Raw genomic sequence first — 242005 nt, 5'->3', positions numbered from 1 at the left:
GTCTTGCTGTGGCATCTTGGGCTAGGAATAAAAAGTGAAATAGCTGAATGTCGCATGGTGCTGCTGTCAGGAACAGCCAGTGACAGAAGAAAAGATGAACAAGAAGGATGTGGTTTTATGAAATCCTTGTGCTCCCATTGGTGGTAGAAAGTGCTGTCAAGTCCAGCCGACATATGGTGACCCCATAGGGTCTTCAAGGCATGAGACGGACCAAGGTGGTTTGCCATTGCCTGCCTTGGCATAGCAACCCTGGACTTCCCTGGTGATCTCCCATCCAAATACTAACCAGGGCTGACCCTGCTTAGCGCCTGAGATCTGATGAGATCAGGCTAGCCTGGGCCATCCATGTCAGGGCATGCTCCCCATACACACACTTTTACAGAGCCAACAAAAATATGGATCTCTTCCTGTCAATAAGTGCTACCGGGAGTCCACCAGATAGCAACCAGAAATCTACCACAGAAATTTGGACAATGTGCTGTCCACCTCTAGTCTGCTTTGTTCCTTAAAACCATGACCATGGTAGACATAAAGGTTGTATCCTACCACAGGAGAGTGGAAGAGAAACGGTTCTTAATGTCGTTCCATTTGCAGAACATACTGCACGTCAGCTAGTAAGTAAAAGTCTTGATTTTTTCCCTTTCTGATCAGTGTTAAACTGTTCACAAAAATCAAAATGCAGTTAGTGTGGTCCAGGAGAGGTGCAGTATGATTCGACTGAAGGTTATTACCGGGTGGAGGATAATAATTAACTTCTGCACGAGGGGGAATGTTCTAGCGATCCAACCAGAGTGGTATAGGGAGAAACCAGTGACCTTCTCCCTTATCTACTATTGTTTAAGCAGGCTCCCTCGAACAGCATCCCGCCACACTGCTGAAAAATATGCAGTGACATAGCGCACCTTTCTAACGCGATCGCTGCTTTCCCCCTCCCTTAAACTGAAGAGTCGGCAGCAAGAACAGGAGTGTAACTCAATTCATCCAACCGGGGAAAGGGAAATTTTATTTTATTTTGTGAACACATTTGTTCGTTACACAAGAGCTCCCACTGAAAGGAAACAATGGAGTTTTTACGTCTGAAATGATTGCCTCCACGAAACCAGAGCAACCCCACCCAAAAGCTTGCTATTCACACAAATTTAATATTAAGTGTGTGTGGACCAGATAAGGCACTTCTGCTTCTGTTTACCACAGAAGAGGAAGGTGGACGTCAGACGGATTAGCACTTAGGATCAGAGACGGCAGATAAAGAAGAGAAGAAAAACAGCAACATTTGCCAATAGGACAGCTCTGGGCAGTGCGAATCCCTCATGGACGACTTCCAAGGCAGCAACGGCTTGAACAGGTTGGGGCAATGGGAAGGAAATTCCTCCCGACCTTCCCGTTTTGAGGAATCCATATAGTGGTAGCGGGTACATGGAGGTATTGGAGGGAAGCAGCTCTAGTACAAACACAGAGATCGTCCGGCCTGTTTGGGTTTTCTATGGCCTGTGGCTTCCCTTCAGCATGGAACCTTCTGACATACAGAGTTTTTTTTGGACTTTCAATCAAGCAGTCTTCTCACATGTGTTGTGACCTGGTACGCTGCCATCAGAGAATGGGACCGTGTAAACAGATATAGCCACTGGATGAGATTTATGTATTGACTTGGCAGTGACGACCCACCACCTTACCTTCTTTTTGTGATAATACCCACCTTTTTTATATATAGGCTAAGGCAGGAAGTTATCAAACGTTTTGACTTATTCTTAAAAGAACAAGCCAACTCAGTGAAGGAAAACCAATGCTTGAAAACAGTTATATAAATAACCTTCTTGGAAGGGCTTATAAAGAAACACTTCTGGCATCTCCAGCCAGCTGCCGAGCTTTTTTCCTATAAAATGCATCACTCAGAGCTCAAGAGGCATGAGCAGAAGCTTCCTGGATGTCTCTAGTGCTGGACTGCAGCATTTCAGATTACAGGCAAGGGACTAAATGTTTTTTTTTTTTTTTTTGCTCTCCGCATCTCCCTTACAACCTCCTTTATACTGCCAGCATGTTCAGAAAAAAACTCATCTTGAACCCATATGCTAATTTTGCAGCTGTGGATTTTTTTTTCTATGTCAGGGAGGAAATTCAAATACTCAGAAACTTCGCCCTCATCCCCAGCAATCTGAAAGAGGGAAGTCCAGCGGCATTATGTCACAGGAGATCACGGTTTGTAGGTTTCGGCTCTTAGTCAGGGCTGGTGGCAGCTTCCACAGGCCCTGCAAAAGATCCCCTCCACACAAACATTTCAAGGTGGCAGACAGAGAAAGGGGGAACTCAACACTCCTTAATGGAACAGAAGAAGTCTCTTCAAGAATGCCTAATCACTCATTTCAACCTGCTGCTGAACCGGAAAACACAAAAAGACACACCGGCAATAAAATAGGATGTGCCAAGATTTCAAGTCAAGCAAAGAGTTAAAATGAGCAATTATACATTTCTAGAGAGGCTTCCTGCTGATGGTGATGTCCCAAGATTACAGGCATCGTTGTGCCATCTATTCCCTTGTGCTTGCCCGTAAGCAAAAACAGGCTGGTAGCTCACCTGGCTTCTCGGGCCTGCGGAGCAACTCAGCACCTCCCCCTAGTAAGCTTTGCAGCATCAGAGCAGTTTGGGGCTGTCGTTTCTCCTGAGGCTAGAAAACATCCCCACGTGCCGGACCAGATTGGGCTCCACCACAAATGCCCGTTCGCCCTTCATGCGCAAGAGCGCGTAAAGGGCAGTATCTTTGGCAAAGCCCGGTCGGCAGCGGAGTTCCTTCAGGTAACCCAAGGCACGGCGGGCAGAAGAGGCAGAGAACAGCATAGCGGGGGTACAGCATTCCGTGACGGGCACTATGCTGTAGAGCGAAGGGGCCAGGCGGCGAAATTCCAGAAAGTAGTGGCGCCCCACCAGTTCCACCAGCAGCATGCTATACAGGGCGAAAAAGAGCACAATAGGCCAACTGAGGCCGGAGCGGCTGGAGGCCCAGGCATAGATGCAGCCCAACAGGGAACCCAGAAACATGCCTATTCCACACCACTCGAGGATCCTCATGGGTTCTGGGTTGATATAACGCTGCAGCCTCTCTGGATGGTAGAGCTTCACATAAAGTGCGTCTTGCAAGTGTGCCTTTGAGAATCGCATCTGCAAGAGGTGATGCAAGACTGGAAAGATCTCTTCCTCGGGGACAGTGTCATCTTCCACCATCAGCACATACTCCGGGTTGTAGGCCTGCAGCGACTTCTTGAGGCAGTAGGTATAATCCTGCTTTTCCTTTTCGAACTGGTTCAGAGCTAGCTCCACCTTCTCGTGACCTCCATAGCGGTTCACCGTAGCCATGAAACTGGACAGCAGCCTGGCGTCCCAATGGCTGCCAGGATTCATTTCCACATTGCAGAGCAAGATCTGGTGGTGGCGGCAAGGGGGGCCGCATTCCTGGAGGAGGCGATGGAAGCGGGATGCCACCTGAAGGACGTAGTGGAATTCGGGGTGCCTCTGCACCGTAATGATGGTGATCAGCAACCACGGGTGGAAGGCGTCGCCGCCCAACCGTTCGGATGTATTTGGGGTCCGCAGCCTCTCAAAGTAACGGAGGGCGCTCAGGCCGTCCTCTCGGCTCTGCTTGAGGAACTCCTGGCTCATCGGGCTCAGGTACCAGCTTCGCACATAGAAATAGGAGTAGAGGAGCTGCTGGCAAGCCAAGGGTGCGAGCACCACAAAGGTCACCACCGTCAAGACGAGCAGCTGCACAAACGGGTTGGACCAACGGCACAGCCTCCCCCATGGCTGCGCGAGTCCTCGTAGGAGCATGGCGGCTGTGTGCAAGGGCCGGCAGTTGTGGGCTCATGCCTCAGGTCTTTCACTTAGCCCATTGTTTCTTCTGGGAAAGGCGGAGGAAGGATATGAGTGGTCTCGTATTTAATTGAGCTAATCGCAGGGTTCAAACCTGCAAAGAAAGGAAGACAAACCATTATGCATCTCTGTCAGCTTACCATGTGCCCATAAGTAGTAAGGAGCCACTTGAACAGCCCTCACGGTAGAAAAGAAGAGCTGTTTTTTATATGCCTACTTTCTCTACCACTTAAGGAAGACTCAAACCAGCTGACAATCACCTTCCTTTTCCCTCCCCACAACAGACACCCGGTGAGGTAGGTGGGGCTGAAAGGTCACCCTGCTGGCTTCATGTGTAGGAGTGGGGAAACAAATCCAGTTCTCCAGATCAGAGTCCACTGCTCCAAACCCCCACTCTTAACCACTATACCACGCAGCATATAAATTTACATATGAACATTTCAAGGTGGCAGTCTTATACCAAGGGTCAAACCTAGCACAATGGCAGCTACGGGATGACCTTGTTGCGACTGATGCAATTTTAGAGAATTTAGCCATTTAAAAATTGTTGCAAGGGCCTGATCCTAACTGGGCCCACGGCATTGCAACAGGCAGTCTTTCCCCCATCCAGGCCTTTTAAAGTGCTGAAATGAGCCCATTTTATTTGCCAGGGCTTTTAATGGAGTACAGACTGACAGCATCTTTGGAAGGGGAGTTATGTGCAGTTTTAAATTTATTATGAATGATTTAAATTGTCATTCATAAACTGCCTTGAGCCAGGAGGAAAGGTGGCATATAAATATCTTAATACATACATAACGTAACATAAAATGTGTGGAAAAGGTTGACGCAGTTGCTTGGAGACATGGGTACAAATACTTCTATGTATGGTTAACCCAGATATGGTAAAACAGAATAAAGTCACAATGCTGGTTTTAGCTTCAAAACCCAGTCCGACTCCGACATATTGAATTATTCTATCGTCTAGTTGTGCTGACAGCCACTGGTGAATGCGTCAAGAAGGCTACAATTCAATGTGTGTATTCTCAGGACTTACCTATACAATACAGAGCGGTGGCCTTAGCCAATGGACAAATGGGGCAACTGCCCCAGGCTCCATACTGGGAGAGGCCTAATATAATGGCCCTGCCTTTTATATTAGGTGCTGAGGAACACAGGCAGGATGGTGCTGCTGCAGTTGCCTTGTTTGTGGGCTTCCTAGAGGCCCCTGGTTGGCCACTGTGTGAACAAACTCTAGGACTTGATGGGCCTTGGCCTGATCCAGCAAGGCCTTTCTTATGTTCTTATGCCTGTCCATGTGTGTGTAAAGTGCTGTCAAGTCGCAGCCGACTTATGGCGACCCCTTTTGGGGTTTTCTAGCAGGGTTTAAGACTGCAAACACTCACTATTAACCGACCGGGGGAATGATGATGCAAATGGACCCAAATGAGTTTTGATGCCATGCAAGCCTCTGGCCCCAAAAGCCCCTTTTTGGTCTATTCTCTTTCTGACCTCTTTATCCACCTTCTCTTTCTTCCTCCCTGATCCCTCATCAACTGCTGCTTCTTCAACTGCCACCAACTGATTTTTTACTCTGTCCTCCTCTTTCCAATATTCTATGCCCTCCCTTTACTTGTCACAGTGGGCCTGATATAGGGTTGCCAGCTCTGGGTTGGGAAATACCTGGAGATTTCTGGGGTGGAGCCTGAGGAGGACAGGGCTTGGAGAGAGGCGGAACTTCAATGCCATAGAGTCCAATTGCCAAAGCCGCCATTTTCTCCAGGGGAACTGATCTCTATGGGCTGAAGATCAGTTGTAATCTCAGGAGATCTCCAGCTATTACCTGGAAGTTGGCAGGGACTTCAATGCCATAGAGTCCAATTGCCAAAGCCACCATTTTCTCCAGGGGAACTGATCTTTATCGGCTGAAGATCAGTTGGCAACCCTAGCCTGACAGAATGTGGGGCGAGGTTACGTATGTCCCTTAGAGCGAGAAGCCCTCTACAAGAGCGTTTCCCCCACCCTCGTGTTAAAGCTGCCAAAGGTGGGCACAATCCCACAAACATCACTACAACCCAGCCAGTGTGCTGTAGCAGTTAAAGTGTTGTACTAGGATCTGGGAGACCCAGGTTCGAATCCTTACTCTACCATGGCAGCTTGCTGGGTGACCTGGGGCCAGTCACTCTCTGTCAGCCTAACCTACTTTGTGGGGCAGTTGTGAGGATAAAATGGGGGAGAGGAGAACAGTGTAAGCCGCTGTGGGGAGCCCCATTGGGGAGAAAGGCTGGAAACAAACAATCAAATAAAAAAAATGGGTCAAAGCAGAAGGCAGGAAACCAGACAATATTCACTGGGCTATCCTGCATTGGCAAGTAAAGTTGCCAGCTCAATGGGGGGAGGATTAATGAATAAAAAATTAATTTATTTCATTTATACCCCCCTTTCTCCTTAATGGGGAGCCAAAGCAGCTTACAATATTATCCCCTTCCAGGAGTGGACTGAGAAGCAAAACCCCTGGCCCTAGCGCTGCCAACCTCCAGGTAGTAGCTGGAGATCTCCTGCTATTGCTGAAAATGCTAGCTAGGGATGGAAAGTGAGTCCAAGTGATGTTAGTGACCCTGATCTTTTTTTTTTTTTTTAACAAATGGGCCCATGTAAGGCAGGGCTCTCCTACTGCAGAGCAACAATACCTTCTCTGCATCCTGTGTGGAATGCATGGGTGGTCTGGACAGATAAAATAATGGTAGGTGAGGCTGGACTCAGGTAGCATGTTTGTGTCTTCTAGGAAGAGGCAATTAATGCTCAGGCACCCAGTCTCACCCTGCAGGGCTGCCAAGAAAATATATTATTATTATTATTATTATTATGTCAAACTTATAACCCGCACTACTCTAGCAAGCCAGTCTCAGAGCAGTTCACATAATCAACGAAATATGCAGTACAATAAATAATAAAATCAGATAAAACAATACATTAATACAGCCCTAAACAGGTTAAAACCACAGATTCTAATTCCTAATGGCGCATAGAATTGCAATATACGGCCACAGTATGGCCTGCTGGTAGTTTTTGGGCAGCGGCAGGAAGGATAGTGAGGGCAGCATTTATAGTACAACTGTAGCCGTATGCCTAGTTTGGCCCCAGTAAACAGGGCGCTGATTCAATGCACTCCTCCCATGCTACATCCTATGATTTCTACCACCTTAGGCTCCTGCAAAGATCTTGCGCAGGTGTTCTGTGCTCATGCAATATATATACATATATCCATACCTTTCTCCCAGATCCAAAAGAAAATACAACCCAACAGTAAAAGAAAATACAATCCAACCATATAAAAACCTCATCATTTAAAATTTTTTAAACAAATAAAATATGAGAAATAAAGATTAAAAAACACCCCACTCCCCGTGGCCCAGACTCTGAACACTCTACTCAACAGCTCTGTTTAACAGCCTCACCAGAAATCCAGGACCTCTTTCAGAAGGCTGTTCTACAGGTATGGGGCAGCCACTAAAAAGCTGGAACCCTGGCTGTCGCAGGGTGCACCCCAGCAGGGAGAAGCAGTTGTAACACACGAAGCTGCCTTATACTAAATCAGACCATCAAAGTTAGTATTGTCTACTCTACTCAGACCACCAGCAGCTCTCCAGGGTGTCAGGCAGGGGTCTTTCACATCACCTACCTGCCTAGTCCCTTTAACTGCAGGTGCCGGGGATTGAACCTGGGACCTTCTGCATGCCAAGCAGATGCTCTATCACTTAGCCACAGCCCCTCCCATGAACACATGAAGCTGCCGTCTATTGAATCAGACCCCCCCTTGGTCCATCAAAGTCCATATTGTCTACTCAGACCAGCAGCGGCTCTCCAGGGTCTCAGGCAGGGGTCTTTCATGTCACCTACCTGCCTAGTCCCTTTAACTGCAGGTGCCGGGGACTGAACCTGGAACCTTCTGCATACCAAGCAGATACTCTACCACTGAGCCACAGCCTCTACAGCATAGGTTCCTTGTGTCCTGGTGTTGCTAGGCTGCACCAATACAAGGCGTACTTTTCTTGTCATCAAGTCATAGCCGACTCACGGCGACCCTGTGGGGTTTTCAAGGCAAGAGACAAACAGAGGTGGTTTCCTGCTGCCCGCCTCGGCATAGCGACCTTGGACTTCTTTGTTGGTCTCCCATCCAAATACTAACCAGGGCTGACCCTGCTTGGCTTCTGAGATCTGATGAGATTGGGCCAGCCTGGGCTATCCAGGTTAGAGCCAGTGAATGTGAACCTTATCACGCTCAACTACTCTCTGACATTAGGTATCTGAAGAAGTGAGCTGTCACTCACGAAAGCTCCTACCCTGCCAGAAACTTTGTTAGTCTTTAAGGTGCTACTGGACTCTTGCTCTTTTCTACTGTCTCTGGCATTAGCCAGGATCAAGCCTTTACAGCCCTATCCTAGCCATGTTTACTCTGAAGTAAGCCCCCCAATCTAATGGGGGACTTATGTTGTAGTAAGTTATTTAGGACGGCAACCTAGATCATCTGGTCTGCAATGAAGCCCCCTTTACCGTGATTTTTAAGGGGGAAAATTATTATAATTGTGTTTTTAAAAAATGCTAATTCTCCCTCCTTCTGGAGGAATCACAGCAAGTGAAGGATTCGGTAACCTCATTCAGCAGAGATTTTATGGGATTAGAGGTACTTTCTGAGGTGAAGTGTGTTCATGTATGGGGGGGGGGAGTTAAATACCAGATGATCCCTCTGCAAGGAACAGCCACGCACGCATGCACCCCACAGGCATCGTGACTGCGAAAGGCATCTTACTCAGAAGAAAGGCCCCCAATTTCATGGTAGCATCCAAGAAAAAGGAGGACGACTCCCTTAGGGCAAGAGTGACGCCCAGAAGCCTGCTCCCTCAAACCAAACGGAGCAGAACCACTCCCGTTGATATCCCCACTTGCAAACTGGTGCAGGCATTTCCAGCGTTTCAAGAGAGGCGTAGGGATGGAGAAAGAGCATTCTCTTCTGCACAGCGGGGCGGATGCAAAGAGCAGCTTGAAGCAGGTCTACTTGGGTCTCTTCTATGGGGCTTACTCCCAAGGAAGCGTCCGGAGGATTGTCCAGGCAGAGCAGCTCTGCTTCTTTCCGGACATGCCTCGTTATTCGCCGTGGAGAGAATCATACAATCATAGAGTTGGAAGGGTGCACCAGGGTCATCTAGTCCAACCCCCTGCACAATGCAGGAAATTCACAACTGCCTCCCCCCCAACCCCCAGGGACCCCTACTCCATGCCCAGAGGATGACCATGGTGCCCTCCCTCTCATGATCTGCTTAAGGTCATAGAATCAGCATTGCTGACAGATGGCCATCTAGCCTCTGCTTCAAAACCTCCAGGAAAGGAAAGCTCACCACCTCCCGAGGAAGGAAACTCTTTTGATTTAATTTTGATGTGATGGGCTCCAAAATTCTGGTCCGACCTTCTGTCACGAGTCAGCCTGCAGAGAGTCGGCCTGCAAAGTCAGCCTGCAGAGACCTCTGACGAAGAGGAGGTAGAGGCCAGAATAGAGGATCAGCCAAAGTCAGCAGATGACTCACCATGCCTGCAGCCTGCCAGCTCAAGGGCTCCAGTTGGACCTGACACCTTGCAACATGCAGCGTCTCCAGAGGCCTCGCCAAGGCCACTGGAGCAGAGAAGAAAACAGGTCCGTCTGGCAATGCAGCAGAGACGGCAGAGTGCTAGACTGGAGGCTTTACACAGGAACCTCCCCAGTAGCAGTGATGAGGAAGAGCAGGGCTGAAGCCCCACCTGTGAACTCAGCCTCATCAGCATCAGCTGGCTCTGCTACAGCAGCCGGGGAAGGGATTGAAGCCATCAGTTAGGCTTGGCTGTTGTGCAAGCAACTTGTCACCAACCTCCTGATGTACCGGCCTTGCTTCCCTGCTATCCTTTGGATTCTAGGTATCCTGACTTCTCGGACTGGCTCTAACGCCTTGGACCTCCCTTGCCTGTATTGCTATCTCGGACTCTGCCTTCACCGTGAATGACCTTGGACTGTTCCCCAGACTACGCTTCCAGCCCTCGCTCCTCGCCTGCACCACGACGCCTCCCGGGGCAACAAGAAACAACTCGGCACCCTCCTCTACGGGACCGCCCTTGCGGGACTTGAAGATGGTGACCACCTTGCAAAGGAGGAGAGCCGGCGGGAAGCGCGGCCTCCCTCCCGGGCCCCTTTCGCGATTTCACAACGCCTCGCTGCAATTCCGGCCACAAACCTCGGCCCGTCCCCTCCCTCCCTCCCCCTCGCCCCACCCGCGTCCGCAGCGCCACGCCCAGCCCTTTCCAAACGGCCGCTTGCCGTCGCGGAATCGCTCCCCGAATGCACACCTGTCCCAGCCAAATGCTCAAACCTCAACAATAAACCCCCGTGCAGAGTCGTGAGAATTCAGAGGGGGGTGGGGTGGGGAAACGTGCATTTGGAAGGCAGCAAATCCAAGGCGAATCCTCCCGTGCACAAACGGCTTCTTTGCATTGCGCCCCGCCAGCCAACCCTCCAAAGACTTTTTTTTGGGGGGGGGGGAGCCTCAGGGCCAGTAACCACCCCCCTTATGCCCCCCCCCCGTGAAGCGCATTGCTTTGCCAAATGGCAAGATCCAGAAAGAGGCCGCCTTCGCGTCCCTGCAAAAGCCGCCTCGGCCTAGGGAGGAAAAGGAAGAGCGGCCGGCGAAAGGCGAACCGCCGACCTGGCAAATCGATCCGGCGTTGCGATCCAGCCCTGCTCCCGCCGCTGTCCGTGCAGGGGTTTCGCCCTGGCCGGCTCCTTCCCCTCCGCTTGTCGCTCTCTCCTGCCTTCCCTCGCCGGCGGGCTCTGCCCTCCCCCTTCCAGCTCTCGCAGGCAGCCCGGGCGAGAGGGAAGCTACGCCAGGGCTGGGCACGTGGGCGGCGGTGGAGGCGCCGGGAAAGGGAAGGCGCAGCAGAGCTCCCCCGGGTCTCAAAAGGGATCTGGTTGTGACGTGGCCAGAAGGGCTATAGCGCCGGGTCGGGAGGGCGCGCTGGGCGTCTTTGGGCTAGCAGAGCGGTCCAGCCTGGATTGATCTCATAATCCGACTGTCCTGGGATAAAAAAAGCCCTTCCCGGTTCGGACCACCTGCTGCGACATTACAGTTCCACTTGAAAGGAACTGTTTAAAACACTGGTTCCCAACCAGGGGTCTGCGAGAACTAAATTAAGGTCCGGGAAACAAAGTTATAAACCCATAATAAATTAATATTTTCAATTAAAAGTTCTCTATTATAAAAATATATATTCAAATGTTATTCTAAGTTTAATGTTTAACTAACAGTTATGATTAAAGTTTATTCTCAAATTCTCGGAATTTTTATTTTGAACCTTGGGGTCCCTGCACCGAACAAAGAAGTCCTAGTGGTCCCTGGTCAAAAAAATGTTGGGAACCACTGGTTTAAAACAACAACAACAACAACAAAGAAACTATCCAGCCAAATAGGGAGTTCAGAACCAGTGAAAAGCCGTGCTGGATCAGACCAAGGCCCATCGAGTCCGGCAGTCAAGTTTATTGTCTTCAGCCGTAGGCCGTTGCAATCTGAAACAGTATAACGACAGGTTAAAATGCACAGAATCAGAATCATTTTTTAAAAATGCAACAATTAAGAAATTAAAATATGCCCATTAGGCTCTATCCGGCTTTACCACCTTTCGTGGTTTGCTTTGCTTGATTTTCTTGTCGTCAGGCCATACAGTGCCATTTTTTGGGAAATATAAAGGTCCGTATCTGATATCCTGTGTTCCACAGTACCTAATATAATAGACAGGGTCCTCTGATCCTGGACAGAATAGGTATGCATCATGACTAGTATCCATTTTTACTAGTAGCCATGAATAGCCCTCTCGTCCACGAACATGCCCGCTCCCCTCTTAAAGCCTTCCAAGTTGGCAGCCTTCACCACATCCTTGGGCAGGGATTTCCACAATTTTAACTATGCATTATGTGAAGAAATACTTCATTTGTGTAGCTCCTCAAGGACTACATAGGGTTGACAACTGGGCAGAAGAAAAAGTGTCTGGCCCCTTTAATTAATGTTTTAATTAGTGGAAATGGACAGTTGAAGCTTTTGTTGCATGAAGTTATAACAACATCACATGATAATGGCTTGGCAGCCATCACCACATCCTGGGGCAGGGAGTTCCACCATTTAACGATGCGTTGTGTGAAGAAATACTTCCCTTTTATCAGTTTTGAATCTCTCATCCTCCAGCTTCAGCAGCTGATCCCATGTGCTAGCATTATGAGAGAGGGAGAAAAGCTTCTCCCTGTCTACTCTCTCTAAACCATGCATAATTTTATAGATCTCTATCATGTCTGGAGAACCTGAAAGCTTCAACTCTTTTGTGCCATCATAAATTTGACTTGCAAGCAGATCCCCTTACTCCAGTTATACAGGGCCTGGCCAACATGGGGAGAGACAATGCTCTGTATCTTAATAGTTATATTTTTGATATTATTTGTGGGGGGCTTACAGTTGTCGTGTGGCTGCCTTTTGGGGGATGGTAATTGCAAATTTAGGAGCCCCGTGGCGCAGAGTGTTAAGCTGCAGTACTGCAGTCAAAAGCTCTGTTCACGACCCGAGTTGGTTTCAGGTAGCCGGCTCAAGGTCAAGGTTGACTCAGCCTTCCATCCTTCCGAGGTCGGTCAAATGAGGACCCAGCTTGCTGGGGGTAAAGGGAAGATGACTGGGGAAGGCACTGGCAAACCACCCCGCAAACAAAATCTGCCTTGGAAACGTCAGGATGTGACATCACCCCATGGGTCAGGAATGACCCGGTGCTTGCACAGGGGACCTTTACCTAATTGCAAATGTGGCACTAGAAAGCATTAAAAGCCAAGGTCTTGGATGCTTACAAACTGACCTTCAGGGATTTCAGGGAAATTCAAGAGGGATGGCACATATATACAGCACAACTATACAACACAGAGATCGATACATTACTTGAATTATTGCAGTCTATCAGGCTGCCCAGGTTAGCCCAATCATGTCAGATCATGGAAGCTAAGCAGGGTTGGTCCTGGTTAGTATTTGGACGGGAGACCACAAAGAAAGTTCAGGGTTGCTGTGCAGAGACAGGCAATAGCAAACCACCTCTGAATGTTTCTTGCCTTGAAAACCCTACGGAGTCACCACAAGTTGGCTGGGGCTTGACAGCACTTTCCACCACCAAGCAAACTTCACATGTAGAATCATAGAGCTGGAAGGGACCTCCAGGGTCATCTAGTCCAACCCCCTGCCCAATACAAGAAATTCACAACTACCCCTTCTCACACCCCCAGTGACCCCTGCTCCATGCCCAGACGATGGCAAAAACCCTTCGAGGATTCCTGGCCATCCGGCCTGGAGGAAAATTGCTTCCTTACCCCAAAGTGGCGATCAGCATTTCCCTGGGCATGTTAGGAAGGGCCACGAGAGCCAAACATTGATGCAGCCCTTCCGACCCTCTCTCTCATGATCTGCCTGTCACAGAATCAGCATTGCTGACAGATGGCCACCTAGCCTGTTCTTACAAACCTCCAAAGGAGAGCCCACCACCTCCAGAGGAAGCTTGTTCCACTGAGGAACTGCTCTGTCAGGAAGTTATGTATGGTAAGGTAAGGAAGGCTTTAAGGCACTGGTTCCCAACCAGAGGTCCGTGGACCCCCAGAGGTCCGCGAGAACTAAATTAAGGTCCGCGAAACAAAGTTATAAACCCATAATAAATTAATATTTTCAATTAAAAGTTCTCTATAATAAATATATATATTCAAATATTATTCTAAGCTTAATGTTTAACTAACAGTTATGATTAAAGTTTATTTTCCAATTCTCAGAATTTTTATTTTGAACCTTGGGGTCCCTGCACTGAACAAAAAAGTCCTAGTGGTCCCTGGTCAAAAAAAGGTTGGGAACCACTGCTTTAAGGGGAAGTGAATTTGATGGTGCTTGTGATCTGCAAAGCTGTTCATAATACATTGCAGTAAATAACGCATTGGCGATTAGAGCTCACGAAGGAGTCGGGATGGGGAGGGAGTGGGAAATCTACCTAGTATAATATATTCAGAGTAAGAGGCGACTAAGGGAAGGTGGCTGATCTATTTTTTTGTGGCTGACGTTCGCTTCCGGCTCCCAGGCCTCAACGGGATCTGGAAGCCCTGTTAGATAAGGGCAGAGCGGCCGCGACGCTTCGCCGGCGGCTCGCGCAACTCGGCGGCCATGTTTGATGAAGGAAAAGGCCCTTCGCCTGCCCGAGGAGAACGCGCGGCCGGCCGCCATGCTTACTACGGGCAGGGAGGGCGCAACGCGGATTGGTTCGAGCCGCGCCTCGTCATATGACTGCATTCTTCGGGGACGGCCGTGGGCTGCCTCAGGCCCGGCTGGGTCGCAGGTGAGTATGGAGGGAGTCTCTGGGTCGTAGGAAGAGGGCAAGAGGCTCGAGGGAGCTCGGCCGTGGTGATGCGGGAGAAGGGGAAAGAAAGGGGGAAACGGCTGGGATTGGCAGAGCGTGGAGTGACACAGTGGGCCTGCGCTGGGGGTCGGCGGTTCTGTCTGTGGAGGGAGTCGTCGTCGTCCCCCACCCCCATTTAACGACAACAAGTACCTCGGAAAGCCTGGCGCGGTTTTCATTTGAGAAAGTATCGCAGTTAGTTCCGTGGCGCCTTAAAGACTAACGAAGAGCATAAGCATAAGTCAGAGCTCACTTGGTAAGAAGTGTGCAGCCATAAAATGTAACATAAGGTACTTCCTGAAATTTGCTTCCTAACGTAAGTCGAAAATAACGGTGTTAGATCAGATCGCACTCTCTTTACAGCGCTGGAAAAAATTCCCAATTCATTTCTCCCCCAGAAAGCCCACATCACTGCTTGCAACAACCCTATGCGGTAGGTTGTGTGTGTGTAAAATGCTGTCAAGTCGCAGCCGACTGATGGCGACCCTTTTTGGGGTTTTCACGGCAAGAGACTAACAGAGGTGGTTTGCCAGTGCCTTCCTCTGCACAGCAACCCTGGAGTTCCTTGATGGTCTCCCATCCAGGGCTGACCCTGCTTAGCTTCTGAGATCTGTCGAGATCAGGCTAGCCTAGGCCATTCAGGTCAGGGCAGAACAGTTAAATACATACACAATTCAAGCTGTAGTCAACTTATGGCGACCCCAGTAAGGGGCTTTCAAGGCAAGTGATGAAGCAGTGGTGGTTTGCCATTGCCTACCTCTGCAGAGTCTCCCTTGGAGGTCTCACCTTCCAAGTACTGACCCTGCTTAGCTTCCGAGATCTGACGAGATCGGGCTGTACCATGCTGCCTTCCCTCCTATGCGGTAAGTTAGGATGAGAGAATGTAGCTGAACCAAGGTCATCCAGCTTAATGGCTTTGGGGGGGGGTAGAGCCTGGGTTCCTCAGACGTAGCCTGACACTTACTCCTCCCTTTGAAAAATGCCATTCCCACAGAAGAGAAAGAGAAGAAAAAACTGAGGGGAGGGGCAGAGAGGGCAGAACGTCTTCAAAACTAAAGAGCCCACCATCTGCTGAATTTCTGTATATGTCCAGGAATTCTTGGGAACAATCCATGTTTTCCTTCTCGTTAAACACTCTGTACACTTTTGAGCCTGGTTTAGCAAGTTCTTCAGCCAGTGTTCAGTTTTAAGATTGTCAGTATATGGTGTCGTTGCTTTAGAATAAAGTAGGATCTCTCAAATGTTTTGTGATGTTTCTGGAAATCGGGGGTTAAAACCTTCACCCTGGAAAAAGTTGAAAAGTCATGTGTTCACTCTTTTCTGAAAGAAATTTGGACCTAAAAGTAAAGTGTGCCGCCGAGTCACAACCGACTCGTGGTGACGCCATGAAGTCGCACTTCAGGGGGGTTTGAAGGCAAGGGATGAGCAGAGGTGGCCATACAGATAGGGTCTGTGTTTAAGAGAGGGACCATTTCCCTTACCTGCCCTGTCCAAGGTGTCTGGCTAAAGAGCTCTTTTCTTGTTTGTTTGATTTCTGTTTAGTAGCTTCATATGCTGCCCCTCTAGTCACCATGTTTGCTGAAGGAGGCTCACAAACGTTTTTTGAAATGTTGGCCCAGAAATTGTGAGCTTGAGATCCACTGAGAAACAGTTGCCAAAGAATCATATAAATGAAATAGATATGTATACACACACAGAGAGAGAATGTTTTCTGTCTGAAAACGACGTGTCTCATTCACATATAGTAGATGTCACCCATCTGAAATTTGTTTCAAACATGTTTTCATTGAACGAAATCTTGGAACAAAAACAGTGCAAGCCAAGACAGAGTAACACCATACTGAGTTGGTTGGGATAGTAACTCTGCTTAGGGTGGCACTGAAAATAGAGAAGGAGCAACAATAAAGATTCTGTCTCTTTTAGGCAACATTTGAAGGAGTGGAAGTCTAACCAGTCAAGTCACCATGTCTGGGATTGGGAACAAACGAGCAGTGGCAGAGGCCAGCCCCTCAGGGCCTCCGGAGAAGAAGGCTGGGGTTGAAGACTCGGGGACCACTGTGGAGACCATTAAGCTTGGTGGTGTCTCCTCAACGGTTTGTATTTCTCTTCTGCCCTCTTTCACTACCCCCTGGGGAATTAACTGAAAAGATTAATGCCATACCTCTAAAGTGATGTGATATTGTATTTTGTCTTGCCTTAACTCCCGTAGTTGCTAGGTTAAGCACCATTGGCCATTTGGGTGATTTGAAGGCTAGTTTTTTCTGTGTCTTAGATGCAGATATTGACTAACCTATGTACATATCCTTGCACATAAAAAAACTTGTAGCCGATCCCAATTCATTGACCCGCAGTTTATAAACAGGGAATGGCTTTCTGATGAAATCAGGACATCCTATCTTATGACCACATAAAAGGTAAAAATAATAGAATCAGTTACAAGGTTTAGCAGTTAGCAATCAGATATCATGAATGGTATGTAGTATTCCTTAATGGCTGATTTGGGATTGTTTTATCCAATTATATTTATTTGTACTCGGATTTATATGCCAATAAAGGCATGTGTGTTTGTGCTGTAACTATATATATATATATATATATATATATATATATATATATATATATATATATATATATATATATATATATATATATATATATATATATATATATATATTTTACCCAGGAGATGATCTTTGTTTTTCATGATCACATTTTCAAATTCAGTCATTTCTCTCATTTTGCCTGTTATTAGGCAGTCTTTTCTTAATCTTTTCTTAATCTTGATACCAACTGACAATATGTAAGCCATTTTATATTTTTATTCTCCTCTTTAATTGTCTGTCATGATTTTTTCTCCATTTATATTAATCATATCCTGATAGGTTAAAATTCTTTCCCCTGACTGATTGGGTTTTTATGTGGAGTGTGTTTGTTTACTTGGAGGGAAATTTGGCCATGTGAGCCTGCAGTTGCTGTCCCCAGAGGTACAGCCCTGACTCAGATTTGTCATCTCAGCGAGAGAAGTGCCTTTATTGTGATAATCTTCTTGATGTGATTGCAGGAGGAGCTGGACATTCGCACCCTACAGACCAAGAACCGCAAGCTGGCGGAGATGCTGGACCAACGACAGGCCATTGAGGACGAGCTGCGGGAGCACATTGAGAAGCTTGAGCGGCGGCAGGCCACAGATGATGCCTCCCTGCTGATCGTCAATCGCTACTGGAGCCAGGTCCGCTCCCACCTGGTCTCTTTTGCTGTCCCATTTCCTTAATGTCTTTTTTGCTCATAAAATTAACTGGAGGGCATTTCTCGCCTTTCAGTTTGACGAAAACATCCGCATCATTTTGAAACGCTACGACTTGGACCAAGGCCTCGCAGACCTTCTGTCGGAACGGAAAGCCCTGGTAGTGCCGGAGCCAGAGCCAGATTCTGACAGCAACCAGGAGCGTAAAGATGAGAGGGAGCGAGGTAAGGCTTGCCACCACCCCTGCTTTTAAAAAAATATTATTAACATGCAAAATACAGTCAGCTATGATACATAGGAAAATACCATCCCATACAGTCCTGTCAACTTATGTTGAGTTTCCTAATCTCAATTTGTACACCCAGTTCAATATTTTCTTTTTTACAGTTTCCATTGGGTAATTCCTATATGAAAAGTCAATGAAAAGGACCCAGTGCTGAGCAAAAAGTCCTTGTGCATTTTCCTTCATACTGCAGTCTTTTTTCAGCATTGCTTTCTTGTCCATGATCGTTCCAAACTATAATTTCTGCATTCCTATTTCAGCCTTGGTAAAGTACGCAGTTTCTAATTCTTAGCAATTAACGTTCTAGCTGCTACCATTAAATGTGATACTAGATACCATTGGTTTGTGGGTAGCTGTTCTGCCCAAAAGATACATCTATGGTGTAAAAGGTATATTTTTACTACAGTATCTAATCCATCCTATTCCAGTCAACTTTTATAATATATCATGCCCATCATGTGTGGAAATAAGAGCCATTATGTTTTTCTCTTCTCCATCACATACCTACCGTGTTTGCAGACATTTTTGCTAATTTGCTTTGTATATATTATCACCTTTAGGCAATTTTCTTTGGCCTCTTCCTTTTTAGATAGTAAAAACACTTTTTAATAAGTACTTGTCCATACTTTAGCTGACGCTTAACATAAGAACATAAGAAAAGCCATGCTGGATCAGACCAAGGCCCATCAAGTCCAGCGGTCTGTTCACACAGTGGCCAACTAGGTGCCTCTATGAAGCCCACAAGCAAGATGACTGCAGCAGCGTTAAAACTTCCTGTTTTAAGTCTATCACCCAATTTTACAATTGGTTTATGCTTTTTCCTGTAAGGCCGTTTTACAGGTATGCCCTTGGGGAGGTAGGGAATAATGTTCTTTTTGGGTTGACGGGTGCATTGATATCATTTAGTGGCTATTTCCTTGTGATGTTGTTTCCTAGGGGAAAGATTCGAGCCAGCGTTCTCCTTTCTGGCTACCCTGGCTAGCAGCACCAGTGAGGAAATGGAGTCTCAGCTGCAGGAACGTGTGGAATCTTCCCGCCGTTCTGTCACTCAGATCGTGACCATGTACGATAAGCTACAGGAGAGAGTGGATATGCTGTCCCACAAGCTCAACAGTGGAGGTATGGCATATATTCATGACTCCTCCACCTAGGGTAAACATACAGCACTGTTGACAAAGGGTGTTCATCTGCTATATGGCAGAACCAATATTTACAGTGAGGGGAAAAAAGTATTTTGATCCCCTGCTAAATTTGCCCGTTTGCCCTCTGACGAAGAAATGACCAGTCCATAATTTTAATGGTAGGTTTATTGTAGCTGTGAGAGACAGAATAACAACAGGAAGAAACCCAGAAGACAAATGTTAGAGATTGATGTGCATTATAATGAGTGAAATAAGTATTTGATCCTCTATCAACCAGCCAGATTAGGGTTAGGGTTAGGGTTCTGCTGTCGACAGAAGCAATCAATCGATCAGATTGCAAACTAGCCACCATGACCAAGACCAAAGAGCGGTCCAAGGATGTCAGGGACAAGATTGTAGACCTGCACAAGGCTGGACTGGGCTACAAGACTATTGCCAAGCAGCTTGGTGAGAAGGTGACAACCCTAACCCTAACCGTCAACCTCCCTCGGTCTGGGGCTCCATGCAAGATCTCATCTCGTGGAGTTGCAATGATCATGAGAACGGTGATGAAGCAGCCCAGAACTACACGGGGGGGGGGGGGACTTGTCAATGATCTCAGGGCAGCTGGGACCATAGTCACCATGAAAACAGTTGGTAACACACTACGCCGTGAAGGACTGAGATCTTGCAGAGCCCGCAAGGTCCCCTTGCTCAAGACAGCACATATACAGGCCCGTCTGCAGTTTGCCAATGCACATCTGAATGACCCAGAGGAGAACTGGGTGAAAGTGTTGTGGTCAGATGAGACCAAAATCGAGCTCTTTGGCATCAACTCAACTCGCCGTGTTTGGAGGAGGAAGAATGCTGCCTACGACCCCAAGAATGTTTGGAGGAGGAGGAATGCTGCCTACGACCATCCCCACCGTCAAACATGGAGGGGGACATATTATGCTTTGGGGGTGTTTTTCTGCTAAGGGGACAGGACACCTTCACCGCATCGAAGGGACGATGGACGGGACCATGTATCGTCAAATCTTGGGTGAGCACCTCCTTCCCTCAGCCAGGGCATTGAAAATGGGTCGAGGATGGGTATTCCAGCATGACAATGACCCAAAACACACGGCCAAGGCAACAAAGGAGTGGCTCAAGAAGCTCATTAAGGTCCTGGAGTGGCCTAGCCAGTCTCCAGACCTTAATCCCATCGAAAATCTGTGGGGGAGCTGAAGGTTTGAGTAGCTACACATCAGCCTCGAAATCTTACTGACTTGGAGAGGATCTGCAAAGAGGAGTGGGACAAAATACCTCCTGAGATGTGTGCAAACCTGGTGGCCACCTACAAGAAACGTCTGACCTCTGTAATTGCCAACAAGGGTTTTGCCACCAAGTACTAAGTCATCTTTTGCAAAGGGATCAAATACTTATTTCACTCATTATAATGCACATCAATCTCTGACTTTTGTCTTCTGGGTTTCTGGGGTTTTTCCTGTTGTTATTCTGTCTCTCACCGCTACAATAGACCTACCATTAAAATTATGGACTGGTCATTTCTTCGTCAGAGGGCAAACGGGCAAATTCAGCAGGGGATCAAATACTTTTTTCCCTCACTGTAATATTGCAATGTAAGTCATTTGCATTCAGAAATCAATATTTCTGACTTTGTATATTTGTGCTATCCACACCAGTGATACTCCGGGGCTTGGGGTCCACCTGTGGCTCTTCGAGATGCCACCTGTGGCTCTTTCGAGCACTGTTCACCTGATATGGCACCTGTCCCATGTTTCGAGGAAGCGGGCAAGACCCTTGCCCAGTGAAACGTGGTTGGCTGCTGGTTCCCACCTTGAAGCGAGTGCCGCCAGAGGAACAGGTGAGCTGTGAGCCTCCCTGAGGTGGCGGCCTTGTGCCAGGGATGGAAGTAAATGTGGCCCTTTTGGTTGACGGTGATTGTGAATGTGGCTTTATGGGAGCCATGGAGTAAATACTAGTGTCTTAGACTCTCAAATCAGGTAGTACCTGGAGAGGATATTATTATAATAAAGGTTTTCCTTCGTGCTCTTTTAAGTCTACCTTTAAGTCTACCTTAAGCCTTGAGGCTCAGAGCGATTTCGAGGATGCTGAATTGCCTATAGGCACTTTAATTGCCTATGCACAGTCCTGGTGTCTGTCCAGTGGGTCCCTGCAAAGCAAGCAGAACAAGACTTTCCTCCTTCTCACCAAACCCCTGCATTTCCTGAGGGTCAAGGGAACTCATGAGCAGGGTGAGGGTTGGCCGTGAGTGCGTGGGGACTGGAGAAAATTTATTTCCACTCCCCCTACCGCCCGGAGTGTATCAATGGAAAATGGCGGCAGAATCCAAGCCAATACATTTTACAGTAGCTTGCCCAATGCCCTTCTTCCTCCAGATGTTTCTCTGATGGAGGAGGCCGTCCAAGAGCTGAATACCTGCCTCACAAACGAGAACAGACGGCTGCAGGAACTGGCAGATTTGCTGCAGGAAAAGCACCGCGCCATGTCTCAAGAGGTACAAAGGGAAGGGACGTGTGCTGAAACAGCAGAGCGATAATGGAGCTGCCGACAAAACAAATTAATTGGAACGTTTGCAGTAGGGCTCTTCTGCTGCTTGAGATGCTGGCGAAAGGGAGGAGATGTGGATGACTGGAGGTGTGCATACCAGCAGCAGAGATGATGGGACTGAGTCGCCACATTGGTTGATCGCTTTTCTGTCCCATCCTTCTCCAAGGAGGCCTGGGTGGTGCACATATCCATTCAACCCAGGGTTATAGTTGGGCAAGGCATTGTCTCAGCACTAGTCTATTTAACTAGCAGCTCTCCCCAATACAGGTCCAATGCTCTTTCCATTGTACCACATTGATTTACTGGGTGTGTCTTGGTAGCAACAAAGAAAGAGCCAAGGCTTCTGGGAGGGAAAGTATGGGCCATTGTGGTTTGAGGGTGATTAGAGGTGACTGTGGAGTATCACTTGTAGAACTCAGCTGGTAAGCCATGGTTGGCTGCTACGTGAACAAGTGTGGGTTGAACCTTGGACTTGAATGTTCCCCTTCTCATCCATGGTGACAAGGCTGGATATTTTCATGGCAAATCGTAGTTCGCCATTATGTCAGAACTGGCAAACCGAAGTTTGGGCTTTCAAAAGCAAGACCAAACCAATGTTTGGAATCCTGGGTTGTAGGACAAAAGGAGCATGAAATGTAGGAAATATGTGGTGAGCTGTCATTTTGTAAAATCTGTATGTAAATGAAAAGTAGAGAGACCATTCCTAATAGCAGTACTTGGTGATAACACAATTTCCCTAGTTTTTCTAAGCTAGTTTGACACTTTGTAATGGCTGAGGAATCCCAAGATCTCATTAAGTCCGGGGGCGGGGGGATATCTTGACTTTTAATTTGGTGATGTCACACTGGAGATTGACATGTTGTTCCAAAGATGGCCATTTCCAGTTTCAGAATAGTTTGAATTTCACCTGACTGGATATGGATACAGAATTGCCACTATTGTCCCAATATCCACTCAGGGTCTGACCCTGATGTTTGTGTCTTTGTTTGGTGGCCCATTGTGTTGATAAGAAGCTGATTCAGGTTGGGAAAGCTGTCGGTGAGCAAGGAAAGGTCTCTCCCCTGAGGCACATTGAAAGAGAAATATTGTTTAGGATGGTTATAGACTGTTGTGGTGCGTTGTAATCTTCAGCTGCAGATTGAGAAGGCTGGATTGGTACCCAGAAGTAGCCTACTACAAGACAGGCACCAGAGAGATAACAATTGTTGTCACCTACAATTGCCAGCTCAAACTATTCCAAGCTGAAATTTGGTTATATACGCAAAGTTTGAAATTATAACATTTTTATTTTTAATGATCAAAATTCAGGAGATGAAGTGAGCCTTTATGGTGAAGTCATCATTGTATGACATGGGATGGCAAGTTGGGCTGTAGAACTCTCTTTCCACTTGAGTTAGCTTGGACTTGGGGAAGGGAAGATTTATAATGGAAGCCAGAGGGATAATTTGAAAATGGCATATTAGGGTGTGGGTATTTTCACTGATAGCCTGGAAAAATATCTACAAGGTAGAATTTGTAGTGTATTTAATTAGGGTGTACAAGTAAAGGATTTTTTAAATAATCCACAGGGGTAAGCATGCACAAAGTTAAGTGTAAGCAGTCGCTCTGCAAATGAACACGAAGAGCACTTTTTGCATTTGACCCTCTTTCTTGTTTCTTTTGCTCCAGTTTTCCAAACTGCAAGGGAAGGTGGAGACGGCGGAGTCTCGCGTGTCCGTGTTGGAGACCATGATCGATGACCTCCAGTGGGACATCGACAAAATCCGCAAACGGGAACAGCGGCTCAACAGGCATCTGGCGGATGTCCTGGAACGCGTAAGCACTAAGCCAGGCTGGCAGCGAAGATGAAAAACATTTCTATTCCACCCTTCCTCTGAAGTACTTGGGTGGGGGGGTTTACATGGATTCAGCTTATTCTGGGTTTTATTCCTCATAACAACCTTGCTAGGTAGGCTAGGCTAAAAGAGGTTGACTGCCCCAAGGTCACCCAGAGAGCTTCATGGCCAAAGCAGGGTTGAGAGCCAGCGTGGTGTAGTGGTTAAGAGCGGTGGTTTGGAGTGGTGGACTCTGATCTGGAGAACTGGGTTTGATTCCCTACTCTTCCACATGAGTGGCGGAGGCTGGTCTGGTGAGCTGGATTTGTTTCCCCACTCCTACACATGAAGCCAGCTGCGTGACCTTGGGCTAGTCACACTCTCTCAGCCTCACCTACCTCACAGGGTGTCTGTTGTGGGGAGGGGAAGGGAAGGTGATTGTAAGCCAGTTTGATTCTTCCTTAAGTGGTGGAATTTGGCATATAAAAACCAATTCTTCTTCTTCTTCCAAACTCCGGTCAAATCTCTAACATCTTTGTAGGAGGAAAGACCCCCCCCCCCAGATAAACTTGGCTCTTATTTTATTTTGTATCCATCTATCTTGCCACAGTCATCCAAGCGGTATTCATGAAACAAAGCAATTGCATCATAAAAGCTTATTTCAGAGTCAAAACCATAATGCAAATAAACCCACAAGTAGAGAATTGGTTTTGGAGTGGGGAGAAAAGAACAGATGGAAAAATAAAATTCGGAAGTACTGGGCATAATGATACATGATTTTACAGTACTGAACTTGATAAACAAAATGGCTGCTCTGTGAAGGAGAAGTTTTACTATAGATTCCAGCTGATTCAGAACCAGGCTGTAGTCTGTAACCTTTTCCACTGTTAGAAGGTTGATGATGGTGATCATAGGTATTTTGCAGGTAGAATACATTCTTGAAGAGAGCTTTTGCTCTTCCTTCTCTTACAGGACAGATTTGGCTTGTCTGTGAGTTATGTTTATGGAGATTGTAGAAGCCAGAGGGTGCTTCAGTAAGTTTCCAGTAGCTTAGCACTGAGACTTCTTAGCTTTTCTGCTCCTTCACATCATGCGCAAAACTGGAAGAAATGATGCATAGCATTAAGAATTGTAGACTGTGATGTATATGAAAAGAAATGTTGCACCACCATGTGCCCAGTATGTGTGTAAATTTCAGAGTTTGGCTTGGCCCAGTACAGAATTTAAGTGTAAAGGAACATACCTAACAAAGAGAGCAGCAATTCATTGGCTGCATGGTAATTACCCAGGGCAGCCGGATTTAATAAGATCTGCTGACACCCTTAGCTTGTTTTTCTTCTGAATGCAGAAGCCATGTTTCTAGCTCTCAGAGTACTAGAGAGTGTTTTGAAAGATGGTGGACAGGCAAGGCCACTCCCTTTTCACAAATTAACATTTAGTATTGACGGGGCTGATCAGATGCCTACTGCTAAACCTGCGTATGCAAAACCTGGATGAGCTGCCACAGAGAAGAATGGTGGTCAAAGGGCTGCCCTCCTTATCCACAAGTCCTTGGAAGTAAGCTCCATTAGACTTGGTGGGTCTTATTTGTGTGTCGTTTTGTATAGGTTTCAGGTAGCCGGCTCAAGGTTGACTCGGCCTTCCATCCTTCCCAAGTCGGTAAAATGAGTAGCTGGATACCCGAGGTTGGGTAAAAGGAAAATATATATCTGTATATAAATACTGTAAATATAATTTATTGGAAGCGCTATGTAAAGGTTAAAAATATTTTAAAAACATTAAAATAGCACAATAGCATTTCCTAAGGTTGAGTACCCAGCTTGCTGGGGGTAAAGTGTAGACGACTGGGAAAGGCATTGACAAACCACCCCATAAGCACAGTCTGCCTAGTCAAAGTTGTAATCTGACATCACCCCCATGAACATAAGAAGATAAGAAAGGCCCTGCTGGATCAGACTAAGGCCCATCAAGTCCAGCAGTCTGTTCACATAGTGGCCAACCAGGTGCCTCTAGGAAGCCACAAACAAGACGACTGAAGCAGAACCATCCTGCCTGTGTTCCACAGCACCTAATATAATAGGCATGCTCCTCTGATACTAGAGAGAATAGGTATGCAGCATGACTAGTATCCATTTTAACTAATAGCCATGAATACCCCTTTCTCCATGAATATGTCCACTCCCCTCTTAAAGCCTTCCAAGTTGGCAGCCATCACCACATCCTGGGGCAGGGAGTTCCACAATTTAACTATGTGTTGTGTGAAAAAATACTTCCTTTTATTTGTTTTGAATCTCTCACCCTCCAGCTTCAGCAGATGACCCTGCGTTCTAGTATTATGGGAGAGGGAGAAAAACATCTCCCTGTCCACTCTCTTCAAACCATGCATAATTTTATAGACCTCTATCATGTCTCCCCTTAACCGCCTTCTTTCCAAGCTAAACAGCCCTAAGCGTGTTAACCGCTCCCCGTAGGACAGTTGCTCTAGTCCCCTAATCATTTTGGTTGCTCTTTTCTCCATGGATCAGTAATGACCCAGTGCTTGCACAGGAGACTACCTTTACTTTTTTATAGGGTTGGACTGACACAGCTGTCTTGTATGTTTGAAGGTGAAAATTCTTAATTTTTGTTGGAAAAAAACACCCCTGTGCCTCATTTTTGCAGGTGAATTCGAAAGGATACAAGGTGTACGGAGCAGGGAGCAGCCTGTATGGGGGCACCATCACCATCAACTCTCGTAAGGTGACTTGCGCAATTATCTGGGAGGCTGCGGCAGACAAAGAGAAATGCGGGGATAGCCGGGCAAGAGGCACAGAGCGAGGTCTTAACTTGGGGGCTCTCTCTTGTCTTCTCCGGGACAGTTTGAGGAGATGAACTCGGAGCTGGAGGAGAACAAGGAGCTTGCTGAGAACCGCCTGAGTGAAGTGGAGAAGCTGCGTCAAGAATTCGAGGAGGTGACGGGTCAAAATGAGAAGCTAAAGGTAGCGGAGACACACTTCTTTTTCTGAATTAATCCCAGAGACGTATGTCACTCTTGGATCCGCATCCAGTTTGTATTTACCTGTGTTTATTTAGTACATTTATATGCCACTTTTATATTAAAATAATAGTACTCAAAGCACATAACTGTACAAAATGACAAAACCAAAGTAAAGGTCAAACGTTCTGTAACAACACAAGAAGTGCTGTCAAACTGCAGCTGACTTAACAGCAAACCTCGTAGGGTTTTCAAGGCAAGAGACTATCAGAGGTGGTTTGCCAGTGCCTTCCTCTGCACAGCAACCCTGGTATTCCTTGGTGGTCTCCCATCCAAGTACTAACCGGGGCCGACCCTGCTTAGCTTCTGAGAACTGACGAGATTGGGCTAGCCTGGGCCATCCAGATTAGAGTGATGATAAATTATCCAGTGTAAAATCTTTGTTGAAGTTGGTCAGAATCATAATCAGTAAAACTATAGAAGCAGTTTATAAAAGCAGTTTAAAAAATTAAAAGCTTTGTGGAGGAAGAAAGAGTTAACCTGCTTTCTCAAAGGCTAGCAAGAAGTGACCAGCTGGGCCCCTGCAGGGACAGCAAATGCACTTTTCTACTCTTTGCTGCTGGGCTTCTGTTTTATTTTGCTACAGTTTAAGAGTCTGCTGAAAATGCCCTGCTCTGTTTTGGTGACAAATATGCATGGGGCATTTTCAGAAGAACTCTTGGTGTCAAGCACTATTCTGGATTAAAAGAAAGGAAGCTCAGAGCAGAAAGTCATGTAGAGATGCAAACAGTAGTTTTCTTTTATAGGTCAGGTAACTCTTATGCTTCCTCATTGTGAATGGTGGACTGCTCTGGTTGTACCAAAGAGGCCAGAATTTAACCTACCTTCTAGTGAAGGTTGGTTGAAAGATGGGAGGTCCAGAGCAGTAACTCATGCAGGGGTGCAGTAGGCATCTACTACTGAAGTCAGGTCCACTGGATCTCAAAGACGTTTAATTATTCAATTCTGTTTCTTGCAGCATTCCAGTGTGGTCTGTACAAACTTGCCTCTTTTATTTTGTTTTGTTAACTTTTTAGAAAGCTTTTAATAGGTTTTAAAAAAGACATCTGGGACTGAATTTTTAATTTTGTTCTGAACATTGTTTTGGCTTTGTTGCAGCAATTACTTTTAGCTTTCTAGCCAAGATTGTAAGTAGAAGTATTAGTCCATTTAAAAAAATCCAAACACAACAGCTAGATCATACCTTCTCATTTGGAGCAATCAAAATACCACTGAACAGCAAGCTTTTGGGTCCAACAGCAAGCTTTTGGGTCCAACAGAACTCTTCATCAGGCTGGATGAATGAGGAGGAGATGGGGAAGATGTTGCAGGGTATGATAGAGAAGCTCCCAGTCTGCAGGTTGCAGGGTCTTAAAATTGAGTTCAAGATGCAGTGCAGCCTTAATTTGTTTAGGTTGTATGGGGTTCAAAACAGCTGTCAAGGCGGGTGCCGAAGGCCTACTGGAAGAGGGAAGCCAATAAATGGCCACATTCCCTTTGAGAATGTACAAGCCAACAGTTAATCAGACATCTGCAGAGCACTGAGTGGTGCACACACATCTCTAGTAAGGCAGAGAGCAAAAGAAAAAGACATGGTATTTATGTTAGTGGTGCTGGATATTGATTTTCACTGAAGAGTCGATGTAAGCCAAATTAGGCAACATTATCTAGTGCTTGAAGGGCAAGCAATTCCGATGAGCAAAGTTCCACATGAAGGTAATCTTTTTCCTTAATCATTTATATGTGGTATTTCCAAAAACGAAGACTTGCAGGTTGCTTTGTTGGCCCGCTGAAAATTTTTAAAAATTTGGTAAGGAGTTCCAAAAATACCTTTTTATTAGGACTAATAAAAATCTCTCAAAATAGCCAGCAAGCTTTTTTTAGTTTCCCCAAAACAGTCTGGAAAATCTGATGCAATGCTGTCACCATGTGGCCAGTTAAGGAAGCTGCTGAGAGAATTCCTCAATTTCTCTTAGCCGTGTGGTAAATAGATCAACTTTTGTTTTGCACATGGGGACCAGTTTCAGAGTATTAAGATAAATGCTGTTGTTGTCTTGCTTCCATTACCCTGTGGCTCAGATTAAATCTTAACCCTCACGGCCTGTCGCCTTTGATCTTGCAGGACAACTTCCAGTCCTTATGACTTAAGGCAGTTTACAACAAAATAGAAAGGCTGGGCTTCTCTCCATGTGCCTGGTTGGCGCAGTGTAAAGATCAGGCAATATGCCTTCTGAAGCAAAGGGTGAATGACATAGAACATCAGGCAGATCTCGGGAGATCACCGCTTTTCCTATCACCTGAAAAATCTAGGTACATAGTCTCCCCCCACAACATATCTTTCCCAATTAGAACTTATCAATCATAGGAAAGCTTTCACCCTCGCTAGGTGCCAGGTCTTACCTTCGGCGGTATTGGAGGGAAGATATAAGAAGGTCCCTATAGCAGAAAGGCTTTGCCCTTGTGGGTCAGGGGATATAGAAACTTCAGAACATGTCTTGATCCGCTGCTCATTCTACCAAGAAGTCCGCTCAAGGTTTCTTTCCCCTTTGCTTAATACTTGCCCTGACCAACCAGATGAGTTTCTGGCTAAGAAGCTCTTAAAAAAGGTAAAGGTCCCCTGTGCAAGCACGGGGTCATTCCTGACCCATGGGGTGACGTCACATCCCGACGTTTCCTAGGCAGACTTTGTTTACGGGGTGGTTTGCCAGTGCCTTCCCCAGTCATCTTCCCTTTACCCCCAGCAAGCTGGGTACTCATTTGACCGACCTCGGAAGGATGGAAGGCTGAGTCAACCTTGAGCCGGCTACCTGAAACCAACTTCTGTTGGGATCAAACTCATGTCGTGAGCAGAGCTTGGACTGCAGTACTGCAGCTTACCACTCTGCGCCATGGGGCTCTTAACTGATGAAAAATCACAGTTGACACTCTTGACTGCTAAATTCTGTGCTGCAGCTATTAAAATACATCGTACCCTGACAGGATAAGTAACAGAAATACTTTATTACTCAAAATATTAAGGGGGTCACATCAAGTTATACGATGTTTATATAAATTTTATTCGTACACGTAATATATAATTTTTAGGCTTAGATTATTTGTAGTAACGGTAGTAGCTGTTGTGGTTTTCTTATTATCTATTGTGGCTGTTGTTTGCTTGTTTGGTTGTTTCTTTGCTGGTCAGTGACCGTATTAATAAATTATTATTACTGTTGTTGTCATTTTGTGAAATGTGCCCATGATTTACATATTTTGTCTATTTAAAAAAATAGGGGGAGTGGAACTGGTAATTTCCCCATTTCCATGTTTTTTGGGAGTTTTGTTTTTATTTTATTTTGAGATATTGGTAAATCCCATGATAGGTTCCATGGTGTAGTGGTCAGTGGGTGTGCCTATGACCTGGGAGACCCCAGTCCAAATCCTTGCTTAACCATGAAGCTCATCCTTTCTCAAGCTAATTACCTCACAGGGATGTTATGAGGATCAAGGGGAAGAGAAATCTCTCTCTCAAGGGTGTTGTGATCGATAATGAGGAAGGGACACTATGTATGCCGCCTTGATTTCTTTGAAGGAAGGACACGATAGAAATATTTACATGGATAAGTCCAGGCAGACTTCTAAATGATTTTCCATGTACGAATCACATCCTGAATACAAAAAGTAACACCTTAAAGATTTCCGAGCTGTCTTCCTTTGACACCAACACGTTTTTCAATAACTGTTCTCAAAACTACCGGGTTATCTTGCCCAAGTATGGCTAGAATGATCTCGTGGTTTGTTCTCTTGAGAGGTGGAGTTGTGAAAGAAATTAGAACAACAGATCAGCTATCTATCTGAACATAAACTACTTCAGCTTGGCACTCTTGGAATGCCTTTTTTGGATTTTCCTCGCAGAGCAGATGTGACATATTTGAATCTTGAGAGGTCCAGTCTTGGAATGAACTGTGAGCCCTTTCCCCAAAGCACAGGATCTTTTGGTGTGAGCTAAGGCCCACAGATGTACAGCTAGTTTTCAGCAGGTCTTATTCACATCCAGCAGTACTGTTGTAGTCTTTAATTTACCTCTCATTCTGTGTGTGGTAAGGAAGGGGAGCGTGGAACTTAAGACTCATCACATTGGGAGTAAAACAGACTAGAGCCATATGTGGACCTTTCCTGTAATGTCCAGTCATCATCCAAAGGCATGCTTATTCTGCTCCTAAAAAGGTAAAGGTCCCCTGTGCAAGCACCGGGTCATTCCTGACCCATGGGGTGACGTCACATCCTGACGTTTCCAAGGCAGACTTTGTTTACGGGGTGGTTTGCCAGTGCCTTCCCCAGTCATCTTCCCTTTACCCCCAGCAAGCTGGGTACTCATTTGACCGACCTCGGAAGGATGGAAGGCTGAGTCAACCTTGAGCCGGCTACCTGAAACCGACTTCCGTCCGAATCAAACTCGGGTTGTGAGCAGAGCTTTTGACTGCAGTACTGCAGCTTACCACTTTGCGCCACGGGGCTCTTATTCTGCTCCTAGCCGCCAATAAATTTGCTTGTTTAGATTATAGATCCTCCTCCTCATTCATAATACGAATATTAATAATATCAATAACATCAAAAACATCAATCGCATTATTAATATCAGTATTGCTATTATTATCAGCATCAATAATATCAATATTATTATTGATAACAACAAAATATTATTATTAATTTTAATAACAATTTATATCCTGCCCTTCCCAGTAAAGCAAGGTTCAGGAAGAGGAGTTGGTTTTTATACCCTGCTTTTTTTCTACTTTTAAGGCAGGGATGGGGAACCTCAGGCCCGGGGGCCATATGCGGACATTTTTTGTGGCCCTTGGGAGCTCCAGGGCCCTACCGTGGAGGCGGGGCGTAGGGCGGCCCTCCCCGAGGGTGTTCCTGGGGTGCTGCAGCGCCCTTTGGACCTCCTCTTGCCGACTGTCGGCTGTTGGTCAGTGAGAGGGGAGGGGAGGAGGAGGGACGTGTCCCCCAAGGCTGCTCCCTACAGCGGCGGCATGCAGGAACGCCGCGGCACATTGTAAGCCCCTCTCACTGCCTGTCGGCTGTTGAGCAACGAGAGGGAGGTGGGGGGGGGGAAGAGGCCGGCGGCTCCCGGCGGCAGAGCATGCATGCGGAAGCCGATTGGGCTTCGGGGGTGGGCTTTTGTGGACTCTGGGGGGGAGGGCATGGAAACTGGGGCCTGGTCGCGGGGCTCCATGCGCTGTTGGGTGTGTGTGTGTGTGTGGGGAGGCTGGGGCCCGGTTGCACGGGGCCAGCGTGCGCGGGTGTGTGTGTGTGTGTGGGGAAGGCTTTTCTCTCTTTTCTCCCTCTTTTTCTGTCTCTTTCTTTGTCTCCCTCCACCTTTTCTTTATTTCCCTCCGTCCTTTTCTTTCTTTCTCCCTCTTTCTCCCTCCCTCCCTCCCTCCCTTTTCCTCTTTCTCTGTTTTCCTTCCTCCCTTCCTCCCTTGCCAATTGACTGTGGGCTGCGCCCCCTGGCACCTCGTTTGCTCAGGCCCACCGCTGGCTGCCCTCCCACCTGGGGGGGGGGAGTGGGGGCGCCCTGCAGGCCTTCTCTGTGTGACCTCCCATGGGGTTGCCAACCTCCAGGTGGTGGCTGGAGACCTGGCAACCCCAGCCTCTCCCCCACCCTCCGGGAGATCTACACCTGGTATGGCCCCTGAATGATGTTATAAATGTGCAAATGGCCCTTGGCAGGAAAAAGGTTCCCCACCCCTGTTTTAAGGAGTCTCAAACTACTTTCCCTTCCCCTCCCCACAGCAGACACCTTGTGAGGTAGGTGGGGCTGAGAGAGTTCTGAGAGAACTGTGACTAGCCCAAGATCGCCCAGCAGGCTTCACGTGGAGGAGTGGAGAAACAAAATCCTGTTCACCAGATTAGAGCCCGCCACTCATAATTACTCGGCCACGCTGGTAGGGTGAGGAGAAATCATCTAGCCAGCAAATCCATACTTCTGACCCTTAATCCTCCCAACCTGCACCCCTCCCCCAGTGAGCGAGTAAGAAAATGAGAATGTTTTCTCAGCGATTTGGCATTCCTTTGTAGCCACGATCTGCAAACTGAGATCGAGTGTGGTGCAGTGGTTAGAGACTAGGACTGGAGAGACATATGCTCCACTTAACCCTGAAGTTCTCTGTGGGGACCCTGGCCCAGTCTTTTGGCCTAATGTAGCTCACAGAGTTGTTGTCAGGATAAAATGGAGGAAGAAAGAACCACGTACACCACAATGACCGCCCTCTCAAGGAAGGCGGGAAAATGTAAGGACATAGACAGAGCATGAGCTTTGGTTTTGAGGGCGGTTGATGTTGTGAAAGATGGCATCTAAGCCTAACCTTCAAACGGTGGGAGAGTTTGATCTCTGGCTTGCTTTACTTTGTTGGGTAGTATTGTTGCTTTAGCTCTTGTGATATGTATGATGCGACACACTTTTCCTTACGGCTTTCCTCCTCTTCTGTGGATCTGGCTAGGTGGATCTGAGGCGGGCCGTGGAGGAGGTGGTAAAGGAGACCCCAGAATACCGCTGCATGCAGTCCCAATTTTCTGTCCTGTATAACGAGAGCCTCCAATTGAAAGCACAGCTGGACGAGGCCCGCACTCTGCTCCACGGTACCCGAAGCACCCACCAGCGCCAAGTGGAACTCATTGAGGTAACCACTTCCTCTCTTGGTTCTCTCCCGACTCGGGAGGATGACTGTACATTGTGATAACTGTCGGCTTGCTGCCCTCAAGGCATTGAGCGCTGCACATAGCACAGAAGGGATCGAGATCTCCCCAGAAGAGGGGAAAGCTAATAAAGAAACACAGAAGGAGGATGAAGGAAGGGCTAGTAATGCAGTAACAAGCACCGGGCTAGGAAAGGCCTCTGCCTAAGTCTTGGAGAGTCACTGCCAAGCAGAGCAGACAGTACATGGCTATAGGGACCCACAGTGTGGCTCAGAGTGAGGAAGCTTCCTGTGTAAGTCCAGCAAGACAGACGGTGTTCATCCGACTGGGCAATCAGTAGAATTTATATTCCTGTGCTATCGGTCTGGGACCCTCGTATCTTCGGGACCACCTCTTCTGGTACACCCCCCAAAGAACATTACATTCGTTGGATAACAACTTACTGGTGGTCCCCGGCCCTAAGAGTGTGCAGCTGTCCTCGACAAGAGCCAGGGCCTTTTCAGCCCTGGCTGAGGCCTGGTGGAACATCCTCCCGAGCAACATCAGAGCCCTGCAGGGACCTCAAAGAGTTCCACAGGGCTTGTAAAATGCAGCTGTTCCACTAGGCCTACAACTGAGGATAGAAGAAGAAGAAAAGTTGGTTTTTATATGTCGACTTTCTCTGTCACTTAAGGAAGAATCAAACCAGCTTATGGTCACCTTCCCTTCCCCTCCCCACAACAGACACCCTGTGAGATAGGTGGGGCTGAGAAAGCTCTAAAAGCTGTGACTAGCCCAAGGTCACCCAGCTGGCTTCGTGTGGAGGAGCGGGGAAACCAACCCAGTTCACCAGATTAGCAACTGCCGCTCATGTGGAGGAGTGGGGAATCAAACCTTGTTATCCAGAGTCTACCTCTCCAAACCACCTCTCTTAACCACTATACCATGCTGGCTCCCTCTGGACAGCTGCAGGTGTCATCCCTGCTGGCCTCCCTACCTTCTCCCTGTGTTATTTAATTAGGTTCAGGAGATATGGGGGACTGTTTGGTTGCAGTTAGTTTTAGCAGTAACCATCTGTTTAGAGTCGTCTGCTGTTTTAAATTGATTATCTGTGAATATTTTAATGATGGGTTTCAGATAATGAATGTTTATTGGGTCTTTAGGCTGATTTAAATGTTGTTACCCACCCTGAGCCTGGCTTCGGTCAGGGAGGATGGGATAGAAATTAAAAATAATTAAAAAATAACTAAATGATCAGCCTCCATAGGTTCATTATGATCCAGGGCTTTTAAAAAGATTTGAAACTCCACAGTGGTATGTGGGCGTAGTACATGGAAATAGTGGGCACCACTGCAACTCGCCTGTGCATCTTTCTTGGCATGTGCATCGCCGCTCTTGTCATAGCAATTGACTACTTCTAACTGGTCAGGAAAGGGGGGTCAGTGCTCTAGCACGATTTCCTTCATCATAGAAACACTGCCGAATGCTCTGTGGCAGTGGCTCCTGTGAGGGAGAGAATTAGGTACCCTTGGCCCAGAGTTGGGATTCTAGAGGAGCCCAGGCCAGTCCCTTTATTTTTCACATTGTTCACTTTTTACCTCGACTAACATAATTCAGCGTTTGCATGCCTTGAACCCTCCTTCTGGGGACAGAGCACCCCATCTTTTCCAGTGCTCTCAGATTGTCTTTAATCCTTAACAATTCCAACTTTTCGAAGACTTTTCTTCTTGGCCAGACATAGTGCCTTACCCCTCAGTGAATTAACTGGCAGATTTTTGAAAACCCCAGTCGAACAGAGAGTCTGCCCGTGTGGAAAGGCAAAGACAGAAACACTTACCCATTTTTATTCACATGTGATTTATATTCTATAAGATTTTCTTTGATAACGGCATTGATTTTACACTTTCCTGTATGTTCCCATGACTACCACTTAATCTATCTGCTGTCTGGTAATGATAAGGCGGTTTCTCTATCGGTTGTTTACTACTTAACAGCCGCTTTGAAGATACGCTGAAGGCTATAATCAAGTTACGTGTAGATGATAATTTGCATACAGACACTCTTTTTGCACTGGAACCGGCATGCCTTGAATTCTGGAATGGCGCAAACATTCTTCTGGAGCAGAACATTTTTTCCTCCCTGTAGTGCACGTTTTGTGTCTGGTTCTTAAAAAAAAAAAAAATAGCCAAGGCAAAATCAGCACTATTGAATGGTGTGGCTGTTGTTGGATTTGCACCACTTTGGTTTGTAGGTGACTTTGTTATTAGCGTGACTCAGATTCTCAGAGTCTATGCTGGGAAGCTGGGAGGCACCAAAGATAGACTTTGGCACCAGTGCTGTACCTTGGAAACATGGTGACAGCTGCCAGTCCCAGTGCAGTGGGCATCCTGTGGAGGTTAAGAAAAGGCTTTGCAAAGAGTGGCAGAGCAGAAGATATGCCTCACGAGCAACTTCCATGTAGACTGCAGGAAATTGCCTTCTGTATTAGTTTGATGTCTCCAGTGGAGAGACCTCTTTCTTTGTTCAGCTTCTTGTCTCCCCATAAAAGTAAGAATAATCTATGTGAAAACTACATTCCCTGGTTTCCCACCCCCCCTCCAGCGGGATGAAGTCAGCCTGCACAAGAAATTGCGCACTGAGGTCATTCAGCTGGAGGATACCCTCGCCCAGGTCCGCAAGGAGTACGAGATGCTGCGGATTGAATTTGAACAGACGCTTGCGGCCAACGAACAAGCAGGTATGTTATCTGTCTGTTTTGGCATACCTTGTGACCCAAGGTGGCCCCTTGGAGGCTTTACTGATATTCAGTACGGTTATACAATAAAAGTTGAGGGCAGCAGGAAAAGAGGAAAACCCAACAAGAGATAGACTGACTCAATAAAGGAAGCCACAGCCCTCAATTTGCAAGATCTGAGCAAGGCTGTCAAAGATAGGACATTTTGGAGGACTTTCATTCATAGGGTCGCCATGAGTTGGAAGCGACTTGACGGCACTTAACACACATACAATAAATCCTTCCATGTCATGTCTCATAGTATGAGACCCTTTCTTGGATATGCAGTTTAACCAGCAGCCTTAGCTGCACCCATAAGCTGGTTAGTGCTGAACCGCTTTCAGCAGCCTTGATCAGCCTTTTTGCGTTAAATCCACTTGTTTTGTAAAAACTGGCTATCGGGCCTTCCCCGAACACCGGGGATTCTGCTTATTTCAGCAATGCCCGTTTGACAGTTTTCTTATTCTTGTTAAATACTTGCTTGCAGTGCACTCTCCTACTGGCTCTCAAGTCTGGCCGTACTTTGCCCATCCATGCTTCTCTAATGGACCACCATGGTCACATGGTGTAAAAACGTTCCCATGATTACCGATAGTTGCTGTAGAGCCTTGAGTGAGTGGGCTTCTAGCCTGCATGGTCTGAAGAAATACTGAAATGGTGTGCACAGTTTTGTGTTTAGAAGAAAAAAAAAAGGAGTTGGTTTTTATATGCTGACTTTCTCTACCACTTAAGGAAGAAACAAACTGGCTTACAATCACCTTTCCTTCCCCTCCCAACAACAGACACCCTGTGAGGTAGGTGGAGCTGAGAGAGCTCTAAGAGAGCTGTGACCAGCCCAAGGTCACCCAGCTGGCTTCATGTGGAGGAGTGGGGAATCAAGCCCAGTTCTCCAGATCAGAGTCCACTGCTCCAATCACTGAAGGTGTGAGATGAGCTTCCAGCAGCCAAAAAGGGAGGGGTTTTTTTTTGTGTGTGTGTGTCTTCTGTGTCCCTACATTTTTCCCCCCTCTGGAGACGTATTTAACCCCACAGTAAACGCCAAAAGAGGACACAGGTGAGAGAGCCAAAGTGGTGTAGCGGTTAAGAGCGGTGGACTGTAATCTGGTGAACTTGGTTGGTTTCCCCACTCCTCCACATGAAGCCAGCTGGGTGACCTTGGGCTAGTCATAGTTCTCTGAACTCTCTCGGCCCCACCTACCTCACAAGGTGTCTGTTGTGGGGAGAGGAAGGGAAGGAGATTGTAAGTCAGTTTGATTCTCTTTATAAGGCAGAGAAAATGGGTATATAAAAACAAACTCTTCTTCTTCTACAATGCAAGACTTGGGTGTCCCCTTTTAGCTCCTCAAGTCAGTTGTTACGCCAGAATTGTGGAGATCTCTCTGTAACTCTCTTGTGTGGTGGCTTATGTGTAGGTCCCATCAATCGGGAGATGCGTCACCTCATCAGTAGCCTCCAGAATCACAACCACCAGCTGAAAGGGGAGGTGTTGAGGTACAAGCGGAAGCTGAGGGAGGCTCAGTCTGACTTGTGCAAGGTAAGGGCAATGGCAGAGCGAGGAGCTGTTGGGGAGCTGTGCTTGGGGAGGTCCAAATCTGCTTTGTGGGGTGGAAAAGGGGCTGTAGGGACATGTGGAATTCTTTTTTTTCCTGTAAACTCTTGCGTTCCCGAGCAGCCTCTAGAACTCTGGCCATGGCCCCAAACCCATTAAAAAACCATATATATAAATATATATATGATTTTTCATTTCAGCAAATATATAAACAGAAATTAAAAATAGAAAAATACAGAAAAATAGAAAATAATACTGAAAAGTTCTGGGTAGAAATACAAAATTTTGACAAAACTACCTCATACACGCTATTATTCTATCCTACTTAGAGTATATTCTATCGTATCTCTACCCTCTTAATATATGGTCCTCCTTGTTTCCTACTTGCTAGCTTATTCTCTATATTGCTAATTTTTTAACATTAACAAACATATTTTTAATTTAATATCTAATGCTTTCTTCCTTTGCATAAGCATACATTTACCCAAACTCAATTTTGCTTTTACAACATTTTAACAAACATACGAGGCAATAAAGCTTCCAGTTGTTTTGAAATTCTTCCTTTGGTCTTTTATTCACTTGGTTTGTCAGCCTCGCCATCACTCCATATTCTGCTAGTTTACTCTTCCATTCCTATACATCTGGACATTCTTCTGTCTTCCAAAACAGACATAAACTTGTTCAGCTTTTTGCTAGGGCAGTTGAAAATGCGTGTCAGTTCTCCTGTAAAAGAGCCACAGAATTATAGGAGTGTGACGTGGGAGATGGGTGTGTCAAGATCGATGGGAATATCCTTAGTGGGCTGCACAAGGAGGAGGAAATGGGAAAATCCCGTGCTGCAAAGTCTGTGGATGGTAAGGAATCCCTATGCGAAAGCATTGCTTATACATTTTCACGTGACTATGTGTGTCTCTTCCCTGCCGTTCTCCCAGACCCGTTCCCGTAGTGGCAGCGCCCTCCTGCACTCCCAGTCCAGCACCGAGGACACCAAGGAGGAGCCGCCCGATATCAAACAGGAGCCCGACGACGTCTCGGCCCTGTCCACGGCCTCCAAGGCCCCTCCCGAGGATGCCCTTGAAACCAGGGCGAAACGCGATGAGGAGGAGAGGGAGCGGGAGAGGCGGGAGAAGGAGCGGGAGAAAGAGAAGGAGAAAGAGAAGGAGCGGGAGCGGGAGAAGGAGAAAGAGAGGGAGCGGGAGAAGCAGAAGCAGAAGGAATCTGAGAAGGAGAGGGAATCGGCCAAAGAGAAGGACAAAGGGAAGCACGACGACGGGAGGAAAAAGGAAGTGGAGCTGATCAAGCAGCTGAAGGCTGATCTCAAGTAAGGCGGGTCCTGCAGTTTTTGTTCCTTAATGGCGAGCTGAGGTGGCGTTTATTGGGGCTGAAGGGATGTGCTGTTTCAGAACTGATAGCTTCTCTGGCGGGCTTGTTACCCTGCCTTGGGAAATCTTGTCACCCTGCTCTTCAGGGCTCCCAAGCAGCTTGCAAATCACCATAATACCAAGCCTTTATGAGACGTTACACATCTTAACGTGGCGGTGGCTGGAAGAATTTGAGCTAAGCTTCCTGGAAGGGAGTGCAGAGGCTTCTTGGCAGTCCCCGGGATGCCTGTTCGTGTCTTTTCAGGCACACTTCCTGTATGGTTCTCCACATGGGGTAGGCAGCAGTAGTGAAACACTGGGTTTAGGAGTCACTTTGAGGCCTTCCTAATCCATTCCGCTCTTGTGCATTCACTTTGCACTGTGTCTGAATTTGCCAATGAGTCATCTTGTGTTCTTTCCTTTCCTCCCTCTTCTTTCTTTCTTTCTTTCTTTCTTTCTTTCTTTCTTTCTTTCTTTCTTTCTTTCTTTCTTTCTTTCTTTCTTTCTTTCTTTCTTTCTTTCTTTCTTTCTTTCTTTCTTTCTTTCTTTCTTTCTTTCCTTCCTTCCTTCCTTCCTTCCTTCCTTCCTTCCTTCCTTCCTTCCTTCCTTCTTTCCTTCTTTCCTTCTTTCCTTCTTTCCTTCTTTCCTTCTTTCCTTCTTTCCTTCCTTCCTTCCTTCCTTCCTTCCTTCCTTCCTTCCTTCCAATTAATTAAAAGAAAACATCATAAGTTAAATACATAATCCAATTTCCTTGAAAAAAGAAAAGATAACAAGGAATATATGTATAGTATAATAATGTTAAAATATTGTGAAGTATTAAAATATATAAGGTGATGAAATAATAAGCAGTGATAGCTATTATAATAAATCTGAACATAAAATTAATTTCCAGGTATTAAAAATAAGTTCATATATAATTGTCATCTACCCACTATTCAGTTGATTTTCTCTTAAATACCTGTTGATGCAACATAACATAAAATCATAACATAAAAATCAGTTCAGTTACATTCTCCTCTACTCCCTGTTTTATAAGAATATTATGTAATATGCTTTCCATTTGTCTTGAAATTCTTTGATTGTTAATCACATGATGCACTAATTTCGCCATTTTGGCTTACTCTGCTAGTTTGTTTTCCAAGTCTTCTCGCCATGGGCAGTCTTCTGCTTTCCATTTTGTTGCAAATTTAACTCTGACTGCCGTTATCATATATCTAAATAATTCTTCCAAGACTTTGAGAATACTGTTGGGCAAGACACCCAGTAGCATACTCTTAGCATTCATAGCCAGTTTGATTTTTAAATTTTTCTGGATTTCACCATATATTTCTTTCCAATGTGTTTTTTTCTGTTTGCAAGTCCACCACATATGATTGGGTTATTTCTTTACTGCCAGTATAGGCCTTTGGAAAGCGCATAAGTCAACAGGGCCACGTGGGATTTTTTTTCCCAGTTCAGCAATTAGAAATATCAGATGGGGAAGAGATTTATCAGTATTTAACAGAGTTTGCAGCTTCTTTCCTCTGGAATGCCAGTCCCCTAGTTTCTTGAATGAAGACTAGTTGTTGTTTACTTCCTCTGCGACACCCAGTTATGACCACATCCTAAGCCAAAACTGACTTAGCAGTCTGTTCTTTTTTGGCTATACCAAATGTGTTTGGTTGGAAGCCTTCCCATTTTTCCCCAAGTGACTTCTGAGAGTCCCAAGTTAAGATGGCTGTTGTCCTGACATGGGGGAGAGAGGGTGGTGGTGGAAGGTGCTCATGATTCTTGATTTGAAGTAGACAGTGTTGCCATCTTGCGGCCCTTGCCCACTGCCTGTTGTGTACCTGTTATCTTTCCATTTGTTTAGGAAGGCCCAAGAAAGCCAGAAGGAGATGAAGTTGTTGTTAGATATGTACCGCTCTGCCCCAAAAGAGCAAAGAGACAAAGTTCAACTGATGGCTGCGGAGAAGAAGGCCAAAGCTGAGGTAACCCTGTCTGCCATTATCACCCCCCTCTCTCTCTCTCATGCAATGGAGAGTAGATTTACATGGCTTCTGTTGAATCTGCAAAGACCTCAGTTTTACCTTGTGAAACAAGGTTTCCATCTAGGATGGCACTCCCTCTAGTGCTTTATTCTGGACCCAGGCAATCACAGCTAATTCCTTGGAAAGATACACTTTTCTAGAAAAATTTCCTCAAGATGATTTTTAGTTAACTTGGGTACCTTAGAGTTGCTCTGACCTGGATGGACTAGGCTAGCCTGATCTCGGAAGATCTCAGAAGCTAAGCAGGGTTGGCCCTGGTTAGTATTTGGTTTGGAGACCACCAAGGAATACCAGGGTTGATATTCAGAGGCAGGCAATGGCAAACCATCACTGTTAGTCTCTTGCCTGGAAAACCTCCGGGGTTGCCGCAAATTGGCTGCAACTTGACAGCATTTTCTCCTTAAAAAAAAAAGAGAGAGAAATCCTTTCTCGTTTTAAAGTCTCATTCCCTTTCTTTTCGCATCCCTCTTTCTGTTTGCCGCAGTTGGAAGAACTGAGGCAAAGACTGAAGGACCTGGAGGACAAGGAGAAGAAAGAGAGCAAAAAGATGGCTGATGAGGATGCCCTCCGGAAGATCCGGGCAGTGGAGGAACAGATTGAATACTTGCAGAAGAAACTGGCTATGGCGAAGCAGGTGACAAGTGTTTGCTTATCAGGAAGTGCAGAGGTCACAGTCTCTGAGATGTTGGACTTCTGGTTTCTTGCAATAAATAAACGGTGATAGAATGGTATGATGGCGATGTACTCCGACCCTATATTTTAGCTACACCAAGTGGTGTTTTTGGGCTTTCCTTGGCCATCGGGTATCATTGGTGAACCAGCTGGCTAGGAGGTTCCTGCATTGTCTGCATTATGTCTTATATCTCATTGCAAACCTGGCCCCCATGAATGCATGTCAAAAAATCTGCACAGTGAGTTAAAGAAGGAATGGGTGGGGGTCTCCCCAAGTGCTCTCAGGTTTGTAGAAAAAAAGGTGCTAGGAGGCTGGGCAGAGAAAATAAACATAAAATATGTGTGTTGAGATCTTGGGAGGCTCTAGGCAATCCCAGAATGGCTGCTTATCTTGTGAGATTTCTGTGGGAGTCAGAGGGGCAAGCGTGAAGATGGGGAGCGGGGCAGAGCCAGTGCAAAAGAAAAACTGAACAAAAGGCTGAGAAGAGATACTGGAAGGGGGGAGGAATTCCCCCACACACACGCACACATGTCTTGTGGGCCCTCCTGGTTTGTGTGTGTGTGTGTGTGTGAATTTATACACATACATATGCTAACAAGCAACAGAATCCAAAGGTGCACTAGAGCAGAGTGGGCTATATGGTGGGGAATCAGTTTTGTAAATCATACTGAGAAGGCCATTGCAGGAGGAACTAGAGGCACCCACTGCTATGATGTGGAAAAAATGCCTCCTCTCCCCCATCTACCACTCTCAGTTCTTGAGTGTGAAAAATCAGACTGAACAACATCTTTCATGCGATCAGTGTGACCATTACTTCAACAGATTTCACTCTTTCTGGTCGCTCTTCTAGTTGCAACCTTGATTAAATTTGCCTTTTAAAAGCAGGCTGTGGGAAACCAAGAGCTCTGGGTAACCACAGAAGGGCCAGACTGAGCTCCCGGCCTGACTTCCCAACCCCGTTTATAGGAGGAAGAGGCACTGCTCTCTGAAATGGACGTGACCGGCCAAGCCTTTGAGGACATGCAGGAGCAGAACATTCGCCTGATGCAGCAGCTGAGGGAGAAGGACGATGCGAACTTCAAGCTCATGTCAGAGCGCATCAAATCCAACCAGATCCATAAGCTGCTAAAGGAAGAGAAGGAGGAGCTGGCGGACCAGGTGCTGACCCTGAAGACACAGGTAAGTCATAGAAACATAGAGGTAGAAGGGACCTCTGGGGCCATCTAGTCCAACCCCCTGCACAATGCAGGAAATTCACAACTACCTCCCCCATACCCCCAGTGACCCCTACTCCATGCCCAGAAAATGGCCATAAACAACAACAACAAAAACCTCCAGGATCCCTGGCGAAACTGGCCTGGAGGAAAATTGCTCCGTGACCCCAAAGTGGCGATTGGGACTATCCTGGGCATGTAAGAAAGGGCCCCGAGAGCCAAACACTGACGCAGCCCTTCCTGTCCTCCCTCTCATGATCTGTTTAAGTTCACAAAATCAGCATTGCCGTCAGATGGCCATCTAGCCTCTGCTTAAAAACCTCCAAGGAAGGAGAGCCCACCACCTACTGAGGAAACCTGTTCCACTGAGGAACCACTCTGTCAGAAAGTTCTTCCTAATGTTTAGCCAGAAACTCTTTTGATTTAATTTCAACCTGTTGAATTATGTCATTGGACAGAGCAGCAGAAAACAAGCCCACCACCTTCCTGAGCCAAGGCAGGGGTTAAGAATGGGGCTCTTTCAACATGTGAGAATTGTATCTTGCTATATTGTACTTGGGCTTATGCGTATGCCATGTTTTCTGTAGGATCGGAGAAAACACACATGGTGAAGAAGTGAGTGAGATTGCCTGATCATCTGAGTAAATGATAGTCTGTTGTGGTGTAGTGACTTGGAGAGAATTGGGAAATCCCTGGTTTAAATAGGACAGGGGGGCATAGTTCAGTGGTGGATGCATCCTTGGCATGCAGAACATCCTAGGTTCAGAGCCTAGCATTTTTGGTCAAAATGAGCTCTGGTAGCAATGTTAAAAAAACATCCCTGGAAAGCTGCTGTGGACTCGTGAACCTCTACAGTTGCCTTGACTCATTATAAGGCAGTGTCCTCACATCACCTTTACAGATGAACTCACTTTTGTGATTTTGAGCACGCTGCACTTTCTTTCAGCTTCCAGTGTATAGAAATACTGACCCACCATACGTGGTAGTTGTAAGAAATACAGACAGTACTTTGTAAGTTACTGAACGGAACACGAGTTGGAGAATTACCCTTTGTTGCTGGGGATTCTTATGGAATGTTGTCTTCATATGTTTTACTTACCTGTTGCCATGTCCAAGAAAAAAATGGGCTAAATTGGGGTTCTTTGTGTGCCTGCCATTCTACAAGTGCACAGGCAATGCTCCTGAGAGTCAGCTTGGGGGGTTGGGGGGTTCATGCAAGTTTCCAGTTCTTCGGACTGGAAGCTAGGCTTACGAGTATATTGGCAATTTCAGAAACCGAAGAAGTTGCAATAGATGGGGGCAGGGCTTCAGTGCCCTGGATACTTTCTTGCTCTTCCCTCTGGCTAAATGAACTGGCTAAATGATCTACACTGTTTATTTATTTTTTATAGTCCACTTTTTTCACTGAAACTCAGGGCAGATGACGTGGTTTGAGACAAAAGTAATCAACCAGCTCAAGAGATCGAATAAGCAATGCAATAGGACTGTGCAATGTTGTGTCTCAATGGCTTGCGTTTTAACGCAGAGATGAGCACGTTGGGCTCCTTAGCCCAGCGCTTTGATTTCGGTGGCAGCCAGCTAGCAGGATTCTGAAGAAGTGGCACAGAAATGTTCTAAATAACAAGATAAATAAAGAAAACAGGACTAGGATTACAAAGAGTCCCATGGCGCAGAGTAGTAAGCTGTAGTACTGCAGTCAAAAAAGCTCTGCTCACGACTTGAGTTCGATCCCGATGGAAGTCGGTTTCAGGTAGCCAGCTCGAAGTTGACTCAGCCTTCCATCCTTCCAAGGTCGGTAAAATGAGTACCCAGCTTGCTGGGGGTAAAGGGAAGGCGCTGGCAAATCACCCCATAAACAAAGTCTGCTTAGTAAACGTCGGGATGTGACGTCACCCCATGGGTCAGTAATGACCCGGTGCTTGAACGGGATTACCTTTACCTTTGGGATTACCTTTACCTTTAGGATTACAAAATTAGAAACTCTGCAAAAAAGTACGAGACATGGTATGTCAAACAGCCGAATAGAAGCTGTTGAGAGTCAGAGCCCCTTTCATCAGATACAAGGGACGAAGGGAGCTTTGACTCTCAAAGGGTTCTACCCTGGAAATGTTGGTCTCTAAGGTACTACCGGACTGGAATCTAGCTCTTCTACTGCAGACCAACACGGCTGCCCATCTGAAACAAAGCAGAAGATGGGATTTCGAGTCAAATTGCAGACTAAAATTAAGCAAATAAGGGGGTGAGCGTAGTTTAGACAGGATGCATAATTACAGTTACCTTAGGGCAGATTTTTCAAAAATGTCGCGCACCCATAGCCCTAGCGGCTCAATCCTGCTTTTCTCTGCGTTTGCCTTTTGAAGGTGGATGCCCAGTTGCAGGTTGTGCGGAAGCTAGAGGAGAAAGAGCACCTGCTCCAGAGCAACATCGGGACAGGAGAGAAGGAGCTGGGCTTGCGGACCCAGGCCCTGGAGATGAACAAGCGGAAGGTAACGGCCCCTCTCCCCAAAACTTATGCTCTCTGCCTTCTGCAGGTGGTTGTGCGAGCCCTTGAAAGGCAGTAGGCGGGCAATTATTCTGTTTGATCTGCTTGTGGAGAGAACATTGCAAAGTCTCAAATGAGGCCATAATTAGGACACGGAAACAGAAATTGCCGGCTCTCCGGAGTTTTGAAAAAAAGAAATGGCCACAAAGCCATTGTGTATGACAAATTGACGTATGACAAAGATGAGAAAGGGCAGTGGATGAAAGGAACAGCCGAGTGCCGGAGGAATAAAGGCCAGCCAGATGAAGATAATGAGGTTGGCTGAGGTTTGCAGGAGAGAGAAGTGATGAGAGTCTCAGGGAAGGAGAACGAACCGATGGGCTGGAGGTCGGGAGCAGAAGATATGTTAACGACAATGCGGCAAAAGTGTTCTCCTCCTCCAGAGGTTGCACGGGTGCCAGCAGCGTGGGTGGCATCACAGAGTCGGCAAAAGCTACCCTTGTGAAGTGTATAAATCCCTGGGGCAGAGATGAGCACGTTGGGCTCCTTAGCCCAGCGCTTTGATTTCGGTGGCAGCCAGCCAGCATCCTCTAGCTGTTCCCGATCCAGGTGTGGAGGAGGTGGCTGTGAGGCCTGCAGAGGAAGAAGGATGCTTCCAGGAAGTGGTGCGGGGCCCACAACCTGGGAGGATCCCAATCGTGTGCGAACTGTGTTTTCTGGGGGAGGGGCCGTGGCTCAGTTTCTAGAGCGCCTGCTTGGCATGCGAAAGGTCTCAGGTTCAATCCCCTGCATCTCCAGTTAAAGGGATTAGGCAGGTAGGTGATGTGAAAGACCTCTGCCTGAGACCCTGGAGTACCACTGCCGGTCTGAGTAGACAGTACTGACTGATGGACCAAGGGTCTGATTCAGTGTAAGGCAGCTTCATATGTTGTAGCCTTGGGATGTGATAGTTGGTGGGGCTTTGGGCTTATTTAATTTTTGGATCAGTTTGTGTGTTCTTTGCTGAGAACATAACTTTTAAGGCTTACCTAAAAACAACAACAAAAAAACGAGAGCTCAGAGTGACATGCGTGGGCTTGAGATCAGAATACAAATTCTGTACAAGGCGGGAATCCTGTAGGGAGCTGCAATGGCTGTCCAGTGGAGTTTGTTTCTTCACGACGTGGCCAGCAGCTATGCTAAGGATACATCTGCTTGTTATTTCCCCTAAAATGTCTAACTTTTTCCCATTTAAAAAAAGATTCTCCCCCCCCTCCTTACTTATGCTTGCTTTGAGATTTAAGAATAAAATTATCAGCATCTTAATGCCTTAGTGGTGTGCTTCTGTTGGCACTATTGTGTATTGTTTAAATCAGCCACTTCCAAAAAAGAATTTTCTGGAGTTAGGAAAGGGGCAGAAAGAGGTAACCAGTGTGATCAAGGGGTTGGAGCGCTTTCCTTTATGAGGAAAGGCAAAAAAAGAGTCCTGGCGTTTTTAGTTTAGAAAAACAGCATGCAAGAATGGACATGACAGATATAGAAAGCGATATATAGTGCAGAGAAAGTAGTGAAGATAATTTTTTTTAACCTATAAAACTCAGAGTGGGAGGAAAGGCGGCATGGTATAGCCCGAACTTGTCAGATCTCGGAAGCTAAGCAGGGTCAGTACTTGGAAGGGAGACCACCAAGGAAGACTCTGCAGAGGAAGGCAATGACAAACCAATACTGCTTCTCACGTGCCTTGAAAACCCCTTGCTGGGGTCACCATAAGTCAGCTGCAGCTTGATGGCACATGCACAAAACACTCAGAGTCATCCAATGAACCTGATTAGCAATAGATCCCTGACCGCACACCCCAAACCCACTGCGCATCAATACATGGAATTCTGTTCCTAAAGATGTGGCAATATCCCCTGTTTTTAAAAAGGTGTTGATAGATTAATGGAGGATAGGTCTATCAGTGGCTGTTAACCATGATTTATAAGCTGTGAGTACCAGCTGCTGGAGGCAGGCAGCAGTCAAGGAGGGCCCATTACCTTCATGCTCTGCTTGTGAGCTTCCACCTCCTTTGGGAAGGTGGAACTCTGGACTGGGTGGGCCCTGTGGTCTGCTCCAGCAGGGCTCTCCTTAGTTGCAGCTCTGTGAAGGGAGCCAGTGCGGCGTAGTGGTTGGTTCAAGTGGACTAGGCTCTAGGAGATCCAGGTTTGAATCCCCTGCTCTGTTTTCCAGGCTGCCAGCTTAACGTACCTCAGGATGGTTGTGAAGGTAAAATGAGGACGAGAGAATAGCATATGCCGCTCTGAGCCCTTTGGAGGGCGGGTGGGATAAAAACATCCCAGACAGACAGATAGGTAGATGTCCAAAGTCAGCTTGTCAGCTCAACCACATAGAAAGGAACAATTGGCTGAAAGCCCTGCTGATATCTTTTCAGGAGTGTGATGATGAGGCATCAGATGATGAAATTCTCATTCCCCACAATATCTGCAAAGAAACATCTTTCTTTGCTTATTTATTTGCAGGCCATGGATGCCGCCCAGCTTGCTGATGACCTTCGGGCGCAGCTAGAGCTGGCCCAGAAAAAGCTGCACGACTTCCAGGACGAGATTGTGGAGAACAGCGTGACCAAGGAGAAGGACATGTTCAACTTCAAGCGGGCTCAGGTACCTGGCGGCCCTAATCTAGCAGATCTTCCTTTGCCTCCTGTGGCATTGCCTGGAGCAGAGCAGGGCTGCTTCTCGCGCTCTGTGTAACTTTTGCCCATGCGCTCGGCTCTGCGAACTCCCCAGCTCACCTTCAGCCGAGTTCCTGCATTGTTTTTCTCATTGGAAGGAAAAGGCTACACATGCCTATGCAAGAATTGCACTTCTGGATCAGAGCAGTGATCTGCCTTAGGCCTGCATTGCATTTCCAAAAGGGGCCAGGGTGCTGCTTCTGGGAAGGTCACAAACAGGGCATCAGAGGAAGAGCTGCCCTCTCTACCCACAATGTGGTTCTGAGCTCTGTGCTGCTGCTGGAAGTCTATGTAGCTGTGTGTGTGTGCCAGCAAGTCACAGCTGACTTATGGCAACCCCGTAGGGTTTTCAAGGCACGAGACGTTCGGAGGAGAACTGTGACTGGCCCAAGGTCACCCAGCAGGCTTCTTGAGGAGGAGTGGGGAATCAACCTGGTTCTCCAGATTAGAGTCCACTGCTCTTAACCACTAAACCTTGTGTCACAGCTCAACACACACAAGGACTTCGGAAGGTGAAGACTGACCCTGAGGGAAAACAACAAAGGCCTCAGACTAGGCCAAGCAGGCTTCATGTGGAGGAGTGGGGAATCGAACCCAGTTCTCCAGATTAGAGTCTGCCGCTCTTAATCACTACACCATGCTGGCTCTGTAGCTAATAAGCTAATGCTTATAGACTGATCTGCCATGATTTTGTCTTGACCCTTTTTAAAGCAGCTGTGCTTCTGATCTGACAGCACGCAAACGCGGCTGGTGGTTTCATGTTTTGAGGAGAAGCTGCCCTTCAGGTTAAAACCCGAGAAAGTGGTGCTCGAAAACCCTTGCAGGAATGGACTCGTTCACACCCTGGAGTTCTTTCCCATGCCTCTTAAGGGAGCAGCTCTCAGGAGAGACGGTTCTGGCCCCACTGATGCATCTGCTTACTTTTTATTTCCCATGCAGGAGGATATCTCGAGGCTACGGAGGAAGCTGGAGACCACGAAGAAACCTGACATGGTGCCCAACTGCGATGAGATCCTTATAGAGGAGATCAAAGATTACAAGGTAGGCGGCTTGATCCGAAAGGCCCTCTTGAGTGGTGGGTCGGGGCTAGGGGTGCTTGGGGTTGTACCTGGCTACAGTCTCAATGAGGTTCTGCCGAAGGTAGTCAAGCGAGGCCAGGGGTAGTCTGAAATTTTCCCAGTTGGATAATCATAGAATCTTAGAGTTGGAAGCGACCATTCAGGCCACCTAGTCCAACCCCCTGCTTCATGCAGGATCAGTCTAGAGCATCCCTGACAAGTGCTTGTCCAGCTTCTGCTTAAAGACTGCCAGTGAAGAGAAGATCACCACCTCCCTAGGTAGCTGATTCCCCTGTCAAACAACTCTTACTGTAATTTCCCCCCCCTAATATCCAGCCTTTTTGCACGCAATTTAAAGGCCTTGAGCAATTTAAACCCATTACTGTGAGTCCTATCCTCTGCTGCCAACAGGAACAGCTTCCTGCTCTTGTGTAAGTGACAGCCCTTCAAATACTTAAAGAGAGCAATCATGTCCCCTCTCAGTCTCCTCTTCTCTAAATTAAACATTCCCAACTCCCTCAGATAAATTGGAGTCCTTTATATTTCTTTATTAAGACACTTATACCCAGCCTTTTGCCTCCATTGGGGAATAATAATATGGCCAAGGCCAGTGGCGCAAAATTGGTAAAAGATTTTTTATTACTCAGAGTAAAAATTCCCTATGAGTTTCGCCCAAGGGGGCTTCTTCAGATGAATCTGTAGTTATTGCCGTAGTCCTTATGAGCATAAATTCTGTAGCCAGAGTAATAAAAAAATCTTTTACCTATTTTGCACCCTAGGCCTTGGCCTTATTTTTATTTCCTGCTACTGGTGTGGCCCTTTTGTTTCTTTTTGCCCCTGTTGGGGACCCAAAGCAGCTGTAACAATCCTCCTCCATTTTATGCTCACAACAGGCACCTTAGGCTAGGCTGTGTGTGTGACTGGCCCGAGGCCATCCAGGGAGCTTCTGTGGCGGAGTGGCAATACTGATCTCTCAGATCCTAGTCCAGTTGTCTAAGCTCATGTTGACTCTCCTTCCTTTTCTTTTTCAAACTCCCATGACTCAAAGGTCTTGAGCAGTAAATGGGGAGCCTTTATTTCTTTAAGGAAAATATGATGGCGAGATAACTTGATCACCACCAGTGTTCTTGGATCTCTATCCCCCAGCAAAAAGGGGACTATTTTATCTTTTGTTATGGTGGTTAACTCTCCATAAAGGATAACAATAGGATATAATGCTTGATAATGGTTGACTCTCCATAAAGGATAATCATAGGATATAATGCTTGTAGGGTAACAGTCCCGAGAGCCCCCTCTGAACAGTCCCTAAGTAGTTCTATCTCCTGGCCTGGGATGGTAGCTAACAAGGGCAAGCTCCCGCCGATCTGGTCTCCCAGCTCCATCTCGCAACCGCGTGTCTTCCGTTCCGCAGGCTCGCTTGACCTGCCCCTGCTGCAACATGCGCAAGAAGGACGCCGTTCTCACCAAATGCTTCCATGTTTTCTGCTTCGAGTGTGTGAAAACCCGCTACGATACCCGGCAGCGCAAGTGTCCCAAGTGCAACGCCGCTTTTGGGGCCAACGACTTTCATCGTATCTACATTGGCTGAGTCTCCGACTTGGCAGGGCAGAGAGGCGTCTCTGAAGCCAGCCGCCCAGGCCCCTGTTTTACTTTCAGGCTGGAAACTTTCTCTTTTTGTTGGCAACATCCCCCTGTCTATTTTTTTAATGCAATTCTCCACTGGTTAGAGAGAAAAATGGGATTATCTTCTGATTCCCTGTGGTGTTTTTCTTTCTTGGGGGGACTGCCACCCCCAGCACAATCCTCCCTTGTTGCCGGTGCTTCTTGGGGTTGACTGTGTGTTTACATGGGCTCTAACTCAACAGCCTGTGTGACTCAGCCTTACACTGGAAAATACTTTGAGTAGTTTAACAAGCCGTCTGTCTGTGTGTCTCGTTTAAATTTAATTTTCGACTTTGTTTTCTGAAAAAGAAGAAAAGTTTTTCTTTTCTGGGCAAGGTTGTTTCCCCGCATTGTGTCTGCCTTCGCTAGCAGGCACTTTTGTTTTGAGAGGCTCGTGACAGTTCGACAGTGTGCGCGGTTTCTTCCCGATTGAAATGGTTCAGAGCGACCCTCATAACCTGTTAAAGAGCTTGACGCTCTGGGAAGGAGGAACTCCACGCAGGTAAAGAACAAAGAGTGACACGGAGCCAACTCTGCTTCAAGCTGCACCTCCGCTGCCCTTCCGAAAGGAAACAAGGACGGCCAGTGAAATACGTGGTGGAGGGACTGGCAAAGAAGGTGCCTTCTCTTTGGGGCTGCGTGCCTGGACGGGCTGAAGGAGGAAGAGGAACTGGATCTGATTCGCCGTTCAGTTCCTTGCGTGGGTCCTGTGCATGGCGTAGTGCAGGAGCAAACCTCAGAGATCGTGCGCGGTGCTGTTCTCTGTGTGTTGAGTTGTCTGCATAAACAGAAGCCTACAGTCATCGACAGCTATGAAAATAGAACCTCTTTCCGCTATCTGTCTGCCTTGTTTTTTTTATTTTACAGCAGATGCATGGCCTACTCACGGAGGTGTTCACGTTAGGCCTGTACAGGCTATGTGCACAGTGTGGAGACTGTCTCCTGTGCCCTGTTCTGTACGCAATCTGCATGCAGGACTGAAGTGTGATCCCCAGGCACTTGAGACCAGCTTCCAGTTCAGAGGCCCCTTTGGACTGCCGGACTGACACATCCTTCAGAGGCTGTCTCTCCTTACTCTTCTAGAAGGAAAAAAAAAAGGCTTTTTTTGTTCTGCTTTTGCTATGAGAGTGATTGATTGGAAGTGCATCTGTTTCAATAAAATCCGTGTCATTCTATAAACTTTTTGGAGACTCTATATTGCTTGTGATTTGTGCTGTACCTGTATTTTGTACATACAAAGACTTAAAGCTCACACTTAAAAGGGGTAGAAAAGGACAAGAGTCCAGTAGCACCTTAAAGACTAACAAAAATATTTTCTGATAGGGTATGAGCTTTCGTGAGCCACAGCTTAAAAGGGGATGAGACCAGTGTGGTGTAGTGGTTAAGAGTGGCGGACTCTGGTGAGCTGGGTTGGTTTCCTCATTCCTACATATAAAGCCAGCTTGGTGACCTTGGGCTAGACACAGTTTTCTTAGAGCTTTCAGCCTCACCTACCTCAAAAGGAGTCTGTTGTGGGGAGAGGAATAGAAGGAGATTGTAAGCCAGTTTGATTCTCCTTAAAAGGTAGAGAAAGTCGGCATATAAAAACCAACTCTTAAAGTATCTTGATGAAAGTCAGATCAGTGCAAGAAGTCTGCAGCAGGGTGCCTTTAAAGGCTTCAGTCCTTGTTACCCACCTCAGTTTGAAAATTCCCACCAGGGGCCACTTACCTTGCAGAAGGTAAGGCTGACAGTAGGAGAAACCTTTATGCAGCAACTGGGATCAGAAGATGACTGAAGAAGGAACTTTTTAACATTGCTCTCCTTAGAGCCTTCAATTACTGCTCTTGGGTAAGACCCAACATCTTGGCTGCTGGACGTTGATCCAGCAACCTGTTCCCAAGAGAGAACAGTATGCCTCAGGAGAGCATCTAGCAGGGGCAGCAATCATGTTTCAGGGCGAGAGGGAGGACTGGGTCTCCTTCTATCCTTGTTGTGGGTATTCTGTGCGTACCGTTTCAGGAGCAAATTGCCTAAAGGTGGAGTAGAAGGGTTTTAAAGGAAGCAAAGCACAGCTTTGGGGCCCCAGAAGTCTCTAGAGAATGCCATTTTTAGACACGATTCTGCGGTTCCCATCTCAGCTCTGCTAGTCACAGTTCAGCCGAAGGTGGCGGCTACTGCCCAGCACTGTGCCCAGTGGCATTTGGCTGCTAAGCTGTTCCAACAGAAAGCGTCAGGAGGCAAAACAACTTCTGGGGATGACGCAGCGGTTATCCCTTCCCTGCGTGCCTCGTCAACTTTTGCACAGGCTATCAATTCAATTTCAGGCTTTATTGCCCAACTCTACCTTTCCATAAGCTCTCTGGGCATTTTTTTCACACTGAAAGGCAAATGAGTCATTACCTCTTTGTGGCATACTGGAACAAACTGGTTACATAAAGGACTCAGACCTGCTACAAGAGTTGATGACTCCTTTCTTGAGCCAGTGTGTGAGGCTTAGAATAAAATTAGGAATCTGTCTCCAACTGGGCAGCGTGTTCCTCTGCAGATTGACTGTTTAAATGCAAGGTGTACGGTGCCAGTGAGAGATCATGGGGGAAAAATAGCTTTTAAAATGGAACAGTGTTGACTTGTAGCTGCTTAGTAACTACGCTCACACTGCTCTCAATCCTATTGAGGCTGTCGACTTCTCGGGGAAGAAGAGTTGGTTTTATATGCCAACTTTCTCTGCCTTTTAAGGAGAATCAAACCAGCTTACAATCTCCTTCCCTTCCTCTCCCCACAACAGACACTTTGGGAGGTAGCTGTGGCTGAGAGAGTTCAAAGAGAACTGACCAGCCTTAGGTCACCCAGCTGGCTTCATGTGGAGGAGTGGGGAAACCAACCCAGTTCACCAGATTAGAGTCCGCTGCTCATGTGGAGCAGAATCAAACCCGGTTCTCCAGATTAGAGTCCCCCGTTCCAACTCACATCATGCTGGCCTGTGTTGGAGAAGGGAATATATTACTTTGTACAGTACTTTTGCATATAGATGGGGCTGTATAATTATAATTCTTGCCCTGAATTAATATTGTTAAGGAAAGAATGAGGATGGTGGGGGAATTCATAGTATTGAGACTGAGTTTTGTGTATGATCCAGCTTTGTGGCAATAATAGTCCAAGATACAGTACGCAATTACAATATTCATATTGACTTTCAGAATTCAGCATGTGCTTAGAAGTGGAATCTTAAACGCCTACTTACCTTTCTTAGACTTGAACTTAGAAGGGTATAACTTTGCTTAAGACTGCACCGTAAATCTCTCCTGTTGAAAACAGTGGGACATAAGTGCTTCACGTCGATTGGATTTTGTCCTTAGCACTTGCAGAGTGCTTTCCTCAATAGTTCAGTGAAACGGGCATGCACGTTATAGTTATCCATTCAACAGCTCTGTGAGGTAGGCAATTATCCCAGTAGTGCAGATGGTCCAGCTAAGGCCACAGTTTTGGTACCAAAAGCTACATTTAAACCAGGGGCATTCCTAACTCAACAGTGCCCCTTTAAAGAGTCATGCGCCTTCTGTACTGAAGGTTGGGTTTGTAGAGAAGTGGTAGATGTATACATAATTACTCCCCCTCAATAGATGTTTAACCAGTGGAAATTGCCTTGCTAGATCAAACCATTTAGTCCTGCATTCTGTTTCCAACCTAGGAAGCTCATACGTTTTAATTATACCTTTTAATTAAATTTTAGTTAATATATTTTAATGTTTTCATTTTATTTTGTAAGCTGCCTTGGGAAGGTTCCAGGAAAGATGGCATAAAAATCAAAATAAATAAATGGGGCATGAAGAGTAGTGGTCATCTTCACCTTCCCAATAATCTAGTGGTTCCGATATGGGGGGAATGGGGTGGCAGAATAGACTGCAGAGGATGAAGGGTCATCGTATGGAATGTTCTCTTAACTTACAGATAGAAAAGCAGGTTAGCAGACAGAGGGGCCCAAAGATTTTCCCCTGCAGGGCTAATTTTCTGTTTGCGTGGAGCTCTTTATGCAATGGAACATTTACAACTGGACTTGGCCTGCATTTTGAAGCTCTACAGCCTATTCTACCACTCAGTTCCCAAATCATTCTCTTGCATGTTTGAACCAGGCCTTAGGAAGATATTGCTTGTCATGGACCCTCTGTCTGGTTTAGCTGTTGTGACCAATTCATGGAGGCATAACCTCCATGAATTTTCTTAATCCCCAGAACCAATACCCAAGGGCTGGTCTCTGTGCAGATAGGTAAGACTCACACATAGGGAACAGCTACAACTATGATTCAGGGGTTTGTAAACTCCAGGAGACTGCTCAGGTTTACAGAAAAAGTGCCTTTAAGTAATCTTTGTTTTGGGGTGCCCCTTCCCCAAGCTGATGATTTGTGTGCATGTGCAGACATCGTTTTTTTGTTTTAAAACCAGAGTTCAGGGGTATTTTGGGTACCACAGTAACTCAGAGCGCCAGCGTGAGCAGCAGACTAATCTGGAGAACCAGGTTCGATTCCCTACTCCACATGAAGCCTGCTGGGTGACCTTGGGCCAGTCACAGTTCTCTCAGTATTTCTTTCCCCTGGCAAGTGCTCATGAATCTCTTGTTGCCTTTTAAAACCCTAAACTGATGCCTATCTGTGTACGTTGTGGTAATGAATTTCACATTGGAGTCTTTTGACAGTCCTGCACCTACTGTCTATCAAGGCTATACTTTACAGTAAATATTTAACTCTTAAGGATTCCAGCACTTCAACTTCCTTTGGATCGAGTCCTCTGTATGACAATATCGTACGTTATCACAGGGCTTTTGTGTAGGAAGCTTGCAAGTCAAATTGTCCTTTATGCCTGATAAAAGCTTACACTTGCCAATAACAATCCCATAGAACACAAAGAAGGTCATGATATCAGAGTTGGATAGTCCTTTTTTTGGGGGGGGGGGATAATTTTACCTCAGGAGAATGAGTTTTCTCTCATAATTGTGACACCAATACAGGTCAACAAACCAAAACCATTGTGCAAATCAACCACCTTAAAAATAGTATTAAAATTTATTTAAAACCAAAGACATACAACTATGACCCCTCCCGCCAAACCAGAGTTTTCATCCAAAAAAAAGAAGATGGCCAGGTGAACTGGAAGTCAAGGAAAGACTTCATAATTAATTTTACACCAAAGATGTTAAATGTATTTTAGTGCTGGCTTTTGGTTGGATATTTGAAAGATGCTACTTATATTTGAGAGAGGGAAAGAGAGAGGTGGTTTTGAGTGGGGTCAGACAGCATGGTAGAAGGGGACATTTTCCGGGCACAATCTGTCATATACATTTGTGTTCTTAAGATGTCTGGTTATATGGTGGGAAGGGAGATGTACACCAACGTTTGGTGGTAGGTTCCATCTCCTCTGTATAGCCATGTTCAGGTTGTTGCTCAGGTATAAGGATGCTCCTTGAAAGATACTCCCACACTCACAAGCTACTTTTCTCTCTTATCGATCCCCAGTTAGCAGAAGATCTTGAACCTGTTGTCAGGTCATACAAGTTGAGGTTCAATGTACATATGACTTTCAATGGCGCAAGAGCTAGCTCCTTCATAGCCATGTCCATGCCACTCTTCATAAGGTGTTTAAACAATGGATGGTTGGTTTATATACCATGCTGGTAACAACCGAGTGGATATCTCAAGCTTGGTACATAATCCACTTTGAGATGAACAATGTGCAAGTTGACTAGACTGTGGGGGGCAACCACAGACTGGGGGGCTCCACAGCTCCAAGAAAACTGGGCGCTACCAGCAATGCACTGGGCTGTGCATGTATGGGTGGGGTGGGGTGGGGTGGGGAATGATTTGCCAGGTGGTTGTGTACCACATATTAACCCACTGCTTGCATGGCACCCGCATGAAGAACAGACATTTACAATAGGATAGCAAGCCACCGCTGGCAACTTATACAACACGTTTCACTGAAAGATACCACTGTGCTTCAAAAACATTAAGCCGTAGGGGTGGCTCGGGGCCTGCAACTCCCCACCACCAGTCTGAAAATGACAAGTCCCTCGAGTGTGTTAGGGAAATGTAGGCCAAAAAGATGAGAGAGAGACTGGGAACTGGCAACACCATCAACAGAGAAAACCATCTGTAGTTTCCCAAAAGAACAGAACACTTTGTTGTTTATTTCTGTGGGGAGTACAGGGCCTACTAGGCTTGCCAGGTCCCTATTTGCAACCAACGGGAGGTTTTTTGAGGCGGAGCCTGAGGAGGGCAGGGTTTGGGGCAGGGAGGGACTTCAATGCCATAGAATCCAATTGCCAAAGCGGCCATTTTCTCCAGGTGAACTGATCTCTGTCAGCTGGAGATAAGTTGTAATAGCAGGAGATCACCAGCTACTACCTGGAGGTTGGAACCCTAGGGCCTACTAAAAGTAGCCGGGATATTCTTTGCACGTGGGAAGAACTGAAGAGGGTCCGGCCCTTGCCTTAGCAGTGAATTCCAACTAGGGAAATGATGGAGAGCTTCATGTTCTGAGGAAAATGTACCGTAGCTCATTTGGTCATTTGGTTTGCATATTATGCCAAATGAGGGGCTGCTGAAGTCTGGATTTCAACTTCCAAATGAAAGGGGGCTATATTTTTGAATGCTCCCTCTTGCATATATTCAACTACATTCCCTGCATGTAGTAAATGACACCAGAGGGAGAAGTTGAGCATCACCCTCTCCCTGAAGGGCTGGCTGTCTACCTCTAGGAGGATTTTGTAGAGCAGCACTGGAAAATATTGAAGAGTCCAGAATTCTATGCCCTCTTTTCTCCCCTGTCCTGCTGTGCAGTGAGCGGACCATCGCTTTCCATCATGGAAACATTTATCCTTCGATCTGGCTCTTTGAGGGCGCTATCTCTTTCCCAGTGACCAGATCGGTGAAGAGAAATAACTGAAAATGAGCACAAACAGGGCCTTGGGAATCTGCTGTCTGGGCGGTCACCCCAGCCAGGCCGTAACAGTTTCAACTAGCAAAAGCCACACAAAGCATCACCAGGACACACAATTTGAAATCATCATTTTAAAGTCTCTCTCACACTCTTTTTTTTTTTTTTTTAAATCAATGCACAGAAAGGGCTAAAAAGTGGAAATCCAGTTTGAGTGTGGCAAGGAGCAAAACAGGAGGTTGTGTGGTGCAGTGGCTCTCCGTTTCCCATAGTCGGGGGGGGGGTCACCTTTCTGAGAAGCTGCCTCCCCATGGAGACGGAGGGAGCCGGGAGCTCAAGTATTGCTTGGTGATATCCGCGGCTGCTTTCTGGCATTATCCCCAAAAAGTATGTATTTGAATCGTTACGGGAAAGGGGTCGGGGTGGGGAAGGTAGCCCCTTAGGACTCAGCGGTCCTGTTTGTCCTCTGAAACTCTTCCAGCTCCAACTTCCTGCTCATGGCAAGCTGCAGTTCCTGCTTGATCACCTGAATCTGCTTCTCCAGCTCAGAGAGTTCTTGCATCACCGAGGTCCTCGCAGTGTTAAGGGACTCTGCTTTCCCGTTGGTGGTCAGGGAGGCCAGGGCTTCTCTCTTTAGTGTGGGGAGAGAGATGTCTTGCTGCTGCTGCTGCTTCAGGATCACTTCGGTCTGACACTCCTCACTGCAGATGTATTTCTTCCGATGGCAGTTGCCCTGGTTGGCCGTGTTCCACACCGAGTGTTGGCTGTTTCCTGTGTTGGACCTACACAAGGGATTCACATGGAGGGTTAGGAGATGGCCATCTGTTTGCACTCACTCTTTGCCAGAAATGCAGAAGCAGAAGCAAGAACCTCTCCTTGGTTGTTTAGCTAAGGCTGCCCCAAAGAGGGGAAACGAAGGATACAAAATGTCATCTATCTGAGTTAGCCGGAGGACCCAGGAAGCCTAATCAACTCCCATGCAGCAAAGGGAGAAGGGCTCAGAGGCAGAGCATCAGCTTCACATGCACAAGATTCCAAGTTCAATCCCTGGCATCTCCAGTCATTAGGGGATGTGAAAGATCCTGGAGAGCCACTGACAGCCAAAGACAGACCAAAGGTCAATATAAAGCAGCTTTAGGTGTGCATATGTCAACCAGGTGATCTTGATATTTTAATAGGCTAAATTATGGGGTGAGGGGAGCAACAACCTGCTCATTAACCTGGAGGGGGCATGGTACACTCTATGGTACACACGATTGCTAGACCTAGCTGGCACCCCAGCAGGAGAATTCAGGGGGTGGGGACAAGCGATTTGGTGTTGCCCCAATGTGCGAGGTCACTTGCAGTGCAAAAATGGAAGTGATGGCATTGCGTCAGGGTGAACTGTAGGATCACCCAAAACTCTATAGTTAAACTGGGAAAATGTCACAGTTCTGTGAATACCTTAAGCCTCTCTATTCTAAGATCTTATGGCAGACTGATTGTGGCAGACGTTTCGGTGGACTGTTCCATGCCCAGGCATGCTGCAAGATGTAAAAACAATATATCCTGAGCATGGCAAAACAAAAGCTGGCTTGTTCATGAAGAATGTCACCTTACCTTGGAAAAGAGGTTTAGAGACCAACATCTTTACTTTTGTAACCCCTGGTCTTGACTACTGAACTGCACTCTGTGTAGGGCTAACCTTGAAGAACATTTGGAACCTTCAGGTGGTCCACAGTGGCCCAGCCCATTTCGTGATGGGTTGCGTTCATTTAAGACCCAGTCTTGGGCAACCTGCAATCAGTTAGTGTCTAACCCCCACCCCTCACCCCTTGGCCAAAAAGAATGTGCAGTGGGCAAACAATAGAAAAAGATGAATCCGATACTCTTCAGCAGTGGTTCCCAAATGTTTTGAGTCAGGGAGCACTTTTCAGGAGAGAAATTCATCACAGAGCACTAATTTTCACCTAGCACCTATAAACTAAACCAAATGACAGTAGTATTTTTCTTTCCAATCTCTTCATGGCGCACTAGGAGATGTTTTGCGGAGCACCAAGTGCTCTGTGGAGCACAGTTTGGGAACCACTGCTCTACAGAATCCATCTGTTTCTATACAGAACATTGCTTTGTATTTACATAGTCTTTGACCCAGCTTTGCTTGGTATAGCTGCTGATCAAATAAACCAGAACCACTTTCACTCAAGGCGTGGTTTCACAGAATCTGGAAAACCACGTTAATAACAAAATTATCTTCTTATGTGAGATCTAAAATATATATGTTGTAATGAAGTCAACTGGTTTGTAGGGCTCTGCTTATTGTGTTATGGAATTTCAAGTAAATTCTGAGATCGAACTCAGACTTCTGTGTCGTTTGATTCAATATAATCTTATGGGAAGTATGATAGCTCTTCTTCTGTGTTGTTACATGTAAAGCTTTAAAAAAAGAAACAAAATCCTGATACACTTCAAACTGTCAGAAGGCAAAGTGCTGGTACATTATTAAAAAGAGACTTCAGGGAAATGTATAACTGAAGGATCAGTCTATTGTTCTCCAGGGAAATACTAATAATACAGAATAAGTTATTTTCATCATTTCTCAATTTCTTACCGTTTTCTATACAGCAACCATCTAAAGGAATAAACGAGTGTTATCGTGTAATAGATGGGGAGGACGGGAGATGTCTTTCTCTGTTAATTCCTCGTATGCTTGGGGCCTGCTACTACTACATGGCCCCGCAGACATTATAGAGAACTCCACAATGGAAGCACAACTGGTTTGAACAGGCTTGTTGCTGGAAGGGTTCCAATTAGAAATGGCAAACGTTAAAGAGATATTTTTATGACGATTTTCTACCCCCTCCGTAGGGTCCTTGGCCACTGTGTTTCAAGTAGCATATTTCTTTGCACCACAAAAGCAACTGGAAAGTTATGCTTGCCTCGGGATCTAGTTCTGTCAGATTTCTAAAACTTGCCTTTTCAGGCCAGCTGGGTTTGTTATGGGAACACGAAAGAAGCAGAACCATTGAAAAACACAAGCAAACACAATTATCATTAATCACACAGGGAGTGATGTCAAAGAACTAAAAACACCTGTCAGATTTGATGGGATGTTGCAATGCCAGTCTGTATACTTCAGCTTCTTGGAGCTCAGCACCAGAATGTTGTAAATAGCACCATTATTTTAAAAAATACAATGGAACGAGGTTGAAGCTACTGCGTTGTCTTTGGTCAGGAAAAAAAAGAAGCCAAAGAAAAGGAGGTATAGAACACATTGGCGTTGCAGACCTGGAAGAGACCCCTCTTCTAGGTATGGGGCTGGAGAATGGGCATAGCCCCATACCTAGAAGAGGGGTCTCTTCGCCTTTGTAGCAAAGAGGACAAGACTTGTTAAGCAACAGCAGCAGCCTTGCGTGAACTTTCCTGCTGGGGTCAAGAACTTTGTTAAAGGGTCTTATCCTATTAAGAGAGAGAGGGAGACAGATAATTATTTTTATTGTTTTATTTTTGTGTTTGTTTGTTTGGCTATAGGAGGGTGTCATCCTGCTAGGTGCCCAGGTGCAACCTCTTGTGCTGGAGCCCGTCTGTCTACCACCACTCAGTAGAGCAGCTGGGGAGGGTAATGGGTGTGGGGAATAGGCATCACTTCACACTATAGAGTTTTGGTGCAATCCTAGGGCGTCGTACCGACATGTTGACCACTTCCAGTTTATTCTGGAAGTGATGTCATGGCACTGTCAGAGGGCAAAATTCTAACCAAGCTGCATAGGAGGCTGCATGATGGTATACCAGCAATTCCATGTTGACTGTTCTTCAGATACCTGTGATTCCTTTCAAAATGCCATATTTACCTATGAAGTACAGAGCAGTGACTCAAGTGCAAATTAGAATTGTCTTTTGGTATGCGAAAAAGCTTTGGCCTTCTGAATGTTTGGGATGTTGCATTTGAATCATTTTTCAATTATTTATTCATCTTGGGATGCTTCTTTGATGTGCCTTAAACTATTTAAAGCACTGTTATAACACTGTTAATTTCGATTGTATATATCATTGGGATATATTTATCACTTTCAAGCTGTGGGTTCAAGGTGGTTTTACTGTACATCTTTTTAACCTTCCACGCTACACCCTTTTGTAATTTTGTACTTTTGTTTTGTCTTAATAAAAAGTATTACATAGCTTTTGCTTTTGAGGTTGCTTTGGACCAATATGGCTACCTGCAACTTCTATCTCTCTATGAGACTGTAAGGTAGCTTCTTGGCTATGCTGAGCATATGCACACATATAAAAACTGAGATTGCCTGTTGGTCTGTCATGTCAGTGGTGGGATCAGACAGGAGAATAATGTGTAAAAAGCGGATGCGCCTGACATTGCTGTTACACTGCAGAAAGGCATGGCGTCAAAAGAGTTCTTTATGATTTATGATTTGGCCAGCACAATAATAAATACTGTTTTTTGGTTTGTCTTTAACCCCTGACTACCTTGTATAATGCTATTGTTGCAATTGTTTGCATCTTCCTTTTAATTAAAAAAAAGTGTTTTGTGTCTGGGGAACTAATATCAGAGATTCATCTATAAACAGATTTTGATAAAGTGATTGTTCTGACCTCTTTTCCACTCGCTTTGCTTTAGGCTGGTGTTTGTCTTCAGTGAACGAACTATTTAGCGCTCGATGCAATCTCTAGAGAAAAGGAAGGGAAAGTACATTCATCAGTGTAAAAACTCACCTTGAATTTTGTGTGATTCTACAATTCGGATTTTCTACATATTTTCTGTGCACATTTTGCATTCAGGTGTTACTGGGTTTAATGTAATGATGAGTGTCCAGCAGTGCTCACCTGTATTATGTGGGGAGTGCTGATAGCTCAGTGGTATTGTGTGCAGAAGGCCTCAGATTCAGTTCCTGGCATTTCCAGTTAAAAATGGATCTAGCCGTGAAGCTAAGGAAGTCTTCTGACCGAGGTCTCAAAGAGCTGCTGCCTGTCCCAACATTAATAGGGTTGCCAGGCCACCCCTGGGCACCGGTGGGGGAAGGGGGGTGAGTAAGGTTGCCTGATTCAGGTTGGGAAGCTCTGGAGATTTGGGGATGGAACCTATGGAAGCAGGGACACAGTGGGGTCCACCCCCCAAAGCATCCATTTTATCCAGGGGAACTGGATGAGCGGTAATTCTAGGGGATCCCCAGGTTACACCTGGAGGCTGACGTCCCTATATACCAGGGGTGGGGAACCTCCAGCCCGTGGGCCGTTTACGGCCCGCAACATCATTGCCTGCAGCCCGCGGGTCTCTCCCACAGAAGCTGTCGCCATTGCTGCAGCAGGGCCGCCCCTGTGTGTTGGGGGAAAAGCTGCGGAGGCTCCTTCCCGCTAGTGCCCGGCTGCTCCTGCAGCTGTGTGCACCCTTGTGTATGGGGGGAGTGTGGAAGAAGCTGCGGAGGCTTCTTCCTGCTCGTGCCCGGCTGCTCGTGTATGGGGGTGTGTGTGGAAGAAGCTTCGGAGGCTCCTTCCCGCTTGCTGCCGGCTGCTCCTGCAGCCTGGTGCATCCTTGGGTATGGGGGGTGGGGGTTGGAAGAAGCCGCGGAGGCATAAGCCTGTTTTTGCATAAGCCCATTGTGCTTGCACGCATGCGCGTGTGTGTGGGGAGAAGCCAGGGAGGTTTGCATGGGGGGGGGGGGAGCCAGGAACCTCTTTCTTTCTTTCTTTCTTTCTTTCTTTCTTTCTTTCTTTCTTTCTTTCTTTCTTTCTTTCTTTCTTCCTTCCTTCTCTGCATAGTTTCTACTAGGGTTGCCAACCTCCAGGTGGTGGCTGGAGACCTGGCAACCTTAGCCTTTCTCCCCGGGATATCTACTCCTGGTATGGCCCCCAAATGATGTTACAAATATTCAAATGGCCCTTGGCAGGAAAAAGGTTCCCCACCCCTGCTCTATGGCATGACATTCCTGCTGACATCCCTCCCCTTGCACAACCTCAGAACCTCCAGGAATTTTCCAAGCTGTAGTTGGCAACCTTAGGCGAGTTTTGTTAGCCACAGGTGCATGTCAGTTGGACTTGCTGCCAGAATCAGGGAATCTCTGTGCAGAGTGTGTCTGACAACAGTAAGTAGGAGATTCAGGGGATGCCAATGTTGGTGGTGACCAACTCCATCTCTGAAGGGTAAAGTTGAAGGTGCACATTGTTCATCAACATATTCAGGGTCAGATATAAATTTATGAAAGCAAAAACAATATAGAGAATGCTACTGGTTTTGGAAGGTCAAAGTTGCTGAATCCTCTTTCCAAGCAATATAAGCCCAGTTGTGCAAATCAAATAGATGTAGGAAGGATGAACTCTTTAGTGAATGGACACCAGGAACCGTGCACATTCTGTGAACATAAGAGCAAGTGGGGAGGTGAGGCTGTTTATATGCTGGGCAGGTGGGCTACAGAGAAAACCATGGGCCTGTGGTCCACCTGCTAAGCCCCACCCCTGAACAGGCTACCCATAGGCTCGTTTGAACTCAAGGAACGAGCCTTGATAGGCTGAGGCTGTCTGGCCTGGGAAAGACCTGGAAGGGGAAAGACACAGCCACGGGGCATTCAAGGCCAGCACCATTAGCCTCGCCACATACTTCCCTCTGCCTCCTTCCCCTGCCTGAGCCAGTAAACCGGGGCTCCAGGTAAGCCCCAAGGGTTGCCAACCTCCAGGTAGTAGCTGGAGATCTCCTGCTATTACAACTGATCTCCAGACAATAGAGATCAGTTCACCCGGAGAAAATGGCTGCTTTGGCAATTGGACTCTATGGCATTGAAGTCCCTCCCCTCCCCAAACCCTCCCCTCCTCTGCCCCGGAACCTGCACATACTGAGGTACTGAAGGACTAAGGTACTTATCCTCAGTTTTTTACTCAGGAGCCTCGTGCTCAGGACAGTGGAGCCTAGGGTTGCTAGATCCAAGTTGGGAAATACCTGGAGATTCTGTGGATGGAGCCTAAGGAGGGCAGGGTTTGGGGAGGGGAGGGACTTCCATGGGCTATAATGCCATGTAGTCCATTTTTCAAAGCAGCCATTTTCTCCAGGTGAAGATCAGTTATGATAGTGGGATATCTCCAGCCACCACCTGGCAATCCTAGTGGAGCCCAACAAACAGCCTCCTACTACCTCGAAAGAGATGCTGGAGTAATTCTTTGAAGAAAGTTGAGCAAGGTCTATTTTTGCATAAGATCAAGGGTTTAATCAAGGGTTTAATTAACACAGTTACTGTTGTGTATGTATTTAGTAGGGTAGTAAGCAAGGGGAGACTTAGGAGCTTGAGTTCCGCACGAAGGCCTGCTCACCCTATTGGCTAAGCAAACGGATCCTATTGGCCCTAAGCCAGCATGTTCCATTGGTCACCGAGAGGGTATTCCCCCTCTATCACAGATCAGGGGGGGAGTGGCCGCAGGCAGCCAGGGGGGCATATAAGCAGGGCATGTTCAGTGTGTAAGTTAGTTCTGAGCTGAAATCAAATAAAGCTGTGTTGTTGAACTCCGTCTCAGATCTCGTGAATCCTTCCCACGCGGACTTACCACAATTGCAAGCTTCCAGATCTTAGGCTTTGGATAAATAAGAACCAGGTTTCCTTTGTTCTCTTTTTCTGAATGCTTAATAATGTCAAGGACTTATTTTCTAATGGATCTTGTGAGGCTAAAAACCACTAGCACGAATGGAAAGTCTTTCTGTTCATTAGTGTGCATCATCATTATTAATCCCCTGAGCCACCCAGCCACCTCTAGAGGGTTCCTTTGTCTGATAGCTGCTCAGGCCCCAGCTCATTCTTCACATGACTAAAAGCATTGCACAATAAACAACAAACAGGGCCACCAATTATGGTTGATCCACATTGTTTGGTACTGGTCAAAGAGCAACATGGATTACTCTCCCTTCAAAGGCCATTCCTTAATATCCCAGTAATAAAGTCTGGGATAAGTACTCTTTGGTCGTTTATGCATGGGAGCTTTACATGAGGTTTGTTGCTTGCTGGACTCACACTTTCCTGTTGGGAATCTATGCACCAGCAGTCTCCAAGCTCAAATAAAGTCCCTGTCCCTTGAAATACTGCTTTGTAATTGGCTTACTTTGTAGAGCTTACTGTGAGAGAAAATCCCTCCCCGAAACCCAATTGCAGCATAAAAAAGCATTTCAAGGAAAAAGAAGAAGCAAAAAAACCAGAGCAATCTGAAAGGAAGTGGGGGGGGGGGAGAAATCCAAGCCTTATTTTTAAAAAGCCTTTCTTCTGCTCAGAAAGAACTCCTAGGAAGCAGGAAATATTTGAATCCCTGCCTCTTTACACGCTGCTTTGTAATTAGCTGTGAGAGAAACCAAGCTTGTATGTCCCGCGCTTTGCCTTATGCATGAAGATTTCACCCGGGCTGAGCTCTGGGGAGATAGAAGAATTGGGTTAAGAGAGGAATGGGAAGTCCCAGGATTTGTGAGGTCTGGCAGCGAGGTCATCTCTAATGGACGGAAAACTCATGCACAACTCCAAGGAACAACCAAGACTCATACATAACTCCAAGGAACAACCAAGACTGGGGGCGAATGTGAGTGAAAGTACCCATGCATAAATTACCTTTGAAATCTATTTTATCAGTACTTAGAAAAATGCACATGGTGATGACGATGATGCTTTATATCTACAGAGGGATTGTTTATTGCAGGGATTCTTAGATGATACAGTGTCGCCATTGATGGATGCTAGGTCACCTGCATCTGGAAAGACAAGTAACCTGGCTCTGCTTCTGACTTATTCCAAAGTGTAATACTTAATTTTTTCCATGTAAAGTGAACTACAGCTACTTACTCATATTAGAGAAAGGAAAAGGGTGAATTCGGGGCAATCCTGCCATGTGAGCTAAACCCACTTCTTGGCCCCGATGACTGAAGTATACCCTACTAACTGTGATCCAGACTGTAGTCCATTTACTCTGTCTTGTAAAAATTATCAGGGCTATGGAACATATGGTGAATCCCTGTCTAACTCCACCCCTTCATCTGCATAGCCCCACCCTTGGTTCCATTTCTTGGTCACTCTAGGACCGTGGTTGCAACCTTTTTTCACTTGTGTTCCCCTTGACAGCCCATTTCCTCATATTACCAAAATGTTTGTAGTTAATATAGTTGCTGTTATTTCAAATGCCTTTCCCTGCCATTATTCTCCCCCCCCCCCGGGTACCCGTAAATGTCCTGGTTCATACCCTTGGGGGTACGTGTACCTCAGGTTGGGAACCACTGCTCTAGGAGACTGGCTTTTGAAGTCCTGTATATTCAGACCATCCCTTTCAATTTTGGGAGGGGGAGGCAGTTCAATCCATATAGAAAAAAGACCATCCATTGCGAGGATGTTCTGTTGCACCGGTATACATACCTGACTGGTATGGAGCCAATATTTCATTCTGGATTTCTTTTTAACTCGTGGGATCACCAGCCTGTACACTATGTGCTCTCCAATGGTAGTGAGAATCGACAAACCCAATCCAACGCATAACATCACAAACAGTCCTGAAAAGTGCTTAATGCCCATCTGCAGGGTCTGTTAGGAAAGCAGAGAACATCAAGGTGTTAATGATATTAGCAAACCTGGAGTATGTAGACAGTTTGATTGATTTTTATTCTCCCCACCATTTCATTTAATGCCATTTTGGTCTGCTAACCAGACAGACCTCATTCTTTCAATACCCAAGATCCACTTGCAACACCAACCATTTAAAACGTTTTTTAAATCATGTAGTTAATTTTATTTATAAATAGCCTTTCAAGTAAAACTTCTCAAAGGGTTATTTAATACAATATAGGTGGAAAAAAGCCAATAAAAAGCTAATAAGATACAGTGACATCTGTTAAAAATAGTAAAGGACAATAAAAGTCAATACAATGCTACAAAATCACTAAAACAGAAATCAATGAAATACAAAATTCCAGTGAGGCCATGCCACGTCTTATTGCGCCAACTCAAGTGACCTCTGGTCTATTAATTAGAGCAGTGTAAGCCCAACGTCTCGTTCTCTCTTTCCTCTGAGTCTGTTTTTCCTCTGTTCCATTTTTCTTCTCTGTTTTACTCTCTCTTTTAAAAAACACACCATGTTTGGGCATAAGTCAGCATTGGACCACAGCCCATCCCCTGAAGGCAAATGTCATAGACCACGCTGAAAAATATCTCTTTTCTCTTGTCTTTTTTTAAAAACCCAAAATGTGATACCTCTACTTCTGGTGCAACCCTCCTCTCCCTAAACTCCCTCTCTCCAGGCTCTGCCCCAAACTTCCAGGAATTTCTCAATGTGGGTGACCCTAGCAGGAGGATTGAGTAGGGTTGGCAGGTCCTCCCTCTCCACCGGGGGGGGGGGATTTTTGAAGGCAGGGGCGGGCGGTCGTGCGCACGGCCGCACATGACATGCTTATGTTGCTGCTGGGTTTACCATTCAAACCATGGGTGATATGGTGCTTCCGGGAGTAAACCCGGCAATGACATAAGCATGTCACATGCGGCTGCTGCTCCAAGCAGGCTGCTGGATTGGAGGGCAATTGTCTGCCAGTTCCAGCAACCTGGCAACCCTAGGGTTGGATGCTAGGTAGATATTTCAGTTGATTCATGCCAAGTATTGTTCACTGTTGACAGAGGAGATGCCGAAACATGGGGCGAAAACCCATGGTTGCTTTAGCCTCCTTTATTTCGTTTCAGCCAGGATTCACCCAGGATAGAACACACGTTCGGCGAATAAAGGAGGCTAAAGCAACCATGCGTTTTCGCCCATAGTATGAGCAAATGAGAACAGAACCATGTTGCAGCCATCCCTCATTAAAGCCTATGTTTGGGACCAATTTCAGGAATGCATGTAAAGTGGGGGGAGGAGAAACTAATTGCAGCAACAGGGCTCAGGGAATATGAAATGGTTAACTGCAATAACAGCAGGTTTATACACTGGCAATGTCTTTAATGGTTGATACAGTACAATGTAAACAGACATTCTCTTCGATCATAAAAGAAAAGAAAACAATACCAATGTACACATCTCCTTATTAGTGGACACTACAGTCCGACTTTTCACTGATTATTTGGTAGACTCCATTGGGCCAGGACCCCCCACTTTCATGTTGGCCCACAATCTCAGCTTGCATGGGGTTTATTCAGCAGTAGGGTTTCACTTTGCCAGTTAATAGTGGGCAATTGCCTGCCAATTAATGGGCCTGCCCGCTGGCCCTCAGGGGGAAGCAGGTCAGCTGAAGGGGATGATCCACCCATGCACGCAGCAGCACGTGGTGAAATAATGTCCCTTCTGGTGACCCGGAAAACGTGGGAAAACTCAGAGGGAGAGCAAGGCGACCTCTGACTGTCAGAAAGGGCATGCATAATCCAAAGTCATCAGAGAGGTGACTGAAAGTGAAATATCCATACATTAAAGACCAAACTGTTCCTCTGAGGTTACAGATAAGCTGCACTGCACTAACATTGCTACACTGATTTAGCCCCAAGGCATTGTGGCTTCAGTAACACTCCCCTTTTCCTTTGTATGAGTTGCATTTGTAATCTAATCTCTTTCCCTGGCTGAAGTAAAGCTTGTTAATGAATGCACTGTTGGAGAAAGGGTTCCTATTCAAGATTATTAATTCTTTCATATTAAGAATTGATTCATTAAGTATGGCAGCTACGCTTGATTAATTAAGTGATGAGTATAATGATTCCATTTACTTAACAGAGAAGAAAAGGGCATTTTTTAATTTGTACAAGCTGGTGCCAAATCAAAGAGTGAGCGGACAATGTTTTAACAGGCTTTACCCCTGGGGCTTCCCACTAGGGTTGCCTGCCCTAGGTCGGGAAATAATTGGAGATTTTGGGATTAAAACCTGAGGAGGGCAGGGGCTGGGGAGGGGAGGGACTTCAATGGGGTATATTGCCATAAACTCTCCTCAGCGAGAGCGGGGAGACAGGGCGGGGGAGCCAGTCCCAGTTTCCCCTCAGGAGTCGGCTGCCTCTACCCCCCGATCCTTGGCAGTCCCGGAGGACCTCCCAGAGGCCATCAAACAAAGGTGGGCGGAGGCTCTTCAGCGGGAGCGGGGGGGATAAGTCTCTCCCATGGACGGGAATGGTGCCCACAAGGATAAACACTATGTCCCCCTGGAGCTGCGGCGGGAGGTGTTGGAATGGAGCCACAGTTCCAAAACGGGGGGCATTTCGGGTTTGTAGAAACCTTGCACCTAGCAAGAAGGCAGTTCTGGTGGCCGGGAATGCACCAGGACATCGATGTGTTCATTAAATCTTGTCCCATGTGTGCGATGAGCAAGCGCTTAATGGGGAAATCTCCTGGATTGTTAAAGCCCCTAGAGACTCCAGAGGTACCCTGGCGGGTAATCGGGATGGATTTCATAAACGACCTCCCCTCTAGCCAGGGGAAGACGGTTCTGTGGGTGATCACAGATCTCTTCTTGAAACAAGTTCATCTCGTTCCATGCGAGGGGATGCCCTCTGCACACAAACTGGCTCGCTTGTTTGTGCACCAGGTCTTCAGATTACACGGCTTTCCATGGAAGGTCATGAGTGACAGGGGGTCCGTTTTCATGTCAAAGTTTTGGAAAGCATTTTTAGGACTTGTGGGTGTGCAACAGGGTTTGTCTTCGGCCTATCACCCGCAGACAGATGGGCAGACCGAAAGGGTTAACGCTGTAGTAGAATGTTACATGTGCTGTTTTGTAAATTATCACCAGGACAATTGGGTCGACCTGCTGCCTTTGGTGGAATACGCCTATAATAACTCGGTACACTCTGCTACTGGTATAAGCCCTTTCAAATCAGTCTACGGAATGGAATTCGGGCCCTTGGGGGCCGTACCCCTTCTGCCGGGTGGCGACCCCCCCCCCCGAGGTGTCAGTGTGGGCCAACACAGTGAGGTACACTTGGCCCTGGCTTATAAAAAATTTGGAGCAGGCAAAGGAGAGATACAAGGCACAGGCAGACAAGCACAGGGCGCCCCAATGGGAATTAAAGGTCAGAGGGAAGGTTTGCCTCTCCACCAAGAATCTCAGGTCTTTATGTTCATGCAAGAAACTGAGTCAAAAATTTGTGGGTCCGTTCCCAATCTCCCGGGTCATCAATGAGGTTACTGTGGAGTTGGAACTGCCGAAAACCTTACAGGGGGTGCACCCGGTATTCCATGTGAGTCTGTTAAAACCCTTTGTACCGGCACCTGAATGGCACCCTGAACCCACAGCTGCGACACTGATTATGGTGCAAGGGGAACAGCACTTTGAGATCTCCAAGGTGTTAGATTCTCGGGTGTGGAGGGGCCAGCTGGAGTATCTCGTGCATTGGAGACACCTGAACTCCAGCCACGATGAGTGGGTGTCTGCTGTGCACCTAAAGGCCCCCACCCTGGTAGCGGAATTCCATCAGCACTACCCCGCCAAACCGAGAAAACCTGGGGAGGGGTCTTTGGGGAGGCGGAGTGTCAGCGAGGACATCCAGTCGAGCCCTGGATAGGGAGGCTCCATGTTGCTTCTTCCCCCGCCCCATGCCCTTTATTTCACCCACTCGGCATCTGCGTTTCAATAGAGTTCCGCTGTGGAGCCTCTGGGGCCACGGAACAATGCCTGAGAGCCGAGAGATCGCCCGGTCGTTTACTAGTCAAGTTCACAAGTATGTGTCTAATGGGTAATCGCTGGCAAACACCTCCTTATTGTAAACGTGTATCCTTCCCATCCAAGACAGTTCCGCTGCACCTCAGCCTTTTGTGTTCTGACATTACTGTAATCAATCCTATTGTATGTCCCCTATAAAGACAACCAGTATTTCCCCCATCTGTATTCTGACCTTAAGTTTGTATAGACCTACTGAATCCATTTGCTTTCTTAATAAAACTTTAAGCTCTCTGCAACGTCTGGAGTGAAGTTTACTATTGCTGAAATGCAACGAGGTACTGAAGTCTGACAGCAGGCTATAAATACGAAAGATAAATAAAATAAATAAGGCTGCTTCATATATGCAGATCTCTGTCCTATGTGTCTGAAGGCATCCAAGTAAAGAGAATCATGGGACTGGCACATGGTTAGATGAAGCTGGCAAACTGTTCAGCAGAGAAGAGAGCATATTGACTCCTCCAAGTTTCTGTATAAAAAACTGGAAATGTGTCTCAAAATAGATTTGAGAGGTATTTCATCCGGAAGGGGGGGAGTGCAAATGTGTTTGTTGTGTGTCTAAAATTGGTCAGAAGGCTGCAAAGCTAGTGACAAAACCAAGAAGATGGATATTTCATCGTTTCAAGGGGTCACCCCAATCGATATTTCACGTACAGATATGGCCGGGGTTGTATCATTACTCTTTGCTGACATGTCTTTGTCTGCCAGCTGAAAGTTGTATCAAAAAAGGAATTCCAGGGGAAAACTCTATGAAACCCTGCACTGGTTTATACAGTGGTTTATACTGCAGAATATTCACAAGGAAGAATCCCCTCTTCTTCACTCTTCCAACACAGAGAAATGGTAGTGGGGCAAGCAGAAATGCACTGGGATTGCTGTGGGTTTTAGAATGCATTCAAATCACAAGGTTATAGATAGACGCTGTCCTAATGACAGTCATGGGGCCACCGGGTATGCTATTAGGAGTGGTGCTGCGCATTCATAATGTCACAGGCTCAGTCACCCGCACCTCCAGCTGCAGGATCCAAAATAACAGAGTTGGCAAAGATCTTTGTCTGAAGCCTGGGAAAGCTGCTGTCACACAATAGCATGTATGCAACCACTCAGTTCCTCTGGTAGGGTTGTCAACCTCCAGGTAGTAGCTGGAGATCTCCCACTATTCGAACTGATCTCCAGCTGATAGAGATCAGTTCACCCCCCAAATCTCCAGGTATTTCCCAATCCAGAACTTGCAACCCTTAAGCACACAGAACTTTGGAACATGCAAACAGAACCCCAGACCTTTGAGGGAACGCCTTTGCACGTACCAAAGTTGTGCGCAAATGAATAATAGGTGCATTACCAAATTTCCCTAACCTGGCAAACATGTACTTTGGAAAGAAAGCTTGTAGTTTGCACTTATATTGAAGGCAGTTGGAGAGTCAAAATGAAATGTCTAAAAAGGACTAGTAAGGAGAGCCCAATTTCCCACCAGGGCTCTCTCTGCAAAGAAAGGTTAAATTTTGTGCTGTGGATAAATGATTCCAGTTAAGCAAATTTGCATGTTCTTATGTATTTTGCATAACTGATTATCTTCCTGCTGGCCATGGGGAGGACAAGAAATCCTGCAGAGGACACCCTGCTATATTGGCTCGAGATTTCATCAGCCACAGATGACACGCCTTCATATTTATGTTAGCAGCCAAAAGGGAAAGAAATTTATCTTTCGAAAGCACAAAGGCTGAGATTTCCAGGATGCTGAATTCTGAATCAGATACCAAAGGCATGTGTCATGCATACATGAAGTACAGAAAGACCTATGTGACTTACGGAGCAAATCCTAAGGGCACTTTCCCAGGCGTAAGCCCCATTTAGTAGAGTTCAGTAGAATCTTGAGTTGACCTGTTTAGGATTGAGCTGATAGTCCTTTAAAAATGTAAATCCCTATGTAAAAATTGTTGTTGTTGCTGCTGTTGTTATTCCCTGCTTTTCTCCACAGTGGAGATCTAAAGCAGCTTATAACGGCATTCTCCCCTCCTCCATTATATCCTCACAACAACAACTTTGTGAGGTAGGTTAGGCTGAGAGGAATTGATTGGCACAAGGTCATCTAGCAAACTTCCCTGACAGAGTAGGAATTTGAACCTGAATCTCCCAGATCCTAGCTTGACACTCCAACCACTACATGATGCCTCCTGAAATTTAAGAACGTATGAAATGGATCAGATTGGATCAGATTGAGGATTCATCTAGAGCACCATGTTTACAACTATGGCCTGCCAGATGCCTCTCAGGGGTGGGTCAACGGAGTGATGGCCCCCTCTCTTTTTAGCTCCATCATCTGTTTTTCAAAGGAAGACTGTCTTTGAATTTAGGCTCCAGTAGTACATAAGGGTTACTATCACTGGGAAGATGAGGGTTCCTTCATACCCAGGGATGTCGTAAAGGCCAAATTACACATAACACTGAGGCAAAATAAAACGGGAGTCCCACAGTACCTTAAAATACTAAGGTCATTTATGCAGGGGAAGTCTGCTGCACAATTTTCTGTTCCGAATTCTCAAACATCATATTCATGAGGGCTTTCACCCCCAAAGAAATTCCAGGAGTACCTTGTTATTAATTATGCATCCCCAGTGAACCACAGAGCTTCTGAGTCCCTCCTTCTGAAAATGCAGCCTTGTTGCAGTTTACCTGGAGGGGGCGGGTCAGCTCTTAAAGGGACTGCTCCCTGCCTGTGTGTGGGCTTTTGCAAAGCTGGGTATTCCTCCCACCTTCTTCAACAGCTCCCTGCCAGGAGCTGCCTTTGCAGCCTCTCTCCAGATGGTGTCATGCTGCACATTTCATGAAGGTTTCACTCCCTCTTTTGTGAAGGGGATGGATGGGAGGGACAGACACATGGGAGGGAGAAGCCAGAATGGGTGTGGCGAGAGAAACCCGAAGTTACGACTATGCATGGAAATGGTGGGGATTTGCCTCGCCCTTGCCTCGAAGCAGAATTTAAGTTTGTTATAAAACAGCATCATAGAACTGCAAGGAAAGATGGAGGCGGGAGCTTCTGAATCATGAATAATGCCAAGGAAGCCTCAATGCAGTCCCGCAGGGAACACGAGCTAAATACCCCTGCATAAATGGCCTAACCAGATATATTCCAGCATAACCTTTTGTGAGTCAGAGATCAGTTCATCAGGGACATTGGACTGTACATTCGGTAGGTGGATGATTTTATATCCACAACTCTTCTTCACTCTCCCTTTCTATTGTGAATAGAAAAGCGCTGACCGAATGACTGCATCTCATGTTGTGAGCTCCACCTGATGAAAGCTTATGCTGGAATGTATTTTGATTGTCTTTCAGGTGCCAGGGAACTCCTGTTTTATTTTCCTGCTGCAGAAAAATGTGGCTATCCATCTGGTATTGTAACACTGAGGTCTAGGGAATGCATCTCCACATGTGTGATTTATAGTGCAGTCCTAAGCAGAGCTACACCCTTCTAAACCCATGCATTTCAATGAACTTTGAAGGCTGTGCCTCCGCTTAGGATTGCACGGTAGCTGCAAAAAAGAGCCACGGGGAAGGCCTTGATTTGGACTAAGGATGCCAGCTGCCAAGTGGGACTTGGGGATCCTCCGAATTTACAACTCCGCTTCAGACTACAGAGATCTGTTCCCCTGGAGAAAATGGATGCTTTGGAGGGTGGACTCTGTAGCATTGTACCCTGCTGAGGTCCCTGTCTACCCCGGGCTCCATCCCAAAATCTCCAGAATTTTCCCAACCTGGAGCAGGCAACCCTACCCCCCCATCCCTTACTGGTGGCCGGGGTGGGGGGACCTGGCAACCTTAATATGGTCTAGGGCTGTGGTGCTGGCCAAAAGGTCTGTTATTTATGCCCCCTGTGTTGTTTGCCCAATTGGTTGGCTCCCTTCAATAGTTTACACCCCAGGAGGGGAAAAACAGTATAGAGGGTTGCCAGTTCTGGGCAGGGACAATCCTGGAGATTTGGGGGTGGAACCTGAGGAGGGTTGGATTTAGGGAGGGAAGGGACCTCAGCGGAGTATAATGCCATAGAGTCTTGCTTCCAGAATTGCCATCCCTCCCCCCAGGAGAACTGTAGTCTGTAGATCAAATTTCCGTAGTCTGGAGATCAGTTGTACTTCTGACAGGTTTCCAGCCTCCACCTGGAGGCTGACAACACTATACGGGAACAATGTGGGTATTTATTGGATCTTGGGGTTGGAAGCAGTGGGGGAGACATTTCCAATCAGGGAATTGGTACAGGAAGGCAGAGGTAACCCTCCCCCACAAATTATGGCCTTAATCCATTTGCCCACCAATCAATCTGGGGATCTAATCATGGCTGTGCATACAGTTCGTCTTAAGGGAGGCAGCAAGAAGGATCAAATGGTCATAAAATAACTGCAAGGAGCACCTGTGCCAGAAAAGGCTACGCTCTTTATTGCTGAAGCCTTTCGAAACAAACTCTCGGAGGACGTGACAACCAGGCAGCCGTGTCCTCGCTCCCTTAATATCAACGAGCGTTTCAGTCGTAATTGGGAAGTCGGTCTCCTGCTCTGATTGAAACATATAAACGAGAGGGTTGTCCAGCCATCGATGCTGAGAAGACGAGCAGGTCAGACAGCCTCATTTTAATTTAATTTAAAAGACCAAATCTCTTTGGAATGAGCGGCTTTCAAAATGGGACTCAGAGCCTTTCTCTTTTTCTACAGCGCTGCTGTCACTGTTTTCTACGCAAAAGCCACATCCATGTTTTGAAGAGGAGTGAATGTTACCACCTGCCTTCCGGCTGCTGCATGCAACTGCTTAAGGGGCCTCTAAAAAGCTAGAGCCTTAATGGACTGACCTTTAGTGGACTGACCTTAGGGGAGGGGCTGTGGCTCAGTGGTAGAGCCTCTGCTTGGCATGCAGAAGGTCCCAGGTTCAATCCCCGGCATCTCCAGTTAAAGGGACTGGGCAAGTAGGTGATGTGAAAGACCTCTGCCTGAGACCCTGGGGAGCTGCTGCCGGTCTGAGTAGACAATACTGACTTTGATGGACCTTGATGGTCTGATTCAGTACAAGGCAGCTTCATGTGTTCATGTGTGACCCTTTTTGCACATAAGAAGGAGTTGAGCATCTTACTCATTTACTACAACCAATGCCTTTGGGGCGTAACCCAGTCAAACATAAGTGTGTTGAATCTATATTGGTTTCAACAAGAAGGCTAAAATACATGACCAGATTCCCACCATTTGAAACAAATGGGTCCTTTGACATTGGCTAGGTTGTGCCCTTGACTGGGTGCCTTATCCATGAAATTCCAGCTTCTTGGTGAGACCATGTGGTGTAGGAGTTGGACTAGGAGTGTTGGACTAGGATCTGGGAGGCTGCAGTGTCAAATCCTCACTCTGCCATGGAAGCTCGCTTCCTTGGGCCTCATACACACTCTCATCCTCACCTACCTCACTGGATTGCTGTGAGGCTCAAATGGAGGAGAGCAGCGCAATGTAAGCCACTTTTGGTCCCTAATGGGGAGAAAGGTGGTGTACCAATGAAGGAAATACCTATTCATTGATACACTCCCAATGAATCAGTTTTTTAAAGCTCATGAATGAACCAGGTCTCTCAGTTAATGTTAACCCCGGTGTTTTGATCAGCTGTCCAAGAGGATTTAGAGCCCCAGGTGGCTAAAGTTGCAGCATCTTTTCCAGAATGGACTGAACACAATCCCCCCACCCCAGGGGGTGTTTGACACGATCCCCCCACCTCAGGGGGGTGAAAAAAGCATTGGGATGCCTCAGTCATTATAGCTGTTTACTAACTTAATAAAACAAGGGAATCTCCAGCCATTACAGGGTGTTAACTAGCTTATCAAACCTAGAGGCCATTTCCTGCTGTCGAGAATTTCCTCTTGGTTGCATTTGAATTGTAGATAGGTGGCATCTCCATCCCATGGGATATTGCTGTAGCTGTCACTTGCCACTGGATTTTCCTATGTAGGGGACAGTCCGATCCAAGTGTGTATGATTGCTATGCAGGGCAATTGCCAACAATGTGTGAAGACCGCCACAAATACTTCTCACCCTGTCGTTGGTGCCTGCCACTGCGTGCATCTGACAAAGCGGGCTCTAGTCCCTAAAGTGTATGCTGGGATAAACATTATGTTAGTCTTGCTTTATTCGTGCAATCTTTCAGAGGCTCCACTGGGTGTCTCTCTTTTCATACCAATGAACTGCTAGCTCCCAAGTTTCCTCGACAAAGGTTCCTTCCCTGTGATTGAGCGTTTTAACACAATTCAGTACCAGTGTTCTCAACAATCACCATTTATACATTGTCATTGCACAGTTGCCAAGAAATGCTTAGGGGAAAAAAAACCCTTTCCGGGCTGTCTCTTTCTGACCTTTTAAAGCCACTCATTAAAAAAGAACAGTGACATCCATCCTGTGTTTCCCAGCCCAGCTTATTTCCTGGCAAATGTGAGTCTTGCCTGTGACCATGCTTGTGGTAATTGACTACAATTGCCCGCTGGACCTTTTAACAGGATTTCATCCGAGAGGACCACGTTCCAAAATGTAAAGTACCAAAAGGTCACAGACGATACAGTCTGCCTGTTGGTTGCATGTTCTATTCAAAGGTGGCCGTCCTCCAAGCACATTTTACTCGGCTTGACACTGTTTCTGGATAGCTTGGAGCACAGTTAGATTGGGATTAGCCGCTTGGAATGCAAGCACGCTCTACCTGGGGGTGCTTTAAACACCATTGCTTTCAAAGGGATTTCAGGCACACCGGGACAGATGCGCTGCAATTTTTCTAGTCCAGTCATCTGTGAACTTTGCAGAGCAGGGCTTTCCCATTTTCCCTCCCACTGCAGTCCATAGACCCCCAAATTTTGTTCCTGGGGGGTAAACAGACCCTCAAGAAGTAGCACCAGGGCAAAGTTGGTATTTGCAATAAGAGAGAGAAATCAGCAGACATTGGTGCCCCCCTCACCCAAGGAATTAAGTGCTCTTACACCTTCGGAACTGTGTAGCAATTGTATGGTAGGGTTTTTTTTGCGGGGGGGGGGGGCTGGGCAGACAATGGCTGGCAGTTCCAGCCAGAGAGTGCTTATGCCCCCTCCCCTGCCCACACTGTGCCTTGGGACTTTTCTGCATTCTCATTTTCCTTGCTTGAAAGTTCCTGTTTCTTCAGGGTCCCCCCCACTCCCGGTTCGGCATGTGTTTTGCTCCCTCTAATGGTTGATTAGATATCACACAGGTTTATGTCTGGCATATCTCCCTGCAGATTTAAATGGCAGGGATATATGCCGGACATATACCTGTGTGATATCAAATCGTCCACTAGAGGGAGCAAATCACACATGGAACAGAACCCCCCTGCTCCAAGAAACAGGAACTTACAAGTGAGGAAAAAGAGAGTGTGGGGAAGCCCTTTGTCTGTATTATTCAGGTGCCTACATGCAACTACATGCAACTACATGCAACCTCATGCACTACTCCCCATCCAACCTTGTTCTGCTGCCCTTGGTGCCTTGACTGTCTCTGGCAATTGCTGCTCCATCAAAACTGTAGAAACACGCCACGGGATCCCAGCATTGCTGCTCTTCTCTGCACTGTTTTACAAGCCATGGCTGTCTTTATGATAGAGCCAAAAATCTGATTTTTCCACCTTTGTCTCCTGCCATCATCTTCTAGGGAGGTTAGTAAACATCAGCGCCCAAAGACACAGTCCAATAGGTGACCACAGAATATCTCTTACCTCAGTCACAGCAAAGCTTCTTTTCCCACACGGCACTACCTTGTACCACTTGTCATGCAAGACGTCCATGAAGCCATGGGACTTATATTGGCTTATAAATTCAGAGATATTTGAAGTTAGTGGAGAGTTTGGAGGAAGGCCAATACCGTATCCTAAGGAAAGAAAAGTCAGTAGCTGAAAGAAGTTCTCGATAAATCCTTTTGACTGTCTTTAAAAGGATTTAGTTGGAATTAGTTGCCTGATTATGGGGCATCCTTCTCACAGATATCTGGGGGTGCCAAGTGTGCCATGTTTAAGACAGCAGCTAAAGGTATATTTATTTAACCAGGCTTTCTATTGATTGTGTTTCATTTACATTGTATATATGTTTATTTATTTATAGTACACTTGCAAATTTTTAATATTTTCAGATCTTTATGCTACAACATTTCATGTTTGGCCTCTCTTTTAAATTGTTTTAAATCGTTGATTATTTCACTAAAATTGGACAATGGGCCAGTGGCACCTTAAAGACTAAGGGCTGTCTGGCATAGTGGTATAGAGATTACAAAAGGACATTTTAAATGTCATCAGTGTCTTGCTTGTAATTTTGCCTTGGAAGTCAAAGAATTCACCAGGACTGATTCTACCTTTACTTTTAAGTTACAGTCCTTTACAAATTGTAATACCAAATTCTGTGTATATTGCCTTCTTTGCCCCTGTGGCAAGATTTACGTAGGATCCAGTATTAGAGCAATAAAAACTCAAATATTAGAACACAGGTCCAGAATTAGGGCGGGTTTGATCTCTGCGCCTGTTGTGGAACATTTTCTCCAGCTTAAACACAATGAAAACGACTTGCGTTTTTTTGTACTCTGGCGACTTAATCCTAGAAAATTCAATCGATGCAACAATGAGAGACTTTTGAGGCAAAAAGAATCTTATTTTATACATATCCTGAATACTGTTACGCCTCATGGATTAAACTTAGAGAATGACTACTCATGTTTTTTTGTAAGAGGACTCTGTATCTTTAAGAGCCGTCCTTCGGCTGCAGCTGTGGCGGGACAGGTGTACCGACTCAATCCTTGGTCACTTACACTAGTGAATTATTTAATGTGGAACCTTTTAGACTATCAACATAGCTAAACTTTAATTCTTACCCTGCTTGGGAAGCAACGTATACTTTACCCTTCGTGGGAAATTATAAGCTATTGGCATTTTCAAATCTTACCCGATATAGGAGAATATGTGAAGGAATATATATTCAAGAGGATATTGTAAGTAAAAAACTTTTTTGCTTTTGCAATATTGACTGTTGTAATATTGTTATTTATATAGAGTTGTATACATTTTGTATGAATTTTAGGAAGGACTGATGAAGATCCATTCATTGTGAACTCGAAATGATCGTCTCCTCGTTGTGAACCTCGTTGTGAAAAGATTTTGGGCACCATTTCCTCTACAATTGAGAGAAACTCTATTTCACTTGTATAGTCACTGTATATGTTTTAGCTTGGCAATCCACTTGCATTGTTATCATGTACATCTTAGCTTAGTAGTGTATATAGCCATGTTGGTGAACCTATGGCATGCGTGCCATAAGCAGCAGGCCAAGCCCTCTCTGTGGGCACGCACGGAGCCGTCGCATCTGCCCCCTCCTCCGCCCCTCCTCACAGCCTCGACGCAAGTTTTCGCCACGCCGCAGCCAACTTTGTCGGTGGGCGGGGGCGGAGGCAGGGGCGAGGCCCCTTGGAGGCCAGGGGAAGAGGGGTTTCTCTCCCCCCCGGTAGGCTGCGCTGTGATCAGCGGCGGCGAGTTGGGAATCGCTCCCCCCTTTCCCTCCCCTCCCCTCGGAGCCCCCCTGAGTTGGGAGCTGCTACCGAGTGCACTTCTCCGCTCGGCACCAGTCCCGATCCGCACGCCGCGCCGTGAAGGGGAGAGCAGCGGCAGCAGCAGCCGGCTTCTCCCCCAGGCTGATGGATACCGTATGCAGGAGGGCGACAGCGGAGCTCCGGAGCTGATTTCCACCTCCTCGCCCCCTGGCGCCAGCTTGGAAGGGTGCGTGGCTTGGTTATGTTTTTTTGCAAAGCGCGTCTCGCCCGGGGTTTGCCACTCAAATGCACATTTCCCCCATCCAGATTCTCAAAACTCTGCATGGGGGGTTATTGGCCATTTGTGAATGGGAGGTTTTGCTTTGGATTTGCCACTCAGAATTCCTTAAAAGTGTGGAATTCTCTGCCAAATAATTTTAAGTCAATGAAAGCACTTGGGATTGCTTTCCTCACTTTGTTTGGATCATCTTATGCTTGTGAGCAGCTGTTTTCAGCTTTGAATTATATCAAATCTGACACCAGAAACAGACTAACAGATGACCTGAGTGCTGCATGTGTTGCTCTCAAACTTACAAAGTATGAGCCAAGGGTAGACAAATTATCAGCATGCACACAACAGCAAAAATCACATTAATTGTTCAAAAGCATGCCTTTCGATAAAAAGTTGTTTGTATCATTGAAAGCTCTGTTATAGTGTTTTTCTTTTAAGGCAAAAGATGTTAACGTATGAGTTGTTTTTTCTAAACTAAAACCTCAGTATTCAGGTTAAATTGCCGCATTGGCACTCGGCAATAAATAAGTGGGTTTTGGGTTTCAGTTTGGGCACTCGGTCTCTAAAAGGTTCGCCATCACTGGTATATAGTGTGTTTAGATACATTGTATGTCAAGTTTTGTAGCTTTATAAATTTGTGCACTTTGTATACACTTCGCTTCTGTGCTGGTTTCCTCATCCGCCCGATATTAGTACAGTGGTGCCTATTTTCTCCCCAGTACCAGGAGGTTGGCAACCCTAATTTTGGCCCCTGGAGTGGCATTGTTGCTTCACCCCTCAATGTCAGCTAAGCAGAGAGGGAAGAGGGCGAGGAAGTTGCATCTCCTGTTTTATCCACTTTCAAGCCAGTTTTGAAGAGAAGCATCGGGCCCTTTGGGGGAAAAAAAAAACAGTGGGGGGAGTGTCTCCCTTATCTGAAGGTACACACACCTGCTCTTTCCTTGTTTTTGAACACACACACACACACACACACACACACACATGAAACAGAGAGAGATGGAGACTTCATTAGTATTTTCCATTCCAAGTTTGGTGAAGTATTGCAACATCTTTTGGGAATTGCTTCACATGATAAAAGAAAGACAACATCAGGTTTGCACTAGTTCCCCCCCCCCCCAAAGCTTTTGTGCCCATTAAGTGGGTGAATTCACAAACAACTCTGCAGTCTGCCAGCGGGAAATTGCTAATTGCTTGTATAATCGCCCGTTTAGCACATGCAGATTCATGACTATTTGTGGAACAGTAGCCCACTAAGCCATGAGCTGAACTCCTCTGTTTTGCAAGCACTATGCTGGAAAGCGGCAGGAGGTCGGCAGCCCTGGTGCCATGTTACACAACTCAGAAATGAGGCAAAGTTGTGGTGTTTAGATGTACATACATAGGAAGCTATATTTAGCAAGCTGAGCTGGCCCGCTCTAGGGCCTTGCCCGTTGTAATCAGCTAAGGACGCACATTGAGAGGAAATGGCTAACTAAGATACAGAAAGTTAAAAGTCCAGCTCTGTCGGGAAGAGACAGGAAATCTGACCTACTAAAAGTAGGGCAGGGTGAAGAATCACTGTGAGTTTGGATCTGGTAACCATCGAAAGAACATATGAACAGAGATGAACACATGAAGCTGCCTTATACTGAATCAGACCCTCGGTCCTTCAAAGTCAGTATTGTCTACTCAGACGGGCAGCGGCTCTCCAGGGTCTCAGGCAGAGGTCTTTCTCGTCATCTACTTGCCTAGTTCCTTTAACTGGAGATGCCAGGGATTGAACCTGGGACCTTCTGCATGCCAAGCAGATGCTGAGCCACAGCCCCTCCCCAGAATGTATCCCCCTTCCATCTTCCCATAACTGTATCTAGGGTTGCCAGGTCGACAGTGAAGTCTGAGTTGATATTTAGAGCTGTCAACCAAACAAAGACATAGAACCTGCAATATGAAAGGATGTGGCAATCTGAGAAAGCCACCTTTGGGCCATCGTTCATCTCCAGGAAAGGAGTTTTATACGACATCTCCTCCTGTCAGCTTGGGTCGCAATGCTTTGGGAGTCTCTAAAATAGAGTGCTTAAATCAAACATATGTCCACTTGACTCTTCGCAGCCTCATTTGTCAGATCTGACATGTGCACGGTCCGCCACGGAGGTCAGTGGGTGTGGAACATTGATAGATTGTTCCGGAAAGAGGGGGTAGTAAGCAAAAGAGGGACATCAGTCATTTGCAGCCCTGATCATCCTTCACTGTTGTGGGAGGAGGAAGAGAAGTCAGCCAACATATTCATCAAAAAAGGTAGGAGCTCTTTGGGGACGCAATCCTCCTGCTATTGCTACTATTTGGAGAGAGAAGCCCAAAGGCGAATGGTTGCTAATGTATTCCATAGTGTAAGATGCTGCTGGCAAGCTGTGCTCTGAGTTACCTTGAGGTCATCCTCAATATAGCATGGTTTGGGAGCTACTGTAGCTGCAGACAGGAAATCAGATCTCTCGCTGAAGGTGCTGATTGGATGGAGAAGTCAAGATGGCTGTTTGGAAAAAATCTCAGGGGGACTCAACCGAGAAGGCAAATCTGCCCTGACAGCATGAAACATACCAAGCGAAACATACCTGTATCTTTGCACAGCAACGAGGAAGGAATCACAGGGTTCTAAGCTCCATGAGTGATCACAGATGCATATTTTAAAGTGTAGTGAAAATGTGGTTATTTTTGAACATTCATTCATTCATTCAAATCATTTCAGCAGGTACAGGATTATCAGTCAGGAAACCAGAAACCCCCCATTGCACCAGCAGAGTCAAAAGGGGCAGGAGGTGTGGAGGTGTGTGTGTGTTTTCACACATGTGAGTGAGACACTCACTAACACACCCATCTGGAAGGGCCATGGAGGGCCATTGGATGTCATCTTGCCAGGGTTCCCCCAAACCCTGGTTTTCAGGGTGTTCAAACCAGTTTCACCCCCACCCCATGCATCTGTGTTATTCCATACTGAAAAGCAGAACGGAGAGAGATGTCATTACCAATTTACCAACATTCTAAAGAAATAAATTATTTCCAAGTATAATACACCATTTGATTTCTTGAGCAACACCTGATTACACAGGCAAATGAAATAAATGCTTGCTGAGATGAGGAACTGAATGCAGGAGCTTATCCATACCTTCAATAGCGAATGGTTTCCCAACAGTCAAAAGTTTGCAGTCCGCATCTATTGATACTTCATAATCCAGGAGTGCTTTATCCATGATGAAGGCGTCTAGTTTCTCTGGATCATGCCTGGAATCAAAGTACAAAATCAAACAACTCCCCTTGGATAATGAACCAGATGCGATGCGGCTGAACTCCTTCGAACAGAATGTATTGTTTCTGGATGGGAACGCTGAATCTATTTGACCTAGTCCTCAGGAAGCCTTTGCTACCAAACAGAGCACAAAATCAAACAGAAATCTAATTTATATTAGTAAACATGAGCGTGTCATGCAAATAAAGGATTGACGCAGTGTGGGATATAAGAATTGCTTTGTGGGATCAGACCAAATAGCTATTTAATCCAGCATTTGGTTTCCAACCCAGTCCAGTTAAATGCTTCTGGGAACTATACAGTCTTTGAGGGAAGGGCCATGTTTACTCAAAATTAAGTCCTATTTAGCTCAGTGGGGCTTTCTCCCTAGTAGATGTGCTTGCTATAGCTGCCATGGTAACAGAGGTCGATGCTTTCTGTTGAGAGCATCCACGTTCCAATCTGGGTATTTGTCTGCCTTCCATTTTGCTGCATGTGTTACTCTTGTCGCCATCACCATGTACTCGAATAGTTCGGTATATATTTTGGGGATATTACTTGGAAAGATATTTAGTAGTATATTTTTTGATCCATCGCAAACTTAAGTTTTTGTATCTTTTGCATTTCATCATGTATCACTATCCAGTATTTCCTTGCTTTCTTACATGTCCACCACGTATGATAAAATGTTGCATCTGTTTGATTTGAATGAATGGATGAATAACAGTGCGTTCCTGAAAGGAATGCCTGCCCCAGGCTTAGGAGGCAACCCAGCGGCACTGCCGAAACCTCTGCCCAGTGCCAAAATACGGAGATACACCAGTAAAAGTCTGGCGTATCTTCTAAAAAATGAAAAGGGGCATTCCAGAACCGAAACGGCTCGGGAGGCTGACTAATGTCGGACCCACCCCCCGGCCGGCACTGGAACACCCTGGGGACGCCTCTCGGGGCACCGTCATTGCCTGTGGTGGCAGCTGGAGGCCAGCGGGAGGGTCAGGTGGCGTCCGGGCTCAGTGCTGCTGCCATGGCGGCTGGAGATTGGCATCCGGGCCTGCACGCTGGCGCTGGGGCCACTCACGCTGCCGTGCGCATTCTGGGCGCCGGCGGTGTGGGCCCTTATGCTGGCATGCACTGTTGCCAGTCTCCTAAGGGCTTTCAGCAAGGCCGCCAGCGCATTTCAGGAATGCGCTGTAAGTTAACTGAATATGCAGCTATGGCAAAATTAACATCTTTTATACATAGTAGACAAATTTCAGAATTTCAGGAAAAATGGAATGTTTTTTTTCTATTATATAGTTGGAAATTAAGAATAAAAAAATTAAAATTGAAGAAGAAAGATTTAGGTAATACATGTTTTACAATAAATGTGATATCAGATATGAAGATATATTGAGAATATAGAATAATGTAACTCAAAAGAAGTGAACTACTAAAATATAAATTTAAAAAGTATGCTCCACAGTAATAATATGATTATTTGTTTAATGTTTATATGTTTGTGATTTGAAATAAAACTTTTAATTTATTTTTAAAAAGAGAACATTCACATTCAATCTCTGGTTTCATCAGTTACACATGATATTGGGGAGCAAACCTAGGAAAGATTTCTGCTTCATACCCTGGAGAACAGCTGCCAGTCAAAGCAAGCTGGATAGCATTATACATTTGTTATAAGCAGGGAACTAAGGCAGTAGTTTTCTCTATTGTTTGCATATTTGCCGGGAGCGGTTCCTTCGAGGGAACTATAGTACTGTAAGGAGCAGTTTTGGACATGACTTGGCAGATGGAAGAGTCAAACACCATGGTATATATCTACATTACCTAATTAAGCTGATTTTCCCATTATTCTCTATCCCTGGGAAATGCTAGGAAACATAGTATGAGCATGTGTGGGGGGAGGAAGAAAGATCTCTAAGTGAATTTTCAGCAAACCAAACTACACCAAATGCCAGGCATTTTACTAACATACAACCTGGGGATTTTCATCTATTGGGATATGTATTGGCTCTCAAGAGTTCTGTGGCTCCAGTCCTACCCAGTGGAGGTCACATGGAATGTGCACGGGGCACATAATACACACTTACTTCAGGAATGCCACTCCATCTGGAGTTGCAGGCACATTGTACCTCTTCATGTATTCATGCATATCTGGAAAACTTTGCTTGAAATAATCTTCAGCACTGCTTTCTCGCACAGTCCCAAAACGAAACCTTTGTGAAGGGTGATGCAGCTGAAGAAAGAGAGAAAGATAAAGAATGTTTATCGTTAATTTCCTCTAGTGTTTCCTGTTCTGGACACATCAAACTGATGAGAATCACAATGTTTGTGCTTAGAGAATTGCATGATCATAGCCCTCTGATAAGTAATACTGAGACCCTGCAGGATGTAACCCTAATGGAGCATTCATCTTATAATCAAATAAGACAGCAACATGGTATAGAGACTTTGTGATGGTGGATGTATGATTGTGAGTTCCCATATCACATAGGATTGCCTGGTTATGCATTGTGCATGGTTCTTATTTATTTATTTAACAACAGTATCAACAGGGACAGCAGTCTGGTGGTCGTCCATACAGGTTCTCTCCTTGTTTTATCGTCACAATAATCCTGCAAGGTAGGTGAAGTTACTGTTGCCAACTAACAGAGCAATCTTGGGGGGGGGGGGCGGCAAAAGGGGTTTGAAGCTGGAGTAACCCCTGTGCTGGTGTTAGTGCCACTCGTACTGGCTAAATTGGCACTAACGTCGGCGCAGGACCACTTACGCTGGCGTTGAGGAGCCGTGCGGCAAGGCCACGCATGGATGCTCGTGCAGCCATGGTGGCATAATTTCCCCGGCACAAGGGCTCACGTCAGTGCCAAAAGGGGCATTTCCAGGGGGTGGGGCTGACGTTAGTCAGCTCCCTGAGGCCTTTAGCCCTGGGAATGCCCCCTTTTGCCAGCTCGAACTTGTGCCTGCAAATAGGGAGGCATAGCCCTGTGAAACTCAATGGATTAGTTTGATGGGGTTTTGAGCCAAATACATTTTCGGCGTGCTGCACAGAGCCGGAAAGCCACTCAGGTGGTGGCATGGCTGAGCTGTCCTCAGACACCCTGCAATCCCCGAATTAACGAATTATAGGTCAATGTGATTTTTAATCAATGAATATAACAACAGGTTTTTTCTATTTACTGTCATAACACTTCTCCGGAAGTCCAATGGTGAAGGGCACACAGGTGGGTGGTTGGGTATAGGGCACTATAGGCCTTTAAAAAAAAAAAAAAAGAAGAATAGATAGCAAACACCAATGTATTAGTTTAGGTCGTAATAGTGAGCTCTATATGTTGTTGTTTTTTATACATATATTTTTGTTTTCTTTTTTTGTATGTTTTATTATATGTTTTATTATATAAAATCAATAAAAAAAATTAAAAAAGGGATTGCACTGTAAGACATGCAAAGTACCCACTTTGTGTCAACTATCAAATTCCATCAAACATCATGCATGGAAATAAAAGATCAAAGCTGACTATCAAATGCCTTTGTTATCTGGCTCCAATCTTTGAAACCAAATAAAATATCAAACCGTGAAATTAACCTGACTGTCAGATGTCTACTATAAATATTAAATCATCAGTGAGTGTATTACCCATGGTTCGGTAAAGAAATGGTTCCAACAGGCAAGTGTTGGGGAAAACAAAGTACGCAGTTTTATTAAACAAAAAATACACCCTTTTACGCAAGCTAAGTAATCTTTCAACAAAAATAACCTTTTATCCAGGCTGAGTCTGAAATAAGGATGGGAAGTTGTCTCCTGGGAGGCAAGCAAGCCGCTTCTTCTCTGGCAGCCGTCCTGGTTCTCCAGACACCCTCCTCCTGGCTGGCTCCTTATCTGAAGCCCTCCCCTTCTTTTAACAGAGAGTGAAAACTAACCTTTTCCCCCATCACCAGGTGCTCATCATTTACAGTGCTGTGTGAAAGTTAACTCCCTAATGACTTGAGATTGCTCTCACATAGGGAAGGGCTGCATTGATCACCATCTACCTCCTCGTAATACAATGGTCTTCCGCAGTTTCCACTACAGTGAGTGTTCAGCAAAGATTCCAATAGTCCAAATAATATGAAAATATCCAACATCAAAATTTCATAGTGGACAGTTTAGGGAGGGGGGAGCAAATTAATTTCCACCCTTGCAAGAACTCTGCTCTGTGGCAAAACTGTCTTGGAGGAAACGGGACTGAGTTTGGAGGCCTGAGAAGAGCACTACACTGTAGATTACCAAGGTGACCTTGCTAAAACTTAGCGTATGTCAGTCTTTTCTCAGCCTTTCTGATGGGCATGGCCGAGAGAACAGCTCTTAAGGTGAAAAGTGCTGCTTATAGCTTGAATTTCCTTAACATTTGGTATCACTTATTCATTGTAGTGCTTGAGAAGAGGAATAGTTCCATTATCAGGCTAGTTGTAGGCCTACTTAAGCTCCTTGTGACAATGCCCACCATTATAGCATTATTGCACATCTGCTGTTCCTTGACTGAGATGATTCCCCCCAAAACCCCATCACATTTCAGGGTCAGAGAGGCCTTTTCTGCATGGCTGCTCCCCTTGCAGTCACCCTTCCGATGACTTCGCGTCTTTGTTTTGATTATGCGTCCCGTTTCGGACCGTCAGAGGTCACCTTGCTCTCCCCCTGCGCTTCTCTGCGTTTTGCCCATGTTTTCAGAGACCTGTTTTATTTCAAATTTGAACACGCGGGCAAAATGCGGGGAAACGTAGGGGGAGAGTGAGGTGAGCTCTGATGGTTGGAAATGGTCTGCATAATCAAAACAACGACCTGAAGTAGTCGGAGGAGTGACAGCAAGTGAAACAGCCACACATAAAAGACCTTTGAACAATACTGTGGAAGACCCTCCCCCTCTAGTCACCTCAAACGCTCAAAGGGTACAATTTGTAACCCACAATTGTATAGAGAATAATGGTTTTGAGAACTGAAGAGATATGCAAAATCTATTCCTTGGCAGAATTAATTTGCCTTTTTATTAATGGTCTAGTATGTCAAATGAAGAGAATGGTTTTGCCAGACGATACTAAAGACACTTAGGAATATTTCATCCAAAGACATGATTTTCATGTCCACCCTCACTTTTCAAGTCAACAAAGAGCTTCATGTGACTTAACATTCTTATCTGTGTAACAAATGATTGGCTTGGCTGACCGATAAGGTGCCTGAGTACTACCACTGTAGAGGCAGAGGGAGTCTGGTGGTTCTGTATGATAAAACCATAGAGTTTCCAGTGATTCCTAGAGTGGAGTGACATCTCTTCTGGGATTTTCCTAGTGCTGTTGCACAGCTGGTAATTAATTCCCCCCTTTTTTTCCTGATGGAGTGGCAGCGGGAAGCAGGGGTTGCTGGAAGAGCTGCAGGTAATCCCTACTTTGCAGCCTCTAGCTGGGTAGAACCTGGCCTGGAGGTTGTTGCCTTACTCCATTGAACCAAATTCCCTATGAAAAGGGCACTTGGAATTCTCTCTTCCATGGATCTAAATGCTTCCAATTTGCCATTGTCAACCATTAAAGAAAGAGAGCAATCCTAAACCGGTCTACTCAGAATCCTACTCAGATCTATTCAATATGAGTTATTCCCAGATAAGTATTCTTAGGATTGCACTGTTAATTAATTGCATGAGGTTTTGTTGATTGTGTAAATTGCATATGAGGAAAAAAGTTCCAAAGACAAAAAAGGCGCACTAGCTCTGTTTTAGATCCTGGGGCTGAAGGTACTATCTCTGGGGCAGCAGGATCCTCTTTCCCAGATGTGTAGGGTTCCCAACTGCCCGGTTGTGGCGGGCAATTGCTTGCCAATCAACCAGGCTGCCCGCTGACCAGCTGAGGGTCAGCAGGTGGAAGGAGAAAGGGGAGAGTGAACCCCCCTGAGAGCTCCCAGGAACGCTCCATCCGTCCTTTACAAACTGCATGCCAGATTGGTCCCGATCTGGCTTGCAGCTTGGCAAAGGAGGCGAGAGCGTTACTCTTAGCCCCCCTGTCTGCATGCTCTTACTCCACAGAGCTTGCACACTGCAGGGCTTTGAAGGTTCCTGCCTCCCTTTCCAAGCTGCATACCAGATAGGGTTGCCAACTGCCAGGTAGTAGCAGATCTTCTGCTAATTCAACTGATCTCCAGCTGATAGAGATCAGATCACCTGGAGAAAAATGGCCACTTTGGCCATTGAACTCTATGGCATTGAAGTCCCTCCCCTCCCCAAACCCCGCCCTCTTCAGGCTCTGCCCCCCAAATCTCCTGTTGGTTGCGAAGAGGGACCTGGTAACCCTAATGCCAGCTTGGTCCCAGTCTGGCTTGTGGCTTGGAGAAGGAGGCGAGAGCCTTCCTCGTAGCCCTGCTGTGTGTGCGCTCTGACTCTACAAAGCACGCACAGTGGGGCTAGGAAACCAGAAGTAGAATTGGGAGTGTGCAGGAATCCCTCCACCCAGCCCCATCCAAAAGAAGCTCCTGCTGAAGGTAAGTGGGGACCTGGGGATGCTACAGATGTGCCCCTTTTAAGTTGGTTGTTGCCATCCAGAATTAATAATAATTACAACATTTAAAATGTGCTTCCCTGGAAATTGTGAACATCATTTTAGCTGATCGGAATCCTTCTACTTCATTAACCTCACTGGAAGCATTGTTCATTAGGCATCAGATTGTCCATGTAGCAAGACCCACAATTTGGGTTACGAATTCACATCAGATTAAAAATATTAGATTAAAATATTTCATAAGGTTTATTTCTGGATGTGTTTTTTTATAACTTTATGTATTTATGACCACAGAGGAACGTCTACTCAGGCCAAAATGCATCTGGTCAAGCATTAGACATTTAAAATCTTGTCGAAGGCTTTCACGGTCAGAGTTCATTGGTTCTTGTAGGTTGTCCGGACTGTGTAACCGTGGTCTTGGTATTTTCTTTCCTGACGTTTCGCCCACAGCTGTGGCAGGCATCTTCAGGGGAGTAACACTGAAGGACAGAGAGACACTGTCCTTCAGTGTTACTCCTCTGAAGATGCCTGCCACAGCTGTGGGCGAAACGTCAGGAAAAAAAATACCAAGACCACGGTTACACAGCCTGGAAAACCTACAAGAACCATTAGTCATTTACATTGTTTGTATATCAACCGTGCATAAGAATCGTATAACTGATTTTTATATGTAGCCTGTATCCCAGGTCCTGTGTTTTTAACAATTTTACTATGTACACCTTGCAACAAATGCAGTTATTTTGTTCTATTGCATAGTTTGTAGCTCAGCCTTTGAAGCTCTGTCTACATACTTGGTTGAGTTTTTCCCCCTTTTCTGTTGTCCTATCACATTGTCTTCCTGACTGCATGCACTAACAGCCTGCAATGGTATTTTCCCATATGTGAGTAAGCTAGGCTTACCAGGTCTCTCTTCTTCTTCGGCGGGAGGTTTTTGGAGTGAAGGTGTAGGGGAGGGGGTTTGCGCGCTCCTGGAAGTGCTGCATTGCAAAGGGCAGGTTTCCACTCAAACTCCCAGTTGAGTGGTAAAGGCCTGTTGCGATGCGGCACTTCCAGTTGTAAAACGCACCACAGGGGGCCATTTTCCACTCAAATGGCCCCTTGTGATGTGTTTTACACGTGGAAGTGCCACATCGCAACAGGCCTTTACCACTCAACTGGGAGTTTGAGTGGAAACTGGCCCTTTGCAATGCAGCACTTCCGGGTGTGAACCGGAAGTGACCTGTCCCTGCCTGCACAGATTGCCCGCCGACCCTCAGCTGGTCAGCTGGTAGCCAGGTGGATTGGTGGGGGTTTGCCCGCCACCACCTGGCACTTGGCAACCCTAGAGTCAGCAGTCATTACAGTGAATGAATGATAAACATGTGTTTGAGAGCCAGTCCTAGGTGGAATCTTTCAGTTAAGATTTGCCAGAGTGGATGAACTTTAATTCAGGACATTTCTCCATCCCTAATAACGCACAGCAATGGAGTCATCTAAAGATCTCTCTGCAGCTTTAGATAACTGAAATGCATCCTTGGAATTAGCCATTTCCCATTTAATTTGAAGACTAGCCAAACAGAAAGGCGAATAATTGCCCCATAACACAGCAGAAGCAATCGCTACTATCAGTGTTTTATTGGGGAGGTACAACACGCTATCTCAGGAGCTTGGAACGGAATGCTTTTATTGCAGTCCTGGGCTCACTGATTCACATTGATTAAATCTAAATGAACTGAAATGCTGCAGATTCATCTCTGGCTCTGTGACATGGGCCTTCTTGCAAAAATGCAGATCTGGAAGCCCAAGGTTCCTATAAAAATCAGAGGTATTAGCACGCGTTGCAGAAAGAAATCAGAAGGGATGAAGGACGGTGCTGGACCAGAGATGATTTTTCATAGGATTTATAGCAGAAACTGGTACACCAGTCAGACAGCAATCTAAATATGGATGCTATTAACTCAACCAGCCTCCGCTTCAGAATTTCTATCTTGTTGTCTCAAACAAACAAATGGACCTTGTTCTTGTTTGGAGGCTCTAGCAGGGGAGCGCAGCTATCGTATACCCTTGACCGAAGCATGGTACACTCCGTCTATCTGGGATGGTCGTCCTCTTCCACCGAGCGCACAGCTTCAGGAGGGACGCACATGGAGCGGTGAGGGAGGTAGGGGACACCGCCTAACCAGCCAGATCAGCTGAATCAACCCTGGCGATCAATGGGGTGACAGATGTCGCAGCCAGATCGCCCTCACATTTTGTTGTCTCAGAGTCTTCTGGAGTCTAGAGCTTCATATCCACTAGCATTTCACAGCTGAAAGCACCCCTCCCACATAGGATTGCCAGGTCCCTCTTCGCCACTGGTGGGAGGTTTTTGGGGTGGAGCCTAAGGAGGGTGGGGTTTGGGAAGGGGAGGGACTTCAATGCCATAGAGTCCAATTGCGAAAGTGGCCATTTTTTCCAGGTGAACTGATCTCGATCGGCTGGAGATAGGGTTACCAGGTCCCCACTCACCTTTGGCAGGAGGTTTCTTTTCCGATCTTGTGTGCGCGTGTGTTTGAGTGGTCTAAGGCTCCTAAGAGTTTGAGTGGTCTAAGGCTCCTCGCAAGGCGGCACTTCCGGTTGTAAACCGGAAATGCCACATCAACGCATGAGTGCACAATTGCTCTCCGGCCCTCAGCTGGTCGGCTGGCAGAGGGGCACATTACCGGGGGTTTGCCTGCCACCAACGGGCACCTGGCAACCCTAGCTGGAGATAAGTTGTAATAGCAGGAGATCTCCAGCCACCACCTGGAGGTTGGCAATCTCATGCCCACAGCAAGGATGAATGCCCATCCCTAGTGCTAGAGGCTCGATTTGTGTGGCTTTTGGTGGCATCCAATTAGATTAACTAGATACTTTCTCTACTATTCAGCTCTTGGTTCTCATTTCATGTAAATAATAAAATAACTTTTTTTAAAAAAATGATTTTTTTAAAACCAATTGTCGTTAAGCATGCTGTTAGTCGCCTTGGATACTTGTCAGCATTAGAAAGGTGGACTATAAATATTTTCAATAAAACAAATAATGATACTAAGGAAGAAGAGAGATTTTAAAGCTTCTTTAAACCTTGGAAGGCTTTAAGAGGGGAGTGGACATGTTTGTGGAGGACAGGGCTATCCATGGCTACTAGTCAAAATGAACACTAGTCATGATGCATACCTATTCTCTCCAGTAACAGAGGAGCATGCCTATTATATTAGGAGCTGTGGAACACAGGCAGGACAATGCTGCAGTTGTCTTGTTTGTGGGGTTCCTAGAGGCACCTGCTTGGCCCCTGTGTGAACAGGCTGCTGGACTTGATGGAACTTGGTCTGATCCATAGGGTTGCCAGGTCCCCCTTAACCACTAGCGGGATATTTTTGGGGTGGAGCCTGAGGAGGGCAGGTTTGGGATGGGGAGGGACTTCAATGCCATAGAGTCCAATTGCCAAAGGGACCATTTTATATCGGCTGTAGATCAGTTGTAATAGCAGGAGATCTCCAGCTAATACCTGGAGGTTGGCAACCCTACTAATCCAGCATGGCTTTTCTTATGTTCTTATTTTCTAATCCAGAAAGCTGCACACCTGCATCACAACCCTGTGCTTCCTGGGTGGTCTCCCATCCAAGTACTAACCAGAGCCAACGCTGCTTAGCTTCCAAGATCTGACAAGATTGGGGTAGCCTAGGCCATTCAAGTCAGGGTTAAAAGGGGGAAAAAACATAGAGATGCAAATTTGTAATGTGAGCGCAGTTGCCTTCTTTCCGTGATGCCTGCTTTCCCCCAGCCCCTCTCCTGCTGATGGGCTAACTACAGACCTGCTGCTGCTGAGCATTCTCAAAGCTATTTTGCACTGGAAGCTGTTTTCTAAAGGAAATAGAACAGCTCAAACAAACCAGTGTCAGCTAAGTGATTTCACAGTAGGGGCTTCTGGCTCTTTAAATGGAAAATCTGGTGTTACGGCCATTCAGTCCAGATGGCCTCCTGAATTTGGAACAAAAAGAAGAAGAAGAAGAAAAAGGAGATGTCAGTTACACAGCCACCATCTTTGACTGAGATGGTTTATTCCAGGGAAACCTGAGCTTCCTTGGAAGCATATCAGGGGCTCCCTGATGAGTAAGCTAGTAATGGAGGAAAGCTTCCCAAACAGAAAGCATGCCTGCAATGCTCTGCTGTAAGGAAGCGCTTTGTGTTAGGTTGCCAACTTTTGAACAGGCCCCTGCTGCTGTTGCTTCAACAGCAGTCTCACTCGTTTGGAAACAGCTGCTCCCATCCCAGGAGGATGCTTGGCTTGGGACCTCCCAACCGTCTTGCAATTTCCCTCAGGGCAGCCATTTTGTGATTCATAGAATCATAGGGTTGGAAGGGACCACCAGGGTCATTTAGTCGAACCCCCTGCACAGGGCAGAAAATTCACAACTACCTCCCCCCCCCACTTCTCATGGCAGTCATTTTATGGTGGTACCCATTATATTTTCTCAAAATTCTGAAAATGCCAACAGACTCAACAACATTGAGGACCCCTCATCTGCTAGCTCATGTCTCTACTCAACACAACAGGCCCCAGGAACATTTTAGGGCATGCCATTAAAGAACTGTTTCTTTACTAGAAACGATGACATCTATCTTAGGGTTGCCAGGTCCCTCTTCGCCACTGGTGGGAGATTTTTGGGATGGAGCCTGAGGAGGGCGGGGTTTGAGGAGGGGAGGGACTTCAGTGCCATAGAGTCCAGTTGCCAAAGTGGCCATTTTCTCCAGGTGAACTGATCTCTATCAGCTGGAGATCAGTTGTAATAGCAGGAGATCTCCAGCTACTACCTGGAGGTTGACAACCCTAATCTATCTCTTCAAAATGCATTTTCCCCAAAGGGCTCTACATCTTTTTGATGCCATCCAGAAATTTATCATTGTCAGTAGCCAATTTATACATTTGACTGGACAATGACAAGGGAATGTTGGCCAATGCTTTTTCTTCAGTAATGGCATTTTAGAAAATACTGTTTCTGGACTATGTGTTATCATACCAACAGCAAGAGGACTAGTATGAGTAATGGATCAGTGATCTCTTGACTGAAAATTAAATGATCTGCCTGTAGTCATCAATGACCTTAGACTTCAACGCCACTGCAAAGTCAGTATGCTCCATTTACTAGTATTGCAATGGTAGAAGTTGCAGCTGACTCCTTGGCTGTACACAAATCAATCGGATTACAACAGAACTCTTAGAATACTGTTTTGCTGGTGAGCTGCAGTCAGTCTAATAAGTAAACTGAGTCACATACAAAATCTCCCTTTCAAAACACCAGTGGGTTTTGGGGCTTATTTGGTGTTTCCATTCACTTTCCTTCCTCAAAATGCTAATGTTTGACACATTTGCCTTGCTTTGTTGCTTTAGATCTTTATCTGAATTTAGATGGCTTTTTGCTGTTGATGATGTTCTAGTTCACTTACAGTTTAATTGCCAGAAGGGAATACCACCCTCTCAGAAGCCCAAAGAAGACAGTAGAAGGACACCATGTCAGAACCAGGATGAAGGCCATACTTAAAACGATACTTGGAGGACACCAGCTAGGGTTGCCAGCTCCGGGTTGGGAAATACCTGGAGATTTTGGGGGTAGAGTCTGAGGAGGGCAGGGTTTGGAGAGGGGAGGGACTTCAATGCCATAGTCCAATTGCTAAAGTAGCCATTTACTCCAGATAAACTGATCTCTATTGCCTGGAGATTAGTTTTAATAGCGGGAGATCTCCAGCTACCAACTTAGGGTTACCAGGTTCCTCTTTGCCACCGGCGGGAGGTTTTTGGGGCAGACCCTGAGGAAGGCGGGGTTTGGGGAGGGGAGGGATTTCAATGCCATAGTCCAATTGCCAAAGTGGCCATTTTTCCAGGTGAATTGATCTCTATCAGCTGGACATCAGTCGTAATAGAGGATCTCCAGCTAGTACTGGGAGGTTGGCAACCCTATACCACCTGGAGGTTGGCAACCCTAACAGCAGCTCACATAACAACCTAAGACAACTCTGCTGGATCAGAGCATGATCCATCTAGTCCAGCATCCTTTCCAGTATGGGAGAACTTGATGCCTCAGAAGGCCTACAAAGAGACCACAGCAACTGGTATTCAGAGATTCCTTATGCTGTAGAGGCAACCGCATTTGGACAACTTGATTCATGTATTTTCCAAAGGTGGGCAATCTTCTTAGCTCGAGTGCCAAAAAAATTTCAGTGGCTATCTGTGAAGATATCAGTATACCAGGAAACAAACTGTGGGGAGGGAGACAAGGGCCAGCATTTCAGGGACTCACCTTGGACTCCGCTGGTGGCTGTACAAGTCTGGGAAGTGCTGATGTGCATAAGCCATGTCAGCTGCCTTCTCCTGTGACTGCTGGCCCCAGAAGTCCTCCCAGTACCTTAGTTGCTTGAGCAGAGATCTGACCCTGGTTGCCAAGTAAAATGTTATGCTGTGCTGCTGCGTGTTGGCCTGCATGCTGGGTAGGGTTGCTAGACCTCTGCCTTCAACCCCTGGGAGCTCTGGGGGCAGGCAATGGGAAAGGGAAGTATTGATCGACATCATTATGCTCAATGAATTTCCAGAACATCATGACTAGGGTTGCCAGGTCCCTGTTCACCACCGGCAGGAGGTTATTGGGGCAGAGCCTGAAGAGGGCGAGGTTTGGGGAGTGGAGGGACTTCAATACCATAGAATCCAGTTGCCAAAGTGGCCATTTTCTCCAGGTGAACTGATCTATCTCGGCTGGAGATCAGCTGTAATAGCAGGAGATCTCCAGCTATTACCTGGAGGTTAGCAACCCTAATAATGAAATTGATTGGCATCCCCTTTCTCCCATTCCCCCACTGTTCTTTTGAGCACCAGTGGGTGTGGTGTTTTGATAACTCTGTTCCTTTAGTAGGGCTGCCAACCTCCAGGTACTCCAAAGAATATTCACCAGTGCTATATGTAGGCTATGCAAGAAAAATAAACCAGCACTAGTCTAGTGCTGGTTTATTTTTGTTGCATAACCTCCAGGTACTAGCTGGAGATCTCCTGCTATTACAACTGATCTCCAGCCAATAGAAATCACTTAACCTGGAGTAAGTGGCTGCTTTGGCAATTGGACTCTATGGCATAAGTTCCTCTCATCCCCAAACCCCACCCTCCTCAGGCTCCACCCCCGATACTAGGGGGAGGGAAGGTTGCATAAGCAGGGTCGGTATGTGGGAGACCTCTGAGAAAGAGTCTGCAGAGGAAGGCAATGGCAAACCACCTCTGTTTCCCACTTGCCTTGAAAGCCCCTTGCTGGGGTTGCCATAAATCGGCTGCACCTTGACAGCACTTTACACACACACAGTCCACTCCAGGACTTGGTGTGGGCATGAACAGGGAGAAAGGAAGCTGTCGTCACTGCAGCTCCAGAGAGAGAAAGAACTGTACTTACTAAACTCTCTCTCTGTACCTCACACCTCATACCACTTTGTAACGTATTAGTATTAAGCAGGTTACTAAAATATAGAAAAACCAGACCTCATCTCAATGGCTGTGAAAACCAATCACAAGGGCATAAATTTTTGCAATTGAAAGAATGATAGGTCTACTATTATCTTCTAATAAAAGAGCTCATGTCTCCACTTCTATATCTTGGAGCAAAGGAAAAATTAATAGATTTCTGGCCTCAGTAAAATAGTTGCATTCAAAAGTCAAGTCATACAGAGTATTGACACTACCTGCCCCGCAGTCACATACTCTTATCAGAGTAGGGTACCTTAAGATACATCCCTTTCACCAACATAAAGGCCCATCTATACCAAGGAACAGTCAAATATGAAGGGAAGTTGGGAAGCCGGCCTGAGTACTTATTAAGCGTTGCTTCTGTTTAAAATGACGCTGCCTCCTTATTTTGGCAGACCGGGCAAATGGTAAGTCTAATGCTGGGGTTTGCCTGCCTCTGGTGTATACTGATAACTGAGCACATTTAGTCCATTCTAATGCTAGGTGGCGCAGAGTGGTAAGCTGCAGTACTGCATTTCCAAGCTCTACTCATGACCTAAGTTTGATCCGGACGGAAGTCGGTTTCAGATAGCCAGCTCAAGGTTGACTCAGCCTTCCATCCTTCCAAGGTCGGTAAAATGAGTACCCAGCTTGCTGGGGGTAAAGGGAAGATGACTGGGGAAGGCACTGGAAAACCACCCCGTAAACCAGGGGTGGGGAACGTCAGGCCCGGGGGCCGTATAAGGCTCGCGAAATCATTTGGTCTGGCCCTTCATGGGTCCTGGTAGATTCCTAGCTCAGAAGGATGCTGCCCTGCCTGAATCTCTTGGGCCCAGCTGGGGACAGCAGAGCTCAAAAGCCAGTCGCTCTATGTGGCAGACACTCGGAGCCGTCTCCGGTTGTGCCTCTTGGTTAAATGTTTGACCAAATATAGCAGGCTAATTTTTAAGTTGATAATTTTGTATGGCCCCCAAATAATGTTATAAATATCCAAATGGCCCTTGGCAGAAAAAAGGTTCCCCATCTCTGCCGTAAACAATGTCTGCCTAGTAAATGTCGGGATGTGACGTCACCCCATGGGTCAGGAATGACCCAGTGCTTGCACAAGCGATCTTTTCCTTTACCTTACTTAATGCTAGGTGGAGCTGTTATGTATACATTCTACTGTTCAGAACTCCTCTTTTTTTCCCCTTCTGTGTTTTTTGGCAGCCTGTAAGCTATGTACTTTGAGTGTCTCTCCTACTAGAGTTCTCACAGTTAGTTTATGTCCATTTATGCAGGGCTGTTTCCCTCACGGTCACCCCAGACTGTTCCGATGCATCATTTTGATTATGCATGCCTTTCCCTACCCTCAGAGGCCCCCTTGCTCTCCCCGTGCATTTCTCCGCATTTTGCCCGCATTTTCTGGATTCTCGCTTAAACAGTATCCAGAAAGCACAGGCAGAACGCGCGGAAACGCGCAGGGAGAGCAAGGCAACCTCTGACGGTTGGGAAAGGCATGCATAATCAAAATGAAGCACCGCTGTTTCTTTTATTTAGATCTGTTTTATATTTTAGTTCATTGCCAGTGGCAAGCCTCTGGGAGATTTGCAGCGCCATCCTAAGCAGAGTTACACCCTTCTAAGTTCCACTGAAGTCAATGGGTTTCAAAGGGCATACTCCTGCCTAGGATGGCATTGTTGGAGGATGATAAATAATGATGTAATGAGGCCACTTTGATCGAAACAGCAGCAGCTTCCTTTGATGGTGGCTACAACACACTCCAGGTTGAAAGTCAGTGATTGAATGCTGCCCTTTGCTATCCCTGTTTCAGATACCCAATACATTATAACCAAAGGATGAGTCTTAAAAGAGTTTACCCTACAAAAATCTGAACTCCTTTTGACTGCAACTCCTTATTGAATCCTTAGTATTCAAGAGGGATCCTGACACTAATTAAATAAACATGTTGCAATTTGCTATCTTTTTGAGGAATTCCAGCAGACACGCAAATGTACTGGAGGAGATATTTGACTGCTACTATGAAAAAATGACAAGCTCCAGCATCAGAAGAACATCCAGTCTGGTATGCTCTTGAATAAATGGTCTTTCAGCTGACTTATTAGTCAGGTCTGCTGCTCATAGCAACTCACAATGACTTACACAGCAGCTGCTACACAAGCGAATAAGCAGATGCTTAGAGTACGGTGTGGTAACGCATCCTGACAGGTTGGGAAGCTTTGTAGACAAAAAAAGAAAGGGAAAAAAGCCACTTAAAAGTACAATAGTACTCAGACCCTTCTAAATTTATGACAAAAGTATCCATCTGCTTCTAATTTTTTAAAAGCTGTGTCTACAAAGTCTTCATGTAGGAGAACCTGCTTATTTTGTGGTCATCTTCCCTTAGCAGGTGAACATTTGCTATCATCTTTTTATAGCAATATAAATTCCCAACCTTCTTTTAACTGTGGCACATTTTCTTGAAAAAATAGAATTGGAAGGGCAGAAAAGGTTGGGATTATCATTAGTTAATTTCCAGCTGTGCATACTTTGGGCTTTTCTGCACATTCAACTAACTCTTGATTTTCTTGGGCGTCGATCCACAAGTTTGGGCTGTTCCGCACGTCTGCCCTCCCTGTGCATTTTCACAGTTATGGAGTCAGTTTATTTTCTTCCATCTGTGCCTTAAATAATGAGGATTTTCAAGGGAGGGCGCTGTCAACATCGGTGGTATAATTCATGGCATCACAGTACCCCTCTTTTAAAAAAGGCCCTAAAATATTGTTATATCACTGGGGCATTGTAACAATAGGCTAGGCAGGTACTCTGAATTCTCAGCTTTCATTTTAAAAAAGTATCTAGCCCCTTCCCTCATGGAGATAAGCCTCCCCCCCCTTATATCTCTGCAAGGAAAGAGGATAGAGACTTACTTTTTTTAAAATGAAAGCTGAGAATTCAGAGAACCTGTGGGGTGTGTAAGATTTTAATTAATTTAATTTTAGCATATTAGAAAAATATTATTTTCATGTTATATTTGTAAGCTGTGGTTACTCATATAAGCCAGTAGAGAGAGCAGTATTGTTTAACAAAAGTTTAAAGCTTTTTAATTTGTATTGGACTAAGCAGGTGTTTTTTGGTTTTTATTTTATTTTATCTTGAGTTGTACCTGGGACAAATTGTTACAACATAACAACTGAGATCATATAGGCGTGTATCACTAGATGATGACATCATAGTGGGATGTACTCAAGGGAGGAGACCTCCTGAAATTTGGTCAAACAAAGGGTTCTAAAAAAGTATAAAATATGGAGAAATGGGCGGGGTTTGTTAGGAACTTTCCTTTTTGAAGCCGAAGGGCTGAAATATTCTCCTCTTTTGCCTGGCAAAATAAAAAAGCTTTTTTTCCTTTGCTTCTTAACCTGGTGTCGTCTCTGTTCATGGTAAAAAAATCTGGCTAGTGAACAGGGGAATTGGCTATTTCATCCAACAAACCTGCCTAGCATATTGCTACAATGCCCCAGTGATATATCAATATTTTAGGGCCATTAAAAAAAGAAAAATAAATTATTCATCTTTAGGGTGAAGGGTAGGGTTGCCAGGTCCCTCTTCGCCACCGGCGGGAGATTTTGGGGGTGGAGCCTGAAGAGGGCGGGGTTTGGGGAGGGGAGGGACTTCGATGCCATAGAGTTCAATTGCAAAAGCGGCCATTTTTCTCCAGGTGATCTGATTTCTATTGGCTGGAGATCAGTTGTATTAGCAGGAGATCTCCTGCTACTACCTGGCAGTTGGCAAGGGGAGGGGAGAAGAGGAAATGACTTGATCACCACAGTTCAACCATCAAACAGTGGGCTGGAGATGGCTGGTGGTGGGTGGGACAAAGAAAACTGACAGAAACATTACACACAAGGAAAAATCTGACTCAAAGAACATTGGGGTAAAAGTTGTCTCAAAACAAGCAGAAAAAAACCAGGAAGGGGAAAAATTAAAAACCTGAAGTGAAAACTAAAGGCAAAAATCAGGGGATAAACTGAAGTAGTATGGGGCCAAAACCAATGAAAAAACTCCATGTGGAAAAGAATTTACTGACCAACTTTTAATGAAGGTGTGGTAAACACTGCCCACTGTTTCACACAGAAAATTGTTTTCAAAGGTTTAGAAGAAAGAGCTGTTCTGTTACATCTCCCTCTGGGTTTTGCCTCCGCTATGGCTGAGCAGATGTGCTTCAGAATGAGTAATGCTTAGCATTAATGTTCTTGCTTTTAGAGTGTACAAAGCAAGTCACATACATTTACTCAGCTCTGTGTGGTATTCTGATCCTCATGCTGCTGATGGGGTTCTGAGTTCATAGCTAGAAGTGAGGCATGAACTGGGCACCTTTCAGCTCTCCCTCTTAGCTGCTTTACTGTGGGATTGTTCAGTTGTGAAACTTTAATTCCTAAGTGGTGCTGATGTTATTACAGATCATCTCTAAAAGGATCACGACCAAACGATGTATGACATTGAGTTGAAGGCTCATACAAGGGAACTTATCTTAACTTTACCATGACTACTGACTGTGGAACAGAGTGGCTCCAGAAATACAGAGGCTGGACCTCCCCGTGCTCCAGGTCTGGTTCTTCCTAACTGGGGTTTTCTACTTCATGCCAGATAGACCATGTGATCAGGGAGGTGTGAAGTCTGCATTAAAAATTCTGTAACCAGAGATCCACATTCTGCAACAAGAAAAGCTGAATTCTACAATTAGCATAAATTCTGCACGTTTATCTTATGATGTATGGTGTATTCTGCCTAATTTACAGTGCAATCCTGAAGAGGGGGCGAAAGCATGACCCCTGCCCCAGTATAAGTGCCACTAATGCCGGCTGAATGGGTGTTTACACCAGCGCAAGGCCACTTAAGGTGGTGCTGGGGAGCTGCATAGCCGCTTCAATCCCAGGTTCCGTCCTTGGTGTCTCCAGTGAAAAGCATCAGGTGGTAGGTGATGTGAAAGACCTCTGCTTGAGACCGTGGACAGCCACTGCCAGTCTGAGTAGACCCTGACCCTGATGGATCAATGGTCCAATTCAGTATAAGGCAGCTTCACTTGTTCATGTGTGTTCATGTGAACCTTTGCACAATTGCATCATCCTGTGAGAATATGGGTCTCGTTGGGTGACAAGATATTTGCCTCGCATTCTGCTGCATTCTGGCGGGGAGGTCAATTTCTTCACTTTAGCATTGGGCAACCCTCCTGATGCTCAAGGCTTGGGCAAGGAAACTGACCTCTCTGCCATAGAAAGTGAGGCCTTACTGTTCAAGCAAGTTACTACGGCAACCAAAATGGTGCATGCACTCTCAGTAGAAGAGAGAACCTTGTGAGAGTTTGAGAAGCCCTACTGGGCATCCATAGCTTGTTGCAGCCCAGTAGTGAAAGAAGGGTGGGCAGTGGTCAATGAGGCAACATTGAGGCTTCAGCAGGCCCTCTCAAAGATCCAAAGAGGCTCAGGACCACTTCAATTTTTTGAGACCTATAGCCATAAAATAACCACAACAATAACTATATGCCAATAAAGGTCGATTGATTGATTGATTGATTGACAACAACAACAACAATACCACAGACATATGATGTGCATTAAGCCAAGTCAAATGCCAAAAAATAAAAAGGGCCTATATCTGAGGCCCTATTTGAGTCTGAAATCCAGGCCATGTGATCTCCTCCTCCCCTCCTTCCCGCTTGGCCCTGGTTGTCATCTGAAGGATGATGTGAGATAGTGTGTGTGTGTGTATGTGTGTGGGAGAGATAGAAACAGAGTTGTGGTTCGGTTGTATAAACTCCAGGTTATTTCCTATGAACCCATGTTGTGAGATTTGAAAACTAACAGGAGGTTACATTGTACCTTGCTTGGGGAGACAACATTCCTTAAAACAACCCTGCCTACAAATAATAACAAGGACAACAACAACAACGATGATGATGATGATGATGATAAATAATGTGTATTCCAACATTCAAAACACTTTTCTATACATTATCACAGAAATCTAGTATTATTATTCCCTATATATTGCAGATGATAGGCAGCGACTCTCCCAAGGGCTACTGGAGTAGCTTTTGGCAAACAAGAGATTGGAACCAGCACCATTCAGGATCAAAGTTTACTCTCTTTGCCACTGGGCTACACAAGCTCTCATAGATTTAATTAATCTCAGTAAGCTTTTCCAGGCTCCGTTCTGACAGTTCCTATTTCTCTCAGGATGACTGGATTGAAAAGTCTTCTTCCCATCCCCCCCCCCCCAATAACAGGGTATATTTCAGAGAATCCTACACACTCTCATAATTGAGAAAGTAAATTTGGGGAAACCTCATCGCTTAGGGTCAGCAACTTAATTCTCTCAGACTCTCACACCAAATCCATCCAACAATTTGGAAGCGCTCCAGCTGGCTCTAGGGGACTCCGACTAAGTTTTCTTGCATTGCTGTTTCCTTTTGATTAAATGGCTCTCTGTTGGACCAATATTTCTTGGGAGTAAATGTCTCTTTTTTAATGAAGGCTTCAGCGTAGGAGGAAGATAGGCAGTTCTTGAGAGGTGCTTGGATTTCTTTCTTGGCAGCGACTGAAAAAGATTTGAAGGCGTCCCAAGATAAATTAATTAAGGGTGAGTGTGTGTGGAGGGGAGGGAATGCTGTCCTTGATTTCAGCATTGGCAAATGAGAGCATGACAACCGTACATCTTTATAGCTGCCCACTCTTCATATCACCTGGTACTGCATTGCTAATACATGCTGAAGAAAAAGGAGGGAGAGGAAGCGTTAGACAAGCTGTCTTTCCATTGGGAAGGCCAGCCTCATGTCAATCTCTGTCATTGCTGTCTTCTCAATTTTTATTATTTCAAATCGATAGCAATTAATCTACTCCTGGAATGAAGTCTGAGCAGAAAGAAGTAAAGAGAAAACGATGCAATCTTCAGCTGCAGCTCCGGTGATATCAGGCCGGTTTGCACTGGCAATGCAAGTCACATTTATTTAGTAAATTTTTACCTTCCCCTCAATGCAGCATACATGGCTTTCTCCTTACCTCCTGTTTATCTTTACACCAACCCTGTGAGGTAGGTTAGGCTGAGAGCGAGCAAGTGGCCCAAGATTATGCAGTGAGTTGCATGGTGAACAGGGATTTGAACCTGGGTCTCCCATATGTGTGGGTTTGGGACTCACCTGGAGCCCCTGTTTGCTGGCCTGTGCCGGAGTGTGGGCTGGAGAGGGTGCTGGTGTGTGGGGGGGGAGGTGAGGTGGCTCCGGCCATCTCAGGTGGCACAGAGGCGAGGCTGGCTCGTCTAGGTCCAGTCTGGGGCTCCTTGCAATGGCAGCTGGGTGGAAAGCCTGCTGCAGCTGCACAGGCTCACCAGTGGGAATTTCCCTGCCTGGCTGTTTTCCTCCCTCTTCAAATGGGCCAATCAGGCACAAGCCTGGGGTGGGCGGACCTGGCCAGCTGACCGCAGGCCTGCAGTTTTCACTCAGGTCCGCCAGCCGGATATATATTCAAACCCTCGCCTCACCTCCCTGCTCACACTGCCTTCGGCTTGTCCCACTTTTCCTTCCTGTCCTTGGCATTTCAGAGTGTGTTGTTACTGTTTTTAATTTCATGTCACAACTTTTGGCGGTGTTTGCATAGGGCCGGATACAGTCTGGGGGCAAAGCTGACCCACGAGCCCCCTTTTCCCTACTCTGGGGATCCCAATAAGGGATTCTGGGGAGGCCTTGCAGGGGACATGCCTAGCTCGGGGGCTGTTGGGGCAGCCTCCCTCCAAGTGGCAGGGGAATCACGGAGCAGCTCAAGGCCAAGTAGTGTCCCATGTACTGCCATCCGAGGCCACTCTCCAGCAGGGGGACTGAGAGTAGGAGGTTGTTCATCGGTCAGCAATAAGGCTGCTAACTTCCAGGTACTAGCTGAAGATTCCAGGTACTACCTGCTATTACAACTGATCTCCAGCCGACAGAGATCAGTTCATCTGGAGAAAAGGGCAGCTTTGGCAATTGGACTCTATGGCATTGAAGTCCCTTCCCTCCCCAAATCCGGTCCTCCTCAGGCTCTGCCCCAAAAACCTCCCACTGGTTGCAAAGAGGGACCTGGCAACCCTAGTCAGCAGACGGGTTGGCCAATGCCCTGAATCCAGTCCCTGTGCTGTGCCAATGCTCTCAACTGTAACCAATAAAGTTGTGGCCGTTTATATCCCAACACTTGTGTCTTGGTCTGTTCAAGCTAGGGTTTTGTAGGGGGTCTTAATGTTAACCATTTCCAACCACATCCCAGTAAGTGCTGGTCGGCAACCTAGTCTGACACTGTAACCAATAGGCCATGTGAGCTCTTACAATAGGCACACAGAATAGGCCTTCTCGGAAGTTTCCATGTACCTGCTTTACCACATGGGGGCCAATCTGGTGTGAGCAGGTCACTCTGCACATCGATATGGTGAATTAGAAACCTCGTGTTTCTTTTCAAGAATACTCCAGAGCAGTTTACAAGAATTTAAAATACTATACAGGGATCACAGCTAATCCTTTCCCTCAAAAGTACCATGGTCAAACATTTACATTGAAACATCACATTAGATTGTAAGATGGATATCAAGCCAGCAGTGAGACTACAATCAAGGGATTTTATATTGCTTATATATTTGTACTACCCTATTCTCCACAAGGAGGACCCAAAGCAGTTCACAACATTGCTCTCCCCTCCTCCATTTTATCCTTACAACAACAATCCTGTGAGGTAGGTTACACTGAGAAAAAGCAGGGCCAATGGATTTGAACCTGGGTCTTAGAGATCTCACACCAGTACTCCAACTACTACACCAGCAACTCTGGATGCATATCTTTAGTTGCATATTGACATGCATCACTGCTTTAGATACATACTGCTAGCGACCTTAACAGCAGAAAAGTTAGGATAAAAAGGCACCAATTAAATCTTTGTGGTTATGATTGCATTAACAAGAAAAGTGCCATCTTCATTTCATAGCTCATGATGTAGTTGCCACCTTTCTTATAGGCAGAGTTCTTGGAGCCTTTGTAGCAGGCAGAAACAAACAGGTGAATCATTTCAGGCATGAAGCTGTCATCTCCTTTGGTTCACCTCTTGATGCCTGCCCCCTCAGCAACAGAAAAAGGCAAAGATTCTTTGCCTACCAAGTGATAACCCCTTAGCCGATGGATTTCCTGCATCGCTGAGCACCCTGGGCCCCTCTATGGTTCTGATCGATGCGTTTCTTAGCTGCCACCACACTCTTCATTATGCATTTTGACAGAAAGGCCAACATTTATGTTTATGTCTGATCTTCGCCTCTCTGTATGCGCTTATTTCTCGGGGGCACCAATGTACTCTGGCAACAGGCACTTTGGATGGCAAAGTTTTTAATCTCCTTTTCAGGGCAGAAAGTTTGTTTAATATTTCAGCACAGGCTGTCCGCTTGCTTGAGAGCTTGCGTGGGATTTTATTTCTGTGTCAGACCTGCCATCTGCCAGCCACAAGTCATACTTGTCTCCCACCACCTTGAAAAGGTTAGCATTCTTTAAAAGGAAAGTAAAACCCCAGCTTTTAAAAATAAATGTTATTATTAAGGGGGGTACTTTGGAGACAGTAAAGAAGGAAGTATTTATGAATAAATTTGATATGTTTGACTTCCCTTCTTCACAGTACTTGGTTCAAACTGAAGGGTATAGTTAGAAGTTTAGCCACAACGTGTCTATGGTTTTTCTATAATATTAATTTTAAATCTGTAATCTTAATTTATGGTGTATTTAGGTGTATTTAGGGGAAAATTAGATGGGACAATGGCAGCTATATTTGTTTATTTTCATTTCTGCCTTACTGACATAAACATTTGTAGTGGGGGGCTAAATTTTAACTCACATGGGACAAGTTTGAGGACATTTTCTCCCACTCCTGTAGTAGAACTTGTGGGCATCCAGTGAAGTTGATGGGCAATAGATTTGTGAAAGATAAAAATAAGTACTGTTTTACTCGATGAGTAGTTAAATGTAGAATTAATTACCAGAGGATGTAGCGATGGCCATAAGCAAAGAAAGCTTTGAAAGAGGAATAGATTAATTGTAGATAGGATAGGCCCATCAGTAGCTACTAACTGTGCTGACTAAAGGGAGTCTCAATATTCATAGGCAGTAAGGGAATAGGGCTGCCAACTCTAGGTTGGGAAATTCCTGGAGATTTGGGGGTGGAGCCAGCCTCTAGGTAGGACCTGGAGATCCCTTGGAATTACAACAGATCTCCAGATGACAGACATCAGTTCCCCTGGAGATATTAGCTGCTTTGGAAGGTGGGCTCTATGGCATTATACCTTGCTGAGGTTCCTCTGCTCCTAGGGTTGCCAATCATCCTCCAGGTACTAGCTGAAGATCTCCTGCTATTACAACTGATCTCCAGCCGATAGAGATCAGTTCCCCTGGAGAAAATGGCTGCTTTGGCAATTGGACTCTATGGCATTGAAGTCCCGCCCCTCCACAAACCCCGTCCTCATTAGGCTCCACCTCAAAAATCTCCCACTAGTGGTGAAGAGGGACCTGGCAACCCAATCTGCTCCCCAGGCCCGATCCTCCCCAAGTTCCACACCTCAAATCTCCAGGAATTTCTTAGCCCAGAGTTGGCAACCCTAGTTAGGATTGCCAGCTCCAGGTTGGGAAATACCTGGAGATTTTGAGGGTGGAGCCTGAGAGGGTGGTGTAACCAAACGGGTTGCCAATCTCCTGGACTGGTCATGGCAACCTTAGTAGATGCGTGCCTCCACCTTTCCAGACCAAGCGGCGAGCCCAAGTCACCGTGGAAAGGGCACTCCTTCATCCCGCGAAACTGGCAGTCAAGGAACAATGGCCAGGTCAACCCCTACAGTGAACCAGAGGGAATCCATTTTCCTGTGTGCCCCATTCCAGCAGAAGTCATCTTGCAGGGAGCTGTCAAGCACGTAGTCACCGCAAACCCCTCCTCCCCAGCCTCATCAGCATGATTAATTGCCCATCAGAAGACATCATGATACCAACAATGAGTCGCTCCTGCAGCTATGCAAAGAGACGCACCCCGGACACAGATATGCGCGTCTTTGTTTATGATCGATAATCTCATCTCCGGACAACTCCCAGCCCTCCCAGAATTGCGCAAATCAATAGGAATAGTATAGTTGTTTCAATTACCCTATTGCCTCACCCCGGCAGCCGACCATTAGTCTTTTTGTCACCTTTTGTTTACAATGGAAACCACGAGAGGGTAATCTCATTGCCCCGCCCCCAGTAAACAGTATATCTGGGGTTCCCATAATCCATACTTTACCTTAGGTCTTTCCCTGGCTTACTTGCCGCCACTCTGTTGGTTTGGGTTTTGCGCAGCCTGACAACGCTCCCCTCCCGCTTCGCTGGTCGAATCTTGGGAACCCCCCTTCTTCACCCTGCTTCCTAGTATTTTAGCCCACGGAACCCACGACAACTCCGCTTCAGGACAGGTGCAGTATTTCCCATCATCAAAGTGCCTGCCACATGGGCAAACTTCTCTAAAACTACTCTCTTTTTTCCCTAGGATCTCTGTGTTGTTGTGTACATGTTATTGGAGTGCTTGTGTACATACAAATAACCAGTAAATCTTTGAAACTAAATCCATTGACTCCGCTTTATTCTTTGAATCATGGTTTGGACTCCCTTAGACACAGGTTAGATCCTGCATGTTATGCCCATAGCTGATTACTGAATGCTAATTTCCCCTTATAAATATTCATAACTGAGCAATTTGGCTAACAGTGGGGCTAGGAGAGGAGAGGGACTTCAATGCAATAGCGTCCAATTGCCAAAGTGGCCATTTTCTCCAGGGGAACTGATTTCTGTTGCCTGGAGATCAGTTGTAATATCGGGAGATCTCCAGCCACCACCTGGAGGTTAGGAAATCAGTACAGGAGCGAATTCAAGTCAAAGTGCAAAAATAACTTTATATGCTACTATTTCTATTACATCAAATACTAAATGACCTATAATATATACACCATACAAGTCCAACACAAATAAGACATACAAAGTGTAACAAAACATCCAAGTGTGTAAGAAGAAAGGGAACAGTTCAAGTATGACGTGTCTCAAAGGAGTACAAGCATCATTCTTCTGCGCTTTTCTCATGGAGGTAAGTTGGAGAATATAAATATTCAACGAGGAAAAATTCACAAGAGGAGACGGCCGTTTCAAATTCTTTGAATATTGTTGGTTCTTGTAGGTTATCCGGGCTGTGTAACCGTGGTCTTGGAATTTTCTTTCCTGACGTTTCGCCAGCAACTGTGGCAGGCATCTTCAGAGTAGTAACACTGAAGGACAGTGTCTCTCAGTGTCAAGGGTGTAGGAAGAGTAATATATAGTCAGAAAGGGGTTGGGTTTGAGCTGAGCTACTTTGAAGATGCCTGCCACAGTTGCTGGTGAAACGTCAGGAAAGAAAATTCCAAGACCACGGTTACACAGCCCGGATAACCTACAAGAACCAATGAACTCTGACCGTGAAAGCCTTCGACAATATTCTTTGAATATCAATTCTTCATCAGTCCTTCCTATTATTATCAAAAAATAAATTTGCCATTTTTCATACTTAATCTCCTATAAAATTGTTTATATAATACAATAAAGTGCATACAATAGAGTTCCTCTTATATTGCACATCTTAACAATTTTTCAAATGCTGGATACATGTTGCGTCCCACAAGGGGTAAGATACAAAAGTGTAGCCATGTTTACACTGCGAAGCAGTCTTTACTAAATAACTATCCGGTGTGTGACTCGAAAGTTAACTGTATGCATCTGTGCCGGCGCGGCTACAGGATCAGCTGTTTCTTAAAGAAATACTGCGTCTTTAACAAGAAGCAGGAGAAAATGCCTCTTATATTACACATCTTAACAATTTTTCAAATGCTGGATACATGTTGCGTCCCACAAGGGGTAAGATACAAAAATGTAACCATGTATTCACTGCAAAGCAGTCTTTACTAAATAACTATCCAATGTGTGACTCGAAAGTTAACTGTATGCATCTGTGCCGGCGCGACTACAGGATCAGCTGTTTCTTAAAGAGATACCACGCCTTTTACAGGAAGCAGGAGAAATCGTTTTCTAAATTCAAGCCATATGGCGTTACAGTATTCAGAATGTGGATAAAATATTATTCTTTTTGTCACAATAATCTTTCATTATCATCCCTGTTAAACCTTTTGGGATTTAACCGCCAAATTACAAAGAAACGTAAATCATTTTCATTATGCCGAAGTTGGAGAAAGTGCTCGACCACGGGGGCAGAGATCAAGCGTGATCTAATTCTTGATCTGTGTTCTAATATGCAAGTTTTAATCGGTCTAATGCTAGATCCAATGTAAATATTCCCGCAACGGCATAATAAGCAATAAACACAGAATTTGGTATTGCAATTAGTAAAGGACCGCAATTGGAACGTAAAATTGGAGTCGGTCCTTTTAAACTCTTTGACTTCCAAGGAGAAATTACATACTAGACATCTATGGCATTTAAAATGTCCTATAATGGACTGTGTACCTATGTCCCTATATATATGTCGGAATGTACAAGCCTGTCTTTAATGGAAGCAGTTTTTCTATATCCAATTCTAGGGAAGAGACTGCACCCCGGAATGTCCACTAGTGGCAAACAATAATTTTGATAATAATAGGAAGGACTGATGAAGAATTGATATTCAAAGAATTTGAAACGGCCGTCTCCTCTTGTGAATTTTTCCTCGTTGAATATTTATATTCTCCAACTTATCTCCATGAGAAAAGCGCAGAAGAATGATGCTTGTACTCCTTTGAGACACGTCATACTTGAACTGTTCCCTTTCTTCTTACACACTTGGATGTGTTGTTACACTTTGTATGTCATATTTGTGTTGGACTTGTATGGTGTATATATTATAGGTCATTTAGTATTTGATGTAATAGAAATAGTAGCATATAAAGTTATTTTTGCACTTTGACTTGAATTCTGCACTGATTTCCTAATCTTCCCAATAAAAGTACAGTGGTGTCTTTTTCTCCTCCACCACCTGGAGGTTAGCAACCCTAACCCTAGCAGAACCTGGGGAAATGGAGTTTGAGGAGAGGAGAGAAAGCTCATTGGGGATGGGATACTATAGAGTCCACCTGCCACTCTGCCATTTTCTCCAGGGGAACTAATCTCTGTAGTTTGGAGATCAGCTATAATCCTGGTGCTACTTGTAGGTTGGCAAACCTACAGAGGAAGGCCTTGGCCTCTATGGCCTGTTTCACACTCCAAGCAACTAGTGGGCTATTGTGTGGAACAAGATTCTGGACTAGATGGGCCACTGCTCTGATCCAGCAGGGTTCTTACGTTCTTTTGAGGGCAAGTAGATTCCTACACATGTACCCATCTTACCGCTCTAGCCTCTATTGCTTCAGGCACTTTCCCCCAGCCTTGGAGTCAGCCAAAGTGGGAGAACAGTTAACTGGGGTAATGTATTACTGGGTGGTAAGGTGGGGAAGGAAGGAGGATTCATTTCCCCTCCTAAACACGTTCCTTTTCTCATTAAACTAAGACTGCCACCTCCACACTTTATTTGTCAAGTTGCAGAAACTTGAATAAACAAACATGGAAGCTCTCATTACCTTCAGTTTGTCCCTCAGGCACAAGTGCTCTAGTAGTAAAGAAATTTAATCCTTAGGCCAGAATGAAATGCTACAGCAGACACATGGCCAACACTGCCCATCTGCTCCTTCCCTCTTCCCTGGTAACAATGTTAAGTTTTTAAAAACCTTATTACCAAGGAACCAGAGAGACATGAGTATACTAGACATTGATCCATGTCAATGTAGCCCGAATTTGGCTGCAATCCATACTAAAATAGCCTAAACTATCTTCCTTCCACCACTATTACATAGCTCAGAACCGAAACCCAATTTAAGTAATGCCCCAAATCTGGACAGTGACCTACACAAACAGTCATAAGGGTTCAGTTGAGCAAAACAAAGTTCCTCTACAAATTTTGAAGGAATACTGAGAATATGGGAGGAGAGGCTTTGGGTCCCTGGGGTAAGCAAATGCGTCTGCAGAGCTCTTTGCCCCCCCCTTTTGTTTTTGTGTGTGTACCTGTAAATTTAAGCCCCGCCAAGGATTAGGAGGAAGGGATTGAACTGTCCGAACCATCTCTGCCTGGGGTAGAGCCCCGCGAAGGGTGAGTAGGGAGAGGATTGGACCTTTCATGGAAACAAGGAAAACTATTATTTGCCCCCCCTCAAAATCCAAGAAACCAGCAAGCCACAAAGGAGCTACTGGTAGCCTACAACTGTTAGGGATCGGACCACCGAACCCCCCCCCCCCGAATTAGGGAACCAGAAAGCCACAGAGAAGCTCCTGGTGACCCCAGCTAGGAACGGATCAGAAGATCCGGGGAACGCTGTATCCCTCCACCTCAACAGAAATCCAGCACGGGTTTCACCCCAGTTAAAGGGCTGGAGCAGGCACTGTCCTCCCAGCTAGCGGACCGTGAGTAAAAAGCGAGTCCCTCCCCCGGCCCTCCACTCGGCTTGCAGTAGAGCTTTGCCCGAGACCCTGCTCAGGTTTTAGAATACCTGAACCTCTTCAAAATCACCCACCCTAGGTACATCAAAGAGTTCCATCTAAAACAAAGGGAAAGGAGAGAAGAAGGTGCAGCACTTGCTCTATCTCTCTCTCCTTCCCCCTGTCAGATTCTAGGACTCCGTTGCCTCTCAGGAATCATCAACTTTACTCCAGACGTTAGCAGAGAGTTAAAGTAGAATTTATTTGAAAGGAAGAGTGCAGTAATCTATGAAACACAACGTTACAATGGCGCAAAATCATTTGGAGGGCATTCTTATAGAGTACACAAGATAGAAATGTTTACAAGTAAAAGCTTTGAAATGCAAAACATTAGAGGTTCCCCAACACCAAGAGAGAGAATTCACACCTTAAGATCAGAGCAGGATTACAATCAGGAAGTCACTTTGAAATGGAGATTTCTCGAGCCTCTGGCCGTTGCCCCTTCCTTCCTTCCCATGGGAAGGAGAGGTGAAAAGAAAGTCACCTCGCTATCCAGGGTTCGATTGCATGCCCTCGCTGACACTCCGCCTCCCCAAAGCTCCCCCCCAGATTTCCTGGTTTGCCAGGGTAATGGCGATGGAAATCCGCTACGAGGGTAGGAGCCTGTACGTGAACAGCGGGCACCCTCTCATCGTGACTGGAATTTAAATGTTTCCAACGCACAAGATATTCCAGTCACCCCCTCTGCCTCCGAGAATCGAGCACTTTGGAGATTTCAAAGTGCCGTTCGCCCTGCACCATGATGGGAGTTGCCGCTTCGGGTTCGGGGTGCCATTCTGGTGCTTGTAGAAAAGGTTTTAGCAGACTCACGTGAAACACCGGGTGCACCCCTTGCAAGGATTTGGGTAGATCCAACTCCACCGTAACCTCATTGATAACTCGGGAGATAGAGAACGGACCCACAAACCGTTGGCTCAATTTTTTGCACGGGCGTAAAGACCTGAGATTCTTGATGGAGAGATACACCTTCTCTCCGACCCTCAATTCCCACTGAGGTGCTCTGTGTTTGTCTGCTTGTATTTTGTACCTGTGTTTAGCCTGTTCCAGGTTTTTTACAAGCCAGGGCCAAGTGTTCCTCACTGTGTGAGCCCATTTAGACACCTCGGGGGGATCGCCTTCTGGTGGGGTAGGTACAGCCCCTAAGGGTCCAAAATCCACCCCATAAACCGCTTTGAATGGGCTTATCCTGGTTGCAGAGTGTACCGAGTTATTGTAGGCATATTCTGCCAGTGGCAGCAGATCAACCCAATTGTCTTGGTGATAATTAACAAAACAACGCAAATAACATTCCATCACCGCATTAACCCTTTCGGTCTGCCCATCCGTCTGGGGGTGATAGGCAGATGACAAACCCAACTGCACACCTACAATTCCTAAGAACGCTTTCCAGAACATGGACACGAACACGGAGCCCCTGTCACTCAGGACCTTCCGTGGAAATCCGTGCAATTTGAATATGCAGTGCACAAACAAGCGAGCCAGTTTATGTGCAGATGGCATCCCTTCACACGGCACAAGATGAACTTGCTTAGAGAAAAGATCCGTGATTACCCATAGGACAGTTTTCCCCTGACTGGACAGAAGGTCAGTTATGAAATCCATCCCAATCACTTGCCAGGGTGCCTCAGGAGTTTCTAGGGGCTTTAGTAATCCCGGGGGCTTTCCCATCAAACGTTTACTAGTTGCGCACACAGGACAGGATTTGATAAACACCTCGATGTCTTGGCGCATTCCAGGCCACCAAAACTGTCTTCTTATTAGGTGCAAGGATTTAGCAAACCCAAAATGTCCCCCTATAGTTGAACTGTGGCTCCGTTCCAATATTTCCCGCCTCAGTTCCCTGGGCACGTAATATTTGTTCTTACAGATACCGTCTTTGTCCGTCACCTGGGATGGGAGAGATTCTTCCTCCCGCTCCCGCTGAAGAGCCTCCCCCCACTTTTTCTTGACTACCTCCGGGAGGCTTTCTGGAACTGCCCAGAGGCGAGGAACGGCAGCATCCGACTCCGGCAAGGAGGTGGGTACCGGCCCTTCAGCCTGGTCCCCTTGCTCTATTTGGGAGATTTCCCCCCCTCCCCAGGGGTTGTGGTCGGAAGTTCTCCGGGGACTGCTGGGGATGAGGAGGTGGGAGCGACCACCTCTCGAGGGGGACCCGAACTCGAGTCTTGTGCCGCCGCGCGACTCTGTGCTCTGGTCAGAACTCCTGCACTATTCCCCTCTGGAGTCAAACCCAGGTGTTCCCGTGTGAAAAGAGAACCCACCGGCCGCTCAACCTGACACTCATATTGCGGCATGCGAGACAGTCCGTCTGCTAGGCAGTTTTCTTTCCCGGGCATGTGTTTGATGGTGAAGTTAAACTTAGAGAAAAAGGTCGCCCAGCGCACTTGTTTGGCGGACAGCTTACGCTGACCCAAAATCGATTCGAGGTTCCGGTGATCTGTCCAAACCACAAAGGGCTCGGCCGCCCCTTCCAGGAACTGTCACCAAACCGTGAGTGCATGTTTAATTGCCATGGCCTCCTTTTCCCCAATCGGCCAGTTGAGTTCAGGGCCAGAGAACTTCTTAGAAAAATATGCGCAGGGTCTAAGTCTCCCTTGGTCATCCCTCTGAAGGAGTGCGCCTCCCATCGCCTTGTCTGAGGCATCCACCTGTAAGGTGAATGGCCTGGAACAATCTGGGTGTGCCAGCATGGGTTCAGAGGTAAAGCGCTCCTTAAGAGTTTCAAAAGCCGCCTGACACCTGGCGGTCCAAGGCACCTGGTATTGTGCAAAGGTAGCCTCTTGCCCCTTCCCTTTGGTTTTAAGCAAATCAGTAATTGGCAAAGCTATCTGAGTGAAATCCTGAATAAAACTTCTATAAAAGTTAGCAAACCCCAAAAACTGCTGAACCTGTTTGCGAGTTCTGGGAGGTTCCCATTCTAATACTGCCTGCACCTTCTCCGGATCCATGATTAACCCCTGGGGAGATATCACATAACCTAGAAACGACAACTGGTCCTGATTGAATGCACATTTTGATAACTTAGCATACAAATGATTATCCCTTAAACGACGCAACACCTCCCGCACCAATTCCCTGTGCTCTGCGGGATCCTTGGAGTAAATAAGGAGATCGTCTAAATAAACTATCACGCCGTTAAATAGGAGATCGTGGAGGATCTCATTAATTAACTGCATGAAGCACGATGCCCCCCCCCGACAGACCGAATGGCATGACTAAAAATTCAAACAAACCATAACAACAAGAAAAGGCCGTCTTAGCTTCATCCCCCTCCTTAATCCGGACCCTGTAGTAGGCTTCCGCCAGGTCACTTTTTGAGAAAACACAACCCTCCTGCAACGCACTCAGGAGGTCCGGGATTAAGGGAAGGAGGTAGGCATTAGTTTCAGTAATCGCGTTAAGCCCCCTATAGTCTACACACAGTCTGAGATCAGATGTACCTTTCTTCTTCATGAAGAAGCAGGGAGAAGAAAATGCAGCCTTGGACGGCCGTATGAAACCCCGCTTCAAGTTCTTGTCCAGAAATTCTCGCAGCACTGCTTTCTCTTCTGGACTCATGGAATAAACTCGGGCCTTGGACGGTTTAACGTCCTTAATCAGTTCGATGGCACAATCCGTAGTGCGATGAGGGGGCAATAAGTCACAGTCTGTCCCCTCAAATACATCTGCAAAGTCACTATATTCTGGGGGCAACGTGGGTTCCTCCAAAGCAGCGGCGCTTCCCCCTTCGCCTCCGGGTAAGTCATCCCGGCTGTGTTTTTCGCACTGGGGAGCTCCAAACACCACCCGCCTTTGTTCCCAATCAATGCTCGGGATATGCCCCGCCAACCAATTGATGCCGAGAACCACCGGGTAGGAAATCTTAGGAACTACCATGAAGTGGATCTGTTCCCAGTGGTTTCCCACCCCCAGCCACATCTTGCGAGTGTGCAAATGAACCGGCCCTCCCCGCAGGTCACTCCCATCCATTTGATGGAAATGTAAGGGCTGGTCCAGTTCTCGAGTCCCAATTTTCAGACGTTCTACCACCGCGTGATCAATTAGGGTCCGGGAGCACCCGGAGTCCAAGATAGCCACAACGGCCACAGGTTCCCCCCCTCGGGGGTTTCGTAACACAATAGGTATCAGCAATGTCTCTCCCTGGTCACTCACCCTACATGGAGCCGGTTTGGTTTCTTCGGAGGGCGCCCTCCGTGCCGGTTCCCTCACAGAAGGCCGTCCTCGTTTTTTGCCGGTGAGGGGCTTCGGAAACTTTCTCGGGTACAACGGTTGTGGAGATCCGATGAAGTTTCAGCTTGCAGGGCCGCCACCCCACGGCGACCGTTCATCCCCTCCGCTCTCCTGTGCTCCAGGTTCCGAGGTGGTGTCGCCTCCCGCTCTTGTGCCGCCCTGTTGCTCGTCCCTTCTGACGGCGTGCTGGTACACTTCGCTGCAAAATGGCCCATCTTCCCACACTGGAGGCAAGCTCCCTCCCTGAACCGACGTGCCCTGTCGAGACTGTAGACTCCTCGATGTCTTCCCTCTCGCCGGGAGCCTGCTGCGTTGTCCCCTCTCACGGGCGGGATAGGGATCGTCTTCGAAGGACGATCCTTGGAAAACTGGAGGGTGAGCTTGCGATTCTCCACCAGGGCCGCTAAACTTATCCACTCCTCCACCGACTCTGGGTCTCCCAAAGTCAAACAGCCATCCAGCACTTCCCACCGCAACCCTTCGCGGAAGTGCTGAACCTTTGTGGCTTCACTCCACTCCCATATCTTGCATGACAAAGATAAAAAGTCCTGTGCATACTCACTTACTGAGCGGGTTCCCTGCTTCAAATGACGCATGGCAACCTTTGCCTTCTCTCCCCTGTGGGGGTCCTCGAACCGGCGTCGTAGAGCGGACAAGAATTCATCCAGGGATGCCAAAACCCTAGGCATAGTTTCTGCCGCCGTCACAGCCCACTCCACCGCCTCCTTCTCCAGCAGGCTGATCACATACCTGACCCGAGCTTCTTCCGAGGCAAAGGTCTCCCCCTGGTCCTTCATGAAGCCGGAGATTTGGAGTAAGAAGTGAGACAACTGTGAGCTGGATCCATCGAAAGATACCTTCAGGTCTCTGGCCGTAGGGCGTCTAGGCATGAGAGCCTCCCCAACAACGAGCGGCCCTGTAGTGGGCCGCGAGTCCGTTTGGGGCTGTTCCACGGGCTGTCCAAGCCCCCTCACTGCCCCTAGAACAGCTGCCAGGTCCCGCTGCAAGGTGTCTAGCTGGGTCTGCAGGTCCCGATTCTGCAGAACGAGCATCTGATTCTGTCCTCGTATCAGAGTGGCCGCTTCTGCGGTGAGAGTAGGGGTGTGAGCGAGCGTGGGCTCCTTCCACCCTTCCCCTTCTCCATACCAAGCGGCCAGTGGTCCCCGGTAGAAGTCGCCTCCTGGTTCTGACGCTGCTCTCTGCTGCTGCCCGGCTCCCGAGAGTCGGGGGGTCCACGTCAGCCTCCCAGGGACATCGGTAGGCCCGGGTGGGCGCTGCTCCGGGGTCGCTTCTCCCTGGCCAATCTCAATATCGGCGGGAGTCTGCCGAAGCTCCTCTCCCGCATTGAGCGGCACCGAGGGTGGTACAGACATCCTAATACTACTTCTAACCCGAAAACAAAAAAGGTTGGGATTGTAACGTACTGTCAGATTCTAGGACTCCGTTGCCTCTCAGGAATCATCAACTTTACTCCAGACGTTAGCAGAGAGTTAAAGTAGAATTTATTTGAAAGGAAGAGTGCAGTAATCTATGAAACACAACGTTACAATGGCGCAAAATCATTTGGAGGGCATTCTTATAGAGTACACAAGCTAGAAATGTTTACAAGTAAAAGCTTTGAAATGCAAAACATTAGAGGTTCCCCAACACCAAGAGAGAGAATTCACACCTTAAGATCAGAGCAGGATTACAATCAGGAAGTCACTTTGAAATGGAGATTTCTCGAGCCTCTGGCCGTTGCCCCTTCCTTCCTTCCCATGGGAAGGAGAGGTGAAAAGAAAGTCACCTCGCTATCCAGGGTTCAATTGCATGCCCTCGCTGACACCCCCCTTTAAGTTACACAGACCTCAGGTTGCAGCAACACCTTGAGAAGGAAAGAAAGCAATTGCAAATGTGTTAAAATTGAGAGTGTAAGTAATTGAGAATGAAGCAACCTTCCCCAGAGTTACAGTTAACTATGGAAGGGAAATTGACTAGGAACCCTAGCCCAGACAAATTGAAGATGTCGGTAGGAGTAATCAGGAAGGAATCCCTAGCATCAAAATGCACATATAGAAGAGAGTCCACCTGGGTCTCCGACAAGGCCCAATCCACGTGTACCAACCCCAGAACCATGAGAAAGACACAGCTCCAAAATGCCCTGTCTCACTTTGTAAAACAAGCCAAGAAACAGCAGCGGATGCATAAGGAAATGTGTGACGAATTGGAAAGAGCCACACAGGACCTTACAAAATTGAAAAGGAAAATCCGGACCTCAAGCAGGAAAGGTGTAAGTTCTAGTCCTGTGGCAAATCCCATAAACAGATTCCAGCAGACGGCAAGTCCACGAAAGCAGTTTTATTGATTAAGCACGACAGGTTACAGAAGGCATTTTCAGGATGTTACTAGTGAGGGGCTAAGGGAAGGCATTTGGCATATATACAAAGCAACAAGAGATAACCAGTAACCCAGGCAACCCCCCTCCCAGAGGCAGGAAGAAGTACTTGGCATTTCCCACACTGAAGGAATCTATGAAGTCTAAACACGGGCACGGACTGGTGATCTAATCTGGCCTTGGAGAGAGCTTCAAAATAACACCTGGGAGTGCAACCATGAACTGTTTTCATGGCCTGCTCCTGACATTAGGGGAGAATGCTCTCGCAAACTCCTGCGCGCTCAAAAAGAACTGAGACACACGGAGCGCTGACCGCTGCCTTAAGCAGAATCTCCTCCCTGCAACATGAACTAAACAATTCAAGGGCCACAATTCGGTCTTTACATGAGAAAATCATGGCCCAAGACAAAGACAGGAACTCTACTGCCTGCCCCCAAAAGGCAGGACAGCAGGGGATTCCAAGGAAATATAGCAAGGCATAACCGCCTCTGCTCATTCCCTCAAGGGGTGAAAGGAACCAGCAGCCTATTCTCCCAATGGAGAATAGCTCGCTGCACGCTCAATAAACCGGCCTCCCGTAGTCTCGAGTGTGGCAAAGCATGAAATAAAGTGGGAATGAATTCATGATCAAAGTCAAACAGCATTGAGTCCCGCTCCAAGCCCCCTGCTGGAACTGACCTTGTAATATGCTTAAATGTTCATTGTTTCTCCTCTTCATCCTGTGAATGAGTGTGTGTGTGTGCAACCCCCCCTCTCAACTCTATTCTTTGCCTCCTACTGCTCCTAGCCAACTGGACATGAAAACTACGATGTGTCAGTTAAATTTACTGTGCTAAAGCTACAGCCTCCTCCATTGAGGAAGTGACTTAAAAAGCTAAAGTCTGGGAAATGCATCCAGGAGAGTTGGAGAACAGTTTTTGGACCTCCTCGGCAGAGGAAGCATTTTAATAAGCCCAACCAGGGTCTAACTTTTCTTCTCCACAGGTTAATAAAGGAAATTGAGCCTCCTCAGTGAGGAAGTTTTTTTTTTTTTTTTTTTTTTTTACTTAAGCTCTGTTGATATTAAAAATGTGTACAAGTTTTGGTAGTATTCACAAGTTGTAGTAGAGCCTCCATGGTTTAATGAAGGCTATCTGGAACAGAAAGAAGGCTGTTATGTAAAATGTTTTCTCCTTACAGGAAATAGTATTGTGTATGTGTTTTCCTGGTTGACTATATGTCTCTGTACCATTTAGAGTGCTAATTTGGAACAAGAAGTGAATGGCATTTCGGAGCCTGGCCACCTTTGTAATGTCAGTCACGGAGAAAATTAAAAGTTAAACGTGGTTTGCGCAATTGGCAAATTACACCAAATTGAAATAAGCACGCTCCCCTGAGTGCCTGTCTGTTTAAAGTTAAACTTGTGTGTGTGTGTGTGTGTGTGTGTGTTGCCCCCCCCCCAAGGTACCAGGAGGAGGCACTGAAAATATTTTGGAATGTATATTGAATGAGGTGAATTTGGGATATGAATTTCACCGTGCAGTGAAAGTCTTTTATTTTATTTTATGTTAATATGTGCGTGAACCTGAGTTGTGTATAAAATGTGAAGAACATTCATGAAAAAGGGGAGAGCCCAGTACAGTCTGCTCTCCGCCCCTCCCGACCCCCCATCTTCTGTGGTTCTGTTATTTATCATCTTGATGGAAAGAATGAAGGGTACAGTATGTAGAAATGGAGTGACGAGAAAAAGGGTTTCTTGGAAAGTAATAATTGTAGGGATGGCTGATGTTTGGGACTGCAGCCCATAACAGAGGCCTGGACAGGTTTTGTCTTTAGAAGAACAGAGAAGGTTTTTTTTAAATTGCACTGAAATAAGACGAGTTAAGAGTGGTGACTAAGTGTGAGTTGGAGCTGCAATCTAAGTGATGCTGCTGCTGAAAAGAGTTCGTCCAGCCAGTTATTAATGTGTACTTCAGTGAAAATCAGGTAGGAGTGCGTCCATGCACTCGGATTCCCCCCCCTTTTTGTTTTCCCTCAAGGATTTTAGGTTTGTTTTAGGGGTACAGCAACATGGGCTCTCTAGCCCCCTGTTGCGCCCCACAACTGTCTCCATATAGGAATCACTGCCCCTATCATGGGCAGACGTCCCCTAAAGATTAACTTTTTATTATAATTTTGGATTATCCTAGATCAAGTTCTGATCCCAATTTGGTAAACGTGGGAGGACTCAAAGCGATCCGCATGGAAGTTTTTGTTTGTTTGTTTGAGGCAAGCCTATTTTAACTTTGTGGGCAATGGGCATGGCTCTCTGTACATGCACAGAGACACGTGCTCCGTTTTGTTCTCGCCTTCATTTTTCCCTGTAGGAGTTCGATATTTGCTTGACCTCTGCATGTCTCCGCAATTTGCCCAAAGATTCTAACACACACGGGACATTGCGGCTTCATTTTTTGAATTGGTATTTTGTAAATTGAATAATTTTTAAAAGTTTCTTCTTACTAAAATAAAACCCTCATGATACAAAATCTAACTGTTTGTAGTATGCGCACTGGTAATCCTTCCTGCTCAAAGGGCAGGCTTTCCCCCCCTTTTGAGTTTTTTTTGGTTGCAAATATGTCATTATTAATTTTGAGAATATATTTTAGTTCAAAAGTGCCATAAATTTAGTCCTGTTCTAATATGGTCCACGATAAAAGTCTTGGTGTGCCATGGGAAAAAGGCAACCCAGCGCACCCAGCATTGTTGGTCAAATTAGTTCTTGCATTAGTGGTTTTGTTTTACATTTTACTCTAAAAGGTAATTTGCATTTGGCATCCGTTTTGAGAATGGCAAGGGAGAACCAGCCCCTGAGCTTAGGTCTTGCCCCTCCAATCTCCCATTTGTGGTTTTGGTTTGTTTGCCTTGCATGACAAGCCCCATTATTCTTTTGTGAGAACAGCTCACTGCCCAGTAACACTCTGCACATGCACAGAGGCACCATCGCTTTTTGTCCTTTTTGGGCTCCTCCCCCTGCAGGAACCTTGTAGTTTGCTTAGTCTTTAGCAAATTCAAACCGGGACCTCAATGAACACAGGAGCCCTAGTTTTGAAAATGTGTTTTTGATTCAATTTGAAATACAGTTTTTAAAATTAGGTTTTGTTTGGACTACAACCCCTGAGTGTTGAGACTCACGAGGATTTCATTGTGAATGTTGGGAGCCTGTTGCTCCCCTCCCCTTGCTCTTTAGTGGCGATTGGAACCCACCCCGGCTTCCAAAGTGCACTCTGCACATGCCCAGTGTTGCAATAAGTCCGCCCCCCCTTCCAGCACGGAACTCACCGCAGGGATTTGCTCTGCATTTACACCTCCACTGCCCCCTCAGTAACTCCTGCCGAGGAGGGGGGGTGATCTCCCATATGTTTTCACGATGTAATAAAGACTGCAAGGGACTGCCGCTTGAGTCACTGTGTATTGCTTATACCTAGAATCTATGTTCAGGTTATGGATATATAGATATATATATATGCATTATTGTGTAACAACCATTGAGCTTTAATCGCACCCCAGTTTAAATCCACTGGAGAATGTAACCTTTCAAGCATATGACCCTAGTCCCCTACAACTAGAGACATGCACTTTCTGTGTAAATTTTCTTTGAGGTTTAGGTTTTATTTATTATCTTTATTTTTCCAAATAAAAGTGTTCTTGCAAAGCATACAGACCGCTCCTAGGCACCCTCTATCTGACTTCCCCATGTCAGCTCTGTCGGAGACAAACAGAGCCGACGATCAAAAGTGAAAGTGCGAAAGCACAGCCCGAGCAACCTCGCTTGAGATGGAGGAACCAACTCCAGTCGAAGAACCACAAACCTTTTTGTACCTTTGCCCTTATGCTGAGCCTTTTTAACAGCCATGGACTCAAGGGGGGGGGGGATGATGTTTTCCTTTTCTTAAAGCATCAAAGCAAAATACCAGCGGGTTGGGTTCCTCACTGCTTTAACTTTTAAAGTGTACAAAGTTTTTTTCCAGCCAGCATCCATGCCCAAGGTTTTTTTTTCCTTTGTGCATTATTTAACTATGTATTACGTAATTAATCATTAAGTGCCTGTATACTATATTGCTGGTTTTAGTTCCATAGTTTAGAAATGTAGTTCGAGTTTAGCATGGTCATTGTTTTATTTGCTGCTTATTTGTACTTTTTATTATTTACAAAATTGCATCTATTGCACTGAGCCATTCAATGCAGCCGTTTTTGAGAGTACATGTCCCTCTTTAGAACATACTGAGTTCCGTTTGCTGTCCCTTTTTAATCTGACATGGTTTTAGCTTAGAAAATGGTTCCCAACCCTCCTTGATTTGCGCAAAGCTGGGTCCTGCATCTTCAAGCAAGATCCACAGAAGCAAGCAACGTGGTGTTGGCATCTCAACAGGAGTTTCGATGTCAACAAGGGGGGGACTGTTACAAAATGGATTGCCTATTTCCCGGACTGGTCATGGCAACCCCAGCTGGTGCATGCCGCCGCCTCTCTAGAGCAAGCGGCAAGCCTAAAGCCACCTGGAGAAGTGCGTCCCGTCACCCCTCGAACAGGCAGCTGAGAAACAGAGCCCAGGTCAACCCTCCAGTGAACCAGAGGGACTCCATCTCCCTGTTTGCCTCCGTTCCAGTAGAAGCCATTTCGCAGAGAGCTGACAAGCACATAGCCCTCACCAACACCCCCCTCCCCTTGCCTCATCAGCATGATTAGCTAGCCATCGAAAGACTTTGAGACAACTGTAAAACAACATTCCTCCGGCTATGCAAAGCGACGAGCCCTGGAGACAGCGATGTGCAGCTTTGTGTATGAATAGTAATCCCATATACAAGCAACACTTGGGTTCCCCGGAATTGAGCAAATCAATGCAAACAGCATAGTTTACTATTGCCCCATTTCCGACCCCAGCAGCCGATCATTAATCCCTTTGTCACCTTTTGTTTTAGTTTGGGAACCATGAGGGTAATCCAATCACCCTCCCCCCCAGAAAACAGTATATCTGGGGTCCCCACAGTCCATAATGTTACCTTAGGTCTTCCCCTTGCATACTTGCGGTCACTCTGCCGGAGTAGGCAGCCATGCTCGAACATGCAGGGGACCCCCCCCTGCCCCCTTTTTACTCCTCTTAGCCTACGGAACTCAGGACAACTCCGCTCCAAGATAGGTACAGTATTTCCCATCATTGTAAGCCTGCCACCTTGGCAAACATCTCTTTCTACCAACTTTTGCTCCTAGACTCTTTGTAATGTTTGTATTGCTACACTGAATTCTTGAATTACATAAACTCTCTTAATTTGGAATCCCTCGCCTATGTCATTATTCTAAGGTCACAGATCCAGTCTTTGGTATATATTGGTTGCATCCCACTATACAAATATTATAGTTACCATATGCACGCTAATTCCCCAATCAAAACGCATTTCGGCTAACAAATCTCCCCCCCCCCAATAATGGAAGTGGTGTCTGTAGCTTTAAGAAATGAATGCCCACTGAGATCTCTCAAGGCTATGTTATGAGATCTTGGGAGGTCATTTGGGGAGCAGGTTTGCCAATCTCCAGGTGGGGCCTGGAGTTCTTCCAAAATTACAACTAACCTCTAGACAACAGAGATCGGTTCCCCTGGAAAAAATGGCAGTGTTTGAGATTATGGAAAAATTCCTTGCTAAACTCCCTCCCCAAACTATGCCCTTTCCAAGCTCTCTCCCCAAATCCCCAGGAATTTCCCAACCCAGAGTTGGCAACCATATTTTTGGGGGGTTGTTAGGTAACCACAACAATATTACTGAGGCTTCCATGCCTCAGTTATTGTCAGTCAAGAGGAGGGAGAGAGATTGAAAAGTAAAAATGGAAGGGAAGGCAGGAAGCAGGGAAAGGAGAAAGAAGGATGTAAAACTGAAGGGGGCGAACAGACACACACACACGCACACACACACACACATATATATATATATATAGAGAGAGAGAGAGAGAGAGAGAACAAAACAAGCTGAGTCCATAACATATAAAGAAACAGATAAGAGGGCATAATCAAAATAAAGTATTTAATTCAGGGCAGAGTGAAAAGTAAAGCAATGGAAGGTGGGTAGGGTTGCCCAAAATCCCTAAAAATCCCTAAAACTTCTCACCGGTAGCAAAGCGGAACCTGGCAAACCTGAAGGTGGGTTCATAACAGTAACAATAGAGATAATACTATTATGCCTGTGGCTATCTAGATGCTATACAGAGGTAAGAATCTGAACATACATTCCTTGTACTGTTTCAGATCATTGGACTATCAAGGTCAGTATTATTTTCTCTGATTAGAAGCGGCCCTTGTGACAATTTGGTAAAAGTCTTCCACATTACCTAGATTTTTTTTTTTTTAATTAGAGGTGCCGAGGATAGAAGCTGGAGCTTCTGTAAGGAAAGCAGGTGATTTACCACTATGCCGTATCCTTTTGCCAGAATCCTGAACAGGCTAGCTATATGACCATAAACACATGAAGCTGCCCTATTGGAGGCAACATCAGGGGAAGCCCTTGGCCTCTGCGCCCTTTTGTGGGGAGTGGAAGGGAAAGTGATTGTAAGCCAGTTTGAGTCTCCCTTAAGTGGTAGAGAAAGTTGGCATACAAAAACCAACCTTCTTCTTCTTCTTCTTTCACACCCCGTACTGCCAGATCCTTTTAACTGGAGCTGCAAAGGATTGAACCTGGAACCTTCAGCATACAAAGCAAATGCTCCAACACTGAACCACAACTCTCGCTTTAAATTTAAGACCAGGTCTGGCAACAGGCTCACAAGCTAAGGACATGATCAACACAGAGTTATGCTTCTGATCCACTCTCTCCCCTTGTAACAAATCTGGAATGGGAGCAAGCTTAATCTGCTGTAGCAGGTACAAAGTCTTTTTCCTCTCTCCCACCATGATCTACAAATGGTTCTACAAATGCTTAACTGTGGCAGGATTGTGCCTTGACTTCCTCACTTGCAATCTAGATATTCGGTGAACCCACCACATAATCACACCTGCAGGGGAGCAGCAATGGATGGGATGCAGTTCTCTCAGGGGTGTTTGTATGTTTTAAGTGCCGACCTACTGGCTATGGCTTGTTTTCTCCTCCCAAACGAATTCAACCTCAAATACAGCGAGGCGGGAGCTAACCGAGCACAAAGAAGAGAGGAAGGATTTGTCATAGCCAATTAAGGAGAGGACGAGAGTCACCCAGAGGCTTTCCAGTTAATTAAACACATTGGGGGGGGAGTAGCCCATTAATTTGATAGGAGTTGGTCTGGACGTCTATGCAAGTTGCTGCTGCTTCATCGCTGAGACTGCCAGACCTCTAACAATTATTAATGTCATCTGCACCCTCACATCTATTTTTCAGCTGGAATGAAGAATTGCTGTTCTAGAGTCCTAGCTGAGCTAGAAGAAGAAGTATCATTTCTCTGACTTGAACCTCCCTTCCACAAGATACCATCCAATACAAACAATATTATGAGTTGTCGAAGGCTTTCACTGTCAGAGTTCATTGGTTCTTGTAGGTTATCCGGGCTGTGTAACCGTGGTCTTGGAATTTTCTGACGTTTCGCCAGCAACTGTGGCAGGCATCTTCAGAGTAGTAACACTGAAGGACAGTGTCTCTCAGTGTCAAGGGTGTAGGAAGAGTAATATATAGTCAGAAAGGGGTTGGGTTTGAGCTGAGTATTGTCCTGCAAAAGTATTGTCCTGTAAGTATCAAGATAATGTGCAAAGAATGTGCAAGTAAAAGAATCTTTAAAACTTCACGAGCTAACCGCATTTATGACCATCTAGAACGGGCTCTCTTACGAGAGAGAATTCACACTACCCGCAGAGAACTTGCTGCCACAGACAAGGAGTTGTTTTCCTTACATATCAATACTAGCCACAAAATGAGAAGCCATGATTGGGACAAGATTGATAATCTCACCTACAGAAAAATGGAACAGGGGTTAACCAGCCATACTTCCAGACAGAAGCAAAAGTTTAACAAATTACAGGAAAGAAGACAGAACAGTCCAAAACTTGACAACAAACGGATTATCTTCAATCTGACAGACCGACAACTCTCACCTGAAGAAACTTCCATCTTAGCTAAGGGAGGAAACTTTGCAGTCACTCCCACCCAAATTCCAGTGGAAGACATCATTGCAAATGTAGAATCTGCCATTCGTAATCTACCTGAAGAAGATGCTGAGGAAATAAGAGGAGAGACAGCAAGAATTCTACGAAAAGCAAAGCCCCCTGCTAGCAATATAACACGCAAGGAGAGAAACGCCATCAAGACCCTCAATGCAGATCCAGAAATCATTATTCTACCAGCTGACAAAGGCAATGCCACAGTGATCATGAAAACAGAAGAATACAAAAAGAAGATTGAGGAACTTCTGGACCCTGCCACATACAAAAAACTAAAACGAGATCCAACTTGCAAAATTACCAGGAAAACTAGCATTCTGATCAAGAATTCCACTCTTCATCCCGACACACACAGAAAACTATGCAAGACTGAAGCACAACCACCACGATTATATGGACTACCTAAAATTCATAAGGATTCCGTTCCACTCCGACCCATCGTGAGTGCCATTGGTTCCCCAACATATGAATTAGCTAAATATTTGACCACCCTCCTACAGGACCACATTGGAAAAACCACTTCTTACATCAAAGATTCAACTCACTTCATCAACAAAATCAGTCCGTTAAGACTCAATCCAAAGGATATATTAATCAGTTTTGATGTTGTATCCCTCTTTACCAAGGTTCCAGTAAAAGACACAATCTCATTGATTAACCAGATTTTTCCAGAAGATATAACAGCCTTATTTCACCATTGTTTGACAACAAGTTATTTCCTATGGGATCAAGAATTTTATGAACAGATTGATGGAGTAGCTATGGGAAGTCCACTCAGTCCAGTAATAGCAAACTTTTACATGGAATATTTTGAAAAGACAGCATTAGAATCAGCACCTTACAAACCTACAGTCTGGTTCAGGTTCGTAGATGATACATTTACCATTTGGAGCCATGGTGAAGAAAAATTAATGGACTTTCTAAACCATCTTAATAATATCCATCCAAACATTCAGTTTACCATGGAAAAGGAAATTGAGGGTAAACTCCCATTTCTTGATACCCTTGTCATCCGTAAAACAAACCTTCAGTTAGGTCACAAGGTCTACCGGAAACCAACTCACACAGATCGCTACTTACACAAAAACTCCAACCACCACCCCCGACAGAAAAGAGGAATAATCAAAACATTAATGGACCGTGCAAGACGGATCTGTGAACCACAGTTTCTCAAGGAAGAAACTAATCATCTAAATCACGCACTGCTAGCAAACGGCTACTCCAAGAATGAAATCAGAAGGGCCATTAAACCAAACAAAAATCAGAAAACTCAAGAAAAACAGTCTCCCATAGGAAAGGTATTCTTGCCATTTATTAAAGGAGTCACTGATAGGATGGAGAAACTTTTGAAAAAACATAACCTACAAACAGTGTTTAAACCCACCAAGAAAATACAACAAATGCTACGATCAGCAAAAGACAAAAGAGACCCCCTCACCTCTGCAGGAGTATATCGTATACCTTGCAGCTGTGGAGAAGTTTACATCGGGACCACAAAACGCAGCATACAAACAAGGATAAAAGAACATGAAAGATACTGCAGACTTGGCCAACCTGAGAAATCAGCAGTGGCTGAACATGGACTGACACAAACAGGACACAGGGTCTTATTCCAAGACACTGAAAGACTGGACAATTCTACCAACTATTTTGTCAGATTGCACAGAGAAGCCATTGAAATTCATAAACATCAGCACAACTTTAACAGAAAAGAGGAGAGTTTAAGAATGAATAAGGCTTGGCTTCCTGCCCTGAAAAACCTCCAGACAAAGACAACATTCAACAATAGCCATACAGATTAGTTTTGGATTACACACATTAACAGATCACTTCAGGATACAATGGTTCCATATTAACATACCATACCCTCATTAGCACATTATCTTGATACTTACAGGACAATACTTTTGCAGGACAATACTCAGCTCAAACCCAACCCCTTTCTGACTATATATTACTCTTCCTACACCCTTGACACTGAGAGACACTGTCCTTCAGTGTTACTACTCTGAAGATGCCTGCCACAGTTGCTGGCGAAACGTCAGAAAATTCCAAGACCACGGTTACACAGCCCGGATAACCTACAAGAACCAATATTATGAGTTATTTCTGATATAACTTATTTCTGAAATACATCATGAGAAGGGCTGGCAGTGTGGGCCAGCCCATCTGGGACTTTTGGAGCTGTGGTGGAGAAGTTAGAGTGTTGGCCTAGGATTTTGGAGATCCAGGTTCAAATTCCCACTCTGCTATCCATCAAACTTTCACAGCAAAATGGGGATTTGACTCTGGGTCTCCCAGATCCTGCTATGAAACTCTAACCAACTTCACCACACTGGTTCTTGGCTGACGGCTGCTGTTGGACAATAGTGAGCAGCCAGTCTTGGGTGAGTCGTGGAGGAAGTAGTAAGTTGCCCTCAAATGCCAAAACAGCCTAGGAAAGGGCCTAGCCCCTTCCACTTCCTTTTACTGACAGAAACCATGTCAGTACTGTTGCGGTTGCCTAGCAACCCTCACAATGGACGTTGAGAGGGCATGCATTTCTTAAAGCTACAGATACTGCTCCCATTATTATTAGGGTTGCCAACCTCCAGGTATTGTACTCAAAAAACTAATAAGTGCCAAAGTAGGAATATTAACAAAGCAAAAAAACAGCACTGTGGCCAGAAAAGCCAGCGCTATCTGGTGTAAACAATTACCACAAAAATGTTATGCTGAATATACAAGTGTGTGATAAATACAAAACTCGCAGTAGAAGTGAAATGATACAATAAATATACGACGTGTGTGTATCACATCAATGTCAGGGTTCAAACGTCCTTGGATTCCAGAAAATCGATGGGTATCCAGTAAAGTCCCATTTCGCTCAATCTTCATCAAACATGGAAATCCTGAGACGATGCATTTGCTTGAAGCATATTTTCCAAGCGCAAGGTGTGTGCCTTCTCAGTAAAAGCTGATGGCTAGCTATCACAACTGATCTCCAGCCGACAGAGGTCAGTTCACCTGGAGAAAATGGCTGCTTTGGCAATTGGACTCTATAACATTGAAGTCTCTCCCCTCCCCAAAGCCTGCCCTCCTCAGGCTCCGCCCCCAAAACCAGTTGTGAAGAGGGACCTGGAAATCCTAATTATTATGGTTTTTTAAAACCTCACCGTGTTTTGTTTTTTTAATATTTCAGATTTTTCTGAAAAACTGGGCCTTTGCTCAGGTTTGTAGAAACATCTATCTTATCTGTTCATGGCTTTAGTCTCTGTATTCAAGTAAGTACCTACAAATCGGGCCATGTGAAGAGTTCGATATATTGATAGAAATCAGAAAAATCAGCTTCAGAAATTTTAATCTGAATACTGAGTTTAAAAACATGGAAAACGGAACTGCACTGATTGTGTAAAGTCATAACCTCAAACTGGACATTTGAGATACATTTATGGGATGGACAATGATTTATTTAATTTCGTATATATTAAATTAATGGAGAAATTAAGTATATTTTTCCTGGCAAGGGGGGTTTGATGATTTGCCTTTTATGCCCCAGGCACTAGATGTCTGCAAATGACTGAATAAACTGTATTCATAAGTGTGATTCAGCAAGCTGGCTCTATCGGAAAATTTTGCCATTGGCAAGTGAAACCCCAAGGTGCCCTTTTCCAGCTTAAAGAGCCTTCCTCCAAATTTCCTATAACTTTGCTCAGGGGAGTGGTAGGATAAGGGTAGGATCCACCTCATGATCTGAATCAGGGCCACTATATTTAAAGAATAATTCATATGTGCCTATAAGTTACCTGCTTTGTCAAAATGTGATTACTCACATGAACATATGAGGCTGCCTTATACTGAATCGGACCCTTGGTCCATCAAAGTCAGTATTGGCAGTGGCTCTCCAGGGTCTCAGGCAGAGGTCTTTCACATCACCTATTTGCCTAGTCCCTTTAACTGGAGATGCCAGGAATTGAACCTGGGACCTTCTGCATGCCAAGCAGATGAAGCACTCCACTGTCAATGCTTCCTGTCCCCCACTTGCACCTACTGGAGCAGCAGGGTAAAAAGGGTGTGGGAGACATTACCACATTAAGCTAGGACCTCCCCAAATCTCTATGGTCTTGGGAAATTCCTTGAGTGTTGCTTGATCCTGCTATGTCTTTTTCCCATTCTCTGCCCTCAAAAGCCTCCAGGGGCTGCCAGGCATGCAGCTGGCAACCCTAATAACGAATGATGGGAAAGTTCCATCTGTGAGGATTCATCTTTGATGGTTCATTCACACGCGTACCCATTTATTCTTGCAGCGGCCATCAAGTGACGAGTGTGAGAACCAGACTTCTTAAGCGCTTAAAATGATGAAATATGAAATGTGATCATTTATGAATCATTTATGGCTGTTATGATAAAGGGACTACATTAAATTATTTATTATATCCCATATTTTTGTATCCTGGCCTTTCTTGCAGAAAGCTCAGGACACTGTATACTGCTCTCTCATTACACAAAACACTTCAGATCACTCTGATCTGGAACAGAAAGATCCAAAAGTTCAATACGTCAACACACAACAAAAACATTCCTTACCTTAGGGTCATGTATCCCAGACAGCTCTTCATAGATTTTCTCTCCCACCATGACAGCAGCCAGATTAGCTGTGTATGTTGACAGACAAAACAAACAAAATATGGCCCAGAGGTTCATTAAAAACCTTCCAGTCCAGCACTTGGGGGGTTTGATGGCAGCTGTTCTACCAAACAAGATGGCATAACAGACATTCAAGGCAGAGGAGAAAGAGAACACTTTGTTCCTGTTCCTTCCCTTTGGGGTCATCCCAAAAGGGCTTTTCCATTCATACAGGGTGAGGAAGATGGCGGTGATGTGGAGAGCCACAAATATCCCCAGCCACATGGTCCAGTGGAGTGGCCACATAAAGGCTCCAATAGGAGCCGCTGTGTCTTTGGTTCTCACCAGGATGCCCAAGCTGGTGGAAAAAAACGGGCTGGTGAAATCAATCACTTGGCTGCGGGCGGTGTTGATGCTGAAGGATGTCACAGCCATGTGGGCGGTCCCAGCCAAGAGGTCCCCCACGAGCCCCGTCCACTGGCCATTTTTCCAAGCCCCATATTTCCCATCCCCAACAATGTACAGGTCAAAATCAAAGTTCATATCTTCAGCCAACTTTTCCAATAGATCTATACAATAGCCATAGCAGCACTTCTTTAATTCTGTGGGCACCGTGTCATTGCCTCCTTGGAGGCTTTCAAAGAGAGTATCCAGCACTGCTGAATTATTGGTCAAGGGGTCCAGGCAGAGCTGCCCTGCTGGGCACAATCCTTCATCATCCACATTCCTTGTGAACACAAATGGGTGTTCAATGAGGGTCACTACTCTCAGATGTAACCTGGTAGGATGCTGGTTGTGACTCTTGTGCCTCTGGGCCTGTTCTGGCCAGATCCCATAGTCCATTATGATCCTGCCTTCTTGCCAGCTCCCCAAACGAGTCCACATAGGATTCCCTACGGGATCATGCTGCAGATTCCAAATGAAGAAGTTGTTTTCGGAACTGATGATGGAGGAGCCTTTTACTTTAATGTGGCCGCTAAGCCCATAAAAGGTGGTGTTGGCTAAAAACCTGTAGGGCAAAAGAAATAAGTTAATACAATCTGTCTTAGATAAGGAATCTCTCAAAAGTTCTTTAGCTAGGGGATTGCTGTGCCCTTCCATTTCTATGTCCTTTCTTCAAGAAAGGCTAGAGTTGTCATGTGCCTGCTAGGATTGGGAGATCTCCTGCCACCAGTGGGCCTTGTCCACCAGCACTTAAGCAGCTGGTGGGAGAAAGAAAATGTTTTCTAAACATCACTGACAGCGACAAAAGGCATCACTTCTGGGAAAACCCGGGAGTGATGTTATGCCTGTCTTGGAAAAGCCATAGAGCTTTTAGTGATTCCTAGAGAGCCATAAATCACTTCTGAGTTTTCCCTGGAAATGCTATCATGCCACTATTGATGGCCACCTTCCCATGTCCCAGCACCCCCTGGTCTCCCACTGGTTGCCAGGTTGGGCCTGGCGACCCTAAAAAAGGTCTACTCAACTTCTTTCCTGGGAAGAAGATCCTATTCCCATGGTGTGTATGTCCATATTCACTTGTCTTCCCCCTTTAAAATGCTAAAAATAATAATCACACGGTTCCCCACTCCAACCCAAATTTTCCCCTCCAGGATTCTATAAGGCTTGAGCAGGCCATTCCTATTTCCCTATGTTTCCCTTCCAATTTGACTCCCAACGTTTTCATCATTCTTGGGACAATAAACATACACAGTACTTCTCAGGGTGTTTGGGGAGATGCTCTTTCTTAAAAAACAAAAATTGCAAACAAATATTTTTATATGCATGGAGAGACTCCATATATGCAGAATCTACTATCTGCTCTGCAGATGGCCTGTTTTGCTACCTTTTGACAGGCAGTAGATCATGAACTTCAACATTACATTTTTGGGGACTGTTCCAGCTCAAACAAACACTTGAGTTGTTTCACCAACTCTCTCCTTTCTTAGACTCAGCCAATCTGGCCACATTAATCAATGCTTTTGTGATCTCATGGTTGGACTACTGTAACATGCTCTATGTTGAGTGGCCCTTGAAGACAACCCGGAAGCTACAACAGGTTCAGAATGCAGCAGCCCAGTAACAATTGGGGCTCACTGATTACATCTCACTTATTTAAAAACATCTAATTTTTTTGCCAGCCCCAGGCTAGCCTGATCTCACTGGATCTCAGAAGCTAAACAGGGTTGGCCCTGGCTAGTATTTGGATGGGAGACCTCCAAGGAATACCAGGGGCGTGATGCAGAGGCAGGCAATGGAAAACCACCTCAGAACGTCTCTTGCCTTGAAAACCCTATGGGGGGCCACCATACGTCAGCTGTGACTTGATGACAAACATTTTTTAATGCCATTTTGTTTCCAAGCTCAGTTCAAAATGCTGGTTGTGACCTTTAAAGCCTTCATGGCCTAGGAACCACATGTCTAAAGGTTTAGGACCCACACGTTGCTTCCCATATGTCCCATGGGCCAACTACATTATTTAGATTGCTATATAGTGGTTGTCCCTCCAGCTTGGGGCCATCTACTCGGCATTTACCAGAGCCTGTTCTTTTTCCAAAATGGCTCCCACGTTGTGGAACAGGCTCCTTGATGAGGTGGGGGTCTTGAGGTTTTTAGGAAACACTATACATTTATTTTATTTGTCAATCCTTTTAAGGGGGTTTAAGGTGCAGACATGTTCTTGGGGATGGGAAGTAAATGGGTTTTTACTGCATTTGCTGGAGTCGATTCTGCCCCTATTCTATCATTTCACCAAACAAAGTTTGAGACCCTTTTTCAGCCTAAGGAGGCTACCTTGGACTTAAGTAGCTCTTCCTAGGTCTGCATAGAAGTTCAGTAGGCTGTCCCCATAAGAATTATTTTTGGGCAGAATGGTCTCCTATACATAGATATCAGAGCACTGGTACTTATGTGTAACCCAGAAGAGCCCTAGTAGTCACGTTTCCCTGGTAGGTTAATTAAATTGTTCCATATTCATTAGTTTGATGACTTGGGTCATTCTGTTTTTATCTCACTAAGTCTACAACAGAATGCGAAAATGAGAATGGGCAGCAAGTCAAAACCACACAGTGCTTTAATTACCTAAGCAGCAGAGTTAAAACACCATAATTTACAGACTAGATGGGCCTTTCAAAGCCTAATGCTTTCCTCCCCTGTAACAAGGGCAATCATGAGATTAGGAATTAACTCAGCAGAAATGTGGTTGTCACATAGGCCTCGTGAGTAAGTGCTCCGTTGCGGAAGCACAGCCCCAAATCTAAATGAGAGCCATTCGTGCTTTGCGGTTCAAAGAGCCGGATTCCGATTGCTGCTACAAATCCTGGGAGCCCAACTTTTAATCCTCAGAAGGCTGTAGAAGAATACACAAAGAGTCTTGCAGAGTCCATATAGTTCTGTATCCTGTTTCCCACAATGGCTAACCAGATGCCTCCATGAAGCAACCACGCATGGAATGAGGGCAACGGCCTCCCGCTGCTGCTGCCCACCCCCTTGCAGCGCCAGTATTCAGAGGCATCTAAATATGTCCGTTCCCTTTAGCTGCTCTATCTAATGGTCACTGATGTCTCCTCTACAAATTTCTCTTTCAAACCTAGCTGCCATTACTGTATCTTTAGGCAGTGAATTCCATAAATCTTGTTTCTCTCCTACATCTACAGTTTCCCTATGGCATCTTTGATCAGGAACATTTTATTACTGTATTCGTTACTAGGAATTAATTCATTTTTACAGCACTGGCAGGTGCAACTGATTTATTGACTACATTTATACCCATTCTTTCTTCTACCGTACATTATACCTATAGACTTCCTAGGTGTTTTCCCATCCAGGAACTGACCAATCCCAGATTTGCTTAACTTCTGTAAAAAAAAGTATCACATGACTTCAGACCCTTGGGACCTTAAGTGTAATCCTACGAGAGCAATCCTAAACAGGTCTACTACTACTATTACTACTACTACTGTTTCTAATGTGCTGCCAAGTCTCAACTGAGTTATAGCGACCCTTCATGGGGTTTTCAAGGCAAGAGATGTTCAGAGGGGGTTTGTCATTACCTTCCTGTTCATAACAACCCTTGTTTTCCTTGGTGGTCTCCCTAGGGCTGTCAATTCGGTTCGTCCTGAACTGGAAAAACAGCCGAATTTCCCCTGATTCGGCGGTTTTTAGTTCGGATGGAACCAAACTCAAAAAAGGCGGGAAAACGGGGAGCCGAATTCAGTGAATTTGTGGTGTTCGGCGAATAAATTCGGCAAATTCGGGGTTTGGCCAATCGGTGGCCAAGCTGGGTCTTCTTCTGGCCAATCATTTTGAGCGATTGAGTGCATGAGCCCAGCTGCTGCGCAGCCCGGGAAAAGAAAGAGAGAGTATCTGTTTGTGTGTGAGAGAGAAATCCCCATGGCGGGTGTGCTTGTGCTCATTCGCTCCTTTCCGTGACTGCAGGGGGCGCATTTTTGGGGGTAGAGACCCCAAACTTTCAGCAGAGCTTCAAAGGACCCTTCTTGTGAGACCCCCCACGTTTTGTAAACATTGGGTCAGGGGTCCCGAGATATGGGGCCCGAAAGGGGTCCTCCCCTTAATGTGCATTTTTATTCCATTTAAAGCACACATTTGCTCCTTTCCGTGGCTGCAGGGGGTGCATTTTTGGGGGTAGAGACCCCAAACTTTTAGTGGAGCTTCAAAGGACCCTTCTTGTGAGACCCCCCAAGTTTTGTAAACATTGGGTCAGGGGGTCCTGAGATATGGGATCCCCCCTTTTCCCTATTGGGATGAATGGGATCAGCCAATCCTGTGTGCATCTCGAGAGTGGCAAATCCAAGGCAAAACCTCCCGTGCTTAAATGGAATTGTATTGGATTATCCAGTCCTCCCAGTCCCTCCTGATGGAACAGAAGACATCAACAGTAAGACCCCTTTTGGGGCTTTAATCTATAATTTTTCTCCTGTGTGTGTGTGGGTGGGGGGGAAGCAGAGTTTGTGTGTGTGTGGGGAGGGAGCAGTTTCTGTTGGTGGGGGGAAGCCAAAGGGGGCTTTCGTCTGTTCTGTCTGGGTGTGTGTGTGCCCCCTGAGTCTCTCTCTCCCTGGTTTGAGGGGGGGGGGCTTCAGTTGTGTGTCCTCAGGTTTCCCCTCATTCATAAGATCGATTAGGTCTATTTTGATGCTTGCCCAAAAATTGTTTTCAAATTGTGACTTAAAGAATGCATTTTCCTGGTCCTGAGTCCAATGCAAAAGGGGAAATTCCACCCCCTCCTGCTCCTGATGCTTAGCTAGCATGCCTCTGTCCCTTTCCATGGTTTGCAAACTCCCAGGCGTCAGGTGTTACTTTTCATGGTTGCAAACGTGATGGTTTGCATGGTTGTGTTGCTTTTCATGGTTTGCAGACTTCTTCCCACCTGCCCCGCCCTTGCTCCCCACAGCTCAGCTGTTTGTTGGGGCTGGGAGCTTTGAGTGGGCGGCAAGCTCTGCTAATTGCAAATGCACATTAAGGAGGGGGGACCCCTTTTGGGGCCCATATCTCAGCCCCCGCTGATCCAATCTTTACAAAACTTGGGGGTTATTGCAAGAAGGGTCCTTTGAAGCTCTCCTGAAAGTTTGGGACCTCTACCCCCAAAATGCCTCCCCCCCGGAGCCACGGAAAGGTGCTGTTGTGATTTTAATGGCTTTATTCGGCCAAATTTTCCCCCAAACTCCGGACCTCATGCCAAATTGCACGGACCCGAAGCAGGGGAGTTTGGACTTCGGCATTTCCCAAATAAAAATGGGCCGAATTTTGCCGAATCTGAATTTTACCGAATTTTTTTTCCAACAGCCCTAGGTCTCCCACCCAAGTACTAACCATGGCTGATCCTACTTAGTTTCCAAGATCTGACATGCTCAAGCTAGTCAAGGCTATTCAGGGTGTTTACCAAGTGTATAGTTCTGCTGCTGTAGGAAACTGCAGAAACTCTGTGAGAATGTGGGTGTGAAGGAGTGAGAAAGAGAGAAAGTCCAGCAAAAGTCTAATTTCATCATTAAACCATCATTTAAATATTAAGCCCATGTGCCTTGCATTTACAAGAAAATTAATCGAAAGAGGATCTTACTTTGATAAATACTGTCCTGAAGTGAGATTTTTTTCTTCCACATTCAAGCAATTAGTAGTGCTTGGAATAAGAGCCAGTCCCGGTTCAATCATTGTAGCAGAAGCAACAGCTCTAGCTACCAGCTCCATTGCATCCTGTACGTAGTCTTCAAAAAAAGACTGCGATGTTTTCCCATGAGCTATGAGACCCAAGGGCAAACCTTCTGTCCTCAGCTCTTCCACATTATGTGAATCCCCAAGAATCCAGTGAAGTTCAGGAGGCATCACCCCAAACTGGGTAGTTATCTCAAAAATCCTTCTTGTGCTTTCCATGTCACAACCAAACATGACCACCGTTGAGGTTGTGTCCTTGATGTTCTCCAGATGAACCTGCAAGTATTTCAAGAGGTCGCTGGTTGATGTGAGGTTTCCTGTGATGTTTATAATGGATCCCAAATGGAATTTGGAGCTCTGCTGTGTGAGGAAGAGAAAGTCGGTGATGTTCCACTCTTCCTGGCAGACCATCAAACTGAAATTATACCAGTTGTTCAAGGCCAAGATCGAGAAAGTGACATCTGCATCAAAGCTTAATGAGCTCTCTAAACTCAACTGTAGGTGAAGAGGATTCTGTAAGAACGTAAGAACGATGTTAGTTAGAATAATCTGAATGCAAAGATAAAACATTTATTGGTCTCTCCCCCACCCTTTGCACCCTGATCTGCCAGCTCTTGAAAACAAAGCCCATAGTGGTAGAATCCCAACGATCGAATTCATCTTAATGTTTTAACTTTTATTGGTCCTCTACTACACATACAATTCATATTTGCAAGCATAGATTCTACTGCTGTTACTAAAGAGAACTGCTCCCATGCTAGGTCAGATCAATGGCCCATCTAGTCCAGCAACTTACCAGATGCCCTGCCGGAGCTGAGGGGGAACCTGGCAATCCTAAGTGGTACCTATTTACTCAGCACACTATTGACATGTGTGTGTACAGGGACATTGCATGTTGAGGGGGAACTGGAACAAGTATCCTGACTTCACCCCTGCTCGTGATCACATGCTCTGTCCTTACCCCTAGCTGAACCAATTTGACCCAATGAAGGCCTAATGCCTACATATGAACAACCAGGGACATTCAGAAAGCAGCACTCCTAATCACACTGACAGAGACGACATGCTTACCATACCCCCTTGCTTTGTATGTGCTTTTTCTGACTTCCAGAAGCAAAAGCAAAAAGTATTTTTGTAGAGTTGCCAACCTCCAGGTGGAAACATTCTAGTATGGTTGATATATTTGTTAGTTTAACCTCCAGGTGGTGGCTGGAGATCTCCCACTATTACAACTGATCTCCAGGTGATAGGAATCAGTTCCCCTGGAGAAAATGGCCACTTTGGCAATTGGATTCTATGGCATTGAAGTCCCTTCCCTCTCCAAACCCCACACTTTTCAGACTCCACCCCCCAAATCTCCAGCTCCAGAGATTGCTGCAGCGCCAGAAATCATGGGGCCTATGAACTAAGACATTCCTCTAGAGGGAGGAGAGAGGATCCTTAACCCTTTAGTGCCACATGATGCTGGTCTTCTTGTTCAGCCCCTTAGGAAGAATGGAATCCCCCTTCAACTATATTCTTAGCCACCTCATGGTTAAACCTGCCCTAGGTGGCTCAGCTGGTGAATGAGTCTTGAGTGGTGTGTGTGTATGGGGATCTGGGTCACATTTTGGGGCAGGTATATCTCCCAGCCATCCCTTACAGTTTTCAATTTTGTCTGTCACTTTAAGACAAGGAAGCTCACATAGACAGGGGCTGTGGCTCAGTGGCAGAGCATCTGTTTGGCATGCAGAAGGTCCCAGGTTCAATCCCTGGCATCTCCAGTTAAAGGGACTAGGCGAGGAGGTGATGTGAAAGACCTCTGCCTGAGACCCTGGAGAGCCGCTGCCGATCTGAGTAGAAAATACTGACTTTGATGGACCAAGGGTTGGATTCAGTATAAGGCAGCTTCGTGTGTTCATGTGACTCAAAAAGCTAGAAACAGGGAGCAGGGAGCCTGAAGGAAGGCCTGTGCTTTTTTGTTCTATAAAGTTAATTTAGTGCTTCAGTCACATATAAAAGAGTCTGAGCATAAATTTCAATGGTATCTGCCAAAGAGATAGGAAAACAAAGATAGAAACAGACTAGCAAGACACAATGATGAAAAAAGAGTGAAATATTTTCTGTGCGACAGACAGAAGGAGATATCAACGGTAAATTCTCCAGTGTTGCATGATGTGATGCTGTTATTCCATAATGTGAAGTGCATCCAGATGGTGGCGTAGGCACAAGGTGGAAAAGGATTGACGGAGAGATTACAAAATGTATTTCTGGACCTTGGATGATATCAAGCAAAAAGCTCTGGCCTTGCATCGTGGTGGAGAAATTTATGATGTCTTAGTTTATGGGGAAAATTTTTTAATCTGAAAATCTCCTTTGTTTACATTCATTTTTTGCAACAATAATGAGTAGGACTAACAATGAATGAATGAATGAATAAACGAATGAATAAACGAATGAACGAACGAATGACATTTCATTCAGTGTCCTGATGCCTGGAAGGATGCTGAAGAAGAACAGAGAGAAAGGGAGAGAGTCAGGAGCGATTAGGAGCTATGAAACTGATATTGGAGTTTCCCAACTATGGAACAGATTTTGCAACAGAAGAGAACTGTGCTGATAGGTCTTCCTTTCCATAGTGTTTCTAGAAGCAGTGCTGGCTCAGTGGCATTGGGAAGGATTAATTCATTCTGGATAAGCAGCAGCACTCCCCTCCAGTTCTGCAATGCAATATAGTCAGAAATGTGCTTCTTCTTTAATTGCCTGTCAAACTGGGATCCCCCACCTCCATAAGTCTAAAAGGTGGCCAGGGGAATCAGTTTGGTGCATGGTCCAAGCCCAGAAATTTTCATCCAAATATGTTGGAAAACAGAGATGTTAAACCAAGACATCTGTTTCCTGTTGAAATTAAAGTGGACAAAAATGAACATATTGAAAACGAACCCATGTGATAACATAGTGCAAATCAACAATGTTTTGAAAACAAAACTGAATATGAGAAAATTGCATGCCTCTGTCTTATGAAGATGACTTCCAGACTGTCCTCAAATATCTCCCCACAATTATTGTAACCTTAACTCAAACACAGTTTTCAGATCAGAGAAGGCAAGCAAAGCTTAAAGCTACAGCCAATAGATGAACACCGCACTGGGCCAAGACAATTAGTAACGCACACTGCATTTGAAAACACTGATAAAGTCATAGGTCATAGAACACTGCAGAGCAAATCAATTGCAAAAATGAGGGCTCAGTGATTGTGATGGGACCTGGATTAAATGGCTCGATATTGCACGCTCCAAGGGATTCGCGCAAATGGCCAGCATGGAAATGTCAGCCCATAGGAGAAAAGAACAATACCTATCTGACTTGATACTGAACTGAAACAAGCAGATCTAGAATCTGGGATGCAACTAAAGTGGAATCATTTCACCAGTACAGTTCTGCAGGGCTGCCTGGCACTCAAAGGCTTTTTATACTGGGACATTTCCCTGAGGTCACCCCCGCCAACTGCTTTGGGGCTTCCTTGTGATTATGCATGCCTTATCTGCCTTTCAGAGGTCACCTCACTCTCCCCACGCCTTTTGCCCGTGTTTTAGCCAGGCGACCTCTGACGGGTGGAAAAGGCATGCATAATCAAAAGGAAGCCCCTAAGCAGTCGGTGGGGGTGACCGCGGGCAAATGTCCCCACATAAAATGCCAAACACATCCCCCTTGTGAGGCTTGCCAACACCCCTTGTGAGGCTTTCAGAAGCCCTATCAGACATAGTCAGCTTGCCACATTCTAGACGGAAACTCTTTTGATTTAATGTCAACCCATTGCTTTTGGTCCAACCTTCTTGAGCAACAGAAAACAACTCGGCATCCTCCTCTATATGACAGCCCTTCAAGTACTTGAATATGGTTATCATATCCCCGCTCAGTCTTCTCTTCTTCAGGCTAAACAAACCCAGCTCCTTCAACCTTTCCTCATAGGACTTGGTCTCCAGACCCCTCACCATCTTTGTTGCCCTTCTCTGGACACGTTCCAGCTTGTCTACATCTTTCTTAAATTGTGGTGCCCAAAACTGAACACAGTACTCTAGTTGAGGTCTAACCAGAGCAAAGTGATACCATCACTTCATGTGATCTGGATATTATACTTCTGTTGATGCAGCCCAAGACTGCGTTTGCCTTTTTAGTTACAGCATCACACTGCTGACTCATGTTCAGTTTTTGGTCTACTAAGACCCCAAGATCTTTTCACCACACTACTCCTCAAACACGTCTCCCCCATCCTATAATTATGCATTTGATTTTTCCTACCTAAATGCAGAACTTTACATTTATCTTTGTTGAAGTGCATTTTATTAGTTCTAGCCCATTTCTCCAGCCTGTCAAGACCATCCTGCATCTTGGCTCTGTCTTCTACCGTATTTGCTACCCCTCCCAATTTAGTATCATCTGCAAATTTAATAAGCATCCCCTCTATTCCTTCATCCAAATCATTTATAAAGATGTTGAACAACACAGGGCCCAGCACAGATCCCTGAGGAACTCCACTAGTCACTTCTCTCCAAGTGGACGAGGAACCATTAACTAGCACTCTTTGGGTACGATCTGTCAACCAGCTGCAGATCCATCTAACAATAATAGGATCTAACCCACATTTTCCCAATTTGTCAACTAGAATACTATGTGGAACCTTATCAAAAGCTATACTGAAATCTAGATAAACTATGTCTACAGCATTCCCCTGATCAAGCAAGGTAGTAACTTTCTCAAAAAAGGAGATACAATTAGTCTGACATGACTTATTCCTGAGAAACCCATGCTGGCTCTTAGTGATCAGATCCATCCTTTCTAAATGCTCAAGGATGGACTGTTTGATGATTTGTTCAAACACTTTTCCTGATATAGAAGTCAAGCTGATGAGTTGGTAGTTACCTGGATCCTCCTTTTTCCCCTTCTTGAATATGGGGACAACATTTGCCTGCCTCCAATCTTCTGGCACCTCACCTGTTTGCCAAGACTTTTCAAAAATAATGGACAGAGGTTCCGAAATTACATCTGCAAGTTCTTTGAGTACCCTTGGGTGCAATTCATCTGGCCCAGAGGATTTTGTTTCATTTTTTTGCACTACCCCAACGCCAATTCTAGGCTGCAAATCCCTTCCCTCATCACATGTTCTGTTTATGCTATGTTGAGCGCCACTTCCCTCATGAGAAAAGACTGAGGGAAAGTAGGAATTGAGGAGTTCTGCCCTCTCTTCATCTCCTGTTACAATTTCACTTTCTGATCCAAGCAATGGGCTTATCTTGTCCTTGTTCTTACTCCTTCTCTGTATATAGGAAAAGAACCCTTTTTTGTTGCGTTTAGCATCTCTCGCTAGCCTAAGTTCATACTGAGCTTTAGCTTTCCTAACACTCTCCCTACAAGCACTAGTTTTTTTTGCTTATATTCCTCTTTGGTTATAAGGCCCTCCTTCCACTTGCTAAACTAGTCTTTTTTATTTCTCAACTCTTTAAAAAGCTGTTTATGGAGCCACCCTGGCCTCTTTAGGCTCCTCCCATTTTTCTTTCTCATAGGAATGGTTTGGGATTGCGCCTTCAGTATTTTATTTTTAAGAAATGCCCACCCTTCTTGAACTGCCTTCTCCTTAAGTATTTCTGACCATGGGATTCTACCTAGCATAAGTTTAAGTTTGTTAAAATTTGCTCTTTTGAAGTCCAACCTACATATCTGACTACATACAGGTTTTCCTCTTCCCAAGATTGTAAATTCCAAGAGTACGTGGTCACTACTACCCAGGGTGCCTACTACTTTAACCTCATCGACCAGTTTTTCCCTGTTGGTGAGAATCAAGTCTAAGATAGCAGACCCCCTTGTTTCCCTGTCCACCTTCTGGAATAGGAAGTTGTCAGCAAGACAAGTCAGGAATTTATTGGATCTTGCATTTTTAGCAGCGTTGGACTTCCAACAGATATCCGGGTAATTAAAATATCCCATGACCACCATGTCCCATCTCTTTGAGAACTTTGTGCTCTGGTCTAGTAGCGTCCCATCCAAGTCCTCTGCCTGGTTTGGCGGTCGATAGCAGACCCCCACGAGAATATCACGATTATTTCTTATTCCTTTTATGTTTACCCAGTCTCGACTGCACTACCATGCTCAGATTCATGTACTTCTTCACAAGTGTACACATCTTTGACATACAGTGCTACTCCTCCCCCCTTCCTTATCAATCTATCCCTTTTAAACAAGTTGTACCCCTCAATCTTAATATTCCAATCATGAGTGACATCCCACCAAGTTTCAGAAATGCCTATTAGGTCAAAATCCCCTTCCTGTATTAGGGCTTCGAGTTCTTCCTGCTTGTTTCCCATACTCTGCGCATTAGTGTACAGACATCGGAATCCGTGGTTTATGTGCCCCGTGGTTTTCGTTTCTGTACTTACCTGTGAGTTTATGTTTCCTTGCATACATGCCACTCCCTGCAAATCTTTACTGTTCTCGTCTCCAGGTATTATCAGCATACAAGGCTTTAAATTGTTGTCTCGCTCCCCCATAGGATTTAGTTTAAAGCCCTCCTGATCAGATTTGCAAGGCTCTCACCAAACGCATTTTTTCCTACCCTCGTGAGGGTATACATACAGTCAAATCTTACCTTTTTAAAATTTGGCGAAAATATAAAATTTTTCTAGAACCCAAGACACCACTGTGGGTTTAGCCGCAAGAAATGCTGACACTGCGACCACTGAGACCAGCTCAATTTGTAACATATCATGATCTCCTAAAATGGGATCATAATAAATGTATTTTGAAAGATTATGATGATGTTAAGGACTACTTGACCTGGTTTCAATATCACCAAATAAACTCTGTTTTTATACAGGACTTAAAAATGGGATTTTTAAAAAACAAATCAATCTTTCAAAAACTTTTGATGGACTCAAATGATCATTTAATTTCTAAAATGTATAAGTTACTCCTAGAATTTTACAGTGAACAAGAACAAATAAAGCCCACTATGATTAGTTTGGCACAGAGGCTGGGTCATGATATACCACTGAACAAATGGGAAAGACTCTGGTCACGAGATATGAAATTTATCTCAATCATTAAGGGAAAATATTTACAAAATGATGTATAGATGGTATTTAACACCAAAAAAACTGGCAATGACCTACAAATCGATGTCTTCAAAGTGTTGGAAGTGTAACAAAGAAGTAGGTTCATTTCATCATATGTGGTGGACATGTGAAAAAGCAAAAAACTATTGGGACATGATTTATAATGAAATAAGGTTGATTATACAAAACAATATACCTAAAACACCTGAGATGATGCTTCTAAGTATGATACCAGATTCTATTATAACTCAAAGATCCTTTTTGATATATGCAACCATAGCCGCCAGATTGATATATGCAGCTAAATGGAAATCAACTGAGACTCCAGACAAAAATGACTGGATACAAAAGATGTTAGAAATGGCAGAAATAGCAAAACTTACAGCTTTGTTAAACCAAAAAGACAATGCTCAGTTTATGGGCGAATGGGAGGCATGGAGGACTTACTGTGAGACTGAAACTTATATGGGGAAACTGCAAGGTTATTTTTTGTTCTAATCTACTGATCAATAAGGTATAGGTAAAAAAATTGCAATACTCAAATCCTATCTTTATACCGAATAGTTTATTTTAATTTATTTTTATTATTACACATAATATTTAATAACCAAGGTTTGTAAATGATATATTATGTTTTTCCTTTTATTTTCTTTGGTTGAAATGAAGAAATTAGTATGCAATAAGAAAGCTATTGTTAGACATAATATGAAATAACATTAGGATTAGAATTCTAAATGCAAAAGACCAAACAAGTAAATAGAAAGATGGAGGAGGATGAAGGGGAAGTTTTCACTTATTTAATCTTTTAATAATGATGTATTTTCAACAACTATATCTTGATATGAATGTTTATGTAGTTATTTTTGAGTATTTGTTGAAAAGCTTATATATGATTTTATGGAAAATAATAAAAATTCTTAAAAAAAAAAGTCACAACTCACTTATGGTGACCCCATAGGGTTTTCAAGGCAAGAGACATTCAGAGGTGGTTTGCCATTGCCTTCCTCTGCATTGCAATCCTGGACTTCCTGGGTGATCTCCCATCCAAATATTGACCAGGGTCAACCCTGCTTAGCTTCCCATATCTGGCATGATTGGATTATTCTGGGCTATCCAGATCAGGGCAAAAGCTATTATACTAGCAGTCAATAAAGACACATTTCACTCCAGATCAGTTTGTTCTATTTCCCCTCTTAAACAATGGAATAAAGTAGATTTAGGATTACATGGAATTTCATGCCTCACAATCTCATTCAGTACTTTTAGTGCTTGGGTCCAAATGAATAGGATTTCTTATTAGGGAGGAAGGATGAACACCCTAGATTTAGGGCGTAGGCTATCATAGAGTGGGCTGAATGACAAAACACCTGTTATTGCACCTAAATTCCCCAGTGCCATTGAAATTTATCTCTATGTAGTCAAATAAATGGCTAATCAAGCAAACAGGCTAGAAAAGCACTTCCTTCATTTATGGTATTTATATATTACATTTCAACATGGGAAGTCAAAAAAAGTTACATATACATGGTGGTCTTATTCAAGAATAACAATGCCATCCTAAGTAAAGTCACACCTTTCAATCAATAAGTTTAGAAGTGTGTAACTCTGGTTAGGATGGCACTGTTAGCCATTGAAACATTGCTCGTAATGCAAAGTTACGTTCTTTTTGAGATCTCTCATAAATAATGATGTAATTGGTCAGATTTTTCAGTCCAGGGACTCCTGAAAGTGATTCATGAATTATATTCTGGATTCTGGAATATTTCTGTTTCTGGTCATCTTAGTGGCAAAGACTTTCTAGGATGTCATTTACGAATTTTCGTCAGGACCACTAAGAACGAAAAATCTGAGCAATGACATCACGGCCAGATCTTAAGAAGAAACTGACTGCCAGTTAAGAGCAGTATTTTAACAACTGGGAAGAAAATATCAATCTTATGAAAAAATCTGCATTCAACAAAAGAGCCTCCTTTTTTTTTCTAACAATGGGATCTCACCAGGCTAATGAAAACACGAGCTGTTGAAGCAGCAAAAACATCAAACGATGTAAGCAAGATTAGAAACCTCTAGGATTAATCAACTGTGTCTCAAGAATTACCCCTAATTATTCCACAATCAGAATCGCTATGATGCTTAACAGTCCGAAATGTAGAGCAGGGAGGAGCCCAAAAAAACAGAGAGCTTCCCGAGCAATAAAAATTAATCACCACAACTACAATGGCAGGGTAACAAGCCCCAGGAAGTAATTATACATGCATTTCTGAAGGGACTCGGAGGGCACAACAGGCTTTTGTGTCATAGCATGTGTAATCAGAGCATTAACTGGCACAGAGCAGTAATACTTGCAGTGAGAGTAAGTAAGGTCTTGGAAATTGTTCGGGGAGGGGAACGTTTCCATTTATATTGTTATGAAGTGTCCCCCAACCCTGATCAGTGACCAGAGATCTCTTCAACAATTCCAATTCAAAAAGGCCAGGATTGCAAATCTAAACAGGAATATTCAAGGAAGCAAAGCCAAACTGGTTCACTCAAGAAGTGAGTTATGCAACTGGGCATACACCCAGGAGAGTGTCCATAGGATTGCACCGTATCACCCCATTCATCACTCTGTTCAAATCAAGCCTCGATTTTGCCATTCATGCCTGAGCCTCAAATTGGATTCAGATGTAACTTTAAGGTCACATTAACCTGCCATGTGCACAGAACCGGTTTATTGCCACACTCCCTCTGCCCTCCTTTCTTGCACAGAGAATCCTTATTAGAAACTAGGGGCACTTTCACACATGCCAAATAATGCACTTTCAATCCACTTTCAGTACACTTTAACTTTAACGATCGTTTGCAAGTGGATTTTGCCAGGTCACACAGTAAAATCCAACTTCAAAGTGCATTGAAAGTGGATTGAAAGTGCATTATTTGACATGTGTGAAAGTGTCCTAACTCTAGTTACCCATGATAATGAGGAAAAACCCAAGTTACAATGCAGTTCTAAGCAGAGTTACACTCTTCTACACCCATGGGCTTAGAAGGGTGTGACTTTTGATTAGGATTGAACTGTTTGTTTCCTTCTCCACAAACCAGAATTCTAACGTGGGGCTTAGATTTGAGGTTTGTGGTGGGAAAATAACTCAGGTTAAACGATGCTCCTGTGTTGGTTACTAGAGTTAGTTTCTAGCCAGGATTCTTCAAGTGAGAAGGAGAGGATGAGGAGAGAGGCCTGCCCAGCACCCAAAAAAAGCCGAAGCTTTTGGGGATCAAAACCCTTGAAAAAAATAATATTGTGTGTGCTGTGACATTAGTTCTGGTGAAAACCCAGAAGTGACATCACACCCACCTGCAACCTTCTAGGAATTTCCCAGATCTCTACTAGATCATTGTTACTGTGATGTCACTTCTGGGTTTTCACCAGAAGTGATGAAAGTGATGCCATGATGCATGCACTGCTCTTCCTCACCATGTTTCTTCTGCTGCCTAGAGGAAAGCAGTGGGAGGGTGACAGCAAAAGCAGAATAATGCCCACCACCACCAGGTAAGTGGCAACCCAAGCTGGGAGCATGGCAACAAGCCAGGTTCATGCGCATCTTGGGTTATTGCTAACTTAAGTGAGGTCTGAATGCAGCTTCAGGTTCTTGGATTCATGTGTTGTGACTCCTTCTCTAACTTCCTTGATTGCGCAAGCCAGTTTGCCTTTACATCTGAACCAGGGACACAATGGCTTGTACAAATGAGAGCTCGGCTGCAACCTATAATTGAAACCACAGTTTGAGAGCAAACTATGCACAACCATTGCATGCTGTTGCATGTGAAACAAACCTACAACCCCATCATTGTATCTTTAGCAAGAGGATCAAACTGACAAAGACAATCAGCTGATTTCCTGTCTTGCCAAATTAATGAAGGCTGAAAGGACAAGCTGTGATCTGGGAGGTTGCTGGTTCAATAGAGCCACAAACTCAGTGGACTGGCCTTAAATCCTCTACTAGCCTTAGTCTTCTATTTGCAAAATAGGAATAATGGGGACAGATCCTGTCCCTATCCTACCAATCCATCGAGCAAAGCTTTAAGTCTTCCTGCAGCCTAAGGTGCTTTCCCCCAAGTTAAATGGCTTTTCCATTGGAGGAACAGCCACTTAAGTTGGAGGAAGTCTCCTTGGAAGATGGTTGGATCCACCCCAATTAATATGTGCTTACAGGGCTACTGTATGCAAAGTGCTTTAAACACTGAAAGGACTATATAAATCTTATTCAGCAGTAGTGGGAATACTGGGCCTTAGTGCTTGCAAGGGAGACCACCAAGGCAGTCCAGGTGTCAGGACTTTACTTTTTCTGAAGGAGTGGTTTGGCATTTGCAGGCCAGAGGCTGGCTTCCTGTCAAGGCCAGGTTCTGGCTGCTGGTCAAGGTTTTGTTCTCATGCTGTGAATCCTGTTTATCCTGTCTCCGTGTTATGTCTTTGATTCTATGGGAACTGTTATCTCTTAGTACGGCACTGTGGTTTCACTTTGTATTGCTTTTTGCCTTGAATGCTTTTATACTGTAACCCTTCTGCATTGACTCTATTAACACCCTCTCCTGCGTGAGAGGCAGTCAACTTCTTAAATCTGTCTTTTTGCTCCTAATAAATTAGCATTGCTTAGGTTCACCTGTGTGAGCGTGTCTGTTTATGGGATGCTAGGGATAGACGCCTGAGCTGACATTAGGGTGCTAATCCCTCCCTTTTCTTTTTCACCTTTTGTGGATTTTGATGTGGTGTTGAGATCCCCGCCATGAGCTATGGCGGCAGAGCAGGGTGATCTCCCGCAACACCTCTGGGAGGAGGTCGAAGCAGCAAAGCGGAGTGTTCCGGAGGAGGACCTCCAACAGTTGCTCCTGAGGGAGGCATGGCAAGCCCAGGATGAAGCTGAGCAGCTCGCAGGGCTGGTAGCCACGCAACGTGCCCAGATGACGGATGCTTGAGTCATCCAGGGGGACGCTGAACCTCTCACTGGACAGGGAGCTGTGCAGTATGCCAGGGAGGAGGCCAAGTGGCTCGCCCTTCTCTTGGAGGAGGTAGAACTCGCCCAGGTGGATGCGGAGTGGCTTGCCAGGATGGCAGCTGCGCAATGTGAGAACAAGGAGGCCGAGTGGACCGCTGCCAAGGAGCGGCTTGCCGCGCTGGAGGCAGAACAGAGCGCCATGCTGGAGGCCAAGTGCTAAATCCAGGGGGACGCCGGAGGGGCCAGTGGGGGGCTGAGTGTCCCGCGAGAGACATCCGGGCGGCCAGATGCGGAGGTACCCAAACCCCTAGGTACCTCAAGACTGGAGGACTCTTATGCACAGCTGGGGAAGCGTGTTCCCCAGACGGGGCTGCCTTCCTGGAGGACTACACAATGGCAGACCGGCGGTGACAGCCGGGAGGATCCCTAGAGACCTACGTTCCAGGGGATGGACGGAAATGAGGAATGCCAGCGCCTGCCTCATCCAAAGCAAGAGCTCATGAGACAAGTAGTGGGGTTGTGGGGCCAGTTTGAGGGACTTTTCCAGGAGGTGGCCAACCTTCGTCGGGTGCAGTTGGCACCGCGCCTGCCATGCCGCAGGGGGCAGGCACTCCACAGGCGCCCGGCTGACCCGCCACACCTGGACAACCCACCCCCTACCCTCCACGGAGGGAGCTGCGAGTCTCGTTTGATGGGTCTGGGGAGAGGCTTTCCTACTTTTTACTACAAGTAGACAGCTTCATGAGGGAGCAGGGGGCTACCTTCGTTTCGGAGGAGAGTCGTGTGTGTTATGTGGCTTCGCTGCTGGAGGGAGAAGAGGCGAGCTGGGTGGTCCAGCAGTTCGACCTTTATTCCCACATGCTGCACTCCCTGGATGGTTTCATGTTGGCACTTAGACAGCGCTTCGAGGACCCTTTGCAGAGTGAGAGGGCCAAGACGGTTCTCCTTCAGCTTCTATTATCTGGTTCATTGGAAACATTTGGGTACGGGTCATGACGAGTGGGTGGCTAAACACCATGTTGCAGCCCCCCGGCTGGTTTGCCAGTTCCACGTGGCCAACCCCGACAAACCTTCCCGGGTCGAGAGAGGCGAGGGGGGGCCTTGGGGGGGCAGTTTTTCTGTTTACTTTTTCTGAAGTAGTAGTTTGGCAGTTGCAGGCCAGAGGCTGGCTTCCTGTCAAGGCCAGGTTCTGGCTGCTGGTCAAGGTTTTGTTCTCATGCTCTGAATCCTATTTATCTTGTCTCCGTGTTATGTCTTTGATTCTATGGGAACTGTTATCTCTTAGTACGGCACTGAGGTTTCACTTTGTATTGCTTTTTTGCCTTGAATGCTTTTATACTGTAACCCTTCTGCATTGACTCTATTAACACCCTCTCCTGCATGAGAGAGAGTCAACTTCTTAAATCTGTCTTTTTGCTCCTAATAAATTAGCATTGCTCAGGTTCACCTGCCTGAGTGTGTCCGTTTATGGGATACTAGGGATAGACACCAGGGTTGCTATGCAGAGGCAGGCAATGGCAAACCACCTCTGTTCCTTTCTTGCCTTGAAAACCCTATGGGGTTTCCCAAAGTCGGCTGTGATTTGACAGCATTCTCCACTACCGCAGCAGTGGCATTTGTCAGCTCTCTCCCTAAGCATGCTGCACCAAACCAGATGAAGTCAAATGCCAAAAAGAAAAAGGTCATTTTGCAGAAAGAAATGGTCCTTATACATGAAGGAAGATATTAGACAATAAGCTGGAGCAAAAAGTTGACAACCTTTGTCTATGTAAAAGATGCTGTGATGACTACAGCTGCTCTTTTGAAACAATCCCAACAAATTGTGCCAAAAATGAGGAGTGAAACTTTCTCACAGCAGATGTGAAGGAACTGTAAAGCTTGGATGGGAAAAGGTCTGTTTCTCACAGATGGGAACTGCATAAGAGAAAAGGAACGGAGAATGCTGCAGTCGTCTTGTTTGTGGGCTTCCTAGAGGCACCTGGTTGGCCATTGTGTGAACAGACTGCTGGACTTGATGGGCCTTGGTCTGATCCAGCAGGGCCTTTCTTATGTTCTTACCTTGCTTTGCTGCTGCACTTCATATGACTGTCACACATTTGAGAGTCACACAGAATGACAGCATTACCCTCAGCCAGGAGCATGGAAAGATGTGCTGGCCTTTTTCCATTATCTGCTGTTCATTATGGATGAAGACTCTCAGAATGCCTTGACTCGGAGATAGTAAAACCCACCTCCTCAGGAGGTGGTAAGCTCTCCTTCCCTGGAGGTTTTTAAGCAGAGGCTAGATGGCCATCTGTCAGTAATGCTGATTCTATGACCTTAGGCAGATCATGAGAGGGAGGGCAGGAAGGTTTGCAACAGTGTTTGGCTCTTGGGGCCCTTTCTTGCATGCCCAGGGTAGGGCCAGGGAGCAATTTTCCTCCAGGCCCGATTGGCCAAGGATCCTGGAGGGGTTGTTTTTGCCATGTTCTGGGCATGGAGTAGGGGGGTCACTAAGGGTGATGGGGGGAGGTAGTTGAGAATTTCCTGCATTGTGCAGAGGGTTGGACTAGATTACCCTGGTGGTCCCTTCCAACTCTATGATTCTATGATCCGCTAAAGCAGCCATTCCAAAATTGGACCAAATGATTTTGCTTTTGGATCACCCCCCATCCCGAGAATGGTCTTCTGTTTCAAGAAACAGTCTTTGGCACAGTTAAATTGTGCTGGGTTTGCTCATAGGAAAGTAACACCTGTCTAGATCAAGGCCAATAGAGAAGCCTAAAGATTCATAAGACCCATTAGAAACACATGGAGATCCTCTGTATTGCAAGGGACACAAACACACAAGTGTAGGTAATGTATTAATTTCTCAACAGTTAGTCCACATAATAGAACTGGTCACATTTGCACCTGTTCGCCAGAATACTCTCCCACGACCATGAGATGACTCTGATTTCAATCAAATAGAGAAGATGAAGTTAAAACATGAGAGTCTATATAAATGGAAAACACAATGACAAGGATACTGCGATGCATGACAAGGAGACACAATCTTTGTGCCACTCAAGGAGTAAGGGAAACGAGTTACTCTCTCCGACGTAACTCTAGTGAAAATAACAGGAAGCTCAGGGATCCAAAAACCCAGCACAGAAAGGAAATGATTCCATCACCAGAAATCCATCTAATTTCCAGGTCTTTCAGGAACTTTTTGTTAAGGACAAAGAGGAGGATAAAGATGTATGACAATCTAACACCCCAGGTAATGGGAAAGAACCAGCAAGGGACATAGAAACTCCACCACTAGTACAGAATGAGCAATACCACCGTACAAGACGCTGACATCCAACAATGTACTTGAAAGACTAGGTGTGCAGAGTGTATATGAAAGAACAAATCAGCACAACCATTGACTGTATATTATATACTGAAGTGGAATTTATTTCAGAGGGAAAGGATATTGCATTCTGCAGAGAGAGCTGCTCTAGGGCTGGAAGACAATAAGAGAAAGGAACATGGTGTGGTGAACTAGGATCAATAACTTTCAGTTTGTTGAACCATCATCTGAATAAAATGTGCAGTTTATTAATCTGGGGTGAGTGTGTGCGGAGGGGGTAGAATAAACCAAAAAGTAATAAAAACAAAAACCTTGATCAGTTCATGACCTTGATACCAGCGTTCTCTCTCTCTCTCTCTCTCTCTCTCTCTCTCTCTCTCTCTCTCTCTCTCTCTCTCTCTCTCTCTCTCTCTCTCTCTCTCTCTCTCTGTGTGTGTGTGTGTGTGTGTGAGAGAGAGAGAGAGAGAGAGAGAGATCAATCCTTTATGAATTTTTCCCCTTCAGCCATACAGGATTAAAAAACAGCCACAAAGACCCTAGAGAAAAAAGAGAATTAAGAAAAGAATATAGCATCTTCTATGCTAGGATGGCCCAGGCTAGCCTGATCTCATCAGATCTCAGAAGCTAAGCATGGTCAGCCCTGGTTAGTATTTGGATGGGAGACCATCAAGGAATACCAAGGTTGCTGTGCAGAGGAAGGCACTGGCAAACCACCTCTGTTAGTCTGTTGCCATGAAAACCCCAAAAGGGGGTCGCCATAAGTCGGCTGCGACTTGAAGGCACTTTATACACACACACACACACACACACACACACATGCTAGGAAAAGTTGAGGGCCGCAGGAAAAGAGGAAGACCCAACAAGAGATGGATTGACTCATTAAAGGAAGCCACAGCCCTCAATTTGCAAGACCTGACCAAGGCTGTCGAAGACAGGACATTTTGGAGGACATTGATTCATAGGGTCACCATGAGTCAGAAGCGACTTGATGGCACACACATGCTGGGGTAAAAATGACCCCAACACCATCAGAATATACAATGCATTTAAAATTACTACTGTATGTATTGTATGTATTTTCTCCCAATGGAGAAAAAATTGGGCCCCATAAAATTGGACCTCCTTACCCAATCTTCACCAAACTTGTGGGTTCATGCAAGGAGTGTCACCAGCAGCTATGGTGAAAATTTGGTGTCTCTATCTTGAAAAACAGCTCCCCAGAGCCCCTTTACCCCCTCCCCATTGACATAACATTGAGCTATGTCAGAACTGGGAATCTCAGAGGAAAAAGTTTCCCAGCATAAGGAAACTATTGGGAAATCTTTGCGGGGCTCTGGGAGGTGGTTTTTTGAAGCAGAGGCACCAAATTTGCATTGTAGCTGCTGGTGACTCTCCTTACAAGAACCCCCAAGTTTGGTGAAGATTGGGTAAGGAGGTCCAATTTTATGGGCCCCAATTTTTTCCCCTTTGGAAACAATAGAGAATGGATGGGGCCCCAGTTTTATGGACCTCTGACCCAATCTTCACCAAACTTGGGGGTTCTTGTAAGGAGAGTCACCTGAAGCTATGCTGCAAATTTGTTGCCACTACCTCAAAACTCACCACCCCCCCGGGTAAAATGGACCAGAAAAATCTGGGGGGAAATCCCAAAAATGAGGCCTTTTCGCATTTGCCTTTTTGGCTCCGTTGGAATGGAGCCTCTTTTTTCGGTTCAGCATACCTGAATGCACACCCTTGTAATTCTCCCTGAAATTAGTTGGATAATACAAAGGCGATTCAATTCAATTCCATTAGCCATTAAAAAAATGAACATTGGATACAGGTTGGAGTGAAAACACATAGTTCCATTTAATCCATTTATGCATTTGGAGGTCCATCTTAGAAAATGTAAGCTTTCTTTAAACTTTGATTTGGCCCACAGGCTGTTGGAGTTTTTCCCCTTACACAAACAGGCTATGGATCAAACTCATTAGTCTGATTTACTGATAATGTTTAGGACTGTATGATTAGGGGTGATAACTGTGAGCTGGGGAAATTCCTGGAGATTTGGGTGTGGAGCCTGGGGAGGGTGGGATCTGGGGACCTTTGCAGGGTATAATGTAGGGTTGCCAACCTCCAGGTAGTGCCTGGAGATCTGCTATTACAACTGATCTCCAGCCGATTGAGATCAGTTCATCTGGAGAAAATGGCAGCTTTGGCAATTGGACTCTTTGGCATTGAAGACCCTCCCCGAACCCTGCCCTCCTCAGAATCTGCCCCCCAAACCTTCCGCTGGTGGCAAAGAAATACCTGGCAACCCTATTATAATGCCATATAGTCCACCCTCCAAATCAGCCATTTTCTCCAGGGGAATTGATCTCTGTTGTCTGGAGCAAAGCTTCTTAAGCTGTTTGTCGCAAAGGTGAGGGTCGCAAAAAATTTGGCAACAGTAAATGGTAAAATTATATGTATACCAAATAATTGTTTTAAAATAAATTTCTTTATGATTTATTATCAGTAAATGTTTGATTTGTATACCTATTTTATATACCTATATACCTGGGGTCATGTAAAAATTTCTCGGGCAAAAAGGGGTTGCGAGTGAAAAAAAATTAAATAGCCCTGGTGCAGAGAACAGTTGTAATTCCAGGAAATCTCCAGATGCCACCTGGAGGTTGCCAATCCTATGTATGATGCATTGTGCTATTTAGTTTCTTGTACAGAAATGCTTCCAGCCCTATTTCAGTACTTCTGTTCTAATCAGAGGATGTTATGTAGAGAGCAGTCACTTCTGTTTCATTTAACAAGTAAGGGCTTGTTGCTCACCTTCTACTACCCTAGCATCCAGGGCTAATTCACACAATTATATTGTCTCAATGTGTTGTGGCATGAACTGTTCTCAGCAGCAAACTTATGTATTCATTCATTCGTTGCCTACACTGCTTCAGGATCCAAAAGAAGCTCAAATACAATAAAGCTGTCTGAAATACTCCGCTATGCAGGCAATGAAAACAAGGGGTTACCCTGATAGGTGCCTTCACGAGAGCATCCCCAATCCTGATTTTAGGATTGTAAGTCTGGCTATACTACATGTGTGCAGTGGAGAGATATTTAGGAAAGAGGAGAGGCAAGTCTTCACAAGACTTTCTAAAAAATTACTTTTATTGGCTAAAAGGGGGATAGAAGAAGGGAAAGAAAATGTTCAAACAACAAAATTCCTTGTGGGAGCAGTAGTCATATCCAGAAAGGTCCCATCCACGTTTAACTCGGCAGAGGCCACCCATATGTGATCACAGGTACAGTGTCCCCAGGGAAGAAAGCAAAGAGGAGCGTGTGGAGAGGGAAAGAGCAAAGAAGGGGTGAGGGCACGCAAATGAATGGCATAAAGAGAGGGGGTAGGAGAAGTGAAAAGAAAAGTTGGACAAAATCTTCATCTCGTGATCATGGCTCAACACAGACAACTATTTAAATAACCAGCTGCAAGGAAGGCTCAAATGATCTGGTCAGTGCAGTCCCCACCCTGCCTCTTTCGAGCTGTTCCATTCGTTTACCTGGACCACAGCAGAATATCAATCCCATTGCTTTTCACAAGCTAGATTTCCGAATTAACATTTAAAATATTCATGAGAGAGCCTTTGAAAGGAATCTAATTTAGGTCCCCTTAAAGATCCTTGGCTCCTCGCAGCAAAAGAAACCTGGCAACTGGCCAAGCATCCCAAACAAACTGCCATCGACTGTCGATTTCTTTTATTAAAAAACAACAACCCACCGCTAACCATCTTCTCTTTGATTAATTTAAGGCTTGTCTGAATTTGTCTTGGAAATTATTTCTCTTTGGGCTGCACAGTGATCATCCTGAAGGGTTGCTTAGCATTTTGGAAGGCAATACACAATCATCTCCCCCCCCCCCCAAACTAATAGGTCTGAATATTTAAGCTTTTGTACAAGGTCAGGCAGGCGGTAGGTGGGGAAAATAAAAATAAAATTATGAAGAGTCAGCCATTTTAGGAAACAATGATGTATTCTTTAGTCACATCCCTGGTTTCAAATGAAGATAAATAAGATAGCTTGCAAAATTTGCTTAACTAAGTGTTCTTAGTTAGAGGGCATTTAAAGGAGGAGGGAGAAGCTGGAATCTCAGGGAGGCAACTTTTTTGAGAAGAAAATCGGATCAATGATCAAAGCATAATGGCATCTGTAAATGAAAGGCTTCTAGACAATTTATACTGGAGCCTGTTTTTTACTGTCTGTGCTACTGGATTTGTACTACATAGGAACACAGGCAGACATATTTAATCATGGCTTGTTTTCCTTATACATGGTTCAGATGTTAGTCTGAATACCAGAACAGTGACGACAGCCTGGTCCCCAACTTAAATAGAAAACCATGGTTCGGATTGGGTGTGCCAACCATAGATTCCTCTACCCTGGATAAACATCATATCAGTGTTCTGACTTCCTGACAGCGGCCGGTGTCAGGTTACAGATTCTCTCAGTGTCGAGGGTAACCAGCCAAAGGAATGTCCAGAAGTGAAGTCAGAAGTCAGGGAAGCCAGAGAGGTTGCAGAGTCAGGAGTCAGTCCAAAGTCAGGTTACAAGGAATCAATCAGGCGAGGTGTCGCAAGTTCAGCATCTGTTGAACTCCTTGCATCCACACCCAACAGCTCCTTTTCTGATTTTTTTAAGCCATGCTCTGGGATGTGCAGCCTGCCTCTCAAGAACAGTCCTGCAAACACTCATCCTTGCTCTCACTTTCCATCTGTAGCTGATGCTGAGCAGCCAGGTGTGCACTATGCCTTCGGGTCTGCAGTTCTGATCTCAGCCATCTTCTGTGGGATTCCAAAGGTGCCAGTGACCTTGGAGAGCTGGGGCCCAGGGGCTGGGCTACTGCCTCAGGGTCAGGGGGTGGAGGTACCTCTGAGCTGACTGTCGGCTGCCCCTCTGGGAGTGCCTGAACTTGGTCTCCTGCTAGTCACCTGTTGTCAGTGTTGGCTGGCTGCATAGTGTCCCTTCTCCTCTGCAGAGTCCTCACTGTCACTGAGCCCAGGTTGGGCCATGACAATCAGTTAATATATCAGTGCCAAGCAGATCATGATTCAGGCAATTTATATCTATCACGTTTCTGCTTCCAAGATGGCCTTTCTATCTCACTATCATTTCCCTATATACATGGCGCAGGTTGAGCACAGCTTGACAAATTAAAGCATGGTTTCAATGTGTACTTGAGATCTGAAGAGCCAATGTGGTGTAGCGGTTAAAGTGTCATGACAACTCATAGGAGAGTTGTTAGTCTTTAAGGTGCTACTGGACTCTTGCCCTTTTTGACAACTCATAGGAGAGGTGGATTCAAATCCCTGCTCAGCCGTAAAGCCCACTAGGTGAGCTCAGTCCAGTCCCTCTGTGTCAGCCTAATCTATTTCACAGAGTAGTATTGAATAGGGTAGCTAATCTCTTATTTTGGTGGCAGCTGTCAAACTTTGCAGCTGTGTGGCCTCCAGAGGCAGCCGTGGAACTCTGGGCTGGCTATGAGTCTGGGCTGGCAGGGTTTTGATGATTGGCAGCTGCCTGTCATCCCTGTGTATTTGTTTGTGCACACTTCAGAGTTCGGCCAGCGGAGGTCAGCGTGGTAGAAGCAGGGCTGGGGCTCTGTGTTTAAAGAAGAAGCCAGCCCTGTTTGAGAGCAAGGCTCTAAGACGCCATTTTTTAAATATACGTGTAGGTGAAGGAGGGGGTTGAGGGTGTGGCATATGTGTGCCCCTAGCTCTCTGTACAGGAGGGGGGAAGGAGGCTGGGAGGTTTCCCCCAGTCGGTGGGCTTGTAGAGCACTTCTGAGTGCTGCTTTTAACCCATGCCACCTCCAGCCAGGAGAAAGAGCGAGGGAGAGTGAGCCGGGAGGGGGAAAGGGAGGGGCTGATGACCCCCACACACACCACACCACAGACAGGGCAAAAGCCAGTCAGACCGGTTATGTTAAAACGAGCTAGAGACATTCCACCCCACCCCACCCCACCACAGACTCAGCCCTCCAGGCAAGCAAACAGCCCAAAGAAGGATGCTTTTTAAAGTTTTTAAAAGATGCAAAAACGAATGCACGAACACACACAGATTGCCCCATCCTAAAGCAGCCAGAGTTATGGGTTTTGTTTTTTTAAGGTGCTTTTTTAAACAGATCTTACCCTCAGAAGCGCTGACTAGTGAAAAGAAAGCAAGACGGCATTCGCTCCACCTATACAACGAAGGGGAGGGGATGGTATTAGAAAACATCAAAACCCTGCCAGCCCAGACTCATAGCCAGAGTTCCACGGCTGCCTCTGGAGGCCACACAACTGCAAAGTTTGACAGCTGCCACCAAAATAAGAGATTAGCTACCCTATTCAATACTACTCACAGGTTTGTCGTGAGGATAAATGGAGGGTGGGAGGGGGAAGTATCCTCTACCCTAGTCTCTCAGCTCCTTGGAGGAAGGGTGGGATAAAAATGCATAGACAGATTAACAAGGGTGAATACAGCAAACCATGGTTAGTGTCAAATATGGTTAAGCGTTATGCCTATATTGCCCCTTCTTTATCACTCCCATCATTTTGCTTCAATTTCTGGATGACATTGGACACTGTCCATGAGATCCAACTTTTTGTTAACTGCAGGTGCTAAGAGAGGCTTCAAGAGGAGGGCAGGGACAGCTTCAGACTCTGAGGCAGGAAGCCCCAGTCTTGACAGACTAATACAGATGTTCAGGATCACCACATACACCAGCGTGGTATAGTGGTTAAGAGCAGTGGACTCTAATCCAGAGAAATGGGTTTGATTCCCCAATTCTCCGCATGAGTGGTGGACTCTAATCTGGTGAACTGGGTTGGTTTCCCCACTCCTACACATGAAGCCAGCTGGGTGACCTTTGGCTAGTCACAGTTCTCTTCGAACTCTGTCAGCCTCACCTACTTCACAAGGTATCTGTTGTGGGGAGAAGATGGGATGGCGATTGTAAGCAGGTTTGATTCGCCTAAAAAGGTACCGAAAACCAGCATATAAAAACCAACTCTTCTTCTTCTTCTTCTTCTTCTTCTTCTTCTTCTTCTTCTTCTTCTTCTTCTTCTTCTTCTTCTTCTTCTTCTTCTTCTTCTTCTTCTTCTGCTGCTGCTGCTGCTGCTGCTGCTGCTGCTGCTGCTGCTGCTGCTGCTGCTGCTGCTGCTGCCAGTTTTCACTCTCAGTAGAAAGTGGTCTTGAGCATTCACAAAGTAGTGAAGAACCATACACAGGGCAGCAGCAACCTCTGCACTGAGTTGCAGATGGAAGCCTACTCCATTGGGACCAGTCAAATCCAAGGCAGCCCAGAGTGATGCTGGATAATAAAACTAGGATGGAATCACTGTTTCTAACCATTTCATCTAAAAAAAAGAGAGATTAATAATAATCGACTTATATAGCGCTCCTCCTATCCAGCCTCACCCAGCTGCCTCTCTGCCATCTTGCCATGCTTTGGTTTGGGAGAAGAGATGCTACTTCATTTTAGTTACTAAAGAAAAGGGAAAATTCTCCCCTTCTTGCACAGCCAAGGTTGCCAGGCTCAGAGGTACAAAGAAGTATCTGTCTTTGGTCAAGCTGAAGGTGCATGGCTGTGTTGCACCCATCTGGGATGAGCTTTACTAGTCAGTCAACTAGTAGGGAGCAACTTGACACCCCCTGTATTTCTTCTGTGCCATTCAAGACTTTTGAGTTTCATTCCCAAGCAGTGAGAAGAAAGGGAGTGGTAGGTAGTACATAGGTGGGCATCTTGAGCATCATTGCACTGACCTGTATCCCTTTCCTATATTGGTCTCAAGTTTGCTGGAGAATGATTGTCGGAGGTAGGGAGTGAATGAGTTGACCTTAAATAAAACTGCAGGAGGAAACACACCAAATGTACTTGTCCTGTAACAAATATAAGACTCTTCTGTGAGCACAACCGGCAGCTGAGCAGTTCTAACTGGGTCCTATCCCCTCCCCCCAAAAAATGCATACCAAAACTGGGATTTCAGCGTTCTCTTCCTCTGGACCATTAGAGGGCACTCTCCATCCACTTTGCAACTGCACATTCAAGCACTGCATCCCTCGGTGGATTGCCAACATGCACCTTGCTGGGCACATAAGTCTCCTGTCCTTTGACATCCCTTCAATAATCTGTCATGCTTCCTAGCAACACTGCAGCTTTCCATGACAGGGATGTCTTGGTAGCAAGAAAATGACTCTGGAGTCTGGAGTTCCTTCTGACCTGTCTGTAATTGCCACTGCAATGGCAAGGATACTCTAATGAGCAACAGGAGCTTGTGGAAAGAAAAAGTCGAGACAACTGTCCTTGGTGTAGGCTGGATCAAAAGACAGGGATGGAAGGAATCCTATGCTTCTGTGGCGAGGATGTTAAATTAAAAATGTGAAGTTTGTGACTTGCCCGTTGCTCTTGTTGTTGTTTTTCCTGTGCTGGACACTTGGCATTTTTGATGGGGCAAACCCATGTGCACCACAGAGGACTCTTTCACACATTATGGTTCTTAAACATGGTTTCATTGCACACCTAAACATGTAATGCACACAGCCAACTTAGAAGTGTTTCCGAATATGTGCATCACACATGTACACTCACCAGAGAATCAACACTCCCTCTGTGTTGCATGTACACAGAGGGATAAATAGGATTGCCAGCTCCAGGTTGGGAAATACCTGGAGATTTTTGGGGCGGAGCCTGTGGAGGGTGGGGTTTGGGGAGGGGAGGGAATTCAATGCCACAGAGTCCAATTGCCAAAGCGGCCATTTTCTCCAGGGGAACTGATCTCTATTTGCTGGAGATCAGTTGTAATACTGGGAGATCTCCAGCTTGTACCTCGAGGTTGGCAACCCTAGGGACCTGGATTGTTCTGCACAGTGGGTCAGATCCAGCCCAAGGATGGTGCAAGGACAGTGGATCCTCCCTGCTTTCTCCTCAGGCCAGCAGCCATTTCTGACCCGGGGGACGTTTATTCCTGGGGTCTCGGGTCTGGGGTGCCGTAAAAGCCATGCAGGCTGACAAACTGCTGTAACCATGTGGAAGGTCATAACATCACCCTGGCCTCCGCTGTCCATGGGGCTCAGCTGATGGAAGAGGTGCGAAGGGTGATCCCCCCCACTGCAGCCTCCTGACCCACATGGCTATTCCTCCACAAGAGTCCCACAACCCTGGGGATCAATTTCCCTGGGGTCAAAAATAGCCTGGCTGTAGGGGTCAGTGGGGATGATCCGCAGCGCATATATTAAACAGGCCATTACCAGAGTCTAGTGGCGCATGATGGGGGTCATGACTTTTGGGCAGAAACCAAATCTTTCCCCTATGACTCCTTCTTGGATGATTGTTCTGTGGGATACAATCTGGTAGGAAGAAATGGCTGTAGGAATCTCTTTCTGTCTCCTTTTCTGTCACAGAGTTGGTTATCAGTGACAGGCAGAACATGCCCTTGTGTGTTGTGTCAAGGGCTGTCAAGAGGGGTCAGCATTTTAGTGGCAAAGTCAGAATGTCACTCTCCTGGCCGGTTGCTGGAATTCTAGAATTTAAAAGAAGAGCATGTTTTGTGCATTTTTATTTGTATTTCTAAAAATACCTCTTCGTTAGTTAAAAACAAAACAAAACGGCAGCATATACGCCAACATGGGCTCAATGTCTGTAGAAACAGGGAAAGGACACTCTACCCATGTTCAGACACACTGTGTGCTTGTGATGGATATATTTGTCAGATTCAGATTCAAACACCTTTATTGGCATAGTAAAATAGCAAGGATAGCAAGGATATATATGTCAAAGAATCATAGAGTTGGAAGGGATCACCAGGTTCATTTAGTCTAACCTCCTACACAAAGAAATTCAAAACTACCTTCCCCCTCGCACCCCAGTTACCCCTACTCCACACCCAGAAGATGGCAAACAAAAACAACAACAACAACCCTCCAGGAACCCTGGCCAATGTGGCCTGGAGGAAAATTGCTTCCTAATCCCAAAGTGGTGATCAGCACTACCCTGGACATGCAAGAAAGGGCCCCAAGAGCCAAATACTGATGCAAACCCTCCCCATATAAAAGCTAGTTCCAGTCAAAAAGAAACACCCTACTAGGAGTGTAATCCTATGCATGCTTCCTCAGAAATAGGCACCATTTTGTACAACAGGGCTTACTCCCGAGTACTTTTGCACAGGGCTGCAGCATCAGCCATGCATAGGGTTGCCAGGTCCCTCTTTGCCACTGGCAAGAGGTTTTTTGGGGGGCGGAGCCTGAGGAGGGTGGGGTTTGGTGAGGGGAGGGACTTCAATGCCATAGAGTCCAATTGCCAAAGCGGCCCTTTTCTCCAGGGGAACTGATCTCTATCGGCTGGAGTTGTAATAGCAGGAGATTTCCAGCTAGTACCTGGAGGATTGGCAATCAAAATAAAGACGAGTGCCCAAAATGTAGCTACTGGAAAATCACAGGCACTTATGGCAAAAAGCAACACAATGGTGCAATTATCCAATCTGTATTTTGTACATAAGCACTTATCCAAACTGTAATGTATGCAAAAGTACAAACAGTATTAAATGCAAAGGCACAAATATCACAATTCTCAAAAGGTGAAACCTCATACAATTCTAAGTATGTTACAACAAAGTTCCGTGGGACTCAAAAGGTCCTTGAAGCTGAATGGTGAAAGCCAAAATAGGTCTCCGGTAAGTTCCTATTTTGCATTCACTTTTTCATCATTGGCGTTCCACGTAATAATTCTTCAGAACTTATGTTCCAGATCCCAGGCTCCTAGCCTTTCTATACAGACGGATGGCGAATCTGAGAATTGTGATATTTGTGCCTTTGCATTTAATACTGTTTGTACTTTTGCATACATTACAGTTTGGATAAGTGCTTATGTACACAATACAGTTTGGATAATTGCACCATTGTGTTGCTTTTTGCCATAAGTGCCTGTGATTTTCCAGTAGTACCTGGAGGATGGCAACCCTAGCCATGCAACTAGCTGGCTATTATTCCCCTTTCTTTCCACTGCATGAATGTCATTGCAGTCTCCTCATCTTCTTCTCCTTCAGCAGCTGGTAACAGAAAAGGAGGGGAGACACCTTCTTGAGGGTTTTTCTTTTCTTTTTGAAGAGTGATCATTAGAGGGTTGACTCAGGTTGAATCCATCCATTCCCGTCCTTTAGAAAGTAAAGACTTTTAAATGGGCCTTACATAAGCTGGCTTGAAAGAGTTCGTTCCCCTTTCTCTCTTTGCTAGTGTGATGACAATTCCATGATAGTTAACCTACTATTACTGCTGCTGTGGTTGCTTTCATTTCTATGATATCTGAATGTGCAGTCTCTCTAGGTAGCTTACAAAAATGCAGCCTCATGCACCAAAATGATCCAGTTCCTTGCTATATCTAGGGATGCCAACTAATCAGGAGAAAGATGGATCAGGATAGGTAATGTGTCCCCCCCCCCTTTCAGGACAGTTGGCAGAAAAGCCAGGGGCAAGGCAGCTTGTGCTAGCCATTTTCTTTAAAATTGTAGTTCTTGATTTAAGTGTCAACATTTGTACCAGGCTCCATGCATGGTAGGGTTGCCAGGTCCCTCTTCGCCACCGGCGGGAGGTTTTTGGGGTGGAGTCTGAGGAGGGTGAGGTTTGGGGAGGGGAGGGACTTTAATGCCATAGAGTCCAATTGCCAAAGTGGCCATTTTCTGCAGGTGAACTGATCTCTCTCAGCTGGAGATCAGTTGTAATAGCAGGAGACCTCCAGCTACTACCTGGAGGTTGGCAACCCTAATGCATGGGTACATCAGAAACTTCGCCCCCACCTGTCCACAACCCATCAGACTTTACCCCCGTATCTACCCAAAAGATTTTGAGCTCTTCTTCTGAACCCACCAAAATTTGCTATGTTTTACCTTCTCTGGTTCCATCTTTGCATTGGCTCTGTCTGTCTGTCTGTCTGTCTGTCTGACATATATTTGCCAGTTCTGTATTTACACTTAAGGTGGCTTTCAACCAAAGAAATAGAATCCAGGCAATAACAGTTAATAGCATTAAAATCCCAATTAAACCCTCATGGCACAAACAACATTTCAAAATTAATGTCGAAAACAGCAGAAGCAGCAGTCATAAATGGCATCCAAAGGAGGAATTAAAATGGCAGCTACAAAGCACTTAAAGGGGTAGTCAAGTGAAAACCCGGAAGTGACATCATCATGCCGTGCAGGTGGATCGCTTCCCCTCCTTTAGTTGGCCTGATGACCAGCTGAGGGGCGGTGGGCAGCATGGTTAATTGGCGGGCCATTGCCCACCATAACTGGGCAAATGGGAAGCCTAGCTGGCATCAGAAGTCGGCGAACCTCAGTGCCAGGCAAAGAAGGGGAAAGAGAATACCATAGTTCCCCTTCTCCGCCATGGAGTACTAGGCTTCCTCTGCTCCCCCTCCATGCAGCATTTGCTTAAGGAGCATCTGGTGAGCTTCCAACCCTTCAGATGCACAGATTTCTGCATTCGGTTTTCCTGACTGTAAAATATTCAGATCTGAAATTAAGTTGGACTGCAGAGAATATAAATCAGCTTGCAAGTTGGCTGGAGGCTTGTAAAAGATACCTCTACAAGGCCACTTCTAATGCTTTTTTAAAATGGATGTGGGGGAAAAAAGAAAATGAATTTTAAAAACTGGTCTTTTTAAAGAGAGCCAAACGTTTTTACTGTCACTTTGAAGGTGACTTTGAAAGAGAAGTATATAGAGCCATCAGTCACCAACAGGAGCAGGACTCTTCCTGTAAAACTAGCCAAAGAATGTCAAGGGAAACTTTGTTTGGGTTAGTTTGTACAGGCTGGTTGATCTCTCCTTAAATGCAACAACAAGCAATGCCTTATTTACTTACGTTTCATTCTTTAGAAATTTATACCCACTTCTCTCCCCAAAAGAACCCAAAACAGCTAATAACAGCGCACTCCTCTCCTCCACTTAGGATTGCCAACTTCCAGGTACTGGCTGGAGATCTCCTGCTATTACAACTGTTCTCCAGCCAATAGAGATCAGTTCACCTGGAGAAAATGGCCATTTTGGCAATTGGACTCTATGGCATTAAAGTCCCTCCCCTCCCCAAACCCCACCCTCAGACTCTTCCCCAAAAACCTCATGCTGGTGGCAAAGAGGGACCTGGCAACCCTACCTCCATTTTATCTTTACAAGAACAACCTCTCTAATCAGTATACCACTAAGGTTGCCAGCACCGACTCAGCAAATGCCGGGAGATTTTGAGGGTGGTGCCTAATCTCCATGATTAAGGGAATGACCATAGAGACATGGAAAAATTCCTAGAGAATCATTATGAAGGCTATTTTCTAGCCATTTTTCTCCTGCTCTTCAATTTCTAAAGGGCTGATGGTTTACCCAGTGCAGGTGGGCAAATGGCAAACCTATACACACCACTTGCTTTGAATTGCACATAGCACCATAGACAGAGTGAGGCCAATGGGTGTAGAACACCGATTCATCCCAACTAATAAATGTTTTGAAAAATAGGCATTTTCACCATCATGTAACAGCTTCCATGTGAACACAAGCATAGCTTCCATAGTGCATCATAATGCCCTACCAAATTTACAGCATGTGTCTTCAATAATGTCTGGCCCCAGCATTATCATACTGTGTCACCATTAGGGATGTGCATTGGAGAAAGCTGAACTGGAAAAAAAACTTTTTCGGTTTTTTTTTTTTAATAAAGAGGAGTAGCCATGTTAGTCTACTGCAGCAAAATAAAACATAAGTCCAGTGTCACTGTCAAGCTCAACAAGATTGATTCCAGCATGAGCTAAGCATCTGAAGAAGTAAACTCTGACTCACGAAAGCTCATGCTGGAGTAAACGGTGTTGGTCTTGAAGCTGCCACTGGATTTCGGTTCCATCTTATTTAATACCCACACTTTTGCGCTTCCCAATTCAAAGGCAATAAAATACATATTGATTCTTGGGCACGGCCACAACGTTATAGAAGTTTACGCGGGATGGAAAGCAGTTTCTGGTTTTCCATTCATTGGCTTGGCTCTGAAGCAGCATTTTTGCCCGCAAAGATTTTTGCCTGCAGAAAATTCTGTGGATTTCTGCCTGCGCAAGTTTCCCACTTTCCCCTCTCATGACGGCACAACATGCCCCCAATCCTGATCCTGGGGGACAGAGGACCCCCTCAAAAAGAATCTGGAAGGCATTTTGGGTTGCTGGGGGAGGGAGGCGAGAAAGTCCTGCTCCGCAGGGGGGAAATCCTTGCACCCAGGGAAATGCAGTTTTTCATCCAAGGCATTGGTTCGAAGCTCTGCCTGGAAATATGGAAATCACCCCTCTGGCTAGGCTGATTATGCCTGGCCTGCACATATGGAATCATCATCACAGATCTAACACTTCGGCATTTCGCTGTTGTCTGACACACACTGCCAACACTTTTCAGCAGAAACAGTTCACGCGATCGGCTGTGAATCACTTCGTGTTAAGCTATTGACAGATGAAGTGTGTGTGTTTGTGTGTGAATCAGCTGCAATTGCTAACTGGACAGAATTTTACTGACCTGACCAGAATTTCATTCTCTGGGCTCGTTGCCAGAACAGGAAGATATGAAGCCAGGAAAGAAAGAAAAAATGGTATGGTCAGAGTTTTCATTATTTATCTACTTTCTATGATTTTCGCAGTGCTGTTGCCTTAACCAGGCTGGAAAGGAATTTGGCATACACTCAGAAGCATTTAGTTTCCTTTTTTAAAAAAATCCCTCTTAGAAAAAAAATGCATTGCAAATATTCAGAAGTACTCAGCAATAGGATTTTTTGGCAAACCAACCTTAGAAATGCTCCTTGTCTTGTTTGCAATCCAAGGCAGCTCTGCACAAGAATGTGTGCTGTGGAAAACAGAGAGCACATGGGGAGATTTCCCACAAGGGCGTCAGCATTTTTTGTGACCCAAATGCCCCTCTGAGCCTTGTGGTAAAGTTTTCACACTGTGTTGCTCTCCCATGGAGTATCTAAGCAGACTTGAAATTCCAAAACATCAAAGAGCTTTCACCCTGGCCAGATGCCAAGCCCTCCCGTCAGCCATCCAGGAGGGCCGCTACAGAAAGATGCCATATGAGGAGAGAAAATGCCCCTGTGGTTCTGGATATATAGAAACCCTTGAACATGTTCTTTTTCATTGTCAATATTATACAGCTATCAGAGAAAGGTTAATCTCACCACTAATTCATAAATCTTCCAGCAAGTATGGACACTTCCATATGTCATCCCTGCTACAAGATGTCAACTCAAATATAATGTATTCAGTTGCTAGATTCTGAGCCGCTGCTATTGACATACGACAGAGGAGAGGCTGTGCTAACCAGCAGTTTTGAAAATGAAGGCAAACAGTTATATTATATGTGCTTTCCTTTTCTTACCAAGTGGTTCATTCATTTTACTAACTAATGAACCAGCATGTTTTACTCAGATGTTTTTTTTAGACGACTTTAAATTGGTAACTCACCTATTTTATTTGTGCTGGTCATTGAGTGTAATAAAATTTATATATACACTGTGTTGCTGCCCACCAGGTCTCTGGCATCCCACACCACAGCACGGAGTCAAACCACTGTCAGTCACTATCAGCATGAGTCATGCGGTGTACGCTGCTGGATAGCTCCTGCTTCTTACTCTAGTCTGAATCAGGGCTTACGTAGATGACAAAATCAGTGCTACAAGGAAAGATTCATGAATGAATTCGAATTTCACATGAGTTATTTGATGCTTAACATCAGCTGCAGATTGGGATTGTGCAGTGTGTGTGGGGGATTAACCATTTCCTCATAGTGCTGCCCGAATTAAGGCTCTGCTGGGGATGCTATTTGCACCAAAGGGGAAATGATAGCTCAGAAAAGGGGTAATTGAGATGGGGAAATGGCATGGGGGAGAATTAACCTCACTCCTACTGCATAATTGTGATGTAGTGGTTAGATTTAGATTAGAATCTGGGATTTTAGGTTGGAATCTCTTGTCTGCCACGAAACTTGCTTGGTGACCTTGGGCCAGGCGCTAGGGGTTGCCAGCTTTGGGTTGGGAATTACCTGGAGATTTTGGGGGTGGAGCCTGAGGAAGGCGGGGTTTGGAGAAAGGACTTCAATGCCATAGAGTCCAATGGCCAAAGCGGTTATTTTCTACCAGTCACTCACACTCAGCCTAACCTTCCTCACAGGGTTGTTGTGGGGTAAGATGAAGTAAAGAAGGACAATGTAAGCTGCTTTGTGTCACCTCTGAGGAGCAAGGAGGTGTATAAATGAAGCAACTAAAAAAATGTGATAGGCTCAATCCTAAAACAATCCAGAGCTGGTATTTATTTTTACCTCCCCCTCCCAATTTACAGGCCTTATCTAGTTTGATCTCCTTCCAGTCACATGGGTGACTGAAGCCTATCAAAGATCATACAGGTTGTTTATGCATGGGATTTTCCCCCACCCCTTGAAATGCTGCTTTGTAATTGGCTTACTTTGTAGAGCTTAGTGTGGGAGAACCCACCCCCCACAAACCCTATTGCTGCATAAAAAAGCATAAATAAGAACAAGATATGGAGCAATCTGAAAGGAAGGGGGGGAGAAATCCAAGCCTCGGTTTTAAAAAGCCTTTCTTCAGCTCAGAAAGAGCACCCAGGAAGCATTTGAATCCCCGCCTTTTTACATGCTGCTTTGTAATTGGCTATGAGAGAAACCAAGCTTGTGTGTCCCACCCTTTGCCTTATGCACGGGGATTTCACCCTGGCTGAGCTCAGGGGAGAGGGAAGAATCAAGTTAACAGAGGAATGGGAAGTCCTGGGATTTGTGAGGGCTGGCAGTGAGGTTATAGAATCATAGAGTTGGAAGGGACCACCAGGGCCATCAAGTCCAACCCCCTGCACAATGCAGGAAATTCACAACTACCTCCCCCCTCCACACCCCTAGTGACCAGAAGATGGCCAAGATGCCTTCCCTCTCATCATCTGCATAAGGTCACAGAATCAGCATTGCTGACAGATGGCCATCTCTAATGGATGGAAAACTCATGTATAACTCCAAGGAACAACTGAGACAGACTGGTGGGAAAATGTCAGTGTAAGTACCCATGCATAAACGACCACAGGGGACTGGAAGGTAACACAACGTTGTGTCGGATATGCAGACATAGTGAGTTTCAGTAAATAAAAATCAAGGCAATTGAGAATGAAGGCAATTAAAATATTTTTTTCTCCCTAGAATGCTGGAATTTTTTCCCTGAAAAGTGAAGGTGATTTTCAGCTCTGCCAAAAACCAATCAAGAAAAATGAGGTGTCCAGGCCCAGCTGTAATATCAGCAGCTCCCCCATTCCCCAGCTCAGCTGAGTGATTGTCAGGAGCAGGCCATGATGACAGTTCATGGTTGTGCTCCCAGGTGTTGTTTTGCAGTTCTCTCCAAGGCCAGTCCATGCCCCGTGTTTAGACTTCATACAGTCCTTCACAGATTCCTTTAGTGTGGGAAATGCCAAGTACTCCTTCTTGCCTCTGGGAGGGGGGTTTCCTGGGTTACTGGTTATCTCCTTTTGATTTTGATTTTCCATATATGCCATGTGCCTTGCCTTACCCCCTTACTAGTGTCATCCTGAATATGGCTTCTGTAACCTGTCAAGTCTAATCTGGTGGAATCTGTTTATGGGTTTGCCGCAGGGCTAGAGCTTACATTGATCCACAGGGGCATTAAGAGTACCAGCTATGATCGTGTAACCACAAGGATTCTGCCACGTAAGATGTACAAGACAGCTCTGTGTGTTGAGTCAGTGGGGGGAAAGTCATGGTAAATGATAACGGGGACTGGATAGAACCGCTGTGCATTTGTGCTCCTGACTATCCGATAAGCATCAAATGGTGACGTGTTATGTCTTAGCCTGGAATTGTGATAAAAGTTCATTCCCCAGTACAATTGGGGCTCAGTCTTTCTGCTCGTTAACTGCAGACTGGGCGTCAGCTGAAATAAAACTTTTTTCTCAAATAAGGGTCTCGAGTCTCTCTCCTCCGCGAACCTCCGTTTTCCTGTAACAGATGTAAAGTGAAATTAACTCCCCGAAGGAGTAAAACCTGTGTGAATGTAAGTGTATGTATTTTTATTTTTTGTTTTGTTTTGGAAAATAAAAAATATTTTTTTTAAAAAGGATTCTGCCCCAAACAGCAAATTTATGTTCGATTTTTTTGACATGAAAATCAGGCAATAAGTTTTGTAATAGAAAATAAAGTACAGGGAGTCTTGTCAGAGGGCTGCTCATTGTAACATTTGGCATCATCTCGTTCCAATCCACTTTCCTGACAGTTGTTTGGTGGGAGCATTGAGACCTCCCATACCTAGGGTTGCCAACCTCCAGGTACTAGCTGGAGATCTCCTGCTATTACAACTGATCACCAGCCAAGAGAAATCAGTTCACCTGGAGAAAATGGCCACTTTGGCAATTGGACTCTATGACATTGAAGTCCCTCCCCAAACCCCACCCTCCTCAGGCTCCAGGTATTTCCCAACCCAGAGCTGGCAACCCTAATGTATACACAGATGGTGAAAAGTGCCATCAAGTCACAGACGTAGGGTTTTCAAAGCAAGAGATGAACAGAGGTGATTTCTGTTGCCTTCCTCTTCATAGCAACCCTGGACTACCTTGGAGGTCTCCCATTCAAGCACTAACTAGGGCTGACCCTGACATTATCTCATGATCTGTTACCTCGCTGAAGGACATGAGAACCTGTGGTCTATGAACCCTCTGGGTCAATTGTAAGACATATGGTAAGAATAATTCTGTTTTCTATATATCAGATAATATTTAGTAATGGACATTATGTTATATAAGCCTTTATTTTGCCTAGAGAGTTTTCACATGATGGCAACATCCGACTGAAGAAGCACATGCGAAACGAATACCAAACCGGAGGTGTTGTCTCGGCTTATCGGCTTCCTTCATCCTTTCCTAGATATATCAAGTGCACCACAGAGACTCTTTACCACTTGATAGTGGAACATTTTTCACCTTGTTTGAGGGCAGCTTGCCCGTTTACATGTATTTTGCTTTAAGTGTACTTACCTTGTGTTGAATTGATTATATGCATGAAGTAATGCTTTTTCTTTTTTGTTCATAATTGTATTATACTGCCAAGTTCTTCAGCAACTGTTTTCATTAATAATTAATACAATATTGACATTATTGTGAGCCCTCGTGCTGCTGTTTTCACAACTTCGTTATTTTCAGCATAGGTACTGTGTTTGTTGAGAACCTCCAGGTACTAGCTGGAGATCTCCTGCTATTACAACTGATCACCAGCCAAGAGAGATTAGTTCACCTGGAGAAAAGGGCCGCTTTGGCAATTGGACTCTATGACATTGAAGTCCCTCCCCAAACCCCGCCCTCCTCAGGCTCTAGGTATTTCCCAACCCAGAGCTGGCAACCCTAATGTATACACAGATGGTGAAAAGTGCCATCAAGTCACAGACGTAGGGTTTTCAAAGCAAGAGATGAACAGAGGTGATTTCTGTTGCCTTCCTCTTCATAGCAACCCTGGACTACCTTGGAGGTCTCCCATTCAAGCACTAACTAGGGCTGACCCCTAGGGTTGCCAGGTCCCTCTTCGCAATCGACTGGAGGTTTTTGGGGTGGAGCCTGAGGAGGACGGGGTTTGGGGAGGGGAGGGACTTCAATGCCATAGAGTTCCATTGCCAAAGCGGCCATTTTCTCCAGGTGAACTGATCTCTATCGACTGGAGAGCAGTTGTAATAGCAGGAGCTCTTCTGCTATTACCTGGAGGTTGGCAACCCTACTGACCCCGCTTAGCAGCCAAGATCGGTTGAGATTGGACTAGCCTGGGCCATCCAGGTCAGGGCTTACGAATGCACACAAATATCTATTTATAACTTGGCAACAGCTCTTTTTCTGTGAAAGTTTGCTAGTAGAATAACAGGGCTCATAGGGGGAAAAACAAATTAGCAACTTAGAAATCCCCCTTTTCTCTAGTTACCAGAGAGGAATTGTTGAAGCATCTAATTAATGGAAGCACTTCCTGTGGGAGGTCATAATCTAAAACTGAGACAATACTTTATTTCTTGCTGATGTTACATTTCTGCCATGGGGCCAGGTATACTTCTTTCCCGTCTCTAGGAAAAGCCCCACATGAAACTGCTATTCCCCCTTTTGAACATCTGTTTTCTTGCTGGAAGGTATAAGTATCTTTCTGCTGACTAGGTTAGAAACGGACCGGATCCGCTTAACTGAAAATATGCATGGCCAACCTCTGCACCAATGTTGCCCCAAACATCTGGAAAGCTGCTAATATTCTAATCTGCAACTGTAGCTACTTCCTCTTAATGTTTATGAATGCCACCCTGCTGCTAAATTAGTGTCAGTGGACAGGTTGTAAAAGAAGCTACACCTGCTGAGATTCTCCCTTTCATTACCACAAATAAAGCCACTGGAGACCCATCATGGATCAAATATGGTAATCCTGAGGCTTGGTTGTAGCCCCATTTGAATGATTCAAGAAGGAACATAGCTTCCCCCCATGAAGAGAACTCAAGGAGTAACACAGATCTTCTACATGGAGGAAAAACCAAGCACATGGATGTTATTGATTCAATAAGTCCATTATACTGTTTAACATTCACGCAGTACCCACAGAGTAAAATATCAGAAGCATAAATAATAGCAAAAGTCTTGTTGGACCATGACCAGCCAATATTAATTTTTAGAAGTTCATTTCCAATAATCATAGCATGATTAATCAGTCCACTTAAGTATTTCAAGAAGGGTGCTCACAGAATTTCCACAAGACATCCTAGCAAAACTTGTTTGCCATTTGTCATTGGATAGTTTCTCACTCTAGTTAATGGTGTGTGTGTGTGTGTTCCAAATTACTAAACATTCAAACAATCCCAAAAAACTCAAAAAGTCTTTAGAAATTCCATGGATAGCTAAAAATATTAACTATCCTGGATCAGACAAGACATGGCCCCTGCAAGATCCCAATGCAAGATTAAACATGGAGGACCATATGGGTGAAGCTCAGGTTTATACATGCTTTCCCTTTCCAATAAGGGTGGGAAAGGCTGCATGATTTAGGGTGAGTATGGACCTCCGTATGGAGGTCTAAGAGAAGGTACCCACACCTCCAGTACATGAAGAGGATTGCACCAGTGGTGCATTTGAATCAGGTCCTTGTATGCATGTTCATAATGCAAATGCCACTAGAGCCTTCTCTGACCCACAGCCAGCAGATAAGATCAATAATCAATTAAAGTGTAAGCAGCAGGTGGTAAGTTCTACCTCATTTATGAAGAATGAAAGTTTGGCTTCTAAATAAATGTGTCCAAACATAAGGCTGCACTCTCCTTGGGATGTTGGGCCCCAGATCCACACACACCCCGGCCAATTTCCCCCTAATGTTAAGTATATTGGGAGGGACCAAAAAAGAGAAACAGAATTCTGTTTCAAGAAAAGCTAAATTCTGTGACTCTACCTCCCCCATCCCCTGCCAGTGGCTAGGGTGGGGGGGGGGAACCTGGCAGCCCTACTGTACTTAGGATTGTGGTGGGAGAAATATTTGTCTGTCTCTGCCTTATACTGCATCAGACCATTGGTCCATCAAGGTCAGTATTGTCTACTCAGCAGGGTTGCCAGGTCCTCCCTGGCCACATGTGGGGGGTGGAGGGGTAGGGTCACAGAATCTAGCTTTACTTGAAACAGAATTATGTTTCTCTTTTTTTTAGTGTACCTAAACCCTCTCCCAACATACTTAACATAAGGGGCCAATTACCAACGGAAAAATCTGGGGCCTATTATTCCAAGGAAAGTGTAACCAAGAGGTAGGGTTGCCAGCTCCAGGTTGGGAAGCTCCTGGAGATTTGGGGGGGGGTGGAGCCTGGGGAGGACAAGGACATCAGTGGGGTACAATTAGGGTTGCCAGCTCCGAGTTGGGAAATACCTGGAGATTTTAGGGGCGGAGCCTGAGGAAGCCGGGGTTTGGAGAGGGGAAGGACTTCAGTGCCATAGAGTCCAATTGCCAAAGTGGCCATTTTCTCCAGGTGAACTGATCTCTATCGGCTGGGGATCAGTTGTAATAGTGGGAGATCTCCAGCCACCACCTTCAGGTTATAAATAACAAATACCTGCGCTGAACTAGTATAGACTTAAATAACCCACAGCGCGATTGGCTCACTTAGTGTCAAAATCATAAAGACAAGTAACAACAATTTTCAATTTGTAATAAATTTTCTTAGACTTACACCAAGTCTCAAACATAAATAAATATTATCTCAGACTTATACTTAGTCTCTAACAAGAATAAATTTCCCAAAGAACAGAAAATAGTTGATAAGGTCTCAACTTTACAAGAACTACAAAAGGATTGTTCCAAGTAACAAAATGGAATTGCAAGCAAGAGCAACCAAAAGGTGCATATATTTAAAGTCCTAGGGTTGCCAACAATGCCAGAGCGTCTGCCCTCTAAATCCTCCATTTTCTTCAGAGGAACTGATCTCTGTAGTCTGGAGATGAGCTGTACTCAGTCTCTCTGTGGTGTCTCTGTTGTCCTCTGGAAAGGAGTCCTTCCTCACATGGAGGTTATAGTAACTTTGGACATGAAGGGCTTGGAGAGCTAAACATTATTATGTCCACCATAACTGTCATTGTGATGCTATTTATGCTTCCATATGTTAAGGGCATTGCATTAAGAATCAGCTCCAGCTATAAAGCATTTCCATAAAGGGGGACTTGACGTCTGGTTGGCTGACACCCTGGCTCCCACATTAACAGACTTTCTAGGCGACAAAGACCAAATTGTGGAGTTGAAAGAAATCAGAGCAGCTCAGTTGAGGAACAAAGCCTCTTTCCCACGCTTCTGGAACTCAGGCAATTCCTCGCCAGTTCTATGGGACCTGCAACTCATACATTCTCCACATATGCAGTCCATGAACAAATAGTGAATCCTGAATAGTGATTATGGGATCCCTGTCTTTTTGGGGGATCCCCTCGGGGCTCCCCAGAACCATGTTCCAGTGTTCAGAATTACAAATTCCAGTTTTGGTGACATCAGGATAAGTGCACCATTTGCAAGTCCACAAGAGACACAAGGACTCTTTACGGGATAAAACGTATGGACATTGTTCTTTGGATCCCATTTAGATACTTGTGTAATGAACTGTATTCACTTACCTTTTACACCTTACTTGAGTATATGACTGGATTTATAACTGTAATCTGTTAAGCATAGTTGTCAATTACATGTTATTATAACATTGAAGATTCTGATTTATTGCACGCTTTGTGAGGCACAATTGCTGCTATTTGGTTGAACCTCCAAGTACTAGCTGGAGATCTTCTGCTATTACAACTGATCTCCAGCTGATAGAGATCAGTTCACCTGGAGAAAATGGCCGTGTTGGCAATTAGACTCTATGGCATTGAAGTCCCTTCCCTCTTCAAACCCCGCCCTCCTCAGGCTCTGCCCCCAAACCTCCTTCTGGTTGCCAAGAGGGACCTGGCAACCCTATGTATGACCCAGGTCTGTCCTCTGCTTCTCTCCCCGTGGCTCCGTCATTTGTTGTAGACAGTGGGGTGGGGCTCCCTGCTCTGCCTGGGCCTGCGGCATTCTTCTGGCTCTCTCCCTGCTGCTGCATTGGATCCGCATGCCAGCTGCCTTGCAGGTAAGTCCCCCGGGCTCAGTTGTTGTCGCACAGGCTTGGAGGAGCCTTGCGAGGTGAGGGAGATTCACCTGGAGGTCCTGAGTCAGCTGGGGTTTCCCTGGGCTCGGGACACATCAATTTTCTCCAGTGGAAAAGATCTCTGTAGTCTAGCGATGAGCTGTAATCCCGGGAGATCCCCCGACCCCAGCTAGAGGCTGGCATCCCTATTGTGGACTCCTATCACAGTAGCCTATATAACACCGGTCAGTATAATTATCCCAATGTTGCAGACACAGACTGATTCTTTTGGAATTAGGTCATACGACCTCAAAGCACTGACATGATTAAATGATTCAACTGCAGATGCAGAAGGGTTGCACAATTCTCCACCCTCAGTGAGGGCTGACTGGAAAAAAGCCAAGGCCAGATCAACAATTCATATGAAGGCAAGATGGGCCCTTGGTATGTGATTCTCTCAGAAGTCTAATTTATTTCTTGTGGCATGCTGGCCTTTTCTCATGGAACGTTAGTTTGTGTCCTCCTAGCCACAACCCAATCACACGCAAGCACACCAGTTTCAATGGTCTTTGGTGGGCTTACCGCTGTTTTTGCTTGCGGTTTATAAACACAGGGACCAACATCTTTGCTACTGGCTCACTTGGAAAGGTTTAATATTTCAGCAGTCAAACTGAATACCCCGAGCGGGGATGTAACACACAGCGCACAAGAGACTATGCTTCCTGAAGGAGATCTTCAGGGCATCATTGGATGCGAACACAATACTAATTGCTTCGGCCAGCAACTAAGTACCCAGTACCAAGTGAATAATTCATCCGGACAAAAAAGTGGCCCTAGAGATGAAAGGGCAAATGACAAGTTTGGCTGTAATGGTTGCTGCCACTGCACAATTTTTAATCAGAGTTCACAAGAGAGCAGTATGGGATGCGATAGACCATTTATGGGACACACGTTTTACTGCGTCTCCTACCATCAGACTTAATGAACCTGATTATTTTCGAAAGAGGAATTTCGCTCCATAAATCTCAGAGGAACAGCCATCGACGCTGCTAAATGTTGTGTACAATAAAGATGGTAAATGGGGTAAGCCGGAAGAACCCCACTTGCCCAGCTGAAAGGTTTGCCTGCAATTCAGTCTAAAGAGATGCTGAGTAAGAAAGTGAAAACAGGATGGACCAAATATCGCATCATCACATCTAGGTTTTCAAACTGTTCGTTTCAAAAATTCTGGGACCAAAATGGTACCATTGTGAATGGAGCCTTGGAAACCTTCGTTGGGTAGAATGTGGTGGACTCCATCAGAGCAATGCTGATATAAAAAGCTTTTCACTTTTTTCCTGGCTTGGTGCTGCAGGGCTGGATCTTGGGAGGGTCTGACGGAGACACTTGCCCCAGGCACAAGGAGGGGAGTACCAGCGTGGGCATGGGGAGTGCTGTAAGGTCTGAGTCCACCTGTCGAATCCCAAACAAGAGAACATCCAAACAGAGTTGTCTACGAAGCCATTTATTTGGAAAGCATAAGGTGGAAAGCAGCAACTTACAGGAAAGAGGGGCGAGGATTCAAGTGGGGAAACAGCGGGAAGGTTGAATACATATACATCAGAAAGGCACCGTTAGAAAGTAGGCTGAGTCTGGTTCCCAGAGTCTCTGTAGAGATTACAGCTATCGGCTGGGGTGCAGACCGTCATAACATAAGCAAAGCTACTTGTCCTTGACTCCAGCTGCACTCCCACCCCGGACCTCACAAGTGCAGGCATGGGGAGAAGGAGCTCTGCCGTGCCACGGCATGAGTGCAGCTGTCTACCCATGGCCTGGCTGGTTCACACGGCATCCACTCTCAGCTCGTACTGATCCCAGGCATGAGGAGAGGAGGTGGGTGCTGGTGTGGACATCCAGAAAAGAGGAGTGCCCCCATAGCCCAGCTGGTACACACACTGCCTGCCCTCAGCTCAGGTATGTGTGCTGCCCAGCCAAGCCCAGCTGCTGCTCTCCCTCTCTCTTTCTGCAGGGGTGGCTGCTTTGCGCCCCACCTGGTACGTTTGTCTCCATCCCTGGGGCCACCAGCACCTGGCTGCAGTGCAGCATGTGCGCACACGTGCATGGCACACCCCGTCCCTCCCCCTGCCCCGGGCACTCCTTCCCCCAGCTCCATGCCTGTGGTGCTGGCAGACAGAACACCATGGCATATACTTGGTTGGTACTAACCCTAGTTTGTATTTCCAGCCAGATTTGTATCCCAGATATCTGCACAACAAACCCTTATTTGTGTTTCTTCCCTCCATGCCTGCCTCCCACCAGAATCCTCGGATGATATTTCAATTTGCTTAGCGTTGCCTTCCTCATTCAACATTAGCCATTTCCTCCTATCTAAATGCATCCCATAATAATTTTGTGGTTTTTTTCCTAATGTGATGGATGGAACGGTTAATATACTGTCGTAGATCTCTGATTGGCTCTCCAGAATGTCATTTTCTTTAAGCATTAGTGGGCTAGGGGCGCAGTCAAGGCTGTGGCCAGGTTGAAGATAGCAGGGCTCCTTCAGTGAGAGCTGCTAGCTTAGTTTCCTTTTGTGCCTACTCTAGCTCTCTGCTCAGATAACCTACAAGGATCATGGTATGGTTATTCAGATGCAATGTCAAACCAATGTGTTCAAACTTCCAACCATTGTTTGAGGTTCTGGTTTGGAGTCCTTAGTTTGATGGTTCGAGGAACAGAAATAAACAGTAGTTGGGCCATGGTTTGTGACCCTTGGTTTATCATAACATCAGAATCATGACAATAGACTGAGTTTGTGTTTGGCATCCAATAGAGGGTGAAAAGTTGTACTTGGAAGTGAGTGTAAAAGCATCCCTTCCTGCCATGTTGTCAGACTTCTCTACCACCAACAACTGCAATTCTCTCTCTGTTCAACACAACCTGTGTGTGTGCTGGAAGATGGGAGGGACACCCAAAGTCTCAACTGCAGCAGTGAAGAATGGTATGAAATCTCTAAATAGAAGTTCAAAACAGAGGCAAGATAAGGGCCAGAAAAAAAGGTGGCATCTCTGGGTAAAGCTTGTCATTCATCGGGTTGCCAGGTCCCTCTTTTGCCACTGGCAGGATCTCTATCAGCTGGAGATCAGTTGTAATAGCAGGAGATCTCCTGCTAGTACCTGGAGATTGGCAACCCTAGTCATGCGGGACTGAGAAAACCACATTAACAACCCACATGTCTGTATTTTGCCTTGAGTCTCGAGTAAAAAGGCAGACAATAAATGAAATCAGTCAATAAATAACATTCCCCCTTCTGCATAGATATTAGAAGAGGAAAAACTCTGTCTTCCTTTGCCTGCAGAACTTGACGAATGAAGATGAAACATATTGATTTTAGCAAATCAGAAGCAGTTTTTGTGTAAGTGAATGTTTATTGTGAATTCTTGAGACTTAAAGGCATGACTGAAATGTTCAATGGGCATGGCACAGAGGCTGTCTTCGGGCACTGGCAGCTGCCTTCAATCATAGTTTCCTTTGGATTCCATTTGTTTGCTCTGTCAAGCAACCTGGCCTTTCCTGTTTTCAAATCCACCGTAAGATACAAGCCTTTGTCAAACTTGGTCAATATCCAACCTGCACGAGACGTCAGGGATGTATTGAAAATCAAAAAGGATCAGAGTGTCTGCCGTTACATAAATACTGAAATATTTACACAGATGCCCTCACAGAATCTCTCTACACTTTGAAACGTCTTCGCTTGCTAATTCATAACAGAAATGTTGGGAATACGGTAGAGACCTGGGGATGAATCAGCAGTAAAGATACTGTGATGAAAGGGGTGCCCGGCTCAGATGTCCCTGACATTTCATTCCTGCTATATAATGCTAATGCTTAAATGATTACTGTAATTTCCTCACTCGTTTCTCACTGGCAACAGCTAATGGTCCACCACCGTGCTGTCTCCCACCCCTCCATCTGCCGCCTGCAGCTATTCAGATTTCTGCATCTGAAACCTTTGAGTTAAAAGTTAATTAGCCAGCATGGTGCAGATCAAATCTTTTCCAGGCTGGATGCTTTCTCATCAGGTAATGCAAGCTGGTCTTCTCTGCCTTTCTCTAGCATCCACAACCACACCTATAAGGTTCTCATATTGAAGGAAACTCTGTGTAGCAGCTACAGGGGAACCAACCTTAACATTCAAAGCATCATTCTTCAGTTTCGTGGAGAACATGTGCTTATTTTATTTATTTCATCGAAGAAAATCTCACCATTCTCTTACTCCTTGTGACTGTAAAGAATGGGAGAGGGATCGACACTGAGTGTGGAAAGTACATGCATTGCACATAGTCCCCAATTCAGTCCCTAACATCTCCAGATGTAGCATGCCTAAGACATTGGAGCCACTGCCAATCAGTATAAAAAGTACAGGGTGAGATGTACCAATGACTTAATAGAATAGAGCTTCATGGCTTGAATTAGCGATGCAGTTCCTACAGAAGTCAACATGGGAATAAAACATAAACAGGTGAGCATCATGGCATTGGTGTTTGTGGTGTAGTGGTTGAGAGCGGTGACTCTAACCTGGAGAACCAGGTTTGATTCCCCACTCCTCTACAGGTTTGATTCCCCACTCCTCTAATCTGTGAACTGGGTTGGTTTCCCCACTCCTACACATGAAGCCAGCTGAGTGACCTTGGGTTAGTCACAATTCTCTCTGAACTTTCTCAGCCCTGCCTACCTTACAAGGTGTCTGCTGTGAGGAGAGAAAGGGAAGGAGATTGTAAGCCAGTGATTCTCTTTAAAAGGGTAGAGAAAGTTGGCATATAAAAATCAACTCCTTCTTCTTCTTCTTCTCAGAATCAGAATGACAAAAGGTGGATTTTTCAACTTTTCACAGGCTATCTGAGGATGGTAATGTGAACTTGGGTTAATTAACACTGAGTTGGTTCCAAATGATCCATTAACAATAGAGCCACCACCAGTGGAATATGCCCTTTCAGTAGCCCCTTCCTTTGCTGGAACAGAACCTTTGTATCCAACCCATAGAGTGCAGGGGCATGATCTTGTGTATATGACATTGTGCATCATTTCCTTCAGTATTCAGCAGTTATGTGTAATGTCCTGCAAGCCATTTCATCTCATCTGTCAATGCATCAGATGGTTAAAGAACTTAATGAAATGGCAAAGAGCCAAGTGTAGCTCTTGCAATTCTGGATTCTCTTGCTCTATACAGGAAGCATCATGCAAACAGACGCACATGCAGTGGAGGATGTGGTTATTGTCAGCAACATATACCTATATAGAACACCAGAAACAATGTGACCCTGAAGGGGAGAGCAAGGTTGGCTCCAGGATGCGGGGGAGGCTGGAGTACCTTCCCTAGGAGTAAAGGCTAAAGCATTTTGGGGGCACTTAATTTTTAAAAAACAAAATAACATCTCTAAAATGGGACATAACTGAAATTGTGCACAATGTGAAGAAAGTGGATGGAAAGCATCTTTATCTTCCATTCTCAAACCACTAGATCTTGGAGTCACCCAATGGATTTCTGACAGTGGATTTAAGGCAAACAACCTCAGGAATTCACTTCCACATGATGTGGTGCTAGTTTCTGGTGTAGATGGTTTAAAAATTATATTGGATGATTACATGGAGGGAAGATCTACCAAAGGCCACAATGGCTCAATGGTGTCTTCATCTTCAGTGGCAATATATCTATGAAGAACAACTTCATACACTGCTTGAGGGCTTCCTGGAAGCAGCTAGCTGACCTCTACAGGAAGCATGATGTTGAACTAGAAGGACCTTTGGCCCAGCAGGGCTCTTCTCACAGCTTGACAGCATGGTGTTCCCATCACAGAATGCCATCACTCGCATGCTTTCCCAAGGCTCCTTACACATTCCAGATGGTTCAGGAAAAGCATGATATTTCAGGAATCTGCGAAGGTCTGGGAAATGTTCTCTTGGGCCACCTCTGGCCTTCAAGAAACCTGGCGCTGAAAAAGATAAGAGGTCACTTTATTCCGAATCATCTGCATTTCTGAAAGAGGGAGTGGAGGCAGAGTTTTAGACCTTCAGTTAAATGCCGAGTGAGTTGCAAAATTGAAAATAATATTAGAGACCTGTGCCACATCTCATTTTCCTTGTTGTGTGAATGTCAGCTCTAGTCCCATGAAAATCCCATAAATAGACATCCGTAGACAAGTAGTCCAAATGAGAATTGATTTATTGGAAAATCCACAGGTTAGCAGAAGCTAAGAGTCAAATGGACACTAATGAAAACTATAAGCACGGTATAGGGCATATATGAAAGAGCATAGGGCAAATCAGGGTAGATCTGGATGCCATGGCAACCCCCCTCCCAGGAACTGTCAGGGAGGTAGGATTCTACCGGCATTCCCACAGAGTCCAGTCAAAACACGTTGTTTGCAGAGCTAGAGCTGGCCTTGGCCAGCACCTGGAGAAACCACAACATTCTTTCCTCAGGCCATGCCTGACATTCTGCCCCCCCCAAAGGCCCCCGCTTCAGTTCTCGGGTGCTGGTTTGTGAGGGTAGGCAGCATGGAATTCGCGGACCAGGTGAGGGACGGAAACATCGCGTGACAGCACCCATTCATCCTGAGAAGAACGAACTAGGTATTGGAGAGAACGATGGATACGCGAGTCCAGGATTTTTGCAACTTCAAAATGCTCCCCCCACACCATCACAGGAGCCTCAGGCGGTGGTTCAGGATGCCACTCTGGGGAGGGAACATGCGGCTTTAATAGACTGACATGAAATACAGGATGAATTCGCCTTAGCGAGTTTGGGAGTGAGAGTTCTACAGTCACCGGGTTGATGATCCGGGAAATGGGGAACGGACCGACATATTTGGCACTGAGTTTGCCACATGGGCGGGTTGACCATATAAACCAAATCTCCCACCCCGTACTCCTTACCTGGGGAACGGTGTTTTGTCAGCTTGAGCCTTATATTTACGTTTGGCTCTTTCCAGATTTTTTATCAGCCACGGCCAGGTTGTCTGAATCGTGTGCACCCAGTCAGCCACATCTCCACCTCCCTCCTACCCTGACATACCAATATGGCTGATGGGGCCGAAGTCCATACACAGCTCGAAAAGGGCTAAACCCAGTGGATTGGTGCACAGTATTATTGTAAGCATATTCAGCAAAGGGCAACAGTCCTACCCAATAATCTTGGTGGTAATTAACATAACAGCGCAAGTAGCATTCTAACACAGCATTCACCTGTTCTGTTTGGCCGTCTGTTTGGGGATGGAAGGCGCTTGACAGTCCTTCTCCACCCAAACCAATTTTAGGAAAGCTTTCCAGAACTTAGCCACATAAGTGCTCCTGCGGTCACTGACCACCTTGAGCGGAAAACTGTGCAAATGTGACAAAAAGAGGTGGCCCAATTTTGGGGCAGAAGGGATACCTGAGCAAGGTACAAGATGCACCTGTTTCGAGAACAGATCCGTGATTACCCAAAGTACAGTTTTTCCTTCACTGATCAGTCATAAAATCCATTGCGATCACTTCCCAGGGTCTAGTGGGGGTTTCCAAAGATTGCAATAGTCTGGGAGGTTTGCCCTGGGGTCTCTTGGCAGCAGCGCACACTGGGCAACTGCGGATGAACGAATCCACATCTGATCGCATGCCCACCCACCAAAACTGTCTCCTCAGTAGATATAACGTCTTGAGAAACCCAAAGTGTCCTGCAGTCTTAGCCCCATGAACCAGACTCAGAACCTCCCTCCACAGTACCTTAAGAACATACAACTTTGATTCTCTATACCAATAACCCCCGCGTTCAATCAGAGAAGTTGGGAGGTTTGCCGGAGAGCTCGGCTTGGCAACAGCGATGGAGAGTTTCCTTGATGGAATCTGTTAGCCCCTCCACATCCAGTGTTGTGGGCACTGTGTTGGCAGGCTTCTCTGTAGGAGAAGGAGCCAGTGCCGTTGAGGGGGGCAGGGTGGTCGGTTCGCCCGGGCGGACGAGTCCCTGCACGTCGGGACTCGCACTGGTAGACTGCATGGGTGGTGGAGTCAGTGCCGGTGAAGGAGGCGAGGGGAGCAGAGTGGACGGGCCGACCGACGTGGTCAGGCTTTGGGCTTCCCCCCCTTTTGAAGGTGGCATTGGGAGTCGGGTCTGCGACCGGGTTTAGACTGCCAGGGTGGGCAGTAAACCCCTCTGAGCAGAAGTGAATAGAGATTCTGTTGGGCGCTCGATCTTGGTAGGGTATTGGGGCAGTCTACACAAAGCATCGGCCAGCAAGTTTTGCTTCCCTGGCACATGTTTTAATACAAAGCTGAATTGGGCACAGAAGTCCGCCCATCGTACCTATTTCGCGGAAAGTTTGTGAGCCCCCATTAATGCTTCCAGGTTCTTGTGATCACTCCACACTTCAAAAGGGACTTTAGAACCTTCTAAAAATTGTCTCCACACCATGAGGGCATGCTTAACCGCAGCTGCCTCCTTTTCCCAGATCTCCTTTTCCCAGATCGGCCAATTGAGCTGAGACTGTGTGAGGGGCGGTCCCTGGGGCGGTTTTCCTCAGATGAAGCAGAGCTGTCACCACCCAGGGTAATTGTAATCCGGGACCCTGACGGGTCCACTGGCAAAGGCTCGTTTGCAGACTCCTCGACGTGGAGGGCTGGGGGCGCTTTCCATCCTGGTGCGGCACTAAGATCAGCCGCAGCACCTCTTCTCTGAGCACAACCCCTTCTGCGAGGCATCCCCTCTGGCCGGGGAGTGGGAGTCGGCTGCTCAGGACGCAACGGGCAGGCTGCAGCAAAGTGACCCATGGCACCACAAACGAGACAGGCTCCCCTTTGAAACCGCAACACTTGGTCTTGTGTGGGTTGAGCCGGTCTCCGTGGGACAGGAGCTGTGGCCCTAGGAGGGTTTTTCTTGCCTCCCCCCTCCTTTGCCCGATGCCGGGCAAGAGAAATGAACTGGTGGCGGCTTTCCACTTCCTCCGCCAGTAGGATCCACTCCTCCAGGGTGGCTGGATCCCTTTGCATATAAACCCAGTTCAAAATCTTGGAGTGTAAGGCTTCTCGGAAATAATGCACCCAGGTAGCCTCTGTCCAATCTATGATTTTACTAGCAAGTCTCTGAAACTCATCAGCAAACTCCCTGACCAAAGAAGATCCTTGACGGAGTTGCAGGAGGGCAGCCTTGGCTTTCCCCCCTTGGAACAGGTCCTTGAACTGCAGTCTTAACGCTCGCATAAATTCGTTGAGAGAGCGGATGGATCGGGCCCGGGTGTCAAACTGCAGGATCATCCACTCTGCAGCCCTCCCAGTCAGAAGAGAAGAGACGAACCTTACCCGGCTGTCTTCCGTGGGGAATGCACGCCCTTGTTCTCTCATATAGCTGTCCACTTGGTGCAGGAAACAAGTCTGCAGAGCCGTTGAAAGTCACCCGCAATCGAGGCTGCTGCCATGGTACAACCGGTACCACTAGTTGCAGTGGGCCCCCCGGCTGGGCAGGCAGTCCTGGGGGCAGCACGGGCAGCTGTCCAGGAACCGGCTGCTGCCCAGGTATCGGCTGCCCAGGAACCAGCTGTTGTCCTGGAACTGGCTGCTGCCCTGGGGGTGGTGGCAGTACCTGCGCCAGTACAGGCTGGGGTACAGTTTGGGCTTGCTACAAGCGACCTTACTTGTGCACTAGCACGTCCATTTGGTCCTGCGTTTGGGCCATACGCTCTAACAGTTCCCGGTTCTGATACTTCAGAACATATATCGCCTCCTCAGCCCCCCCAGTCCGTTGGGCTTGGCTAACACGGAGGTTTGTATTCCAGTCGTCTGAGTCCTCTTCATCGGGCTCAACCTCATCAAAGTAATCCTGTACATCAGGTGCGAAGGCAAGTCGCCACCGACGGGCCACATCCCGGGGCGGATAGGGCTCCAGGGAAAATGAGAACAAGGGCCACTCCAGTCCCCCCCGCCTTTTGGTCACGCTCTGGTGGCTATGGCCACCCACTCCAGGGCGGCCTCCTTCTGAGTGGCGGCAGCCTCCACCAAAAGTTGCTCCGCTGCCCGTTGTTGAGCAGCTTGGGCTTGAGCTGCTTCCAAAGCGGTGGCCCGGGCTGCTGCGGCGGCCACCACCAGCGGTTCAGCTGCTTGCTCCAGCAACACTTGAAGTTCCTTATGATTGCCCAGTAATGGTAAAACCTGGCGGGCAAGCTCCATGGAGGAAGAGCCAAACTCTGGATGCAGTACCTTAACCACATCGTCCTCCGATGCCGTACTTGTCGGTAAATCCATAAGGGACAATACAGTCCTGGCAGCTGTGTTTTGCGCAGCACTGGCTGGGATCCGGCTGCACTGGCTGGGATCCGGGACATCTCTCCCTCCTGCTCCTGCCATTGGGAACGGGGAAATGGGCACCTGGACCGGGGCTGCCGGCACCCGCTGCGCCCCACGGGATGCAACCTCAGTAAACAGCTGGGTTAGAAGCGATAAGTCCTCCTGCACCAACCAGGTCTCTTCCAGCAAGGTGTCCAGCCACCACAATTCGTTGTGGGCGCAGAGGTCAGTGTCCCGTGTCTCCCAGGGGGCTGCTGCCACCAGTCGATGCCATTGCTCCACGACCAATCCAGTCAGTCAGTTGGACTCAGCTTGAGTCCGCTGCGCCTCCTCAAGGATAGTACGCAGTAGATCTGAATCCTCGGGGAGCTGACCCAAAGCTCTAACCCGACCTCCCGGCGAACCCTTCAAGGCTCCAGCCAGGGACAATACCCTTGGGGAGCACGTTCTCAGCTCCGACCCGAGATCCCGGCGATCCCTCCAGGGCTCCAGCCAGGGATGAAAATATAGTTTCAGATTAGTGTCCAAATGTCAGCTCTAGTTCCATGATAATCCCATAAACAGACATCCGTAGACAAGTAGTCCAAAAGAGAGTTGATTTATTGGAAAATCCACAGGTAGGGCTGTTGATTCGGTTCGGGCCGAACTGAAAAACAGCCGAATTTCCCCTGATTCGGTAGTTTTTAGTTCGGGACGAACCGAACTCAAAAATGGCGGGCAACTGGGGAGCCGAATTCAGTGAGTTCGGGAGTTCACGAATAAATCCGGCCAATTCGGGGTGTCAGTAAGCAGCATAACCGTCAGTAAGCAGCATTCTCCTCCCCCAGCCAATCGGTGGCCAAGCTGGGTCTTCTTCTGGCCAATCAGTCAGGATTGAGTACTGGAGGAATCAGCTGATGTGCGGCCCAGCCGGGGAGAGAGAGAGAGAGGGAAATCCTCGTGTGTGTGTGTGTGTGTGTGTGGGGGGGTGCTTGTGCACATTCGCTCCTTTCTGTGGCTGCAGGGGGTGTATTTTTTGGGGTACAGACCCCAAACTTTCAGCAGAGATTCAGACAAGCCTTCTTAAGAGACCAACCAAGTTTTGTAAACATTGGGTCAGGGGGTCCCGAGATATGGGCTCCCCCCTTTTTTCTTTCCATGGCTGCAGGGGGTGCGTTTTTGGGGGTACCGACCCCAAACTTTCAGTGGAGCTTCAGATGAGCCTTCTTAAGATACCCCCCAAGGTTTGTAAACATTGGGTCAGGGGGTCTCGAGATATGGGCTCTACCCCTTTTCCCTCCCCCCTTTTCCATTTTTGTGGCTGCAGGTGCGCTTTTTTGGGGATACAGCCCCCAAACTTTCAGCATAGCTTCAGACAATCATTCTTAAGATACCACCCAAGTTTTGTAAAGATGGGTTCAGTGGGGGCAGAAATATCGGCTTCACCCCTTTTCTCTTTCCGTGGCTGCAGGGGGCGCATTTTTGGGGGTGCAGATCCCAAACTTTGAGCGGAGCTTCAGACAAGCCGTCTTAAGAGACCACCCAGGTTTTGTAAACATTGGGTCAGGGGGTCCCGAGATATGGGCTTTCCCCTTTTCCCTATTGGGATGAATGGATCAGTATGCATCTCTAGAGCAAAACGTCCCGTGCCTAAATGGAATTATCTTGGATTACCCAGTCCTCCCCAGCCCCTCCTGATGGAACAGAAGACAGCCACAGTAAGACCCCTTTGGGGGCTTTAATCTATAATTTTTCTCCTGTGTGTGTGTGTGTGTGGGGGGGAAGCAGAGTCTCTGTATGTGTGGGGAGGGAGCAGTTTCTGTGGGTGGGGGGGAAGCCAAAGGGGGCTTTTGCCGGTTCTGCCTGGGGTGTGTGTTCCCCCTCGAGTCTCTCTCTCCCTGGTTTGAGGGGGGGTTTCAGTTGTGTGTCTTCAGGTTTTCCCTCATTCATAAGAGCGGTTAGGTCTATTTGGATGCTTGCTCAAAACTGGTTTTCAAATGGTGACTTAAAGAATGCATTTGGAGTCCCATGCAAAAAGGGAAATTCCACTCCTCCTGCTCATTATGCATAGCTAGCTGCCTCTGTCTCTTTCCATGGTTTGCAAACTCCCAGGTGTCAGGTGTTGCTTTCCACAGTTGCAAAGGTGTTGCTTACAAGGTTGTGTTGCTTTTCAGTCATGTTGCAATGCCTTGCAAACTTCTCAGCTGTTTGTCGGGGCTGGGAGCTTTGTGCGTGGGCGGCAAGCTCTGTTCAGAGATGCACATTAAGGGTGGGGGGACCCCTTTTGGGGCCCATATCTCAGCCCCCCCTAACCCAATCTTTACAAAACTTGGGGGGTCTTTCAAGAAGCGTCCTTTGAAGCTCCGCTGAAAGTTTGGGACCTCTACCCCCAAAAATGCCCCGCAGAGCCGCGGAAAGGCGTGGTTGTGTTTTTAATGGCTTTATTCTGCCGATTTTTCCCCCGAACTTTGAATTCCTGCTGAATTGCACGGACCCAAAGTGGGGGAGTTTGGACTTCGGCATATCCCGAATCTAAACGGGCTGAATTCAGCCGAATCCGAACTATACCGAATTTTTTTAAATTCAACAGCCCTATCCACAGGTTAACAGAAGCTAAGAGTCAAATGGACACTAATGAAAACTATAAGAACGGTACAGGGCATATATGAAAGAGCATAGGGCAAATCAGGGTAGATCTGGATGCCATGGCAACCCCCCTCCCAGGAGCTGTCAGGGATTCTACTGGCATTCCCACAGAGTCCAGTCAAGACACGTTGTTTGCAGGGCTAGAGCTGGCCTTGGCCAGCACCTGGAGAAACCACAACATTCTTTCTTCAGGCCATGCCTGAAAGTGGCTCAGAGTGGGAAAAAGTCTTACCAGAAATCTCAGCCGGAGGCAGACCAGTCTCATTAGGGAATGGCAATGCCGCCTCCAAGGAGATGACTCCTTTCCCGCAGAGAGAGTGTTGCATTCTGTCCTTCCCTCATTTTCCTATGCAATGGTGGAGGAGGAGACCAGGAGCAGCTGAGAAGGTATATTGGTGATGTCAGATCTGGGATTCATCTCCTGGTGCCCAGGAGTCCCATCAGGGGTTGCCATTTTTGGTCCTTTGCTGAAGCCCATGGTCCACTAGAGTGCCCACTACTGGCCTGCAATGCTTGGTCCATCTGCTCATCCAAGAGGTCCTTGAAACATCATTGGGGCAAATGCTCATGAAGGTACTCTAACAAAGCTAATGGAAAGACTTCTTCAAAGAAAGTAAATCCTGTGTCAGCTATTTTCTCCTCCCGGTAATTAATGAATGCTTGCCTTTCATTTGCTCATTCAGAAAGAGCCAATTTTCTTATGCTCCCTGACAATCAAAAAGCGTGTGTGAAGTGCTGTCAAGTCACCTCTGACTTATGGTGACCCCAGCAAGGGGCTTTCAAGGCAAGAGAGAAGCAGAGGTGGTTTGCCATTGCCTTCCACTGCAGAGTCTTCCTTGGTGGTAACCCATCTGAGTACTTACCCTGCTTAGCTCCCAAGATCTGACAAGATCGGCTATACCATGCCTCCCTCCCTCCCTCCTTCCCTCCCAAACCTCTCTAAAACTCTACATAAATGTATACTGTTAAAACAATAAAACAAGTACCAACCCTGCTTAGCTCCCAAGATCTGACAAGTTCGGCTAAACCATGCCTCCCTCCTTGCCAAACCTCTCTAAAGCATTCTAAAGCACTAGAGAGGCAGCATGGTGTAGTGGTTAAGAGCAGTGGTTTGGAGCGGTGGAGTCTGATCTGGAGAACTGGGTTTGATTCCCCACTCCTCCACATGAGCGGTGGAGGTTAATCTGGTGAACTGGATTAGTTTCCCCACTCCTACACACGAAGCCAGCTGGGTGACCTTGGGCAAGTCACATTCTCCCAGCCTCACCTATCTCACAGGGTGTCTGTTGTGGGGAGGGGAAGGTGATTGTAAGCCGGTTTGATTCTGCCTTAAGTGGTAGAGAAAGTCTGCATATAAAAAACAACTCTTCTTCTATATAAATGTACACTGTTAAAACAGTAAAACAAGTACCGACCCCACTTAGCTTCCTAGATTTAACAAGATCAGGCTATCCCATGCCACCTTCCCTCCCACTATGTTAGTGCCTCCCATCCCATTCTTAAGAAATGCATGGGGAATGTTCACCCATCCATGGCTCAGCTCGCCCTTTTCATCACATTACCGAATCAATAGGGTAATGGTTTCATACAAGTCAGCTGCAGAGATGTTTTGCCATGCTGTGCCAGATAAATCAGACAAACAAGCGCCAGAGTGCATGCCTTCTCTTTGACAACTCCCCGAGTAATTAATTTCTGCAACTGGCCAGCTCTGGGTTTTAAGAAATGGCTACAACTACCTCCCCCCTCTCTCCCAAGCCTTGCTCACTTTGAAGCACTGCAAAGGCAGCATCCAGCAGCCATCCACTTTGAGCTGACAGCTGTAGCTGCAAAATGTTTATTGGCTAGCTTAAACATTATTGGTTGTGTTCTGCTGGCCCGTCAAAAGATGAAGCAGTTGCAGATAGCTATCTGTTCACTTCAGCTGGGGAACAGAGTAGAATTCACAGGAACCAAAGATGTTTCAGTGCCCAAGGCAAAAAAGCCCCAGATGGCATCCTCCACTATGGTGGTAAATATATAACAATAAACCAATAAACATCAATTTCCTGCTAGCGAAGTGCTGCAAAACTCACCTGGCTATTGAAAAAGCTGGCCCTGGAATTTCAGCTTGTAAAAGATTAACTAGACTGGGAAATAATAGCACATTATAGAGAACACAGGATATGTCTGGAATTCCCACTCTCAGTCCTGGGCAAGATCTGAGTGATGGTGATGGTTCTTCTCAATTCATAAAAACTTAAGAACAAGAAAAGCCATGCTGGATCAGACCAAGGCCCATCAAGTTAGGTTCTGCCCCCAAAATCTCCAAGTATTTCCCAACCTGGAGCTGGGAAATCTGCTGCCTGGAGATCTGCTGCCAGTCAGAGGAGACAACACTAAGGTAGCTGGACCAAGAATCTGGCTCAAATTGTGGGACCTTTTTGTGAGTTTATCTGAATCGAATGCAGATAAGGCCGGAGAGAAGGATTTGCCCCATCCACAGCTCATCCATCTTTATAGATCACAGACAAGGGGTGTAGTGTTACACAGCACAAGCATCAGAAGGGTTATCTAAATGCTCTAAAAACATCACACACATTAAAAATGGAATACAACCAAACATGTAGCCATTTGTTTCCTGCCCCTTTGGAATCCAATTGTAAAAGTCCCTCAAACAGCATTTTGCACATAATCTTGCCTGGGTTGATTTCAGATATGAAATTTTAACTCAAGAAGAAGGTAGGCCTGTCACAGATTAAATGAGGTCACAGCTATCAACCTATCGTAATCTGTATTTAACAAATGCAAGTGGAAAACCCACCAGGATTTGAAGGGGGCATCTGATTTCCTCTTCCTTCATTATTTCCCCACTTCTGGATGCACACCTTAACGTGGTGAGGGGGTTTGTGTGTGTCAGGGAAGCTGAGAGCAATACCGTAAGGGGTCTAGACTCTGTCAAGAGACTAAACTCCTAGCAGAGTCACTCAAGACGGAATGGTCACAGCTGAGACACCAGACGAAGATGCATCCACCCCCTTAAGGGATCAATGGCCACATCCGCAGAAAAGAACAGGCAGTTCCAATGGGGATGGGTGCAGAGGAATCCCTGAAGGTTAGCTACTGGGCAGCAGCAGTAGTGGAAGGTGACACTGGCAGAGGATCTTTCGTAGACAACGGCAGTGCCACTACGGCTAACCCTGGTTAGTACTGCGCAGAAGAAGGCACTGGTAAACCACTTCTGACCAACCTTTACCTTGAAAACCCTATGATGAGACAATCCAAAATGAAAAAAAGATATAGTGCTGGAAGATGGGACCCCCAGGTCGGATGGCACTCAATCTGCTACTGGGGTAGAGCAGAGGACAAGTACGAGTAGCGCTGTTCTTAATGATGCAATTGGACTAAATCCGAAAGGACGTTCAGTGGTTGACATGAATAGATGCAAAAGGAAAGTCTGAAGCTGTTCAACGCATATAATAGGAACATGGAATGCGAGAAGCATGAATCAGAGTAAGCTTGAAATTGTTAAACAAGAAATGGAACGTATTGTAAGCACTTGCCCTAACGAGAACCACTAACCACATCAGGAGACGAAGTTGTCCAAAGAAGTTGCTTTAATGGTAACATAGGTAAGCAGAGCATAGAGAACCCAAGACAGCAATGTAAGTAACTGGCATTCACTTGATAATATAAAAGCATTGAAAAAAGCACTCAGCAGTACAGTCTCATGAGATTATTTCGAACACATTACAAACAGCACAGAGGTGCCGCTGCTCCCATGGACATCTGCAAGCTTCAAAGAGAACAGGAATGCAAAACAGTCCTTGAAGGAGAGTCAGTGAGAAAACGGAACTAACTGAAACACAGGCCTGACATTTGGAGTAAGTGAATTAAAGTGGACTGGATTAGGACATTTTCAATCAGAAAATTACAAAGTGTTTTATTCAGGGAATGACAAAAAGAGAAGAAATGGGGTTGCTTTAATAGTGAGGCAGGATGTAGCAAAGGCAGTCAGGAGCTATAATGCAAAGTCTGACCGAATAATATCAATCAGACTTCAGGGAAAGCCTATCAACATAAGCATCACTCAAGCATTCAACTACAGATGCTGATGAGGAAGAAATTGGAAGTTTTTATGCCAGTGTTCATGAAGAAATTGATCACACACCTAAACAAGATATGCTGATAATCATAGGTGATTGGAACGCAAAAGTAGGAAACAAAGCAGAATCAAATGTTGTTGGCAGATTTGGGCTAGGAGCACGGAATGAAGCAGGAGAACACCTCGTAGAATTCTGTGAAGACAACAATCTGTTCATTGCAAACGCATGTTTCAGGCAACCAAATAAGACGATTGTATACATGGACATCACCAGACGACCAGTATAGTAATCAAATAGATTATATAACTGGAAGCAGAAGATGGAGAAGCTCTATTCTCTCGACCAAAACAAGACCAGGAGCCGACTGCGGTACTGATCATGAATTGTTAATATCGAAAATCAAGATAAAGCTTAAGAAAAATACCAAAACATTCATAGCACCAAAATACAATCTAAGCAATATTCCGGAAGAGTTTAAAGACCATGTAAGGAACAGATTTGCATTACTGAGTTCAAGTGAATGTAAACCTGAAGAACTATGGGTGGAAACTAGAAATATTATCAAGGAAGAATGTGCAAAGACTATTCCTGTAGCCAAAAGAAAAGAAAAACCTTGATGGATGTCTGAGGAAACTCTTAAAATTGCCAGAGATAAACGAGAAGCAAAAGTAGAAGGTGACAGAAATAGAATCAAAAGTCTAAGTGCAACGTTCCAGCGACTCGCACGTAGAGACAAAGAGACCTATTATAATAACCAGTGTAAAGAAATAGAAGAGAACAACAAAAAAGGAAGAACAAGAGATCTGTTCCACAAGATCCAAGAAATCAAAGGGAAATTTAAAGCACGGTTAGGCATGCTGAAAGATCAGCATGGAAATACATTAACTGAACAGGACAAAATAAAGAAAAGGTGGGAACAATACACTGAAGAACTATACAGAAGAGATGAAAGGATAAAAGATTCTTTCTAAGAAGAATCTTTTGAAGAAGAACCTACAGTTTTAGAAAGTGAAGTGAAAGCTGCATTGAGAGCAATCGGGAGAAACAAATCACCAGGAGCAGATGGGATATCAATAAAGCTATTCCAAGCCATAGAAACGGAGTCCATCAAATGAATGGATGCATGAAAATAATCTGCTGGGTAAAGCACAAGTCGGGTTCTGTCACGGCCACTCTTCCATGGACCATGCCATTGTTCTTTCCTTCCTGGCGGAAAAGTACTCCACTAATCTGAAGGGCAAACTCTACTCAGCTTTCATTGATCTCCGTGGGGCCTTTGACTATATTAACAGAAGCCTTCTATAGGATAAACTTGCTAGACTAGGGATGGACCAACACTTACTGTTCTTGATACAGAAACCCCACTCGGGGAACACTTGCCGAGTTAGGCTGGATAAAAGCGGCCAATTGTCTGAGAAATTCCCCGTCTCTAAAGCAGTGAAGCAGGGCTGCTTACTTGCCCTGGCCTTATTTAATCTGTTCATGTCGGATATACCGTCCCATTTATCCACATCTGAAAATCTTGCACCCAGGATGAATTCCTCACCAGTCCCCCTCCTGCTATACGCGGACAATGCTGTTCTCCTATCCATAACTAGAATTGGCCTTCAAAGGCTTTTATCTGTCTTTTCCGTCTTCTGCTCACAGAATGACTTAATCATTAACTCTTTTTTAAATATTTTTTTATTTTTATAACATAAAATAAAAATAAACAAACACAATAATAATAATAATACAAAACATTAAAAAAATACAAGAGTATCTATATAAACTTATCAATACATTTACGATTACAGAGTATATAGAATTGGAAAAACTAAGATACCCCTTTGACCCTCCACCCACCTTAAAAAAGTGACCCATCACCCGACTTCCGTAGAAGTGTCTTAACAGTTTTAAAGATATTATTAACTATAAAATATAAAATTATTAAATCTAGTTTCTATAACTCTCTAAGTAAAATAGTAAAATCAATTTTTGCCATTTTATCCCAATAAATTTTATCCCTTACCCCAGGTTTTTTTAAATTCTTCCAAATCCTTTCCATGTAGGAATTCCATTAGTTTGGCCATCCTCATATAAATCCATAATTTCTCTCTCCAGTCCCGAATTGAAGGTTTATTCACTTGCTTCCATACTCTAGCTATTACTATTCTTGCAGCGGCAAAACTGTATTGACAAATAACCCTGTCATATTTACCTATGTTGTTTTGTGGAATTCCTAATAAACAAAATGAGGGTTCTCTTTTTCCTCTCACATTAATCAAATTATTAGTTTCCCTAATAACTTTTTTCCAAAAGCTTTTAATTTTTTTACATATCCACCATACATGCATAAAAATGCCTCTTTCCTTTCCACATTTCCAACATAAATCCCCCTCTTCTTTTTTCATTTTAGATATCATCACAGACGTTATATGCCACCTATAAAACATTTTGTATAAATTTTCTCTAATTTCATTAGTTATTGTAAATTTAAATTCTCTCTTCCATAAGTTTTCCCATATTTCCAAATCAATATTAGATCCCAACTCCTTCATTTTATCATTACTGGTTTAATTCTTTCTTGTTCTTTCTTGTTCTAAATTAATTTTAATTAATAATTTATATATTCTTCCTATCAATCCTTTATTTTCCTTTATTAATATATTCTCCAATTCGGATTTAGTTTTATTAAATCCCACCTGGTTATCTTTATTAAATATATCTTTTAATTTATAATACATAAACTAGTCCTTAATATTAAGTTCTTCTCTACTTCTTAAAACCCATTTACCCTCCTTCTATTCAATAATTTCCCTATATATATCCATTTCTAAATTTAGATGTATCCCTCTTCTCATGTATAATTCTGTTGGATTAATCCATCCCGGGACTTAATCATTAACTCTGAGAAATCTAAGATTATGATCTTTTCTAAAACCTGGAAGGGACAAACATGGAAAATTGATGGCAACCCAGTCAAACAAGTTAAGTCCTTTACCTGGGCCTTCTTTTTCACCACAATCTCAATTGGTCGCACCACCGGAAAGCAGCTATTATTGCAGCAAGAAGCCAATCCCAAGCGGTGACACGATTTCACTACCAAGAAGGACATCAGTTTATCCCTGCAGCTATTCAGATCTACTCATTGAAAGTTTCTAATCAATTATTATACGGTATCCCCATTTGGATCCAGGCTCTTGGTCTTGGAGACCAAGTCCTATGAGGAAAAGTTGAAGGAGCTGGGTATGTTTAGCCTGAAGAGGAGAAGACTGAGAGGGGATATGATAACCATGTTCAAGTACTTGAAGGGCTGTCATATAGAGGAGGGTGCCGGGTTGTTTTCTGTTGCTCAAGAAGGTCGGACCAGAACCAAAGGGTTGAAATTAAATCAAAAGAGTTTCCATCTAGACATTAGGAAGAATTTTCTAACAGTTAGAGCGGTTCCTCAGTGGAACAGGCTTCCTCAGGAGGTGGTAAGCTCTCCTTCCCTGGAGGTTTTTAAGAAGAGGTTAGATGGCCATCTGTCAGCAATGCTGATTCTGTGACCTTAGCAGATGATGAGAGGGAGGGCATCTTGGCCATCTTCTGGTCACTAGGGGTGTGGAGAGGGGAGGTAGTTGTGAATTTACTGCATTGTTCAGGGGGTTGGACTTGATGGCCCTGGTGGTTCCTTCCAACTCTTTGATTCTATGATTCTATGATTCTTACCTTGGATGTCGACCGTAGTTTGGCTTCTTTCCTACAATGAACATTGGGGTTCCCCAACATGATTAATCTCTACACTCTTTGTAAAGAGCTTGGCCTCCACCTTCTGTCTACAAGAGCCTGGACCGCCACCATTAAGCTGTGGCTCTGTATTCACTTCCGTTTTGATCTTTCCACATTACTGCATGACATGCTAAGGGATTCCTACATCTCCTCATGGTACCAATTCATTCGGCAAAAAATTAATTCCTTAGGAATTAATTTAGACTTACTAAATAATTGTGGTGAGTCTGAGTCTCAAATTTTCTTCACTATCCGGCAAAGAATTAGGGACATTGAAAAACATATCATAAATGCAGGCCCCACTATGACATGTTCCCCCTGTTTCCACGGACTGATGACTTATATGCCTGGGGGTTTCCCCTACATACAAAACCTCACTAACCCCCTTCATCGGCAGGCTTTTATGCTCACCAGATTTAACATCTTCCCCTCAGCAGTTCTCTCTGGGAGATTCCACAATATCCTGTTTAGAGACAGATTATGTAAATTTTGCCACCTCGAACCTGACTCCATAACTCACATCTTACTGATTTGCCCTTTTTTCTCCGGTTTAACAAATCGTTTCATAGAACCAATAATCATGAATCTCTGTGGCCCAGCGTATAGGACTACCCAACTATTACTAGCGGATAAGTCCCCCAACTCTACAGAAGCAGTTGCTGAATATTTGGCAAAAATTTTAGCTACTGTTTTTTATACTGACAAGTAATAGCTGTGCCAATTGCTTGTGTTCTTTGGTGCGTATAGTGGAACTCTACTATTGTATTATATTGAACTTGATAAGTATTGTACTATTTTAACATGCTCTTTTTATGCTCTTTTTATGCCATTAAAGGTTTTTGACTTTGACAAGAATATGCCAACAGATATGGAAAACAAAACAATGGCCCACAGACTGGAGACAATTCATTTACATTCCAATTCCCAAGAAAGGAGACATCAAAGATTGCAGCAACTATCGGACCATCGCATTAATTTCTCAAGCAAGTAGAGTGATGCTCAAAATCTTACAGCAAAGGCTGTTACCATATATGGAACAAGAAATGCCTGATGTTCAAGCTGTTTTCAGAAAAGGAAGAGGCACTAGAGATCATATTGCAAATATACGCTGGTTACTGGAGCATACGAGAGAATTTCAGAAGAAAATCAGCTTGTGTTTCACAGATTACAGCAAAGCTTTTGACTGTGTGGATCATGAAAAGCTATGGCTGGTTTTAAAGGAAATGGGTGTGCCACTACATCTGATCATTTTAATGTGCAACCTATACTCTGGCCAAGAGGCCACAGTTAGAACAGAATATGGAGAAACGGAATGGTTTCCAATTGGCAAAGGTGTCAGACAAGGATGTATTTTATCTCCCTATCTCTTCAATCTATATGCAGAACATATAATTAGGAAAGCTGGATTAGATTTAGAGGAAGGTGGCGTGAAAATTGGAGGGAGGAACATTAATAATTTGAGATATGCTGATGACACTACATTATTGGCAGAAAATAGTGAAGATTTGAAATAACTACTGCTGAAAGTTAAAAGAGAAAGTGCCAAAGCAGGACTACAGCTGAACATCAAGAAAACAAAAGTAATGACTACAGGAGAATTACACAACTTTAAGGTTGACAATGAGGAAATTGAAATTGTTCAAGACTTTCTATTCCTTGGCTTCACCATCAACCAAAAGGGAGACTGCAGCCAAGAAATCAGAAGGAGATTGAGCCTGGGAAGGGCAGCCATGAAGGAGCTAGAAAATATTTTGAAGTGTAAGGATGTATCACTGGCCACCAAGACTAGATTAATTCATGCCATCGTATTCCCTATTACTATGTATGGGTGTGAAAGCTGGACAGTGAAGAAAGCTGATAGGAAGAAAATAGATTCCTTTGAAATGTGGTGTTGGAGGAGAGTGTTACGGATTCCGTTGACTGCCAAAAAAACAAATCAGTGGATTATAGATCAAATCAAGCCTGAACTGACCCTAGAAGCTAAAATGACTAAACTGAGGCTGTTGTATTTTGGTGACGTCATGAGACGACAAGAGTCACTGGAAAAAACAGTCATGCTAGGAAAAGTTGAGGGCAGCAGGAAAAGAGGAAGACCGAACAAGAGATGGATTGACTTAATAAAGGAAGCCACAGCCTTCAATTTGCAAGATCTGAGCAAGGCTGTCAAAAATAGGACATTTTGGAGGACTTTCATTCATAGGGTCACCATGAGTCGGAAGTTACTTGGCGGCACTTCACACACACATTATTTCCTCTTTCCCTTCCGTGAAAGCCCCCATAGGCTCTCCCCTATTCCCGATCTCTTCTTTCCTTCCCACCCACCAGCCAACCTACTTTTATTTTATCTGCCCTTTCCAGCTTTCCCTCCTTTGCACTCAGGTGACTGTCTTGAGTAAATTACTTGATTGTTCCTAGCCTAGTATTCCCAAACAGTATGGGAGTTCTGATAGTAGGTGGACAGAGCTCAGGGGACAGAAGGAATGGATTAACAGGGTGGGGTTTGTATCCCCTCTACATTTTGGGAGTTTCAACTGATAACTTTACCTTCTATTGCAAATGTACATTTCCAGGCCTCACAAAATGGGACTGGCTATTTAAACGGCTCAGAGACCAGAAGACAATCAACATTTATAATGACATTCAAACCATATGTTTTCTTAGGCTATGAAGGCTTCCAAAGCATGCATGACTTTAATTCTTTAATTTAATTAAAACATTTTTTAAAAACCCAAACAACTCTTCTCTTTCCTGAAAACGTTTGTTTGGAAATGTCAAGAAAATGAATCTGGTCTTAATCCAGTCAGATTCATTTTCTTGACATTTCCAAACAAACGTTTTCAGGAAAGAGAAGAGTTGTTTGGGGTTTTTTTTTTAAAATGTTTTAATTAAAGACTGGATTGAACTTTCTAATGCACGATTACTTGATTTAGAAGGTTTCGATAATAGAAGTGGGTGGCATGGTTATTTGTGGTATGATAAAATTAAAATGCATACATCATTTCAGCAACACAGAATTAAATCTTCCTTCTTTAGAACATGGCAGAAATATAAACATCTTCTCGAACCAAAGACATCGATGTGGATATCATCACAAGAAATGTTGACATTACGACCACTTAGGCCTGCACAATTTATTACGTATCAGGATCTTCTGAAGTGGGAAGGTAATAAATGCTCACTGAAAGACTATGAGGAAGTAAATGACCTTTTGACCTGGTTTCAATATCACCAGATCAACTCTATTTTTATTCAGGATTTGAAAACAGGGTTTTCTAAAAAAAAAAAAATCAACTTTTCAAAAATCTTTACTGGATACAAATGACCACCTAATATCTAAGATGTATAAACTATTACTGGAAATTTATTGCAAACAAGAATGGATTAAACCGACTATGATTACCTGGGCACAAACGTTGGGCCATGATATACCATTGGATAAATGGGAAAGACTTTGGTCTCGAGATATGAAGCTTATTCTTGCTCAATCTTTGAGAGAAAATATTTATAAAAGGATGTATAGGTGGTATTTAACACCTAAAAAGATGGCGATGATCTACAAATCAATGTCCCCAAAGTGTTGGAAGTGTAATATAGAAATACCGTATATACCCGTGTATAAGCCGACCCGCGTATAAGCCGAGGTGCCTAATTTCTCCCCAAAAATGGGGAAAAATTAGGCACCCGCGTATAAGCCGAGGGTCTGCTTATAACTCTTCCCCCCCCCCGCAGGCTTACCTGACCGGCTCCTGGCGGTGAAAAGCGGCACGGGCCCGGTGGGGGCGGCTTTCCTGCAGCCGCAGGAGGCCGCCCCCAGGCCGCTCCGGGCGGCGGAAAGTGGCACGGGCCCGGCAGCCTCCCAGGCAGGCCCCGCTGGCCGCTCCCAGGCCGGGAAGGCGAGCGGGCCAGCAGCGGGGGGGGGGGGGCGGCAGGGGCGGCGGTGAGGCCTGCCTGCTCCCAGGCAGGCCCCGCTGGCCGCTCCCAGGCCGCGGGAAGGGGCGCAGGCCGGCAGCGGGAGGGGGGGCGGCGGGGGGCCCCGCGGGGGCGGCAGCGGGGGCGGCGGCGAGGCTTGCCTGTTCCCAGGCAGGCCCCGCTGGCCGCTCCCAGGCCGCGGGAAGGGGCGCAGGCCGGCGGCGAAGGATGGCGGCAGTGGTAAGTTTTCCCTCCTCCCTCCTCCCCCCTCCCCTCCCCTACCGTATTGACCCGCGTATAAGCCGAGTTGGCTTTTTTCAGCCTTTTTTTTGGGCTGAAAAACTCGGCTTATACGCAAGTATATACGGTAGGTTCATTTCACCACATGTGGTGGACCTGTGACAAAGCAAAAAACTTTTGGGACATTATTTGCAATGAAATAAGATTGATTATCCAGAACAATATACCCAAAACACCAGAGATGATGTTACCTAGTATGATACCAGATTTTGTTTTAACTCAGAGATCATTTTTAATTTATGCCACCACCGCTGCAAGACTGATTTATGCAGCTAAATGGAAATCAACGGACATTCCAGATAAAAAAGACTGGATACAAAAAATGCTGGAACTGGTGGAAATGGCAAAACGTATGGCACTGATAAATCAAAAAGATAATATGCAATTTATGGGAGAATGGGAGGCATGGAGAATTTATTGTGAAAATGAACTGCAAATGGGGGAATTTAAGGGTTATTCACTGATCTAATCCATTTTTTACTATTTTCAGGGATGTTTTTATATTAGAATATATAGTTGTTATAATAAGATTGACTATAAGATAGATAATAGTTATATATAGTTATAGATATAGTTATATATTACTTGATAACATGAATTCATTTTATTTGATTTTGATACAAAAATTCATTTATATATATGTGACAACATTAGGATTAGAACCACATTCAAAAGAGTATATAAATTTATAATGAGATAGATGGAGATGAAGGGGAAGTTTTTATATTTTACTTAAACATATTTGTATTTTCAACAATAACTCATTGTTTTTACCTGTTTTGATGATTCCTATTAATTGTTGAACTGTTTGTTTATATATTTTGAAAAATAATAAAAATATTATAAAAAAGAAAATGAATCTGGATTATTTCCCAACGATGTGGCGTTTAACTCAAATGTTAGTTTTTCTGCATGAGTGTACGAGAAAAAAAGTCAAAGTATTTGATTGTTAAACAAGCTGCCTGCAGAAACTCATTTAATTACTAATGATCCAGAGCTGACACCTCTGTACATTTTAGGAGCTCTGCCCGTTTTACCCCTCTCAGCCTCATACTCATAGAAAGAGGGAGAGGAGGAGGTGGAAAGAGATTCTTTCTGACATAGGGTTGCCAACCTCCAGGTACTAATGGAAAAAGCAGCAAGGGGCTCATTTATACAAAATGAAAAAGCAGAATTAGCTATTGGAGTAAAAACTGCATTTTCTTAGGTAATTAATATATGTGATATACATATTGAACTCACTACTGAATGCAGTTTGTAAAACTTGTTTGTAAAACTAGTTCTTGGTGCTTTTTGTGTTTGCACAATTTGTTCTGCACATATTGAAGAGGCTTTTTTAGCCTATTGAAAGTCCTCCATGCGGGGTTATTCTTTCATGTTTATACTTTTGCTTTATTATCATTGTCAGCCTGGTGAGGCTACTTCTTAGTTAATTGCCATTATTTATAGCTTCATGGCAGTTCATAAATTACAAGCCCAGTTGAGGTTGTTATCAGTTAAATATTTCATATTAATTTTCATTGCATTAAACCCTGCGAGGCAGTTTGTTCTTTGGTGGGTGTGTCCAGCAACACGCCAGTTCATATAATTGGTTTCCCTTTGGAGTTGCATATATTAATTACCTAAGAAAATACAATTTTTACTCCAATAGCTAATTCTACTTTTTCATTTTGTATAAATGAACCATGTGCTGCTTTTCCCATTAGTCTACACTATTTCAGCATAGGTCCTTTGTTTTCTTAGTTCCAGGTTAGGCAATTGGACTCTATGGCATTGAAGTCCTTCCCCTCCCCAAACCCTGCCTTCCTCAGGCTCCACCCCAAAAACCTCCCACCAGTGGCGAAGAGGGACCTGGCAACCTCATTCTGACAATTCCCAGCTAGCTGGCAAACTGATGTAGCAGAGGCCACCGCAAAGAAAGTGGGTTGGTAGATGTGAGGGAGGGGCATTCTTGTCTGGTTTGTATTATAATCCCACACAGAGAGGCTATAAAGGTCACTATTGGACTGAAGGTGAGCATTTGCTAAAGCTCAGATTCCCAGTCCCAGGTATGCTACATACTGTCCATGGCATACATATAACTACAAGATCTGGTCATAAAGCAGCAGCACCCTATTTTATAGTCACAGATTAGGGTATGATGCCACCTAATGTGTGGAAAGGCCCTCACTTCCTCAGTTTCCTACTTGTTTTGCCCCATTTATGCAATGATTTGGGATCAGGTCAAGGCAGAGTGGTAGAGCATCTGTGTCACATGCAGAAGGTCCCGGATTCAATCCCTGGCAACTCTACTTAAAAGGATTCAGATAGTTATGTGAAACACTTCTGCCTCAGTCCCTGAAGAGCCACTCCCTCTCAGAGCAGACAATTTTGACCTTGGTAGATTAATTCTCTAACTCATTATAAGGGGTCTGGGACTGTATGCATCCCACAGGTTAAAAAGTGATAATCCTAGACATTAGTGGTCACTTTCTTCTACCAACAGACATTATCATTTGCCTCTTGTGCTTTTTTTTTTTTTTTTTGCTTTTTTTCTGAAAGGCCCATGGCTCAGAGTGGTAAGCTGCATTACTGCAGTCAAAGCTCTGCTCACGACCTGAGTTCGATCCTGACAGAAGTCAGTTTCAGATAGCAGGCTCAAGGTTGACTCAGCCTTCCATCCTTCCGAGGTTGGTAAAATGAGTACCCAGCTGCTCGGGGTAAAGTGTAGATGACTGGGGAAGGCACTAGCAAACTGCCCCATAAACATAGGCCATTTATGCAGGGTCAATTTTGATGCTCGCTCAAAGCTCTTTTTAAAAAATCCGACCTTTAAAATGTCTATTCACAGTCCCGATGCAAAAGGAGAAATCCCACCCCCTCCACTCCCCTGCTCCTTTGTTTACATATTCATTGGCAATGGTTGTTTGAATAATTACGCTGCATTTGTGATTTTATTCATGGTTCCTTCAGTAAATGCTTCGGTGCGGGGATGGTGCAAACACAAAAGGTCATGTTAAAGGGGCTCTTAAAAATGTGAAGCAAGTATGTGCCTGCTTCGCAGCCACTTCCTGAATGATGGTTCAGCGTGAAAAAACTCAAAAAAATATGCGGGGCACTTCAGCCTGGAACACTCTGCTAATTACCAATCATAAATGGTCATAGTCTGCCTAGTAAATGTCATGATGTGACATCGCTCCATGGGTCAGTAATGCTTGCATAGGGGAATGCCTTTCCCTGACCTAAGAGAGCCTAGCAATGTAAGATCCACGCTATAAATAAGAGGAAGTGATTTTAAATTAACTGAAGAGATGCTACTCAGATACAGATTCTGCAATGTTCTAAGGGAGTTCTTAAAATACTCATTGAGGTGTCATCTGAACATTCAGTGCTTCAGAAGACTGCATCGCTATCCAGCTTTATATTTTTGGGGCAGCCCTTAAGTGTTCCTTTAAGCTGCATTTCACACAAAGTTAAGGGGATTGTGATGAGTATATTTGGAACTGCAGACAGGTTGAGCAATCCAAGCAAAGCCCTTCTCAAATGCTATTTTCTCTGGGTATAAAATACCAAGGGAGCAGCATTTTCCCAGGTTAACGATACACCAAGCCATAAGTTAGAAATGATTCATATATGAAGTAAGGCTTCATATATATTGGAAAGCAGGAGATCCATTAATGAAGAGTACTTTTGTGCTGCCAATATAAAGTTCAGTCCCTTGCAAAGAACAATTAGTGGCTTCTGTACTAATTAGCTGCCAACTAATAAAAAACACAACCCCAATAGCTCAGATGGTACTGGAGGATGGATTCTATATAATGTAAATGAGCAAAGCTTCATAGTGATGAGAAAAGCACAAGTGAATTATTGAGAGTTTGTTGGTTGGCTTCCAGGATTCTGGCGGCATATGTTGGGTATGCTGCAGGATAAAGAAATGAGAGAACGTGACACCAGGACCAAGGGAGGGGAATCATAGTGTGCACCCAAAAGAAGATAAATTTCATTACTGGGCCCAATTAATTTTTAAAAAGTCTGGAAACACATGCTATCCTGAAGTTTAGATCCCCCCCCAGTCCAGAAACTATACTGTTTCCTGCTCCAGCATGGGAGAGCCAGCATGGTGTAATGGTTAAGAGTGGTGGACTCTAATCTGGAGAACTGAGTTTGATTCCCCAGTCCTCCACCTGAGTGGCAGACTCTGGTGAACTGGATTGGTTTCCCGACTCCTACACATGAAGTGATCTGGGTGACCTTGAGATAGTCACAGCTCTCTCTGAACTCTCTCAGCCCCACCTACTTCTCAGGGAGGTGAAGGTGATTGTAAGCCAGTTTGATTCTTTCTTAAGTGGTAGAGAAAGTCGGCATATAAAGACCAACTCTTCTTCTTCTTCTTCTTCTTCTTCTTCTTCTTCTTCTTCCTCTTCTTCCTCTTCTTCTTCTTCTTCTTCTTCTTCTTCCTCCCATCTGATTGTGATGGCCATATGATATCAGAGCAGTGTGTTAAGCAACCATGGTAGTAACTGTGCCACTAATGTAACATATGAGCCAAATCTAAATCCAGCCCCTTGAGAAGTATCTGTCACTTCCTCCCCATTGGCCAACTCCGAGTCAAGTCAAGACAGACTTGGCCACCACTCCAAACCACCACTCTTAACCACTACACCACACTGGCTCTCTGCAGTTACTGGCACCACGAGCATGGGTAGGACCCATACATAATTGGATATTGTGTTGTCATAATCATTCACCTCCTGTGTGGGCAAGAAAATCCAATGATGTGTGGCTCTAGCCTTGGTATGAACAGCTCAGGTTGATTCTGTGACTATTTACTCAGAGGTTCCATGAGGCTTACTCCCCAGTAGGCTTGTACATGATTTGCATCCTTGGCTTTGTTTCCACTATTGTATTTAGAGTATTTTCTTCCTTGCATGAGATTACACTACTGTATACAGTCTGAAAGACTCAAGATTAGGGCTGTCGATTCAGTTCCATCTGAACCGAAAAACAGCCGAATTTTCCCCAATTCGGCAATTTTCAGTTTGGATGGAACCGAATTAAAAAAAAAGTGGGAAAACGACAAGCTGAATTTGGCAAGTTTGGGGCGATTGCCAAATAAATTCAGCAAATTCGGGGGCTCCGAATCAGCAGCATAACCATCAGTTAGTAAGCAACTAGCAGCATTCTCCCACGGCCAATCGGTGGCCAAGCTGGGTCTTCTTCTGGCCAATCAGTTGTGGATGAGTGCGTGAGCCCAGCTGCTGTGTGGCCCAGGGAGAGAGAGAGTGTCTGTTTGTGTGTGATCCCCATGGGTGGGGGGGGGTGCATGTGCACATTTGCAGCTTTCCACGGCTCTGGGGGGGGCATTTTGGAGGTAGAGGTCCCAAATTTTCTGTGTAGCTTGAGGGGACCCTTCTTGAAAGAACCCCCAAGTTTTGTAATGATTGGGTCAGGGGGTCCTGAGATATGGGGCCTGGAAGGGGTCCCCCCCAAACCGCCAATTGGAATAAAGCCATTAAAAACACATTCACGGCTTTCCACGGCTCCAGGGGGGCATTTTTGGAGGTAGAGGTCCCAAACCTTCGGGTTAGCTTGGAGGGACCCTACTTGCAAGAACCCCCAAGTTTTGTAAAGGTTGGATCAGGGGCCGCCGAGTTATGCAGTCCCCCCTATTGGAATAAAGGCATTAAAAACACATTCGTGGCTTTCCACGGCTCCGGGGGGGGGGGACATTTTTTGAGGTAGAGGTCCCAAACTGTCAGTGTAGCTTGAGGGGACCCTTCTTGCAAAACCCCCCAAGTTTTGTAAAGATTGAGTCGGGGCCCCCGAGTTATGCAGTCTCCCCCATCCACCCATTGGAATGATTGGAAGCAGCCGATCCTTAATGTGCATCTAGAGAGTGGCAAATCCAAGGCAAAACCTCCCATGGATAAATGTCCAGAGAGAGTCTCTCTGTGTGAGTCTGCTAGAATCATATTGGATTACTCCTGAGTCCTGACTCCCAGTCCCTGCTTCTAATGGAAGAGAAGAAGACATCCACAGTAAGACCCATTTTGAGGCTTCTCTCTATAACTTTTTTCCTGTGTGTGTGTGTATGTGGGGGGGGGGAGATTCTGTGTGTGTGTGAGAGAGAGAGGGGGGGAGCCAAAGGAGGGTGGGTTTACCTGTTCTGCTGGGGGTTGGGCTCGATTACCTCTGTGTGGGACTGTGCTTTCTGCAGTTTTCACCAGTTGCCAACTTCCTCTGGAGTTAACTGTGGGTTAACAGAATCTCTCTCTGGCTGGCTCCTATTGTTTCCAATGGGCTGTGCAGCTGCTCCTGTTGTTTATAATGGGCTAGCCTGTCATTCGTTTTAGTACATCCCATGTCAGTGAGTCTCTCTGTCTGGCCCATTCTTCTCCGTCTGGAATTTGCGTCTTCTGGTTCGGGGGGGGGGCTGTTCTGCTGGGTGGGGCTTGATTGCCTCTGTGGAGTGTGATTTGGGGGGGGTTACCTGTCTTGGGGGCGCGCTTGATCTCTTTGCGAGTGGAAAACCGAGAATGTGTTTTTAATGGCTTTATTCTAATGGGCAGATTGTGGGAGGGGGCTTCCGGGCCCCATATCTTGGGACCCCCTGACCCAATCTTTACAAAACTTGGGGGTTCTTGGAAGAAGGGTCCCCTCAAGCTACACTGGAAGTTTGGGACCTCTACCTCCAAAAATGCCCTCCCAGGAGCTGTGGAAATCTGTGAATGTGTTTTTAATGGCTTTATTCCAATTGGCGCTTTTGGGGGGGGACCCCTTCTGGACCCCATATCTCAGGACCCCCAACCCAATCTTTACAAAACTTGAGTGTTCTTGCAAGAAGGGTCCCCTCAAGCTACACTGAAAGTTTGGGACCTCTACCTTCAAAAATGTCCCCCCCGAGCCGCAGAAAGCTGTAAATGTGTTTTTAATGGCTTTAAATGGCCAAATTTATTCGCGAATTCTGAACTTAGTGCCGAATTCTATGGATCCGAATCGGGGGAGCTCGGACTTTGGCATTTCTCGAATAAAAATGGGCTGAATTTTGCCGAATCTGAATTTTACCGAATTTTTTATCAACAGCCCTACTCAGGATGTAGCTTTACCATCAGCGACAAACCCTCCTCTCACTAACAATTACTTGTCTGAGCCACAAAGCAATGCATGCTGTTATCAAGGAAAATCCCATCTGCCTTTGCCAAACGATTGCTTCAAATTGCTGCGTTTTCTTCAGAGTTATGATTTATTCTTTCCAAATGGCCATCCTGAAGTAAGCAGCCGTCCTTGGGTAATACCAGTGTTTGGATTTATGGTCTCTAGACATTAGAAAATAAATCTTGGGGAGAGTAGGTACAGCAGGAACAATCAAGCAGTTTTATCGTATTGTACCCACCTGACATTACTCTGATGTGTTGAGTATTTACACGAAGGGTGGGTGGGATAAACATTTCTTTTTAATCTAAATTTATCTCCAAGACTGAATACCTACTGTCTCTACCTTTTTTAGGCCAGCTATATTTTAGTGGTCTCACAATTTGCAAACAGCTACATCATTTGGCTGTCATTTCCCAGGCTATCTCAATGGTCAGTGTTCACACACTGCCAATCTCCAGGTTGGAGATTCCCAAGGAATTATGACTAATTTCCAGGCTGCAGAGATCAGCTCTCCTGGAGAAAACAGCAGCTCTGTAGGGTGGACTCTATGGCCATTTATGCAGGGATATTTACTTCGCAGTCCCTGCTGAACTGCTTCGAGACTTCCTTTGCATTATTCATGATTTTACCGACCTTCAGACCTGCTGTGGCCTCGTTCTTCTCCTGCAGTTCTAGGATCCTGTTTTAGAATGAATATAAATACTGCTTTGAGGCAAGAGGGATGCAAATTTGCCCCATTTCAATGCATATCTCTTAACTTCGGGTTTCTCTCCCCACACCCATTTTGGCTTCTCCCTCCCACATGTCTGTCCCTCCCATCCAACCCCTTCCCTCAAAGCAAAGCACAAAAGAGGGAGTTAAACCGCCATGAAATGTGCAGGAAGACACCCAAGAGAGGCTGCAAAGGTTGGAAGGCAGCTCCCAGCAGGGAGCTGTTGAAGAAAGGTGGGGAGGAATAACTAGAAAAAGTACATGTAGTCCCTTTAAGAGCTGATCTGCCCCCTCCGAGTAAAGTGCAACAAGCCTGTGTTTTCAGGGGGAGGGATTCAAAAGCTCCGTGATTCACTGGAGATGCCTAATTAATCACAAAGTACTCCCGGAACTGTGGGGGGGGGGGGGGAGAAGAATCCTTCAAGCATATGATGTTTGAGAATTCGGAGCAGAAAACTGTGCAGCAAACCAAATGCAAATTTCCCCTGCATAAATGACCTATGGCATTATACCCCATTGAGATCCCTCCCTTTTCCAAACCCCTCCCTCTCCAGGCTCTGCCCCCAAATCTCCAGGAATTTTTCAACCCAGAGTTAGTAACCCTACATTCAGGCCAGGGCTGTGCATCCCCCACCCTCCACACACAATCTAGTTCTGTTATTCAGTGCGTTTTTATCACATCCTCTCACCAAAGAACTCAAAACACTGCACACATATTCTGGTAGGTCGGGCTGAGCAGCTGAAAGTCACCTAGCAAGCTGCCAGGCACAGTGGGGATCCGCTATTCTATCTACTACACTATGCTGGCTCTGTTGTATACACTGCGTATGTAATGTATGACTCATACCAACCTCATACATTAGCATATTGCCTGAGTTGCATAATGTAATCTAGACAGTTCCAAAAAGAAAGCGAGAAATTATGTTATAGATAGGGTTGCCAGCTACAGGTTGGGAAACATCTGGAGATTTGGGGGATGGAGTCTGAGGAGGGTGGGGTTTGTAGAGGGAGGGCCATTTTCTCCAGGGGCACTGATTTATATCGCCTGGAGATCAGCTGTAAAAGTGGGAAATCTCCAGCCACCACCTGGAATTTGGCAACCCTAGTTAGTGAACCATGTAGAAATAGTTCATCTATCAGAAACTGATGTTAAAGCTCTTACTCTCTGCCACAATAACCCTTCCACACTTTTGTAAATCTCAGCTTCTACCTAGGAAAATGGGGGAATATGACGAAATGGTAACGTTGACAGAACTGCAACATTCTAGGAATATTTGATATATGGATGTGAGCTGGTGGCCATTGTTTTATGACTTGTAGATGGAATTAACTATTTTATGTGTATTTATTTCTGAGGTGTGTCATAAAAATAGTATGTTGTAGTTGAAAATACATGCAGTTATAGGTAATTTTTGGGTCATAACAAAACAAAATAAAAACATTCTGTTTCGGGTACTGCCACTGGCAGGAGGTCTTTGTGGCGGAACCTGAGGAGGGTGGGGTTTGGGTAGGGGAGGGATTTCAATGCCATAGAGTCCAATTACCAACGCAGCCACTTTCTCCAGGTAAACTGATCTCTATTGGCTAGAGATCAGTTGTAATAGCAGGAGATCTCCAGCATGGTTTAGTGGTTAAGAGCGGTGGTTTGGAGCAGTGGACTTTGATCTGGAGAACCGGGTTTGATTCCCCCCTTCTCCACATGAGCGGCGGAGGCTAATCTGGTGAACTGGATTTGTTTCCCCACTCCTACACATGAAGCCAGCTGGGTGACCTTGGGCTAGTCACAGTTCGCTCCGAACTCTCTCAGCCCCACCTACCTCACAGGGTGTCTGTTGTGGGGAGGGGAAAGGAAGGTGATTTTAAGCTGGTTTGATTCTTCCTTAAGTGGTAGAGAAAGTTGGCATATAAAAACCAACTCTTCTTCTTCTAGTACCAGGAGGTTGGAAACCTTAAGAAGGTCCCAGGGTTGAGCCCATTCAGCCTCCATCTCCACTCTGCCCCACATGCTCTACAGTGCCAGAAGAACCATTTCCCAGCACCGTTCTAGGATACATTTCATTTCTCTGCCATCCATCCCCATGCAAGTAGAGAGCAGCTATACATTGCCAGCCAGCCCAGCCCTAGTGATTATATTCCAAGATAGTTTTCGCTGCTGTCACTTTCAAGCTACCTTATGAAGTTTTTGTCACGAGCGGCCAGCCTCCAAGGAAGAAAGGTCCGCTTCCTAGATGTCAGCTCTGATCAATACTCTGTCAGAATGCTGGTGAGCAGGCTATAGCTGCAATGTGACAACACCACCCTCCATCTCTTGCCTCCAGACCAACTAATACATTCAGATTCCATATTGGAAAGATGGTAGCTACAGGGCTGCAGGAAGCATCTCAGGGCTTCCTCTTGCAGCAAATCGGGTCAGTTTCTCCCATATGGGCCATCTTCAGGCTTACTGAGATATTCATAGTTTCAGGTGCAGGTGTGCAATGATGCATTTGATACCTAGAGCAATGCACATAGTGGGAAAAAACAACCTGTATGTTACCTGAAATTATTAATATCTCAGTAAGCCTGAAGCTCAAGATTCGAGTCCAGTAACACCTTAAAGACCAACAAGACCTCCAGGGTGTAAGTTTTTGAAAGTCAAAGCTCGCTTTGTTAGGCCCCTTTTTGAGATATTCATTTTTGTTCCTGAAAGCTCATTGCCCAAAGGGGTAGGGACTGTCGCTGAGAAGACCAGGGCCTTTCCTGTAATAGCACCAAGGTTACAATGGAGCTTCTGAAAGAGGAGACAGCACACTGTTAAAAAAAACCTCACCTGTTTCTGTAGGCATTTTGACGGTTCTACTACTGAAACAGGCCAGTTGGAAGCTGTCATTTTTTGCTAATTTGCTGCTCTGAATGGCTTGAACAGTAGAGGACCATGTTCTGATCCAGTTAAGGGCTGTTTGTCCACAGATGCAAACCTCTGTGTACATATCCCTAGCTAGATGGAGAACAATATGCAAACTGGCCATCTGCGATTCCCTATTCCAGTCCCATCAGCAAGGGCTGTGCATATCCAGCTTTGTTTATAAAACTGAAACCCCACTGATTGGCTGTTTGGGAGGGCAAGTGCTGTCTAGATTCATCCACTTACTCTTCCTTGCCAAATAATGGATCTTCATGTTTTCAGTGTTTTTTTTTTTTGTTTTTTTTAAGGCTGCATGTATACACATAGGGTGGCTCACCATGGGCTTAGTTTGATCAGAAGTGAAGAGTTTTAAATAAGGTCATGTTATAGGGTGGGGGAGTCTCATGGGAGTTCCTGTTGAATCAGAGAAGCAGTCTAGGAATGCTGATGGTTTGAGTAGAGAAAAAGCCAAAATGTTTCTCTACAATCCTTTCAACAAACAACTAAATACCCAACTGTGATTGAGCTTCTCACTGGCAACCACACCATCGGAATAACTATGAACTGGACTTGAGCTTATAAAAAGAATGAAATGTTATGCAATAACGTTTCTGTATGTAATGATGCATTTGATACCTAGAGCAATGCACATATTGGGGGGAAAAACCCCTGTATGTTACTTTGCACTGAAGATGTCCATGTTATTTCTTTCAAGAGGCCAGCAAAATTGTAACCCAAAGTTTTTAACTTCCTAAGGTTGCCCTTTGTTTTGTTTTTTAAAAATATATCAGGACTCCATATATTTCCCTGTTGTTTACCCCAAGTAAATTAAATAAATATTGCCAGGAAGGTAACTGTATTGAACAGTGTCATTCCCAAGAAGGAGAATAAAATGCCAGATAAAGGGTATGATCCTGAAAAGTGAGGTGCTTTAATCTCCTGTGGAGTTCAACAGAAGCATTAAGCTGCCTTAAGTCTTTGGGGGAAGGTAGGAGAGAAATAGTTAAATAAACAAATGACACATTGTGATGGTCACCCCAACATGCTTCCCCAATGGTGGCCACCACACAAGGGAATCCAGGTTGCCCCTCCGCTAGAAGATTGGAAGCCTCACCCTCCAGCTTTCCTGGAGAAGAGAAAGAGATGCCTCTTGCTCCCTCTCCATGAATCAACTGGCCCAGGGACAGTGGTAAGTGGGGTACACTTTCCAGAAGGCCCGGGCAAGAGCCACCTAAGTGGACATGGTGAGTGAGAAACAAATATGGAGTCAATGGGGGTCTGCTGAGAAGGAGGCAGAGCATGAATGGGTATGGTTAGTTGAAGTGAATGAGAGCAGTTCAGAGCAGTTGGCAAGGAGGCGCCGAAGAGAGATGTGGCTAAGGGGTTTGAGAGAGAGCCCCATGGAGCATGGCATCAGGAGAGCAAGAGAAGGAAGCAGCTGAGAGCGAGGGACAACTCACAAGGAAGTGTATGAGAATGACTTGACCATGGTCATTTATGCATGGGAGTTTTGCCTGAGGTTCATTGCTGGCTGGACCCACACTTTCTGTTGGGAATCTCTGCATCAGCACCCTCCAAGTTCAAATCAAGTCCCGCCCCCTAAATGCTGCTTTGTAATTGAAATGCTCACTGTGAGAGAATATCCCCCCCCAAAAAAAACAATTGCCGAATAAAAAAAGCATTTTAAGAACAAAACAAAAAACAAAAAAACAGAGCAAAATATTGTCGAAGGCTTTCACGGTCAGAGTTCATTGGTTCTTGTAGGTTATCTGGGCTGTGTAACCGTGGTCTGTGTTACTACTCTGTGTTTCTACTCTGAAGATGCCTGCCACAGCTGCTGGCGAAATGTCAGGAAAGAAAATTCCAAGACCACGGTTACACAGCCCGGATAACCTACAAGAACCAAAAAACAGAGCAATCTGAAAGAAAGGGGGAGAAATCCAAGCCTCGTTTTTAAAAGCCTTTCTTTCACTCAGAAAGAGCTCCAAGGAAGTATTTGAATCGCCATCTCTTTACACGCTACTTTGTGATTGGCTGTGAGAGAAGCCAATTTTTTGTGGCCTGGTTTTGCCATCTGCACGGAGATTTCAGCGGGGTTGAGCTCAGGTTAGAGGGAAAAGGAAGATTAATGGAGGAATGGGAAGACCCAGACATTGGGAAGGCTGGCAGTGAAGTCATTTCGAATGGATGGAGAACTCGTGCAGAGCTCCAAGGAACATCCGAGTCAGACCGGGGCCGAATGTGAGTCCAAGTGCCCATGCATAAATGACCCATATCTTACCCCAGAGATGAGCAGCAAGGCAAGGACTGTGTCTGTATCTGATGAAGCCAGGGTAGACAGTACCGAGCTCCAAGAATCACTGTTGACTTGACTGTGTAAAGTAGACCCTTTTGTTATATATCTGTTGTTGCTTTCTTCTTGGTACTGACCTGGCTCAGCAGGCTGACTTACGTCTTTAGATTATCTCTTTGTGCTGGCAAGTCCCCCCCCCCCCCCAGGTGCCCATTTCTGTACTTTTTTTTAACAAGCAACCTGATTGCCTTGGCCCAGATTAGCCACAGAAAAGGTCCACTGGAGACCAGCTCCATCGTTTTGGTTCATAAGGTTCTAAATATACAGTTTTAGCTTCTTGTTGCCTGGGTGTATAGGGTGCCAACTCTTGCTCTGGATGGCACATGGAGGACAAAGGGAGGAAAGTCTACACAGAATTGTGAGAGAGCAAGCCAAATGCTGGTCTCATGAAAGGTACACCATGAACAACTTCAGTGCAAAGTAACATACAGTTTCCTCCCTCCCAATGTGCACATTATTGTAGGTGTCAAATATATCATTACATGCAGAAATATTACTGCAGAACATTTCATTCTTTTAATAAGCTCTAGTCCAGTACATAGTGTGGTTGACAGTGGGAAGCTCAATTCACAGTCGGGTAGTTAGTTGTTTGCCAAAAGGACTGTACATATGGTTCAGTTGAACCAGAGCCACCAAAGAAATACCTACATAATGAATGTTGTAGTTGGCTTGAATCTCAAATCCACAAGGCGGTGTAGTGGTTAAGAGCAGTGATTTGGAGCAGTGGATTCTGATCTGGAGAACCGGGTTTTATTCCCCACTCCGTCACATGAGCGACGGAGGCTAATCTGGTGAACTGGATTTGTTTCCTCACTCCTCCATATGAAGCCAGATGGGTGACCTTGGGCTAGTCACAATTCTCTTACAGCTTTCTCAGCCCCATCTACCTCACAGGGTGTCTGTTGTGAGGAGGGGAAGGGAAGGTTTGATTCTCCTGTAAGCCGGTTTGATTCTCCCTTAAGTGACAGAGAAAGTCGGCATATAAAAACCAGATTTTCTTCTTCTTCTTCAAATGAAATAAAAAAAGTGACTGGTGTCACAGCTGAATGTTTACGTGATTTGGAATCCCATTAGCAACCACACTGCTGTGATATTGTATGCACCACACCTTAGAGTACATCTGCACATTACAAAGAAGGAAATGTGAGATAATTTTTCTGCATGTAATGATGCATGATGGCAAGGCACAAAAATTGCATCATTTGGTTCAGGCAACCAACTGCCTTCTTTAAAAAAAAACCTCAGGATGGTTATATCTATTAAATCCTATTTTAGCCTCCCCCCAAGAACCTGAGGGCAGCACGTGTAATTCCCCCCTCCCCATAAAAATACTGAGAGGTAGAGGTCAGACTGAGAAAGAGGGACAAGGCCACTCAATGAACCTCAGGGCTGAGTGGTGGATTGAGCATGTTTATCTCCAGTTCTAGTCCCACACTCTAATGGCTGCAACATAGTTACTTCCAGTCTTCTATTGGTTACTGTCTGGGATGGATGCCAAATATGATCAGTATTGTACCCCACTCATTTTGTTCAGGGGATGCCTGAAAACTGAACCCTGTAACAAACTGCTACACCTTGGGTGCTATTGGTTGGTCATGCTAGAGGATCTCTTTCTCTCACACATACACACATGCATCATTTCTACTAAATATGGCTGAGAAGATTCCACAGATGCATTATACTGTTCATCATCTGGAACTGAAGACCAGAAAGTGTCCCAAGAACTGTCAGCTGAAGAGCACTCAAGATGCCCTCTGACCAAATAAGGATTGTTTTCCATCTGGAAGTCTTTTGAAAAGCAAGCTTAAGCTAGATCCCACCGTACACAAGCAAACAGTGGGAACAAAGAAGTATTTACAAATAACTGCAGATCAGATGGTTTTTCTAGATAAATAATCCAAATTCTACAAAGTCAACCACTCATCCATCCTACAAAGTAAGTAATTTCCCCACCCTGAGTTAGCCAAACAGCCTGGTCAGGGGTTTCCCCACTCATTCAAGGAAATCTCCCATTTTGCTCTACTGGCAGGACTACTCAATACCAGGTCACTCTGTTTGTGCCCCTCCCTGAGCTCAGCTTCTCTACTATATATTTATTGTTAGTGATAGATTGACAGGAGTCATAGCATGCCTGCATGATTAAGGACTCACTAAGCTGAATGCAGCCCACTGGTCATGTACCAACAAACTCCATGTCCCATCTCTCTTTTGCCTGGGATTACAAGTATTGGGTATGTGGCAGGCTATCATGTACTACAGATAGGCTGTTTGGTTTGGTGGGTCACAAGCCACCAATCGTAAAACAAACAAACAAAAAATTCACCCACAAGAACAATTTTTCTTCTCGCTTCCATATGGCTCTATGCCTATGAATCTGATAAACTGAAAACAAGTTAAGATGGATGTGAGTACTTCAAATAAAGAGGCAACAACCAGTGCTATGAACAGAAGCTTGTTGTCTTCTCTTTTCATCTCTTTACCAACCCCCCAACCCCACATACAAAGTACAACCCAGAGATAAATTACTTGCAAACGTATCCTATGCGTGTCTACTCAGAAATGTCCCACTGAGTACAGCGGAGTTTACTCTTCACTAAATGTGCATAGAACTACAGCCGTAGTCCTTGTGTGCCTCAGTTCTCCATGGGGAAAATAATAGCTTTTTCAGACTTAAAAAGCCTTTTTGGATTATAAGAATAAGACCACCTGTGAACTGAACCAAAAGGGATTTTTTTTTTAAAAAGGTAGAACTATAGAAAATGTCTGCTCTCATCAGTTCCCTGGGGCAAAGATATATGGGTCAGATCTCTAATCTCTGGCTTGTTGGCCCACAAACCAGCAAACAAACACAAAAACATCAGAAGAATGCCTTGTTAAAGGATACCCCAAAGTTCTAAATAACAGTGCAATCCTAAAAGGTGTTGCAGCCTTCTAAGCTCATTGACTTCAGTAGACTTACAGTGCATTCCTAAGGAGAGTTACTTTCATTTCAATCGGATTAGAATGGAGTAACCCTCCTTAGGAATGCATTGTTGGAAGAATGTAACTCCATTTAGGATTGGCCTGTAAGACAAGTGTGATCATTGCTGTAAAAGTTATAAAATACTAGTAGAAATAATAGTGCATCCACACATATGGACATTTCAGTCTTGCCCACATGTGATGTATCTCTCTGTGTTTTTCTGTGTCTGTACATGTGGAGAGACACACTCAGAGTTGATTGTGTGAGCTACAACCAGTCGGATTTTCCTTTATCCGTGCATTAAATGTTTGCTAGATAAAAGGAACAGAAGATGTTCAGATATTTTAAGGGGGATCCAGTTTGAGTTGTTTAAAAGTTTCACGAGTTTCAGAAACGACACAAGCGTCCCCATCAGGCATAAATGTTCAGACCAAAGTTAAAACAAAACGGATCCATCTATCAATCAGGTCTTGTTTGGGTTAGGCAGATTCACAAAATTTAAAGTCCATTTAGCCTAGAGTCAAAGCCTGTCCTCTGGTTCCCTGGAACCAGTCCGGGAACCACCGTCACTCGACGACTTGGCCAACTGGAGCTAATCTCGTTAGCGGATAGGAAACAGCGGAGGAAGAAAATCTAATGTGGCAAATGCGAATGCGCAAGTGAGCGCTTTTTCACCGTGACGGGCTGCAAAGAGAAAACTTAAGGGCGAAAACGCATGGGAGGTTTTGACTTGGATTTGCCGCTCCCTAAACGCACATTTTCCCCACCCAAATTCTTAAAACTCAAAAATAAGCCCCCATGCAGAGTTTTGAGAAATCAGATGGGGGAAACGTGCATCTGGAGAGTGGAAAATCCAAGGAAAAGGCTCCCATGCGTTTTTGTTGAAAGGGGGAAATGCTGGAGTCGTCTCCGCCTGGCTTCCGACCGCAAAAAGCCTGCGGTTGGGCGGTGCGCTGTCCGTGGTGCTGATTTCTCCGAAGTGAGCGCAAACGGAACCAGGCTCGCTGGAGCTCTTCAGTCTCCTCTGGAAGCCCCCCGTTCCCCCCCCCCCCGCCTTCATGGAAACTCTTACATATTGATAGAGGCTGACAGGTTTCCTCCCCCACTCCCGTCACCACTTCCCTGGGGCAAAGATATATGGGTCAGATCTCTAATCTCTGGCTTGTTGGCCCCACCACAGAACTGACTCCTAAATGCAAGCAGGCAAACACAAAAAACACCAGAAGAGTGCCTTGTTAAAGGCGACCCCAAAGTTGCTTTCTAAGTCTCGGTGCAATCCTAAGAGGAACCTTCTGCATGCCCCTGGCGTGCTCCGACCGGGCCCAGCGCCGCCCTCCTTACCTCGCTCTTCCTGGGGAACTCGTTGAGCACGATGCTGATGACCGGGATGTGCAGAGCGGTGGCCAGGAAGTCCATCTCCAGCATCTCGCTCCTGCTCTGCGGGAAAGCGAGGATGGCGGAGACCCCCTGGACCACGACGGTGTGGCAGATGCTCTGCAAGAAGGAGATGGGGTCGTTGCTCCAGGAGGCGCTGGGGGAAGAGAAGGGGAAGAGGGGGAGGTCGCCCAGTCCGGCCTCGATGGCCATCACGACCTCCAGGGACAGGTTGTAGGGCAGGAGCCCCTTGACGCGGTTGAGGTTCTGCACCGCCGCCAGGAGCGCCTCCCTGGGCATCAAGGGCGGGAGATCCCGGTCCCGACTGGCGTTGCCGACGAGGTTCCCGCCGTCCAAGTGCGCCCTGCTCCTGAGGCCGGTCCCGATCCTCCACCTCCCCTGCCATCCGGAGCCTTTCCAGCCCGTCGTCCCTGGGGTCTGCAGGACCGCTTCAGGGGCGCCTTCAGCAGCAGGGATCCCGGCGGGCGGGACGTCAGTGCGCGCCCCCCAGCCTCCCGCCCCGGCCGGGGAGGCGGTGGCCGCCCAGGGCTGCAGGTGCGCCGCCCCGATCCTGACCGTGTGCCCGATCCGCTTGAGGATCTGGCAGGGCTGCGGGTGGCAGGAGGAGCCGGGCACCCCGGCCAGCACCAGGGCGCAGGGGGGCAGCAGCAAGAGGCAGACCCTGCTGAGGAGCCACCACACGCTCGGCCTCCACATCACGGGAGAGCCAGGGGCCCGGCGCGCTTCGGAGAAGCCCCCTTCTCCCCCGCCGGCTGGCCACATCAGCCTCCTCCGCCGAGGCTAGGCGCTCCTCGCCCGTCCCTTCTCCCGCTGCCGCCAGCCATACAAGTGGAAGGGCTCCCCGCTAGCTCCGTTCGCCTGGGGGGCTCCGGGAGCCGGCATCGGTCAGGGCACTGACGGGGGGCAGCCGCCTCGCCTAGGCGAAGCCTCCGCAGCCCCTCCTCGAGAGAACACATGAAGAACACATGAAGCTGCCTTACGCTGAACCAGACCCTTGGTCCATCGAAGTCGGTATTGTCTACTCAGACCGGCAGCAGCTCTCCAGGGTCCCAGGTAGAGGTCTTTCACATCACCTACTCGCCTAGTCCCTTTAACTGGAGATGCCGGGGATTGAACCTGGGACCTTCTGCATGCCAAGCAGGTGCTCTACCACTGAGCCACACCGGCAGTGCTCTCCAGGGTCTCAGGTAGAGGTCTTTCCCATCACCTGGCTGCCTAGTCTGTTGAACTGGAGATGACGGGGATTGAACCTGGGACCTTCTGCATGCCAAGCAGGTGCTCCACCGCTAAGCCCCCTCTTCATGGCTCTCCAGGGTCACAGGGAGAGGTCTTTCCCATCCCCTAGTTGCCTAGTCCCTTGAACTGGAGATGCCGGGAATTGAACCTGGGACCTTCTGCATGCCAAGCAGACGCTCTACCGCTGAGCCACACGGCAGTGGCTCTCCAGGGTCTCAGGTAGAGGTCTTTCCTGCTTGCCTAGTCCCTTTCGCTGGAGATGCCGGGGACTGAACCTGGGACCTTCTGCGCGCCAAGCAGACGCTCTACCGCTGAGCCACACGGCAGTGGCTCTCCAGGGTCTCAGGTAGAGGTCTTTCCTGCTTGCCTAGTCCCTTTCGCTGGAGATGCCGGGGACTGAACCTGGGACCAGCTGCACGCCAAGCAGAGGCTCCGCCGCTAAGCCGCGGCCCCTCCCCGGGAGCCCTCGCCGTCGGCCCTCGCAGCTCCCCCGACGTGCCATTCAGCCGCAGGACGGTCGCCCCAGCCCGCCGGCTCGGTTCTGCGGGGAGGGGCCGAGGGGGGATCCGGCGGGGCGACCCTCCGCCGGCGGGTCCGCCTCTCCAGCCTCCGGGTCCGCCTCGTCGCCCTCCGCCGGCCACTTCCCCCTGCTTCGCGGGCTCTCCCCGTCCCCGGCGCCTCTCCTCCCCGCTTGGGAGGCTCTCGGCGAAGAAGAGCCTCCAAGTTGCCTGGGCTGAGCGCTGCGGCCGTCCGAAGTGGCTCCCGTCGGTCGCTTGGCTGCGCTACACTCCCGCCGACCGACTGCCAAAGGCGGCTTCGGAGCCGGGAGAGCTGGCCGCGCGGGGTGCTGGGAGTTGTAGTCCCCCGGCCACCGGCGCCTTCGGGGACGCGTGGGGAACTGCCGGGGTTCCCATTTGCAATCCGGACCGTACTGCAGAAAGACCTCTGCTCCCCCCCCCCCGCCCGTCGCACCGCCAAAGGCCATTTATGCATGGGATGTTTTGCCTTGGCTTTGCCGCTCTCTAGATGTTCATTTTCCCCCATCCCAATTCTCAAAACTCTGCATGGCGGCTTATTGTTGAGTTCTTTCCTTTCCTTTTATCCCTTAGAAGCTCCTTGATCAATTGATCTTGAGCAGCATATATCTAGTGTTGGAGGGATATAAGGATTGAAACAAATCTTGCCAATGACAATGTAGCCTTGGGGTCCCTATCGCTTAGTAAAAAAGGCATTATGTCAGTCACAGAGGCATTGGATTTGTATATTAAAAGGGGGGAAATATAGTGCGATCGAAGTTCCTCGTAAAAGCGGCATTCCAAAAGGGCATGGGCTAATGAGTCAATAGAGCCGGAAGAGCAAGGGCAGATCCTGTCTGAGTATGGTATATTCAGAATTCTGCCCTGCATTACCATAGAAGGGTTAGCATTCAATCTAGCCAAGCAAAAAGCTCTACAGAGACGAGGAGTTGTTAGATAATATGTATAGGCAGGCAGACCACGTGGAGGGGGTATTCCGAAGAACTATTGTTGACTTCTGAGAATTGGGATGGGGGAAAATGTGCATCTAGAGAGCGGCAAACCCAAGGCAAAACCTCCTATGCATAAATTGCCGAAGTCTTCCCGGAGAGAAGATGGATCTGCACAGGGGCTGCACAGATTTGCGGTGCAATCCGATGCACAGCTGTGGCTCAGTGGTAGAGCCTCTGCTTGGCATGCAGATGGTCCCAGGTTCAATCCCCTGCCTCTCCAGTTAAAGAGGCTAGGCAAGTAGGTGATGCGAAAGACCTCTGCCTGAGACCCTGGAGAGCCATGGAGAGGGGACATGACTCAGTGGAAGAGCATCTGCTTGGCATGCAGAAGGTCCCAGGTTCAATCCCCGGCATCTCCAGGATCTACTGGGATCAGGCAGAAAGTGATGTGAAGGACCTCTAGCTGAGAGCTCCTGCCAATCAAAACAGACAACACTGATATTGACAGACAAATGGTCTGACTCAGTAGACCCCAGAATCATGTATTCAGAATAGGCAGAAATGCAATAGGTGAAGCTTTCAAAACACCCCCCCAAATGCAGATGTAGTGCTGTGGTAGGGAACTAACACATCAATTTGTTGCATGCTCTTCCTTTATTAAAGGCACAAGATTCTTGTCCAGGCACAAAAAATGACCCTTCTACCTCCAGCAACTTAAGAGGGAAGCAAGATCTTTGGATTATTGGATAAGTGAGAACTCGTAAGGGTGAACGAGCCATCTCAAATGTCCCACCACCTCAACAGAACTATCCCATGACCCTTCAAACACAAAATGTTTGCATGATGTCCATTCACTTATTCAGCTGGTGAGTCATTATGTGGTGAGGAGTCGAGTGAGGCACACATGTGTGAACTGACCCACTGACACCATGGTCAAATGGCTAGGCAATCTGGACTGCTTCATGGGTGACATGTTGCATTTCAGACTATCAGCCTCTTTTGTTAAAGCTAAATATTCACTCCACCACAGGAGGAGAACTTGAACCCTCAGCCACAGGGCTGCTTTATATGTAAGAGAAAAATAACAGCATCAGTTATGCAGCAAAAGACAGTGCTCGTTCTAAGAAGGGGCTTGAGCCACACTTTCTGAGATCTGTTGGTAGAGGTTGCTTCATATATTAGATTTTGTTCTTGGAAACAGGTCCCTGAGCACAAAATATGTAGGCGCAATGATGCCACATATCAACGAAGGGCACAGATTTACACCATAGCCTTTGCCAGCAAATACATGCCTGATCCTTTCTTGGCAACATTTATGCACCTTACTTTGTAGACATAGGGCCATCATTCTTAAATTATATGATAGAAGTGCAATTGGTACTCAGCATTCATATAAAAGTGTAATAACTCAGAAATACTGCATTTGTTTTCTATGGTGAGGGTTCTAGTGTCCACTAAGTTAAAAGATCTTCAACACATGGGGTAGAACACATGAAGCTGCCTTATACTGAATCAGACCTTTGGTCCATCAAGGGTCTCCAGGGTCTCAGTAGAGGTCTTTCACATCACCTACTTGCCTGGTCTCTTTAACTAGAGATGCTGGAGATCAGACCTGGGACCTTCTGCATGCCAAGCAGATGCTCTACCACTGAGCCACAGCCCCTAAGTTGCCTTAGACTGAGTCAGATCTTCAAGGTCAGTCTTGTCTATTTTCACTGACTGAAAGTTTCCCAGGTTCCCGGTCACAGCTCTTTCATATTACTGACTACCTGGGCCTTTTAACTGGAGATGGCAGGGATTGAACTTGGGATCTTCTGCAGGCCAAGCAAATGCTCTGCCACTGAGCCATAGCCCTTCCCTGGAACAGTATCTGCTTGGAGAGCCACTTCCAATTAGAATAATAGCAACAAACAAACACTGGAGTAAAGTAAACTCAGTAAGAGTTGTCAGTTTCCATGCCTTAAACTCTAACATATGAAGAGGGACTGGAAACAGCAAGAGGGACCCAAAAATTGGCTCCAGAACACCACATGAACAAAGACCAACAGCTTCTGTGTAGGAAAGAGATGACTGGCTGAGCTCGAAAGAAGAGCACAAGAAGTTCTACAAGTCCAAGGAGGCTTTGGAGTTGGATTGCTTGGATTTCAGTCCTCCATGCCAGATTGCAGACCCCTTTCAAAGCGGCAGAGGGTTTCGAAAACAGATTGCGACCAAGCGTGGGGAGGTTATTGTTCAAAGGGTGACAAAAGGAACACTAAAACCACAGCCCCGTTTGCTTAAGAGTCAAGTTGTTCTTTGGATCCTGGACAATACAGTTTTCTTGTCACCCAGTTTTGTTTTCGAGGGAATTGCCTCTACAGGCCTAAAAATTGACGCTGCTCAAGATGCAAATGCTTGCTCAACACACACACAGTTAGATACTCATCTAGCCAGTCAACGACACCATTAAGTTATTATGGTAATCCAAAGGACAAACAGCTTTGGCTTCATTGGATTCTAGTTTATCCCTTTACGATGGGACCAGCACTCAAGATCTGCAAAGGCTACACAATCAGGCGGAAAGGGGATGGCATCATTTAATTTAAGATGACCTAAACTCAGCATTTTTAACCCTTTTAACTGTTTTAAAATGTTCATATTGATTGTATTTTAATGTATTTAACCCTGATGTTAACAGCCCTGAGCCTGGCTTGCCAAGAGAGGGTGGGATAGAAATAAAAGATCATCATGATGATGATTCACAGAACCATGGAGTTGGAAGGGGCAATACAGGCCATCGAGTCCAACCCCCTGCTTAATGCAGAATCAGCCTAGAGCATCCCTGACAAGTGCTTGTCCAGCCTCTGCTTAAAGACTGCCAGTAAGGGGGAGCTCACCACCTCCCTAGGTAGCTGATTCCACTGTCGAACAACTCCTGCTGTAATTCCCCCCCCCCTAATATCCAGCCGGTACCTCTCCACCTGCAATTTAAACCCATTATTGCAACTCCTATCCTCTGCTGCCAACAGGAACAGCTCCCTGCCCTCGTCCAAGTGACAGCCCTTCAAATACTTAAAGAGAGCAATCATGTAGCACCTGTGCCATGGCGCATGTTGATGGTTCCCCCGATGCTCATTAGCTTCTTCCCCAAAGTAGAACCAATCCTGGCTTTCCTCACTGGGGAAGCAGGGACTTGTGAAGAGACGTCACCTTTATGTCAGCAGCGAGCTCCACTCAGAAACAGCTACCTCCATCATAGGAAAATACTTGGCTTTTAACCTCTCCGCATTTTGTGACTCGTCCCATTAACTCATAGCAGCCATTTTTATGACTGGCTCTGCCCTCCTCGATGGCTATTTTGTGGTGGCACCCACTTCCTTTTCACAACATTCCCAAAATACCCAAAGGCTCAACCAGATTGGGGACCTCTACTCTGTATGCCTTATGATAATGCTTTTTTGTTTTTTTTTTGCAGGTTGCTGCCATCACAGGAATTGGGATATTGGCATATAGATGAAGAGGCAAAAAATGATTCCATGTTAGCCAAGTCTGTCCATCAGCCTGGTGCAGTCATATGTGGCCACCACGTGTGAGAGCTGGCCAATAGTTAGGATTGCCAGGCCCAGCCTGGCAACCAGAGAACAACCAGGGGAGCGATGACATGGGGGCGGGCCATTAGTGATGGCATGATATAACTTCTGGGGAGAACTTTAGGAACTGCCATAGAACTCTGAGAAATTCCTAAAGAGGTGTGATGTCAGTTCTAGGTTTTCCACTGATGTGACATCATGTCATAGCCTGACAACCATTTTTAATTTCATTTGTCTGGGAAATGGGAGCTGAAAACAGGGAATCACATGCTGAAAACTGGGGGACTCACAAGTCTAACAATAGTTGATTTGGCTTTCCCATCAATTGCAGGCCAGTCTGGCTTGAACTGACTGGATAGGGTTGCCAACCTCCAGGTACTTGGCAAACGAAGACAGCAACAAAATTGTCAAACAGGTAAATGAAATTATAATAGTGGTATTAATTTATCATATCCACTATAACAAACATAGAAAGCACATATCAACACATATTAAACTTGATACTATGTGCACAATGCTGTGATATTGATTCCATACACAAACATAATATCTGCAAAATCAGCGTTACAAGTATAGTCCTTTCAAAGGTGCAAGATGCTTCCTTTTCTTCAAGAGGTTCACTTCATGTTACAACAGAAGTCCGGTAACCATTCCATTTCGGCTTATCAAAGCCTTCCTCAGGGACCAACGCTAGCTGTTTCTAACTTGCTTGCACGTTGGAAACAGTTAGAAACAGCTAGCTTTGGTCCCTGAGGATGGCTTTGATAAGCCGAAACGGAATGGTTACCAGACTTCTGTTACCCGACTTCTTGAAGTAAAGGAAGCATCTTGCACCTTTGAAAGGACTATACTTGTAACACTGATTTTGCAGATATTATGTTTGTGTATGGAATCAATATCACAGCGTTGTGCACATAGTATCAAGTTTAATATGTGTTGATATGTGCTTTCTATGTTTGTTATAGTGGATATGATAAAGTAATACCACTATTCTGTTTGACAATTTTGTTGCTGCCTTCGTTTGCTAACTATCTTACAGCATGCTAACCTTTGTTTGCACAACCTCCAGGTACTAGCTGGAGATCTCCCACGATTACATTTGATTTCCAGCTGATAGAGATCAGTTCACCTGGAGAAAATGGCTGCTTTGGCAATTGGACTCTATGATATAGAAGTCCCTCCCCTACCCAAACCTCCTAAGGCTCCACCCCAAAAACCTCCCCCCAGTGGTGAAGAGGGACCTGGCAACCCTATGACTTGAGCAGATTGAGGCCTTATATTATCAATAATTCAGTTCTATTGGGCAATATGCTATGTTCATTAGAACAAGGTAAGCAGAATAGCACTGTGAAACCTAACAAAGGCACATTTTTATCACCACCAGTAAAACTTACAAGTCGTTATATTCATCATCTCCAAACAACACATGTGGGTGTCCATTTGGCTATTTTGTGCACATTGCTTCTGCTCTAATTAATGTATTTCAAAGGAGGAGAAACAGGAAATTTTTTAGTGTGTGTGTGTGGGGGGGAGGGATCTGAAACAAATCATTAGGCTGAGCATACGTGGCACAATCAAAATCTACAACCGCATGGGGTACTATAAAGGTTTTTATTGCTACTTGTTTAGAAAAACATATATAATGCAACCATCCCAAACAAGTGGCAGTAACAGACTTTATAGTGCCCCATATTTCTCATAATAGGCCATATGTCATGCGATCAGATTTTTTATTTGTCCGCTGCAGCTCTGTTTTTGGATGTTCTACCTGGGGACAGAGCCGAGTGAACACACTTGTAGTTCTGGACATCTCTCCCTGGTAGACTTATATTTATTCCATTTCTGCAGGGAGCCCTGGAATTGCAGTTCTATAAGTGAGGTGAGAGGAATCTCTAACAGTCTCCTCATCAGTCTACATTCCCAAGAAGTCTCTGTGGGATGTCATGATGGTTAAAACTGGTACACTGAGCTTTAAAAGAGTAGCTGACATGCATGCACCCAGTGTGGTGTAGTGGCTACAGTGTCATATGCCTGTTTTCAAGCCAAGGTCACACAGATGTAAGCTGTACCTCCCCAATCTGCTATAAAGAGCAGATGCTCAAGATGGCAAGCATCTGTAGCAATGATCCCTCATGTGGCTCCCATAGGTGAAATGGCACCCACCATCATGTCTCCTGGTGCCCGTCACCTTCTTCTCTAAAGCAAAAAGCAAGCCCCTGCTTTCCTCTACCAGCTGGAGCAGGAGGTGCTTCAGAAGAGACCAGGACACTTTGGGTCTGCTGGAAGAACCCATTCAAAAAGGTGTCAGTAAAATGCCATCAAATTGCAGCCAAATTATGATGACCTGGAGGGTTTTCAAGTCAACAGACAAACAGAGGTAGTTTGCCATTAGGCCGTGTTTTCAAATTTGAGATAAAATATGTCTCTGAAAATGCAAGCAAAACACAGGGAAAAGCAGGGGGAGAGCATGGCAACCTCTGATGGTCTGAAATGGCATTCATAATCAACTCAAAGAACCAATGTCATTGGAGGGGTGACGGAGGCTGAAACAACTATGCAGAAAAGACCTTAGTCTGTACATGGGAGCCAGCATGGTATAGTGGATAAGAGCGGTGGACCCTAATCTGGAGAACCGGGTTTGATTCCCCACTCCTCCACACGAGTGGCAGATTCTAACCTGGTGAACTGGGCTGGTTTCCCCACTCCTCCACATGAAGCCTGCTGGGTGACCTTGGGCTAGTCACAGTTCTCTCTGAACTCTCTCAGACCCACCTGCCTCACAAGGTGTCTGTTGTGGGGAGAGGAAGGTGATTGTAACCCATTTAGAGACTCCTTAAAGCAGGGGTAGGGAACGTCAGGCCCGGGGGCCATTTAAGACCCGCAAAATCATTTGGTCTGCCCTTTGTGGGTCCTAGCAGATCTCTAGCTCAGAAGGATCTAAGACTGGTGATCCACCCCCTCCCGCGGACAGGAATAGCCTCTGTTCTAGGCAGATGTGAGTTTGTTTTGCGGAGAAAAGGAACCCTTTCCCCCCCTTGCAGAAGAGTCGTTACCTATGGAGCTGCTAGGACCACCCAAGAAACTGTTAACCCTTTCCCACCCTGGCCAGGGAGAAACGTATTCCCTCTGTACTACAAGAGGGCTGGGGCCAGAAGTGGAGACAATGGAGGTGTTAAAGGGGGCAGGGCCAGAATGTGCGCATGGGGGTGGGTGGGGAGGTTCTTAGCCAGTGTGTCCTCATTTCATCCCTGCAGGCAGAGGTATCAGGAGCCGGCTATAGAATCCGGCCCCAACTGTGCAGAGCAGGAGCAACTCCGGCATGCGGCTGGACGGCTATGCCTGGCTGGTGCAACAGACTATCCTGTGCCACCAGATGGGCAAGTGCGTCACCGGTTGGATGCCTGCTTGCTTGCCGCATGGGGGGGGGGTGTCATCTGGGGCAGGTTCCTGCTTGGGGCTTGGTCAGCTAATTTTTAAGTTGATAATTTAGTATGGCCTGCAAATGTTGTTATAAATATCCAAATGACCCTTGGCAAGAAAAAGGTTCCCCACCCCTGCCTTAAAGGTAGAGAAAATTGGGGTATAAAAACCAACTCTTCTTCTTTTACATGCTTTGCATGCAGACAGTCAAGTCCTTGGCATGTCCACTAGAAAGAATCTCTAGGAGCAGGTTTTGGATAAAATCTCTCTGACTGAAATCCTGGAGAGCTGCTGTCAGTCAGAGTCGATCATAGTGAGATAGAGCAATGAGCTGACTTGGTACAAAGCAGCTTCCTATGTTCATACCTATCCCTGATGGTTAATACATTCTAAATCTATTTTTTTTCTGTTAAAAGTGTCCATTTTATTCACCCCTCCATGTGTTGCTAATAGATTTGTTATTTCTTCTGATATCCAGATGTGGATGGTTGGGTGAAAGGTTAACCATGCAGTCCTAAGCAGAGTTACATCCTACTAAGCCCATTGACTTCAGTCAATAGACCTTCTCCCCTGTGCCATTTTCCCAATCCGAAATGGCCCTGGGTGCCCTATTTTCTCCATTGTGGAAGCATAACATGTAGCTAATCATGTAGCTAATCTCTACCCATGCACCTAGGGTTGCCAGGTTCCTCTTCACCACCGGTTTGGGGAGGGACTTCAATGCCATAGAGTCCAACTGCCAAAGCAGCCATTTTCTCCAGGTGAACTGATCGCTATCGGCTGGAGATCAGTTGTAATAGCGGGAGATCTCCAGCTAGTTCCTGGAGGTTGGCAACCCTGCATGCACCCTCCATGGTGCAAGTAGATGCTCCCTGGAGCTGTTTCAGGTGAGGAAAATCACACAAGGGGAGGTATAAAATGGTCTTGATCTGATTTGGTCCTGTGCATGGCTGGGAGGAACACAGCTTTAGAAGATGCCTCCCCAACCCACTTGTGGAGGCCCCCAGGGAAAACATAACAGGTACTTCATGCCCTTCATGTAGGGTTGCCAACTCTGAGTGCAGACGTTCCTGGAGATTTGGGGTTACAGCTTGAGGAGGGCACAGTTTGGGGAAGAGGGAGATGTCAGCTGGGTATAATAGCCTAGAGTCCGCCTTCCAAAGCAGCCATTTTCTCCAGGGGAACTGAGCTGTTCCTGTTGGCAGCAGAGGATAGGACTCGCAGTAATGGATTTAAATTGTGGGTGGGAAGATACCGCTTGGATATTAGGAATTTTTTTATACAGTAAGAGTTGTTCGACAGTGGAATCAGCTGTCCAGGGAGGTGGTGAGCTCTCACTCACTGGCAGTCTTTAAGCAGAGGCTGGGCAAGCACTTGTCAGGGATGCTCTAGGCTGATCCTGCATTAAGCAGGGGTCTGGACAAGATGGCCTGTATGACCCCTTCCAACTCTATGATTCTATCTCTGCAGTCTGGAGATCAGCTGTACTTCCCAGAGGTCTCATAGCTCTGGCGGGAGGTTGGCAACCCTACCTCCTTGTCACCAGCCATAAATGACAAATACAGGTATCCACCCAGCCACATGAGAAATGTGGGGAAGCCTTGCTACTTGGTAATAACCTGAGCCTTTACCACACATGAAAATAAACACCATCTGGTTATCAATGCAGATGACCAAACAGTAAAGTAGTATTAATACAGACATCTGCATTTGCTCAGAATGATCCAAACCTTTGTTCATAGGCTTTTGTATGTATTTAGGATATTTTCTTTCTATGTTATCTGGATACTTTGGGTTGCAGGACCCAATCTGCTCCTGAGCTTTTGCAATGCAAATCAGCTCACAGCTGTATCACCTCCTTCCTGCACACGACTCGACAATTTCTGCCAACAGGAAATCGTTTGCAGGGTTGAGCTTATAAATGTTAATGGAAGTAGGGTTGTTGAAAAAAAAATAATTCAGTAAAATTCGGATTCGGCAAAATTTGGCCCATTTTTATTCAGGAAATGCTGAAGTCCGAACTCCCTCGATTCGATCCATGGAATTCGGCACTAAGTTTGGAATTCGTGAATAAATTCGGCCATTTAAAGCCATTAAAAACACATGTGCGCCTTTCTGCGGCTCTGGGGGGGGCATTTTTTGAGGTAGAGGTCCCAAACTTTCCGTGTAGCTTGAGGGGACCCTTCTTGCAAGAACCCCCACGTTTTATGAAGATTGGGTCAGGGGGTCCGAAGTTATGGGGGTCCCCCCATCTGCCCATTGGAATAAAGGCATTAAAAACACAATCACGCCTTTCTATGGCTCCGGGGGGGGGGGAATTTTTGGAGGTAGAGGTCCCAAACTTTCAGTGTAGCCTTTTTTTGAATTTGGCTCCATCCGAACTGAAAACCACTGAATCAGGGAAAATTCGGCTGTTTTTCAGTTGGGATGAAACCAAATCAACAGCCCTAAATGGAAGGCGATTCACAGATCTCAGCATATTCACTCTGCTGTGCCAAACACGTAACCCGTGCAACAAATAGAGGAAGGAAAAAAACGATTAAAAATAATGTCTTGTTTGCCCAAGGAACTTGCTGATGAGCTGACGCCAGATAATGGAAGTGGTCTATTAGAGAAATCTCAAAACAGGATGACGAATGGAAGCTGGAGGGGAGATTCTCAGCAGATGTACATGGTGATGGTTTCATTGAGGAAGGTCTCTGGACTCATTCAGACTTCCCTACGTATAGTGAGGAGATGCTTCCCCAAGGCAAGATGCCATGTTGCTCTGAGAGGATGTGAGCAAATGAAGCATGTGGGTGGGGCCAAGTATATCATTCCTTCCCTCACAGATGACAACTGGTTGGAAGACAGGATGATATTGGCTAGAGAACGAGCCATGGCATTGGTCAATGGCCTAGTTCGTCTATCTCCTGGTACAGTGTGGAATCTTAAAGGGGGAAACTGCTCCTTTCCTGCTTTGTTCAATCATTAGCTTTATTTGTAGGGTTGCCAGCTCTGGGTTTAGAAAAACCTGGAGATTTTTGGGGTGGAGCCTGAGGAGGGCAGGGTTTGGAGAGGGGAGGGAATTCAATGCCATAGAGTCCAATTGCCAAATCATCCCTTTTCACCAGGGGAGCTGACTTCTGTCACCTGAAGATCAGTTGTAATAGCAGGAGATCTCCAGCTGCCATCTGGAGGTTGGTAGCCCTATTTATTCGGATCACGTAAATGTACAGAAACTGGAAAAGATTACTGGATTCCTGCCCTTACATTCCATCTCAGGATTTATTTATGTAATTATTATTTTTTGAAAATGTTTATATGCCACCTCAGGAGGCAGCTCGCAACATAAACACCAAATTTGCCAAACATAAATAGGTGAAAATGAACAACCATTAATAACCAGATTTGTTTTGATTATCAAATTTGACCTTCTCACAATTGTTCCTGGAAAATACAGGAGTCAGTGGGATGTCTATTGAAGCTACACACATTGTGAATCTGCCCATCCCCCATCTTTTTTCTTTTTTTTCAAGGTGAGTAGAAATATGGTGGTGGTAGAGTTTCAACAGGATAAATGTTGTGTTAGAAGCATTAACCTCCCTCTCCCCTCATGAGGCCCTACAGGCCTGAAATTTAGCTCTCCTGAATCTTGAATAGATGTCCCAACATCTCATTTTTATTATTGTCACCCATGGAAGCTTGCTTTGTGACTAGGCTTGCCAACTGCTGGTGGGAGTGGAAAAAACCTCGCCAATCCACCGGGCTGGCTGCTGACCCTCTGGTCGGTGGGTGGAAGAGGGCCAGTGGAGGGGGGCATGATTGGTGCATGTGTAACCTGTGCAATGTGCCAATGTCACTTCCGGGTTTACCTGGAAGCGACAGGGGCTCCCTAGTAATCACCCAAGAAACTATGGAAACCATAGTTTTGGAGGTAATTGCTAGAGCATCTGCATTGCTTCCGTGTAAACCTGGAAGTGACATAGGCGTATTGAGCAAGTCGCGCGCACACCAATCACGGCCACCAGCCATGCCCCCACAAAGCTCCCACCGGTGGCAAGGAGCGACCTGGCAACCCTATTTGTGACCATGGCCCAATCTCCATGGATCAGCCTGGCCTACCTCACAGAATAGTTTAGGATCAAATGTGTTATGTATGCAGCGGGAAGCTGCAAGCAGGGCGAGCTTGGATCTCTCCAGGCTCCTGCGACAGCACATTCTATCGGTTAGTTTAAATTGCAGCCACCCAATCACGGAATGAGGGGGCGTGGCCCTGAGTGGCTGGGCTGGCATATAAGCCAGGGTTGTGAGCACAGTTCTCCAGGCCTGTTCACGTTCTTCTAATAAAGCAGTTGCTGTTGGAACGCCGTCTCCGGTCTCGTGTATCGCCCATGCGTACATAACAAAATGGATGAGGAATCCCATGCATGCAACCTCTTTGTGGAGTTCAGGTGGGGAAGATATATAATGTAAATAGCATACCATCCATCACCTTCACAATGGTGCAGGGTCCATCTTTTCCCTTGAACCAACACCATCTAAGAGATGGTGCAATTAGGAAGTGCCCATGCTCAGTCATGTCTTGGCCAGCATGTTCAAAAACTAGAATGAGATTCAGCATGAATCACGTAGTTGCTCTTTCTTTCTTACAGTGTTCGGTAAGAATTCCTTATGAATGAAACTGTAAGCAATTTTTTTTTTTACTGTTCCTTGATTAAAGTTTTGTAAGGCCTCTGAAGGCCAGCTGAAATTGCTCTGTGGGCAGGGGCTGACTTAATGACTACCGTTTGCCATCCCTGCTCTCCGTAACAGGAGTGCTTAGCAGCAGCAGAATAGAAATGTTGGTGTTTTGCAGCAGAATGTGCCCTAGAGCCAGTGAGCCAAGCTCCTTTTCATATCTCGGATTCACAATGAGAGATGTCTGTCCCCCAACACCATAGGCAGATGGCACATCAGTTTACTCTCACTGGGGACTTGGTTTTCTAAGAGGTGCATAATTCAGATCACAAGAAAATGCTTCCTTCAAACAGAATGAGAGTTAAAGCACCTCGAGGGAGGGTTGAACCAAGTAAGCAATTGTGTGTGTGTGTGTGTGTGTGTGTGCATGCCTTGAGGACACAACTCCACCCCCAAACTTCCATCACTTTAACACACATATTAATCAGCAGACGTGTTAACCGATTAATTGGTGGGAGCTAATTATAATCAGCAAGGGCTAATTTCAGTCGGTGCCGCTGAATGCCGGCTCGTTTGGCGAGGCTGGTTCGCTGCTGATGGGTTGCCGCAATCAGGAATGAAGAATCAAATATAAAGGATGGCCTTTCCTTTGAACAGCAAGTACAGCTTTGGTTTATTATCGGAACTGTGATCCCATACGTTCTTAGTAGCTTTAGAAGGTAGCTCGTGTCAAACTCAGTGGGGGGGGGGACATGTCAGAAATTGCAGGCAGGCTTGTGTGTGTGTGGTGTGACTATGAGTAGGCGGGACCACGTGTTCCAGCTGCTGGCAGGTAGTGTGTGTGTGTGGCTAAGCCCTTATCTTTATGAACCAGAGGACGAGTTCATTCTAGTGTTTTTGTCTGAGAGCGCATTACCGTGTCTGACCTGTGAGGTCAGCATGCTAGAGAAGAGAAGAGGCTGCCCCCCCCCCCCGTTTGAGAGCAAGGCTCTAAGGAGCCATTTAAAAAAAACCTATTTAATATAGAGTGGAAGAGAAGACAGTGTTTTTCCTATTTCCCCCCCTTGATTGTGAGGCGGTAATCAGAGGTCAGAGGGGTAGAGAAGGAGACAGCCTTATAGTGTGTGGAGGCTTTAAAAGAGCCCTTTTCCCTGGTAACCACCTTTAGCAGGAGATTCCCAAACAAGTGGGGTTTTTTTTTACTAGGAGTGATCCAGGAGTTTTTTTTTTTTTTTAGGACGAGGGTGCTTATGCAGACGTCTTTTATGAGGGGTGAAAGCTATTCCCCCTCCCCCCAGCAGAAAAAAAGAACTGTTTTGTGCCCTTTTTGTTATTTTTACAGTGCCTCGTAGCCAACAGCCCCCCCCCAACCCCTCCAAACGCTTGAGAAAGCATTTTTTGCCCCCACTAACTTCTCCCTTGCAATGGTTTAAATTTTCAACGAAAAACAAACAGAGCCTGCAAAGACCTTTTTTTCCTCTACGAAGCCGCTAGCCGGTTATCTCTGCTCCTAGGTTGGTTATCAGCTCGGGCTTCCTGTTTTTAAAAGCCACAAGTTCTGAGAGAGACAGTGTAAAGAGAGAAGGAAAAATAGTTAAAAGGGTGAGTTCAGTAGATTAGGCATGCTAACCTTTGCAACAGTTGTTTCAACGCAGTGTTTTTTTAAAAGGGGCTGACCCCCCCCCCCAGTTTATTAGTGCTCTTGTGTTCAACACACATCTTACCCCCAGCAGAGACTTCCAGTGAAAAGAAAAGAAAGGCTGAGTTGGTATTAGAAAACGCCTCCCTTTCTTCCACCTGGTAGGCTACTTCCAGGGGAAAGGGAAGGGGTGAGCTTCTCTCCTTATCTTTTTTACCAGTGAAAGAGGAACAGGGCTATGGAACTTCTCTAGCCAGCGTGCAAGGGGTGTGTGTGTGTGTGTGTGTGTGTGTGAAAACTTTGCCTCAGAGACAGCGGGCCCCCACAGGACAGAGAGTTTGATTTCTCTCAAGGCACACAGACACCCGCCACCCAGCCCCTGCGAGAGACTGTTTTTTAGCCCCTTAATGCCAAGCCTGCAGGGCTGACTTTCTAGATCAGCAGGACATTTTCTAAAGGAGAAAACTTCCAATTTCTAAATGGCTGAACGAGACCCTAGATTAGAGCATGGGCAGCAGCAGGGTTGGGGAGAGGGCTCAGACTCTGGCTGAGCTAGTCCCCGTGAAAATAAACCACCTAGGAAAGTTTTATGAACCACACCCTGCAGGGGCGGGGGAATGAGGGACAGTGGTATGGAACTTCTCTAGCAGGGGGCTCTGTGACTCCTACCTGCTTAGAACATAAGAAAGGCCCTGCTGGATCAGACCCTGGCCCCCCCAGTCCGGCAGTCTGTTCACACAATGACCTAGCAGAGGCTCCCAGAAAGCAGCACCACCCTCCTGCCCGTGTTCCGCTGCTCCTCGGATCCTAGAGAGAATAGGTAGACCGCAGGTCTCGTCTCTATTCTAACTAAGAGCCACGAACGCCCCTCTCCGCTCCCCTCTTCAAGCCCTCCAAGCGGGCAGCCATCACCCCATCCTGGGGAAGGGATGTTGACGTGAAAGTAAACTTTCTTAAACTTTTTTTCCCTTTAGCCGTAGGCAGGATGGCCCCTACACGTGAACAAAACACACAGCCGCCCCCCTGTTTTTGCCCGCACGGGTGGTTTTTTAAAACACAACAACAGCCCTGTCAGGCGGGCCATCCCCAACAGCTCGCGGAGAGAGCGGGCCAGAACACTGATCTTCGGCACACAGGTCAGGGCTGGCGAGCCTGCCCCCCCCCCCCGCCGATTTTCGTGGTGTTCTGAGCTGTTTTTAAAACACAGCGCCCACCTTGCCGGGTGGGCCACCCTCCCCAACTCTCGGAGGGAGCTGGCCAGAGCGCCGAGCTTCAGCATGTAGGTCAGGGGCAGTGAGCCTGGCCGCACTGCTGATTTTCATGGCGTTCCGAGCTGGTTTAACCAACGACCCACTAGGGGGTGCTGTTTAGGGAGCGTGTCAGCGGGACGGTAGCGAGTGACCTATCCTCGCGTGTGTCTGGCTGAGGGGATGCCGGATCTGTGACCCCCAAGGGTCTGTGCAGTGGCACAGAGGAATTTGGGTGCAAAAAGCACCCCTGGGGCGAAACACAAGGTTCTGATGGGGGGCGGGAGGCACGCCTTAGGGTGAGAGGGCCTCCGAAGCTCGCTCACTCGGCCGAGAAGGGTGCGGCCCGAGCCACGGAGGGGGTCAGAGGCCGGGGTGGGAGGCCCGGCGAACGGGCTTAAAAAGGACAACCCTCTGGCGGCATGCACGAGTGGTTTTACAAACAGAAGGGTGCAGCATGGACACACGCTGGAAAACATCCATCCACCCAGCATGGTCTTTGCTACCTTTTCAGTGCCATGCAAAGATGGGTTGTTTTTTTACAAATATATTTTTGAATATGAAAAATTAACATGAATTACTGTATACTTAATGGACACAGGCATCAAACACACGAATTGCATGCTACAACTATGTTTTAGGATGAAATGTTTAGCAATATAAACTTTAATTTTAACAGGGGGGTTAGCCACACTTCCTTCTAATTATCCTAAGAAAACACAAAGTGCCAGGATTACTGAATAGTAGGCATGAGCTAGGAATTAAAAGTACTTTGTGTGTGTGTGTGAGAGAGAGAACACCACCAGAAAAAGGCCACTTTGGAAGGTGGGCATTATACCCCAGTGAAGTCCTCCTCCTCCCCAACCAAGGATGTCTGCATACACGAAACAATAGCTGAGACTAACCGTGGTTAATATACAACTTCAAAATGTGGTGTTAGATCCTGGTATGACGGACCTTAACACTAATTAGTGGAGTGGCCCATTGTCAGATGATCACACTAATTAAACTTTGTTTAGTTAAACCATGGTTTTTTGTTGTTTCTCAACTGAGCTAGCCCCTAAGTGTAGGGAAAGGACACACATCTACTGTTTCGATGAACTCTGGAGATGTGACAAGAGGAAACACACACCATACTCATCCTTCTTCTCCTGATGCATCTCTTAAATATCCAAATTAGCGGTGAGGTTGAGGCAATGGTGGCATCCATCCCTGGAGGAGCAGACTCAGTTGACAGCCTTCGCTATAGTGAGAAAATGTTCAGTGACAAAACTCAGTGGTGTAGGAGGATAAAACAAACACTTTAGCAAAATGTCACGAAGTAAATTTATTGTAACAACAGGCCCACAGTGAGCAATAAAACAAACAAAACAAAAGGGTGTAATGAATAAGCCAAGCAATCAAAAAGAAGTAGCAGTCCTTTAATATAACGTTTTTGGTGGAGGGCAGAAGAGCAGGATTATTAATCATTATTTGCATTGAAACCAGAATTTCACAGGGAATTATACAACTGTTGAGGTATGTGTACGCTCATTGTTGGCAGATTATAGCTCAGCTTCCAAATCCCACTTGCTTCACACCTACCCAATAGTTCTACAAAGAGAGATACCAGAGTTAAAGTTTGTCCAGCAGCAAATTCTCTAATTCGTGTATGAGTAGGGTTGCCAGGACCCTCTTTGCCACCAGTGGGAGGTTTTTGGGGTGGGGTTCAATGCCATGGAGTGCAATTGGCAAAGCAGCCATTTTCTTCAGGTGAACTGATTTCTATCGGCTGGAGATTAGTTGTAATTTGGGCTGCTCCAAGTACTAGCTGGAGATCTCCTGCTATTACAACTGATCTCCAGCTGACAGAGATCAGTTCCCCTGGATAAAATGGCCGCTTTGGCAATTGGACTCTATGGAATTGAAGTCCCTCCCCAAACCCCACCCTCCTCAGGCTCCACCCCAAAAACCTCCTGCCAGTGGCAAAGATGGACCTGGAAACCCTAGTAATAGCAGGAGAGCTCCAGCTAGTACTTGGAGATTGGCAACCCTATACATGAGTCTTACAGTGGTTATTCATTGGGGGAGAGCGAGGCACTTAACACATGCTCAGAGGCACTCATGCATCATTTTTAAGCTGGAGGCGGGCCAGCTGAGAGGAAAGGAGGATGAAGCAGAAGGCAAAAGTGGAAGAAATGGAGATGACAGGAAAGGAAGAGGGCAGGCAGAGGCATGGGAACCTGGGAAAGTAGAGATAATAGTGGGAGATCTCCAGCTAGTACCTGGCAGCTGGCAGCCATTTTCCATCACTGAACTTAAGGCAGTGCACATAAAGTTCCCCGGATGTTTCCAATCCCAATATGGAACAGATCCAGGGCTACTTAGCTTCAGCAAGCATAGCCACAGTACTGGCATAGTATCAGTGGTATACAGCAGTGCCACTGCACTAGGGTTGCCAGATCTGGGATGGGAAATACCTGGAGATTTTGGGGGTGGAACCTGAGGAAGGCAGGGTTTGGACAAGGAAGGAACTTCAATACCATAGAGTCCAATTGCCTGAGCAGCCATTTTCTCCAGGGGAACTGATTTCTGTTGCCTGGAGGTCAGTTGTAATAGCAGAAGATCTCCAGCCACCACCTGGAGGCCAGGGAAACCAACAGCACATGGGCTCAATTCAAATATACAGTATATTACTGCAGTTAATATTCATAATAAACACGAACAATAGAAGAAACAATATGTGTTATTAGTCACACTGGAAAATCAACAGAATAAGTAATAAGCAAACAAGATGTTGGAGGCACATCCATCAAGGTTACACCAAACAAAATAGTTTCAAAAAGTGAGTCCAGTCCAGGCTGGAGAAAAATGGTGGGGACCGGACACTCCCGGTCACCGTAGATTGCACCAAAGGAAATGAAAAGAAGAACACAGGAAACGTGAAGTCCAACTGACGCCACCTCGAGGTTGGTAGGCGTTTCGATACTTCTTCAATAAGTTGGTTTTCCTTCTATATTTTATGATTTATAAGGGCGAATTTGCCCAAAATATGTTGTTTGGGCACAAAGCCTCAGAAATGCTGTTTGGGCATAAAGCCTCTCTTACGTTGTAAGGACCTGTTTCAGTTCCTATGCCGGGAGATTTTGTTCTACAGTTCATCACTATCCTGGGCGTTCCGGTCTGCAAACCCTTTGCCGTTTGTGTCCTTCCTAAGCTGCTGCACCACGTTGAGAGTGACTTCCTAAAGTTTCAGCCTCCCTGCCTGACTTCCTAAAGTTTCAGCCTCCTCTCTTGCAGCCTTTTGAGTAACCTTACCAACACGGCTCACGGCACATGCCTCCTCGTGAGTAAATTTACGGACCTGGCTCACATCTTTCACCACCTCGTGAGTAACCTTATAGACACAGCTCATGGCTCTTGCCGCCTTATAGTTACTTCACAGACGGATTATAGCTCTGGATCTCCCCTTTTCACAAGGACTGTAGCTTTTGTTTTTTAGCCTTTGGTTGGACTCGCTTTTTGAAACTATTTTGTTTAGTGTAACCTTGATGGATGTGCCTCCAACATCTTGTTTGCTTATTACTTATTCTGTGTAAGCCCTTGGCCCGAAGAATCCCCAAAAGCAACAACCCAGACAGGTGGTCCTAAGGCAAGTTGACTTTATTGGACATCAAACGGGTTAACAGTGCTTGCAAACTAACTAAGCCAAGAATGGCTGGCTGGCGCAAATAAGTAATATATATTAGCATAGCTGATATGGCAGGCTGGCATAGTAACTCAGTTTCCCACGGGAGAGGAATGCACGAGATAAAGTGTCCGTTAGAACAACAAAGCGAGGCAGCTGCGAGAAGCCGCGAGAAAGTCATAACACCTCAGAGGAGCCGAGGAGCCGAACAGGCCCGCTCCTGACATTCTGTTGATTTTCCATTGTGACTAATAACACATATTGTTTTTTCTATTGTTTGTGTTTATTATGAATATTAACTGCAGTAATATACTGTATATTTGAATTGAGCCCACGTGCTGTTGGTTTCCCAAACTTCTGTTAATTCAGCATAGGTCATCTTGTTTCACAACCTGGAGGCTGCCAACCCTACACGGCACTATCAAGTTTACTGTGTTATGGCTGCCTTCACCTGCCCTATTGTGCCACCTTTTCCCACTGATA

At 45.8% G+C, this 242005-nt stretch overlaps 3 protein-coding genes across 3 annotated transcripts; 1 reads left to right on the top strand and 2 right to left on the bottom strand.

Moving 5' to 3' along the window:
- Positions 1–2620: 2620 nt before the first annotated feature.
- Positions 2621–3892, bottom strand: PGAP4 (post-GPI attachment to proteins GalNAc transferase 4). Its single transcript, XM_056848883.1, has one exon. The coding sequence runs from the start codon at positions 3817–3819 to the stop codon at positions 2629–2631; it is 1191 nt and encodes a 396-aa protein (XP_056704861.1). The 5' UTR covers positions 3820–3892; the 3' UTR covers positions 2621–2628.
- Positions 3893–16252: 12360 nt separating this feature from the next.
- RNF20 (ring finger protein 20) lies at positions 16253–50460 on the top strand. Its single transcript, XM_056848084.1, has 19 exons — positions 16253–16409; positions 17378–17545; positions 17637–17784; positions 18780–18962; positions 21367–21485; positions 23207–23353; positions 26014–26091; positions 26211–26330; positions 32848–33027; positions 35624–35759; positions 37208–37329; positions 38277–38665; positions 40558–40675; positions 41220–41369; positions 42375–42587; positions 44983–45108; positions 47603–47743; positions 48754–48855; positions 50284–50460. Exons 1-19 carry the CDS (start codon positions 16281–16283, stop codon positions 50458–50460), a joined length of 2946 nt encoding a protein of 981 aa, XP_056704062.1. The 5' UTR covers positions 16253–16280.
- A 7410-nt stretch (positions 50461–57870) lies between these two features.
- Positions 57871–221313, bottom strand: GRIN3A (glutamate ionotropic receptor NMDA type subunit 3A). Its single transcript, XM_056848278.1, has 9 exons — positions 220564–221313; positions 139094–139698; positions 132997–134044; positions 86224–86369; positions 84020–84135; positions 78796–78947; positions 66803–66967; positions 62031–62104; positions 57871–58225 (listed from the first exon to the last, which is right to left on the bottom strand). The coding sequence occupies exons 1-9, from the start codon at positions 221311–221313 to the stop codon at positions 57883–57885; spliced, it is 3399 nt and encodes a 1132-aa protein (XP_056704256.1). The 3' UTR covers positions 57871–57882.
- Between the last annotated feature and the right edge of the window lie 20692 nt (positions 221314–242005).

The sequence above is a fragment of the Euleptes europaea genome, chromosome 4 (assembly GCF_029931775.1).
Source record: "Euleptes europaea isolate rEulEur1 chromosome 4, rEulEur1.hap1, whole genome shotgun sequence".
NCBI lineage: Eukaryota > Metazoa > Chordata > Lepidosauria > Squamata > Sphaerodactylidae > Euleptes > Euleptes europaea.
This window is presented reverse-complemented; position numbering and strand designations above follow the sequence as displayed.

Coding starts and splice junctions, on each gene's coding strand:
- PGAP4 (XM_056848883.1), bottom strand. CDS start 3,819: ATGCTCCTACGAGGACTCGCGCAGCCATGGGGGAGGCTGTGCCGTTGG.
- RNF20 (XM_056848084.1), top strand. CDS start 16,281: ATGTCTGGGATTGGGAACAAACGAGCAGTGGCAGAGGCCAGCCCCTCA. Junction 23,354..26,013: donor TGGCGGATGTCCTGGAACGC/GTAAGCACTAAG, acceptor TCATTTTTGCAG/GTGAATTCGAAAGGATACAA. Junction 45,109..47,602: donor TGGAGATGAACAAGCGGAAG/GTAACGGCCCCT, acceptor ATTTATTTGCAG/GCCATGGATGCCGCCCAGCT.
- GRIN3A (XM_056848278.1), bottom strand. CDS start 221,313: ATGTGGAGGCCGAGCGTGTGGTGGCTCCTCAGCAGGGTCTGCCTCTTG. Junction 84,136..86,223: donor GATGGAGTGGCATTCCTGAA/GTAAGTGTGTAT, acceptor CTTTGATTCCAG/GCATGATCCAGAGAAACTAG. Junction 58,226..62,030: donor GCAAAGCGAGTGGAAAAGAG/GTCAGAACAATC, acceptor TCCCTTGTGTAG/GTCCAACACAGGAAACAGCC.